Source organism: Megascapheus bottae, chromosome 14, assembly GCF_031878675.1.
Source record: "Megascapheus bottae isolate mThoBot1 chromosome 14, mThoBot2.hap1, whole genome shotgun sequence".
In the NCBI taxonomy this organism is placed as follows: Eukaryota; Metazoa; Chordata; class Mammalia; order Rodentia; family Geomyidae; genus Megascapheus; species Megascapheus bottae.
The window spans coordinates 1400813-1680675 of NC_143522.1; the positions used below are offsets into that span (position 1 = coordinate 1400813).

Below are 279863 nucleotides of genomic sequence, written 5' to 3' on the forward strand. Positions count from 1 at the left end.
TGAGGCAATAAAGTTCAGGCTCACTTACTATATTTCCATCTAAAAGCTTTGCACAGTTATAAAATTGGGAGTCTTTAGAATCATCTCAGGTCAAGTTTCTTTCTGAATATTTTCCCACAATGAACTGTGCAACACATTAAGACTACCCACTAGGTAGAGTATTTCTCTGTGTACCCTTGATCTGATAGCTAAAGGGACGTTTGCATTGTCTGTTCTCCATTTAAGATAATATTTGAAACAGAAGCATTCAGAAGAGCAATATTCACAATGATCCTCCTTCAGTGAAGTACAGTGGGTGCAGTTTACAAAGAATAGGTTTGCTAAAAGAAAACCAGATTCAGTACTGAAACACCTCAGGAAAAATAAAACAAAATACAAAAAAAAAAAAAAAGCCCCAGTGTTCCCATCCCTGAAGATGAACTAGATGAACTATTTCAACATTTTTTTCCGATTTGAATCTGTGTTATAGAATGAAATGAGAAGAGAGACAATTTCTACAAAAGATCAGATGGAGAGCTGTTTGGATTTGTCAACCTTCATTTCATACAGGGATTTTGCTAGTGAAAATGGGTGTGTGAGCTGAACCTTCTGATTGATACGCTGAACAGCAAGATCATATTTACAACTTTAAATGCATTCATTTGTTTTTCAGGTACAAAGACAACTGGACATTTGCTCTCAGTTAGATTAAAAATAATAATCTTTAATATTTGTTAGATGATAAAAAATATTGCATCTGTTAAAAAACAAAATCTCTGAAGGGTCAGAGTTCTGTTTGCTTACCTTGAAATAAACATTTCAGCGTATTAAGATGACAAGAGTCCTTTGAAGGTCATGGCGCTTGCTTTAAGGTTAATTTTTATTTTAATGATTAGAGTATGGAACATGAGGAGGATTTAAGACTACACCCATATACATAATTTACTATCAAACTTCAGACAAGCGTGCTATCTTCTGAGTTGAGAGCTACAGAGATGAACAAAAGCATGGCCGCGATAGTATTATCTGCAATAGCAGCAGCAGCAGCAGCAGCAGCAGCAGCAGCAGCAGCAGGCTTCCTGACCGAGCACTGCGGCGACTGTCTCGCCAGTCAATTACACCACATTTTTTTTTTTTTTTTGTCATTAGTGACACCCTCTGGTTATTCTGACAGCTCAGCCCACGAAGCTCTTTCCCGCGTTCTTCTTGGTCACGGGGTCTCTGTTAAGTGGGAAAAGGAAAAGATTGAAATGAACCGAGAGGGATGCACGGGGACTCCTTTCGCAGCTGACAGACAAGATCTCATCCTGAGGGGCTCGGGGGAAATGGCCAGGACCGCATTGAAGCCAGAAACCCCGTGAGTCCTGCGGGTCCCATGAATGAGCTGCTCTGCACAGGCAAGGCAGAGAAAAGCTGAATTGATCCTTTTCGGCTGGGGCCAAGAGAGTAGGACTGGGCAGGAACGCCTAGACCGTACGCTAGAGTCCCGGGTCCAAGGAAGACCGAGGAGCTTGCTCCTCTCCCGGCTCCCGGCGGGATAAAGGTCAAGTTGGAGGGCACAACCGCAGGGCGCCCCTCCCTCTGCCTGGTGCTGTCCGCAGCCCAGCTTCGGAACCACCACTGCTGGCACTGCTAGGCGGGAGGGCGGGTCCCATCGGGGGCGGGACCAGGGGGGGCGGGGACAGAGAGGAAGAGGGTGATGTCGGGAAATGTAGTTCACAGCCGCCCAGGTAGTTAGATCATGTAAGGCGTCTCCGGTGGGATCGGGAATACAAGTCCCAGAAGTCTGCGGGCCCGGCCGGGAAGTCCATGCGCAGTGGGCGCCGCATTGTATCCTATCAGGCGAGGAGAGGGTGATGTCACCTGCGAGTTGGTAACCTACGAGCGGCTGCGAAGGAAAGTGTTTAACCGGATCCCATTGTACCCGGAGCCCAGAGTCGCCTTTCCAGCATGCAGGGGCTGCTCAGGTAAGGGGGACTCGCCGTCCTCGCCCGCCACGCTCATTCATTTGGTGGCACCGCGCGGTGGCGCGGGGGTGGGTGTGCTCCTTCCCGGGCCCGGCTCCGGATTCGCGGCGCGCCCTCCCTCTGCCTTCCCCGGAGCTCCGGGGCCAGTAGGTAAATACGAAACCCGTCCTTCAGGTTGGGTCTGGATGGGATCGGGCACCGAGACAGCTCCCGGCTGCCAAGCCAGGCATTGGAAAATGGCTGCAGCGCGGCACCAAACGAGGGGAGCCCCGAGGTAGGCGCCTCGGAGAACCGGGGTCCCTCCCTCCTTTCTTCCCGAGGCGCGGGGACCCTTCGCTGTCCCACTCGCGGCGGTCGCCCGCGGGCCTGGGCTCCCCGGAGAGGCGGGGGTCCGAGGGCGCTCCTCCTGCACGGGTGGTTCCGCGAGGCAGGACCCGGAGGCGGCGACGGGAAAGGAGGGACGCGGGCCCCCGTCCACGCTGGTGCGGAGCCCCGCCGTCCCTGACACCCCCGCCGAAAGCCGGGCTCCGGAGGGAGGGAGCGGCCGTAACTCAGGCTGGGTCTGAGCTTAGTGTTTCCAGAGGGAAGAGGGGCGTCGGGCTCGGCCGAGGGCGCGGGGTGGACCGGCGGGCAGCGGAGGGGGGCGGCTGCGCTCCGGCCTCGCGTCCTTCCCCGGAGGACGGACGCAGCTCCGTCTTTCCTGTCCTCAATTGCTCGCCCGCCCAGGGGCATCGGGGCTGGGGCGAAGCTGCCGCCCGGCTGCCCTGAAGAGTGGGGCGGGCAGTCGGATAATTAATGATCCGGTTCGCTGTGGGGCAGGAGGGCTGGAGAATCGGGTTTACCCAGCTGGTGCCCAGAGCTTCCAGGTGGCTCTCGGCTTGCCCGCTGACGGGAGCCGTGCGCGAGGCCGGGCCGACCCCGGGCTTACGTCCTCGAGGTGTTCATTTCCCTTTTTTCCAGTACCTTCCTTGGTTGGTGTACGCACTCATTCATCCCACCCTGGCAGCGTCTCAAGTTGCTCACCGCTTGGGTTTTTGTGGGGGGTGGGTGGGTGTTCTGTGGGTGTGGAGACCCGATCGCCCTCCCCAGCCCCAACCCCTCCGCCCCCTCCCCCGAAATATTTTAGCGCGCTCGGAAAAGGGATTCCTGGACTCCATGTTCCCTCCCTCACCCGCCACCTCCCGGAGAGCACGCCGAGAGCCAGTGCCACCCGTGACCGTTTTCCTCTCCCGTTTGGAGGGTCGTTTCTGGAGACCGAGCACGCACGGCCCGGGGAATCGAAGCCCAGTCTGCCTGCGCGACGGGTCCGGTTGCCATGGCGACTCCTGCCGTAGGAATCCGAACCGCTCGCCGCGTCCCGGGGTCGAGGCTGTGGGGGCAGCTGGGAGGGCGTGGCCGGTAGGTGTGGTCAGATGTTTTGCCCTAGGCCCAGCTGCTCTCTCCACCTCACCCCTGTCCCCGCCCCTGCTCGCCCTCGCCCCATTCTCTTGTTAATAGCTTGGACCCAGTTCTTGGATCCTTCTCCCCCCGCAACTTTGCCAACACCTCCTCTCTCCACTTCCCTTTCCAAAACTAATTGTTTGGAGCATTTATTCCCCTGTGTGTGGGGGGGCGGGGGGCAAACTGCAAAAGTTACAGCTCCTTTCCCCTTTCGGGCATTCTGCATCCCTCCCCACCCCACATCCTTCACACCCCTAGTAACCTAGTAACTCAATAGTGATGTAGTCTGCTTTCTTAAAAATGACACTCGCAGTAGACTGCATAAAGCGAGTTCCCTTGGACGCCAGTAAAGATGCCCGGTTTGCCCTATGTGCTTTTAGCTAGAAGTGGTAGAGGAAGGGGGAGAATCAATATCCGAATTTTGGGAGTTACTGCTATCTCTTGTGGTTTTCATAAAGTCTGAACGACAGCCTAGAGGATCCAATCCTTAAGAGTAAAACATACATGACCAGGACTAGGACAGGTCCTACTCTGGCTCTGTCATTACCGGCTATACTACCCTTTACCTCGGGGACCTCTGTCTGGTTGGTAACATGGGGAGGGGAGTGTTGAGAGAAAGTTGATTGTCGGTAGAAAATTGTGTGACTAAAAAAAACACGTGGCTCATTGTGCTCTTGTCCCTCCCTCCCCCTCCACAGTAATGGAGATTTAAACAGAGTTCTGAGCTTTCTGACATTGTAGCATTGTGTTACTATTTCTGAGGGTCAGTTGTATTACGATGCAGCCTGGTTCTTTGGTGGCAGAGTGTCAAAGTGGACAAGGCCTTGGTATTACTGTTTACAAGACTGTCTCTGATTTTCTAGTCAGTAGTCACACTGTTGTCGCTTCCAATCTCTGGACTTCTAAATATACGTTAGTCTTAGAATTATTTAGGTTTGGGGATTTGGAGATTCTTGATGAATTTGTAATTTGATTACATTAAATGTAATTAAATTATATGAAGAATTTCTGTCCTTGTATTTTATCAAGTGCATTATCTCACACAGATTGGGTCTACGTGTCTGTGTATATATGCATGTGCACGAATGCTTGTGAAATGCTGTGTACCAGGTGATTGATCTCATCTTTTCTTTCTTTTTTTCTTTTGGCCAGTCCTAGGCTTTGAACGCCTGGGCACTGTCCCTGAGCTTCTTTTACTCAAGGCTAGCACTTTTATCACTTGAGCCACTTCCAGCTTTTTCTGTTTATGTGGTTCTGAGGAATCGGCTTCATGCATGCTAGGCAAGCACTCTACCGCTATTAAGTCACATTCCCTGCACTCATCTCATCATCTTAAGTAGGCCAGAAATTGTCTCTTACTTTTAATATTCGTCCTAGAACTCATCATCAAAGAAAAATGCTTACTTGTTTTCCCTACTAGATTATAAACTCTTTGAAGGCAGCTCTTTATCTTGTGTTTTCTGTCTTTGTAGCATTTAGAGTAGTGTTTGTCCATTTGTAATGTAATGTCTTTAATTGTTGAACAGATATTAAGTATAGAACAAATTGGATGCCCAAGGTCTAGATTCTTTCCTCTGATAGTTACCTATTTTTTAATATTCCCCCCTAGGTTTTTGAAGTGTTTTCATTTTGGGCATAATCCAATATTCAAAGGCCTTCCTTATAGATGTTTAAAATCAGTTTATAATTATTTACTTTTGGAATACATCACCCACATAGACTACTATAATTATTATTTTTTTGGTCTTCTTATTACTCAAAACCAGGCATAACTAAATTTCTATTAGTTTTACTCTTTTTGGCCCAGATATCTTTCCTAGACGGTGAATGACAGGAGACTAAGGAGAGATCTTAAGGCTTTTACAAGGCCACCAATGGCGTCAGAACCTCTCATGTGAGGCAGTTATTCTACTAACTGAATCAGTTTTTCCAAACTAGCTGATAGGAGGGAAGAACTTTTGTCTGATATTTGTAACATCTTGTTACCATCCAGCAGTTTCTGTGAGTCTTTAAAAGTGTAAATTGGTAGGAGGTGTTACTGGGAAGGGAGGGAAGGGGTGTGGTAGATCTCATCCTTTGGTGGAATTTGAATCCTGGCTTTCTTTACATAGTTCTGGTTGTTAAGAATGTGTGTGTGTGTGTGTGTGTGTGTGTGTGTGTGTGTGTGTGTGTGTGTGTGTGTGGTTTCATTTGAGCTACTTTTCTTTTTTGCTTTTAGTTTGTAATGTGGTTCTTAGAACAAGTACCATGTTTACAAACAAAAACAATGAAGACCGAAAAGGTTTCATCTTCTGTGTGTTTTGGTTATCGATTTGGCTTGAGAATCTTGAGTTCTTGTGTGAAAACTCTCTGAAAGTTATAGCTGTTGGATAAAGAAAACAAGCTTTTCTAACAGTTTGGTACTACTGAGGGTAGTAAGTGTTTGGCTGAAGAAAGAATCAATGAAACTTGTCACTGCTGCAGGGCAGTCACTGGTTTTGAGGTATGCTCTGTTTTCAAGTGTTAAGTCTATAGTGCAGTAAACAGGAACTGGTGCTTGTAGCTCATGCCTGTAATACTAGCTATTTGGGATGCTGAATGTTGAAGACTGTGGTTTGAAGTGAAGCCATATGGGGCAGGAATGTCTATGAGACACTTAAGCAGTTATGCAGCAAAAATCCAGAAGTGGAGCTGTTGTTCAAGTGGCAGAACATTCATTAGCTTTTTGTTTGTTTGTTTTTATTTTTTTGCTAGTCCTGGGGCTTGAACTTAGGGCCTGAGTACTGACCTTGGGCTTTTTCCTCAAGGCCAGAGCTCTGCCACTTGAGCCAGAGCACCACTTCTGGCTTTTCTACATATGTGGTACTGAGGAATCAGACTTGGGTCCACGAGCATGCTAGGCAAGCACTCTACCACTAGGCCAAACTCATTAGTTTTGAGTGAAACATCGAAAGGATAATGAACAAGCCCATCTTCAAGTGTGCACTCACTCACACAGATGGGACGAAACTATAGTGATGAAGTAAAGCAGCTGTACCAACTTAGGTTAGCCAACTTGTCTTCTTTATAGGAGGTTTCAGAAAAAATGAAAATGATTTTTCCTCTTTGAATGAACAATGTGAACTATTGTCACTTAACTCTGGTATTCGCAATTTCTAACTTGATGATGGAAGAAATCTTCCAAGTTAAGATCTGTATTACATACATCTGTTTTTAGTGGTTTCTCTGATAGCTCAGAAGTTTAGAGGTAACTGCACAGGTACTATTTAAGAACGTGTTGTGGTGTGTAGATGGGAATAATTCTGATTGTCAGAGCATGTTGAGTCAGGCTGTTGTGGATGTTTATTTAGCAATTGTAGATGGTAGAGACAAACAAAGATGGATCTGTTTTATTGTGTGCCCCCTCCCTGAGAGACCAGTTATCAGTACCCCACTGCACCCAACGGACCACCTTATAAGTACACTACCACATTGAAAGGTGAAGATGAGAAGCAAGTTGATTTTGGTGACCTACTGCAGTGGACTCTTTCTGTTGGAAAAAAAAAAAAGGTCTGCTTTTTCCTTTTGGTGGCTTTTTCACTACTTCAGGAGAAGAGATCAGAGCTGATTTCAGAGTTTGAATTTAGTATCTAGAAATGACTTGATAATGGTCGAATCCTAGGGACGTAGCAACCTGTGTTCAGAAACCTCCCAACCCTCCAAACCCAATTAATCTGGGGTAAGTTAATTACACCCTCAGCTCTGGTGAAGCTTAAGTTTCCTCATTGATTGTGAAGCACCGCTGGCTTTTACCTTTCTCAGACTTCCTATTGCTATACTCCATGTTCCTGACTGTCTACATTCTTGGGCTTTCACATCCAGCTCAGGTGCTGGAGTGTCCAGAAAGCCTTTCCTGCCTTATCCCTCAGTTTTCACCCAACTTCCTCCTTAGAGCTCTTCCCCTGACCACAGGACCTAGGGAGAGTTAATGTGGTTTGAATGGCATATGTGAAGTGCTTATCTAATGTCCAGCCTTTTCTAATAGTTGGCCAGGGCTATGACACTGATTCTTTACACAACTGTAGGGGCCCTACATTACCACTATTTTATAGAAATGAAGGGGAGACTGAGGTCACATAGTCTCTGAGAACCAGAGCAGAGCAGGAATCCAGGTAGTCTAGTTCTGTCCACCCTACACTTTTGCCTGGCTTTGGGTTTCCTAAGTATTCTTTTCTCCCTTCCAGTTTGTCTCTGGGAATCCACTCCTTCCTTTGCATTCATCAATTCTGAGGCAATGCCAGTTCATTATGTGTTGGGTTGATTGAGAGTAAAATATTATATGCAATTAAAAATGTTGTTTTTGAGCTATGAAACTTTTGAACTGTCATCTTTTTGCTATGGGAAAGATATTATCCAACCTATTGAACAAGGAAATACTCTGATGTTCATCTCTGTGTCTGACCTGCTACACACCCTATTCAATGAAATCCATTTTTTTTTTAAAACCAGGTTTACTCCTATGTGGTACAGAAGCCTGTGTAAGAGTTCAGGACCTACAAGATCTGTTTTCCTTCCTTTTCACATAAATTATGACAGCTCTTTTGAATAGAAAATAATAAATACTTGAGCAATAATAATGTAATCTGATACTAGATATCTTTAGATATTAAAATGACCTTTCTTTTTTCTTTCTTCCTCAAAAGAGAAACTTTTGTTACTGCTGTGGAGCAACTTTGGTGTCAAATAAACAATTGCAATTCTTTTTAACCCATAGCTACCATTGTGAATTAAATGTGGAAAACTAGGGAAGCCAGTTCAATTTCCAGTGTAGTTGGTGTGATATCCTGATTTACAATAGATCTTTTCCTATTGGCATAAAACTGAATATTGTGCCCTTTTGGCAATATTTGGTGAAGCCAATGGGGAAAACAGAAACTGAGTAAGTTAGGGATATAATAGGAAATGAGTGCCTTAATGGCATATTGCCAGGAAAGGAAAATGTAAATGAAAAGCTTGTTAGTCATTAGGCTACTCAGACCTAATATTCATTCAACAGACATTGATTTTAGAAGTTTTTTCCCCCCATTCATCTTGTTATACTTCCTAAGTATGTCATTCACCTTTAGCAATAACCTGAACTCATTCTGTTCTATAAATTAAACCAGGATTAGAGTTGAAAGTTACCTGTATTTCTGCCAGGAACACAATTAGGGTCACCTATTAAACTGGTCTTTGCTCTTTTCATTTCTGAAGAAAATATCTGCAGTGCAGCTGGCAAACATTGCCCAGCTTTGATAGATTTTTTTTTAAAAAAAATGTAGACTCATAAAACTAGGTAGCCTAGATTCTAGTTTGGGACATTGAAGTAATACAGATGCCATCTTTTTAACTTAATCTAATTTAATTTTTGAGATGAGCGCTTATATTCTGGCTAATTTGTTAGGATTGGTTTGTTAGTGACTTACAAACCAGGCCAAATTCCTAGGGTAACTTCACCTTGTTTTGGAGTCACAAATTGCACTTTTAATCTTAGTCATATTTATGTGTATCTAATGTATATGTATGTATGTATGCAACTATCTAGCTCAGTATATTTCTGGCTTTCTAAAAGGACTAAATAGTTCCTTGTGGATATGTCAGTACTGCATAGTATCATAAAGTATTATAAATAAACCACTAAGTGTCTTAGTTTCTCCAGACTCCATAAACCACAAATAAGGCTTTGCTAGTGATTTGCCAAGGAATTATATGCCTCTGATAATTGTTCCATTTTAAAGACTGGGTCACAACTAGGGACAGCTTTCTAAAAGTTTTCCAACGCCAGTAGTCTTCATCTTTCTACTTTCTTGGAGGAATAGTTGTACATTTTGGCTTTACTTTCCTGTAAAGCTCAGATTTGTAATAAATTGTTATTCACTAAATGAGATAGATTGTTCATTTGTACCTAGGCTCAAGTGTACATGTATGTATTTTTTTCATATGCAACAAAATGTCTAGACACGAGTTAAGTTACAACCTGATGTTCATAACAGGAAAGTTAGATTAGGGCCTCTCCTAAGTTTTCAGAATTTATTACAAAGCTTATTTTAAGAAACTAAAGGAAAAGAAGTGGGTAACTTAAACCACTTGAAGGATCCTCCTGAATTCTCTACTCTTGAAGGATTGGTGAAATTGTAGATACAGAACATGTACAGTTCTGTATAAGGCAATCATTTAGATATTTTATAAAATCATTTATGCATTTTGCATTTTGAAATTGCAAACATGTTGCTATTGTTAATCCAATATTAGTGCCTATTACAATATTTGGTTTGGATGAAGGTGATAAAAAGAAGCAACAAAGCATTTCTGTTTTTCCCCAGTCCTGTTTGTATGGCAATTAATATTTGCATCAGACTCCTCCACTATCACCTTCCATTGCTCAGCACCAGTAGTAATTTGAATTAAAAGTCAGAAGAACAGATAAATGCTTGGAATTTAAGCCAGTGGCTAAAACTGACTACAGTATTTATTCAGAAGTTTAAATGTAGAGGCTTGCTTTTTATTTTTTGTATTTTTGTAATATAGAATCACTTAGTGCTTGAACGTCTAAGGGTGAGTCTAACTACAGAAATTCTAGGAACTGGGGCAAGAAACTGCTTTGCTTATGACATCTCCTTAAAGAATTGCTTCAAAATTAAAGAAAACCACAAGTAAATTTTTCTTCTTCTCAGTGTCTTCTCAGGCTGTGACTGAAATGACCTTTTATCCATACTCTATCCCACTCTACTTCCTGGGTTGCAGTTTGCTAGTTAAGTTCTTAGGGCCTGCCTGGGGGAAGATCATCCTGACTGGACTGTCATTAGTTGCCACATCAGCCAGGTTCTGGATTCGAGGAGGTGTAATCACTGACTTTAGAAAGGAAGACTTCTCCCTTTCAACATTTCCAGTTAGAACAGGGAACTGTGCGTTAGAGAGATTATACCTCATGTGTTATTTCTCCCAGGCTCAGGATATTTTTCTAATGCAAGAAGTGGAGAGAAGTATGTGGAGGGGAGGACAGAAGTAGTTTTTGGGTTTCATTTATCTTATCACTTCTTTCCCTCAGGATTGCCTTTGTTTATACTGTCTCTTCAGGTCAAAATTTCCTCCAGCGGAAAGCATGCATACACACAGGAATACTCATATCGGGACTTCCTTCTCCTTATGTTTCCATTTGCTGATTTGGCTTTCTTGTCTGTTGCCTGATCTGAAATGAGGGCTAGGGTACTTAACCTGCCTTCTGTGTTTCTGCTGGGTAGAAAAGAAATTTCTTTTTCCTTTTTCATGTTGGGAATTGAATGCAGAAACTCATACCTGCTAGGTAAATGCTCTTCCATTGAGCTACATAAAAAAAGATATATGGAGGCAAATATGTTAGGACTTTTCCCCTCTGTGGAAGTAGAACTAGTAACATCACATTTAGCATCTGTCTATAATTTATGATTGGGAAAGAGGTTAGCCATGAATGTTTGATATCTTCAATGAAATCTTGTCACCTATGTGCAGGTACAAATCAAAAAAACCAAGCAAGCCAGTTAATTTTATGTTTAGATTTGGGTAATTTGGGTCACTCCTTTTAACTTCCTGGGTTCTTTTTTGCTTACCTGTGAGGTAAAGTAAGCATACACAGTATAAGCCATCTTCTGAGTAAAAGCTAAAAATTTAGGAGAGTAGCATTATGTTAATATAATGAAATAACCTCACTTCATGATTTTGTGTGGTGTTGATGTCATATCTATTGGTTTTCTCTAAATGGGAGATTAGTGGAGGAAACCTTTTCATGTTCAGATTTTTCAAATATTGGCCTCTGGCACAATGGACCCCAAACTCCGGTCTTAGCCGGAGCTAAGTATGCAGGGTCTGATACTCAATCTCTTCTTAACTGAATAGCTCAGAACATTACACAGGATATAAGGGATGAGGCTAGTGAATGTCTTCTGGTGGTTATTCCATTCTGTTTAAATCTGATAAAACTCTTTAGAGTTTCATTGGTAGTAGTGATCACCATATTCGGGAATGTAGCCCAGACATGTTTTGTTTGGCTGGCATACTGTTTTTTATTTTAAATAGAATGATTTTAGAGAGCATTTATACTGATTTGTCACAGATCTTACCACACCCTCTGCCACATGCACAGCCACTTATGAGATATATCTTTACTTATTTGGTCTTTGAAGACATTGAGTGCATGATTCTTATTTTAAACCAAATTAAATGGGACGAAAGTCTCTGCAAAGGTTTATCCAGCAGGGCTCTGGAAACTTGACCCATTCTTGTTTTCTAAACCTGGGTTTTTCATCATCAGCAAGATTAAAACTTGGAGCAGATAATGCTGTTGTATGGGTTTGTCTTGTTTAACAGCCTCCATGGCTTCTGTCTAGAAGCCAGTACTGCATTCCCCCCCCCCCCACCACTTGAAGTAACCCCTATAGTCCATCAGACTTGCCAGATGTTTCCTGAGGGCAGTATTGCCCTGGTTGAGAGCCAGGTGACAGATTTTTAGATGGCCTGAGAACTTTGAACATTTAACCAGGCTTGCATATCTAGGGGTAAATTGGATTTCATTTGGGAAACTGAACTACCCTGCTGTTTTTATTTATTTGGGCAGTTGGTTAGAGCAAAGTAAAGGTCAGTGGATTAGACCCGTTGGGGTCATTTCTTCATTCTTCCATGACCACAGCCTGGGAGGCCAGCCACATTTTAAGGACATGTCCTTGGTCACAACAGGGGACTGTGTGAGACACTGATGCTGTGTAGGGGTAAGCCTACCAGAGCTAGTGGGTAAACAGCTTTGAAGCCCATGGTCTGGGTTGGTAGGTCAGTAATGTTATCTCTGGGTAAGGAGGCTGAGGCCAACTCTGTCATTATTGCCAAAGGGCCAAATGCTTTAAAAAAAAAAAAAAGGCAATATGTTTTCAAAATGACAGCCTATCTCAGATCAGCACTGTGGGAAGAGCTCTGAAAAGGATTAACAGCGTGATGTTCCATTTTAATTTTTTCCTTTCCCAAACAAAAATGTCTTTTAAACTTGCCAGTAAAACTTGATCTTTGGCAATAATCAAACCTACTTATTCAGTATACAAATTGAAAAGGTTTTAAGGTTTTAATTAACCAATCCAAGTTTTTTTTCTTTCTCTGAAGCAATTAATGTAAAGACAATGCTTTGAAAAACAGCTTTGGTTAAAATATAAACTAAAATTTCTTTTCAGAAGAGAAAATGGGGCCTTGAGTGGTTCCACCTCCGTTCTCTGGCTGCTCTAGCTGTGCTTCTGGTTTCCTATAATGGATGGATACCAGGATTTTCCATGGTAGATTTAGGAGGCTGATTCAGTATGCTGGGGACTCATCAGAATTCTCACCCCTCTTCAGTGTGATTCTGATATTTCCAAAGACTGAAATTATGGGAAGACCAAAAGATCTTGGATATAGTTGTAAATATGTACTGGTTGGTTAAACATTTACTTTTGTTTTATTTTTATTTTATGTAAAATAAAACATTTTGTGTGAATATTTATTTTTGAAGTTTGAGCTTGTGACAAGATCTTTTAGATATGAGATAGTATGTATTAATCCACTGGACCTAATGTTTCCAATCAGCTTGAAGTTTTATGGTACTTTGACTGGTTTATCTAGAAAATCTGTAAGTTACTCTTTCCTGAAGATGCCTCCCTAAGAGGAATCCATGTATATTTTAACTTGCAATTAAAAAGAAAAAGCAAGAGAACTATCCAGTTCCAAATTCTCAATGCTGTGATCTTCCTTGGGATAAAAAGCAAGGGAAAGAGGAAGAGTCTCTTAGTCTTTGTGCAGAAAAGGATATAGGTCATTGCACATCTAACTCTCACTCTGTGAGCTCCCTGTCAGATTTCCTTGGCTTTGTAAAGGTGGAATGGGTTTGTTTGCTGTTTCCTTCCAAGATCTGTGACAGGGGCCACTAGCACCACACATTTCCATGGAGGATCTTGATTTTGGCCCAGAATACAAATAACCAAAACAGGAGAAAAGAATAAATTGCCTGGAGGTTGAACTCAGAACTTTGTGCTTGCTAGGCATCTCTAGCCCTTTTGCCTCTCCTTCTTCCTTCCCATCCCTTCCTCTCTTCTCCCCTCCCCTCCCCCTCTTTTCCTCTCTCCCCTTTTTCTTTTTGGTGGTACTTGAGATTGAAGTCAGCGTTTTGTGTTTGCCAGGCAGGTGTTCTACTGCTTGAGCCCCATACCCGGTCATAGTTTGTTTTTGAGATAGTGTCATGCTTTTGCCTAAGCCAGCTTCACACCACAATTCTGCTCTGCCTCTTTAGTTATCACAGTGATAGCTTCCCTGCTTGGCCTAAAATAGCTAGAATTTCAAGCTGAAATCTCTAGTAAGCATAGCAGAAGCAATGAAGTGAGTGCTTTTTAGGCAAAATATACAAACTAATGCAATATACCATAAGGCATGGAAGCAACACCCTAAATGTCATTTATTTGTTCATTTACCATATAAAAAATTTTTGATTTTTGGATGTGGACATTTCAGAAAATGACTGTATGTACTTAAAGAACAGGAAACATGGGGCTAGGAGTTTGGCCTAGTGGTAGAGTGCTTGCCTAGCATGCATGAAGACCCAGGTTCAATTCCTCAGTACCACATACATAGAAAAAGAAGTGTTGCTGTGGTTCAAGTGATAGAGCTCTAGCCTTGAGAAAGCCCAATGATAGTGATCAGGTCCTGAGTTCAAGCCCCAGGACTGGCAAAAAGAAAAAAAACAAAACAAAACAAGGAAACATCATTCCCTTCTTCTTCCTTGGGAATACAGATGGCTTAGTCTACTTAACTGAAGCTCAGATCATCTTTCTTTGGCATCTGAAATAAGCAATAGAAAGGCAGCTCCTCAGTGAAAGGCTTTCCACTTGTTTTGCAAGTAGTTTTATGTTTTGCTGTTTTGGAACATCTCCATCTTTACAAAGGAATTTTTACAGCATCAGTTGTAGAAGACTATGAATCTCCTCATCATTCCCCCTCCCGCCCCCCGTATTATGCTTATGGTTAAATTGTCTACTCCTTAGTAGTAGTAGATCTTCCTCCTCCTCCTCTTCTTCCTCCTCCTCCTCCTCTTTCTCTTCCTCCTTCTCCTCCTCTTCTTTTCTTCTTCTTGTTTTCAGTCTTGGATGGCCAAGGGTTTAGGAAAAAGGTGCTCAGGGCCTGAGCACTGTCCTTGGATCTTTCTCAAAGCTACAACTCTACTACTTGAGTCTCAGCACCACTTCCACCTTTTTCTATGTATGTGGTACCAAGGAAGTGAACCTGGGTCTTTGTGCATGCTAGATGAGCACTCTACCACTAGGCCAAACTTCCAGGCACCTAGGAAAAAGTTTTAAGAATTTTAATCTGCCATGCTACTGAAAGAAAAAAAGGACAGTTAAGAAAGAAAAATAAGTGCAAAGTGGTAAACACTCCTGTAATCTTAGCTAGTCAAGAAGCAGATACAGGAGGATCAAAAGCTTAAGGCTAGCCTCAAAGATAGTGGCAAGACCTTGTCTCAGAAGTAAAGTTAAAGGAAAAGAAAAAGAAAAAAAAAAAGAAGAATAAGGGCTGCAATGATAGAGTAAGTTACAGACAATACTTGGGGAACATGCTCAAATCCCTGGTTCAATTATTAGTATCCATATATGAGTATGAGACTTCTTGGAAGGGAGCTGATGAAAATATTCTAGTTATAGGAGTAATAGTTTTATACTTGACGGATATACTAAGGTTGCTAGACTAAATTATACATTTATATAATGGAATCTCAATAAAGTTATTTTAAAGAAGGCTTAAAAAATAGACTAAGAAGAACCTCAAAAAGAGGTGGGTTTTTTTTTTCTGTTTTTGGTTTTTGGGCTTGAAGAATTATTTTTCATTAGTTATTTTATGTACATTTTAATTTTCTCTAAGCTGATACAAAACATGAACAAAAATAGTTGTCATTTAAAAAATACTACCTAAAATGTAGAGAATTGGTACATAGAAATTTTGCTTGTGATTCACACATGTAATCCTAGTTACTCAGAAGGCTGAGATCTGAGGATTGTGACTTGAAGCCTGCCATGCCAGGAACATTCATGACACTTTTATCCCGTATTAATCACCACAAAGCTGGAAGTAGACCTGTGGCTCAAATGGTAGAGTTCCAGTCTTGGGTGAACAAGCTAGGGGACAGTGCCCAGGCCTTGAGTTCAAGATCTTAGTACTGGCATGAAAAAAGAAGAAATTTTTTTTTGGTAGGATCTGGCTCATATTTTTCTTACATCTTCTAATCATAAGTTAGAATACTAGAGTCTAAAAATCTTTACTTTTACACTTGATATAATGATACACTGCAATCTTGGTGATGCATCTGGCTTAGTCACTGTTTGTTCTTAACTTGTTCCATTTGATTATTTTCCAGGATTTTTGTGCTACAAAAACCTTTGCTCTATAAAAAGCAGTCAAGTATGAACTCTTTCCTGTAAAGCTATGTGTGTTGGATAAGAAATATTTCATTCTCAAGCATTATGTAGCTAAAAGTTTCTCACATTTGGATTCAGGATCCCTTGTAAAACATTGCCTTAAAAGTTATATCACTGAGTATGTAAGTACTCATTTGGTGCCAGTGAGATTAGATCCCCATGTGCAAAAAAAGTAGGTCTTATGGTACTGTATCTATTTAAAGAGGATATCTAAGTATATTTGGTTTTATTGCTGTATAATAGCTTACCAAAAACTCAGTCCATGAGAAGTCTGGGTATTCTTGGGTGAATTCTCTGCTAAATCTCTGCAAGCTAAAATCCAAAATCCAAGCCAAAAGCTGCTTTTCTCCTGTGGGAATTCGGGAACATCTACAACTCACTGGTTGTTAGTAATTTTCTTCCTGAGGTGAAGGGCCAGAGACCTTTCTAGGTAGGCTAAGGACTTTTAGCTTTTAGAGGCCATTCATATTCTATGTCACATTAATACTTCACTGTGACTGTTTTCTCCAGCACTCAAAGTTATACATATAGTATTGGATTTGCTTATATCTTTGAACTATGTATTTTTGTTGAGTAGATTTTTGTCCTTGAAATTTTTTTCTTTTTCTTTTTGTACCGTTCTAGGTTTGAAATTGGATCCTTGAGTTCTCATATACTTTTTTGTTCAAGGCTGGTCCTCTACCAGTTCCAGCTTTTTGCACGTTAATTGGAGATAAGACTCTCACAGAATTTCTTGCTGGAGCTGACTTGGAACTGTGATCTTCAGATCTGTGATTACAGGCTGAAAAATTGTTAAGCAGAAAAGTACTTCAGTTGAGTTTTGGAAAGTAATCAGGATGCTAAAATTGAATAGGACTTTGCTAGTTATTTTGTGTTTTTAGGCTTTCCAAAGCTTTGTCCTCAAAGGACATGATAGATATTCTAAATCGTTAGCCTAAGAGTATTCTATTTTTAAAAGTGCAGCATTTGTGTTGTTTTCAGAGAGTAGCTTAATTGCTGGAAGAAGAGAGTAGTTAAATTTCATCTTTGGAAGCAAAGATAACCCTGGCTTGCGATAAATGAGGCATAATGACTTAGAGTGGAGGATGGAAACTTCTGTATAGGACTGGCTGGTAAATATTTTAGGCTTCTTGGCTATGCTGTCCTTGGCAGCAGTTTAACTCTGCCCTGACAGGGCAAAAGTACCCTAGACCGTTTCTACACAGATGGGTATAACAGTTGGTAAAGAGGGGTCTAGGTTTGGCTCATAGGCAGTTTGTGGAAAAGAACTCTGTCTTAGAACACATTGCACTTTAGAAATGTTTCATTAGTTATTTCATGAAGAATTGAAATTATGCTTCATATATAAACAATGTTGCAGATATAATTGGAATATTTAAAAGCTGGGTTTCTAATGAAACATTGTAGACTGTAGAAACTGTTTATATTATCACCATATAAGTAATCAATAGCCTGGCCTGGTAGCTCATGTCTGTAATCCTAGCTATTCAGGAGGCTGAGATCAGAGGATTGCTGTTAGAGGCAAAGCAGAAAAATCCCAATGACTCTTTTTTTCCAATTAACTACACAAAAACCAGAAGAGGTGCTGTGGCTCAAGGGGTAGAGTGCCTTGAGTACAGAAGCCCAGAGATAGTGCTTAGGACCTGAGTTCAAGTCCCAGGACACACCACAAAATAAAAATAAAAAGACTTAAGAAATTTGTATAATATATCCTATTAGAAATCACCTTATGAACTTTAAAACTATTCACTTATTTATATAAGAAACCTCTTATGAAATACCGCTTATTAAACCTACTTCCTGTTGTCATTGATTGATGATTTTGGTGTGAGAACTGAAGCATCTGGAAATGTCTGCTTATTTGTTGAATGAATGAAAGTGAAAATGGTAGCTGGGCACCAGGGTCTCATGCCTGCAATCCTAGCTTCTCAGGGGGACTGGGATCTGAGGATCATGGTTCAAAGCTAGCCCAGGCAGAAAAGTCCCTGTGAGACTCCTAACTCCAATTAGCTACTAGAAAATTGGAAGTGGCACTGTGGTTCAAATGGTAGAGTGCTAACCTTGAGCAAAAAACGCCCTCAGGGACAGCTCCCAGACCCTGAGTTCAAGTACCAGGATCAGCACACACACACACACACACACACACACACACACACACACACACACACACACACACACACACGCGCACATGCACACACGCAGAAAGTCAGTATCAAATATAATCCTTGGAGGGTCTGTTGACTCTCTCTTAAGATATGTAGTAATTACCCTTCTTTCTTTGTTTTTCCTGACAGTATCCCTTTCTCTGAGAACTACTGCTTTGCCTATCATGGGGAATTTTCAAGGCTATTCTGAAACAAAGAAAAAATTTTTAAAAACAATTTCAGTTATAAAATTAGTATGGGCTCACTGTGGGAAAAGTAGAAAAAATAGGGAAGTATATAGAAATAGACAAAAATCTTAGGACGTTTTAAGAATGGTTTTGATTACCTATTATCTACACTCAATACACCTTCAATTCAGTGTCATAAGCACAAAAATCACATGAAAAGGCCGGGAATGTGGCCTAGTGGTAGAGTGCTTGCTTAGACTGCACAAAGCCCTGGGTTACGTTCCTCAATACCACATACACAGAAAAAGCTGGAAGTGGTACTGTGGCTCAAGTGGTAGAGTACTAGCCTTGAGAAAGCCCAAGGACAGTGCTCAGGCTCTGAGTTCAAGCCCAGGAAAAAAAAAATCACATGAGATGTTATTAAAACTTGTCATAAACTTCTTAGAGGGCTTTATTTCAGTTTTTATTCTTGGTGTAGGGCAATTGTTTTTCTAATGTTTTCTATTGAAATTATTTTGAATGCTTAAAAAAAAAGTTTTAGATTTTTTTTTCTCAGAATGAGGTCTTAGCAATGAAGCAAAGGGTTTAAAGATGTGTAATTTTAGCCAAGCATGGGCCTCACGTCTGTAATCCTAGCTACTCAGGAGGCTGAGATATGAGGATCAGGGTTCAAAGCCAGCCTGGGCACTGAAGTCCATGAGACTCTTATCTCCAATTAACCATCAGAGAAGTGGAAGTGGCACTGTGGCTCAAGAGGTATGGTGGTAGCCTTGAGCTAAAGAGCTCAGGGACAATGCCCTGGCCCAGAGTTCAAGTCCCACGACCAAAAAAACCCACAAAAAACAACAACAACCAAAAAAACCAGTTGACGTTTTGGGGTAAGTACTGTGAAAGTATCCTTAGAAAGGTCCTGTCTGTTATGATTCATAGGAGTCCTTTAGAAACCTCTTTATTACTCCAGTGCTTTTGGAGAATGTTATTTTGTTTGGCTTACCTGGGATTGATCAGGCAGTTGCTAGCACATTTTATTTTCAATTTGCATATAAAATTTTTGTCAAGCAGAATTCTTCTCTTTAGGCCATTTATATATTTTCCCTTTCTCAACTGGCCTTTCTGCCTATGTATCCATTTAAATATTAACTTTTTAAACTGAGCATGCATGGTTCAATAGTAACTTTTTATGAATACAAGGAACAATCAGGAAACCCACTGGCAGAATACTTTAGGAGGTCTCTCTACACATAAGTAAAATGACTTAGCATATTTCCCTCTAATTAAGGTTCTCTGGCTGCAACTTTGCATAATTGGTTATCTTCACTTGTTCTTGCCTCATTATTTGCAGGAAAACTTCAGATTAACTCCTGTCATTTTATCACTGACTTGCATATCCTGGAGTTTGTGTTAGTGGTTTCTTACTCTTTATGCTTTGCTGTTGATGGTTAGACTGCAGGGAAGGCTTTCCTGCAGGCAGAGAGAGTTGGGAGATGATATGTGGTTTTTCCATCAGTCTAAACTTGTTTGGAAAAGTAGGGAGGTAGAACAATGAAATAATCCAAATATTATGAGGAGAGAGGGAAAAGTTTATATTGCAATGGCTTATGTGATAAAAGAAATGTTATCCCTGATCCATTTTGTTTATAAATGGTGTTGTAAAACAGATCTTCAAATGCTTAGCTAAAATACTTGCAGCATTCCCTGTACAGCACCTGATTTTATAAAATACTCTTATCTGAGTCTCATCAGCTTCATGTCAATGCATCCTAAGGGGTGGGGGGAGAGTTTCTTTTACCTTAAATACTTTAGGTTTGCTTTAACTTTACACAGAGAAATAAATCGTCTTCTAAATGTAATAAAACTAATTTTAGGTCATTCAGGAATGCCTCTATTGGAATGTTATACATTAGTTTTTAGCTCATATAGAGAAGGAAAGACAGCTTATTCATTATTATAATTCTCTTCAGATTTTAATTCTGGGAGTCTTTTAAAATTCTGTCTGTGTCTGCTTCTATTTAAAAAACTAACACAACACACACACACACACACACACACACACACACACTCATCCTGTCACACTCTGGAATGTAGATATTGGCAGGTAGGTCCCTGTGTACTGTTTGGGAGATGTGGTTTGACCCAGTGGCACAGTGGTTGCTACAAAGTATTCTCTGGAATGAGGACAAAGATCTGAGTTGCAAGTCATGTCTATATCCTCCTGAAATATTAATTTATCTTCTTCCTAGCCTGGGAAAATGGATACTTCTTCCTAGTTATTCCTTAGTGCATAGATGCAAGTCAGATCCAGGTCACTGGGCTTGGAAAGTGATGGTCAATGCGAAATTTCCAAGAATGCTAAGTGTGAAAAAAATTAGACCAGCTACTCCTGTGAGTAAACACTATCACCAATGTAAAATAGACCACAAAATGTTGTCTTAACTTTCTGCGTTTTCTTGATCTACAGTGGCAAAAGCTTGTGAAATAGCTTTAATATGAAATGGAATAATGATTATAAGTTATTTTCTGTTTCTTTCCCCTCCTCCCTACTGTGGCTGGTAAATTTCTAGATTAAAAGTAGTAGTTTTTCATTAGTGATAATTGTAGTAGTAGTTTTCCATTGGACTAAAATTATTTGGAAGAAAAAGAAGGTGGTACAAAGAAATGATCCAAATATTATCAGGGAAAGAGGGAATTTGTATTACATCGTAATATAAGCTTATGTTGTAGATTTGTCAGTTTAAGAAATATAGAACACTTCTTTGTCAATATCTGATTTAACCAGTTTCTATTACTTCCATGCATTATAAAAATTTTAGGTAGCAAATATGACTGATAGATTCAGATTGTAACTTAATGTATATAAAGGTTCACTTTCTAAAAGGACCATCTGAGTAAATTGAGTTTTGACACCCCATTTCTGAAATGTAATCTCATAAGTTTTCTTTTTTAAGATTGGTGATTTGGCTTGTGTTTACTGAAGTTCATACATGTATATTTGTCGTGTCCCCAGGCTTAAAAATAGCAAATGACCAAGTATATGCTACCGTATGTAATAAAGCTATAGTTCAATTTTGTATAGTCATCTCATTGGGAAACATGAACTCTTTCAAAGTGAGAGGTTTTGTTTGTTTCTTAAATAGTAATAAACAGAAAGCTTTTATTATCATTTGTTAAGAGGAGACTCAATACAAGTTAGAGGGTCAAAGTTCTGAATCACGTATTCCAGCTTATGTTACACAGCAAACTCTAGAGTTTTAGTGTACTGACAGTTTGGAGTTTAGAAATCAGGTTTCCACTAATCCTCACATCTTAGATGGCTGACATAGCCTGGCCCGTCAAATCCTAAGACACATGGCCCTTCCCCCACTCCCTACTCGTTGCACACCCGCAGCCAACACTGCTTATCAAATACGACATTCTTTCCTACCCAGCCTGGACATAGCCTCAGTCCTCCAAGCACATTCTGAGCCACAGCTAGCAGTTTTGGAATCTAAGTAGTTTGGCATTGGACATAGTAGAATCTTAAAAAAAAAAAAAAAAGAAAAGACTATCATTAACATTCTTTAAGAGATCAACTTACATTGTTTAATTCAACTGGAATTTTGTTTCTTTCTAGCAAAGCTTTCCAGTCTTCTAGAGTGTGGCGTTTTCTTCTTAATTAGAAAAATTAATTATTAACATTTAAAAGTGATTTCCAGTTTTGCTCATTACATTATACACGTGCATTTGGAAAAAGAAGCATGTGTGTGTGTGTTAGGAGCCTTTCTAATATTTCTTCCCCTTCTTTCACTGTCTCTCAAGAATATAAAGTAGAAGTCATTACTCTTTACTCTGTTGTCTTCATTCCCCCTTGGTATCAGTTAAAATTCCATAAAGTTGAATCAAGTTTTTGTTTTCAGAGAACTCATCAGTGTTTTCATCCTGAAAGCTGTGGAGTCTCAAGATTCCAGTGGAGCCCTCAAAGGAATCCTTTTCTTCCCTGACACCCCTTTCAACTTTACACAGGCTCTCAGATTCATGACATCTTACTTGCAGAAAGGATTCCACAGTAGACAAAGGAAAAGGAAGCAACAAAAAAACAAATGATAATTTCCACCTTGTTATCTTACGCATGATTAAATTCAGTGCCTGCACATTTTGTGTGTTACCCTACTAGTTAACGCTGAAGCTAGAATGAGGAGGCCCTTGATTGTCAGAGGACTTACAAGCCACCACTCCTTGTCCTACCTGCTGCCTTCTCCAGACCAAAGGAGCATGTAAAGTGACACCAGCTCCAGCTGTGAGCACAGCACACACTTAATATGGGAAGAAAAATGGTTTGTATTTGAATACCAGGGGACTCAAGTCTTATTTCCCTCTTGAATAGAGGGTTACTGGATGTACATATTTATAAATATTAATTTTAGTGGAATGTGAGTTCTCATTATTTATGGTCCATTGAGGGATGTGAAGCTTACTATCACTATTTTTAATTTAATTTTCTTTTGAAACAGTAGCTTATAGGACAGTCATTTAACCCCTTATATGCCTTCTCTTCAGTGCTTAGGGCCTTGTGTTGCCCTAAGTTTAAGAAGTGTCCAAGTCAATCTCACATCTTTCCCAGATTTTGCTATCTGAGCTTCAAGGCTTATTTCTCAGCAGAAGTCCCCTATGAGTTATTAAATCAACATGCCATCAGTGTATCAGTCTTACTATGATAGTTAATGTCCTTTAGGCTACCTTTTTCTGCCACTATCAGGAAAATATTATACTTCTATGTACTTTTGGCTATCTTTTCTGCCAGATATTGCTGTGAAGCCTTGTCTACTTGAGTTTATGCCCGAAGATTGGGGCTGTAAGTGACCCAGGATAATGTATGCAGGTGTCTCCTGATGGCTTGCAGAGAATGTTGTGTTAGAGCTTAACCCTTACTTGGCATGGCATCCCCTCTCCAATGTCTGTTAGTTAAGTTCTTTTGGAAGAATATGAGATGTTAAATGTTTCCTGTTTGGATTCTTCTTCAGTTGGAAGAGCCAGGCAATGTTGGTTGCTATTGAAGTCTCATGACTGGCCTCTTTCTTCCTAACCATTCAAGAAGGTTCATTACTCTGTTAATTGTAGTAAAGCAAAGCATTTGTTCTTTGGGATAGAGGAGGGGGGGGGTAAGTGAAGGGGGGCAATATGGGATTTGAACTCAGGACCCTGAGCTTGCTAAGCAGGTGCTCTGCAGCCTGAGCTGCATCCCAATCCTCATTTCTCCTTCAGTCATTATATCAGTTAGAGTCTGGCCTTGGATTATGATCCTCCTACATGTGGCTTCCTATGTAACTAGAATCACAGGCATATACTACCATTCCTGGCTTATTGGTTGAGGTGGAATCTCACTAAAATTTTTGCCTGGGCTATCTTCAAACCATGATCTTTCTGACTTCTGATCCCTGAATATCTGGGATTACAGCCATTAGCCTCAACCTCATTTCTTGTCATGTAATATGTTTTTGGTCTGAATGGACTGGCCAGTTCTAGAATTTTAATATGAATGGAGTCATACAGTACATAGTCTTCTGTGACCAACTTTTTCACTTTTTGCAATGTATTTTCAAAGACTCATTCATGTCATAGTGTATTTATACATTTTTCTTTTTATTGCCAACTAATATTTCATTTTATGGCTATATATCACATTTTTGCTTCTTCATAGACATTCGCTATTTTTTCTAGTCTTTGGAGCTTATGAGTAATGGTGTTAAAACATTATGTATATGTTTATATGAGAACAAATGTTTTTACTTCTCTTGGGTACATACCTAAGTTTGGAATGGCTGGGTCATATGGAGACTATGTTTAACACTTAGAAAACTGCCAAACTGTTCCCTATAGTTTACTGTACCATTTTATATTGCTGTAAGAAATGAAAATAGTTTCTAATTTCTTCACATCTCTGGTATTTCTTAAATTCCTAAACTATATTTTTGTTGTTGTTGCTGTGTTTATGAATTTTTTTCTCTTGGTGGGTAAGGGAACTGGGTGCTAAATAATAGTTTTGGAGGAAATGAAACAAATGAAAATCAAATAAATTATTTTCTGATTGGCTGAGTTGCAGCTTTGGAAGCCTTTCAGCCCTAAGCCTACAAACTTTCCTGTTTGACTGGATATGATATTACCAGGAATTTTACTTTCCTGCCTTTTTTTCCTCCCTGGAGAAAAAAAAAAAAAGAAAAGAAAAAAAAAGTAAGAATTATGTCTTTCCCTTTGTTAGACATAGAGGGTTCAAACAAACATACAGGGCCCTGAGTTATTAACAGTTCCACGGGAACATGGACTTGGTATATGCCTAGCATCATCTCTCTAAAATCATTCTCTTTATGCTTCCTCTGAGCTGTTCTCCACTGAAGCGTAACCTAAGAGCTGAATCAAGGTCTGTTCAGTGGGTGTTTGAAAAGAAACGGTGGCTGGATGCTGGTCAGCTAGCACAGGCTCTTGGCAGACTAGCTTCAGAACATGTCTTGCAAGCAGCAGCCACTGCAGGCTTGTAAAAGGCCTGCACCAGGCAGAAGGGTTTGCCTTATTGCCTTGTCTGAGCTCAGGATAACAAGGCCTCTCGAAATCTCCCACGGTGGTAAACACACTAGTCAACAGGTCCTGGAAATGTCCCAGTACACCAGCCAGACATGAAACTCACAGCTCTTTTGCCTTGTGTAGCAGACCTGGGAAGGAGGCTGGCTAGGATAGGGGTTGGGCTAGGCTAAGAACACCAAGAAATGTGCTGATAGGTAGGTGTTTTTCTATTGTCTTACTTTTGGTAAGACAGTAAGCTGCCTGATGATGATGATGATGATGATGATGATGATGATTTACCAAAATGACACTAGTCAAGAAGGCTCTTTTGACAGCTTTTGCATTTTCCTCCATTTTTCTTCTTTCAGAGCAAGGATATTGTAAATGATGGGTTTGTTTGCAAGGGTGGATTCTCCTTTTTGCCTCACATACCTGGTATGAGCCTGCTACTCTTCTTATTGGTAGGCTTTGTTAAGGTATAGAAGTTGAGTGTTTGCCATCTCCGTTTTTACTCCTTCCCCCTCTCTCTCCCCCCTCACCCCTCTTTCTCTCTCTCTCTTTTGTCAGGCCTGGGGCTTGAACTCAGAGCCTGAGCACTGTCCTTGGACTTTCTCAAGGCTAGAGCTCCATCACTGAGCCACAGCACCATTTCTGGCTTTTTTTTAATGTATGTAGTACCGAGGAATCGAACTTGGGTCTTGGTGCATGCTAAGCAAGCACTCCACCACGAGACCAAACACCTGGCCCAACTCCCTCCCTCCCTGCCTCTCTCCCTCCCTCCCTTCCTTCTTTTTTTTGGGGGGGGGGCGGTGGGTTATGGGGCTTGAACTTGGCCTGGGCGCTGTCCCTGAGCTCTTCAGCTCAAGGCTACTGCCCTAAGCCAAGCCCCACTTCCCATTTTCTAGAGGTTAATTGGAGATAAGAGTCTCAGGTCCTTTTGTGCCTGGGCTGGCTTTGAACCTTGAACCTCAGCTCTCAGCCTCCTGAGTAGCTAGGATTACAGGCATGAGCCACCGTGCCCAGCTTCCGAATCCTTTTTTCTTAAGCACCACTCTGCACTGAATTTCCAGAATTCTTCTCCCATACTTCTTCTACTCAAATTAAATGAGAACCTGAGTTTCTAGTTTCAGTCCATTAAGGGCTGGTCATCTCAGACACATTCTTCCAACGTTCTGCTTTATCTGTATCCTGTTTCTGTTAAAATGAGGTTTGGTGTGTGTGATAGGTTTGGGTTAATTATACTCATGTGAATTATCTACTCTTTTTTTTAAAAGCCTGTGATTTTATAGACTAGGCAAAAAAACAAGAGGATTTTAAATGCATCAATTTCAAGGGTCCATTTCATAGTTCCATGAACTACTAGGATGCTATTAATATAAAAGTTAATGTTTTGTTGGGTGCTGGTGACTCCTAGCTAGTCAGGAGGCTGAGATCTGAGGGTCAGAGTTCAAGGCTACCTCCCTACCCTCAAGCCAAGCCCACTTCCTATTTTCTAGAGTCTCAGGTTCTTTTGTGCCCATGCTGGCTTTGAACCTTGATCCTCATATCTTAGCCTCCTGAGTAGTTAGGATTACAGGCATGAGCCATGGCGCCCGGCTCCTTTAAAAATTTTTATTGACATTTTTACTTTTGATGGACCCATGATAATATCAGTGTAGTTTGTAGCAGGAGTTACCAAAGTCTGATGCTTCTTTTAAATAAAACACGTTCTATGTTGTCCATTATGGTATTTAAATGAAAACTAACTAAAATTAAGTTTTATTCAGTTTTTAAAATCAAACTAGCCAGCTTTCAGATGTTATTTCACCACTTGTGGGGTAGTTATTACTTAGCTGTGCTGGACAATGAAAGGATAGAGCGCTTCTGTCATCATAGAAAGTTCTACTGTACTATAGACATTTTTTTTTTCTGCTGTGGAAGATGTAAGCAAAACATTAATCAGGAAAACAAAAGTTTTACCTTGGTGAGTTCAGATACTGGGCGCTATCCTTTCCTGGCATAGAATGAGAATAGTCAGTAGACATGCAGTTTTGTTCCCTTGCTGTATTTTCTTTGTTTCTTAAGCATTGTGAATATTCAGTAATGAGACTTGTTTCTATATCCAAATGCAAATTGAATGCTCTGAAACAGAATACTTATGATCCTAGATTTATAATGAGTCAGTTTATGATTTTTCACCTTATTGATAGTAAATACACTTTTTACCCATGAAACTTTTGACTGAAGATAGGTTTATTGATATGTAACCTCGTTGTAAATTGAGGAGCATCTGTATAATATAATCTATCATTCCTTTCTATTAGAACTGATATTTCCAATTTTATATTTAAGCATGTGATGAAGATGAATTAAAATTGTGCTTAGAATATTGCTATTAGCCTTTTCTCTAGTAGTGCATATATGTATGATCATGTTCCACACAATACAGACTTGTCTTTGTTGGGGAGTTAGATTTCATTTCTAATGGTTTAATGCTTTGGGGACTTCTTTTTCCCCAGGGCTAAAAACCGAACTCAGGGCCTTGTACTTGCCAGGTAAGTGCTCTTTCACTGAGCTAAATTCCCATCCCCTACTTTAGGGATTTTTAAGTCTAGATAATTATAAACTACCTTTATGTTGAAATTTGACTTTATAAGTTACCAATTTATAAGCAAAAGAATTGAGCATAAAACTCAAAAGACCCCCAAGTATCACGTTTTTTGATTTGTGGAAACTAAACCTAAGCAACAAACATTCACAGACATGTACTTATATACATATAAAAGTATATATATAAATATATGTGTATACATAGAACATGATTCTGTTTAGAGGGGTGATGAGGGGTGGAGAGGGAAAAAGAAGAATGGAGGGTGAGTAATTTTAAAGAACAATTATGTATGGTATAAGGAATTGCAGTGAAAACTGTTACCAATAAGGGGTTGGGGTGAAGGGGAAAGAAAAAGTAATAGAGAGAACTGTTCTAATTAAATTATAATATATGCATATCTGGAATACCATGGTGGGCTCCTTTGTTATAATTAGTATGCACGTTAAAAAGATGAGTGACATGAAAGTAAAATAGCTTCTGCTAGAGTATGGGATATGGGTTTCAGGAGGAGAGGGGAAAGCAAGTGTGTTAAGGATTAATATGGTAAAAGTAATTTATTTGCATAGCAATCAAACCTGTTGAAATTGTTTTAGGAGTGAGGAGGGCAAAGAAGAATGCCAGGGTGAATTTGATCAGGATAACTATGCACATATGAAAATGTCACAAGGAAACCCTCCTCCTCACCCCCTTTTACAACTAATCTATGCTTTTAATAAAATATAATTGGATACAAATCTTCACAACTACAATATTATGAAGGCTTTTTGGTATTTAAAACTTTGTGCAAACTATATGACATGGATATATAACTTGCTATGGCTCAAGGAAGTTTCTAGTAAAGTAACAAAGAGAAGTAATAATTATAGACAAGGAAGAATCTTGTCTTTGTCAGTATTCTTTCATTTTCACTAACTTGAGTAAATCTCAGTGGATAGGGAATACATACTTGTGTTCATTCTAATGATGGTGTTTGGTAGTGATAGTGTCTATATTGAATTCATATCTAAATTCCTTTCCAAACTTAGGTCTATTCTATAACTAAGGTGTGATGCTAAAGATGCATTTAATATCCCCTCATTACCAGCCTATTTTCAGAAACCCTGTAGGTATGGTTTGTTGTATACGTTGTTTTTCTCCCCTCCCTCCCAACCTGTCTTTTCTCTCCTTATTCTTCTTCTCCCTTCCCCCTGCCCCCACCCTCCCCTTCCCTCTTTTCTTCTTGACTTCTCTCCTTCTTTTCTCTAACCTCCCCCTTTTCTTTCTTTCTTTCATAAATCTTTTCCTGAGGGCTGGAAAAACTTACTCTATAGCAATTACCCAGAGCTTGGCCCAGCCCTCTGGGGAGCCCCTTGGTGCACTCTGGTATCCTGGTTCTTGTTGCCCTGCTGTCTTCTTGGCTGATTAGTTATCTCTAGACCAACTATGAATTGTGTATTTTTTGTTTGTTATTTTTGTCAACATTTTAAGGTGCTAGAAGTTGAATATTCTATATTAAAACAACTTGTGCCTATTATTGAACAGTGAGCTGGCTTATGGTATGATTTCTCATTAGCCTTACTTGTTAGGCCTCCAACAATACTTTATTAGTCTGAGTTCTCCAGAGAAACAGAGCCAACAGGAAATATATAGATATGTAGGAAGGGATTTATGCCCTCCATAAACCAGAGGTTGTGTCAGATCTGGTAGGTTGACTGGGTAAAGTTACTGCTGGCCATTTTTTTCATGTAACTTACTTGTGCTTTCAGGGCTTGCTCAAGCCCATCATGTATATATTAATTCCATTTGGTGATGGAGGGTTGTTATGTACTCCCAAGTTTATGGCTTAGTGAGCCAGCTAATAGCCAGTTTACAATGGGCAGCTCAGGTTACATGGTAACGCGTTGGTTCATGGTCAAGTATTCAGTTTTCACCTACACCTAGTAGCAAGCCAAACAGTGTCTCTAAAATTTATGGGATGGCATGGCCCTGCTCTAAGTGATGTCAAGGTTCTGTAGTATCTGCAGCTGAATAGACTCCGCCTGGAACCTAAATCCTCACAAGCCATGTATGCTTTTTAGCTTTCCTTATGCTCAGCCCATCTTATGCTCAGCACCATTTCTGTGCTTGGCACCCAAGTATTCTTGATGAGGTTAGGGAAAGAGTGATTATGAAACTAAGAGTGCACGCAAAGGAGGTGAAGGGCAGAATGATGTGTTGGAACATACCTTTAGTCTCAACTACTTGAGAAAAAGAAGTAGGACAATCATGGTTTGAAGTCAGCATGCACCACAACCTAAGACCTTATCTGAAACACAGGAAGGCAGAAGGCCTGGGACATAGCTCAATTGATAGCATTATCCTAGCAAGCACAGGCCCTGAGTTTGAGAGAGACTCAGAGACTTAGTGCTGCAGAGGTGTGTATGTGTGTGTGATTATCTGTAAAATCAGAATAGTAGACAAGCAAGCCCAACATCCTTCTGCAGGATTCTCAGTTCTCTGGAACTAGAGATGCAATTTAATTTACTTATTTACCAACATGAATTAAGCCTTTTTGCTCTTTTGCTCATGAGGAGCAGTATAAGGAGAGAAAGATCAAGGAGGGAAGAAGGTACAACATTCAGTTGAGAGGCATTTGTTCTGAAAATACAGCAAGACACTTTCCCATAGAACCTGGAAATAGGTCATTGGTGCTCAATAGTGCCCCTCCAGTATACCCTTGGAATCCCTGGCTGTATGGTCTCCTACAACTGACGCGAGGATCGGATGCTGGATTTCTTTTTCCCATACTGCCTCCCATATTCTGCTAAGCACATACCACCTTTCAACAAATCTGCATTTTTTTTTTACTTAATCACTTTAATTAGGAACATTCACTTTTCTTGCTTTTTAGATACCATTTGCTTTTTGGGAGGCAGATTTTCACAAAATTAAGGACAGGGTGCCAGCAAATCATACATGACTTAAATACAACTGGCAATAAATGAGACTCACAGCCTCTTCATTTTATCTGAGTTTCATCATGTATGCCTGGGAGTTATTTTATTGTTTTTGTTTTTGAGATTCCTTTCTCCCTCCCACTCTTCTTCCTTCCTTCTGTCCTTCCTTCCTTCTTTCTCTATGCTTGGCCAAAACCTATTGTAATAAATACATGAATGTGATGAAACTATATCATTTTAAAGGATTGTAGATTGTCATGCAGAGCTGGCACTTCTAAACTCCATTCACACAAACTACGGGGTAAATGGTGTCAAAAGGGATGTGAAGTTATTTTTACCTTTCCTTATTTGTGACTGTGTTTGTGTCAGGTTCTTTTTCACCTTCTCTGCTTTAAGTAATGTGTCTAGCATTGACTGACAGAATTTCCAGTAGAACATCCAACCACTGTTTTGAATTAAAATGCCGATTTCTTCAAAATCAAAATAAAATAAAGATACATCTACTTTAGTAGATGTGTGTCATTAAGGTACTTCCTTTATATTCCTGTTTCAGCTTCTATATAGTTCTTGCAAATATTGGTATGCCTTTTAAAGGTAACCTGCTGTACAGAAATAGGCTCATGTGAACATGGAGGGTGTGGTATACCTGTTCCTTTCCTTTTCTGTCCTCTGGTTCTTACTCCTGAAAGTGTGCTTTCAGGGAAAAGAAGGGAATAGTCTCAGACTGTCCTTTACAGACCAGCAATGTAGGTCATCTAGCTACCTTACACAGTTTAACTGAGATAGCTAGCTTTGAGATTGCAGGATCTGTCTGAAGGTCCTGAAGGACTTGTTTGGGATGGCCAGGTATTAGGAGTGGAATTTGCAAGGCTAATTTGTTCTAATATTTGCTGTTCTTGCATTGTTTATTCTATATTATATTAAGCATTCAGAAAAATGGGATGGTTCAGATCTAGGCCTGGTCCCTCTCTGTGTCTCATCTATGTATTTGTAACTTCAACTTTTGTTCCATTTCATTCCCTAGCTTCTAAAATTGACCTACACTTGTTTCTTCTTGAGGGAAAGGATGGGTTGTGGAAGACAAGTGAATGATTAGCCTTCCATGTTCTGAAGTTAGACTTCTTACCTCCAGTCATTGCCACCATCCTTTGGCTCTGTCAGCAATGGGCATAAGACTGTTGTTCTTTAATGATTATGTACAGCCTTTCTGTATGTTCAAGCAAAGTGACATTTAAAAAGTGACATATATTTAAAAATACATACTTTTGTGTGTATTTATATGTATGTGTGTATATATATAGAATACACACACACATCTATATATTCTTTTGTGCTACCATTATTGTGTGGAAAATGAGTCTTCCTTTTCTTTCCCTTCTTTCTTTTGTCAGTTGTGGGGCTTGAACTCAGGGCCTGAGTGCTGTCCCTGAGCCCTTTTGCTGAAGGCTAGAGTTCTACCACTTTGAGATCCAGCTCTACTTCCAGTTTTCTGGTAGTTAATTGGAGAGATTAAAGGTCTCATGGACTTTCCTGTCTGGGCTGGCTTTGAACCACTATCCTCAGATCTCAGCCTCCTGTGTAGCTAGGATTATAGTTGTGAGCCACCAGTGCCAGGCAAGGATTACCCTCTAATTTAGTTATTAGAAGAAATGCTAGGATTACAATGTGTTTCAATGCATAAAGTTTTTCCACTTAAAAAAGCATTAGGAGAAAATCCTGGGAGGAAATATGGAACTCTCCTACCTTTGTAGAAGAGTAGGAAAATACCATCACCATTGTCATTTTCTCTGTTCATCTTCATGAAAAAAATATACAGTGGTTTTTACTGAAAAAATTCAGAATCTAATGGTCTTCCATTGCCTGTTACACATCAAGATGTTTTATATGGAGTTATATCATCCTCTTATAAAATTTAAAAATGATACTCTTGCCCAGGTTTGTATTATTCCCCGAAAATTTACAAGGAAAAAAAATAAAGGAAGGGGAAATTGTATTTTTACTATTGATTGAAAATGATTCAGAACATCAGTTGGCTTTTGAAGAAATCTGGAAATTCACTTTACTCTGACTGTTTTGTCTTCCCACACATTTTGAATGAATACAAGAGAATAACTGTAGAAGCAGAAGGCTATTTTTAGATTGCATTCCTATTTTGGGTTATTACACAGAATATTTTCCCCTAGGGTCAGGGTCCTATTTGTGTACTGTGCTTGATGGCTTTTCCATATTCTTCTCTTTACTAGAACCACCTGGAATCCAGCACACTCGTTACATATGTCAGTTCACAATCTGAATAAACTGTGTGTCTTCCTTGCCTGCCTAGTCCTTCTGTCCTTTCCCCAAAAGGTTAGGTTGTTGGTTGGGAACATTCCCAGCTTGGTGGTAGAGTACTTGCCTAGTATGCATGAAGCCCTGGGTTTGATTCCTCAGTACCATACACACAGAAAAACCTAGAAGTGGTACTGTGGCTCCAGTGGTAGAGTGCTAGCTTTGAGCAAAAGATGTTCAGGAACAGTGCCCGGGCTCTGAGTTCAAACCCCAGGACTGGTAAAAGAAAAAAAAAGGTTAGATTATATTGAACTTACATGTCTGGCTTCCATAATCTATTTCTTCTGGTTATTAGTGTGGCAGCCCATTTGTGAAATATTGTTTCCATTTTTCTTGTAGCCCCACACAACTCAATTTTCCATTTTATGTTTGGAAAACAATAGAGAAATAGTATAATGAATTCCTTTCATATGAGGAATATGTACGAATATTTATAACTCTAATTAGCCAGGAAGTCAAAATACAAAAGTAACAAACTTAGTTATAGATCTAATAATGGCGTGTGTGTGTGTGTGTGTGTGTGTGTGTGTGTGTGTGTGTGTAAGAGAGAGAGAGAGAGAGAGAGAGAGAGAGAGAAACAGAGAGAGAGAGACAGAGAGAGAGACAGAGAGAGAGAAAAAGAGAGAGAGAGATAGAATTCAGAATTCAGAGTTGTGCTTAATAGGAAAGCATTTTACCATTTAAGCCATCCTTCCAGCCCATTATTATTATTATTATTATTATTTCTTTAGTTATTTTTCAGTTAGAGTCTCTGCTGTTTTCCTTTCCCAGCCTTGTACCTTATTCCTCTTACTACACCTCCTGAGTAGCTGGGATCACACCCACTGGACAAATAGCTGTAGAGGGGTTTGTAAGGTGGGAATGGAGGAAACAATAGAAAATTGGCTTTAGGTTATTTTTAGAAAGGATTAAGGCAGAGGAGACTTCCTTATACCAACTAAGCTAGACACATCTGTTTTCAGGAAAAACTGGTCTATTTGGGGATCTATCTGCTTCCTCAAAGCTTCAACTCAATTATATGATATATATAACATTTTTATTGGAGTCAGTGTAGGAATTAACTCCAAACAATTATTTCTCAAATTTTTAACAAAAGAGTGAATAGACTAACCTTGAAGATTCTTCTCAGGTTGTATTGTACATACGAGGCATTTTGCTCAAGCTGATACATCAGTTAACTGGAAGTTACTGATTTAGTGTAGTTACCAATGACACTCCTCATCTTCGTTAAGCACAATTTTTTTTGCAGGTTTTTTTTTTTTTTTTTTTTTTTTTGTGGGTCATGGGGCCTGAACTCGGCCTGAGTGCTGAGTGCTGTCCCTGAGCTCTTCAGCTCAAGGCTACCGCCCTACCCCTGGGCCTGGCTGCTGTCCCTAAGCTTGCTCAAGGCTACCACCCTACCCTTGAGCCAAGCCCCATTTCCTGTTTTCTAGAGGTTAATTAAAGGTAAGAGTCTCAGGTCCTTTTGTGCCCCAACTGGCACATGACTTACTGGTATCTTCAAAAGTCTATAATACCTTTGATTTAGAAATTCACTTCACATGGCTCTCAAAGGGGTGGGATGTGAAGGGTAAACCCAAAAATTAAGACATGCAAATAAGATTCAAAGAAGATCTGCATTTGCTTATAATCAGTCCTGGCCTTTTGTGTATTTATTCTCCCATTTTTTGAAATCAATCCCATGGAAAGAGCTCTTCATTTAGCTCCAAGAGATGATCAACAATATTATCCTAAGCTCTAAAAACAGTAACAGTAAATAAGATGGCATAAAAACCCGTTCATTTCTTGGTTGAAATTAACCGGGTTGGTGGGGAGGGTCTTAGCATCACCTTATAGGGTAGTTTCGGTCCCTTTATGAAAGAGCAGGTATCCAAGTGGACTTCAAATGAGTCTCATCTGGTGACCATAGCAAAGCTAGACTCCTGGTACCTTTTGTCAAATGGAAGTCAAATTGTAGTTGGCAAACTGAGGTTGTAACAGGAAGCCAGAAAAACGACTGTAGCTTTTTCACAATTTATGTGCCCTTTACCCTAGAGACAGTGGTGTGTTACATGGAATATCTTCTGTGGTCTAGGTCTTTCTATCCAAGCAAACAATTGAATGATAAAAAGCAAACAATAATATTAAGTAAATTGGTAAGAGTCTTCTAAATAATATGAATTTAAGAGCATTTTACTATATGGCTTATGGGATTACCTCCATAATTTTTGCTGTCAGGAGTAACTTTTTGTAGAACTGCTGTACACTTGCTGTCAACATTTTTTTCTTTTTTTTGTCAGTTATAGGGCTTAAACTCTGGGCCTGGGCGCTGTTCTGAGCTCTTTAGCTCAAGGCTACCATAGTGGCACCTTGGGCCACAGTGGCACTTCTGATTTTCTAGTGGTTAACTGGAGATAAGAGTCTCAGGGACTTTAGTGTCCCAGCTGGCTTTGAACTGAGATCCTCAGATTTCAGCCTTCTGAGTAGCCAGGATTACAGGAGTGAGCCTCCTCTCCTGGTGCAACATTTCTTTTGCAAACTAAAATGCTACAGAGATTTAGACAAATCAAATTCAAATGTTTCTAGTAGGTCAATGATATAACTGAGGATGGGAAGGAAAGCACTCATCTTCTTTGCATGTTTACCACAAGAATACTCATCCATGTGTCTTCCATTTTTCTGCAAATAGTAGTATTGTCATTTTTTTGTTGTTGTTGGTTGTGGGGCTTGAACTCTGGGCCTGAGCAGTGTCTTTGAGCTCTTTAGCTCAAAGCTAGTATTTACCACTTAAAGCCACAGCACCACTTCCTGTTTTCTGGTGGTTAATTGGAGATAAGAGTCTCAGGGGTGTTTTTCCTGCCCAGGCTGGCTTTGAACCCTGATCCACAGATCTCAGTCTCCTAAGTAGCTAGCCACCAGCCACCAGCGCCTGGCATACTACTGTCTTACAGTTTCCACTAAAAATTTATTTTAAATCAATAAATTATAGCTATTTGTATGTGTTTGTGTTTTATATTTGCTTCTCCTCTTTGTTTTTCCTTCCTTCCTCCCTTCCTTCCTCCTTCTCTTCCTGTTCCTCTTTTTTTCATGGGAAATTGAATTTTGCTTTGGTCTTACATCTACTTTTGATATAAATCACAAACCCATGATATATTTCTTAATTCTCTATGGAAAATGACTGCAAGTAATAATGATGAAACATGGCAAATGACCCTGGCCTGGCACTGATGTTGAGAAAGAGTAGGGAGCAGTCTGAGCATAAAAATAAATAAATAAATAACTGAGCATAAATTGTTGCTTCAGGGGAATAAAAGTCTTATGTTAATAGAATGTCCAGCTATTTGGCAATTTATGAAACCACATTTAAAAACAAATTTATTATTATTTTTAAGGAAATGGTTCTAGTGGTTAAGAGATTGGCTCTGGAGCCAGGCAGTCTTGAAATTTCACTTGCACCATTTATTACTGTGCAACCTTGGGCGATTATATTTGGAGCCTTTAATTCTCATTGTAAAACAATGTCAGTAAGAAAAACCACACTATAGGCTTCTAGTTCGAATTTGATTAGGAAATCCACCAGAAGAACTCAGTGCCTACACTGTAATATGTGCTTGACAAACTAGCTGCTCCTATGTTATTAGTTAACATAGATCCAAGAAAGCATATCCATAATCATTGCAGTGGGCTGAATGTTTGTATCCCTTCAAAATTCATACGTTGAAATCCTAATCTCAGTGTGGTGGTATTTACAGTGAGGCCTTTGGGAGATAACTTAATGGTAATGGGGCGAAGAAAAACTTGTGAAGTGACAAGCACATTTACATTGATAAAGGTGCTGTTTACTTAACAAAGGGAACCAGATAGTGAGCCAATTCTCAATACTGTATTGGATTTCTCCAAAGTACTGCCACATATAGGTTAGCATCTCAGCACCTTTTTTATCTTTTTTTTTTTTTTTCTGTAGCCTGTTGCAATCTGGTTACAATCTTCTGTGTCTATTACCATGCAGATCTACCCTCAGGAGAGTTTGTTCTACAGACCCAAGTTCTGTTTTGGTGAAGCCTAGCTGATGTCTCACCTCCAGGATCTCTACTAATCATGATTCTTTCTAAATTTAGACTGCTTATGGAGAGTCCTGATTTTATCAGACCAACTCTTCCTTTTGTCTTTCCTCATAATGCCTTTGAGTTCCTTTATACTTGGGTCTAAAAATGGAAAGCTATCTTTCCAGGTTTCATAAATCCCTTTAAAATGGGAGAGGACATTAAACAAAGGAGCCAGTCATCATCTTGTTGAAATTCTCAACCCTGAAACCGTTCTCCATTTAAATTGGAGATGGCCAACTGAGCCATGTGGTATATCTCTGCAGGCATTAGAGGAACACTGATTTTCATCCAAGCCAGCTAACCGCTTTGAAAGAACTTGAGTGGAGCATGTGTGCAGCTGGCGTACAGAGGTGGAGCCAGACCTCACTTCATGAGTTGAATAATCTAGCAGACTTAGGAAAATAGGCTTAATTAGGCTTAATAACAGGAAATTCCCTTTCTTAAAAAAGAATCTCATTTTAAATGGTCACTTTATGTCTTTGCAATGAGAAGTACACTGAGTCATTTTGGGGGAAGGGAAGCCAGGGTGGGTGGGGGATTATTGCCTGTAGCAGAAACTGTCTCTAACAGAGTGTTCTTTCTTGAGCTACTAGGCATTTGAAGCTTCAGGTACTTTTTAGCAGATCAAAAAGTTGTAGCAGAATATTAATTTTCTATCTAGTATTATTTTAATAACTAGAGATGAGAAATCATTTGAATTTTGAGCTGTCCCTCACTTATTACTTAATGACCTAGCTCTTGATATTCCCATTCACTTCCTCTGCTTCCCCCACATCTTGGTCTCCCTCCCCTCTTCTCATCTCTCATACTGGGGTTAGAATTCAGGGCCTTATGCTTGCTAGATCGCTGCATTACTACTTGAGTCATGACTCCAGACCTTTTTGTTTTAATTATTTTCTTAATTAGGATTTCACATTTATACATTAATGATTGGTTTGGCTTGAGCTGTGATCCTACTTATGCTTTCTTTATAGCTGGCCTAGCAGGCACATGCCACCACGTCCAGTTTTTTTTGGGGGGGAGGGGCAGTTCATGGAACTTGAACTCTGGGCCTGAGTGCTGTCCCTGAGCTGCCCAGCTCACATCCAGCTTTTCTTAGGGATCAAGATGGAGTCCTGAAAACTTTTTGCTTGGTTTAGCCTAAAACTCTGATCTTCTTCATGCCTGCCTCTAAAGTAGTTAGAATCACTGTCAGGAGCTCCTGGCTATACCCAGCTAATTCCCCTTTCTTTTATCTACCATGCTTTAGGTACACTTGCCACTTTTTGTTTTTGACCATGCCTCAGTTTTCCTATCCTCAAGCTTTTGATCTTTGGCTGGAACAATGTTTACTTTGATTTTTTTTGGCATGGCTGGCTTGTCATCATCTAATTCCCTAGGCATCTTCCCAGACCTCATCTTCATTTTGCATCTTTTAGGGAATCACCACCTCTCTGGTATCTCTGACCACTTGCTAAATATCCTGCTTTATTTATCTGAAATTAGAGTAACTGTGCTTGTCTGTGTCCTCTCAGTGAAGACAAGGACTTCATCTTGTCTGATTCATCCCTGTATGTCCAGTGCCTAGACCAATGCCTGAAAGAATTAGACATGTTCTTGCAAAATGAATGAAGTGCTCTGTTTCCAATAAGTTTTCTTTTTCTTTTCCTTTTCCTCCTGGTACTAGGGCTTGAACTCAGTGCCTTGGCACTGCCCCTAAGCTCTTTTTGTTCAGGGCTAGCATTCTACCACTTGAGTCACAGCCCCACTTCCAGCGTTTTATTGGTGACTTAGAGATAATAGCATTATGGACTTTCCTGCCTGAGCTGGTTTTCAACTGTGATCTTTAGACCTCAGCCTCATGAGTAGCTAGGATTACAACCTTGAGCCATTGACGCTGAGCATGCAAAAAATATCTTGAAACTTCTTGTTTCATGCTCTGAATGTAGACCTGGGTCATCAAATTCTCTTTTCTTTCTTTTTTTTTTTCTTCTTTTTTTGCAAGTCCAGGGGCTTGAAGTCAGGGCCTGGGCACTGTCCTTGGGCTTGCTCAAGGTTAATGTTCTATCACTTGAGCCACAGCACCATTTTTGGCATTTTCTGTGTATTTGGTACCAAATAATTGAACCCAGGGCTTAGTACATGCTAGGCAAGCACTACTACTAGGCCACTAAACTTTTTCTGTAAGCTATCTAAATAGTGTTTTAGGTTTGGTGGTCAAAAGATCTCTGGAGCTACTCCTAAAGAAACTGTAAACAATATACACACATTTGACTTGACTGAGATCCAGTAATTTTTTTTTTTTTTGCCAGTCCTGGGGCTTGAACTCAGGGCCTGAACAATATCCTTGGACTTTCTCAAGGCTAGAGCTCTATCATTTGAGCCACTGAACCACTTCTGGCTTTTCCTATATATGTCGTACCAAGGAATCAAACCCAGGTCTTCATGCATGCCAGGCAAGCACTCGACTACTAGGCCAAACTCCTGGTCCAAGAGATCCAGTAAATTTTACTGATAAATATTTTTGTGAGGTAGAGGGCTATTTAACTCATGGGCTGTAGTATGCCCATTTCTAGTATAGAGTCAGCCAGTTTTAATGTGTATATATTGCAATCTTGAAAGGGTTGAAGAGTTGAAGGGTTGCTGTCTGAACCCTTGGTTTACAGCTGGTATTAATATATTTTATTCTTGCTCTGCTAGAAAAGAAGGTGTCATACAAACTATTTGTAGCATGATAGAAAAATTCCAGAAGACAGACATCCCACAGGTGATAGATCACATTTTAGAGACTTCTTCTAAATATGAACAGGTCAAGTATTGGAAATCCCAGGAACATGAAAAGCTAAAGAGTTTATTTTGACCGTCCTTGGTGAAGCCAGCCCAACATAGGATTTAGTTTAAGCTAATGTGGAATAATTTATGTAAGTATTAAATTGAGGAATGGGATGATCTGAGATTGAGATCATGGAGTGCTTTATATATATTTTTTCCTTTAAAGGAAGAATAAACTCAAGGATACTGATGTCATTGGGCATGCTTTTGTAAATTTGAATTTATAAAATGTGTTGCGCCAACATTTGCACAGTCCTTATTTTCTTTATTAAGATACTCTCACGTGTTTGAACTTCCCTGGTAGCCAATGAGGCTGCTGGTCCTTGGACCTTCTCCCTCCTTTCCATAGCATGAAGAACCACGTAGTCACTGTTCTTGGTGAGCTTTTCCAGACATTTGGAGGACCACAGATTTCAGCTGGAGCTGGATGCACAAAAGACTTAGTGGAATTGTAACTGTCCCAATAACTCAATACTTCAATAACCCAATACTTCAATAATTCCATTTGAGTGATTTTTGTGCTGTAGACTTTTCTTGGTAGTGCTGTCTAAAGCATTCAAATGTTGATGACACAAGAGTCATCTATTGCAAACATAATTAAATGCTACTTGTCTCATCAATCTTTTCAGGAAAGAACCACTAACCCCTGACATACCTTTGTTAGGTAATTCTGCATGGCATGGAGAAAACACTCACCTAGAATCATACCTCTATTATGCTGCTTAGAAGTCGTTGGCACTATGTTGGATACTTAGGGGCTCAAGGTAGTTACTTCTCTAAAAAGTACTAATAAAATAGGTATCTGATTGCTGGTGCCTTTTCACTCTCTGGGTTGCTGCCCATACAAAAGAACTTAGGAAGCCGGGGCCGGGAGTTTGGCCTAGTAGTAGAGTGCTTGCCTAGCATGCACGAAGACCGGGGTTCGATTCCTCGGTACCCCACATACGTAGCAAAAAGCTGGAAGTGGTGCTGAGGCTCAAGTGGTAGAGTGCTAGCCTTGAGAAAGTCCAAGGACAGTGCTCAGGCCCTGAGCTCAAGCCCAGGACTGGCAAAAAAAAAAAAAAAAAAAAAAAAAAAAAAAAAAAAAAAGAACTTAGGAAGCCATATTGTTTCATTGTTATGAAATGAGATGCCCTCCCCCTAGCTTTACTACTTCTAGTTCCTTTACTTAAATGTGAGCAACCTATAATTAGGACATTTGGCTATTACTCAAGTGAGACCCTCTCGCTTTACATGTTACATCTATGTCCAGCCAAAGGACAGTTATGCCCAGTAAGAAAACCCTGTTTTTATTTTCTCACCTTCCTCAACTGGTTTGATGCCTCTCCTGTGCCCCTTTATTTTGCATGTTTGATGGTAGAATTTTTCAGTTTCTTCACTTTTCCCTTGATTTGCTGTAACTGCACTTCCCTTGTCCTTCCTTCCTGTTTCATCCAGTCTTATCTTCTTTTGCTGGGGATAGAATTAAAGATGAAGGATTACAGTTTCAGACTGTGAATTGTTGTTGAGAAAGGGACTGGATGTCCCTATTTCTAAAATCTTCCCAATGAGCAGTGATAGTTTACTTATTTACTTATTTTTGCTTTTACACTAGTTCTTCTATAGAGCCCCCCACCCCTCACACACTACTGCAAACGATCACTCTCTCCATATATAAATTATATATTTTCCAAGTCAGTGTTGCACAACATGTTCTCTCCACTGAAATCAACAGAAGCCTTTTACTTTATAAAATTCTATAAAAATCTTAGACAAAAATGTGTGGAGGACTAGAAAATTTTCTTTTTTAATGACTTCTGGAGCAACCACCACAAATTCTCTTAAGCTTAAACACTTTCTCTATCAGCAGAAAGAAAACATTGGTTTTTGAAACTTGACTAAAATTCTCTGTGTTTTGTAATGCTTGAGCCAATTAATTTTGTGAGTTTTGGGGTTTATAATAGCATACCAGTTATACTTGGTAATATATACAACAAGTGAAAAAACAAACTAACTATTTCTTTATGTTTCTCTTGAATAAGGAATGCCTGCAATACAGTAACATTTTCCTTCTCAATCATGTAATTAAAGACAATGGAGAATTCTGTTGCCTTGGAAGTAATTCAAACATTGGAAACTGGAGGAGTTTCCTTGTGTCCTCTACTTGTACTATTTAGCATCTCAAAGATTGAAATGGCAGTTTGGCAATTGGTAGAAATAATTGGGCTGTTCTACTCCTCCATTTTGATTCTAGATTTGGAAGTTCTAGATTCTAATGTAGAGCTGTGTGTGTGTGTGTGTGTGTGTGTGTGTGTGTGTGTGTGTGTGTGTGTGTGTGTATGCCAGTATGCCAGTATGCCAGTATGCCAGTACTTGAACTTAGGTCCTGAGCACTGTCTTGGCTTTTTTGCTCAAGGCTGATGATGTCCTGCCACTTGATAGCTTTATTTCTGTTTCCTTTTTGGTGATTAATTGAATATAAGAGTCTCCTGGTCTTTTTGAACAGGCTGATTTTGAACCATGATCTTTAGATCTCATCCTCTTCAATAGCTTAGACCACAGGCATGATCCATCAGTGCTTGGTCTTAAGATATGGTATTATTCTGAGGACCCAATATCTCAGATAAGTTAAAGAGATTGATGGAGCTTTAGGGCAACAGTGGGAGATTTAGGGAAATACTTAGAGCTTGAGCTTCTGACCCTGTTAGTGTCATCACAGCCTAAATGTTAGTGGCCAGGAAATCTCCGAGGGACAATGTATACTTGTGTGTTTATTACCTACAGAGTAGCCATTCTAGCAGACTTCACTGCTTTGTATAGATCTGAATTCTGTTATCAATGTTCCATATTAGAGTGTTGGGACATATACTTACTGGGACCACTGAAGTCCTTTTGAAAAAAAAATTCCCCCCTCCTCCAGAGTGAGGCACTCCTCTGATACTTTATGGACTACAAAGTCTTTCTATTCAGTTTGATGATGGTTTTGTGAGTGCTAGGTCCATGCAGATCAGTATTAATTTAGCCTGTGACTTAAGGGTGGTCTCTACATATCTCTTCCTGAGCTGTAGTGGTCTGAGCCTTCCTGACCTTTTATCTCTGACCTCCTGACTCTAAGACCCCCTGCACTCCTTGAGTTTCTTCTTCCTGTTTGAGCACTGGAGTAGTAAACTGGGCTGGCCTTAGTATCACAATCCTGTACTGCTTTTACTCAGTGGGTGAGTGCCCACTCTTCTAGTAAATGCAGTGGAAGGGCAGTTCCCATAGCAGTTAACCCTTCATAGATGGAAGAGGATGTCTAGGGCCTTATCTGAAATTCCAAACATTCGCATCCCAAGAGGCACTGTCACCTGCTGTCTTTCTGCCTCCTACCCTCAGTACTTCACATTCAAGGGAAGTTACTGGCAAGGTGAATTGTTTGAAGCAAGAATTGTTTCCTGTTGAAAATGAGGAGAAAATCTGCTTCCCCACCCCCACCCTCCACACACATACACACTTTCCTTTCCCACAAAGCCAAAGAACATCTGGAGTCTAACAAAGCCAAGAGTTCATATGCCTGTGAACCAACTAGGCCCTGTAAGGGCAAAGTCCACATCTGTTTAGTTCATCCTTATATATCAAGATGGGGAGAGAGTGCATGCTCATTATTAAGTCCTTGAATGAATAAGTGAATGAAATGTTCAAATGAAATGTTCAAATATATATATATAGTGAATTGCAAAATTGGGATTTGTCTATGTGTGGGAAGTAGATAGATTTTGGCTGCCTATGAAGTATGAAGAAAAACCAGTTTGATGTGCACGTATGTGTTCAGGTTGATGGAATGTCTGTGGACATATTTGTTCTGGTTGCTTTTCCAGTATGAGCAAGTATAGCCGTAGCCACCATATTTTCCACAAAGTGGGTGGTTTGTATGTGACACTACCTAGTAAGGCAGGACAGTGATTATAAGAGGAAGAATCCTGACAGCCAGTAGTCAGGTTAGCACAAACATTTGTCACAGGTCTCTTTAATGCTAACAAAAAAATGCAGACCCAATGAAAACAGATCTTCCTGGGTGATTTCCTTTTGTGGAATGGAAACTAGCATCTGTAAGGTAACATATTTTCGGGAGGAAAATGATAAGGTCTAGGGAAAATGTGATAATATATATGTAGAAATCAAGAAATAATGAATAAGAGTGAAGCATTTTTCTCTATTGGTCAGGTGGATTGAAATACAGAATATGATTTTTTTTTACTTTGCTATTTTGAGGTCTCTTTTAATTATGGACTACCTTTTATTTGGCATTAATTTTGTTATCCTTTGGAAGCTCATTAGCAATATTTGCCTTTATCTTTTCCTATTTTCAAATAATCTATTTTGACAGTATTTAGCCTTCTTTATCCTTCCTTCCCAGTTCACGCCCTGTTCTGTCTTTATCTTCATGATCTGGTACTCTTTTGTAATTTATACTTTCCATTATTGAATTTGACCACTTATTTAAGGTTGAGTGTAACAGGATATAGTTTACTTCTGTTTCTATAATGTTAAAATCAGCTTTTAGAGAGCAAGACTTAGAATCTGAAGTAAATTCATTCCAATTGGGTGAAAGTTCCTAATAATTAAGTACTTTTAAATAGATATTTTTTTTAGTCTTGTATGTTGTATAGATTTGCTAACTGGGCAGTGGACATTATAAAGATATAAATATTTACTTCTGTTGTAAAGAATACAATGTTATATCCAATTAAAGTAAGGAGCTGTACATCTTGTTACGATAGTGATGAGTTTGGTAATGACACTGATATTCAGAATCATCATTAGTTTGGTAGCCTCCCCTTTTCTGCTCTTTCTGAATTGTTTACAAGTTTAAAGAAAGAAAGTCATTGTTTGTACTAGTGTTTTTTTTTTTTCTGTTTTTCTGTTGGACCAATTGTTTTTCTTTTTTAAAATTGTTTTTCTTTTTAACATTGTATGATAAATTTCAGGCATGAAGGCATCTTATAAACCATAGTCAGATGCTAGATAGGCCTTGATCATGGAAAACCTTAAGGATATTGTTTATCTCTTAGGCTAATCAAGGTAATGAATAGATATAAAGTGTATTAGAAAATGAAAAGGGAGCCAGGTGCAGTGGCTCATGCCTATAATCCTAGCTACTCTCAGGAGGCTGAGATCTGAGGATCACTGTTCAAAGCCAGTCCTGGCACAAAAGTCTGTGAGACTCTTATCTCCAATTAATCACTAGAAAACTGGAAGTGGCACTGTGGCTCAAGGGGTAGGGCAGTAGCCCTGAGCTGAAGAGTTCAGGGACAGCACCCAGGCCCAGAGTTCAAGCCCCATGGCTGACCAAAAAAAAAAAAAAGGATTAATAAGTAAAAGGGTTTTTTTTTTTTTTTTTTTTTTGCCAGTTCTGGGCTTGAGCTCAGGGCCTGAGGACTGTCCTTGGATTTTTCTCAAGGCTAGAACTCTACCACTTGAGTCTCAGCACCACTTCTGGCTTATTCTAAGTATGTGGTACCAAGGAATCGAACCCGGGTCTTCGTGCATGGTAGGCAAGCACTCTACCATTAGGCCAAACTCCTGGCCAAAAGTTGTTTATTTTTAAAAAATTTGCCACTATGATTTTCATGTGTCCAATGTTAAGCATATTCATATTGTGAAAAAGTCTCTAAAACTTTTCCATTTTGCAAAACTGAAATTCTGTGCTAATTATGTATAGAAATTTAATTAATTTATGAATTTACTTTATATGTATATAACTTAATTAAATCCTCATTTCCTCCCTCTTTTTAGTTCCTAGCAACCACCATTGTAGCTTTGGGGTCCATGGATCTGACTACTTTAGATAATTCATATAAATGAACTTTTATTTGTATTTTTGTTAACAGCTTGTTTTACTCAGCATAATGTCTGAAATTCTTTGGATATATTTCTAGAAGCAGGTTTGCTGAATCATGTAGTAATCCTAGTTTTAATCTTTTTTGTAAAATCATCATACTGTTTTCTGTAGTGGTTGTACCATTTTACAGGCTTCATGATCTTTGCAAGTTTTTCCATGTGCTCATCAGTACTGTTTGCTTGTTTCTTTTGGTAGTAGTGAAGTATGAAGTGATCTTGTATTGCTATGGTTTACGTTTATAATTAGCATTATAATGAACATTTTTTTTAATGTCTATGTTGGCTATTTGTATGCTGGCTTTGGTGAAATATCTACGCAAGTTCTTTGCCTATTTTAAAATTGGGTTATTTGTGTTTTTGTTATTGAATTGTAGGAGTTCTAGATACTGATACTTTATCAGATATATTTTACAAATATTCTCTCCTATCCCATAGGCTGCCTTTTCATTCTGTTGATTAGCACATGGAAGTTTTTAGGGTTTTTTTGGTTGGTTGTGGAGCTTGAATTCTGGGCCTGGGCATTGTCTCTGAGCTCTTCAGCTCAAGTCTAGCACTCTACCACATTGAGCCACAGTGCCACTTCTGGTTTTATGGTGGTAAATTGGAGATAAGAGTCTTATGGATTTTCCTGCCCAGGTTGGCTTCAAACCATGATCTTTAGATCTGAGCCTCTTGAATAGCTAGGATTACTGGCATGAGCCGCTGGCACTGGGCAAACATCTACTCTTTTTTTTTTCTTTGTTTTAGTGCTTTATTCTTTTCTTTAGTCTGTTTTTCAGTAATGAGGCCAACATCTACTCTTAATGTGTCTTGATATCTATTATTTTATCACATGTTAGGTATTTTGTTGGCATATTTGAACTTGTTATACGATATTTATTATGAAACTTTGACTCATGCATGTGTCAAATAATATCTCATTTTAAACATTAAGGTATAATTGACAGTTTAAAATTTTATATATTTAAAAGTATCTTGCTTACTAATATTAGAATATTTAGAATATTTCACCCTGAACTACCTTAAATTGTTTAACTCTCTTGGTGCTCATTTGTACTTTGTGCTTTCCTTGTTTAGCCACTGATGACTTTTGCTGTCTAGAATTCCTCAGAAAATGAAGTCTAAATAACAGCCTTCATTCAAATACTTCTGATTTGCTGAAGGAGTAGAACTAACAATTTAAAACAGAGATTTTCATGTTATTTCATCAGGGACACATTTTGCAAGAGCAATAGTCTTTTTAGTGTCTAGTATTCTTGGATTACCCAATAAAGCAATTGGTGTTCACACCTAATTATTCAGAAAATTACAGAGTTGGGACACATTAGACAATGGCAGCTTCCTTTCCGTTTCTTTTTTGATGACAATGGAATCCTTTTCCTTTGCTTAGTTTTGATCTAGGCCAAAATATGAGTGTAGTAATCTGCTTACAGTAATTAAAATGCAGTGACTCTTTCTTCACTATTGTTTGGCTTCCATAGTTTCAGAGGCATTTCTGTGACTCTGTGAATAACCCTTCAAGGAATGAGAAATGAGGAATGAGAAAACATCTCTTTCTTGTAAATCTTCCTTATTTCTATCTTTATTGATGGTTAGCTTTGCTTAATGGAGAGAAATGATACATCTTCACCAATTCACCCAGCAACACTGTGCTTTTCTCCTCTTGGGGCAACTGCCTACTAGCTCATAAAGCTTTCCTTTGGTCTTTCCCTATCTCAGGTCTGTCCTAGTACTGAGGCTGGGGCTGGGGTGGAAGGAGGCAGGGAGACCAAGAGAAAGAAAAACATTTAAATGGTAGGTTTACAATTCAATATGTTATTGGTAATAAAACCATCAGTATTTCCTGGCCTGAGTTTCAATTATACACAAAAAAGCAAGCTGTAACAAGACCAATGGAGTAGCTAGTGAGATATTCAGGTGTATATAGAATTTTAATGAGGTTACTAAGAAGGTTTTCAACCATCTTCTGTCAATAGTATTCTGACAATTACATCAGGCACTTTGGACAGTTCATTTAACTTAACACTTTCTATATAGGGTCCATAAGGACAAACTTAAACATGCATTTATTATGCATCTTTCATGTGGCAAGCAGTTGGCTAAATGTTCTAGCTAGGTAACAATACTTGAAACAATTCTGGAATGATCTCTATACATTCATATGTATAGTGTTTGGGGAGGAATCTAAAAATATGTACAAAAGGTAGTTTTTCAGTTTTAATATAAATGGTAAGATATATGTACATGTATGTGTACATATTTACATGAATAAACATACATAAATACATTTAGCTCTGTTGCTTGACTTCTACCTGTCTATCTTTGTTTCTGACTGAATTAGAAGTACATGTGTCCAGTCTTTACTGGACACAATCTTTGTTACCCTGGGTATAGGCTTCCAAGCACTAGTCTTCAAACTTGGCTGTACATGGGATCATCTGGAGATCAAGGAACAATACTCATTCTTTGGCTCTAGTTTCAGACTTTCTGATTTTGTTGCTATGAGATACGGCCTTGGCATTGAAATAAAAAATGTTCATTCAAGCTTTCAGTTACTAAAGGACACTTGGATGATTCACTTCACCAACTTGGAGTCCTGTTTTCTATTATAATGTCACAGTAAATGTCTTTCTAGTGTGCATCTGTGCCCATGTATGTGCATAACTATAAATTAAATTCTTAGATACGGAGTCTAAGAATTTTTGTTAGATGTGAATTAAAGAGCCAGGAAAACATTAAAACAACAATGGCTTGTCAGATTGTCTTCCAGTAAGGTGGTAAAATTAACTTTCCCATCTGTGGATTCTTAAGAGTATCTGTTTGGGCTGAGATTTTCCTCCTGGCTATCTTATCTTCCTACCTACTACTGTTTTGTTTTTATTTCGAGAGAGGTTTTTTTCTTTTCCTTAAGTTCTTAGGTAAGTTGGACTTCCATAGGTTGGAACCTGCCTGAAAACTTTGTCTAAGTCTTTTGTTGTTATTGTTTAACTCCATGCTTTTTAAAAAACAGTTTTAAAGGTTGACCTGGCAAAATGAATGCCTCTCCCTGTGAACTTGGAAGCATCAGAAGATACATGGTCTTTCATGAAGGGTAGGTCATTTCTGGTTGCAGTCAGTACACCTGCTAGAGCCATGCAACATCTGAAATAGGACAGAACCAGGAGCCAAATGTTCTCTTTACCACCTTATTTCCACACTTAAATTTACATACAAATGAAGCTTTTATTCACCATCTTTTCAGTAAACTGCTTTGGAAGATTTATAATGGAAGGCTTGTAAGTAGAATTTTTATGAAGGGCAGGGTGCTTCCTCAGAAGGGAGTACCAGTTCTCACAGGGTGACTGCATCTTCCGCCCTGGTGGTTTCTGGGGAGTGTCTTGCAGTCTAACTTTGAACAGGACTCATTAGAAGCCTAGCATAGATGTGGTGCTGGCTGTATGCAGAGCCTTCAGTGGAGCCCTTCTGAGCTGCAGACTGGGGAGAGACTGGGGCACTGCAGAGTATAGAGAGACTGGGGTGCTGTAAGACACATTTTTTACCCTGTCGTTTGAAATGCAGGTAACACCACGTACTTAGCTTTCTGTAAACACATTTCACATTTGTAATGGTAAATGGCTATGTCCACATGTGCTCAGAATGAGCTTTGTGAGGCAGAAGTATGAAAGCCAGTGGCCCTGGGTACTAGTTATACTGAAGGTTTACAGTACATTTCCTATCTTGGTGACCAATTCACAAATACTTTCCTCGCCAGAGAAGATGCCTTTAGACTTAGAACATAGAATAATTAGTAGATGAGCTCAGTGACCGTGGAGAGGCTGACAGAGGGATGAGAGCAGAATTGCCAGTGTCAGTGTCAGTATCCCTGCAGGGACTATATTGGGTATGGCCTGTGGAAGTTTGTGAGCAAGTATTTGGATGACTTTTGAATTCTTCCAACTATTCAAGAAAGCTTTATTTTAATGCCCCCTTTTTACACTGGCCCCAAACCCCAGAGAATTTCCCTTAATTTGCAGCTAAGCTGACCAATGTGTGGAGCTCTGGCTTTAGTGATGACAACTGCCCTGCAGAGATTAAGCTAGCCTCATTCCAGGAATTTTCACTGCTGATAGGCACAGGAATGCTAGAAAAGGAATCTAGGTTAGCATATTTCCACCAACAGTAGTTAACAAATCTCCATCATCCTTCCAAGTTTTTAATGTGGTCCACCAGATATTTACTGAATTCTTGGGGGGTGCTGAACATGTGTGGAGGTAGCACACATCAGTCCATTTTGAACAGTTTCTCCCAGGCAAAGAAGGAACATTCTACTGGGAATAAGCTTGTCTGTTTCTTTTAACAAGTGGGCAACAGCTACATGGTCTATTTTCTTTCTTTCTTTTTTTTTTTTCCGCTTGGGCTGTTTGGAAGCGCACACAAAGTTTGTGATCCAGCTTGCTTGCTTGCTTGTTTCTTGCCTGCCTGCCTGCCTGCCTACCTCCCTGCCTGCCTCCCTTCCTTCCTCCTTCCCTCCACCATCCCCTCTCTCTGTCTTTGCTAGTCTTGGGGCTTGAACTCAGGGCCTGGGCACTGTCTTTGAGCACTTTTGCTTAAGGCTAGAACTCTGCCACTTGAGCCACAGCACCACTTCCGGCTTTTCTGTGTATGTTGTGCTGAGGAATGGAATCCAGAGCTTTGTGCATGCTAGGCAAGCACTTCACCACAAAGCCATACTCCTGGCCCCTGTAGTCCAGCTTTCTTATGCTTAGATGTGTTTTATTTGTGTGTGTTTATGTACTGGCCCCTGGGCTTCTCACATCTCTACCTTTTCCTTTCATTCAGCGGGGAGGGGGGGGCCGGGGGCAGGGATATGCCCTAATGTCTTTTGGGGGGAGGGGAGGAGACCTAGCATTACAATACTGTCTATGGTAGTGGAGGTTTTTGCTTATCTTCTCTAATTCCTAATAAACTTGGAACATCTGTCTGAAAAAGAGCTGTTGAAACCAAATATGTCAGCTGCTTTTCTCCCTAATTTACCTGAATGATTTCCATTGTAAAGAAGTTAAAGAATGCCAGTGTTTTTGAATATCAGTGTTCTTCATACATCTTTAGTTCCTAAAGTGTGATTTTTATGGTTGGAGTTATTTAGGAGGCAACCATATTAGTATTTGTGAAGACTGACTACAGGAGGTCATTCCAGCTGAGGACTTGAGTATTAGGTGTTTGCTGTTATAATGCAACCTACAAATGTTCTTTTCAAGTAACTAAGTCTTACTCCAAAGCCTTGGAAGAGTGGCTAAATGATTCAGAAAACTTACACTCTTTTACTGCTTGTTAAAGAACAAGACTTAGCATCCTAGACAAGTGAGCGCTTTGATGTGACAGAGCTGGCCCTTGGGTGTAGCATGCAATGATCTTGTAACTCCCACATTTAAATGTATTTTTATGTAGACTTGGAGTGGATCCCTTAAGAGGCAGTGAAGACCTGAAACCAAAGGGGCAACATGATTTGCATTTCTTTTGGTTTCAGCTTAGAATTCTTTGTCGACTTAACTCCCAGACTAGCAACAGGTCCACAGTGGAATGGCACAGCTTTGTATCAAGGCCGGGATTTTTTTTGGTAGGGAGCTCCAGTGACACTTTTGGTTTGGCTCTTCTCCCAGATGATTGAGACGAGATGTCCTGACTAACAGACTCTGGTTTCTATCACATGAACAGCACCAGCTTCCTAACTAGAGACTGAATTATATTGGCTTTAGGGATTTATACCCTAAACCTGTGGTTAAAGTCTTGAATCATAACATACAGCAGTTTGTTGCCAGTTTTGTAGGGTGAAAATCCAGAGGTGCCCTTGTTTGCTCTTTGCATGTGTGGTGGGTTAGTGTTTCTGGCAGGAGTCTGTGACTTGGGCTTGGCAAAAGATGGTTAATTATGTGCTGATTGAAGACTAGTCTGCTCTGAGTGTGTTTTTTGTTGGTTTATGCGTTGTTGCCTTTGTGCCAGTATTGGGGCTTGAACTCAGGGCCTGGGTGCTATTCCTGAGCTTTTTTTTTCACTCAGAGCTAGTGCTCTTATTACCTGAGCCACAGCTCCACTTCAGCATGGCCGAAGGATTTTTGTGGGGGCACATGGACTACTTCCTTCCTCATCTATGAAGGGGAGAGGAAGTGCTTTCTACCTTACCTACTTGGGCCCACTTTGGTGTCCAGAGAATATGAAGTGTTTCTGTTCTAGTGACTTTTTTGGATGTGTGGTGTAGTTTCCCGGCCAATGGAGAAGGCAGGAAGGGTGCTCTCATTAGTTGCCTCTTGCCTCAGAGGAGTTGCTACTGGCTTGAGAGTACTGACTGGTGGATGGATTTCCAGGAGCGACTCCAAAAGTGCCCTATTAGAACATCCTTTTGGGACCAAGTGTGTGGGAAGAGCTGTCTGCCCACTGCATACACTTACTGAGAATCGCCCTTCCGTTTCCTGATAGAGAGGATGTTGAAATTTGTGGGGAACACACAATTTTCTTCTAGACATTTCTTCTGCAACTTTTAGACTCTATCCTATGATTTCTTAAAACTCTAAATAGCATTTGGCATCTGATGTACTTGGGAAATGAAACCAGACATGAGGAATGTGGAAGAGGAGAGAGAAGGCCAAGGAACGAAGTAAAGCATTTTTTTTTCCCCTTTCACATTTTTCTTGATAAGAGACTTTGGATTAACATAATTGTGTTGTTGGAACCCAAAGTGTATACTCTGGAAAATGGTACAGTTTGAGCTATACTGTTACTCTGAAAACAATAGATATGTTTTCTAAAACCAAAGGGCCCCAGTCTTTCTTCCTAAAGTTGTTCTTAAACCATATGTTTTCCCCTTGTCTCTCATTTTATGCCTGTGACAGGGAGTCCATTGTCTCAGACATTCCAGAGACCATTTATAGTACAGTAATAATGACTGTATTTTATTGTGGAGAATTTGTTTTACTGGAGACTTCAATGGGAAAGACCGTCTTGATTGAAATGATAGGAGGAACAACAAATATGACAACTGCATGAATGACTACATGCAGAAAATTCAACTTTTTCAAATTGTGGGCTAACAGGACTCACTATCTCTTGCTTTCTTCCTCCCTCTCCCCAGCATATCTAGCCTGTTATTTTCTCTATAACCATTGGAGGAATCTTGGTAACTTAGCCAGTGATCAGCTCCCTCAGTGTAGACAGCCAGCTTATAAATGTGTGGTAGAAGTCCCTGATAAGCCAATTAAAATGGTGTACATGTCAGAATCTGTTTTACTATCACAACCTTCAAATCTTCCCCATATGTTAAATGCTGTTGTGTTTTGCTATATGGAAAACAAATATTACATATCCCATGCATTGTGACTTGGCATTATAAGGAAAAGTGCTAGGAACAGTTTTCAGGAGGACTCTAAGCTGCTGCTTTCGTGTGTGTGTGTGTGTGTGTGTGTGTGTGTGTGTGTGTGTGTGTGTGTGTGTTTTGCCAATCCTGGGTTAGAGCTCAGGGCCTGAGCGCTGTCCTTGGTCTTTCTCAAGGCTAAAACTCTGCCACTTGAGCCTCAGCACCATTTCCAGCTTTTTTCTATGTATATAGTACTGAGGAATTGAACCTGGGTCTTCGTGCATGCGAGACAAGCATTCTACCACTATCATCCTAAGCAGCATCATCTAGATCCTTTAAAACTTGGCCTTATGTTTTGACTATTGCTGCATTCAAAGTCTTTTTTTGTCTTATTAAAGAGTAGTACAAATGACTCTGACTTTGAGTTAGGCCACAGATGGATTGAATTTCTTATTTTATGCTAAGCAAAATGCACCTGCTCCAGAATCTTAAGCAGCTTTTTAATTGCTTCCTTGAGCAGAACAGAGCAGTAGTCATCTGTAATGCTATAGATGGATTGCATTTTGGATGTCCCAGAGGTGACTTCTTCCTCAGTGCTAGTGCCAGAAGCTGAGATTAGAAGAGTGTTCTGATTGAGGGCCCAGCTGTCATGGCAGAATTAGTCCTTTCCTTCAGGCTGAGATGATTATAAAGGGAGAAAGATGTGGAACCATAAGCCCTTGGTTTCAGGAAGTATGCATTTTCTCTTTATCAGAAAGGAGAAAGACTAGCTCTTCTTGACATATGGCTCTTTATCAGTGTCTCTAGCATATACCACATATCCTAGGGTTGGGCATGTATTTTTTACCATAACTTTTACATCATGTATATACTGAATGTATTTTTTTAAATGTTTTTCCCATTAGTGTATGGGATCCTGTAGACTATTGAGCAGGCTCAGACAAGGGCAGCTGAATAAATGAGTACCTTCTCCAGTAAAGTGTTCACTAGATATAAGAGATTGGGAAAATATCTGAAAGATTATGTCAGTGAAACATACTTGAGAATGAATTGATAGAGCAAAGACCAGCTAGTTTGTCTCTAAGGAAACTGCAAAGTATTCTAGTGAAGCTATTGACAGTGTCAAAAAAAAAAAAAAAACCAACACAAAACAACCTGACAAATAGCTGAGGAGTACTTGCTGATCCAGTTGGCTTCAAATGTTCTGGTGGTTGTGAAAAACTGTGGGAAGAACACCAAGTCACATGCCTGAAATTCAGAGGTGGAGCCATCTGCTCACTTAGGCATTTATGCTTTTACATTCAACAAGTTTTTAGTGAGAACATAGTATGTATCAGGAACTGAATAAAATTTAGTTTCTCCTTTTAGGATCCCATATTCCATACTGAGGAAAACAGGTTTTTAAAAAATACACTCAGTATGTAGTACATGGTGCAAGAGTTATGGTAAGAAACATGTGCCCAACTCTAGGATATGTGAGGCCCATGGCAGCAATATAAAAGAGGAAAACATCCTCAGCTTATTTGTAGGCTCAGACATACAACTACCATCAAGGTGTATGGCTCCAGCAATGTTCAGGATGTTGGGAGATGAGGGCTGGAAAATCAAGTAGATCAGGATCTGGCACTTCTCGGTATGAGCCTGTCCAGTTTGGGCTCCTGCCCTCTCAAGTTTCCTGTTGTTCTGTCTGTGACTTGATGTGCCATTCCTCGTCTTGCTCCAGACCAGTGTACATACTCCGCCCTCTGTCTGGAATCCTTTTCCTTGACACTTGGCAGAGTTGGTTCTGTTTTATCAACTGGGACTCAGTTGTATGTCACCTATGAAGCAAGGCCCTTGCTAGTCGTGCTGTCTAAAGTATCTTCACAGGTTACCTGGACAACTGTTGGTGATTGCATGCAAACCAAAGGTGCACATGGGCGTGCCAGCTGGTTTTTTGATGTATGGGCTAAGAATATTTTTTTTCACATACTCAATGGTTTGAAAGTAAAATTTAAAGATAGTGCTTAGTGACATGAAAAAGTTATATTTCAGTGTCCACACTAGAATTTTATTGGAAGCCAGGCTCACCCTTGTTTACAGGTATCTGTGGCTAGTTTCATGGCAAAATGACAGTGTTACATACTTGCAATAGAAACCTAATGGCCTACAAAGCCCCTACAGTGTTTACTGTTTGGCCCTTTACAGGAAAGGTCTGCCAACCACTGGACTGGGGAATCAAGGGCAGGGAGAAGAAATTGCTGTAGTCATTCAGAGTGAGGTAAAGGGAAGGCCAAACGGGTGGGGAATGGATTCTAGTCCAGCTAAACAAGCAGGTTCCCTGACTTCCACCCACCAAGCTGCCTGCTCCTTCCCACCCAGTCAGGCTTCTCCACATGAACAGCTCCCCCTGTCCCTTTTCTTAAACCAGAGAACAAAATTTCCTTCAGAATTCTCTTTGCCTGCTTACTGTCCCTCCCTTCCTTCCTCCCTCCCTGCTGGTCTGCTCTCAGGTCTCCTCTGTGAAATGAGGATAATGGAAAGAAGTGATGGCTGTGCTGTTCTTAGGGGCACTCATTATCAATCTAGTGCAGGATGGATCCAGAGGGCTGACAGCTAGCAGCTACTGCCTTTAAGGGTCAAGTAGTTGCAGAGACTAGGATCTGAACTGTCGAGTTGTAAATACATGTATGCTAGTTGGGAGTCTCAGCCTTTATGCTATCCTCAATAGTTAAAGGATGGGTTTAATCAAAGGTCCTGTAATTGCTGTTCCACAGAGGTGCTAGCATAATACGTCTTTGGGCTTTACCAAGACTTTCAAATACAAACTGCCTGTCAAAGGCAAAATGTTTGTCCATAAAAAATTAGTTCAGCTGGGTGCTGGTGGTTCAACGTCTGTAATTCTAGCTACTCAGGAAGCTGAGATCTGAGGATCACTGTTCAAAGCCAGCCTCGACATGAAAGTCCATGAGACTGTTATCTCCAATTAGCCACCAGAAAACCAGAAGTGGCACTGTGGCTCAAGTGGTAGAACATTATCATGCAGGCCCACGACTGACCAAAAAAAAGAAAAGAAAAAAATTAGTTAAAGTAGATGTTTATATGTAGTAGGCTTTGTTAACTGTCTTAGAAAGTAGGCAACACCTTTTGTTGTTACTGTTTTTTCCTTCTTCTGGTACTTGTTTGAACTCAGGGCCTCTTACCTGTTTGCTAGCTTGGCTAGCACTGTACCACCTAAACTGTATCTGCTTGTTTCTTTTTCTTTTTCTTTTATTGGCTGTGGAGCTTGAACTCAGGGCCTGGGTGCTGTCCCTGAGCTCTTCATACTCTAGCACTTGAGCCACAGTGGCATTTCCAGTAGCCTTGCTTTGTCTCTTCTAGCCTCTTCCATTGGCTCTAAGATCCACGTGAGAAATAGCACAGCTCTGATCCTGTTTTTATGTAGTAGTTCTGAAATCCACTCAAGCAGAGATGTGGGCTTTACTTTTCTGGTGGACCTTTTCTTAGAATGTACTGTGGTCTGTCAGCAATTGTCAGCATGATGATAACACTAGTGATCTTGCTGTCGATACTCCATCCCTAAGCATGCATCACAGCCTTTCCAACAGGGTTACCTGTCCTCAGCTCTACAAAGGAAAGCCATCAAGACCTGGTCACACTTGCCTTGTGTGTGTATATGTATGCATGCCAGTCCTGGGGCTTGAAATTGGGGCCTGGCTGCTGTCCCTGAACATTTTTGTTCAAGGCTAGCACTCTACCACTTGATCCACAACTCCACTTCTGGCTTTTTGGTGTTTAATTGGAGATAGGGGTCTTATGGACTTTCCTACTTGGGCTCCTTTGAACCACAACCCTCATCTCAGCCTCCTGAATAGCTAGGGTTACATCATAAGCCAACAACACCTGGCTTGAAAGTACTGTCTTGCAAGACAGCACTTAGAAAAAGTAGATTGTTAGAAAAAAGAATAGGACAGAGCACATACTCGGGGTAAAGTGGCTGTGGATCACCCTGTTTGCTTAGCACCTGGTCGTAGACATGTTTAACAAGTGAAATGAAGAAAATAGGTGCTCTTTCCAGCTGACTCCAAGCCTTTTGGGTGTCTTCTTCTACATGGCCTATGCATTATAGCTAGCATAGGTTGCTCTTATTTGAGCTGACCTGACTGGTCAATAAGTTGTTTTTGCCTATTGCACTCTTAACTGTGTCATGTCTTTTCTTCACAGACGTTAGTCAGATCAAGAAGCAGAACAGAATTCAGCCATGGCCCCAAGGAAGAGAGGTGGTCGGGGGATTTCATTCATCTTTTGCTGTTTCCGAAATAATGACCACCCAGAAATCACATATCGATTGCGAAATGATAGCAACTTTGCTCTTCAAACCATGGAGCCAGCATTACCCATGCCCCCTGTGGAAGAGCTCGATGTCATGTTCAGTGAACTTGTGGTGAGTCCCAGACTTCTGTGGTTGCCATTTGTGGGGCCTCAGGAGGGCAGAAGAGGAGTGGTGTCAGTGGGTCGGTTTTGTTTGCTATGGATTTTTCCAATTCCAGTGAAATGTTTCACACCCACTCTTTATTATCTACACCCCTACTATCAGTGCTGAGCCTGTGGAAAAAGGGCAGATAGAAGAGGGTGGCACGAACATATCCTAATACTTGGCTGGTGCTTTATGTGGCTGGGAAGATTTGGACCTTCAGATCTTCAAATATGCAGCAGCATTTTACCCTAAATTTCTCTTCTAATATTTACTCCATTCTACTCTGATTTTGTACCTGTATGTACAAATGAATACTTCCTTAATTGACTTGATACCTTCTAGGATTCCCCAGCATGTACTATTAAAAAAAATTAGTCATACTTCCCAACTGATCCTTGATCTTTTGGTGAAAGACATTACTTAAGTACAGTGCCATTAGTTAGCCTAATGATAGGATTGGAATAATAACTATTGTGGGAAAATTTTAATAGATATCATCATGTTTTTGAGGATACTGTCCTCAAATGAGATGATTTATTTAGTGCAATACTCATTCATTAAGAGATGTAGGCAGGTTCTTCAAGTTCATGTCTCAGCCATTGTCTGAATTGGTGTTTCTTTCCATTCTGCTTCAGAGGACATTGTGGCATTATTTGAAAGCTGCTGCCATAATGATTAGAGAGGCCTTGGTTCAAATTACTTTTCTAACTTTATCTGCATAAGTTCAGGAAAAATTATTTTTCTCTTAGTTCATTTTCTGGTTTGGTATAATATTTAAATGAAAGCAATCTACAGTAGAAGTGGCCCAATGCCTGTAATTCTTTTTTTTATTTTTTATTGTAATTAATAAAAGGGTTACATGATATTTGCCAGATAGAAGGTGCATTAATTCACATACATTGATACCCTTTCACATCTCTTGGTACCCGTTTCCCTCCCCCCCACACCTCCCACCCGTCTTGGTTTTCCCCCCTTCCCTATCAAATTTCAAATATCCAAATACAAATAAATTCAATATATCAGATAACAAAGTGAGATACTATACCAATATGAGATAACCAAGGGACAGCAAAGGAGATGAGAGACAACAGAGTACATTAAGGACAACAATCATTCATTATATGGCTTTTGTTTCACTATCCTGGAGGCCCTTTCAATTAGCTTCACATTATATGGCCTTACGTATCAAGATTTTGCTCTATTGCAAATCTCTGCTAGTAGAGCCCACGGTTTCTACTGATTATGACAAATGAGGGAAACCATTGAGCCTAAGTTCCTTTGAGTCTGGCTTACTTCACTTAATATGATTTTTTCTAAGTCTTTCCATTTCCTAACAAATGGGGCGATGTCATTCTTTCTGATAGCAGCATAGAATTCCATTGTGTACAAATACCACAACTTGTTGATCCACTCATCAACTGAGGGACATCTAGGTTGGTTCCATATCTTTGCTATGGTGAATAGTGCTGCAATGAACATTGTTGTGCTAGTGGATTTAGTATGCCCTTGTTTCTGGATGGTTGGGTAAATGCCAAGTGGTGGAATTGCTGGGTCATAGGGGAGTCCTATGTTTAGCCTTTTGAGGCACTGCCACACTGCTTTCCATAGTGGTTGAACGAGTTTACACTCCCACCAACAGTGTAGTAGTGATCCCTCCTGGCCACATCCCCTCCAGCATCTGTTATTATTCGTTTTCCTGATCCTGGCCATTCTAACTGGAGTGAGGTGGAATCTTAAGAGTTGTTTTGATTTGCATTTCTTTTATGACCAGAGATGTTGAGCATTTCTTCATGTGTCTATAGGCCATTCTTATTTCTTCTTCAAGAACTGCTTAGGAAAAAGAAGAGATAACTTGTGACCGTATGTCATATCCCATGATGCTGAATATTTCCAGAGTTTAAGGGCTTCGCTCTTTCTCTTTTCTCCATGCATGACTCTATTCTAGGGATTAGGGAATTCCAGATAGAAATCTAAACCTACTCTACAGATCTAACAGTTTCATAATAGAAGGAGATGATCTAAAGCTTCCAAAGGAATGAACATAAAGCAACACATCTCACAGATTGTGTACATGTGCCATGTGTCTTGTGGGCTATATGGTGAAGGGCTGGGGAATGTGGTTAGGGAAGAGTTTCTGAAGGATGTGAGTCCGAGACCAGAGTGGATCACTTCAGTGGCCATGTCAGTCATCTCTAGATAGCTTATGCTGTGGCAGTAAAACCACAGTTGTTCCAACAGCAAAGGCTCATCTCAGGCTAGTGCTCCTCAACTATGTTGGGTCAGCTATGATATTCTTTGCCATCTCTTGTCTAAGAAGAAAGGCTAATAGTCTCCAATCTTATGCTTATAAATGTCACTTGTGATCACGTTTCATCGCCATGGCTGGTCACATGGCCATACTTGAGATCACAGGATATCATCTGTCTATAGGGACTGGCACCCCAAGTGACATGGCCAAGTTTGAGGTCACTGAGCTGGGTGGAGTACAACTCGTCCTCTCCCAGGGAAGGGCAATGAATCATCTACTATAATGACTGTCAAGAAGGACAGTAATGATGCATTTACAGGCTGGGTTTTATTTTCCACTTGAAACACTTTTAAACAGAGTCAGCAGCCTAAGGAGATAGGTGTTGGTTCTTGCTGAATATACCACTGGTACCAGGGGTCAGAGCGAGCATCCTACATATCCCACATCCACCACAGTGGATTGTATTCTGTCAGTCTCCCGTAAGGAGGCCCAGGCAGGAGCTTGTGTGGTGGCAGTTCCATAGGCATCCTAGAGACAGCTCATTGTTCCACATTCAGAAGGGAGAGAATTCCACTCTCGCTGCCTTAGTGATGTCTCAATTCTGTGCGAAAATTGCCTACAGCTGGTAGTTGTTAAAAAACCAATGCCAAACCAGAACTTTAAGCCAAAACCATTGGAAAACAAATTATCTTGAGGTTTCTATCTGTCCTGGAGAGTGACGATGGAGAGTGTCTACTTCTGACTTCAGGGACTTAGACCACAAATCCTTCCAGTTTCTAGTGGAGGCCTGGCGTAAGAGAGGTGGGCTCAAAGCCACTGGAGAGCTTCTGCCCTGGCTTCTCCTGAGCAGTCACAAAAGCAATTATGCTTGTGTTCTTCTACGAGAGAGGGATAGTGGCAGGGAGTGCCTGAGCTCTAGAGTCATACAGTGCTTCAGGCTGCTAGCTCAGCCAGAAATTTTCTTCAAGACAGATTCTATTTGAATTTGAATATGTGTTCTTGCCTATAAAATAGAAATCATGCCATCTTTCTGATAGTGTAGATATAAAGATTAAAGAAGATAATTTCTGGGGCCGGGAGTTTGGCCTAGTGGTAGAGTGCTTGCCTAGCATGCACGAAGACCCAGGTTCGATACCTTGGTACCACATACTTAGAAAAAGCCAGAAGTGGTGCTGAGGCTCAAGTGGTGGAGTTCTAGCCTTGAGAAAAATCCTCCCGCCCTGAGCTTAAGCCCAGGACTAGCAAAAAACAAAAAAATCACTTAAAGAAGATAACTTCTTTAAAAAGGCAGGTAGCTAACAAATGTATTGCTTCTCACATTCAAATACAACAGGAGAGACAGGGCATAACCTGGCTCTTCTTCACTTTGAAGCTAATCTGCTTATTGTGAATGAGCCAGTGTGGGTCCTGACTTGCAGGCCACTTTACTCCTGCTGTATTGGGAAGCACCCCATCAGAGCTAGTTGTTATAAGCTAGTTTTCCTTGCTCTGCCTAATGACTCACTCATATGACATTTTAAAAAGTTATACCAAATATGTTTCCTTTAGAATTGCTTACTGCAATGTAATCATTTCATAAATAATAGAAACCTTGCAAGGAGGTCAACCATGTGAACCTTTAAAGAACATGGCTGGTAAAGTATACCTTGGCTCTCTAGTCAGCTCTTTGTTACAGGTAGGGGAAATAGAGTTATCTCAATCTGAGGACCTTGTGATCTTTGGAAAGCTTAGACCCACATTCTGCCCAATTTTTACACTAACAACTTTATTGAAACATGATTCATAGGCCATGTAATTCATCTACTTAAAATATGCAACTTATTGGTTATTAGTGTATTCACAGAATTGGGAAAAAATCACCAAAATCAGTTTTGGGGCATTTTTATTATCCTAAAATACAACTTCCATATCAGTGAATCCTCACTCTCCGTGCAGTGTCATCCCCAGCATCCTCTGGAAACTATTAATCTATCTTGTGACTCAGATAATTTGTCTACTCTGAACAGCTTATATAAATCATACAACATATGGTTGTTTGTGCCTCGCTTCTTTCCTTAGCATCATGATTTCAAATTCATCCATTGTAGATGTATCAGTATTTCATTTTGTTTTTTGGTGGGGGGCAGTGCCGGGGCTTGAACTCAGGGCCTAGGCACTGTCCTCAAGCTTTCTTAAGTCTAGTGCTCTATCACTTGAGCCACAGCACTGCTTCTGGCCTTTTCTGTTTACGTGGTAACCAAGGAATCGAGTCCAGGGCTTCATGCATGCTAGACAAGTATTCTACCATTAGGCCAAACTCCCAGCCCTTCATATCTTTTTCTTGTCCAATAACAGTCCATTGTGTGGTTATGCCACATGTTTCAATCCATTTGTCATTGATGGAAATTTGGAATTTTGCTATATTTTGGCTGTAATGAATAATGCAACTATAAGTATCCATATTCAAGATTTTGTATATGAATAATTTTCAACTCTTGCGAATATGTACCTAGCATGGAACTGCTAGTCTTAAGAAAATATTGTGTTTAACTTTGGAGGAACTACTAAATGCTTGGTTTGGGTTTTTTTTGTTTGTTTTTTGTTTTTTTGCCAGTCATGGGCTTGAGCTCAGGGCCTGAACACTGTCCTTGGACTTTCTCAAGGTTAGAGCTCTACCACTTGAGCCTCAGCACCACTTCAGGCTTTTTTTTCTATGTATGTGGTACCGAGGAATCGAACCCGGGTCTTCATGCATGCTAGGCAAGCACTTTAACCACTAGGCCAAACTCCCGGCCCCTAAGTGCTTGGTTTTTAACCAGCTAATGTAGGAGGATTCTAGTTTCTCAATCTCTTTGCTATCATTTGTTCCTACTGATGTCTCTCCAATGAATCAATCAGATACTTTTAAAGATATTCTACACATCCTAAAGAATGAAAATAAATAATTTCAAAGTTATATTTTATCAGTTGTCAGAAATTAAACCTAACAATTTGTAATTGTTTGGGTTATTTACAAAGAGTTTTAGTTACTTCTGCTAACATATATATATATATATATATAATGTTATTTATTTATATTTATTTTTTTTTTTTTTTGCTGGTCCTAGAGCTTGAACTCAAGGCCTAGGTACAGAGCTTTTGGTACTCAAGGGTAGCACTTTACCACTTGAGCCATAGCTCCACTTCTAGCTTTTTTTTTTTTTCTTTTGTGGTTAATTGGTGATAAGAGTCTTCTAGACATTCTTACCTGGCTGGCCTTGAGCTGTGATCCCCAGATCTCAGCTGTCAAATAGTAGAATAGCCATCTATTTGATGTCCTTTAATCATCATTTCTTTTCTCTTGTATTCTTCACCCCTGTCTCTTCCTTCTTACTCTATGTCTTTCACTTTGCCTCTCTCTTAATCAAAATAAAGACTAATTCAAGACGTCATTGGTTCCTTAAAATAATATCCATCTATATTCATCTCTTTTCTGTAAGCATTTGAACGTCTTAGATTATCCAACCAAGAAATTTGCACATAATAACACTAGAAATTGTCCTTGATAAGTGACTTTTCCATTTCAGTATTAACAATAGCAGATTTCCCTTGGGATGAACAGACAAATGTGTCATCTCTTGATTGATTTTTTTTCCAGATTGAGTATGTATTAACTGCCTGCCTGTTCTAGACCTTGAGCTGATAAGACACAATCTTTAATGACATTTGGAGCTGTAGGTCAAGCAGAAAAGACAGGAAACCATATATGCCACTCAGTGCCACTTAGTGCCACCCAGCCAGTACATTTTGTTAGGGAAGCACTGTATAACCTAACACAAAGAGTTTTACTAGAATATCATTTCCATCTTCTCCTTTAACTTGTGACATGCTAATTTACTTCACATCATTTTCTAGTTAATCTGCCTTCAGTCAAATTCCTAGTCTTCCATTTATTCAGCCAGTAGTTCTGCTATTTTGGAGTAATATAGAGCGTTCTGCTGTCCTGGAAATGTAATATATTTTAAAGAGTTGTATGAGAAATCCATTACTGATCACTAAAGCACTACTTATTTATACTATTGGAAAATGCTAAAGTGCAAATTTCATTGGAAAGCTTATGAGGGTAGAAACCTAGTCATCTAATAGGATATGATTTGTATTCTCAAAATACAATCTTAAGTGAATACAGTTGCTACAGGTCAACTTTATTAAGAATGGAGCACATTTTCAACACAAGAAACCAGCATAGTTTTTGAGAAGTGAAGATAGTAGAAATGAGAGAATTTAGTTAAGTCAGATTTAAATGAATTCAGAGGCACTGTGCCAAGTAAATTCACTTGGGGACTTATATCAATTAATATCTTTTCTCAATATATTCCAAAATCACTTTGGTATGAAAATATAGGAATCCAAGTCTGTCACAAGGGCTTATGTAACACTGTGAACTTTTTTTCCTCTACTAGTCATGAGAATTCTTAGCCCTTTTTATAGGCTGTCAGCATTTCTTTTATTCCTAGGGCTATTTTAAGTGCTCTTTAATAATAAAGTTCTTCCATTAACACTAGAATCAATGGAGAGTTACATCACATTTTATCCCTTTATTTTTAAACCTTGCCTTTAAGACTAAGAATGGAGCTATTCAGTTTCCTGTCCTCAAGAAAGATGATATTTAATTTTAAGCTGATAAAAGAAAAAGAAAACTTGTTGTAAGGAGTCATGGTTTTAACCTATTGCTTCTTAGTTGGTGTGCAAATTAAGCAAAGTGGTAATTAAACAAAAGAAACCAGACTGTATACAGACTTCAGAGATTGATCTAGAATAATTTCAGAATAATTTTGTCTGGACCAAAAAAAAAAAGCAGAATCTAATGAAAGAATTTATATTAAGATTGTTCTGTTTCTATGAGGCTTGTTTTCATTTGACAAAGGTCAAAAGAAAATTCTGCAAAACTGAAGGGTACAATTAATTTCCAGTGAAGAAAAAGGATTGTAGCATTTTCAGACAAATCACCTTGATGAATTCATAGAAAATGCTTGAAGCAGTATGAAAATATGCAAAACATCACAAAAAGCAGAGGGAATGTACATATGAGTATGCAGTGCTAAAATTCCTGTCATGAAAGTGAACTCCTGCCAATATATAATTTAAAGGTGACAGAATGACCCCAAACCCAGAACTTGATCCAAGTTACTTGGTGTGTAAGACGGTCTAATTGTGGGGGTGGAGGGTGGGCGGGTGGTGTGTACATGAGTATGTGTACTGGGCTTTGAGTTAGAATCTTGTGTATGCTAGGTAACATTCTGTCCCTGAGTTATACCCCAGATCACCCAGCTAATGTTGATACACTAGATTTGCTGTTGTGCTTTTGAATAAAATATTGTGTCATTTCTAAGAATTAAAGTAGGGTTGACAGCAGATTTTCATCTCAGTGGACATTACACATTTCTTTGTATTGGCTGAGATGTTGTTTGCTTAAAAACAATGATGGCTTTGTAAGTTTCCTTCTATTCTTTTGATCCACTAAAGCTTAAAGCAAAACCACTTTTTTTTGTTTTAAATATTTTAAAAAATCTCATTAGATCATTTCAAGTCCTTTTCTACAGACTACTAAGTTTAGATTTTTAGTTCATTTTAGATTCCCTTATCAGTCCCGTTATTGATTTTGAAATGTTTCTTAAAAACTCAAGAAGATGGGGGCTGAGAGTTTGGCCTAGTGGGAGAGTGCTTGCCTAGCATGCATGAAGACCTGGGTTTGATTCTTCAGTACCACATACATAGAAAAAAGCTGGAAATGGTGCTGTGGCTTAAGTGGTAGAACGCTAGCCTTGAGGAAGAAGCACAAGGACAATGTTTAGGCTGTGAGTCCAAGGCCCAGGACTGGCAAAAAACAAAACAAAACCCCTCAAGAAGATTGAGTGGGGATAGGTGGAGAGGTAGAGGAAAGAAACAATAGAAATACTACAAAAACAGTCCAAGTTAATAATGCCTTTGAGAAAATGGTCATGAATTCCTTTAGTCTTGATGAATTCTATTAAGATGAATTCCAAAGAGATGCTGAATGGGATAGCATTTGCTACAGCTTAAAATTTGATTATGTAACTTGGTCCTTAAGTCTCCCAGGTATAAATTATACACACAATATAACTTTCCCACTCTCCATATATGTTTATAATAGAGATATGGTTTAGGTAAACTTGTAAGTGTAATTTGAAGATGTGTTTTTTAGTGATGGCTAGAAAGATCTAGAGTTTGTACAAATTAACTACCCATAGAATATATCTTGATGGTCTGGGGATCATCTGAACACCATCACTTGCTTACATAAAACATATGTGGCATGGAGATAAATGCCTAATACATGGTATATTTCAGCTCTAAATTATGTTTGAACATTTTTTTTACCTGCTGTGGCAGAGTACTAGCCTTGAGCAAAAAGTGTCAAAGGACAGTGCCCAGTCCCTGAGTTCAAGCCCCAGGACTGGCAAAATAAATAAATGAATAAATAGATAAATAAATAAATCATGTCAAATATGTAAATTTTTACCTTCAGAGAGCCAGTTGGCTCAGGTGTTATGCCTGGCATTTCCATCCTCTTCAGCATTTCCAGGTCTTGGAACAGTTATCTGCTCCTTCATGGATGATCAGTAAGCACTAACATCTTGAGTACACAAGTGGATGGTTAACTGGACTCTGAAGCATAACACATAAGCATGTACGTGTGAGAATTAATGCTTGCTGAGTCCCCCTGAAGCTTTATAAAGTATGAATGCCTCCCCCAGGTTTGTATTTGAATAATTCTAAAAATACTGATATGATGACAAGTTGGGCTGACCCCCACACCCTTGCTTATACCACACCTATCTGCTGTCATCAATTTTTTTTCTTCATATATTTTTTATTGTAATTAATAGAAGGGTTACAGTACATTCACCAGATGGAAGGTACATTAATTCACATATATTGATATCCTTTCTCATGTCTTGGTCCCCATTTCCCTCCCCCCACCCCGTCATCAATTTTTATCCATTCTTTAAATGAATGTTAAGTTACTATAGGAGCACCAAGTGGTTCACATGCAGGGTAGCAAAGTAAAAGGGTAAGTTTGGTGACTTTTAAGAAATATTCTCATTCTTCAAAGTCTCTACTGTCTTACTATGTGATGGACAAGAGTTGTTTATTTTAAATAACTGGGAAACTGCTGGTGATTCAGATTAAATTAAAAATAAGGTTACTCTAATGAGTTTACAGTTGAATAACAAAAATGATAAAAAAAAAAAACACCTGAACTGTAGGTTTAGCTTAAGGTTGTCTAGAAAACAAAATATAATTTGCTTTGCTTGTTAGTAAGAGAATGAGAGAAGGTGGTATAAGATATTACATTGGTATTAAGAAGCTAAAAGTTATTAGTCAGCTTTTACTTGTGGGATTCCTCACTTTATTTTTATATGTAGCACGAAAACATGTCTGTCAGACACCCAATATTACTGTGTAGGTGGTGGTGAGTCACTGTGGGATTCTCTGTAATGACTAAGACTGTTGGCAGAAATCTAGGCAGGAAAGCTTTAGTGTTTGCCTTGTGTATACACAGCCTTTTTGAGTTGAAGCATTGTTTTTCCATTCTTGGCTTTCCTGGCTAGTTAGGTGCAGGTAATAAGTCACAGAATACATCTCTATTTAAACTGACAAATCTAACATTCAGTTTTCTAACTACCACCATGAAAATAAAACACTGTTCTCAGGGTTACTGCGGTAACATTTTAAGAGCTGCGTTGGCAGTTCATGTTTCAGGATGTGGTAGTCATTTGCTTTGGTGAGGCTGGATTGTCCATCATCTTAATACATTATTGTAGCCTAGTGCCACATTTTCTCTACATTTAATAAAAGTATACTGTTTTTATTTTTACTAGGCTACCGAAGTGTCACCTTCAGTTTTCCAACTGCTTTTGTCTGGCCCCTTGCCACTTGCTATTGAAATTATTACCATGTCTTCTGATGTGTGGTTTGGTCATTTATATTTGGGGATTTAACATGTTTCTGGTACTGTTGAGTTGTGGGATGGGAAGAGGGAAGAAGACATTGTCCTGAGGGTTTGAGTGTTGTGGGGAATTGCTGGGTGTGGAGAATCCAGGTCAATTGGGCCCATTTGCTGTGGACAAATTTGAATTGAGACTTGTCTGAGTAATAGGAGGGTTGAAAATTCTCTGAGTGCTTCACATTGATTTAGATGGTGGGTACCTCAAAGGGCTTGTTTTAGCTTTTCCTCTCTCCTCACTTATTCTCCTTTTATATTATTGTTTATATATCTTTTTAACCTTGTCTAGATATATCTATTTGCTTGTATGTGCTTAATTCAATGTATTTGAAGCAGAATCCTAAATTAAGAGATTTTGGCTCATTGAAATCTGTTGATTTGAAAGATTTATTTTTTATTTTTATTTTTGCCAGTCCTGGGGCTTGACTCAGGGCCTGGGCACTGTCCCTGAGCTTCTTTTGCTGAAGACTAACACTACTATTTGAGCCACAGAACCACTTCTGGCTTTTTGTTTGTTTGTTTGTTTATGTGGTACTGAGGAATCAAACCCAGGGTTTCATGCATGCTAGACAAGCACTCTACCACTAAGCCACATTTCCAGCCACCAATTTGATAGATATTTTACATAATAAATGCTTTGGAAAATTTTTAAAATAAAAAATTTCATATTGCAATTAGCTGAAAGTCTCTGGAAAAAGCTTTTTTGTTACAAAGCACTAACCTATCTACTCATTCAAGACCCTTATTGTATATTATTTCAGAAGTCCTTCCCTTGCTCTATCTAGTACATCAATATATTTCCTTAGTTGATTTGTGCTGCACCAATTGTTTTCTGGCTTACATAGGTTTCTCTATAGTTAGCTGATTGTTTACAGTGTAAGACTGGTGAGATTTCTTTGTCTAGAATCTTTTAGAAGTGACGCTTAATAGTATGCTTTGTTAGGAATGAACCCTGGGGCTGCAGTTCCCACAGCTGGCCTTTCCTCTGAGATCCTTTCTTCTTAAGAGCTTCAGGATATTATATGTAAGATACATATTTTATACACATATAAAAGTGCAATATCTTCTTCAATAAGAAAGCCTTTAGGGTGCTGTCTGTTGGTTTTCTTTTTCCTAAATTTGAGCCTCCTTGGGATGGAATGGTGCTTAGTGCAAGGATTTCTACTTTTCTCATTTGCTAAAATCATTTTCCTTGAATTGACTTTCAAACTATTTAGATAGGAGGGCATGGTGATGCATGTTGGTCATCCCAGCTATACAAGAGGCTGAAGTCAGGAAGATCAATGTTCCAGGTTAGACCAGGGTAAAAAAGTTCATAATACCCTATCACAACAGAAAACAAAAACCAAAACCAAAACTCAAAACTGAGCATAGTGGTGTGGTTCCTGTCATACCAGCTATGGTAAGAAACAGAAATAATAGGATCATAATGCAGGCTGGCGAGGATAAACGCCACGACACAGTGTCAAAAATAACCATGGCAGGCCAGGAGCATGGCCTAATGGAAGAAGGCTTGCCTAGCATTCACAAGCCCTGGATTCGATTCCTTTGTATCCCATACACAGAAAAAGCTAGAAGTGGTACTGTGGCTCAAGTGACAGAGCAGTAGCCTTGAGCAAAAAGTGTCCAAGGACATTGCCTAGGCACTGAGTTCAAGCCCTAGGCTTGGCCATGATGATGATGATGATAATAATAATAATAATAATAATAACAACAACAACAATAAAAATAACCAGAGCAGAACGGGCTAGAGGCATGACCTGTGGTAGGGCACTCACTAGTGCCACAGAAAACAAAACAATGATTGCAACAACAACAAAAAAAAGAAACACTCTATGACAAATAAAAATTCTGTAGCCAAAGCAAGGAGCTTTCCCATCCATATTGGAGGCCCAGAGTCCAAGGCTGCTTCCTGGGTCTCAGCTAATCCTGCTCATTTGTTATTCTTGGTGGAAACTTAGGCTGTCAGTGTACTCAGGAGCCCAGACGCTGCTGTGGCACTACCACAGGAAGAAATCCAAACCACAAACCCCACAGAGACAAGCTTTGAAGGCTTTCTTGTTAATATTAATGTATCACTTAGTTCAACTGTTAGATTATTGAATTGATTATTAAAGGGCCTTGAGGGGAATACACATTAATTGAACTCACAGAACTTTCCTAAGAAATGAGGATGTCCGTGTGGATGATCTGTGCTGTCCAAGAAAAGCTATACTCTGAAGGAATATTTTTGGTTCTCTTTTTAACATACTTTTTCTTGACTAGTTTCTCCTCTAAACAAGTTCCTTGGTTTACCTGACATTCAACTCAAGCTTTATTTCCTTCCTTTACTTTGTTTGCTAGGGGCTCCAACAAACAGAACTGATTTTTTTCCCCAAATTTTAACCATGAGGAGGTATGCTTTACATGACATAGAGTCCACCTGTTAGAGGTATACAGCCTGGGTTTCGATCATTATATAGCCATAGTTTTAGAGCATCCTTAGGTCTTTCCATCCTCAGGCTCCTTTGCAGTCATCACTACACTAATCTTTCTGCCTCTGAAAGGTTTACTTTCTCTTTAGGAAAAAAAATCACATAAAAGGATATTGTAGCAGGGGTCCTCACTGCTACACTTTCCATAACTGCCTCTTTCCATATTTCAATTAATTATCAAAAAGAAATATCTTCTGAAACATTACTTTAAAGTCATTTTAAAGCTTAAATAAACATGTCGGAATGATTTTCAAATTAGTTTTGTATTTCCTTTTTTTTTCTTTTCTTGGTGTGGGACTTGAACTCTGGGCCTGGGCACTGTCCTTGAGCTCTTCAGCTCAAGGATACTGAGCCACACCTTGAGCCACAGTGCCACTTCCTGTTTTCTGGTAGTTAATTGAAGATAAGAGTCTCATAGTCTTTAGTGCCAGGCTGGCTTTGAACTGGGATCCTCAGATCTCATTCTCCTGAGTAGTTAGGATTACAGGCATGAGCCATAGTGCCCTGCTTCCTTCTTTTATTTTTTTTCCCCCAATAGCTGTGCTTTCTTTTCTTTCTTTTTTTTTTTTTGGGAGGGGGATGGTAATAGGGCTTGAACTCTGGGCCTAAGCACTGTCCCTGAGCTCTTCAGCTCAAGGCTACTACCCTATCCCTTGAACCACAGTCGCCACCTCCCATTTTCTAGTGGCTAATTGGAGATAAGAGTCTCAAGGTCTTTAGTGCTCGGGCTAACTTTGAACCACGATCCTCAGATCTCAGCCACCTCAGTAGCTAGAATTACAGGTGTGAGCCACCGCACCTAGGTTGTGCTTTATTTTCTTACCCAGAAATGTGTGTTTGTGTAGTGTGTATATGTGGTGCGTGTGTGTGTGTGTGTGTGTGTGTGTGTGTGTGTGTGTATCTTCTAGAAGATGAGAAGGTAAAATCAATCCAGTTGTTTTATAACTACAGAAATATTTTGTTATCCAGGAATGAGATGTAGATTCAAATATGGGAGTTAAAAGTAGAACTGAAATAGCTTCTGGAAGAAACTCATGTCAAAAAAAGTAGTTTTTTGCAGTTATTTCTATTCTTTTTTTCTTTATTTCTTTTCCTTTTCTTCTTCCTTTTCTATCTTGCCATTTGTTTCCTTTTAGGAATGCCAAGAATCAAACTCAGGGGTCTATGCGTTCTAGACAAATACTCTTTTAATAACCATATCTTCAGTCCTTCAAAGACCTTTTCAAAAGACCTAAAATAATTGAATTTTCAAAAAGACATTGACAAGTTAGACAGTCATTAAAAAAATTCTGGTATTATTTGTTCCTTTATCTGGAGAAACAGTGAACAAATGCAGCAGTGGTACTTACTGGGCACTGTGGTGAAAATGAACTATACAACTTGTGGGTGGGGACAGAAGGGAAAAACTAGGAGGGAGGGAAGGGGTGACCTTGTCCAAAAAGAAATGTACCAGTTACCTGACTTATGTAACTTATTCCTCTGTATATCACCTTTATAATAACAATAAAAAACAGCAAGTTTAAAAAATCTGATGATCATAATACAGTGCTAACCAAATGAAAAGGCAAGCCACAAGTACAGAGATATATTCTCAATACATATCTCTGACCAAAGATATGCCAATTCAATAAAAATAGTCATAATTCAGAAAAAGAGCACATAGGAACAACCAGTAAACACAGGTAAAAGTATATTCAAAAGTAATCATCATCAGGAAAGGGCAAATGAAAACTACACTGAGGTAGCACTTCAGATAAACTAGGATAGCTAAAATTAAACAGGCGTGGCACTATGTGCTGAGAATGTGGCACTACTGGAAATGCCTCATTTCCTGATGGGAATGTGAAATGGTACCATTAGTTCTTACAAAATAGGACAACTACTTTCAGCCTATGCTTTTGCCAACTCAAAAATGGTATTCTCAAAATCTGCATTTGAGAAGAAACATTTATTATCACTGTATCTTACAGCATCCTTTCCCATTCTCTCAACTCTCCCACCTTCCCTCCTACCATGTGGCTTATTGCTTTTTGTTTTCCTTTTGGTGTACCTTCTGTATCATAATATTTTGGGGATGGATAATTAATGTAAAGATGATAAAAAACTGAACTCTGGGAACCAGAACATAATGAGAGTGAGGTAAGCCAATTATAGAGCTGCAGCCATATGATAAATCGTGAAGCCCAGAAGTGCTGCCGAGAAAGCCAGGATAGATTAACTTGGTGGGGGGGCGGGGGGAGTAGTTGATGCCTTGGTAAAGCTTAAGCAAATCATACTGTCCTCCTAGGTATCGTTCGAAGTCTCCTTTTTTTCATAATTTTTTAAATAATTTTTTATTGTGATTAATAGAAGGGATACATTATATTCACCAGAGAGAAGGTGCATAACTTCACAAACATTGATACCCTTTCTCATGACATGGTCCCCATTTCCTTTCCACCCTTCCTCCACTTATCTTGATTTCCCCCCTTCCCTATCCAATTTCAAATAACCAATTAAGCACATATAAAATATATCAGATAAGAAGGTGAAAAATTGTAACAATATGAGGTAACCAAGGGATGGCAAAAGAGATGGGTGATAATATCGTACATTAAGGACCACAGTCACTCATTATATGGCTTTTGTTTCCTTATTGTAATTAATAGAAGGATTATATTATGTTCACCAGATAGAAGGTACATTACTTCACAAACATTGATACCCTTTCTCATGTCTTGGTCCATCCCCCCACCCCGCCCCTCATCTTGTTTTCCCTCCTTCCCTATCCGATTTCAAATAACCAAATAAGCATATATACAATATATCAGATAACAAGGTAAAATACAATATGAGATAACTAAGGGACAGCAAAAGAGATGAGAGATAACAGTACATTAAGGACAACAATCACTCATTACATGGCTTTTGTTTCTATATCCTGGAGGTCCTTTCATTTAGCATCATCCTATATGGCCTTATGTATCTAGGTTTTGTTCTATTGTAAATCTCTGCTAGGAGAGTCCAAGGTTTCTACTGATTATGACAAATGAAGGAAACCATTGAGCCTTGAAGTCTCTTTGGAACAGGATCTCATCATGTGCAGTTGTAGAATTGTGATCAGCAGTGCCAGAAGGTACTTCTGTTGCATGGGGGAGGAAAGGCATGTCAGCAGATATTCCACACGTGCAGCTATGGAATTTGGGTTTTATTCTGACAGGAGAAGAACTGTTGATGCCTTCTATCATCTTGTTTACCTAACTAGATTATAATTGCCTTGAAATCAATGTGTGTTTTCATCTTTGTACTCTTTATAATGTCTGGCCCTGATTCTGGAATGGATAGGACATCGAGTTAAGTGTTGATGGAGTTCTTGAGACTATGATGGCCTCATAAAGACTTGTATGCTTGATTCAACACATTATTAAAACAGAACAAGTCAGAGCAAAGAGTCATTAGGAATGGAGAAGTGAGGGTCTTATTATGTTCTGGACATTGTACATAGTCACCCTTTAAATTATGTAATAATTATATGATAGTTAACCATATAATAATTCATATAGATTTGTTACATAATTTAATCGGTCATGCTTCTTACCCGGAAACCTAACTGACCTTACCTTTGATTACTCTGAAGAGAAAGATCAAAGTTCAGAGTGGCTTTTATTATACCTGCTGTTCACCATCTCCGGTGATTCTTACCTATTTCACATTTCTCTGTAAGCTCTTGCTTCACTTCCTTGGAAAAGCCTTCACTATCTCTTCTTTCCCATAAGTGGGCTCTCAGAACTGCTTAGTGAGTGGCCATACCTTTGTTAGGAGTATTTCATTTCTCCTCTGCTTTCACAAGATTATACCTTTCTGTCCTTTGCATATATAACAGTGCTTGTTTTCTATGTACTGAGCAAAAGTGGGTTTTTTTTTTAATGAATCTGCGAGGCAACTATCAGGAACGTACTCTGATTTCTGTCTTCAGATGATCACATGATCAAGAAAGAGCCACACTTAGAACCCAGAGGTACAGCCCTCTCTGCTAACAGGCATCTAGCTGTTAATTGCCATTTCAGGCTTATATGTGTGACATGATTGTATCTGTCTGTTGGTCAGTTAATAGATGAAAAATGTTGTGGCTAAGAACATGAACTCTGTAACCAGGACTTAGGTTCCATTTCTGCTATTCACTAGGTTTCTTGCCTGGAACATGGTACTGAATTTGGAAGAAGGGATAATTAATGTATTACCACTTCGTAGGATAGTTGTAAAAATTAAAATTAACTGACCCATCTAAAGCATTGTAGCTACTATTAGGCACATAGAAATTGTTCATTATTTGTTAGTTATTACTCTTACAAGGCTGCATTTCTTTCCCATTTCCCTACTATAATCAAAAGTTATATCTAGACATTTTATAGCAGTTTAAATGTTTTATTCTGTGAACATTCTCTTCTTGCCTGAAACCATCTGTTTCTAAGTCTTAAGTTTTAGGATCACACATTTCTTCACATCTCTACATAATCAGCAAAAGCTATGTTATGATGTAAAACCACACACTTCTTCACACCTCTGCATAGTTAGCAAAAGCTATGTTATGATGTAGTAAAGCATGTAATATTAACAATGGTGTTCTCTCACACACAAATGTAACACCTTTTTCTCAAGCGAAGCACCATTTTATTTAGCTGTTTGATTAACTGATCTGATTGTTGAGAAGTGATTTATGTCACCCTTACTTCCCCTGTTTTTCCGTATGTGAGACCACGTATGATTTACAGGAAATTTAAAAAGGAAGAAAGGAAGGAAAATAATGACTTCATATTTATTATAGTTCCATGCCAAAATCATATTCTCTCATAATGGAATTATCTCTAAAAATACCTCATTCCTTCCCTGTTGTTTATTATTGAACTTATCAATAGATTCTTGTGTGTGTGTTCATGCTCACACATGCATGTGTTTTACTAACATTGCTGTTTGCCTTGTTCTTATAAGAAAACAACAGCTGATTTGTATTCAAATGAGAGAAATAACACCAGTATATTTGCCATCGTATATTAGGTTATGTGTTTAGATGATTTTGCTAACCCTTGTAAGAGATATGATATGACATTCTTATCCTGGAGATGTAAGGAGATTCAGAACTTCCCCTGGGAAAGCTGGTATGGGCTCTAGAGGGGTAGGTGTTAATGAGTGATGTTGGATGATAAATGTTGGGTTATAAATGGAAGATCCCAAGAGGCAGGCTGAGGAATGGAAAATTAATTTAAAAAATAGAAGTAATGACATTTTCTGAACTAGTAGCTGAGAGCAGCACAGATGCTCTGTTTTCAAGGCAGTGAATCTAAAATGTAGTCTCCCAAACCAGAAGTATTAATAACCTCTAAGAAATAACAGAAATGTACATGCTCCCACTTCCTCCTATGATCAGTTTTAAAAAGATGGTTTAAGAAGCTCTTTTGGCTGGACAGTGGTGGCTCATACCTATAATCCTAGCTACTCAGGAGGCTGAGATCTGAGGATTGTGATTCAAAACCAGCTCAGGCAGGAAAGCCTGTGAGTGAGATGCTTATCTCCGATTAACTGCCCCCAAAAAGCCAGAAGTGGGGCTGTAGCTCAAAGTGGTAGAGCACTGGACTTGAGCACAAAAGCCCAGGGACAACACCTAGTCCTTGAGTTCAAGTCCCAGGACTGAAATGAAAGAAAAGGAAGAGAGAAGAGGGGGGCGGGCAGGCAGGCAGGCAGGCAGGCACACACACACACACACACACACACACACACACACAGAGACAGAGACAGAGACAGAGAGAGACAGACAGAAAGAGACAGAGAGAGAGAAAAACATTTCTGGTGGTTCTGATATTAGCTCAAGTTTGAGAAAGACTGCTTTAAGAGAATTGTAGTCATACTGAATAGAAAGGATTGGGAAAACAGTGGGAGGCTGTGTCAGAAGCCAGGGGAGAGGTTATTAGGGCCTAAGTGAGTTAGGGTGGATCCACTGGGAATGAAGCAAAGGGAAAATCATGAGGTATTTCAAGGAAGATGTAATACGACTTGATGACTTATAGTTGTAGGAATCTAGGATCTGAACCAATCTGCAATGCCTGCATGTCCATGAGTATCGTAATACTGTTGAAATGCACAAAATCTTGGGGTGTGGGGTGAGGAAGAGAAACAAAATCATACTCCTCAGGGACTGAAACCTAATGATGTCTAAATTTATAGCTTACATGACTTACCCACATCCACCAACCTACCACTTTCAACTACATAACATTCCTTATAGGAAATTAAATGTATCTGATGCTCAGTACCAACAACTACCTTGAGTATGGATTAAGTTTTTATTTAATGCCAAGAACTTTTCTCTAAGCACTTTGTATTTACTATCACATTGTTGATATTCATTAGTTATGAATGCCTTTAAATTGCCTTCTGTTGGTGTCTGATGTAAGCTATACACCACTACAAATTTAATGTTTTTAAAAACAGCTATGCATCTGGTCTTTGGAGTCAGTTCTGGGCTTAAGACCAAACCTTATTATTTAGCAGGTCTGAGGTCTTGGACAAGAAATTTATCAAATCTTCAGCCTAAATCCCTTAACTAGGTTATAATGGGGATTATTATTACAGTGAGTATGCAGTGCGTATCTTAGGGTCACTGTGAGAACTAAATGAGAAAATGCCTGAACATGAAGTACTTAGAAAATATTAAGAACTAAAATTTGACAAGTACAATGCCCTACTCTTACTCAAAACTTCATTTTCTCACCTTGTTGCAAGAGAACATCTAAAGCTTCCTACAAAGTGGTAATGCTCTACATGCCAAATCTTTTACATGATAAAGTTTGCATAACCCAGTCTTTGAACTGGCACTTATCTGTTAGTATATGAATCTGTTACCCCAGCATGGCCTTTGTTTCTGTACTAGTCGGCTTTTTGTCACTCTAACAAAATGCATGAGAAAATTAATTTATGAAAAAATAATGGCTTAAGTTTGGCTACAATTGATTAGCTCCTTTGTTTTTTGGATCTGTGATGAGGTAGCTATCATAGTCAGATCTCATAAGAGAGCAAAAATACTTACATGATAGGAAGAGAAATCCAGACTAAAGAAGTTGCTCCCTTCCCCATCATGTCCAAATCCCAAGAAATATCTTTTTTTTTTTCCCCAAGAAATATCTTAACATGAATTCTAATCTCTTATGGCATGAGGGTATTCACTGTGTAGTAGACCCAACACAGTTATTGACACCTACTTGGGATGATTCTGGCCAAGATGATTCTAGGCCCGATTTCCCACAGTCTTTGTGCTTTGCCTATCTTCTTATACTTTGTACCTGGCTCCATGCCATTATATTATCTTAATGGTAGTAGCACAAATCTGACATAAGTTTTGAACTTTTCCAACATTTAAATATGTGTTTTTATCCTTGGATAATACTGATGAAATTCTTTAGAAGAATATTAAATCTATGAAATACTAATTATTTTATTTTCTTCTCAGGATGAACTTGACCTCACAGACAAACATAGGGAAGCCATGTTTGCACTTCCAGCTGAGAAAAAGTGGCAGATATACTGTAGCAAGAAAAAGGTAAGATAAGTCATTATGATTATGTGAGAAATTATTGTTTTAAAACTTTTCCTTTTTCTTGGATAGGGAATGGGGAAAAACAAGATGAGGGGTGGGGGAGGGGGGAAGGGAAATGGGGACCATGACATGTGAAAGGGTATCAATGTGTGGGAATTAAGGCACCATTTATCTGGCAAATATCATGTAACCCTTCTATTAATTACAATAAAAATATATTAAAAAAAACTTTTCCTTTTTCCTCCAATTTTAACAGCAGAACTTGGACAGCTCTTTATGACGTAAAAACCATATTAAATGTCATGATGTGGCCTTGGCTTTACCTGGGGCAAAATGCCAGCTCTCTAGATGTCATTTCTATCAATACGCCATGGGGCTTCTTTGCCCTGTAATGGTTATTCACAATCATGTGCCACTGAGACTGAAACTAACACAGGTTTACATGAGATAGAAGGGATCTCCTATTATTTAACTGGTGGATAGAGATGAATGATATGAATTTACAGCCTTTGGTGACTGCCTTCTAGCCACTTTACATTTCACCATCTCTGAGGTATGGTCTTAGCCTCATGGTCTTAACTAGCTTTCTGGCCATTTCACATTCCTAACTAAGGATAGAGAAAAGGGAGAAAAGGTATAGACTCTCCTACACCCATTTTAGAGACACATTTCAGGAGTTCTATACCTACCATCACCACATATACTCTTTGGAATGTGATTACTCCTTGCTTCAAAAAAAAAAACCAATCTTTACTCTAAGCAGGTACTCACTACTTAAAAGCTAACTTTTCATAACCTTAAGTGATGGAGAAAACAGACCATGGTGGCCGCAGAACTGCCAGATGCTCTTACTCCTGAGTATTGATGGTACCGGCTATTGCTCCGTGGCTGCATCTCCTGAAATGGGGTTTACTGTGCCATCTCTTTAAGTCTTTGGCCATTCTTATATTTATTTTATTTTATTTATTTTGATAATTCTGTCCATGGCCACTTTCTTTCTATACCAATACAGATTTAAAAGCTGAGTAAATAAGTAGGAAAGGCAGAGCTAGCACTCAAGAGAAATGCTACTTCTTTCTCATACTTTGAAGTGTTCTACTTTACGCTGTTTAAAACATGTAGTTTTCCCCCTGAGCAGCTACAGTGAGTAAAACTGTGTTTCAGACTTGGTTCTGTCGGCTTTTACTAGACGATGATGGCTAAGCTGCTGTCAGATTTGCCCAAACATGTAATATAGGGAGAAGGACATGCAAATAAAAAGCATCAAATTCTGTCCTCATTGATATATTATACGGTCTTTGGAAACAAGGGAACTTTCACATCACCATCTTAAAAGCCTACCACTGGGACTGGGAAAGAAAAAAATCTTCTAGTGCTATGTACACAAAGGACATTGTTTTAGCTCATCCTACTATCACATTTTCCTCAAAATTAGGAAATAGTGCAAAGTAGGGATTGAGAACATCACTGAAGGAAGGGGAAAGGCAGGGAAATAGGGGCAGCTTGCAAAGGGGAAAGTTTCCTTCTTTCCCAGATTTTATTACGCCCTTGACAGCAATTGAGAGTTAATCATGGAAACTACTGCCCCTTACATTAGAGAAGGCAAACCCTGGAGGATAGCAATGACCCGGGGCTCACAGCTGCTGCTCGTTTTTCAATTTCCAGGCCTATCAGATCCCCTCACAAGCCCCATCTGAAGCGTACATGATGAGCCCAGCGTTTCGTGGGAGGATGGATGTGGATGTGGCCACTGGCTGCAGAATCCCACAGCATGACAGATGGCCCCTCTGGCTAGTAACCTGGCCAGATTACACAGATATCAAGGAATGCACTTTCTGCTAGCTTTCCTTCCAGCAGCTTGGATTCTTTATGTGACTTAGCAATGGCATAACTAAATGGGGGAAACCATGTCAGTTCTCTGGGGAGTCCCATGGGTTTATGTCTTTGCCTCACTATAAAGTCCTCAATTAAGAATTTTCTGGATTATAATTTCTCAGGCAGTTAAAACTATACTGTCTGTGGTCTGAAACTGAACTCTTTAGATATTGCCATAAGTCAAGAAATATGAGATGAGGAGAAATATTAAATAAAACTTGCTAGCAAAAGGATGTGATGTTTACTTCAGATTTTGAGATGTCTTTCAGAATGGAGCTCTTTGGTGGCCATTCTTGATCATAAGAACAGATTATTTTCCTTGGAATACATTTGTATAGCTTTTTCAGATTAGGTTTATCATCATCAAGCCAAACCACATCCATTTCTCAGGCTGAGGGAAAGCTACACCCATGGCTCTTCAAAATTTCCATTTTTGAAGATTAGAACTCAGGGCATCACACAGACATTCTCCCACATAGTGAAGCCTTACAGAGTTAAGGGCCCACTGACGCCAACAGAAACAGACCACAGGAGATGGTGAAAAATGGGCTCTGTATGTAAAAGTGAACAGAAATAAGACTGGGACCTGAGCACAACGCCAGACTTTGCTCAGCCAACTGCCTGTTTTCCATTCAAAAGAGATTTGAGTCCCAGCAGTGGCTATCTGCTTATCACTGTGTTCATTTAGGAAACTTCTCTATCTAAGTCACTGGTTGACAATTTATTTCCAGAGCCAAATTAAAGCAGCATGAGTATTTCTGGGGCTACAGTGAGTAGAAAGAAATGAATTGTAATTGGCCTAATTGAGTAATCTGGAAGAGAGTCAGAGATGAATATTGTGGCCCTTTTTAAAGTCCAAACAAATGTCTAACAGTTATAAGGCTGGTTGGTTGGCCCTAGCTTGTCACAGATAGCAATCCACTGTCATTTTTTTTTTAACTTTTATGAACAGTTCAAAAAAGGTTCTGTTGGTAGGGCTGTGGGGGTACTTTCAAATAGGAAATGTTTGCGGTTCTTATCTTTAAAGGTAATTCCCTTTTTTAGTTCCAATCACAACATACTCTTTTGTTTAAATGAGGTTTTTCCCAGTTTCCAGCCAGAAACTGCATCTGTTAACAATCTTTTGGATTTTAAACTGAAGCTTTTTAAACAATGAACCATCTGACCACGAAAGGCATCTGGCCATGTTGTATTTGCTTATTGTTAACATGAGTTTTGAAATTCTGGGAAAAGTAAGGAGAGAGGTAAAAGTAAAATAGTAAGGAGAGAGGTAAAAGTAAAGTGTATACACTGTATTTTTGGTGACAGCAATTGCAGAAAGAAACTTTTAATTGCTGTTCCTTTTTTTCATTTAACCAATATTTTAAGTTTTCAGAAAGGTTTTTACTCCTTTCTCTGGATTACAAAGGAATGGATGGGGCTGCAGCTGCTGTTAGCGACAGTGACATCAGAGGTTGGAGGCAAAGATCAGAATTTGACACTATGCCTGATTTTTCTTCTGTTATTACTAATCTCCAAAGTTGAGGCCTTTCTGTATGTTTGAGGGCTACTTTGAGGAAGGTGAATTTCTACTTGCCTCCTGAATGTGTATTTGACTCGAGCTTTAATCAAATAATCAAGAGTCTTATCTGTCCTGGCTGCAGGACAGCTGCTGTGATTCCTGCAAAGGGCTCATGTAGAGGAAGGCATATTTGGAAGGCACCTAGGGAAAGCCACTGAAAATACAGCTAGTATTTTTTATTTGCTCCTTTTATTTGGTTTGCATATTCTAATTGGATCAATTCCCCACATCTTACCACAAAAAGTTCTTCTTTTATTACATAGACAAGAAGATGAAAGTTGTATTGGAAGGCAGTTTATTCAGCTCCTGTAGAGTTGGGGCTCACCTGTGATTATAAAGTGACGTCAGAGCTTGAAGAGGACTTCGGGTGGATGGAATAATTAATTGCTTATCTCTTGGAGATGGTGAAATTAGGTGTGGAGCTCATGGCTTGGGGACTAAATACTAGTAAATTATGGAAGAACAAAGGTTAGGGGAAAGGTTCCATGCCTTCTGGGAAAGCCTTTCTTGATTTAATTTATCTTTAGTGGCATGTGTGCCGGGAACAAGTGATTTGATCAAAACAAGATTTAAAGGAACACATGCTAAAGTAATGAATTTAAACACAAAAGGAGTCATCAGTTGCCTACTCAACGATCAAACAAACCATCTGGGAAACACAGCTAGCGATGAGATTGTTAGGCCTGTAGCCATCCCAGTATCCTAAAGAAAGGCCGCTATGGTGGACCAGGGGAAACAGCTAGATTTTGTAGTATAAGCCAGTAAAGGGAGAAAATAGACTAGGGTCCTTGGTTTGTTTGCTTGCTTGCTTGCTTGCTTGGTGATGCCATGCTGAGGCCCAGACTCAGGGCTTCATACATATTTGGCAAACACTTTAAGTCACATCTCCAGCCTTATTTCTAGACTTATATAAAAACACTGCTTTGGTTTCCTGCTATCGAGTTTACTAACCTGATGATGGGTTAAAATTGGTATTTATGTTCATGGCAGAAGCAGCTATGATTAGAAATGAAATTTGCCAAGCTAAGCATGATATTGCATTCCTATAATCCCAGTTACTCATGAGGCAGAAGCAAGATGATCTTTTTTTGGGGGGGAGGGGTGGGTCATGGGCCTTGAATTCTGGGCCTGGGCACTGTTCCTGAGCTCTTCAGCTCAAGACCTTCCTATTCCTAGGCCTGGGCGTTGTCTCTGAGCTCTTCAGATCAAGGCTACAACCTTACCCCTTGAGCCAAGTAAGCCCCACTTCCCATTTTTCTAGTGATTAATTGGAAATAAGAGTCTCATAGTCTTTAGTTGCTGGGCTGGCTTTGAACCATGGCCTCCTGAGTTGATAGGATTACAGACATGAGCCACCATGTCCAGCAGGATGATCATTTTGAATTCAAGGACAATCCAGGCCATGATAGTAAAATTGTGTCACATAAACAAAATAAAACAAAAGGATTGGGGGCATACCTCAAGTAGTAGAATACCTGCCTAGCTTATATGAGGCCTTGAGTTCAATCCTCACTACTAGGGAGTGGGGGGGGGCAGGAGGGGGAAGCGGTGGGGGGGGAGGGGGAAGGAGCAGAAGAAAGAGGAAATGAAATTTGCCTCTCCTTCCCTCTCTGACTTGTAAAGAATACATGAGAAAATTATAGCCCATTACAACCCTCTCTAGACTCCACAGATTCTAAAACTCTGGTCTATGTCTATATTTCCTGGCATTGAAAGATGAGGCTTTATATATAATCCCTGATGGAAGCAGTAAGAAATAACAAGTTCTAGGTATCTGGTGTCCCACTCAATGAAGTACTGTAATTCGTAACCCTTTACGAAGGGGCATGACTATTTTCTCTAGGAAGACGTGCTACTAAATTCTAAGAATGATTCAACAAGTAAGTAAGTATTTCCTGGAGTGAGTGGTTCTGGTAAGAGAAGCACATAAAGTGATCACCAAGTATTGTTATAAGCACAGCAGAGGCAGCAGACAGCATGGAGGAATGGATGACCCAACTGTGGGGCTGTGATTGAAATGACTCTTCCCACCACTTTCACAACTCTCAATCATACTAGGGATCTATATCATGCTTTCATCCTATTGTCTAGAAACTCGCTCCTGTTCAACATTCAAGCAATACTCATATGCACTGTACTCTTTCCCTCTTATTTTATATTTTGTTTTTATCCCTTTTACTATTGCTATAGCAGTCTCAAACTGTTGACCTTGTTTGATTATTGCTAAATAGAATTCATAAGACTTATTAGGAAAACTATAAGCTTTTGGAAAAGTCTAGTGCTATCAAAAACGGACATCAGATTTTAGGTTTGACGTATGAAAAAATGTTGTTCATTCAAAGGTTCTCTGTCTCTGATTGTCCTTAAACCAGAGGTATTGTCCAATAAAGTATGAATGGTTCTTGAACATTTATCTGTCTCCTTTCCCTGTAATCCCTTGGTTTAATGTACCAATTTCTAGTATGTTTTCTAGCATGTTTTTCTTCTCTCCCATACCAGACTGCATTAACAGCTATCTCTCATCCATGCTCTGTAGAATCTGTGGTGATGCTGAGCACTGATTGCACACTTACTGAAAATGTGCATATCATAGTTAATAAAGAAGCAGTCAGTGAATGTGCCACAGGGTTGAGCCAAAACATATCCATCTTGTCCTACTTGTTTTTGCTAGGAGAAATAAATTAAACCTGACCTATGATGGGCAACTTTTAGAGACCTCTGTTGGGATATTATTTTCTGGTTCTACAGAGTCTCCCTTGAATTAGATTATTCCAAGAATAGAATCCCAGTGTAGGCTCACATACACATTATGTAATTCTATACTAAACCTTATGCAGGACCTCACTGACAGGTTTCAGAACCCGGAGCATGTCTGATTTCTGATTTCTCTTTTTACCTCCATGAAGCTAGATCAATTTCATAGAGTTGTTGTGAAAATTAAGATAATGTTTATCAGAGAACTTGGGAGATGGTAATGTGAGCTACTCTCAAGGGCCGATCATAATGATGAACGTGCACACCAAGTCCCTAACAGTAGTGGTGACAGTTTTCCTCAGAACAGAAATGAGAATTGCCCTACTCTTATTTCGCAGGCAAAGGTTATGTAGGAGGATTTATTGTAGATAAGAGACAAAAACAATCCTTACTATTCACTGTAGCAAATGGTAAAAATGAAGATGAGTTTGTGATGAAAGAACTAGGGCAGTGTTCACTTCTGGGTGGAGCCTCAAACCTGATTCCATGTGTACCCCAAGTTTATGCCTGGAAAATCTGAGGCCCAAACAAAGTCAAACTTCACTTCCTCTCGGCCACATAACTCAGTTTCAGTGCTCTTCTGACCAGATCTGGGCCTTGGAGTAGCTCACATGGTTGGGACTGTCAATATTAACAGAAGTCAAACCTGGAAAGCAAGCCATGTGTATGGATCACAACATTTTTTGAATAGCATTAAAATTCTTGCACTATCTGCTGTCCTTAAATGAGAAGTGGTTTGTGAATACCTTTGGTCTTGAAGTAAGGGGACTAATGAGTACTTTTAAATGAGAACATTGCTACTACAATTGGAGGAATAGGCTCCATCGTGCCAGATAATTTTCACAAATATGTAACTTACGAGGTAAAAGTGAGCCAATTTACAAGTGCTCAGTTCTGCCACAGAATTTGTTCAAAGCTGCAGCACATAATTCAAAAGTGCATTGGAGCTGAATCATGTCTGAAGTTAAGCTAACAAAACATTGTTGGGGAGATAATAAAAGAATGTTTGACCAGAGTTGCAGATGCTGTTATTGTTATATCTGTAATCACCAGAGTAGACACTCTGGACTTCTTTCAACTATCACTCTCTAAAATTTCTCAAAAAAGAAATTTGATAAACCTCTAATAACTTTCCATACCAGTCATTATATAAACTGTTATTTCCCAGTTGATTATTTAATTTTTTTGTCATGAACATTTCAAATTACTATAGGACTTGGGATCTAGCTCACTTGCAGAGTGCTTGCCTTGGGTTTTATCCCTAGTGCCACAAGAATCAGTAAAGAAACTACAAAGTATGATCCACATGCATATTTAAGAAATGCTAATGTGTGCCAAGTTCACCTTAGATCTTATAAAAACAACAAATCAAAGAGCAAACAAACCATGGCTGAGGGTATAGCTTACTGATAGAGTGCTTGTTTAGCATGCAAAAGGCCCAGCATTTAAGCTCCTAGCATGAATAATAATAAAAGTAATAATATAATGAACCTGATAGTCTCTGTTTTGAAGTGGGATTTTTTCCTCCTTACTCTACATATGTGTATCCATAAACAATTAGATTGTATTTCTTTATTGTAACTGCTATGTAGTGTCTAATTTTATGAACATGTGAAGTTTTTGTCAGCTATATTGGGCAATGCTTATTTTCAGTTTTTCATTATTTAAAATGTATTGTAACAAAACATGCTCTTTTGCATATGCTTAAACACTAACATGTAATAGGAATCTCGACACACAACTACAGAGTTGTCCGAAATGAACAATTTCACATTCAAGTCTTCTCCAAAGTAGTTATAATAATCTATATCTATAGTAAACTAGTTACCACCAGCCTGGGGGCTGAGGATTTAGTCCCATGATAGAAAAGTCCTACTATTTTGTGTCTATGTTCAGTCACATTACATAAGTCACACTATTTCTGGTATGAAAAGCTATCATTAAAATTTTTCAGTTTCCCTCATACATCTCACAAGACAAATTGAAATAGAAATTACTAGAATAGAAAGTGCTTATTAAAAACAAAATAAACTCTCATCTCTTTTGTTGTCCCTTGGTTATCTCATATTGTTACAGTATTTCACCTTGTTATCAGATATATTGTATGTATGCTTATTTGGTTATTTGTAATAGGATAGGGAAGGGGGGAAAAAGATGAGGGGTGGGGGTGGGGGGTGGGAAATGGGGACCAAGACATGAGAAAGGGTATCAATGTTTGTGAAGTAATGCACCTTCTATCTGGTGAACATAATGTAACCCTTCTATTAATTACAATAAAAATATATGAAAAAAATAAAAAACAAAAACTCAAGAGTCCAGAAAATGAAAAACATTCTATCCAAATGCCCACAAAGCTGCATAAAAATACAAAATATTACAAGTGCATGAAAATGGACAGTTCACCAAGGGTTAGGCTCTTTTTGGTTTAACTACAAAGGTAGCGATACTGTGTGCGGTTTGCTCTTCCTTCCCTCTGGACCTCTTTGCACCCTCAATTCCAGACTCAGGAAAATTGTGTTTCCATCTTTAGCAAGCTCTTGACTGATCCATGCCATCAACAAAACACAGGAAGTTCCCCTGAGGTGTTTGCCACTTCCCTGGTTGGTGACTAACTTGCAGGTGCAGAATCGGCACATATACACAAACAGCCGACTTGGTATGGCTGGAAATCCCACAACATTCTCTTCCTCTTCTAAACAGAGCTAGTATTTTCATCTTGAGCCACCTCTTTATAAACATTTTGAAAGTCTTTTCTCCTCATACTCCTTGATTTCTTCAGGTCCTCAGAAATTAAAGGAATTTGTCTCCCATTCCTAAAGCCTGAGATCCTTCTGATGTAAAATTCCTGAATTTGGAAAGTTGTTGATACTTAAGTGTGAAAATCATTGTCTTTAAATCACTGTAAAGATATCTAACACGCATCTGTCCTGTAGACACCAGCTGTCTTTTGTGCTTCCTGATACTGCAGTGAATAGCATCCTTTCCCTTAGGCTTGGCTTTCCCTGTGGTTAGAGAGCACCAGGCTGAAAGAACCCAAGCAACGTCGTGTTTGTGTTCACACAGAATTGTTCAAACAAAAATAAAAAAATAAGTCAGCAATAAATAATTTTTAGGAAAATGAAGTTATATCAGTAGAGTTGGAAATATGAATCAGTGGAGAGTTGTGGAGGGTACAGGGATGTGGTGTCTCTGGAACCCAGACAGCAACCTCCGCAGCTGTCCCTCTGCTTCTCACTCGGGCTTACCTTGGTTCTGCACTACGGGAAATGATCCTGTCTCAGCTCTCGCCACTAGAAGAGACTTGAAGCTTTGAGTTTGAATGAAAGTCCTGGAGGGAAGGGGCACTCAGCTGCCACAGAACACCTGTTTTTGACCCCCCAATTATTCATTCTTGGGTAGGTTCCTTTTCATAGCTTCAGCACAAGACATTTAATTGTGTCACTTGCAGGGGGGAAAGTTCATGACTATCTTGAGGCCCCTCCATCCCTGTCATAGGCCATTTATTAACAAGGCTACTGTGGAACTTAGATTCTAAATGTGACTGTATAAAGGCCTTCAAGCCACTTGCTCATGTGTGTCAAAGCATATGGACACAACTCCATTCATTTCCAAAATTCTGTAACTGATGGGCATGGAATTTTTTTCATTCTTCATTATTTTATTATAAGTGTGATGTATAGAGAGGTTACATTGTTAAGGTAGTGAGTACCTCCTCCTCCTCCTCCTCCTCCTCCTCCTCCTCCTCGTCCTTCTTCTTCTTCTTCTCTTCCTCCTCCTCCTCCTCTTCCTCCTCCTCCTCCTCCTCCTCCTCCTCCTCCTCCTCCTCCTCCTTCTCTTCCACCTTCGTTGTCTGTCATGGACTTGGGCGCTGTCCCTGAGTTCTTCAGCTCAAGGCTACTGCCCTACCCCTTGAGCCACAGCACCACTTTTGGTTTTCTAGTGGTTAATTGGAGAAAAGAGTCTCTAAGACTGCTGGGCAAAGTAGCTCACGCCTGTAATCCTTGCTACTCAGGAGGCTGACATCTGAAGATGAAGGTTCAAAGCCAGCCTGGGCACAAAAGGACCAGAGACTTATCTCCAATTAACTTCTAGAAAACGGGAAGTGGGGCTGAGGCTCAAGGAGTAAGGTGGTAGCCTTGAGCTGAAGAGCTCAGGGACAACGCCCAGGCCCAGAGTTCCAAGCCCCATGACCCACAAAAAATTTTAAAAAAAAAAAAGTGCCTGGACTGACTTTGAACCAAGATCCTCAGATTTCAGCCTCCTGAGTAGCTAGGATTACAGGCATGAGCCAACATGCCCAGTTAGTACATTACTTCTTGAATATTGTTACCCCTTTCCATGTTTTTCTCCCACTTTCCCTCTTCCCTGACTCTCCCAAGTTGTAAAGTTTATTTCTAGCATATTGTTCCCTTGAATATCATTGTTACCCAGTTCATCCTTTGTCCTTTGTCTCATCATCTTGTTTGTCTCCTTCCCTTCCCTCATTCAAATAAACAAATAAATGTATATACAATACAAGGGGTACCAAAGTTAGATACAGCAACAACAGTGAAACAATGCTACAATGTCTCATGGAACCCAAGATGAGTTTGAGTAAGGAATCTGAGCAAATGGTCTTAATGACAACTGTATCCCTGATGGAAAGGGATACCACTATAGCGCATATCTGAAAACCCATACTATTTATCCATTATAGCTATCACTGAATGGACCCCACCCCCATCCTCAGGGCACATACGATGAGAGATGTACTAGATCAGTAGTACAATGAGAGATGTACTACATCACTCCTTGTTTTGGGCATTCTTTAAGAGTGTGTTTTGTTTTAGGAAAGTAGTTATTTGTAGCTCACCTAGCTTCAAATAGTTTGCAGAAGAAAAAAGTAAAAGGATTTATCTTAATTGCTGACTCTGAGTAAGTGGAAATGAAAACCTGAAGCACTTTGAGAAAGATTCAGACATGATGAATGGCTTCAGTAAGAAAAAATGTAGTAATTGAGTAGCAGTGTGTGCCATGTCACATGATAGGTGAACTTGGCATATGTAACAAATATTTGACATCATTTAAACCATTCTTGAAGGCACTTGTCCTCATAGTCAGATTCATGCAGCATATTCCACGTTTCTTTTCCCTTGGCCTCTCTCTACTTCTGAGCAGCCTATCGGAATTCTCTCTTACTTTCATAATCAGACTGCTCTAGGCCTACCTGGCTTAAGCAACTCTAGGAAATAAATTGAAGGACATCAATGGACAGAACCATCTCCTTTGGAAAAACAAAAATAACCCACTGTGTCTTTTTTGGTATATTGATATTTTACTTTTACTAATGATGCCAACACTCATGATACCACTGAATCCATTTCACTTAGAAACACTGTAGAATATCTCCTCCTTGCAAGGTAAGAACTTTTCACTTCCAGGGTAATGCTTCTAGTTTGGAGTTTTCACAATTCTTCACAGTTCAAGAACCTGGTAATTTGTGGCACTAGAAATGGGTTACAGTAGAAAATCTCTGAAAAGTACTAACCCTTAAATTATAGTGTGTTAAATTCCATTATTCAGTGCAATGCAGAGCAGCATTTGACTTATGCAGATTTAAGGTGGTATCTTTTCTTTTGCACCCCTAGATAAGGAAAATCATTTGATTTCTTAATATGGACCTTCCCATTTCTCCACATTTAGAGACTTTTGATGCAGTAATATCCTCTAGTTTATGTTTTTCATTTTGCTTTTTATAGCAGTAGCTTAAACTAGGAATGTAGTTAGGACTCCTTTAGAGAACAATTAGCTATATATTATGAGTTTATTTTCAGTCATCCTGAGCATGCATCCCCAAATGGTATATTCTTTCATGTGATTACAGTCCTTCCAATTCTCTTCCTAGCTTAATTGTAGTTTCTGAAGGGTCCCCTCCTTATAGCTCCTTGTAGTTCATGTTAAACATTATATTGCAAATCATAAATGCACTTTATTTTCCCAAGAGCAGATTTCGGAACATCAAAACCTGCTTTATGACATTTTGAAAACCTGGTCTAGTAGCAGCAAATCTGGTGGCAAGATGTGAGGCTGCAAAGGGCATTGACACCACTGATTAGATTTCCATGCTGCATAAAGGCTTAGTGATGTGTGTCCAAACATGTTAATTTACAACCCAACTGGAGCAAATTGTACCTAGACTACCACTCCACAGTGATATATAGGTCAAAGGTTTGACTCAGTAAGCGATGCATCTCAGAGTCATTTGTTTCCTGCTCTTGCACAACATTATGTGCTGTGTAGTAACAGGCAAAGTATCTGCCTGCTGGAGATGGTAGGGTTATATCACTTTTGAAAATAGTATTTGGAGAATGTTTCTTTTTCTTTGTCATTAAAATTGGGATGGAGATTGTCATTTAAAATTGGTTTCAGATGTTGGAGCTGTACTGATTTGAGATTTTTAGGCCTTCGTCATATTCCATGCTGTGAAGTGCTGTGCCAAAGAAATGACTTGTTAAAGTAAATATCTTATAGTTTTGAGAAGGAACTGTGAAGTCTCTGCTGTTCGTTCTAGGGAAAGGTTGAAGCTGTTTCTTACATATAGCAGCGCATTAAATGCATTTCTAAATTGTGTTGCAGATGACTTTAAGATTTCAAATCTGTAGAGTCTTATTCAAGAAAGAAGATTATCACCTGACAAATGTAACTGTAACTCCTCTATACATTACCCTGACAATAATTTTTTTTAAAGTAGTGATAGAGATTTTAAAAAGAAAAGAAAAGTTCTTCTGGGAGTGTGGCCTAGTGGTAGTGTGCTTGCCTCGTATGCACAAAGCGCTGGGTTCGATTCTTCAGTACCACATACACAGAAAAAGCTGGAAGTGGCACTGTGGCTCAAGTGTTAGAACTCTAGCCTCAAGAAAGCCCAAGGACGGTGCCCAGGCCCTGAGTTCTAGCCAATGATTGGCAAGAAAGAGAGAGAGAGAGAGAGAGAGAGAGAGAGAGAGAGAGAGAGAGAGAGAGAGAGAGAGAAAGATTGTTGGTACCTTTCAAAAATGTAGTCATCATCATCACCACGCCCACTGGTGCCTCATGGCTGTAATCCTAGCTATTCAGGAGGCTGAGATCTCAGAATCATGTTGGAAGTCCATGATATTCCTATCTCCAACTAGCCACAAGAAAATTGGAAGTGGGGCTGTGGCTCAAAAGCTCAGGGACAGTACCCACCCTGAGTTCAGGCCCCAAGACTGACAAAAAAAAAAAACAAAACAAACACTACCACCACCACCAAAAAAACAACAACAACAACAAAAAAACCCATGTAATCATCATCTTGCTTTGTTACTTTTGCTCCCCCTCAGGGAATGACTAGATTTCTTTCTTCCTTCTCTCTCCCTCTCCTCCCTACCCCTCCTTTCCTTCCCTCCTTTTTATTAACATACATTAGCTGTACAAATAGGATTCATTGTGATAGTTCCAAATGTAGACAAATATATTCTTTCCCCTTCATCTCATTCCCTACCCACCTCCCCTTCCTAATACAGTTTCAACAGGTTTCATTGTTCTATTTTCATACGTGCTAACAATCTATACTGATCATCATTATGCTCTATCATCATCCCATGCCCAATCCCCTCTCACCCCACAAACAAGGCTTTTTCTCTTCCCCCTCCCCCTCAACCCCTATGTTCAACAGCGTTCACTGAGATTCTTTATGCTATTCAACTGTAGTTGTAGTGTATCCCAAAATTATCCACCCTCTGTCGTTTCCTTTCCCTTTCCCCTTTGTAGATCTATAAATTTCTCGTGTGGCATACTTTTTTTTTCTTTTTTGCCATTCCTGAGCTTAGGCTCAGGGTTTGAGCACTATCCTTGGATTTTCTCAAGGCTAGAGCTCTACTACTTGAGCCACAGCACCACTTCTGGCTTTTTTCTATGTATTTGGTACCAAGGAATTGGACCTGGGTCTTCATGCATGCATGCTAGGCAAGCACTCTACCACTAGGCCTAACTCCTGGCCCTATACTTTCTTTTTAAGTGAATTTTGAGGACCTATGCCTGAGTTATCATGTGCTATGTTTAGAGTCACTGAGAAGTTTTTAATAACTTTTACCAGTGTAAATAGTTGCTTATTATAGATATATAAAAATAGAACATGTAGAAAAACATTAATGTGATATTTTGTGCTATTAAGGAACTCTTTTAAAGCATTTTTACTGGTGGAATTCAGAATTGATTGGATTTAATCTCTATTTTGAAGTTAGAAGCTAGATCTCGCTTGTGATCTTCTTAAGCACCTCTGAAGCAGAAGTTTGGAAACATGAAATCTAGCACTTGCTAATTGCTTATGTCTTACATTCCTGGATTCCTCACAAGAAAAACAGAGAACTTAGTTATTCCAGTGTTGCAACACCCAGAATGGTGCTAAGCCCATGACAGAGATCAATAAATATTTTCTGGATGAGTAAAGGAATGAGAAAGAACACAAATGACTTCTTAGATTCAAGACTTCGCAGATTATGAGTGTGCTAAAAAGAGAGACTGTGTCCCGGTCCTGCCCTTGACAAGCCGTTCATCCTACTGGCAGTGTTGTGTTGATGGTATTGTATTGTAGAACCAGGCTATAGATACAGATATTTAAATTTTAAAACATTGCCATGTCCTTGGAGGTTTGATAGACTCTGTGTTACACTAATGCAGTGTCTGCTCCCAACCAAACTCTAATAGCTAGATGGAGTCCTACTTTCCGTTCAGAGTTCAAACTCACTGAGCTTCTTTAGCTCTGTTCATTGCCTGTCAAAGAAAGTCTCAATACATGCTCCGTAGATTTCCTGGGGGAGAAGAGACTAAGATCTCCCAAGGAATGTGGGGTGGAATGGTCAGGATCACAGTGGTCTCCAGCTTGAGACAGATGCACAATAGAAACCTTGCCACACAGTCTAGACAAGGCAGTGGAAAGAGAATTGATTGAAGTGGTCAGAATGGAAGAGATATTCTTGAGCAAGAGCTTTGGGCAAGTTTAAGCATTTAGGCATGGTACATGTGAGGAGACCATCAAAGCACTAGTTATTCAGTATACTGTCCATATTATACCATTATGGATTTTGTCTTCTTCAGCCAGGAAATGTTCCTCATGTGTCTTTTATTCTGCTAAGCAGGGGATATGGTAGTGAACTTAATATCCTGTCTTCCTCTTAGTATCCTGAGCTTGCTACAGAGCTAGCTCTTTTTATTGGCTTCGAGCTTGTTACCAAATCTATAAGTATCTATTTAAACAATATAAAGAAACCTAAAATAAGCCAACACTGCACTAAAATACAAATTGTATTATAAGCTCTTTACTAATATTTATTTTTGGAGTGTGTAATAGACCAGTAGGATTCTGTATGGGAAGATATGACAGTTTCTGTAGGTTCCACTGGACTTCATACCTGCAAGGACTGGAAAACAGGGAGGAGCAGAGTTCCAGAAGTCAGGAGGGATGTCAGGCTTCGCATGCTTGGAAGAAGTGCTTTGGATGTATGCTAAAGTGGAAATACAGAAGAGCAGAGATAGCAAAAATACAATCTGGAAGTAAGACAAATACTTTAACTTAAATGCCCTACAATTTCTTGGCAGATAATAAGCCTAGATCAATTCTGCTAAGTTTTCTGTTTGCTTGTTTTTATAATACTAAGGCTTGAAATTGGGCCCTTTTGCTTGCTAGATAGATTCTCTGCAACTTCTGAGTATGGTCTTGCACTTTTGCCTGGGGCTGGTGTCAAGACTGAGATCCTCTTTTCTACCTCCTCCCTCAAAGATGAGATCACAGTTGCAAACCACTATACTTAGATTATTGAGGTAGAGTTGTGTTAACTTTTTGCCCAAGCTAGCCTCAAACCACAATCCTCTTGATGTCTACCTCCTGAGTAACTGGGATTCCAGGCATGCCCCACTAGCCAATTTAAGATTTTTGTTTCAGAGATAAAGAACCTTCTCATTCTTACAATAAGAAAATCAGTTTTACTAATTTACAGCTAACTTTGTTGAAATAGATAATAAAGTAAGGACTGTATGTGTTCACCCCCACGTCACATGACCATCTTCTTTTATTCTAAGCACCAAATCTAAAGTTGGGGACTCTCAGGAAAGTGAAAGTTTATTCAGTTTCCTCTTTAAGCAAGATTTTAGTCAGAAAGCCCCGAGCCTCAGTAATTGGTTGTAAGTGGTACAGCATAGATACAAATATGTGAGGAGAGCTCTTTTCTGGGAACTTAGAGATATTTGCTGGTATTCTCTCTGTGGATAGACATGCAAGTCTGATGAATTTATGGAAAATTTGAACTTTATTTATGAGTTAAAGAAGATAAACTGTGTTATACAGCCAGAGGAAAATTTTTTTGGCTTGGAAAAGAGAAGGTTTGGAGAGAACATATAATCACTTCATTCAAATTGTTTAAATATTTCCTGAGTTCTTGTACATAGGAGAGATTAGACTTCTTCTGTGCAATTCCCAAGGGCAAAACTAAAGCCAACAAGTGCTTGAAATTACAAAGAGACATCTGTCAATTCAGTATGAGGGGAATTCAGCAATTCACAAAAGTGCTGGGTTCATATGATTGTAGATTTCTTGAAGTCTTCTCAATAGTAGATTGCCTCCTGATTTTTTTTTTAAATAAGGGACCCATGTGAGAGAAAACTGGGACAAGAGCATCTCTAGGACCAAAGACCAGCTATATAATTTGGTGGTGCATTTCCTTGAAAACATAGAAATATTTTACAACATTAGAAAAAATGGAGGAGGTTTGTTCTTTCTTCAGTTACTACAATGGTAAATGTGAAAGTTATGGGTTTTGCAAGCCATTCCTGAGTCTTCTGGAAGAATGACTGACATTCTGAGGCTTAGGGAGGGATGCTGGATTTCCTGGCAGATGAGGCCACTATTCTGTAATTATTTCTTTGTGGGGGCCCAACCGGATTTTGGCAACAGATGCACTTGATGTATAATTGTGGCACTGGCCAAAAAATGTAGCCAGGGTTGGCAGTCCCAGTGACCACATGAGTATCTAGAAATGTAACAACAGAGAAATTCTTTTCTGAAGCCAATCGCCTGGCCTTTGGCAAGCTTCAGATTTAGGATAGCGTTGTTGCCTACTAGTTGGGGTTAAATTCAGGTGTTGAAAGAAATGAAAGAAACCATCTCAGGAACCCAAGTTTTCTTCTCTGAAAGAGCAAGATAGAAAGAATTGGGAGTAAATATATGGATTTTAATGTAAGGATTCATACTGGTGCTGTATTTTTTCAGATATTTTTTATTGTAATTAATAGAAGGGTTACATGATATTCGCCAGATAGATAGTGCATTAATTCCCATACATTGATACCCTTTCACATGCCTTGGTCCCCATTTCCCTCCCCCCCCACCCCCACACCTCATCTTGTTTTCCCCCATTCCCTATCCAATTTCAAATAACCAAATACAAATATATCCAATATATCAGGTAACAAAGTGAGATAGTATAACAATATGAGATAACCAAGGGGCAGCAAAAGTGATGAGAGATAACATAGTACCTTAAGAACAACAATCATTCATTATATGGCTTATGTTTACATCATATTTTAAATGACAAGTTTAACAAACAAGTGTTCAAGGAGGGAATCTCTAATTATAATCACTGGGACTTAGTATTTAGAACTTAGTCAAAATTAGGCTAAGGGTTTGTATGTCATAGAAACATATTAATTTATGAAATAAAACATTATGTCTATAGAGTCATAGGTTTTTATGTCTATATAGTTATGTTTGTATTTCCATTACCATGTCCATAGCTTTGGGTATGCAGTTATTGAGTCCTTGCTCTTGTACTCTTTGTATTTAATAGCCGTATATTAAGGATACCATGTGCCTTTTGTTCCACAGTAGTTTTAGACTATATTCAGGGAGTAGTGAACTCTCTCTCTAGGGAAAAGAAGTTGGGATCAGGCATATTCCACACACCTGATGCCAATTCTAATTTATGGCTGGGACTGTAAGAGGTAGAGTGGTTTAGAGAGAGCATGAATATAGTTGGTGACCACACAAGGATTATGGTGTATTGTGGTGTCCTCTAGAAAGCCATGCTCAAATTAGCACACAGGTAAACACACTACTGTCAGAAGGCTATGTCTGGCCAGTCACTTGTTCTGATAAAGTATTAAAACATGGTAATACCCATTCACTGAAGTGTCATTCCTAGCTGTGTTCACATCATGCAAAAAGTGTTGAATTTTAATTATGGGCTGTGTGGACTGCATAGCCTAAAGTATTATCTGTCTGGTCCTTTGAAGAAAGGGTGTGCTCACCCCTGGTCCATCAGCCTGTTTCATGCTTGATTGTGGCCACCTTCTAAGAAGTTGCTGTTGGTAGTAGTTTTAGATTGTGAGGGTTAACAGAAGTCATTAGCAAGACTTCCCACACTGTATCTTTTTTTTCTTCCTGTCCTGGCATCGGCATCTGTTCCCCCTCATTTGTTTGAGTTTTGTTTTTTATTTTAGAAGCCACACATGGAGACTTACCTAAACAGAAAATTCTATGGATGCAATGGATTTAACTTCTCTCATACTCATTAGTGTATGGGGCTGGACCCATAGAATCCAGAATAATGATAGCAGTTTAATAGAGAAAGTGACATTTTGTTAATTAACAAGGGATAGAATTTCAAGAAATTCCATGTATAGCTACAGTTAAGTGAATTTTCTTTCTTTTGTGTTTGTACTGAGACTTGAACTCAGGGTCTCATGATCTTCATTAGCTTTTTCTCTCACAGATGGTGCTGTACCACTTGAGCCACACTTCTACTCCAGAATTTTGCTGATTAATTGGATGTGAAGTCTCATAAACTTTTCTGATTGGGCTAACTTCAAGGTGTGATTATCCAGGTCACAGCCTCCTAAGTAGCTAGGATTATAGATGTGAGCAACCAGCACCCAACTAACATTAATTTTCTAGTAACATACTCTTTGCAAACTCAAGTTTTCACTAGTTATTAATTAGTTTTTCCCTATAATGGAAGTATCCAAATAAAATTTACTCTGGATTATACCTTTCTGATGAAATTCATTTGCTTAAACCTCAATATGTTTCTACTAGTTTTGAAATTTTGATACATTGGAGACAGATTGTTTTAGCCAGTCTGGACAGTGAAAGAGCTTGCCTTTGTTTCCTAACAAGTATTATTTAAGAACTCATGTTCTGTGTGACAGTACACATGGGGATTTATGACTTTTGTTGACTAAGTAAATGTTTCCTTAATCTGTGATTTGTGGTCTAGTGAACAACCACAAAACACTTACTTACAATTTATTGACCTTTTGCAAAACCTATTCTGAGCCTTAGACCATCTTAAATTGAATACGAATTCCACTAGTGCTTCCATATTATTACTGGGAAATGATTTACTAAGAAAGAATTCTATAGTAATTTTGTAAAGAAATTTTTTTCTTGAAAAATTTAATTTTATTACTGTACTCTGAGTTCTCCTTATGTTGAAAGAAAGTTTTCAGCTGCTACCCAAAATTGTATATCATATAAATTTCCAAATGTGCTAGGATGGAAATTTTACCATGGTTGAATAGATGAATCTTGTCTTAAATAATAGTTTGTTTGCATAAATAGCTAATGTTGGAGTTAGAGCATCTTAAGGAAGGGGAAGAAAAAGATCTCTAAGAATAGAATACAATTTTTTTTAAAAAATCTGCTATCTGACAAATGTAACTGTAACCCCTCTCTACATTATCCTGACAAAAAAAGAAATAAAATAAAGTCAATATTCTTGCTTAGAGAAAAGTTCTTAAAAGTTCTAATAGAATTGGAAGGAGGCAGCTAAAAATAGGGCTAGATGTGTGTGCTTTAAGGGGGGTATTTGTTTGTAATTCCAGTGTCCGGAACTGCTCAGTGCTAACAGCTAACTTTCAAGTATTCTTGAGAAACCCCCATGTGGTTAGCCTTTTAGATTGAAGTGTGTAACAAGAACAAAAGCCTTTTTAACTGCTGTCTATGTGCGGCTGTATAAAGACAGGGGCAAAGAGGCTTCCAAAGAAAGAATCTGTAGAGGAGAGATTAGAGGTAACCTGGGGTAAACTGTTAAATGTAGCAAAAATAGCAAAAGGGGTTTAGAAAAGGTGAACTCATGTTTGGCCACTAGCCATGTTTGAGTTCTCTTCTAGTGAAGTGGTTCAGAATGGAAGCCAGCCTCACACTTCATACTTACTGCTTGTGATTACGGTGGAGGTTAAATCTTAGCACAAGAGGTTGCCTTGATTCTGTCCCACTAGCTCAGAACTTCAACAGTGTAACCTTCAGCAATTTGCCTAACCTTTCATGGCCTATTTGCTCTTAAAAACAAACAAAAAAAAAACTGGTATAATAGCAATACCTATGTCATAGGTAAACTAAAGGAAGAGTATGATTTCTTAGAATGGTATTTGACCCATAGTAAGCTATATAAAACCTGCATGCATCCATTACAATTCAAATATTCACACAATATTGGATATTTTTTCCATTTGCTTTCCTGGGACTAATAACTAGAATTGAAATCAGTGGCTCAAAGACTAACACAGAGGCTTCTGACACATAAAGATCCAATTACCCTCTGCAAGATTATACGTCTAGAGAAAGTTTCCTTTGGCATATTTCAGTGTCCTATGCTCTTTATGGCACCCCCCCCACACACACCACACTACACACATACACACACACATACCACACTACACACACACACAGGCTTCTTTCTGGCATGTGCTTCTACACAACTGAAAACTCTAAACAAACACACAAAAGCAAAAGAGTTGGCTCAGAGATGTGAGTTTGCCTTGGCTAGCTCAGTACACATATGTATGGAAGGTTCAAGACTGCACAGGATCTTCTAGAGATGCCATTGCCAAAAGAAGAACTGTGAGGATTCCCTCCTTACAGAGTGATAACAACTAGAAGAGCAAGAAGCTTTCACACACTTTCAATATGGTTGATTTTTCTCAGCACAGGCATGTGAATTTAAGTTGTTTTCCTTCTCTCATTTGGACTAGAAAATATCTATTCCTGATCTGTTAGCATTAATAAAACATTTTCAAAGTGTAAGGGTTGCTATCTGTGTGCTAGGCTTCAGTTTCTCAAATGATCTCTGTTCAGTAACAAGGACTATTAAGCTTTCAACAGACAGGCTCTTGTGGGACCTAGGACATGGGACTCCATTTTGTTTGTTTTGGAATTTTGCCCTGGCTTGAGGAGAATAGAAAGATCTGGCACCTTCTATTTCATTTTATAGGTTCAAATACCATTGAATATCACTGTGGGTTTTGGCTTGTTAAAATACGTTGGTAACAGCAGGATTTTGCTAATTTTAACGCTCCCTTTTAAGAAGGAAGCAGGGTTCAGCATTTATACTGCCACCATAGCTATTTTATTAACATGCTAAATTATAATCAAAGGCCGTTCTAAGAACTCATCAGATTTCTTAAACTTTTTAACATGATGGAAGTGTAATCCTAGTCCAACTTCAAAGCCTCTACTGTTGTAACCTTTGTCCCCATCATCTGGCTCAGACCATCTCTAGATAAAATTCACACAACTGCCTGAGTTTGGATATCAGTTGCTGCCAGTTCTGAAGGCCTCACAAGTCATAATTATTTTGCCCCTTTGTTGTGACTAGTTAAAAAATAGTTTTGAAATTATAGTTCTTTTCTAGCACTGGGGTAGACATGCTTACAGTGTTTGATTGATATATACAAATAAAACTGAAAGCTCTAACTCGACATTAGTGAGGAGCACTTACCTATGAGCTGCTGGAAAAGGGCAACTATGCGCCTGTGACCCAGTGTCTTCTCCAGTATGAAGTTAGACAACAGCTGAAACTTTCCTTTGGGGCCCTGTTTGGTCACAGAAATGACTAATGACCCCCTAGGTGTGAAAAATGAAGAGAAATCCCTGTCCACAGCAGCCATCTTTTGATAAGCTCAGTGTTTTGCTACATTAGGGACTACAGCCAATGGATTTTTTCTTCTTCCCCTCTCTTTTTTTCTTTCTTTTTCTCTTTCCCTCCCTCCTTCCCTCCCTTCCTTTTTTCCCTCTTTCTTTTCTCCCTCCCTCCTTCCTTCCCTTCCTCCCTGCCTGTCCTCCTAGACATTATGTCCCTACAAGAAAAGTAAAACAAGCAAAGAAAACAATACCATGAAGTAGTTTTCACAACAAAGGAGACTTCAGCACTTTTCATGGAAATTGGATTGGGGAGAGACCATCCTAGCTAAGTGTTTAAAAGCCAACATTTTAAAATAAATATATCCCATCTTAATGTCTCCTAGTGGTTTCTGTATGCAGACCATTGTCTAGCTGCTCCAAAAGTCAGACATTCTTCTGCATGTGGATCTTTGGCAATGTGTCATTTTCCCCCCTTTTTTTTCTTTTTTTAGGACCAGGAAGAAAACAAGGGAGCAACAAGTTGGCCTGAGTTCTACATTGATCAGCTTAATTCCATGGCTGCTGTAGGTATAATTTATGTTCTATGACACACAGTTTAGAATCCAGTACAAACAACACAGTTGCACAATAAGGAACACCTATCATTACCTTTCCAAGTTCTCTTTCAAACATTCCCTTTGTTTGAAGCAGGGACAAATAAGAAGCAAATTATTTTTCTACTATGTTTAAATTAAGTTGACACACACTAAAACATAATTGGCTTTAGTGTCATAAGAAGAAACATAATCTGAAATCTGGCTTGTAGTCAATTTAATATAACTGGTCATTTGCAGTTTTGTGACACTATCCTAAAAGTTAATACCATGTAAAAATAGTTTAAACTGTTTTTAACTGATGTTTATTCTTTTATTATACTTGTCCTACTCACTCTATTGCTAGAAACTTGGATCTTTGCTGGTTTATTGATTTTTTTAAAAAGATACAAAAATGCTCTTCTTAAAATAGGAAAGGATGCCTGAAGGATATAAATGGTTTAATAAAATGCATAACAAGAATAGTGCCAACATATCCTTGGGAAAACTTTGGTCGATGGGTTTTTGGTTCGGTTAATATTGAAAATAGGGCCTGGAGTTTGGCCTAGTGGTAGAGTGCTTGCCTAGCATGCACAAAGATCTGGGTTCGATTCCTCGGTACTACATACATTGAAAAAAGCTGGAAGTGGTGCTGAGGCTCAAGTGGTAGAGTGCTAAGCCTTGAGAAAGTCCAAGGACAGTGCTCAGACCCTGAGCCCAAGCCCAGGACTGGCAAAAATAATAATAATAATAATAATCTGGGCTGGGAGTTTGGCCTAGTGGTTAAAGTGCTTGCCTAGCATGCATGAAGACCCGGGTTCGATTCCTCGGTACCACATACATAGAAAAAAGCCGGAAGTGGTGCTGAGGCTCAAGTGATAGAGCTCTAACCTTGAGAAAGTCCAAGGACAGTGCTCAGGCCCTGAGCTCAAGCCCAGGACTGGCAAAAAAAAAAAATATTGAAAATATATTCTCTAAACTGTGAATGCTGATTGCATGATACCTCTATGATGTCATCATTCCAAGCAGCTAGCAGGGCCTCTGTTGATCACAACTGAAGCTCACAGCAGTAGGAAGAAGAACAACAATAACAATAAAAGTTATCCTCTTTGACCCTGGTAACTTAAATCCTGTTTTTGTTGATTTAAAACAAAAAAGAAAGTTACAAAATCTTTGCTTCAGTAGACAGACTCATGCTGTAAGAACAAATCTGTTATACTCAACTTTGAGCTTATAACATTCAAGTCAAGTAGATGCTTCCCTAATGCTTAATACTGCTTACTACTTCTCTCTCATGCCTTCTCCAGAATTCTTAAGAGAAAACTAAATTTCTTCCCCTTAAATATTTTGGGGCTGGGAGTTTGGCCTGGTGGTAGAGTGCTTGACTAGCATGCACAAAGACCCAGGTTTGATTCCTTGGCACCACATACATAGAAAAAAAGATGGAAGTGGTACGGTGGCGCAAGTGGTAGAGCTCTAGCCTTGGAAAGCCCAAGGACAGTGCTCAGGCCCTGAGTTCAAGCCCTGATTTGGCAATAATAATAATAGTAAACATTTTGAATTATCTAGTATTTTCCCACTACTGAAAGTTGAAAATTTACTAGACCATGTAACTCATTCATACTTTTGCTAAACTCTGAAAGGCCTTGACTTTTGATAACTTCTATAATTTTCCTTGAAGATGCTTCTTCTGCTGTTATACAGCTAGGTACATGTGAATAGGATTATATAAATTATAACTGAAATTGCATGAGCTTTTGCCTCAGGGATTTTTTTAAGTCTAAAAACCAATAAAAGGGCAGAAAACAACCACCAAACTTTACTTATTCAATATATCATGCATAATGCCAAAGATGAAAAAGGGTGATCTCAGCATTTATGTGTTGAGGACCACCAAAGATTTTTTATCTACCCACACAATAATAATCTGGAACAATTTAACATTTCTTGCAGTAAGAGATATTTTATAGATTTTTATTCCTATTAGTAGTAAAAGAATTGTCAAGCAGACTGCTTTGTTTGATGTCTAATGAGAAGTTTTTTTGTTAATTCCCTACTATAAATGGAGACATCCAGTGTATTCTGGATTTTTCTTTCTTCACCTATTGGGACACTTAAATTAATTTGTCTTTCACAGTGTCTTAATCTCCACCTTGTCTGGAATAGACTTGGCTCATTCCTGACATTCAAAGTCTATGACATGCTAGTGTAGCCCTTCTGCAAGATCCTCCCTTCTGCTGCCTACTCAGACAACTGCTGTATTCTTGAATGTTCTACATTTTAATTATCTTTGGCTCCTATTCCAAAATCCTTTTCCAGACCATTCAGTACTGTTAAATTGTGGGCTTTTGCTGTCTTTTATGTGTCAAACACCTAACAAAACTTCCTAATGCTCTTTTTTAGAACTGAGGTGCTATCTTTCAGGGTCAACGATAAAGAGCATTAACTGTGAATCAGTCAGGCCTCAAAACTCCTGTTTACTTATAAAGAAACCAAGGATACCAGAAACTCTCAGTTTTTCTGTTTTTCTCACCACCTTCTCACACATTTCTGGCTGATCTCACATCTATGCTAGAGAGAATCCCCCAACAACACATAACAGAAGCCCCTGACACTTTGTCTCTGGGGTAAGCAAAGGTGCTCAGTTCTTTCAGATCCTTTCCTGGCCCAGCAGCTTGACTCTTTGACTCTCTCCTTAAGAAACTGTTTAAGAGGCAGGTTGTCCCTGCTCTATTACTGGCAGTCACTGCTTATTGAATGTGCCTCATGTGACAGGTAGTGCAAAGGGCAGTTTGTGTGTTGTTTCAAATCCTTACCAACACCAAAGCTGAAGGTGCTATTTATTTATTTTAAAAAGGTTATCTTGCTCAAGGCCATCTAATTAGAAAATAGTCATCTAATGGCAAAGTTTAAACCTTTCCATCTGAGCCAAAGACCACTTCGAATTTTTTAAAGCCCTTGGCACATGAAAGAGGCCCGGCAACCCTATTCCTCTCTTCCCCACAAGCTGACACTATGGATTTTTCTGAGGGAAGGCAGGCATCTGTTTTCTTTAATGCCTCAAGAGTCTGATAAACAGGCCAGTTCAAGAGCCATTGCACTTACTGGTCTGTGAAGCCAGTCGTTTGTGGAGGAGTGTAGTTACTTTTTGCAAACTTCATAACAAGAATGCTTTGTTCCTTAAAGGACTCCCAAGTGATCTGCTGGCTTTTACATTTTTTTTTCTTTTTTATTTTTTTTTTTTTTGCCAGTCCTGGGCTTGGGCTCAGGGCCTGAGCACTGTCCTTGGACTTTCTCAAGGCTAGAGCTCTACCACTTGAGCCTCAGCACCACTTCCGGCTTTTTCTATATATGTGGTACCAAGGAATCGAACCAGGGTCTTTGTGCATGCTAGGCAAGCACTCTAACCACTAGGCCAAACTCCCGGCTCTGCTGGCTTTTAAAGAGTGAAAGACACTCTAATGATGGAGGGCAGTCTAACAGCTTTAGCATCACAGCATTTCTGTGCTTTCTCAAGGAGAGTGTGAGGTGAAGTTTATTCAGTGTGTTTAGTGGCTTGGGGCCTCCATTTCACACCAAGGAAATGTTTCAAATGGGAGGTTAGTTCAGACTAAGCCACATTCATGTGTCTCTGGACATGTTCCAATGTATACCTCTAGTGGCTTCGATTGGAAGGCCCTCTTGTCAGTGTGTGTTTTGTCTCTTACCCACTTCTCATGTGAACATCTAAGAGTCATCCTCAAAACGCCTTTCCTACATGCACCAAGGTACATACTATTTGCTTGGCATAGAGATTCTCTTCAGAAATGTAGGTGTATCTCCCTTATCTACTAAAAGTTGCAAATTAAACCTTCTTCTTAGGTGTGGCACTTGAAAACTTTGAGACTTTATATAATTATTTGATTTTGACCACTATGAGAATATTAGGTTCATCTACATAACATATTCTCAGTTTTCTTCAAGCAATAAATGTGATTTTAGTTCCAGATCTAATCATATCACCTATAGACAAGGTCGTGGTCCTTATAGTAGATAAGGAAGTTGAGATTTAATTTTTTTGTGGCATTTCATGAATCTCCTAGCTTAATGTGCTCTGCCATTATTCAGGTATTCTGTTTTCTCTAGGATTGTTACAAGGATAAATACACCTTTGTATTAGTGATCCATAGGTTTTTTTTAATCTAGTCTTTTACTTGAGGGTTGTTTTATAAGATTAAGCCCAGCAATAAAGAGTGTATTGCAGATTAGTAAAAACTCCTATGAGTTCAGCTGTGCCACTGGAGATTAAACATCCCTAGCTGGATTTGTGCTGAATTTTCCAGGGGGTGGATCCCAGCATTGTGGAGGAATTCATTAGCTATTTCTACACTCAGCTTCTTCCCCTACTGTCCTCGGGTGACAGCTGTCTAGACACATCACCAGCAAGAGAGACAGCTTTAGCAGAAACAAAAACAATTTCGGGGGGTGGGGAAGACAACTGGTTTTTATGTGGGTTGTTCTACATGATCCTACTGATGTATTCATTTACTTTGGGCCTTCACCTTAATGAACATTTAATTACTTCATGCTGATATTGTTGACCTTTTAAAAAATAAATCTTTTGATTATTAGTGGTTTTGAAACAAAGGGAGAAACATGAACATCAAAGCTGATGGTTAAGAACCCAGCTTTTCTGTTGTCTATGGAGATACCTCTCTCAGTTTTCCAACCAAGCTCTTTACCAGAATGGATCGCCAATAAACTAAAGAAAAGTGGATAAGTATGGCCTGAAATATGATAAAAGAAAGAACCAGTAACCCCAAGGATACAGGCTCCGCACATAAGACTAGTAACAGTGTAGTACAACTAAGTGATCATGGAGTGAGATGGGTGGAAAGACGAAAACCTTATTACATTCATAACCGCATATCAGTGGAGATCTGCCTACTTAGAGCCTTGTTCCCACAATATCAGTACTTCCCAGGAGATTTTCAGAAATGCAGCATTTTGGGCCTCATCTCAGACCTATCATATCAGAGCCTGTAGTTCAACAAGATCCCCAGGTGTTTTTCATATCCACATTAAAGTTTTGAGAAGCACTGCTGTAGCTTCTTTCTGGATAAGAAAAGTCTACACAGAAAACACACACACACACACACACACACACACACACGCACACGCACACACACAATGTTCGATGATTTTTAAAGGATGTTGATTCGCTTCTGAAAGATGTAACCATCTTAGTATCAGGTCCAATTTCATTGTTCCTTTTAAAACATAATTTGATATAATATAATCCCTTTGATCTCAGTTATACTGTCCAACTGATAAATGAGAGAAATAGCATGTGAAAGTTGCTGCCCTTTTCCTTTGATTCTTTTAATTGTCAGAATATTTTTCCCAATTCATACCAAATGTAAATAGTAATATCTTCATCAAGGTCTAGTAATACAACAGTTATATGAAAATTTGAGCAACTTAATCTCTACTAAAATTTTCCAGACACGTCCTATTATTTAAAAATTGAAAGGCCTGGCTTGTAGTAGAAACAATCTTATGGAATTCTTGATGATATTGCTCTATGTATTTATTTTCAATAAATCTTGAGATCCCATATGTTTATTGATTATTTCTATTTAAAAGTTAAAATAGCATCCAATCAGTAAGTTTGCCTTATTCAGTAAAGAACTTGAAGTAGAGCTCAGGCATGTTGCTACATGACTGAAGGATCATGATTGAAGACAACCTGGGACAAACTTGTGAAAACCTATCTGGAACATAACTAACACATAAAGGGGCTAAAGGGCTGGCTCCTACCTCAAGCGGTCCTGCCTGAGTTCAAATCTCAGCACTGCTAGAAGAAGAATTTGAAGACATAAAACTTCTGTTTTCTTTGTATAGAGAAAATCTCTGCTGGCTCTAGAGAAGGAAGAAGAAGAAGAAAGAAGTAAAACTATAGAGAGTCTGAAAACAGCACTAAGAACAAAACCCATGAGGTAATTTCCCTCTGGCCTGGGTAGCAAGCATGTTTCTCTTTCTTGTATACTTTTCTTTCTTCTTTTTTGTCTGTCACTATTTCAGTCATTAAACATCTAATATATGGATTGTCTTCAATTAAAAGACATGCCAACAGCCATTAGGATAACCAAAATCAGAAAAGAAAGGGAAGAGGTAGCAAGACTGTAGAAAAATTGAGATCCTCATTCATTGCTCTCAGAAGTAGAAAATGATGCTATCATTTTGAAAAATATTCAGGCAGTTTCTCAGAACATTATACATAGTGTTGTCCTGTGGCCTATCAACAATTTACTCCTAGATATATAGCCATGGTATATATATAGTGTGTGTATGAATGTATGTATGTATGTGTACATATATATATATATATATATATATATACCACACATATATATCCTATTTGTAGAAGACTAGCCTTGAGCAAAAGAGCTCAGGGACAGCACCTGGGCCTTGAGTTCAAGCCCCACAATGAACAAAAAATAAAATAAAAAAATTATTAGTTAAGAAAAATCTATTGATTTATCAGAAATATTACACATTTGAAAAGAGTTCCTTTAGCTTATTCTATATTTTTCTCTGTGTTCTGCCCTCAAATTCTAATGTTCAATAGAAAAATAAATTTGGCAATTGTCAGATAGACAACTCGTGTCATCTCTTTTCAACGGTTTTGACATGTATATATGCATTATACACAATTCTCACTGATTTTACAGTAATCATTATAAATGTTAACAGAGAGTATTTAGAGTAATAAAACCTTGTTTTTATCTGTTTCATTTATTGAGATTCCTTTAACACGCCATACAAAAAAAAGTGAACGATAACGATTTGATGAACAAATCCTGGAGTTGAGGGATGCTCTTTGACGTCTCTCGACGGGGGCGAGGGTCAGTGGCTAACACAGGAGTACATAGGAACTAGATGCTTCTGTAACTCACTGAAGCAGATGACTTTGCCTGAAGACAAGATACGTATTTTGAGTGTCATCTTGCTCCTGGCCTTAATGAATATATGATCTGTTATTTCAGTTTCTTATACCAGTTGAGATATTTATCACAATTGGAGATTTTTTTTTTTTAGTCCTGACCATTAGGTCTGTGTCACGGATGAGTCAATGGCCATAAAGACCTCCTCAGTGTAAGCCTTTTAGTACTTTGGAAACTGTCTTCCCTTCTCATGCCCTCCAGACTTCTCTATGAAGAGCTATTGCTGAACTACAAAGGAACTTAAATTGAATGCATTTCTCTTCTTGACAGGTTTGTAACGAGATTCATCGACTTGGATGGCCTGTCATGTATCCTTAACTTTCTGAAGACCATGGACTACGAGACCTCCGAGTCTCGGATACATACCTCTCTTATTGGCTGCATAAAGGCACTAATGAACAACTCTCAAGGCCGGGCTCACGTCCTGGCTCATTCTGAGAGTATTAATGTGATTGCTCAGAGTCTGAGCACAGAGAACATTAAAACAAAGGTGGCCGTGCTGGAAATTTTGGGCGCCGTGTGCCTGGTTCCCGGAGGCCACAAGAAAGTTCTGCAGGCCATGCTGCACTACCAGAAGTATGCCAGCGAGAGAACTCGTTTCCAGGTAGGTGTTCTTTTTTATTTTGTATACATATGTGTATATATATATATATGTACATATACATGGATTCATACATATACATATATGTACGTATACATATATAAAATGATGTAAGATATATATGTGTATATACATGTATATAAAATGATGTAAGAATATTGAAAGTGAGTTTTTTTACTAATCATAAGAAGAAAAGTGAGTTTGTATGGATCAATATAATTTTTGACTAATTGCAAGATTTTCAAAGTTGATTTCTGAGTATTAAAAATATAAGGTGAACACAGGATTAGTAATGATTTGTCCTTTGTTTCTATATCTGTCTGTATCTCTGATAGACGTTAATTAATGACTTGGACAAAAGCACTGGGCGGTATCGAGATGAAGTGAGTCTCAAGACTGCCATCATGTCCTTCATCAATGCGGTGCTAAGCCAAGGCGCAGGAGTGGTAAGAAAACCGCAGTTTTAAAAATGGGTCATTAAGGGCTGAAGGGTTGGGATGTAGCTCAGTGGCAAAGCGCTTGCCTAGCAAGTGCAACGTCCTGGGTTCGATCCCCAGTGCCAAAAAAGAAAAGACAAAAAAAAAATACAGTTAAAAAAAAAAAACCCCAACAATAAAAAAAAACACCCTTGGAGCCTGGAGTTTGGCCTAGTGGTAAAAATGCTTGCCTGGCATGCACGAAGACCCTCGTTCAATTCCTCAGTACCACATACGTAGAAAACAAGCCGGAAGTGGTGCTGAGGCTCAAGTGGTAGAGCTCTAGCCTTGAGAAAGTCCAAGGACAGTGTTGAGGCCTTGAGCTCAAGCCCAGAACTGGCAAAAAGAAAAAAAAAGTGTCATAAAAAAGTGTCATTAAATGATATGTTAAGCTAGGCCTAGTGGCCCCTGACTATAATCCAGCTGCTTGAGTGGTAGAACCAAGAAGTTCAAGGCTAGCTTGGTCGAACTTAGTGAGATTCTATCAAAAATAGAAGAGTAAGAAATACCGCTCACATGTCTAGCATTCATGAAGCACTGGGTTTGGTTCCCACCACTATGAAAGAGAGAAAGAGAGAAATTCAAAAATATGAATATATCTTTTATTATCCTTCTACTTTCAGGAGAGTTTGGACTTTAGACTTCATCTTCGCTATGAATTTCTTATGTTAGGAATCCAACCTGTTATAGACAAATTACGAGAACATGAAAATTCAACATTAGATAGGTAAGTAAGATTGTTGACCATTTTAGATAGTCTGTGCTTTTTTTCCATTTGTGTAGTTCATGCCCTCTGATTTTTATGTCAGCCTGTAACAGATTTATAATCTAAAGAGCTGACATCAGCATGTTAATACAGCTAATTATGTTCTTATTGGAAGGAAACAAAGTATATAGAAAACTAAACGTGGGTTTAGCATTAGTACTAGCTGTATCCTCCTACCACCCTTCTCCCTCATTCATGTCCTTGGCATGCTGTATTTTCTGGCTTATAAGCCTTACTATTTCCTAAGCATCAAAAGATCTTTCATAGATTACTTGTTTCCTTGTTCCTTGCAGAAAGGATGTTCCAATTACTATGTAGAGTCACTCCCTTTCCCTTTACCCTGTTATACTTAACTTCATAGAACTATATCCCCCGAGACTATAGAGTACATATATAGTATGTGATTAATAAACATTTGAATGAATTAAATGAATGACACAGTCATTTCTTTCATGATCTTTAATGGAACAGCAGTCAAGTGTGGTTATATGGGCTTGTTTTTCCATGAGTAGAATCTAGCCTTGATTACTTTTACATTTGAAAAACAGTTATTCATTTAATAATTATATGCTATGTGCTGAGCTCCCTAGGTTTTTAAATTTCATGTTCTTGAAATCTTATGTGACCCAGATGATGCATTTTTTTTTTCTTTAGAAAGAACATAGTTTAAACAAGGACAGTTGATTCTGTTACCTTGTTTCTTCTTGAACTAGCTCTAAATCTTCAGGAAAGTCCATATGAATGTCTTGAATCTCATGTGTTTTGTTTGTAGGATATTTTGCTTTTAATAACTTTTCTTCAATTACCTTTTAGGCATTTAGATTTTTTTGAAATGCTCCGAAATGAAGATGAACTAGAATTTGCCAAAAGATTTGAACTGGTGCGTATTCTCACAGCTATTCTGACTTGATGCATTAGTTCATAGATTTTCCCTTCTCCCGCACCCCAGAATGTGTGTTATGGAATTGACATAGACCAATGTAACCCATGAGTGAAGTCAAAGTTCTGTTTTGTTTCCTAAGTGGCAGGATTAGTTTGTTTGCCTTGGATTTCCTCTCGTTACATTGGGGAAGTTAGGAACTTGGATATTGGACTTAGATTTGTGTTTTCTGTAAAACAGGTTCACATAGACACAAAAAGTGCAACTCAGATGTTTGAACTGACCAGGAAGAGGCTGACCCACAGTGAAGCTTACCCCCACTTTATGTCCATCCTGCACCACTGCCTTCAGATGCCTTGTGAGTGTGCCCTACACAGGTGTGGTTGAGTCTTTGAACATTGTTCCAAAGCGCTCTTTTCTTTGGAATAGCATGACTGGATTGGATACAAATCATGGATCCCAAGTTTCAGCTAATTCATTTTAATTTGAAAAATTAACACATACCTTACACTGCCTTTAGAAAGGGGAAAAAAGTGGTTTTCAATTAAATTAGTGATCATCTTGTGTCAACATTCAAGTGACTTTAGAAAGCATTGGTCCAGATGACAAACAACTTGAAGATTCTTCTTTCTGCCATCCCTTTCCATTTTAGACAAGAGGAGCGGAAACACTGTTCAGTACTGGCTACTACTAGATAGAATTGTACAGCAAATAGTTATCCAGAATGACAAAGGACAAGACCCTGACTCCACACCATTGGAGAACTTTAACATCAAAAATGTTGTACGAATGTAAGTCTCTCCTTTTTTCATTGCCTTTGAAATAATAGTGATAATGTAAGAGATTTCAAATTAACATCTGGGAGAACTGACATGTTCTACTGGACATGTAAAAGCATATGCAATATATCTAAATTACATCTAGGTTTAAATGGGTCACAAGCATGCATCTAACAGTGGACTTTTTGTGGTTGTTTGTTTCTTTGTAATGAGATCTCCTTTAACTATTTTATAGGTTGGTTAATGAAAATGAAGTTAAGCAGTGGAAAGAACAAGCAGAAAAAATGAGAAAAGGTAAATGATCAGGCTGATAAGAGAAGACATTTTGTGATTGGTTATTGAATGGCCCTGCTCTTTGTACCTCTTAGAAATTTGCCCCGGTGTTTCTTGTTGACTCATGAATATCAAGCAGCCTTTCTTTCTCCATGTGTGGTAGACATTTTTCATTGGCTTTTTAAAAATTAAGATATTTGGGGCCTGAGCTAGAAAGAGGGCCTAGCCGGGCCGGAGCGAGCAGGGCCGGAGCGAGCGGGGCCTGAGCTAGAAAGGGGGCCTAGCCGGGCCGGAGCGAGCGGGGCCGGAGCGAGCGGGGCCAGAAAGAGAAAGGGGCCAAAAAAAAAAAAAAAGTTAAGATATTTTACTTTGTCATTCTGAGTCCAAATTATTTTATTCTTTTGTTACAATAATCGAAAAAGAAACTAATAACACTTGCTATACAGTATTCATTAATTCCAATTTTCTTCAATACCAAGCAGCTGAATCCTTCTTCTGCCCCATAACTTCTCTAAATCACATCAAATCTTACGAAAATTTTAAACACAGAACAGGCTGCTTGGTTTACTCAGTCCATTTTTCTCCATGACCTTACTTTAGCATCAGTTATTAAAAAGAGAAAACATTCCAGGGCCAGGAGTTTGGCCTAGTGGTAGAATGCTTGCCTAGCATGCACAAAGACTCGGGTTCGATTCCTTGGTACCACATACATAAGAAGAAAAAAAAAAAAAGAAAGAAAGCCAGAAGTGGTGACGAGGCTCAAGTGGTAGAGCTCTCTAGCCTTGAGAAAGTCCAAGGACAGTGCTCAGGCCCTGAGTTCAAGCCCAGGACTGGCAAAAAAAATTTTTTTATTTAAAAAAAGAAAGAAGCATTTCGAAAAATCAGTGACCACTGCAGAATCATGTGTTGTGAAACATTAACAGGCCAGCAATTAGTCAATATTTGAATGTATCTTTGATATTATCACTCGATGTCAGTGACAGACATTTGTGATCCTTGCCATACCAGCCACTCACAGAAATGCATACCCTTCTTTCTCCTCCAGAATATTTGCCCTTTAAGTCGGTCCCTCTGTGAGCAAAATCCTATTCTCTGCCAACACCTTACCATAGTGGTTCACTGAACCACATAGCCCTCATCCTCATCTCAGTATTGAAACAGTGAAAGAGTGTCCAAGAACTGGGTAGTCATTTCCTTTTCTCTTATCATATTTGTCCTTTGCCTGGTGTGGGAAAAGAGCCAATGTGAAATATTACTACATTATGAAATCCCGCACACATATCACATTTCTTTTATAGAAGTGAGACTAAATGTGTCTTGATAAATAAATTCTAGAAACTATAATGGAAAGAATGAAAGCCTTAGCTAAAACTTGGGGGAAAGAGATTAAGGAGAAAACGGTCAGTGTTTTAGCACTACTTTCCACAACATGGAGACACAAGTATTTCAGAGAAAATGTAGAACATCAGCTTTGGCGTCAAAAACCTGTAGAAGAACATTAACGTGTTGCCTGCATGGACAAGTTACATGTTTATTAAAGTAACTATCACAGGATTCTAGTGGGTGAGGTGGCATAGAAGAAAATCTCTAGGTTGATGGAAAGGACAGAGTAAAGTCATGAGTACAGTGTAAAGAGAGACTGTAGATAAAGTGAATTCTTTTTTGGACATTTCAGTTAGCAGTTACATTCAAGCAGACACATTTTGACTAAACAGAAGGTGGCGGCTGTGAGGAAACAGCTTTTATGGATGTGAAAACTGGAGAATATTTGTGAGATAATGCACTCCTGAGAAGTATTCAGTAAATATTTAGTGCCTGGCTGGTAGTGAGTGGATGTCATATATGGACAGTACTGAGGCTGGTGCTTCCTAAACTTGGCATTCCATGTGGATTGCATAAGGAGTGTTCGCAAACTAGTTTCCCAAGAAATAGAGACCAGCTTGCATAGCTCAGACCCACTGGGTTATATCTCTGGTGAATTTATTCATATAAAAAGAAGAGGCATCGGAGTCAAGTATTTAAAGTAAAAATCTGTAGCCTAAACTTCACTGTGTCTGTTTCCAAAGCTCATCACTCTTTTCAACAAGCTTATATTTGTTGACACAGTGAATAAATTGCTAAATTGGATGCCCTATTCCCTAAAGCAGGACTGGAAAAGTCATTAAAAACACAGTTGAGAGCTAATATTTTTCTCCCATATTTACTCTTATGCTCATCCACACTACTGCTTCCACAAATGTTAATAATTGCTTTCTGGAAGCACGAAATACTTAAGACAGCTTTGTAAGAGTAACTGAGAAACATGATTCGATATTGAGATGCATGTTGGATCTGCCAGCAGCACTTCCTCATGACATAAGACCTCCCCTTTCAGCCCTTTTGATTGTGGACACAAGCCAGCAAACTTCACTCATCCAAACTGACTTCACTCCATCCTATTTCTAATGTATGAGAAGAGGTTCTATTTATACTCATTTTCCTTAGTGGAGTAAACTGTTCATTCCATTGCTTTCTTTTTTGCCAGTCCTGGGGCATGAACTCAGGGCCTGAGCACTGTCATTTGGCTTTCCTCAAGACTAGGGCTCTACCACTTGAGCCACAGCACCACTTCTGGCTTTTTCTGTGCATGGGGTAATGAGGAATCAAGCCCAGGCAAGTGTTTTGAGTTACCTTACCAGACAGGCATCATTGTCGTATGTGAGTAGTTGTTCAAGCTTTTGTTTCACTTTTTGAACTATGATTTAAAGGGGTCCCTACTTTGGTCTTTATAGAATATAATTAATGAAGTTGTTCATCTGAAGTCCCTTGCTAGCATGAGTACTGTTTAGCCCTTTTATGGAGAGCAGTAATGCATAATCCTTACCCTTTATGAAGAATCTCAACCTCTATCATCAACTTTAGTTGATTTACTTTCTAGAGAAACCTATTTCAACCTTGAGGCATCTCCTGTTCCCATGTACACCTGTTTCCTTGTGTAGAGCACAATGAGCTACAACAGAAATTGGAGAAGAAGGAGCGAGAATGTGATGCCAAGACTCAAGAGAAGGAAGAAATGATGCAGACCTTAAATAAGATGAAAGAGAAACTTGAAAAAGAGACTACTGAACACAAGCAAGTCAAGCAGCAAGTGGCAGATCTCACAGCACAACTCCATGAGCTCAACAGGGTAAAGGCCATTTGTTGGGTCTTCTGTCCACTGTCTTCTGTCAAGGCCTCACTCCCTCACCCCTAAGTAGACAATTTCTGATATGAGACTCAAACCCAAGATGTGACAGTTAATCATAGTATTTATGACCTGCTCTGTCTGCCATCTCGTAGGTTTGGCAGCAGAAGTGGCTGGGCAGGGAGTAGAGCAGGGATATTTAGCACCAATCTTCTTTGTGCTGAGAGCAAAGCAGATTACATTCACCTGTTAATATGAAAACTGACTTTGTGGAAACCAAACTATATGATGGTGGAGGAAGTGAGAGAACTGTAAGCTGTAAGTGCTTGGCAGACAAGCATTCTCGTACCAAGTGCAGTAGGATAACTAAACCAAGTCCACATAGGCCCTGAAAAGACCATTTGATTTGCCTGCCCTACAAATCTACATTCTCTGAAGTGTGGATTTCTCTGCAACGTATACTTTAGACAAAATAATCCTAGAATATAAGAATCATCCAATTAATTTTTTTACATTCATCTTCTCTTCCCCATCTTTCTGCTTTCAGAGAGCTGTCTGTGCTTCCATCCCAGGAGGGCCCTCACCTGGAGCCCCAGGGGGTCCCTTTCCTTCTTCTGGGCTTGGGTCGCTTCTTCCTCCACCTCCCCCACCCCTGCCAAGTGGAATGCTTCCTCCCCCTCCCCCACCCCTTCCTCCTGGTGGACCTCCTCCTCCCCCAGGACCTCCTCCCTTAGCGGGAATCATGCCACCTCCTGGTGCTCCAGTGGGTCTAGCACTCAAGAAGAAAAGCATTCCTCAGCCCACAAATGCCCTGAAATCCTTCAACTGGTCAAAGCTGCCTGAGGTAAGCCATTTGTGCTCCACTGCCCACTAATGGATCCATAGATAGCAACAGCATCTCCTTGTGTACTCCTGGAAGGGGAAAGGGCCCCCATTGCTAAACCATTTCCTTTTGCCATGTGGATTCAGGATTCTCACCAGTTCATAGGTTAAGTGATAAGACTTGCGAAATAAACACACAGCTAGAGACAGCTCACTATGGGGGTCTTGCACTTAAAAAAAAAATGCTTGTTCTTTTTATGTATAACTATAAACTACAGGACTTGTTAACTTGATGTTTCTAGAACAAGCTGGAAGGAACAGTATGGACTGAAATTGATGACACGAAAGTCTTCAAAGTTCTAGATCTCGAAGACCTAGAAAGAACTTTCTCTGCCTACCAAAGACAGCAGGTAACAACATGTAGCTTCAATATATCAAAATAGTAAACTATATCTCTGTGTATGATGCATTTGCCATCATGTGATAGGATAGGTGTTTTAATACTTGGCTCTTTGGTAGTCCCTAGCATGTTCCTGCAAAGCAATGCAGGTATCCACAGGTGTGCCTGCCAGTGTATATGTGTTGTAGCTCTTGGATCTCTTTTTTAGGTGGTATCCTGCCTTATCTCCATGGGCATAAAGAGCTGTATCTGAGGATCTGGGTTCAAAGCCAACCCAGGCACTAAGTCCGTGAGACTCTTATCTCCGGTTAACTACTAGAAAACTGGAAGTGGGGGCCTTGGCTCAAGAGGTAGAGCAGTAGCCTTGAGCTGAAGAGCTCAGGGACAGAGCCCAGGCCCAGAGGCCAAGCCCCATGACAAACAAAAACAAAGGATCTGGATCAGTAGGGAAAAAATAGAGGAGCTATAGAAATGACATATATCCATAACTCATAGTTATAATAACTCCTATGCCATTAGATTTATCTGAGTTGAAAAAAAAATACATATCAAGAAGTAACTATCAGAAGCAAGCCTGTTGGGGTAAACATTTGTTTTTCTTTTTTCTTTTTCTTTCTCCCCCCAACCCCCCGCCCCTTTGGTGTGGTCACAAGGTTTGTTCCTGAGCCTCTGTGCTCAAGGCTAATGCTCTACCACTTGAGCCACAGCTCTACTTTTGACTTTTTGATAGTTAATTGAAGATGGGGTTTGTGGATTTTTCTGCCCAGACTGGCTTTAAACCACGATCCTCAGATTTCAGCCTCCTTAGAAGCTAGGATTATAGTCATGAGGCTCACGCACCTGGTGACAAAGTTCAAGCATGAGGACACAAAAATAAAATAAAATAAAATTGGTGAATGTCTGTAATGTGGCAGATAACCAGAACCTAAAGAGAAAATTCTACTATTTGTGATGAACATGATAGGTTCTTCACTGAAAGGGAAGATGGCAATGATGCAAATAGAACTACAGAAACTACTGAAGTGAACCAAGCTCTCATAACGGTGGCAAGAACATGTGATTCAGTACTTGTTACTTATTCACGCTGATGAGGCTAAGCCAGCAACATCTGAGTAAGCCCTGGCCACATCTGTGTGAAACCTTTTGTACCACTGTAGGACTTCTTAATAGGTTGAGGACTCTCTTAGGAGTAGACCAGATGCCACAGGAAGGAGAGTCCAAAATAACAAGGATAGGATGCTGCCCAAACAATCTATTAGAACCCCAGGAATGGAAAAATAGAGTCCATGAGTGTGAGAGCTAAGATTATTCAAGCTGGTTAATGGTGAAGTGAGTGTATTGTATCTTAAACAGGAGAATGTGAGTGCTGGCATTTGTGCAGGGGGCTTCCCTTGGACTGTCTTGGAAGGCTCTAAACCTCCTGCATGAATCATATTCAGGGTGGAGTATCCTCAAGAAGCAGCTAACTTCCTAGTCAGTTTCCTTGGCTTGCTTCCTGAGAAAGAATGTCTCAGAATAGAAAGGCTAAGCATCATAGGAGAAGACAAGAGGGAAGGATTGTTTTGTTTTGTTTTTTTTCAAGCTATTCATTGATGCATCTGAAATGGACCAGGGATGAAGTGTAATTTAGCCAAGATAGTTGTGGAATAGTTTGTGTGCATGACAGTACTAAGACTTGAACTCAGGTCCAAGTTTTTTTGTTTCATTTTATTTTTGTTTTCTCTTGGCTGTGGGGCTTGACTTGTGGGCCTGGGCATGGTTCTAGTGTTCTTGTTCAGCATTGTTTTGCTCTAGGCTAGCACTCTAACACTTGAGCCACACCTCCACTTCTGACTTTTTCTTAATTGGAGATAATTGGCTTTGAATTATAATATTCAGATCTCAGCCTCCTGAGTAGCTAGTATTGCAGATGTGAGCCACCAGTGTACAGCTGTTGCCAGAATATTTTGGAGTAAAAGGGGGAAAGTTTGGTGACAATGCCTTTTGTGATAGTTTAATAAAATACAAAAAAATAACAGAAAGTGCCTATGTGGTCACATGAAGCTACATATATATATACCCTCCCATTAGTGAAAAGGCGAATTGTGCAATGTTATACATACCGAACCAAGGAAAATTAGGGAGAAGCTAAGGCATTGTCCAGTAGAAAAATACCTTACCTTCAAGGGGACAAAGGGTGTGTTTAGAGTCTCACCCTGTAGACTCTCATTATTAGCTACATCATGTCTCTTCTCTCTGCTGTCCCAAGAAAGTAACCCTCTGGACTTTGACAGAAAGTCATAGACCATTAAAGCAAATCTCCTAGTAATTCAACCCATCTTCTAACCTGATTACATGTCTTACTGCTTTCACTTCAGTTTGCTAATGCTAGTTGTCTAAGATGAAGGTTTGGGAACTTGGAGGCGAATTTTAAATGAAGAGAAAACAGCAAATGATGTTATTCAAGCCTGAGCATGTGGGTTGCATTTATTTTGAAGGCAGGTGGTTGAAAGACCCAAGTTTATAAGACTCATAATTAACTGGCTTTCAGCAGAAGGATGCTGCCAAAATGCTCTGGGACAAATATGTGGACAGTTCTCAAGAGCTCTGGGAGACAGGATTGCAGAAATCCCAGCAATTGGGCAATTGTCTCCTAGCAACCAATGGTGTTTAAGTAATCAGTAGTCATTCCAGGCAGGCTAGACCGGAACATTTCAGTTCTAAGTAACACTAAGTAGATGGGTAAGTAGAATGAGTTGTGACCATATTTTCAGCAATATTTCCTGAAGAAAAGTTTCAACACACCTGCTCAGTTTGAGCAATTCAAACATTTGCCCTTTTGGTGTTAGGGTTGAAGATGAGAAATTTTAAACCATTAGTAAATTTTCTAGATGGAGGCACTCTATACCATTTTATTGAATTTACTAAATGTTGAGAGCCAGAAAAATCAGAAGATAGAGACATTCTAATTGGAACATGTAGGACAGAATGAAGGAAATGAATGCCTGTCATTGAATGTTCCTCATCTTTTAGTGGCAACATCAAAGAGGCCTTGGCATTTCCATTTGTCTTGGCAGTGTATCATATAATTTTCACCGCAGTGAACTGCCCTCCTTTCTATCCCAAAGGCATACTGGGAACATTTTTCCCCATGGTCTCTTCATCCCTCACTCTAGAACTATGAAATCCTGGCCAGTTGTTCAGCTAGATAAATATTTCAGAAGCAAAGGGAACACATGAATACTGTTACCTGCATATAATGCAAACCCACACAGAGTACAATTTTTCAGATTAGAAATATCTAAAAGTATAATTTAGATGAATAAAATGGCACTTAGTCGATACATACATGCATGTAAATATGTGCATATATACATATATATAAGCATACTCATTTATTTATGCACATTTATATTTTTCAAATTAATTGACATTTCATACTTTATTCAAATCAAGTATTTAGCCAAGTGTAGTGACACACACTTATAATCCTAGCACTTAGAGGCCAAGACAGGAGGATTGCAAGTTCAAGGCCAGATTGTGCTATTTAAGGCCAGCCTAGGCTATAAAAATTATCAAATATTGTTATGTTTTATGTATGAGGTATTTCAAAAGATTTGATTGCATTCAATTTTCATGTATGTTCACAAAAAAAGCAGAGATGAAAAATCTGTAATTGATTAATATGAACTAAAAATAATCAGTATTGAGTAGTCATTACATTTCTGCTATTGAGTGTGATATACTCAGTTCCTAATCTTATCCATCCTAAAATTTAATTCTTACAAAGCCTTTTTAAGTATTTTAATAGAGGAAGTAGAGTACTGAAATTTTAATTCAGGGCCTCATGGTCACTTTGCTTGCTTGGCTGGCTCTCTACCACTAGAACTACTCATGCCCTGATTTTTTTATTTTTATTCATTCATTTGTTTGTTGTCAGTCATGGGGCTTGACTCTGGCCTGGGCACTGTCCCTGAGCTCTTCAGCCCAAGGCTAACACTCTACTACTTAAGCCAAAGAGCCACTTCTGGTTTTCTGATGGTTAATTGGAGATAAGAGTCTCATGGACTTGTACCTGGGCTGGCTTTGAGCCACAGTCCTCACCCTCCTGAGTAGCTACAATTACAGGTATGAGCCACTAGCACCTGCCTGATTTTTTTTTTAAGACAGAGTTTCACAGATTTTTCTACCTAAGCTGGCTTCAAATTGCCATCCTCTGAATCTCAGCCTCCTAAATAACCACAATTACAAGTGTGAGCCCCAGCCCACAGCTTCAGTTTCTTAATACTCACTCCAGTGCTTGGAGAAGATATTATTCCTATATTACAGATATCATAAAAAATATATATAGCATAGTATGCATTTGATAACCAAACAGGTAGAATGATATGGACTACGAGATGGAATAATTCATAGAGTTCTTTTGTTGTTGTTTCTAATCCCTGTTTTGTTTTGTTTTTTTCATTTTCACCACCAAACTCTGTAGAGGATTTTCTTTAACTCCAGTTGTATGTATAAAGCAATGCCTATTTGAATTTTGCTCAGTGTATATATCAAAGGTGTGCCGAGTATTATGTAAGCTTATGTGCTACATGAAATGGAATTTAATAGCATGTAGTTAAACCCCTGTTCACATTCCAAGAGCTCACTTGAAAGTCATTTTCTTGAATCTCAGGATCTTTTCCTCATGAAAACTACAATAGACACAATTTCTAGGTCAGCCACAAAGATTTATTTTATAGTCCCTTGCATATCTGAATTATTTAAGATACAATTAAACAATAACCATGTCTGTTTTGTGAGAAATTCCATCCTGACATGCTATAAATTCATTTCTCCTGATCCATGCAATTGAACAGGAAAAATAAGTTTGAGATACCACGTTTACCTAAAGGGAGTCACAGCTTTGTAGCAGCATCTTATAGCTCACTGTCTCTTCTTTCTTTCTGCCCTTTGCTTGAAGACAACCCGTCTTTTAGGATCCTATGATCAGTGTGTAATACAGTACTTGAAAGCCTCTGTTTTCTGATGTAAGAGACAAAGGCGAACAATTGTCTTGGGGTTGTTGGTTGTAGCGGTAGTGGTCATGGGGCTTGAACTCAGGGCCTGGGCACCATCCCTGAACTGTTTCACTCCAGGTTAGTGCTCTACCACTGAACCACAGTATCACTTCTGGTTTTCTAGTGGCTTTGAACCTCAATCCTCAGATCTCAGCCTCCTGAGTAGCTAGGATTACAGGCATGAGCCACTAGTGCCTGGCAGCTATCACTCTCTTTCTCTTTCTTTCTTTCTTTCTTTTTTTTTTTGCGGGGGGGGGGGGGGTCATGGGGCTTGAACTCTGGGCCTAGGCACTGTCCCTGAGCTCTTCAGCTCAAGGCTACCTCCCTACCTCTTGAGCCACAGCGTCACTTCCCATTTTCTAGAGATTAATTGGAGATAAGAATTTCACGGCTGAGCCGGGAGTTTGGCCTAGTGGTAGAGTGCTCACCTTTCATGCACAAAGACCCGGGTTTGATTCCTCGGTACCACATACATGGAAAAAAAAAAAAGAGCCGGAAGTGGTGCTGAGGCTCAAGTGGTAGAGTCCTTGAGAAAGTCCAAGGACAGTGCTCAGGCCCTGAGCTCAAACCCAGGACTGGCAAAAAAAAAAAAAGAAGAATTTCACTTTGTAGTGCCCAGGCTGGCTTTGAACCACAATCCTCAGATCTCAGTCTCCTAAGTAGCTAGGATTACAAGCATGAGCCACCGCACCCAGCCAGCTATCACTTTCTTCCAAAGTATCAACTCTTTTTTTTTTTCCCTTCCCCTTCTTCATTCTAAGCCTTCTTGAAAAATGCTATTTTACTAAAACACAATTGACTTCATATTCTTGAACAGGATCAAGGTAGCCACCAATGGCTAAGCAGCCTGTGAGCCACTGTCTACTTCCTGATTCACATTTTGCCTTTCCCTCAGTCCCACCCATTACACCTACAGGCAGAGTGAGGATTAAAATTACCTTCCTTATGATACAAGAAGACAGAGAACATTATTTCTACCAAAACCCCCACATTATTCTATAGTATATAGCAATGATAATAGTCTCCATACGTTTATGAATGTGATTGGCATCCTCCAACATCAAGGAAGAATCCACATGTTGACTGGATATCTGCCTCTAGAATGACAGAAGATGAGGCCCAGCAAAGGGAATAGCGGGGGGGGGAGGGGGGGAGGACAGAATAGGTAAGGAAGAAAAAAGGAAAATTAATAGGTTTGAATAAATGGGAGCCAAATGCTTATTTCAAAGAGATTTTGTTTCTTTTCCAAGCCTGGATATTTCTAAACTCTTTTTGTCTCTGAATTTTACTTGCTACCATGTAGAACTTATGTAGGACAAATGTCATTGCCTTTTTCTATCCAAAATGCTTTGTGCCATGCACTTCAACGTCTGCTCAGCCAACTCACCATCCTCATGATGACTGACGGGCATAAATCATGTCTTAACCTGTGCCACTGACTTCTTTAAATACCTTGACTTTCTCTTGCTCATTGCTATGATTTCTGAACTGCATGTGTCTGATTTGCCTTTCCCATGCATCTGCCCTGGCTGTAGGATTTCTTTGTGAACAGTAACTCCAAGCAGGTAAGTGAACTACGTAACCTAAACGTTACTCAACACAACTTTTTTGCCTCATTTCTTGATCATGCTATTACTGGTTTTTAGATAGTGTAATGAAAAGCCTGGGTAATTCCTCCTTGGGTTTGCTTTTTAATGAAGTAGCTACAGGAATATCTACCATCCCAACACAAAAAAATCATTTGGCTTTGTTCTCACGGAATTAAAATTATTTCTATCGCCTTTGTTATCTACACCATTATACAGTTCCAGACCTCTTCATTCTCCTTACATTTTGTATATCATCATCTACTGATAACTCATGTAATCAAACTTGTTACTCAGATTTTCTGTTTTTATCTAGAACTTTTTAATCACTGTCAGAACCTCTGCTGTACATTTTACTCAGATTCTATTTTGTCTTTTTTGTTTTATGCCCATTTTGTAATTATGGCTGGCCATCCTGAGTGAATATGCTTATATAGAATATGCAGGTAGCTTTTAATTGTCAATTTGGTTAACTGAAGAAATTGTCAGACCCCAGGGTAATGAAAGGTAGCATCAGCCTTGGGGACTTCCTGTCACACAAGAAGACATCTGAGAGGCTTTATTGTTCAGCTTTCTTGGGTATCAATGATGTAAACGGTTCTGGCCCTTCAGATGGCCCAATCAGCAATGGCAAGCCTCCACTGAGCTTGATTCATGGTGACAGTTCTTCTGTCTGATGTCCATAGGGATTTCAGGGACAAAAGGATGGCATCACTATTGATAGTTTATTCACGCTTAGCATCTTCACTTGGAAATACTTTGTTCTTCTAAATAATGCTTTCTCAAATGTGGGTGGACAGCTGTTCTTGTTATTTCCAGTTGCCAACTAGATTGTACCCTTTGTTTCAATCCTGCCCCTTTCTCTGTGCCCTCCAACCTCTCAGCTCAGCTTGGCCCTTGTGTGTATGTACACATCGTGTGTGCTGTGTGGGGGCAGGTGCAAGAAAATGTCTGAAGTCTGAGGATCCCTGTTTGACTTTGATGGATTTCTTTCCTGCTCTTTACAGAAAGAAGCAGATGCCATTGATGACACACTGAGTTCGAAACTTAAAGTCAAAGAGCTATCAGTGATTGATGGCCGGAGAGCTCAGAACTGCAACATCCTTCTGTCAAGGTACTGTTGATATTGAATAAACATTTCTAACAGGATCCATTTTTCTCTTATGTGGCTCCAAACCTCGTGCTTGTTACTCCATTTAAATTTTACCCTGCCAAGGTAAAAATCTTTCCGTCTGTTTACCATGAAGAGACATTGTCATTTTTTTTCTTTTTTAGAAATGTATCCAAACTGGATGCCAAATCTTGTGGACTTTCATTTCCATAGTCTTCTAAAAGCAGAATATACTTGTACAACAGATTTTATTTTAATTTTGCATTTCTTAGCTGCAAATATTTTAGTCTTGAGTAATGCTGTCACAGAGTCAGACCTTAGGCTGATGGTTCTTGTTGGTGGTAGTAATAGTTATAGGGCTTCAAGTCAGGGCCTGGGTGCTGTCCTCAAGCTCTTTTGGCTCAAGGTTAGTATTCTGCCACTTTGAGCCACAGCTCCACTTTTGGTTTTCTGGTGGCTAATTGGAGATAAGAGATTGACAGACCTTGCCTGAACTGGCTTTGAATCATAATACTCAGATCTCAGCCTCCCGAGTAGCTAGGATTCTAGGTGTGAGCCACCAGCACCTAGCTGATAGTCCTTTTTTCCTGCTCTCTGATGTCATTTTCTTAATATTTCAAATTTATATTATTTCATGTTCTTTTTGAGCATTTTTATGGTTAAATTTATGCTTAAATTTTTATGTAAATCTCAAACCTCAGTGATATGTTAATTTATCTAGTGTTAGCCTTATGGGGCAATCTTCTTCGTAATTAGTGTTCATCATAGACTTGGAACTTGAACAGAAAAAAGGAAGTTTGAGAGCCAGGAATCTGGTTGTAACTCCAGGTAATGCCATCAGGTCATTCAGCATTTCAAGTAGCTCTTCTGTATCTAGTTTCTTTTTCTAAAGGGGACTTTCACCTAATGCTTCTGAGGTATGTGAAGATGCAAAGAATGCTGAGATTGGGGCTTTAAAGATGAGCTGCAATGTTCTAGAAGGAATGCTATATGTCCTTTGAGGTTGGTATAAGGTGACTGTCCTTTGGGGACAGTAAAGATGAAAAGTAGTGGTCCTCATTACTTACTGGTATGTACGCTTGTGATTTGTTTAACACGAAGAGTTACTTGGTTTTCATCATGGAAGCCTGATTTTTGGCCAGATGGCTATTACTTTGAGGAGCAGATGTTTCTTTTCATGGAATAGATACTGGAACTGTAGTGAAATCCCTATATTTCAATGCAGTTTATAAGATAGTACAAACTATTCCGTTAACATTTTATTCTGCCTGTCCTAGCTAGAAGTTATGTACATGGCCAGACTTTGTGTTTCTTTCTCCTTTTTTTTTTTTTTGAGAGTAAATGGGTTTTTGTTTATTTGTTTTTTTTCAGTGCTAGTACTAGGTCTTCCACTTAGGGCATAGGCACAGTCCCTTAGCTTTTCTTGCTCAATGGAGGAGGTGCCATTGAAGATTACACCTTGCCTCTGGACCCTTCCTGTCTATCTCTCTGCTTCCTGGCTACTATGAGGGGAATAGTTCTAACCTGCTAGCCCCCTGTACCACAATGCTCTGCCTTACCACTGCAAATGGGATCACATGGACTGACCATGGACTGAAACAATGAACTAAAAATAAGTCGATCCCTTTTCAAGGTGCTTATGTCAGGTGCTTTTACACAGTATAGCTGCCTTTGAGAGCTCAAGGCTAATTATAAGCAATGTAGTACATGAGAAGACACATGAAGAATTCAGGGCTGTACTAGTACTGGAAGGACACAGGGAGCCCTGCTAACTGGGTTGCTCAGCCATGAGAGCTCATGCTCCAACAGGGCTTGCTCTAGAAAGTGGGCCTCCGAGGGCAGGCAAGCACTGTGACAGATACGTCCAGTGGGAACAGGGAAGGTGTTTCTAAGGAAATTTGGAACAGCTAATAAAGCATGCTGCATGCAGCCTGCTGTTGCAAGCAGTTTTGCAATTTGCCAGTTGAACAAAACTTCACATGTTTTAGGCTTTTATTTTTATTTTATTTATTTATTTATTTTTGTCGATCATGGGGCTTGAATTCTGGGCCTGGGCACTGTCCCTGAGCTCTGCAGCTTGAGGCTAATGCTCTACTACTTGAGCCACAGCACCGCTTCCAGTTTTCTGGATGTTTAATTGGAGATAAGAGTCTCACAGACTTTTATGCCTGAGCTGGCTTTGAATTGTGATTCTCAAATCTTAGCCTACTGTAGCTAGGATGACAGACATGAGCCACTAGCACCTGGCTAGGTTTTTATAGGGGCATGAAAGTACAGGTTCTGTTGAGGCTTGTGAGAATTAGCATAGTTCATAGAAAGCCCCTGGCTGGGTACCCATCCATGGTAGCTGCTCAGGTTGTAGGCTATTGATGTGTATGTGTCATGGAATATGTATCTGGGAACTGTAAAGTCTGTTCAGATGTGTTCATTTTAATTAGTTTTTAAGTTTAGTCTTAGGTTTGCAGCATAAGATGGAAGTGGTCAAGAACTCGATGAAGGAGCATCCATCCGATAGAAGTATTTTTCTCTGGTTGAAGCGAGACCTGATGAGGGACAGAAATGACAGGAATAAAGAAGCCTTGATGGGACTTGACATCTGATTTTGTGCTGGGGGACAAAGAATAGAAATGTTTCAAAGATGATATCAAGACTTCTGACCTTTTCAAAGTTTTATCTTCCTTCTCTCCTATTATTTCATTCTCAAAGGTTGATTAATTTTTTTCTCATTTGATGAGTAGAGAGACTTATTACCCAGAAATAATTTATTATGTCAAAGGCTACCATGATGAAAGCCTGTGGCATATTCTGTATATGGACTAATATATGGCTATATTTCATGAACCACATGTGTCCACAGTGTTTGGTTATTCTTAAAGCTGTTTTTCACATACTATAGAAATTATGGAACACTTTGTTTAGAGAAACCTGCCTTGGCCTCATAGGAGCCAAGCAGTTTTCCTCACGCTTAGTAAGTGGATATTTCTAGCTTGACCCATCAAGTTCACTTTAAGCTCTCAAACAAACAGAAGACACGAGTTTGAATAGGAAACTTGATGGCAGCAAGACTGTGCCTATCACAAACTTGGGCCCAATGAACTCCAGAAGCCATTAAGAGCTTGCCTTTTTTTTTTAATTTGTTATATTTTATTTATAAGAAAGACAAGAGCAATTCTTGGCCAAACAGTTTAACACAACAATATCTTGCCTTTTATCGGTTAGATTATATTATCTATTAAAGCTCAACTTAATAAATCTGACTTCTTAAACTAGGCCTTTCACAGAGCAAGTAACATTTCCTACTGCACATACATAGGTGAAATATATCCATCTAAAATTCAGAGTTGTTGGGCTAGTAGTTTGGCCTAGTGATAGAGTGCTTGTCTAGCATGCAAGAAGACCTGGGTTTGATTCTTTGGTACCACATAACCAGAAATGGTGCTGTGACTCAAGTGGTAGAGCGCTAACCTTGAGAAAGCCCAAGGATAGTGCTCAGACTCTGAGTTCAAGCCCCAGGATTGGTTTGGGATTGGGCTGGGGTTGTGGCCTGCTGGTACAGTGCTTGCCTAGCATGCATAAAGCCCTGGGTTTGATCCCTTGGTACCACATACAGAGAGAAAACTGGAAATGATGCTGTGGCTCTAGTGGTATTATTTTAGCCCTGAGAAATCAAAGGACAATGCTCAGAAGTGCCAGGTCTAGGACTGGCAAAGAAAATGAGAGAGAGAGAGAGAGAGAGAGAGAGAGAGAGAGAGAGAGAGAGAGAGAGAGAGAGAGAGAGAGAGAGAGAGAGAGAGAGAGAGAGAGAGAGAGAGAGAGAGAGAGAGAGAGAGAGAGGGAGGGAGGGAGGGAGAGAGAGAGAGAGAGAGGGAGGGAGGGAGGGAGGGAGGGAGGGAGAGAGAGAGAGAGAGAGCGCTAGCTCTGTTGGAAGTTCTCCCTTCCAAAGAAAGGATAGAAGAGAGAAGGGAAAAGTAAGCAAGAAAAGAAGGAACTTGGAAGCAGGTTTATACTGCAAGAAGACGCCATCTAGAATACATTATTACAAGATGCTCTTCTGCCTTCCTTTGTTTTTAGATACTCACCTGACATGGCAGCTTTGGTATTATAAACTACTAAACATTGTGGGTTAAAATAGGGGGATTTGGATAAAATCCATTGAGGCATCTTTAGTTTATTTTAATTAATACCTTTATGTTGCAATCCATTGGCAAATGTTTTAAATACTTCAGTGGAACATGATAGAGCTAAGAAGATGCCTGCTTTGTTTCCTGCCTTGTAAAGAAAAGTTGTAGATGTCTCAAAAGTTGCCATCCTTCTGCACACCAAAGTACTGCCAACGTTTAAAAGCATTTAAACGGTTAGAATTGGCAGGGTCCTTAAATTACAGAGATTACAAGCTCATTCTGTGGATGACAGATGATACTAAGAACTATACAACGTATAGAATGGCCCTAGAGAGTGTGTTGCCCTTCTCTTCTTTCCTCTAAGGTAGAGTTTCTTTGTCTGATCCAACAGGCGTGTGCATGGCATTATGTTGACAGGTAGATTTTCTTAAGTACTGGCCATTAAAGTCTCCAGTCTCTTTGTGGGTCACATTAAGAGAAACCAGAATTGTTATGAATTAGAGCTAGTGTTTTGTCCAGACAGCCTCTGGGGACTAGGGAACATAAATATATACAATTTCAAAAGCAAGGAGTTCTGCATTCCAAATGGGAAGCTAATGAAATGCAAATCTGATACTTGGAGTATTGTTCACACTCTGATTTCAACTCTTTTTCTTTTAAATGTAAAACAGAAGGACTCAGCAGAACTACACCATAAAATGGTTTCTTCAACATTGTGTGACAAGGACACAGAACTAATTTGTCTTTCTTATAATATATAACATATGTAATATAACTAATTTCTCTTCTTTCATAGTGGCAGTTTCAGTAACTGCTAATGTTGCTATTCCTGGACTTACATGGCTACACCTAGGTGTTTGCATTTATATTTACTCACAAGTCTGGACCAGGGATACCCAGGACCTAGACCATGGGAATCAGATGCTGTGACACCATTTTTCCTCCTGTTGTGTACTTTACTCAGGCCAACTTAGCTGAATTGTTCCATTTAATTGTGCTGGTTCTATATCACAGTTTTCTAGGGCCAGAGTCTCCTTACCCATCATAGTGGTTATCCTGACCACAGCTGAGAGGAGGGAGCAGGGAAGACCTCATTGTCAACACAAAAGATTTAGCATTTTACCTGGGTACTGTCTTTGAATTTGACAACATGGACCAGATGAAAACGGTATTAGTACAACAGGATCCTCAGATCTCTTTCCTACATATTCATACATGATGTGGCATTTAGTTTAAATAGTAAGGTGGAGGATTTAAAGTCATGTCAAAGCTAGAGTGTCCACAGTGGAGTGGTTCTTGTTCAACTGTCCCTGGAGTACAGTTCTTTCTCCTTCCATTGCCTTGAGTTGTCCTGTCCACTCATTCAACTCTGGAACTCACCTGTGGCATGCTGGGTAAGTATCTAGGTCCTGGATGTGCTGATCACTTCCCAAAGATTTGGGAGACTATGCTTTGAAAAGATACAGCCTTTGAAAAGAATCTCCCAATCCTAATGTCCTACCCAGAAAGGAGTCTGGTGAGATGATGGCTCTGTGTACCTCACTAAGCATTCATGATAACCCTAGTAAGTAGTGCTTATAATGACCAGTTAGCAGCATGTGAATACAGAGGTTATAAAAGTATTGCTTTTCTTTATGTACAGTTTATTAGGCCCTCTCTATGGCCAGGAATTATGCTAAGCAATTTAAATGGATTTTTTCACTTCATCCCTGTGCACACACAATATTTTATGTAGTTATTAGGCTCCCTGTTTTATATATGAGGAAAATGAAGTCTGATAAATTTCAAAATCTTTACAGACCAGTATCTGCGGGCTAGCCTGTCTGATACTAATGCTCCTAGCCTCAAACACTGCATGTGACTTGTAGACTCTTGCCCTGTGTCTGGGTGCTTATCCCAAGTCCTGAATGTGACTCTGCTTGAAAAGCATAGACTGAAGAACAGGCTAGGTAATGTTATTTTTGGTTGTTGTTGTTGTTGTTGTTTTGGCCAGTACTAGGGCTTGAACTCAGGGCCTGATTACTGTCCTTGGGCTTTCCTCAAGGCTAGAACTCTACCACTTGAGCCACAGCACCACTTGCCGCTTTTTTCAATGTATGTGGTACTGAGGAATTGAACCCCGGTCTTCGTGCATGCACTAGGCCAAACTCCCAGCCCAAGGCTAGGTAATATTGATATGCCATATTAACAGGGTCGCAAGTATGTTTTTTTTTTAAAAAAGTATGTTTTTTAGAAAAAAGCCAGTGTGTATAGCTCACAGATAAAACAAAAGAGAGATTTCATTATTACAGCTGAAAATATGATTCAGATCATTTCCTTTATCATTATTGTTGTAACTAATAAAAAGTACATTTTACAAGTCCATTTTTATTTCATGACCTTTATATTTTATAATCAACACCATCTTGTTCTGACTTTAGACAACAAACCTTAATTAAATTAGTACATCATTTAAATTGATGGCAAACAAAATAGATGGGTATTTTTAAAAATAAATTCTACCCTTTAAGATATTAACTAGATAAACCATGTGTTTAAAAAATCCTTTGGAGCCTCATTTGTAGCAATTAGTACACACCTAGGACTTTCCCAGCAGAGGATTACAATGATGCAAAACCTAGACACATAAGGTCATATAGGATGAAGTTAAATGAAGGGACCTCCAACAGGGAAACAAAAGCTTTATCTTGTGTGATTGTTGTTCTTAATGTACTATATTATTTCTCTTCTCTTTTGTAGCCCTTTGGTTAATCTCACATTATTACAGTATCTGACTTTGTTACCTGGTATATTGTATATACATCTATTTGTTTATTTGAAATAGGAAAGGGAAGGGGGGAAACAAGATGATTGGGAGGGTGTGGAGAGAAGGAAATGGGGACAAAAACATGAGAAGGGGTATCAATGTGTGAGAAGTAACACACCCTCTATCTGGCGAATATAACTACAACCCTGTATACATTACAATAAAAAAAAAAAATCCTTTGGAGCCAAGCACCAGAGGCTCATTTCTGGAATGCTAGCTACTCAGGAGGCTGAGATTCAGAAGATTGTTTTTCAAGGAGAGTCTACACAGAAGAGGCCCTGACACTCCCCTCCAGCAACAACCACCAACTTGGAGGGTCTAGCGCAAGTGATATGAATGCGAGTAACTGTGAATCCCTGAGTTCAAACTCTGATACTAGAGAAAGAGGGAAAAATTGGATGGACAATCCCAAGAGAGAACCTGAAGCTTGAATTCCTTAGTATATTAACGGTTGTTAAACTGTTGAACAGTAACTTGTGGTTTTCTAACCTTCTCAAGGTCATTTTTAGCCTGACAGCAAACTTTGAATATTCCTAACATAATCAAGCCAGGAATTTAATTTTTCTCATCTTACTTGCAACTCATGGTTGATGTGTGTAAAAGAAAACAATTACATGTGTTTCCCCTTATTTCTAATCTTCCAGTGCCTTACTTTAGGAAATTAAATGATAGAACATAGCAACCTTGTTCTCTGCATTAGCAATGCATTACAAAGCCACGGAAGAATGTGAAAGCCGTTTCCAAATCCTATTTTTAGGTCCCAAATCCTATATTGTCAGGAAATAAGCTTTCACTGAGAATTTGAGTAGAACTATACTTGAAAGTCAGCAGCTAGAGTAATAAAATGAGTTGTCTTACATGAAATTTTAACGTTCATGCCAATATTATTACTGACACATACACACACACACACAAATATCCTTTTTCTAGGTTGAAATTATCCAATGATGAAATCAAGCGGGCGATTCTAACAATGGACGAACAGGAAGATCTGCCCAAAGACATGTTGGAACAGGTAAGCTGCCAGACGTTTCTTACAGCCTAAGTGGCATCTTACTTTTTACAGGAGGAGGATATTAAGAAAATCTGGCTGTTGTTGATAGATAATTTCTACATGCCTGAATTGGAAAGGTTGAGCCAAGGTTCCATGCTGCTCATTAGGAGGCTATGATTTTATCCTTTCCTGATGAGTAAGATGACAGATGACAAATTCTGGGCACCCACAGTGTCAGATTCTGTTTCTCAAGCTGCAGTTAAATGACAATATCTTCCTAACTTTTTATCTATCTCCTGGGGTTAATAGAAAAATCTGCATTTTGCAGAAATGTTGAGAATCTTACCAGCACTAGGGGACTATAGACTGTGTTACGTAAAATAACTCATTTCTAAATTCTTAGTACAGTTTCTGTCTTTAGGTAGGGAGGAATGCAGTGGGCAGCATCACCTCCTAAGTGGACCTATTGCTGGAGCCTCCTGGGTGAGGACGGGCATACTTACTAGTAGAAAAGCGCTTCATGCTGTCCTTGAAAGGCTTGATTTGATTATCAGAATAGTTCATGACACTGTCTTCAAGTCTCCTGCAATGCTCTGCATATGAAAAGTGTAAGACCTTTTTTAGAGTATTTCTAACTTTCCCTACACTTTTCCCTTCCTCACCATAGGCCAGCCAAAGCTAGAGTATGTTCTAGGAGAGTGGGGCGATACTAGGAGAGTAGAACTCGCTCCCTCAGCCGTCCTCACCTCCCAGGTGACCCTGCCTTCCAGTTCTTCACTAACCCAGAGTAAAGAACTGTGTGTAAAGCTGCTTTAGTCCTCTGTCTTTAGCTCCTATCGACAAGGTCGTATGTTTAACATTCCACAAGATCTGTTTACTGTGAAATTGCATCCAGCAAAATTCCTCCTTGAGGGAAAGGATTCCAAAATCTTGCCAAAAAGAGCTTGCAGAGCAAATAGAATGTACTTCAAATAAACACAAGTAAGAAAATCCGTCTACTGATGCAGAATCTGGCCAAGAAGGATATTTTTGACCTGGTCTCTCCTGATAATTCTGTGAGCATCTCACTCTGTGGTCAGCTCCCACGCTCTTTCCCTTCCTCCTTGCCGTACTGTTCCTCTCTTCTGTGCACCGCTCTTTCCAGGCAAGTGACGACAGCCTCACTGGGGAACTACTTGCCTGTAGGCAACTTTCCTGTGGGCTACTTTCCTTCCTTCCTTCCTGTCCTGCTGCCTTTGGTTGCGGGGCTTCTATCTGAGGTGAGGTTTATAAACTCTTCTTCCTTGGGATACATATCTTTCTCCTATTCCCAGGTGTTTGTCTAACTCCTCCTTCCTCTGTAGAAGCCAGCTACATTCATTGCTACTCAACTCTCCTTTTAGAGGGACTTGAGCCTCACTGTGTGCTCTTAATTTTTTTTAAAGATGATTGTATTTGCTTGAACACATAGTAGCTCGGGATGGTGGATAAACAAATTGGCAAAAGGATCCTTGAGACTAGAACTGTCTGTCTTAGCCCAGTAGGTGAAAATTCAAGCAAAGTGAGGATAAAAAAAAAAAATCGCTTTCCTACTTCTCTCTTTTTTCCCTTGCCCTACCAGTTTCCTTTCCTGCCCTTCCTGAACTGAAGAAAAACAAAAAGATACACGTCCTGTGCAGTGATGCCTTTTGACTATGGAAACCAACACCTAGGAGCTACCCAGACACTAGTGTCTGCTTCTCCGGTCTCCAGTCCATCCACTTAGGAACATCCTCTTGTCCTTGCTCTGGCCTCATCCCTTTCTTCTAGTTGGGGCCCATTTAGATTGCCTGCCCCTTCCGTAGCTCTTACCTCACCCCATCAACCCGTCAACTCAGATTCTCTGTGTGTGTGTCTCTGTCTCTGTCTCTCTCTCTCTCTGTCTCTCTCTCTGTCTCCCTGTCTCCCTCCCTCCCTCTCTCTCTCTCTCTCTCTCTCTCTCTCTCTCTCTCTCTCTCTCTCTCTCTCTCTCTCTCTCTCTCTCTCTCTCACACACACACACACACACACACACGCGCGCGCACACAGTTACTGTTCTAAGTTTTCAAGAGCTTGTCCACACTTGCTATTCTACTCACTTGATATCAATCCACTACAGTCTGCCACCCCTGTCTCCCTAACTTTGTTCTCACTGAGGACATACACACCTTCCCCAGGTGCTGAAGCTAAGGAACACTTTGCAGTCCTTATCTTTCTTGATTTCTTGCTGGTGTTTGACACCAATAGCCACTTTCTCCGTGATGAAACATTCTGGTCCTGTGGTACCACCTGGGTCTCTGGCTGTACTTCTGTTTCATACTTTGAGAAGTACCCGTTCTCTCTAGCCCTACTTCTTTCTTCTCTCAGCAATTCTCCTGCCTATGTCACCCATACCCATGTTCAGTACTTTGTCTTCCAAATAAATCCCAAAAATTTTAGACCCATTTGTTCAGCTACCTACTAGAAATTGCTACTTGGTTCTCTTGCAATTATTTTAGACTCTAAACTCATTTCACTTCTTCTCTGCCTCTCTTCCAACTTCATCCAAGCCACCATCCTCTGCCTACTTGGATCACTGTTCCCCTTATGATCCCCTTATCAATTTTGATTCCTCCTGACTCTAGTCTATAAACACACAAGCATTTAAAATTCAAACTCACACTCACTGCACAAGGCTCTGAAGGTATATCACAATGTTCTCAAAATAAACACTCCATTGCCACTCCCTGCTGTTATTCACCCACCCTCTCCCACTGACTGACATTACATGCAGACTTTCATCTGCATAAATGTGCAGTCTGTTCTAGACCTGGCTCCTTGTGTACAGTCTGCCAGGAATATATTGCCAACCTTATGACACACTTCCCAATCATTGCTCGGAGTTCCTTTCCTATAATTCCAATTCTCTTTCCCTGCTAGTGTTTTCAGTATACCTACCAGGTTGTAAAGAGGTGATCAGAGTTAGTATAAAAGGGGTTAGAATAAAAAAAAAATTCAAGATTACTTAATCCAGAAAATAGCATTCATGTACAACCCTTGTATGTATATATGAATGTGTATACCTTAAAAGGCAGCCAGACAGCACGTACAAAGGTACAAAAGTACTTCCTCAATTTTAAATATTCATATTTAATCTATGACTCAGACTAATTTCTTCCGCTGAAGTAAGATGTGGAATTGAAAATATCAGATCTAGCTGGGCGCGGTAGCTCATACCTGTAACCCTAGCTACTAAGGAGGCTAAGAACTGTGGTTCAAAGCCAGCCTGGGTACTAAAAAGTCCTTGAGACTCTTATCTCCAATTAATCACTAGAAAACCAGTAATGGTGCTATGGCTCCAGGAGTAGGGCACTAGCCTTGAACTGAAAAACTCAGGGAATGGGCCCAAGCCCAGAGTTCAAGTCCTTCAACTGAAAAAGAAAATTAGATCTTGCTGTGTTCCTCTCATTTAACACTATATGAAGCTGTAAGGAGATGTAATTAGATAAGCCAAGAAAAAAGAAAAGAGGGAAGGAAATAAAGAGAAAAGAAGGAAAAGAAGGAAGGAAATGAATGCAAATTGTGAATATGAACTGTAAATAAAATTATTTTATTCCCTCATGATATAATAAAAACCATAGAGATGAAAGAGAGACTGGGTTCTATGTCTGATGACTGATTATATGCACTTTGCAGTCCTAGGTGAATTACTTAATCCTTCTGAGCCTCAGTCATACTGTCATCTAATGAGAGTCTCAAATCTCTGAGAGCCATCTAATAGTGGTCTATAGGATAGCTACTTTTTGGTTAAAATGTCAATCTTTCGTCATTTCTGTTATGTCTTAGTCATCTGTGAGCAGAGCTTATAAACTGAAGTTAAAAGATGTATCTTATATCAACTAGCTGGAAAGGAAAAACTGGAAGATGTAAGTTACAAACCTCACTTTTAATATTTTTGTGTACCTTTTAGCTTTTGAAATTTGTTCCTGAAAAAAGTGATATTGACCTGTTGGAGGAGCATAAGCATGAATTGGATAGGATGGCCAAAGCAGATCGATTCCTTTTTGAAATGAGCCGGTAAGTTGAAAAATGCTAACCAATACAAGATGCCTCCTGCTTACTAAGGAAGTTAAACTTCAAGTGTGTGTTAAACTGCTGGGCCAATTAACCTAGCTTACTGTAAAGCATCGTTAGATTCTAGAATCTGAACAAGTCCAGGCTGTATGGATTTGACTATTTTGTTTATGTGAGTTTCTGTCCCCAGTAAGCCAGGACAAGGCCTGGCTTCTGGCCTGTGTCTGTGTCTGGGCCTTTGGCTCATGTGCTTTGGCCTTGTCAAGTCATAGCATTTCCTAGTTCCAGTCATTGTCATTCTCCTTGCCACTTTGATTTCTTATTTCTTGAGATAGTATCTTGTATGTGTTGCCAGTTAAATAGAAGGAAAGACATGGTGGCTCATGGCCTGCAGTACTAGTTACAGCAGAAGGATCATGGTTCAAGGTCAGCTCAGGTAGAAAAAGTTCACAAAACTATCTCAAGATAATTGGGAGGGGGTGGGGGAGAAGGAAACAGGGACAAAAACATGAGAACGGGTATCAATGTGTGAGAAGTAATACACCCACTACCCTAACGAATATAACTGTAACCTCTCTATCCATTACCCCGACAATTAAAAAAAAAAAAACAGCATAAAACAGGACTGGGGGTATGGCTCAAGCAGTAGAGTGCAAACCTAGCAAGCTTAAGACCCTGAGTTCAAGCCCCAATCATGCAAAAGTGAAAAAGAAAGAAAGAAAAAATATTCGTAAAAGGCAGACTCGCCTTGAGCCCTCATAACTGAACAGAGGGGATGTCAAATTGTGACACCTGCAGACATCATTAATCGATCGTGGCACCTGTCTCACAGCGTCTTGGCTGGCTTTTCAACCTTTCTCTAGCAAGCCCTGGGGAGCCACTGCTCCATAATTGAATTTGGCATGTGAGCTGAGCCTGTTTTCCATAGCAGGCCTAGTGAACTGATTCTCATTAGAGAAGGACCAGTGGTCCCCAAACCCTAAATGATCCTCAGGGCAGAGCTTTCGCTTCTTCAGTGCCAAAGACATGCTGGTGTCGCCAAAAAGAAAGGCAGTGTCTAGGCTGACTTTTTTGTTGTTATTCCCTCAGCATTTGACATTCTGTACACTAGTGTTGAACAAAGAATGGCTTTGAAATTTTCACAAGAATCTCCTGTAGCCTTGTATATAGACAAGAAAATGGCCATCTGAAGTAGCTGCCACTTCCTAAGGGTCTAGATCTTTATATGTGCTGTCCCACATAACCACCAGTCGGCCCTCTCTGGAGGAACTTTGGGGAGCAGGTTGTTCCCTTCCATTTGACTCTTGTTCACAACATGTAATAAGGGGGACATCTGGGCTGCAAACGTTGACTACATGGCATTCTTTTAGAGTTCTAGTGAACTGACACAGTGAGAAACTGAAGCATTGATTTCAGAAGCTGGGGTGGGCATGTCCACTGTAATCCCTAGCAACAAGACCAGCCTGGCCTGCTGCTGCCAGAGGCCAGTGTGTGTCTGTTTTCTCTAGTCACTATTGCAAAGGAAACCCTCACCAGCCCTGAGGGGAATAGACAGAGAGCTGACTGAAGATAAACGAAGATTTAAGAACAGAAAGGAAGAGGGGATGATGTAGGAGGAAGATGCTAGATACAATTCTTTGCAATTTTGCCAGAAGCCTGGAGAGTTTACATCTTTATTCAGTTTAATCTCCCTGTTCACAAAAGCTATTAGCCCATGGAGGAAAGGAAGGTGGGGTTTAGTCAACAGAAACTGGCTCTCCCTTAAGCCAATTTATGATTTAGGGGTTGCTAAGGGCTCAGAAGCACTTGCCCAGATACCCCATGCAGGCCAGACCAAAATGTTCATCAGTCCATGCTTGCTTTTTACAGAATTAATCATTACCAGCAAAGATTGCAATCACTGTACTTCAAAAAGAAGTTTGCAGAGCGTGTGGCAGAAGTGAAGCCCAAAGTAGAAGGTAAAGTCAAACCGACTCGCTTGAAAATGATGTGTGTGTCTTAAGTGCTGGTGCAGGAGTTCATTCTAAGTATACAGACTAAACAGGATCCCTTTGGTGATGTTTTTACTTGAAGTCTTTTTGAAATACTGATGAATGTTTACTTAAGGTCAGCACCTGGCACGGGCCTGGGCTGGACTCTTCAAGGCTGGCCTTTTGACCAGATGGGGGTAGCTAAGGAATGATTTTGGCTGCTACTAGCATTTAACCTGTAATTAGCTTTCTTGCAACAAGGCCTGACTAGACATTTCAAGGAGTAGACTTAAGGCTGTTAATTGTTTTAATGTTTGAGATGTAAATGAAGCCAGCAAAGAACATAGCTGCTGAATGTGGGCTGGAATCAGGGTGCTTGATCTCTGAATGTTGTCTAGAATCACAGTGCTTGATCTCTGTCCCTGATAGACCTTCAAGCTATAACATGTAATAAATTTGACCAGCTCTCTATCAGTGCAATTGATCAGTAATCGCCAGGCCAGGGAGTGTTTGCAAAGGAATGTTGGACATGAAATTGCCATCCTGTGTATTCCTAAATGCTTACTGTTAGCCCAGGAAAGGCTTAGAAGGGAGAGGAATCTGCCAACATCTGTGAAACCTTCAACCACAAACACTTAAGTGCTCCTTGGAAGTCTAATGACCCAGTCTTGTATCTCCAATATCTGTAAGGTATTTGGACTTAGGATGGGTATCACTGAAATTCTTGGTTGTAATTGTAGTGTTTTTGTATGTTTTGCTTTGAAGCAATTCGTTCCGGCTCAGAGGAGGTATTTAGGAGTGGTGCTCTTAAGCAGTTGCTAGAGGTGGTTTTGGCATTTGGAAATTACATGAACAAAGGCCAAAGAGGCAATGCCTATGGATTCAAGATATCCAGCCTCAACAAGATTGCGGACACAAAATCTAGTATTGACAAGTAAGTGTGGGATCTGCCAACAATGAGAGCATCTGGGTGCTTATATGAGCTTCACTTGTCCCACTGGTCCTCCTAGCCTCCATGACACTCGCCTACATTGGCTCTTCTTTCCTCTATCATCACCACCCTTATCCCCAAGGTCCCTATAGCTAGTCCCCATTTTAAATGCACAAGGACACCATCTATTTTAAGTTTTCTTTTATTGGTCCTGCCTTTGTGGGGTTTTCTTTAGGGGAAGGGGAACGGTCAGCTTTTATAGCAAAATATCCCAAAGTGAAGTTATTAAACATAAATGTACGGATTGAGAAATATTGACAAATTAAATTCCCTCTTGTATCACCAAGATCAAGAACCAGCACACTATCAGCTCTCTGAAAGTCTCCTCAGCAACCTCCTACTCATATCCTTTCTGCAGAGAACTGTGCTCTAAAGTGTCACAGTGTTACACTTGCTGGGATTTTACATTTTCTTTTTCTTCACACACTGGAGCTAACACCTAGATACTTGCAGTTGGCAGTTAGTATTCAGTTCTTCACTCAAAGACTCACTAAAATGCTTCCTAGAAAGTGTACAACATGGAGCTTAGGTGAAAAGATTCTGGTAAGAAATGCCAAGGTGTGAAAATGCTTTCATGCGACTAACAGGTAGGGTGATGAGGCATGTTGGCCCTGGTATCTCTGAGAGCTTGGTCTCCCCAAGGTTCTCACTGACTTCAAAGGACTTGTACAGTTGTTTCTAAGGTAAATGTCTCTGCACCTAAATTCCTCCTGGGAGTTCACTCTGATTATTCTTGGCTAATGAGGCTTCGTACCCTGTATTTTCTACAAGGTTGGCAGAAATGAGTGGTGTGCTGAGATGTTAGTTTGCTCTGTGGAAAGGCAGAGTGATGCAGAGTAGCTGTTGTGTCATAGGCTTGCCATCATACTTTTAATGCCAGCCCTGGGACTTTTGCAGAGCACCTCTACATTTGACTATCACAACGGCTTATGAAAGAAACAAGCCAAATCTATTACCCCCTGTTGGCACAGAAGGAAACTGAGGCAGTCAAGTAAGTAGCTCATTTAGCTCCTCTACAGTCACAAAGTATCTGGCCTCATAGGTATCCAACACCTATTCTGTTGGTCCATTCACAGCTTCATTTGCCAACAGTGGACTTTTATTTATGGGGACTTCAGCCTCTTCTGTGCATATTATAAAAACAGCCCCATTTTAAAGACAGAATGTCCTCTTTAGCTTTATCTGCAATACACAAACACAGAAGAAAATCCCTGCTCCCTGTACTGATAACCCGGTACTCACATGATGGTCTGCTTATTGAAGTCACCATAGACTTTTAATGCTTTTCCAGAAGAATATAAATCTAAACTATTTGTGATCTCTTTCTTTTCTACCTTTATTTATTTATTTGTTTGTTTGTTTGTTTGTTTGTTGTCAGTTGCCTGGTTCTATCCTGAGCTCTTCGGCTCAAGGCTAGAGCTCTACCCCTTGAGCCACAGCACCACTTCCAGTCTTCTAGTGGTTAACTAGAGATAAAAGTCTCACAGACTTTGGTGCCCTAGCTAGACTTGAATCTCTATCCTCAGATCTCAGCCTCCTGAGTAGCTAGGATTACAGGTGTGAGCCCCCATCCCCCAGCTTCCCTCTTTATTTCTGCCTAAGAATATCAGGTCTCCAAATGTATGTAAGCCCACAGTACCTAGCTGAGTCCCTTGCCAGTAACTCATCATTCACTCACCCTTGTTCAGTCTAACTACAAATAAATGGTGGCTTAGTCAGCATGAAGGGGCATTCACTCAGCATGGAGACGCAAGTTCCTGGTAACTGCCAGGGACAGGACCAGTCAAATATGTGGCATTCATTTGTTCATTCTTCAAGAATTTGTGTTTAGCCAAATGAGGTATTATTTGGATAGCAAACAAATGTGCAGTGGCTGACCTGGTTTTAAGGCTTTGTACAGTAAGACGGGCACATATAGTTGTTAGTGGAATTCTCTCTAAACAACAAAGCATTTCTCTAAAATAATGAAAATAGCACTTAGAGCAATTTCTTATGCTGATAGCTAGTGTTTTGTTCCTTTCCTCTACCCTTTAGGTAAAACATGGAAAGACAGATGGGTTTTATGAATAAAAAAATTCAAAATGGAAGGATAGAGCTGAGCACAGAGAAGCATACATAGAATTATTGCCCACTGATTTTTTCTTTGCTAGGCTATCATGTACTAATTACTGAGAAGATGATAAAGGATTTTTGTTTTGTTTTGTTTTTGCCAGGGGCTTGAACTCTGAACTCAGGGCCTGAGCACTGCTGGACTTTTCTCAAGGCTAGAGCTCTACTGCTTGAGCCACAGCACCACCTCCAGCTTTTTCTATGTATGTGGTACCAAAGAATCGAACCAGGGTCTTCATGCATGCTAGGCAAGCACTTTACCACTAGGTCAAACTTCCAGTCAGAAGGAATTTTTTTTGTCTTGTAATTTAATCTTGTAGATTAGTATATTTCCTATATTTTTATGGAAATGTTTTGTTTTGGATTCTGATTTTTTTTTCACTAGTCCTGAGCCTTGAACTCAGGACATGACCACTGTCCTTGGACTTTCTCAAGGCTAGAGCTCTACCACTTGAGCCACAGCACCACTTCCAGCTTTTTTCTGTGTATGTGGTACTGAGGAATTGAACCCAGGTCTTTGTGTATGCCAGGCAAGCCACTCTACGACTAGGCCAAACTCCCAGACCCTATGGAAGTGTTTAAGAAACACATTTGTATCTTCTGATTTGGGTAACTTTAATAGATTAGTAGTTGTTGACCTGTGGCTGAATTTCAGAATCACCAGGAAGTTTTAACAAGTGCCCCTGCCCCACCTCATTCCACTTCAATGAATCTCAGGGGCTGGTGCAGGCATCTGGAGTCCAGGTGATTACACTGCGGCTGAGATGGTGACAATAAGACTAGACTAACACAGCTTTGTCTGATGGTATTATCAGACACCCCTACTTTTCAAGCCAGGTCAGTCAGGGTTCAGTCCTGTCACCACCAGAGAGGGATTGGCAGAGCCAACTGTTGTAACTGCGAAGGGTCATGAAGTTAAGAGCTGAAGTGTTCCTAAAATTAGAAGTTTATTCACAGCTGCAAGCACATCATATACATACTGGCTCAGTTATGGCTTGGTTCCAGGGTCAGCCCTGAAATATGGGACCTTCTGTTTTCTGCCCACCCTGTGGATTCAGCTTTCAAGAACCATCAATACTAGTCATCAGTGAGTTGCTTTTTCAGCTTGAAAAGTATTTTAAGCACTCCTAGATTTGAAAAGCATTGCAATTACTTTTAGATTTGAAAATAGCTTCTCTCGGGGATTAAACATCTCTCACTCCTTTCCCGTTCCACTTGGTTCTTCTTGTTAGAAGCTTTCAGATTACTCATGTTGAATATTTTTCCCTTCTAACTTACAGGAACATTACCCTTTTGCACTATCTTATCACTATTGTGGAAAACAAATACCCAAAGGTTCTCAACCTACATGAAGAATTGAGGGATATTCCACAAGCAGCAAAAGTAAAGTAAGTAATCAGTGAATTGTTTGGGCTTTTCGGTTAGCCATTGGGGTTGTTGGTTGGCATTTTGAGAAGTGCTGTGCATAAAGTGAATCCTTCGGTTTGTTTTCCTCTGAACGTTATGTGAAATAAAGTGTGAATAGCACCTCATTCATTTAAATGTGTTACAAGGTTTCGAATCTATTTATATTCCCTTAGATTTCTTACTACTACATGCAACTTTTTTTTCACATGCAACTTTTAACTTTCACAAAACCTACTGTTCTCAGTTATTAAGAGTCTAGGAAAGTGGTCTCATGAATGCTTTTAAAAAGTGATTCTATCAAACACAGGTAGAAAGGAGCACCCTGAGTGAAGTAAGGATACATGGTTAAGAAAATAAATACAAGGTTTAAGTATATGATGTTGCTTATAATTTCCACATGTGCACACTCTCCCTGAAACCAAGGCAACCCTTTAATGAAAAGCAGTCCTTATGCAAATGAAGAAACTAAAAATAAAATAGAAAGTTGCTAGACGTTTGCCACAGACTTAGCACTACATTTCAGGAGTAGGGAGCAGGCACTTCTCCTTGTGAGGGTATACATGTAAACTTCTTTGTAGTAATTGAATTGCAGTAATTGGATAATGTGAAAAGTATGATAAGCAGGTACTGTTTCCCTCTGTGGACTTTAGTACAAGTCTACAATGAAAAATTTGAAGTTAAAATATCCAGGCACAGGTGCCTTATGCTTATAATCAATCCTAGCTATTCAGGCCACTAAGATCTAAGGATCACAGTGTGAAGCCAGGTAGGAAAATCCATGAGACCCTTATTTCCACTTACCCATCAAAAAGCCAAATGTGGAGCTGTAGCTTCAGTGGTAGTGTACTAGACTTGAGTGAAAAAGCTAAGGAACTATGCCCAGGCTCTGAGTTCAATGCTGGCTCTTAAGTGCCAGCACTGACTTAAAAGAAAAAAAAAAGTAACTGAAGTACTGGTTAGTTTCTTTATGTGTTATTTTTTCTTTCCTTTTCCTTCCTCCCTTCTTTTTTTTGTTTTTTTTTTTTTTTGGTTAGTCGTGGGGCTTGAACTCAGGGCCTGAGCACTGTCCCTGAGCTTTTTCATTCAAGGCTCTAAAAAAATTTTTTTTTGTGGGGCATGGGCTTGAACTTGGCCTGGGCACTGTCCCTGAGCTCTTCAGCTCAAGGCAAACACCCTACCCCTGGGCAATTTTTTTTTGTGGGTCTTGGGCTTGAACTTGGTCTGGGCATTGTCCCTGGGCTCTTCAGCTCAATGCTACCACCCTACCCTTGAGCCAAGCCCCACTTCCTCTTTTCTAGAGGTTAATTGGAGATAAGAGTCTCAGGTCCTTTTGTGCCTGGGCTGGTTTTGAACCTTGATTCTCACATCTCAGCCTCCTGAGTAGCTAGGATTATAGGCATGAAGGCTCTAAAATTTTGATCCACATCTCCTCTTCCAGTTTTTGAGTGGTTTCTTGGAGATTAACAGTCTTATAGTGTTTCCTGTGGGACTGGTTTCAAAACATGATCCTCAGATCTAACCCTCCTGAGTAGCTAGGATTACAGGCCACCAGCACCCAGCTTCTTTATATGTTATGGCTGACGATTCAACATAATGACTTTGAATATTCATATGTATTAGACTCTGAGTGAAAAGCAATATATTGGTTAGTAGAGTGCCATGTGAATGGGATTATAGATTAGCTCATTTATTTTCTTTCTCAGAGAGGGCCAAGTAGGACACGGAATTTATTTCTATATATTGTAACTTGCTGAGGTAACGTTAGTGTGAGACTGAAACATTAAACAGTTGTATACATGGGAGACATTTTTATTGTTTTTAAGCTAGAAAATATTATCTACTGACTGTGAAAAACAAAAAAAAACTAATTCTAAACCTAAGCTCTATGACTTTAAAATGCCGTAGTGCTCTGTGATTTTAGAGCATAGGAGAGATTTTCTTCAAAACATTTAAAACAAACTAGCAGCCAGTCACTAGTAGCTCACAGCTGTACTCCTAGCTACTCAGGAGGCTGCGTTCTGAGGATTGCCATTTGAAGATGGCTTATTCAAGAAAATCCGTGATATCTGATCTCCTATTAACTACCAAAAGGCTGTAGGTAGAGCATTAGCTGAATGGTAGAGTATTAGCCTTCAGGAAAAAGGCTTAGCCCCAAGTTTAAGCCCCAGAGACATTTTCTCTCTCTCTTTCTTTCTCTCTGTCTCTTTCTGTCTCTCCCTCTCCCTCTCTATCTCTCCCTCTCTATCTCTCCCTCTCTCTCCTCTCTCTCTCTCTCTCTCTCTCTCTCTCTCTCTCTCTCTCTCTCTCTCTCTCTCTCTCTCTCTCTCTCACACACACACACACACACGAAGACTTCTAAGCATGAACTACTTAAACCCATCATGTAGTTAATGCATATAAGTCATCTGCTGGTGTGCTAACATGTTACTATTTACAACAGCATGACTGAGCTGGACAAAGAAATAAGTACCTTGAGGAGTGGCTTGAAAGCAGTAGAGACAGTGAGTATTGGCTTCTTTTTCTAATTCCTAGGCTCTTCATTATCTCTAGGGCTGGTGACTTCCAGTGCATGAGTCACTGGTCATTTTGGCATGTGGTCAGACATCTGTTGACTAAAAAAAAAGAAAAGAAAAAAAAAGGAAAACAATCACCACCAACACGCAAAGACATGTTGTATTTAGCCTGGCAAATCAGTTGTGGACAGCTGGACATCATAGGTGGGTCACTGCATCCAGAGTGGGAGCTAGAGCTGGAGTGCTGCCAGTCCACCTGGGAATCAGGCCTTGTTACAATGAGTGGGAGGGGCTTTCTAGCTCTGAAGAACCCCCTCAGTTTCTATGGTCTACTTTCACTGAAGCACTAGAACTTCTCTGTTGCTGGTGAGTCAGTCTTTTGAGGACAATTTACCAGCAGACTGTACTTAGGATGAGTGGGTCACAATCGTTCAGAATCCTTGTCCTCCAGTTTTGAAATAGTCAAGAGTGGCCCGATCTTCAGCTTGGCCACATGAAAATAAACACGGTGATTACAGAGATGCCATGAGGAAAGGCTAGATTTGGGGTCGTCTGGAGGTTTGGGGTGATGGGCCTGTAGTAGAGGCAGCACCTCTTCTGGGGAAGAACTTGGAAGGAAAATGGGGTAAACTTAGGTGCACGGGAAAGCCATGGCCCCTGATCAGGACACAGAGAGGAGTTGGAATAATGAAACATAACTGTGCCATAGAGTGAGTGCTCTGTGAGAACTTTGGGAATGCTGTTCCCAGGAAGTGGAGGACCAGGGCTGAAAAGCATCTGACAGGTGCAAAATTTGTGGACAACCTCACTTGGGAATGGAAGCTTAGCTTTGAAATGAGCTTGGTAGAGGAACCTGATGCTCAGGCAGCCTGTTCTCACAGAACATCTATCAGAGTACCCTGGGGACCCTTCCTTTTTTTTCTTTTTTAATCACAGAACTATGTCATATCGCGTGTTGAATTCTTTAAAGACGTATTTCCAATGACTTTGCATCCCAGTATCTTATTATTATACATTTAGGAACATATGAGGGTTATTTTCTCCCCAGGACACTGGGATGATAGGAGAGGAAGTCACCGTATAAGTTCTCTTTGTCCCAGTCCTAGTGGACCTAGAAGAGGCCTAGAACACCAGGATGTTTCTCCACAGCTCTCAGAGAAGCCATACTGGACTAGGGCACTTGGAACAAGGCTTGAGTGGTAGCCTCAGTTACCTCCTGGTCTCCAAGGGAGGCTTTCTTCATACTCACATGGGGGTTGTGACATCTCTAAGCCCAATAGTAAACACCCTGACCCATCTGAGTCAGCTCAGACCAAGGCCAAACTGGGCCGAGGAGGCCCATGTTCTGGGACTTCTTGTATTTTGTGTTTATTAGGGAATAGTTTTGCTGGGTCATAAAGAATTCTCCTGTGTCATGCATGTTCTTCATCAGAAAAGGCCTGCAAAAATATTTGTCCCCCAGCAGCTGGCATGTCACTATATATCGCTGTGAGCTGGGTGTCAGTGGCTCATGTTTGTAATCCAAAGTCTGAGAACCAGAAGGCCACACTTTCAAAGTCAGCCCAGGTAGAATAGTCCAAAAGATGACTCTCCAATCAATGAACAAAAAGCCAGGTTGGTAGAGCACCAGCAAAGAGCATGTAAGTCAAGTAAGTCCAAGTCCCAGAGTGCAATCCCTGGCTTTGAAAAACAAAAACAAGCTTGGCATCAGTGGCTAATGCCTATAATCCTAACTACTCAGGAGGCTGAGACCTGAGGATCAGACTGATTTGCCATGGATTGAAAAAAGTCAACAATAGATTTGGGTCAGAAGCCACAACCTATGACTAGTATACTCCTGCTCATTAGTTATGTTTGCCAAAGCAGGTGCAAGAAGAAAAGGAGATGATCTGTTGAAGCCAGGAGGTACACTGCAATAGTTTTTGCTGATATTCTGGAAGCAAGCAAATGAGTTCAAAGTCTGCCTCTATCACTGATCAGATTCCAGAAGTCTTTGGGTGAAGAAATTCAGGCCACCTAACCCTCATATATATCTGTACTATGGAAGTAACAATGCTTCATCAGAGATGTTAAGTGTTAAGTCAGAAAGTACATTGGCAATAGTTGAAATTAATTATTGAATTTTGTCATGAATTATTTGTGTGTCATTACCACAGAAAATGCAAGAAATTACTAGAAAGGAATTCTACCTACCTACCTAGTCACAAAAACCTACTGACAGGGACAAGATGAAAAAGGATGGATGACTCTGCTGGACAAATGCAGTCAAAATCCTGCTGCCTTATACCATGACTTGGGAAGTCCATAGACTTAGCAGAGAGGGGAAATAATTTAAGACACTGAAATTTTAGTCAAAAACTTTGAATCCAATTTGCTCCTATTTATTTGACTTTTATTAATTTTATCCAAATGTTAATTTGCTTACCTTCTGAAGCTGGAATGAGAAATCATATTTTCTCAGATAATTAGTTGACTTGCTATGTTCAGATATGTTGTACCTGTGAGCATGGCTCTGGCATGGAGAGCGAAGCTAGAGTAATACAAGATGTTTTAGATACATTTGCCATTTGAACGATTCAGTTTAAGGCCTATAGAATAGGAGACAAGATGTTTTGTATTTGAAGCCTACGCTGTTATTAACCATTTCCTGTGTTTCAGGAGTTAGAGTATCAGAAGTCTCAGCCACCACAGCCCGGAGATAAGTTTGTGTCTGTTGTGAGCCAGTTCATCACTGTTGCCAGCTTCAGCTTCTCTGACGTTGAAGATCTTCTAGCAGAAGCTAAAGACTTGGTAAATTTCCAACATTAGTAGTGCTGTTTCACTAGGCAGGGCTTTTATTTGGTATTTTTTCATTTTGAACCAATGTTATACTTTTTGGAAAAAAAGGGAGGAATGGGATCTAAACATCATAGTCCAGAAATAATGTTGCGTATAATTGTTTGCTAGATTCCATTGCTTCATACAACACAATTATATATTCACTGATGAACGGGCTATGATGAATCAAAACAGTATTGTTGTCTAACTGGCCTGTTAGCAAGACCATGAAGTTTCCCTTTGGTTACTGTTGTATTAAAATGTTCGTCTCAAGGAACTCCAGTAGATTATGAAAGTCAGGAGAAGGTGTTAAAATACCATGTATGAAATATGCTTGTCTGAGACAGAGCCTTGGGGATTCAAGATAGTAGCTCTGTAAGTTTCCAGCAAGTTATTAAATGACATAAGTTTTATTTCACAGCCTCTTTAAAAATGGCCTGTTTTTAAGTAAGAAATTTCTTTTTTTGTAAATCTCACTATTTAAAATTTCATTTTCCTGTTGAGGAAACATTTTTGTTGCCTAATGCCCAAGGCTTTTAACCACACTCTTCTCTTGTTACATGTTCTTTCATATGCATATATGTATATGCAAGCATTCTCTCTCCTCTTCCCTTTTATAAAAATATGAAATCTGCTTCCTGTCCCACTGAATTCTTCCACAGTGTCCATCTCTTGGTTACTTGTTTCTTTTTCTAAAACTGAGTAATAAATACCATTTTTTTCTTTATTGCCTGTTTGGTTATAGTTCACTTATAGTCATGTAAGACTATGCACATACCAGTTTAAAGTCAGTAGTAGACTGCGTTATCTTTAGCTAACCTCAATATTTAACTCCTCTCCAGCCTTATTAAACAAATGAGAAGATAATATATGTTCCAATGACTGCTGTTAGGATCCAGCCTCTGCTATTCCACAAGAGGTTGTCAGCCAAGCGATTTCACCAACCATAGTCCCAACATCTACCCTGAAGGCCCCAACCGTATCTTTTGTAGGCCCCATCACTTTGCAAAGAACAGGTCTTGATTAACCCAGCCCCAGTAACTACTCACCATGGCCCTCAAATATTTTTAAAAGATCCCATTGAGCACTTGTCATTTAAACAGACATGTATAAAATGTACTTTTTGTGTCTTTCGTGTGGGAACTTTAATCTGGCACTAGTTTTCAACAGATTTCTAAGACTAAAATATACATGACTTCATCATCACTAGAATTCCTAGATACAAAGATCATTTGGGATGGTTTGAAGTGCATGAACTTGGGATATTTTAGAAATTCAGTTGTAGACTGTTTATTGCTATTTTGTTCATACCAGAACTTTTAGAAATTAGCTCATAAAAACATGGAGCAGGCTAGAAGACCATAATGTGGTGTGAAAAAAACATTCTGTTTTTCCCTAAAGAGCTCTCTTTTGTAAAAGAATATTTCCAAATAAGTATAGCATTGAGAACAACTCTACATTAATAGGAAAATGTCAGGAAATTTTTACTATAATCATTAAAATATGAAGTAACAATTATATCCCAGTAATTTTTTTTTCTTTTTTGGTAGAACTAGAGCTGAGCTCAGGGTCTTGATTTTGTTAGGCACCTCCAGATCTGCCCTGCACTGGTTATTTTTGAGAAACTCAATTTCCTGCCCAAAAGCACACTTGGACTATGTTCCACCTATTTCAGCTTCCCACAGTAACTGGAATAGCAAGCATGTGCCCACTTTGTCCAGCTATTGGTGTAGAAAGAGTCTCACCAACTTTTCTACCCAGACTGGCCTTACTCTTTCCTATCTCTTAGTCATCCAAGTAGTCAGAATTACAAGGATGAGCCACTGGTTCAAACTTATTTTATTAATGAATATGGAAAACATATTCTTTAGGGTACATTGTACTACTGGACTATCAGAAAAACTTAACCACGTAGTAAATGTCAGCAATGTAAGAAAGATAAAAATTCAAAACTGCGGTGTTGGGGAATATGAGACTTTCTCATGGTCTAAATATGATAAGTCTGGAAAATATTAAGTAGTTGACTCTGAAGTTGGTGACACATAGTTGAGGAGTAACAGCATTAGAAAGGAAGCTTCATGCTGACCACTGCCTAACCAACACTCACCATTGTTTGGTTAGTCACATACAGTCGAAAGCATGCTATCTTTTTTTTTCTTTCTTTTTTTAACATTTTATTGTCAAGGTGATGTCCAGAGGGGTTACAGTCACTTCTATAAGGTAGTGAGTACATTTCCTATTGAACATTGTTACTCCTCCCTTGTTTTTTTCCCACTTTCCCTCCCCAAGAGTCCCCCCACCCCACCAAGCATGCTATCTTGATTTAGTGACCACTGGGAGAACTGAAAACAAAAAAGACATCTTGATTGACATGACCTCTTTCACAATGTTTTCCCAACCCTCTCAGCCAACCCTCCCTTCAGTTTTCCCAGCAGAAACAGATCTGAGAAGGAGGAAGAGGGGAAAAAAAAAAGAAAAAAACGCCAGTCATGGCTCAAGCCTGTGATCCTAGCTACTCAGGAGGCTGAGATCTGAGCAGCACAGTTAGAAGCTAGCCTGAACAGGAAAGACCCTGAGACTCTTACCTTCAATTAACTATGGAAAAGTGGAGCTGTAGCTCAAATGGTAGAGTGCTATCCTTAAGCAAAAGTCAAGACCCAGAATTGGCGTGCACACATGCACACGCACACATACACACTAGATTGGATATATACTGTATACTTACTGTAGGTTCTCATTTATATTTTTTAAATTTTACTTTAATATTGTATGCTTAGCAGTTTTAAGAATGTAGGCATTGAAAGGGTTTCTGAGTCACAGAAACAGTCAAAACTTTGGGTTGCCCTAATGATTCCGTAACTACCTATTGTTTTCTAATTAGGGCCCAAGAAATAGAGCAGTCCTTATGATTAAGAGGCTAAGAAGTACTGAATCCCATTTGCTTTTGATATTTACCATATGGCACCAATAAACGATGTCAGACTACTTCAAAGAAAAGTTAAAAGTACAAGGTTTCCTACCCCTGCTGGGTTTGCTGTCCGTTTGTGTGTGTTGGGTGTTGTATTCTATGATACTTTGCTTTCTTGTTTTTACTATTGTTTAGTTCATAAAAAGCCATAGGAGGTAATCATAGATGTTAAGCTGCAATGAAGTAGACAGGAATAAATGGTCTTAAAAGTGGAAGAGTATTAAAATTCTTACTTCAGAAATGATTGATAGATGTTTTCAGCAGCTGAAGATATAAATATAGGCTCAGTAAAATCCATCAAGTTATATTTGACTCTATTTGCGCTTTACTCCTTCTGGAAAGATTTCTATTCAAATTCTCTTAGAACACTGAACTTAAAATCTTTTTTTTTCCCTAGTTTACTAAAGCTGTAAAGCACTTTGGGGAGGAAGCTGGCAAAATACAGCCGGATGAGTTCTTTGGCATTTTTGATCAGTTTCTTCAAGCTGTGTCAGAAGCCAAACAAGAGAATGAAAACATGAGAAAGAAGAAGGAGGAGGAAGAGCGCCGAGCCCGCATGGAAGCACAGGTAAGAGACATTAACTGAGGACTCTACCTCTGAACTTCTCTAGATAGGTTCCCAAGATTTTGGTACTGCTTCTGTTTTTCTCTTTTGGTAACACTGAGAATTAAACCCAAGGCCTTGAGCATGGTAGGCAAAATGTCCTGCCACTAAGCTAAACCCCCAGCCCTAATGGCAGCACTCTGGTGGTGTGCTGGCAGAAGGAGGACACAGCCATGCTTTCTAGAATGTTTCTGTGAGTTTAAATTAGTATCATGTTTCTCCTGGGTAATTTGACAGGGTCTCTCTGAAGACTTAAAAGATATACCCATGACCTTTGATCTAGAGTTCCATTTCTTAGAAATTATTCTACAGAAATAATTACGCACTTGTACAAAGTCAGCAACTTTTATTCCCATATATTTTTATTGTAATTAATAGAAGGGTTACATGATATTTGCCAGATAGATGGTGCATTAATTCCCATACATTGATACCCCTTCACATGTCTTGGTCCCCATTTCCCTCCCCCCCACCCCCACTCCTCATCTTGTTTTCCCCAGCAACTTTTTTTTTTATAATAAGCAATCTACAAATAACCTAAAAGTTCTGATTACTGTAGTAGCTGCACAATGGGATGTTTATTTGGTTGTTCAAAGGCGCGCCTTAGAATAGTTAGTCATAGCCGGGTGCAGTGGCTCACATCTGTAATACTCACTACTCAGCAGGCTGAGATCTGAGGATCACAGTTCAAAGCCAGTGTGGGCACAAAAGTCAGTGAGACTCTTATCTCCAATTCACACTAGAAAACTGGAAGTGGTGCTGTGGCTTAACATGGTAGAGCTCTAGCCTTGAGCTAAGGAGCTCAGGGACAGAGCCCAGATCCAGAGTTCAAACCCTATGACTTACAAAAAGAAAAGACTATTCTTTCTTTCTTTTTTTTTTTTGTTTGTCAAAGTTTATTAAGTTAATTTCTGTATGAAAGTTTATTAAAAAAAATAACATCAGGGGCCGGGAGTTTGGCCTAGTGGTAGAGTGCACGAAGACCTAGGTTCGATTCCTCGATACCACACACACATTTCAAAACAGTCATCTTAGTACTAGAACTAAGGACTTTTCCCCCTCTTTACCTGAACTGTCACAATTTTCTCTAATGTAGGTATACTGTCTGGCTGTTCAGGCATGGATGGTAGGTACAAGATAAGCCTTTGGGAGGAGGGGAGTAGCCTCATGACCAGTCATTTGAATCTCTGTACCATGTCTGTTTAGCCATAGCTTTCTTTTGTCTCTTAAAGAAGCATGAATTGCCTCAATTGTCCTTTTTATTTTTTTTCAAATGAAAATATAACCAGATTTGCCAAGTGACAGTGAGGGCCGTTGCCCGATTACCCCTTTTTGTGTCCCCTGGAGGTTACCAGTTCCAGGTGAACATACTTTGGCATGAATGCATCTTGTCATATGTCTCATAAGTCTTCTCCATGGATGGCAAGCACAGCATTTGAAGCCTTATCTCAGAGGTTCCTTTTCTGTTTGCAGCTCAAAGAGCAGCGGGAGCGAGAAAAAAGGATGAGAAAGGCGAAAGAGAACAGTGAAGAAAGTGGAGAGTTTGATGACCTGGTTTCAGCTTTACGCTCAGGAGAAGTGTTTGACAAAGACCTTTCTAAATTGAAACGGAACCGGAAACGCATTTCCAACCAGATAACAGACAGCAGCCGAGAAAGACCAGTCACGAAACTTAATTTTTAATTTTCCTTGAAATGCTTTCCTCAAAAGCTCAGTAGCAACCCTTTGAAATGACTAGACTGTTTCCTTACACTGCCTTGCAATCTGAACGGTGGCAATTTCTTCCCTTGTCTGTGAGTGAACGTGTGAATGTGTGTGGATGTAAATGTATGTGTACATATATATATATTAAAAATGTATATAGATGTCTGAGTGTCGTCTAGAGACCTATATGTATGGATACAATTTTTATGTTAATGTATGTGCTCACAAACCTTTCATGTATTCATTCATATTGAGTGTGGCTCATTTTCTTTCCCTGAACACCATATCTGTTCAGAAGCACAATACTATCTCCTAAAAGAGGTAAACAGACATTCCCTAGCTTACAAAAATGGGGGGAGAGGGAGAAAACAGGACAGAAAAAAAAGAGGCTTGTGAAATACTTCATGATTTCTCAAGCTTGATATAGTTCAAAATTATTTTTATCAATGGAAGTGGAGTTGGAAAATTATAGATTTAAAATGGTTTTTAATGGCCAACAGTGTGATACTCGGTGCATCACATTAATTAAATTATCAGGATGAGCTGAGAATTCCTGGCGTTGATATGGGGATAGAGTCTGTAAATGTTTATTGAGAACATCTTGCACACAATGTGTATTATGTAGAATGTCAATCAGAATTCCTTTATGTATTTAAAATTTGAACATCAGTTTGTTCCCCTAATTTCATCAAGTTTTCTGCCAAGTGCTCTTGATGATTTCTTTAAATTGCTTTTGAAAAGAAAAATAATTTTTAAAAAACAAAAAAAAACCTTTCTAAATGTAACCCCTGCCCTTGTTAAAGAACAAGGTTGCCAGAATGTGCTTGTTGGCTCTAACAATATAGATATATAGATCTTAAAAATAAAATTCCCCACCCAAGACTTAGAGGAAAGATTCCCTGAAGGGATAAACATTATTTTTTTTAATTAAGATTTTTTTAAGGGGTGCCTTTTTTTTGTATTTTGTATTTTCAGTTTTATAGGACAAGCTGCATCTTCTGTAAATACAGGTCTGGACTGAAAGACACTCAAGAATGTACACAAAGTGTCAACCCTGTCCTCAGAGATGCCTACATCTATTTATCTCAAAGAATATTGAAGTGGTTTGCTTGCTGTTATATGTTGTCATTTTAAATTGTGTGTCAGTAAAGCTACCTGTAAATTTCCAGTCCCAAAAAAAAAATAAAATAAAATAAAGCTCTCAGGGAAAAATGAATTAAAACAATGAACATTAGAAAATATAGATACTTACCATTAACCTACCAACTCCTAATATCCTTAAATTATATGATATATAAAGAGGACTGTTACTTTTTTTTTTCCTTTGGCTTTATTTATTTGTAGTTGGGGGGTGGGTGCTATCATTTTTCTCTTCTCTTTCTATCCTGTTATGGTTGGGTTTCCTGTGGAGAGAGTAGTTTTTCCTGTTGCACTCAAACATTATTTACTCACTAAATTGAGTTTCTCTATCAACACATATTTATTAAGAATCTACTGTGTACCAGGCACAGTAGAGCTACCGTGGTAAGCAAGACAAGAGTTCCTGTCCCCAAGGAGCTTTTGTTTTGATGGGGGTTTTCAGGGATGACTAGATTAAACCAATGTGTGCGCTGTACGGGAATCTTCATATTTAGAAGTAATTTGTATAAACTTCTAATGCGTGGTGCAGATAACAGAATATCTGTGCTATGTGAAAGCTGTGAAATTGTGCTCTAAGAGTTGTCAAGAGCTGTGGTTTTTACATTTGTTTCCCCTTGTTGCAAACTTAGTGACTTTCTATTCATTAGACAGAAGTAAAGGACTCTTGCAAAGAAAGCAGTTGTAAGTACAAAGCAGAGGTGATACTCTCCCAACACCGAGTTGACCAAAGTCTGCAAAATTCACCTTGTTCAAGGTATAGCTGGAGACTTGGTTCACAAACAAGCCTGGAGAGGAGGAAGACTGGGATAGAAGGATAGTTTTCTCTGTTCCTGAACTAAAGTGCCTCTATGTATATTCTTTTCTATTTATAGCAGGAGAAATTTGGTCCGGCTCCATTTTGGAATTGTATTTTGAAAATGACTTTGTCTTACAGCGAAAGGAATGGACCAGCGGAAGGAGAGTCACAATAAGGAGCAAGTTTGTATCATATGTCCCTCTTGCCTTTAAATCACCCTACTTTGATGTGGCCATCCTGGTAGGCCTCTTTTGCCATTTCCACTTTTGGTTTCTTTCCCTGAAAACTGTGTGCAGGTAATTCCCATGTGCCATTGTTGAAGGAAAAAACAAAAAATTTTAAACTACTTTTTAGACTGGTGCTGGTGTAAGTAGCCACTTTTCTCTCTTGGGTGTGTATTTTCAAGTTTTTGTTTGTTTGTTTTTTTAAATTAATGCCAAAAAGAAAATGCATTATAATTTGTAAAGTTAATTATATGTCTTGTATCTTTTTAGCTCAGTAGCTGGAACCACTTAGTCTTTAGGTGCAAGACTATTGGTATAGTACCAAGAAAAAAAAAAGTCAGATGTGTTATGAGACTGTACATTTTTTAAAAGAAAATAGCAATATGCAATAAAGATGACTTCATTGGGTGTACATATCTGCTTTCTATGAATTATTAAAATAGCATCATTAAACTTCTTCATTCATTCCATTGAATTTAAATATTGCAAACTATCCACTAAATCACTAAGCACAGATTTTGCATAAAACACATCTAGAAGGGTTTCATTTTTCCTTATGTTAGTATTTACTATGTCCAGGCCGAGATAAACTACCTCATTCTGCACTTTGGTTTATGTTGAGTTGTTATAATTCTATGTTACATGTGGTAGAGGTACTGGAATTAATTCAGCTGGGAGTACAGAAAAGAAACTTTTTCATTTTGAAGCATTTCCTTTTTAAAAATTAAGTTTTAAAGCCAGGCAACAGTGGCTCACACCTATAATCCTAGCTACCCAGGACGCAGAGATCTGAGGATCATGGTTCAAAGCCATTCAGGATAGGAAAGTCCATGAGACTCTTATCTCTAGTTAACCAGAAAAAAGCTAGAAGTAGAGCTGTGGTTTAAGCCTTGAGCAAAATGAGCTAAGGGATAGTGCCTAGGCCCTGAGTTCAAGTTCCAGACCCAGCACAAAAGAGTCAAAAGGTTTTAGTCATAGGACTGAAAGTCACAGGACTGTTAGGGAGGCACGGCATGGATGAGGTCCTGGATTCAATCCCCAGCACTGTCAGAAAATAAGAACTTTTGACACGGGTCAGTATGAGCAGTGTCGACTAAGATCAGGATTTTATGAACACTCTGGATCAATGGGTTTTCCCATTGATTCTATACTTCGGCTGCCTAGCCACCCTCATCCCAGTTTGAGGTCTAGTTATAAACAAACTGTCCAAGCAGCCCACACTCTAATCCTTTCCATCTTTGGCCTGGACTCAGGAATTAGAATGTTCTTATAATTGCTAACCATCTTGATTTTCATCAAGTCACTTGATAACTGCATACCATCTGAAGCATCTAAAATTACTCTCTGCAGCTGACATTCAGAGAGGATTCTCTTATACATGTTAGACAGATGTTTGTTCCTCCCATAAACTAAATGCACCATGGCCTATTTGTAGGTTTCAGTGCAGAGTGGTGTTCAGAACCCTGCAGATCCTCAGCTGACCTTGACATATTGATAGCAACGTGAGAAAGTATGAAACTTACGGATTATTACACTTAACTTTAGTGTCTTTGGTTACCTCCAATGTATCGTCAATGGAGAAAATGTGCTTCTGTCAGCAAAGTGACATGAGCCATCCAGAATTTTTCCACTGTTCTTTAACCTGCAGTGAGTTTATGTGAGGTGAACTGATAACCTTTATTTAACAAGTTTGGACACTTATTCAAAAAGTCAAAGTTCTAGAAGGGAAAATGTTCTGAGGCTTAAAAGAAATAACATCAGCTGTTTCCTATCAAGTAGAAACCATAAAACTATGTACTCCCAAGGCTTATTAACAACCTCCTGGTACCATTTAGTTCCATAAACACTAGCTTTGAGAATCATTGTATTCTGTGCAGAGAGATTTAAAGTCAGGGGCCAAGGGCTTCCTGCATCAGGTCATTTCTAGACTATCACACTGTTGAGATTCTTGGGTTTTTCCATATGATCTGTACATTGTTTTATGTCTCTGTATCCTGCCTTGATCATGTGAACTTGAGTCTACAGACTTATTAAGTTTATACTTAAGGAATGACTTTAAAATCTATGAATTCTTTATCTTGAAGAAAATGTAGAACCCTTAGATGAGTTTCTTTTTTATAAGAGTTTAATTTCTATAGCACATATAAATCAGAATTATTTTGTATCTACATTGTGAGGAAATAGCAAAGCTATTTGTTCTTCCTAATATATATTTACCTCCTGCAATCAGCTACATTTCCCACATGAACACAGGACTTTTTTGATTTTTAGTTTTGCTTTTGTTTTTGAGATGGGTCTCACCGTGTAGCTCAGGCTAGGCTAGACTTCACTATGTAACCAGACTGGCCTCAAACCAGGAACTCTCCTGCCTTGGTCTACTGAACAAAGGAGACCTTTATTGTTAAGCCTTAATATGTTTTGGTTTTTCCAGAAAAAGAATGCCTAAGTATGATTTCTTGATGACATTTGGATAAAGTATTTCTTCTATCTGCTTTTCTGCCTGTAGTTCCAAGAAAAGGAAGAAAGGCAATAATTGTGTAATACTAATTTTCAGTACTATCCTCTTGTCTCATTTACACCCACTTATGACCATGTAGAGACTTTTTTTGTGTGTAGCAAAGAAACTTGCAGTCCCTCATGTGGTGGGAAATATTTCTTGTTAATGGCTCATCCCTCTTTATCTATGATAGTCTATTCTAAGTCTGATCTGGTTGGAGGCTATTTTCTGTTGGGCTTTTGTTTGTTCATTTTCAGGGAGTATCCAGAGAGTATACTGTGCAATGTTTCAGTAAAGAGTGGAGGGAGGGAGACACCTCTCCCCGTGGCTTAAAATGCTGAACACTGATGTCGCTTCTTGCCATTTGATAAATGGATTCAATGACATGAAAACAAAATTAGTTTGTGTTTCCCAAAAAGTGTTTCTAAAGTCTCAGTAGAGAGGCAAAATACCCAGCATAACCAACCGAAGTTTAAAGAAGAACAAAATTGGAGAACTGATACTAAGACACTATAAAGTTACAATAATCAAAACTGGTATTAGAAGGGTAAACCTATGGAATCGAGAGTTCACACATTCTCCTCTCTCCTCTAGTGTCCAGAGAGCAAACTGAAAGGAAAGACTGATGAGCCTTTCTTGAGCAGTTCAAGACAGTTTTTCCAAGTTGACTCATTGGAAGGCTCACGGGAAGACCTTCCCCTTCCTCCTCTCTCCTCCCTCTCTCTTCCTTCCCAGCTTCATTAGTGAGTCCACATCAAAAGACCTCATTAGCAAGGATTCTCTCAAAATGCAGAAAGTGCTTTTCTACTGCCTTCAATGTGAGCTATTTGACCCTGAAAAAGGCAGCAGCTGCTTGGTGACCTGACATTTTTTATGGCTAGTAAGTTCACACTAAAGGTTGAGCCTTTCAGTGTGTGCAAGAGGCATTGCTAGGAGTGGGGGATCTATCCTGCTTTCCTCCCTATCCCTCCAAGACTATTGGCATACATCCTCCCTGGAGAAAGGATGTTACTAGGTTCAATTGCTGTTGACTTTTCCTTACCTATATGTAGACTACTTACCCTCATTAGAATGCCAGCTAGAGAAAAACACTCCTGCAGTCCCTGCTGAAAGACAAAGGGAAAGCCACGACAATTGGAGATGAAAGTCTAACCAGCTGGCTTCAAACTGATCCTCAGATCTCAGCCTCCTGAGTAGCAAGGATGACAGTTGTGAGCCACCAGCTCTCAGCATCTTATTTCTTTAGAGTCATATCCTCTAGCACTACTTTTTTTTTATAATACTGATAGTCCTTTGGTAGGTGGAATAATGACCCTCAAAGACATCTAGGTCCTAATCATATCTAGAGCAAGTCAAGATGTTACTTTATGTGGCAAAGGAACATTGCAGATCTACTTAATGAGCTAGAAAAAATTGTTAGTGTGGATTAGCCAAATTGGCCTAGCTAATCAGAAGGACCCTACAGGGAAGCAGGAGAATCCAAGTCAGAGATGAGTTTGGAAACAGAGATGAGAGTCATGGGATTTCTTGTTCTGTCATTGAAGATGGAAGTGGAAATATGCTCCATTTAATGCAACAAGTACACGCATGCAGAGACCTTTTAAATTTAATTTTCCTTGTTTACCAATGTTTGCTTTTTACTAGACTGAGATTAGGAATTCCCAGTTGGTACTAAACATTCTATTGTAAGCAATAACCTTCCCATCCCCCTCTGTTAGTTTACTATTATCATCAGTATGAGCTACAAATTCCCATTTTATGTCAATTATAACTTACTACTTATTTTTAATACACAATTGTTCCAGATGTGGCAAGGAGATTCCTTAATCATGCTTCTGTATCTTTGCAAGATGCTTCATTAAAACAATAATAATTAGCAACTTTTCGGCACAACAAGAAGTACCAGGGTTTGTTGTTGTTGTTGTTGTTGTTGTTGTTTTGCTAGTCCTGGGCTTGAGCTCGGGGCCTGAACACTATCCTTGGACTTTCTCAAGGCTAGAGCTCTACCACTTGAGCCTCAGCACCATTTCCAGCTTTTTTCTACGTATGTGGTACCGAGGAATCGAACCCGGGTCTTCGTGCATGCTAGGCAAGCACTCTACCACTAGGCCAAACTCCCAGCCCCATGTTGTTTTGTTTTTTGCCAGTCCTGGGGCATGAACTTAGGGCCTGCACACTGTCCTTGGGCTTTCTCAAGGCTAGAGCTCTACCACTTGAGCCACAGCACCACTTCTGGCTTTTTCTATGTGGAAGGGGGTGTTGGTATTAGTGTGAGTATATGGATGAATCACACAAAATGGAAATCCAACATGGTAGTAATATCCTTAAAGAAATCAAAATCAAGTAGCACTAAGGCATTTATTTAGTGAAGGTACTATGGTAACAACAACAACAAAAAAAAAACCCTACCTATTTGGTGAGCCTTCTTGGTTTTAAAGGTTAATAAGCAAAGAGATCGTATTATGGTCTTGGTACTCAAAATATCTCAGTATACACAAGTATGATCATTTTACCTGGAGTCTGATCTACTTTTCAGCCGAAGTGACTTCATAATTTGCATATGCAATGAGGCGGAGAGAACGTTCAGTTTAGAGGCTGTGTCTTTATAATGGATTGTCCTAATGATGAAGGCTCCCATACCATCAGTCAACAGGCTCCCATTCATTCAGAGTAAAAGTCAGAGGCTTTACAATGAATCACAAGTCCCTATATGAGCTGGCTTCATGATCCACACCTTCCTGAAGACGTACTTGAGCCTTTTCTCAGGTGGTGGATGGCAGCTGCCTGACTTCCTGGCTGTCCCTGGAGTGTGTGTTCCTCAAAGCCTCTGCATTGCTGAGTCCTCAGGTCTGTGATGTTCCTCTGGTTAACTCTGCATAACTCCCCCTGCATGGCAATTTTTCAGGGAGGCCCACCCTGCTCCTGTCATCCTTGTCCCCCAATCCCAATCTCATAGCTACCTATATTTTGCTAGGAAACTTTACTTCATTGTATGCTCATGTCGTTGGCTTACATATCTTGGGAATTATTGGCCACTCTCTGGGTTAGAATTCAAGCTCCTCAACGATAGGAGTGTTTATCTATTTTCCTCACAGGAATATTTACTATTTAGAGGCATACCCATAGGGTTAGATCTGCAGTGCATAGGTGGAAAATGAATTAATGAATGCATGAGTAAACACTATATTTACATAAACTGCACACCCATTTGAGGTGGATAATTGGAGTGACAAGAATAATGGAGTAGAGTGGTATGTAACTAGTTAGAAATGTATGAACTGAAATATGATAGACTCCAGGGAGAACTCAAATAATGTAAACTAAGTCAAAATAAGCACCAGGAAACAGGTACTTGCAAGGGGTCCAGATAGATGATAGATAAATGGATAGATAGATGGATAGAGGATAGATAGTGGATAGCCAGATACACAGCTCACATTCTTGGATATTTGAAGTCTAGGCCTCCCAAATATTGTGTCCAGCATCCTCCTCAAGCTCTTCCCTTGAAATCCCATGGATATCCAAGCCAACAGCGGAACTGGTCCACTACCTAAAACTCACTCCTACGATGGGTGTACTGCAGTCAGAGTAGTAATCAGTCTCCACCCCCTTCCCTTCCTTCTCACATAAGCCACACCCACTCCTATAGGCATTGTTGTCTTTAGAATTTGCACAAAGCTGGTCCTCTGTTCTTATGTCTCCAACCTGAACAAAGTATCATCATCTCTTTCCTGGACTAATGCTGTATCCTCCGAACTGACAACTCTCGTCTTGGCCCTGACACTTGATTCTTATTCTAACAGCAACATACTGCTTTTAAAATATGTGTGAAGTCATGTTCCTCTGCCTAAACTCTCCAGTCTTCTGGCCTAATGATTTGGACACTGGCCCAGCACCATCGGGCCCCCCTCCATATCTCTCTCTCTCTCTGTCTCCCTCTGTCTCTGTCTGTCTGTCTGTCTGTCTGTCTCTCTCTCTCTCTCTCTCTCTCTCTCTCTCTCTCTCTCTCTCTCTCTCTCTCTCTCTCTCTCTCTCTCTTCTCTGCATTGATGAGTTGCTGGGACTGTTCCTCTGGTCAACTCTGTATAACTCCCCCTGCATGGCAGAGAATGCCCTATCTCCTCTGTTTCCTTTGCCTGTAACAATTCCTTTAGATGTCATAGAACGTTCTTTCTATGTCATCCCCTCCAGGTCTTGGTTCTAATGTGCCCTGCTCAGTAACAACTGTTCCATCACCCAATTCATAACCACAACTCTGATCCATCTCAGAACCAAGCCCTAGTCTCTATCCCATGGTGTTTTCATAGAAAACTTATTACATATTTTGCATCCCATTTGTTAGTTAAGTTTCCTGATCATACCCCACTCAACCTACTCCATTTAAGAAACATGAAGAACAAAATGTTTGCTTTACTCCCTGAGTACTCATTCCCAGCATTTGGGACAATATCTGACATACTGGAGAATCTCAATGTTTGTTAGCTTTGAATGAAATGATTTCAAGCTGTGAGTCACTTCCCATTATAGGTTGCTTATAGAAAAAAAGAGAATAGGCCAGGAGTTCGGCCTAGTGGTAGAGTACTTGCCTAGCATGCATGAAGGTTGGATTCCTTGGTACCACATATGAAGAAAAAAGCCGGAAGTGGTGCTATGGCTCAAATGGTAGAGTGCTAGCCTTGAGAAAAGCCCAAGGACAGGGCTCAGGCCCTGAGTTCGAGCCCCAGGACTAGTAAAAAAAAAGGGGGGGAAAGGGGGATAAAAAGAGAAAAGAGAGCATTCGACTAATACAATTGATGGTGTTGGTTTAATATGTTTATTTAGACAAAAGTAGAATTGAAAACTGGGGTTTCATTCTTCAAATGTTTATGGAAGGAATCCTGAGCAGCAGCCCCTATATTTTGCGTAGAATAAGTCTTCATTGTGGAGCACAGGTGTTCAGCCGTCTCATTGTACTCTGCCGTTTAGATATCAGAACAAGCAACATCCCCTTGCCCAAGTTGTGACAAACAAGTAGCAAAACCACCCCATCTGAGATCATTCAGGTGTGGTTCTTTCTCAAGGTGAACTACACTTACACAGAGAAAATAAAATTTAGCTGGGCACTGGTGGCGCATGCATATAATCCTAGTTTACTCGGCAGGCTGACCTCTGAGGATCACACCTGGGCAGGAAAGTCCATGACACTCTTAGCTCCAATGAACCACCAGAAAACTGGAAGTGGAGCTGTGGCTAACATGGTAGAGTGCTAGCCTTGAGCAAAAGAGCTCAGGGACAGAGCCCAGGCCCTGAGGTCAAACCCCATGACTGACAAAAACAAAGAAAAGAATAAAATTTAGTAAGAAGAGTTTAAACAACAACAAAAATCTTGTAATCAGTACAATTCTCCAAAAACATTTTGGACTGAAAGTTAACCAAAAACAATTTTGTGTCTAGTTTTATAGGGCTGCCAGTTGAGGATCCTAGTTATATTTGAATTTTAGATAAAAAGCAATTTTTTTAGTCTAAGTATGCCCAGTGAAATATTTGAGTCATATTTAAACTAAAATTTTATTTCTTGTCTACCTCAGATTGTAATTTCACTGAAGATCTTATATTTTATATCCTATATTAGGCTATTTTAACTTATAATGAATATACATTAATAACATGTACAAAGAGAGCTATTACACATAGAATACAGTCAATTGTACACATAGAAAACATAGGCCAAGGGTCGGGAGTTTGGCCTAGTGGTTAAAGTGCTTGCCTAGCATGTATGAAGACCCAGGTTCGATTCCTCGGTCCCACATACATAGAAAAAAGCCGGAAGTGGTGCTGAGGCTCAAGTGGTAGAGTTCTAGCCTTGAGAAAGTCCAAGGACAGTGCTCAGGCCCTGAGCTCAAGCCTAGGACTGGCAAAAAAAAAAAAAAAAAAACATAGGCCAAAGGTTTGTTGTTAGTGGCGGTGGTATCTGTAGTGGGACTTGAACTCAGGACCTAGGCACTGTGCTCAAGTTGTTCAGCTCAAGGATAATACTCTACCACTTAGAGACACAGTCCCACTTCCAGTCCTCTCGTGGTTAATTAGGAATAAGAATCTTCCTGCCTGAGGCTGGCTTTGAACCGTGATCTTCAGATCTCAGCCTCCTGAGTAGCTAGGATTACAGGTGTGAGACACAAGCACCTTGCCAAAGATATTTTTATTACTTTCTTTTCTTTTGAGGTGGAACAGTATGTTGCCATATAGCTCAGTCTGGCCAAGAATTCCCTATATAGAGCAATCTGGCTTCTAACATGTGCTCGGATTGACTTCATTTCTTTAAAAGAAAAATGAGCCAGGAGACAGAGGTTCGCATCTATAATTCTAGCTACTCAGGAGACAGATCTAAGGATCTCAGAAAGGTCATGACACTTTTATTTCCAGTTGACCAGAGAAGAGCTGGAAGTATGGCTCAAATGGTAGAGTGCCAGCTTTAAACAAAATTAAGGGACAGTGCCTTTGTCCTTGAGTTTAAGCCCCAGTGCCATAAAGAAGAAAAAGAAAGAAAGAAAGTTGGGAAGGAGGGGAGAAGGGAGGGAAGGATAATGGAAGGGAAGGAGGGAGAGAGGGAGGGAGGAAGGAAGGAAGGAAGGAAGGAAGGAAGGAAGGAAGGAAGGAAGGAAGGAAGGAAGGAAGGAAGGAAAGAAGGAAGGAAGGAGAAAGGGAGGGAAAGGGAGGAGGAGGGGGAGGGCAATGACTAAAAGTGAATAATGTGTAACTGGAAAATTCAAAAACAAAGACCAACACAATCTAAAGGAATCTCTCTCAACCAACAGGATTTGAAAGAGGAATCTTGTTCTGTCTAATAACAACCACTAGAACTGTCACACTCCAAGTCTTCGGGTCATCAGATGGTGCTGGAGGGATTCTATAAAGCTCAGCATCCACTCACCGTCAGCAACCTGTCACCATCTACTGCTGTGATGACTCCCCACTGGGCATCTTTTTGCACATCTTTGTGATGCTATGCAAGCCCAGTCCAACGTTCATCCTCTGATCTTTCTACTGCAGGGAACAGCCTAATCACCTCCTCAGGCTTTGCTGCTTACTTAGTCTGGTGATTTCGGCAACGCATGTTTCATAGCCATTTGCTTGACATCCATAGACATAAGCAACGTGCATTGGCACCCTGTCCGTCTTCCACCTTCTGCACGGCTGGAGTCATACTCCAAGCATGCATCTCCTGCTCCTTTAATGTCTCCCGCAGCAAGATGGCCACCCTGTCTGAAAGCATTAGCATGAGGACAAGGGCTTAGGATGAACCTGGGCAGGCCTAGGCTTCCAGTAGGAAGCAGTTCTGTCCTTTTAAACTTGCAGAGCCCAAGGGAAAAGAGGGAAAGGCTGTGTGGTAAGAGCTGCTATGTTATCTCATCCTTCTTATCAGCAGTGATTCCCGTGCCAACTTGCAAATCAAAAGGGCATTCCAAGTGAGGGCGGGGGGAAGTCCACAATATAATATAGTATTTCCTAGAGTAATAAACACAGGATTTCCTGCATCCGAAATGACTTCAACAAATTGTGTGTGTTCTTTCCAACATGGCCTGGTGACTCATTTGGCCCCTGTTTCTTTAAGTGAGGATCAACCCATGTACTGAAATCTCCTGCTGAGCAGAGCTCCCCGACTATGCCTGCAGTCTACAGGAAGAAGTTATTTATGTATTTATTTATTTGAATTTTATCATCAGGTTGATACAGTCACATTCATTCATAAGGTAGTGAGTACATTACTTCTTGAACATCGTTACCCAGTAATGAGTTTTCATCTCAAATTCATTTTCTTCTTGGCCTTAGGATTTTCTGTGTTTCCATCTTGTCTTCTAGCATCAAATGTACAATCAGTAAGGGCTAGAATTCCGTTTCATCCTAGACCTCAAGTCAGCTCTGCAAGGTAATGAAACAAAAACAATTAGGTCTGTGGTCACCAAATACTTCTAGTTAATTCATTGTTACCAATTTTAAGATGGGAGAGTGTTTTAGCGGTTGATGCTGCATTTTTTTGAAAGCTGGCTTTTGTTTCTGGTAGTTAAGGAAGGATAAACTTTACAACTGGCAGTTTCAACAGGAAATGTTCTGTGGGGAGGCTCAGGAACCCTCCCACCCCTCAGATATCATTGTGGTCACCCCAGGATAATTTGTGCATGTGAATTAGAAATGGTTCCTTTCCCCATTTCCCATTCTTAATTAAGTGCTTGTGATGAACTGAGTGGCATTCTCTCCCCAGACTTCACTCATTCTTTGTTACAAAAAATCCTCCTTTACAGAGCTGCTACCAGAAGCATTTGATTTCATAATTCCCAGCACGCAATGTTGGCCTGAATCTCATCTGTACTGACGTCATTGCATTGATGTACCCCAGAGCCATAGCAACTGCCCCAGTTTGTTAAAATATACAAGATAGACGGGATATAGTTGAAATTCTGCAGAAATGTGGTGGGTTTTTTTTACATTAAAAAATGCATTTTATTTCATGATTTCACTTTGTTATACTGAACATATTTTGGAAAGGAATAGGATATAAAAAATTCTTGCAGCATAAAAGAAATCTTATATTTTCATGTAGGATATTATATAATCATATGTTTCTATCATTCACAAACTACATTTCTCTTTCCATACTAAAATACTAAATTCAAACCAAGGAAACATGGATTTGATTCCCAGTTTCATTACACATGTTTGTAGGTCATTACCACAATGCTTTGAAAGTGGAGGTATGGCTTAAGTTATAGAACACCAGGTGGCACAAAAGAAAAAGAACTCACTTGGCACTGGTGGCTCAAACCTGTAATCCTAGAGACTCAGGAGAATGAGATCGGAGGATCACAGTTCAAAGCTAACCCAGGTAGGAAACTCTGTGAGACTTTTAAAAAAATTTTTTAATGTGTAGAGGGGTTACAGTTATATTTGCCACATAGAAGATGCATTACTTCTCATCCATTGATACCCCTTCTCATGTTTTTGTCCCCACTTTCCTTCCCTGAGCCCTCCCCTCATTTATTTCCCCCTCCTATTTCAAATAAACATATATATAATATATCAGGTAACAAAGTCAGATACTGTAACGATATGAGATTAACCAAAAGGCAACAAAAGAGAAAAAAACATAGTACATTAAGAACAACTGTCACTCATAATTGAGCTCTTGTTTCCATGTCCTGGAGGTCCATTAATTTGGCCTCATCCTATGTGGCCCTATGTATCTAGGGTTTGAGCTATTGTAATCCTGTGAGACTTTTTTAAATTATTAGTTTGTTTTTTTGTCGGGGCAATGTATAGAGGGGTTACAGTTACATTTGCCAGATAGTAGGTGCATTACTTCTCACACATTGATACCCCTTTTCATGTTTTTGTCCCCATTTCCCTCCCCCCACCCCCTATACATTTGTTTATTTGAAATAGGAAAGGGAAGGGGGAAAACAAAAACCAGAAATGTGGTGTTTTATACCATTGTGTTCAAGTCACCAGGGAAAAAAGTCTTTTTGTTTAAAACAAAAATAAACAAATAAAAAAGCCAGAGCCTAGAGTTTGGCCTAGTGGTAGAGTGCTCCCTAACATGCACGAAGACCCAGGTTCGATTGCTCAGTACCACATACATAGAAAAAGCTGGAAGTGGTACTGTGACTCAAGTGGTAGAGCTCTAGCCTTGAGACAGCCCAAGGACAGTGCCTAGGCCTTGAACTCAAGCCTGAGACTGGCGAAAAGAAAAATAAAAAGTCAGAGTAAATCTTCATAGTGAGCATATATAATGCTTTTTCTGCCATGTTTCCCCGTTGCTATAAGTAGAAACCCTAGCTACCCACATAGACATGGCCCAGTGGCACATCAGTGGACTCAGGAGCACGGTAACCACCCGTAGCCCCATGGAATTTCCATCATTTACCTTGTTGGCTGCATGGGTTTGGTTGTTTAGAACCCAAGAATATATGTGGGTTTGCTATTTAAGCTTTAATGAAATAGGACCTTCTAAATTTCCAGGATTAGCACTTGAGAGATATTTTGCTTTTAGGACAATAATTCCAACCTCCATTTCTTAAGGCCAGGCACTATAATTAAGCGTTCCCTCCAAAATAATCCAACAAAAACCTACTGGAGTATTTTTGGTTATATTTTACAAAGGAGAAAACTGAAGCTCAGGGAAATTTAGAAACTGAATCAAGAACACACAGATTCAATCAAGATTTGGCTGAAACTAGGCTTTGGAGAGAGGAAGAGTAGACAAATACAGTTATAATATTCTATGCATTTATGTAAAAATGGCACCGAGGAGCTTAAAGGAATGGGTGGGTTGGGAGAAAAGGGGAGAAGAAGGGAAGGGGTGATATTGATATTGATCGAGATACATTATCATAAATGGATATGTTGCACTCAAACTCTTTTGTACAACTAAAGATAATTTTTTTTAAAATTAAATAGGTTTTTAATGAGTAAGAATCTACTAAAGAGACTGGGAATCAAGTGATAGAGGGTAAGCCTTGAGCAAAAGAAGCTCAGACGCAGTGCCCAGACCCAGAGTGTAAGCCCCAGGACTGACTAAATAAAGAAAGAAAGAAAGAAATTAGCTAATTCTGCCATTATCCCGACTTGTTTTGTTTTGTTTTGTTTTGTCTTCCATGTTATGCTATTCCCTTTCAGCAGGGGCTGTGTCTGGAGCCAGTGGTGTAAGCCTGTGGTGAGTTCTATAAGAAATGTCCAAGAATGGAATGGTCTACATCTCCCAGGCTGTAAGGGATCTTAAGAACATGACACTGAATAATTTTGATTTCCTGAGCTCCACTTCTCTTGGCCTCTTAGCTTCTCTCACAACCTCAACAGATGGTCGATCACTAACCCCCAGAGCAGAGATAGACTTGTGACCCAAGAAAAGCCAACAGCATTGAGAACACCAACTCTGGTCCTGGAGCCAGTTAACAACGAAGAGACGGACTTGGAAATTCACTACCATCCTAACTCACATCCTGTTGATGACTTTTTAAAAGCCTGGCACTGAAGAATCACATCTGGGCTTTAAACCGCTTACTAGTATCACTCAATGAATCACTCATTTAATGAGATTAATTAAACACTCATTTAATGTGATTAATTACTTATTTGTTTATGGACATAGTTATCATTAACAATTTTTATTATTATTTTATTATTTCTACTCTATTCCTACCAAAAGAAGTTTAATGTAAATTTGTAAAATACTAAGAGACCAATCAAAGCTCAAAACAAGGTGGGGGCTGGTGGTTCATGTCTATAATTCTAGCTATTCTGGAGGCTGATATCTGAGGATGGAAGTTCAAAGCAAGTCTGCACAGAAAAGCCATGAGGCTCTTATTTTCAATTAGTTACTAAGTTAAAAAAAAAAGAACCAATAAACAAAACGGCAAGTGGAGCTGTGGCTCAAGTGATAGAGTGCTCTGGTCTTGAGCACAAAAATTCAGGGATAGCACCCAGGCCTTGAGTTCAAGCTAGAGGACCACCAAATAAAAAAATCTAAATTAAATCTAAAAAAGTTGATCAAAATTGCTGGAGTTTTTTTTCCTAGGGCTTGAACTTAAGGTCTCGGCATTGTCCTTGGACACTTTTTTTTTTCTTTGCTCACTGCTAGCTCTTTGCCACTTGAGCCACAGTGCCACTTCTAGCTTTTTCTGTGTATTTGGTACCAAGGAATTGAACCCAGGGCTTTGTGTATGTTAGGCAAGCAGTCTACCACTAGGCCACACACCAGGACCCTGGTTGGATTTTTTTGATTGCTAATTATCTCCTTCTAGCTCTGCCCAAATGTGGATTTCTGAAACTACCCAAGCTGGCTGTCCTCAGCTCAAGAGAAGAAAGCCGTGACTTAATTTTTTCTGAAAATTTTGGTGATGGCACAATGTTTGTGCCCATCCCCAAGACAGCAAAGTATATTTCTCTTCCAATAGTGTGTTTTAAAAATTGGAATTTAGAAATATTTTTATTTCTTGTGACGGCTTTAATTCTTACTAGCTGCTATTTTGATGGCTCATTGTCTTCTTTATATATAAATATTTTAAAATTATCTTTAAGTTGTAAAAAGGAGTTACCATGTATGAAGACAGTTCATGAATACAGTGCATCTTGATCAATATCACCCTTTTCATCATTCTCTACCGCCTCTCCCTTACCCACATTGAATTCTTGACTGTATTCTCCTCTTTTCCTCTTCATTTGCTTATCCTTTTCCCTTTGACCCCCACCTCAGTCCTTTCCAGTTCCCACTCTGGTGCTCTATTTTGCCAAACTTTGACTTTGTCTTTCTAAGGAATGACATGACTTGAATTCTCCCTTTAATCTACTGTATTTCTGTTAATAGATTTGTATCCACTTGCATACCACCCAACATAGTATTTTATTTATAATTTTATAAGCATAACTTGGTTTCCACATATAAAGGAAAATATGCATCCTTTGTCTTTCTGGGCCTGTCTTTGTATATTTAGTACATTTTCTAAGCCATTAGGCATTTTGTGCTAATAGAAATTTAAATGACTATTTAACACTTAAACTTTGTGAATTTGACAACTTATGCCTCTGTTGAACATTATCACATTATAAACGTGGCTCTAATGAATATTCTAAATACAAATCTTCGACAGAAACTCTCATGTTTCCCTTGGGGTTCATTTCTGGAAACAGAATTCAGAATTTTCTTACTACAGATTACCATAAAAACTGTCTGGAAAGAATCATGCCAATTTACACCCCAGCAGCTGGTTACAAGAGTTCTTTTCTAATCTGGCTACCATCAGTGTGGAACAATTTCAAGATTTAAAACTTTTTGGCACTTAAAAAAATAATGAGTCAAGCTGTGACTACTGAGAACAAAGGAGTAGAGAGCTAGAATGGAACTGTGAGATCTCTGGAGGGTGAATCTAGATCTGAGTGGCTGGAACCTGCCACTCCTGCACTGGGCCTGGTCGCTGTCTTAGTTTCTGAGCTTTCCACACCCAAGGTAAAGCTGAGTAAATTGCGAAGCCACACACACCTGCAGAACTGGAGATGCCTCTCCTACATTTCCACGAAATCACTAAGTCAGTAGTACACACACATGAAAGAATTCCTGTCTCACCCAGAGATTCTGACTCAACTGACACAAAGGAAGGCATTCGATTGAATTCTGATTATGAATCCCAAATTCAATCCGACATAGGAAACTCAGATCTTCAGTTGCAAGGTGAAAAAGAAAGTAGAAGAAAGAAGAACCAGAGTGCCAACCCGGTAAACGTAAAACACTGTTGTGGAAAATGGCTCTCGTGTTGCTCGGTGCATGAATTTGAGAAGTGGATGATGAGTCTTAATCTTCTGAAGTGGAACTTCTCAAAGTCTATGCTGCTGCAAGCCCCCAGACTTTCAGCTAGCCCAGGGAGGCACGTCATTCATTGGCTGCCCATGTTTGTGAAGAGGGTTCAGAGTTGCATATGGCCCCCTCCTCATCTTTATGCGTGGGTTCTAACTTAGTTTGCTGCTAATCAGAATGCAGCTATAGATAGCAAAGGCTAGAAGAGCATTTTCTATGACCTTCTCTGCACTACAAAGCAGCCAGGCATTTCAGACAGGGATTTGTCCTTTTGTTATCCTGTGAGATGGCCCCAAAGTGAGGTCTCTCCATCAACTGCAGTGCTGAGAAGAGCTAGCGAGTCTGTGTTATCATTCAGGTTTTTCATTTGCCAGTTCCAATCACCATCTAGCTGTGCTTACAGGGGCCTTGTCAACATTGCTTAGATCTAAAGATCAAGGTCAATACATTTCTGTTGTTTAAGCCAGCCAGTTGTCTGTGGTACTTTGCTATGATGGTCCAGGCAAGATTATAACTCCACGCAAGGATGATTGATTACCCCCCACACATGTACTCACATATGTGTACACACATATGAACTTGCTCATATGTACTCACACACAGACATGAGCACACTGTACACAATGCATTCACACAAAACAAATATACAGGCATACCAGGCACTCATGCATGCACACAAGGCACATGTATAAACACACGTACTCACACACATGTACCCACACATATGTGAACCTTTGCACATTCACTCACACAAACACACTCACACATACAATCTGCTGATACACAGATGTGAATACACACTCACTTGCGCTCACACAGAGAAACACAAACACACATGCACTCATATACATGGTGCATATGGTTTATATATGTGTGAATATACACATGCACTCGCACACACAAGAACACACACTTGCATTTACACACTTCCCCACCTCTATTCCCCAAATGCTCCCATTAGAGACTGATGGTACTTTGGCTATAGCTATTCAGTTTAATAGTTTTTATTAAGACCCCGCTCCCCACCCCCCCACACACATTCTTTTGCTCTTATCTAGGCCAAGAAGCTGGCTGGTTCAACTTCATATTCTTAGCTCACATCTCAGGATCTCATCTAGTGGAATTCAACAAACATTTATCAAGTATGTATTATGTACCAGACACTCTAAGTGATGGAGATTTTAAGGTACCGGATAGAATCCTTGTGTTGGAGACACTCACTCCTTGGGAAGAGCAAGTCATGAGCCCTTTGTGAGCTAAGACTGGCTTCATTTTGGAGTACCAAGGTGGAAATGACTAATTTTGCCTGAAGGAGGTGGGGAGAAAAGGTGAGCGTGAAAGGATGAGTAGGAGTTTTGCAGACAAAGAAGAGGGAAAATCTGACCAAAAGGACTAGAGTGTGCCAAAATACAGGAGTATCAAGGGAACTTTGGAAACAGAGAGAAAGAAGTTCTGTGAAGGGCCTGAGGCACCCCACTCAGAAACAAATCGACTAAGAGGGACAAAATCCTCCTGCATGATGCACGTTGGTCAAGCAGGGACCTCCTGGTTTCCAGAGACTTGGAGCATTTCTGAAGTAGCAGATGGTTCCTGCAATCCAGCCCTATTCCAGTGTGTTGGATTAAAGAAGCACAAGAAAGGACAGCCCAAGTGCCAAGGCCCACACACACCTCCCGCTTTCCCAGGCCTTGCTTTTCCCTCTGGAGAGCTGGAAAGTAACCAAATGGAGAGATGAGATTTAAGTTCATTGTTCACATCTACTCAGGAGAACATAATATCTTTATTGCTGTCTTTGTGTTCAGGGTTCATTCCACTTGTCAGAAATTCTAAGGGGGTGTGCTCCTACTCCTTTCTGTGTGGTCACCCCAGAATCTGTGTGTTTTGGCGAATAAGTGATGTTCCTCCTATTTATAGACTGTTTCCCGTGTTATTCACTCCCAGGGTTTCTGTGGTCCAGCAACCCTCCAGGGTTTCAGGTCCCAGCTGGCTGGCTGAGCAGAGCGGTCATGAACACCACAGCTGCTTTTTTATAGCCTACACATACAGCCCAATTGTGAAGTTCACTTAGATAAGTCTTAAATTGTTGGTGTTAAAAACATGTACATCTAGCAGGGGGAAAATGCTCATTTGTATTAAGTGCCTTTCAAAATTAATATCAAAGCAAAAAATAAAACTCCCCCATTAGCCAAAGTATAACATAGCATTTATGTCTCTTTTGGAAAAAGTATTTTCTGACTGATCTAACCCAAAGTTGAATCTCTGACACAAGTAAGATTCCCAAGGACTGAGCAAGGTGAGAAAGGCCTTTTCCAATTCATCTCTTCTGCTTCTTGATCACTTGTTTCAGGAGGGAGAAAGTTTGGCAGGTGATTTCAAATGTATTTCCTTCTTCAAACAGAGCTTCTTGTGACCTGGCTTCTTGTATCACTTTGGACAAGTATGGCTCCAGTCCATAATAGTCTTTGGATAACCTGCTTTTTGAATGAACTTTATTGAGCTAGCTGCTGGTGACTCACGCTTGTAATCCTAGCTACACAGGAGGCTGAGATCTAGGATTGCAGTTCAAAGCCAGCCTCGGAAAGGAAGGTCCATGAGACTCTTATCTTCATTTAAACACCAGAAAACAAGAAGTGGCGCTGTGGTTCAAAGTGGTTGAGCATTAACCTAAGTGCTAGCTTAAGTACTAGCGAAAGAGCTCAGTGACATTGCCCAGGTCCTGAGTTCAAGCCCCATGACAGACAATAAATAAATAAATATAATTTACTAATTTTATTGAGATATAGTGCATATACAATTGAGTGTAGGTTTGTATTATCTTCAAAGAGTTATGTAAGGGAAATTCTATTTAACATATCCATTATGCTTCTTGTTCAAAATTACCTCTCCATCATCGTGTTTACTTTTTTACAGTGCACAATTCAGTACCTTTTAGTATGTCCTTGAAATTGTGCCAGCATCATCACAATTAATTTTAGAACATTTTCATATCCATCAGCAGTCACTCCCCATTCCCCCGTTCCTCAAGTCTTGAGGTGTTTCTTAGGCCATCACTAATCTGCTTTCTGTGTTTCTAGATTTGCCTGCTTTGTACATTTCATGTAAATGGACTCATACAATATCTGACCTTTCGTGACTGGCTTCTTTCACCTAGTATATTGCTTGGTCCATACTGAGATTTGAACTCAGGGTGCTAAGCTTTCTAGGAAAGCAAAGTCACTTCTCTACCCCTCACTTAGCATAATACCTTCACAGTTGGTCCATGATGCAGTAGGTAGCCCTATCAGTATGTGTCAGTACTTTATTCCCTTTTATTGCCAAATTCTATTGTATGTCTATACTACTTTTGTTCATCTATTATCAGTTAATGGACATTTGTGTTACTTCCTCTGTTTGACTATTACAAGCAATGCATACATGTTTGTGTGCATCTATGCTTGTGTATATTTCACATGGGATAGAATCGCTAGATCCTAGCCAGGCGCAGTGGCTCATTCCCATAATCCTAGCTACTTAGGAGGCTGAGATCTGAGGATCATGGTTCAAAGCCAGCCTGGGCACAAAAGTATGTGAGACTCTTATCTCCAATTAACCACTAGAAAACTGGTGCTGTGGCTCAAGGGATGAGGGTAGTCTTGAGCTGAAGAGCTAAGGAACAACACCCAGGCCCAGGGGTAGGGCAGTAGCTTTGAGCTGAAGAGCTTAGGGACAGCTCCCAGGCCCAGAGTCCAAGCCTCATGACCAACACACACACACACACACACACACACACACACACACACACACACACACAGAATTGCCAGATCCTATTGGTTCCATTTCAATCCTTCACTGTTGTATAAAAATACCCCTACTATTATTATGGCTAAACTCAATACAAGGTATTGGTGACTGTCCACACATGGACTTAGAAAAGTTTCCCTTTTATTGCCAATATCCCAGCATGATTCTTTTGCACAAAACAAAAAGTGGATTGTTGCTTTAGAAGAAACATCAAAGGGTCAGCAACAGTGTCCACAAAGGATCTAATGAAGCAGCTTTAGGATTCAAATGCATAATTTAGACACAGAATGAAACATTAGAAGGGGGTGTTTAGGAAGACAACTTTGCCTTGTTTATCTCCGACTTAGTGTTTTAGAAGCAGGATAGACTCCTATGAGTTCCAGGTAGTTAAATACAAGGAACCTGTGTGAATATTTGTGGGACACCGATGGCTGCATTTTCTCTGTGTGTTTGGAAGACAACTTATTCTAACACTGAGCATCTAGAATGATCCAGGTTCGGGGCTCAGGCAGGGAATAAAACTAAGATAAAGACGTAATCATTCCTCAAAGGCCAGTAACAAAGCCGCTCATCCCGAATGCCAGACAAAAGGCAATTCTGAGGGAAAGACGAGCATCATCATCTGGGGACATTAGAAAAGAATTCCACAAGATTCTTGGCAGCTGAGTAAGATTTTGATAGGTAAATTAGATAGGAAGCTATCTTGGAATTGCACTCGGAAAAAAATTTCAGAAGACGAAAATCAAGAATACAAAGGATCTAGGTGAAGAATACAAACTGAAATCGCTTCAGTGGTACTGACTCACCACAATCCCTGGACAAGTTAATCTAAATTGTGTAAGGCAGCTTTCTCGTTTCTACAAGCGAAAGGACCTCGGCTTATTTTGTGAGGATTAATGAATACATTGCCAATATTTACTCCAGTGTCTAAAAACCCTAAGTAAATGCTCAATAAAATGCTAGTTTCAGCTGGAAATCTCTGGCTCATGCCTACAATCCTAGCAGCTTAGGAGATTGAGATCCAGATGATCAGAGTTTAAGGCCAGGTTAGGAGAAAAAAAAAGTTCATGTGATTTCCTCTGCAGAGTAAACAAAAAGTGTGGCTTAAATAGTGGAGTGCCAGATTAGCAAGCAAGCCAAGCAAGCCTCAAAAAAAAAAATAGGGGTTTGGATTGTAATATAAGGAGCTACAAAGGAGCAAAAGGATATTGGACTCATAGTACAGAAAGCTTTGATGTGGGATGGGGGATTGGGTGGAAGCTGGGTATGCAATGAGAAGCTGAAAGCTCTTCAGAACTGTGCTTTGGCAGAGCATGTAAGATGAGATGGAATTGGTCCTTTTAAGAGGTCATGGAAGCAGTCCAATGGAAAGAAAATGGGTAATCGAGGTCAGGCAGAAGGGTGACATTTAAACCAGTTAATTTAAAGGTGTTGTAAAAATGGAATAAGAGTAGATAGCGGCTGCTTACATTTCAGAGGCAAGAGACAGCGAAGCTTTTGAGCCTATGTAGCTGAGAGAGTAGTGATGCTATTAGCCTGGAAGGATGAGTTAAGAGGAAAGACCATAATCTTTGGACTCTGAAGAGTCTGATCCACACCTGTGTGAAGCTGTCCCGTGGACAGAAATGATGACTATATCGTGGGAGAGAAGTCCAGGCTAAAGATACTAAATCACCCATCAAGAATTACTGGGGAAATAAAAGATCTTCACAGGAGATTTGAGATGATCATAAAGAAGAAGAGAAGTAAGGAAGACCATCCTGTAAGTCAAACTCGTTCCCAGTAGGACATCTGTCATCATCTGTCATGTACTGCTGAGACTGAAATTGATGAGACCAGAGGAGAAGAGCAGCTGTGTGGAGGGGGCCCTGGGGGCCCCCACACCCACAGGACAGCCCCGAGTTTTGTGATAGCTCTGATAAACACACATAAAGCTAGAGCTTGGAGAGGAATCAAAATCAAGCTTTGTCATAATAAAAAAAAAATTGCTCTTCAAAATCCATTCACACTTTCTTGATGATTCCAACTGCATTTTGAGTCTGTATTTTTAGCCTTTTTTCTTTTCCCCATCATCTGGGATGTCTCTAGAAGGCAGTTGGGACAGGAATTAAAGATGCCATCTGCTACCCTTGGCTTTGATGGAAATAACTTTGGGGGTACGACGTTTTTCTCCTTCATATATTTTCCCTCAAGTCTTTAAAGTAGCAACTGTTCTGCATCTTCAAGTTTATAATCAAAGGAAGCTTATGATATAAATGTAAGTTTATAATAATATAAAGTTTGTAATCTTCAAAGGAAGATGGTCTGTTCGTGACACTTGCCCTTTAAGGTTTAGAACAGTCTTATTTGATGTCTCTCCCATCTTCATTTGGGAGTGAACCTGAACCTGAGGCCAGAGGAAGACCAAGATGCATCATCCCCCCACAGCATCTCCACTTAATAGCTCTAATCCCATTTATGTCTCAAAAAGGGCCTCAGAGGCAGTTGTTTTCATTTTTAGACAAGGAAACTGACTGAAAACTTACGCTGATGAATTCAAAAGCTAGTATGTGGCTGAGTTAGAAGCTGAGTCCCTGCTAGTTCGGCTGCAGTTTGATACTACGTGTAAACACTTTGGATCCTGTTGCATTGCGAAGATTCTCAGTGATGTTTAGTAACCCGTCCTTGCTGAGGGTATAGTCTCATGATATGGAGAAGAAGCTGTGACTCATAACAGAATACAGTCATTCCTCCCTACCCCGCCCTGCTTCCCACACAACTTACCCTCTAGCATTTTATCATTTACGCTCCATTCCCCAACACGTGCCTTTCTGCCTACAATTCAAATGATTCTCTGACTGAATTAAAGCAATTTAACACATTTTTCCCTTGGTACTTCCCAGACATACCTGTGATAAAAGAAGGGTTCAAATGAATTCGCACCCATGACAAGGTGATTCTATGTAATACCTTTGAAAATTATATGACTTACCAATATAAAGGACATTTCACAAGATTGTGGAAGAGACAAATGTGAAAGTACTTAGAAATGTACTTATAGAAAGGTAGAAGCTACTTAAACAACTTATGTTTAATTGCTTGTGGATAATGCAAAAACAAAAGCGATGTTATGCAAAGCATAGGATAAAGTAAATAAACTGAGAACATATAAATTAATTTACAATTTTAATGGCTTGTATGCATTGTTGCAAAGACCAAGCCTCATTAGTGCTAGGGAAGTATAAACACAGTAAAGCACACCAACTGAGTTCTACATTTGCTAAAATAAATCATGACATACCAACATTAAAGGAAAACAGTGATTTATAAATCTGTAGTGCATACAGGTTTTAAAAATTATGTTTTATCCTAAGGAAAAACTAACCCCATCCAAACACATGTACATTAAAATTTCTGTTAAGCCGGAGTATATAGCCTTTTTTTTTTGCAGTGGCACACTGTTTTATTACCATCATTATTTGTCTAAGTTAAGGTACCATAGCCTTTCAGTCCTAGACTGAAATAAAATTGAAAGTATTTAATATTCCAAATGATTTCCTTACATCTGAAGAACTCTGGAGTTTTCTAAACTGTTTTTTATACTGCCTTTCACATAAATTTCTTCACCTGAAATAAATAATAACTTAAGATACATTGATAAATTTCTTGACATGAGTAATTTATAAATGAGAATGAGCTATGATTATTTTATTAAGAAAAGGCCAGGAGCCAGGTGGCTGGCCTAGAGGCTGAGTGCGTGCCTAGCATGCACGAAGACCCAGGCTTGATTCCTCAGTACCACATACATAGAAAAAAAGTGGTGCTGTGGCTCAAGTGGTAGGGTTCTAGCCCTGAGGAAAAGAAAGGGCAGCGCTCAGGTCCTGAGCTCAAGCCCAGGTCTAGTGTCTGCGGAGGATTTTCTTCTCTGTGGCAGAAGCAAATTTCAAACATCTCTTGAGTATGGCTTTGGGGAAAGAAGACTATCAGCTCTGCACCCACATAGAGTTGTGTGGTTTTCATTTCTTCCCTTGTGGGTGTCACTTCATTCTTGTCTGACCTGGTCCCGTGTGCTGCTGTGTGAATATTATGTTGATCTTACTAATCTCCATACTTTTGAGTATCTGTCCAAGTGAAAGTTTTGATGCACACAACTAGAGGTGTGGCGCAAATGATAGAGCGCCAGCCCTGAGCAAGAAAGCTGAGCAAGAGAGACTGAAACTCTGAGTTCAAGTTCCATTATAACACACACACACACACACACACACACACACACACACACACACGTGAATTCCTGCACGCACATTTTGACCTTTCGGAGGCTTCTCTGTCTCATGAGAACCAAGAGCTACTCAGAATAGACTTGTTGGTAGTTAAGAGTGAGAGATCCTAAACCAAACAGAGTTCAATTCTGAGAGCTTTCTCCTGCTGTTGGTATCACCTTGCAAACTTATTCATCCATCTGATTCTTCGGCTTCCACGCATGCAAACTAGATCACATAACAGGAACTTCCTGAGAAATTACTATGAAAAATGAAAGAGATAATATATACCATGATCCAGGTTCTAATGACTCTTTTCAAAGTATCTCATTTCTCTCGCTGTTGGTTCACATCAATTGTGTTTTAAAAAAAAAACAAGCATAAGTTGATATTATGCTACTGTAGAACAACACTGCTCTTCTGCTAAAAACTCTCTGCCATATTTACTATAGAAAGGGTAGAACTAGATGGGTACGAGAATTGCCTTGATTCTATACTTCCTTGGGGATGGGTTCAAGACTTACATTTCTTCAGGTGCTAGAACCTTACTTCCTTTAGGAAAGAGAGTGAATACTTTGCCAGCCCTGATTGATATGAGAGTGCTTTTAACTTCTTACCCATGTCAAAAGTAAATTTAGTAAAGACACCACTCATTTTCACTTGGGAAAAGTGGAAAGCAGCCAGGACAAATTCTGTTAGTCTGAAACTACACTGTTTCTTCCTTCAGCTTTGCTGGGGTCCTGGCTGTGTCTGCATCATTGTCACCCAAACTCTTCTCAGGGTCCTGGCTCCACCTCAGAGCAAATGTGCCACCTACCCTTTACTTATGCTCTCGAACTCAAGGTCCAATGAGAAGAGAAAGCCTAATATTCTGAAATAGAATGCTCCCCATTCACTCCTACTACCACACATGGAGTGAAAGAAAGCCATGAAATGTCTTCAGAATCTTCTGACCACAAGTATAGCTTTCCAGTGTAGCTATGTAGAGAGCCACGTGCAGAATGAAGCACATAAATATTTTGTTTTGATTTTTTTCCACCAGACCTATCCTTGACTTCTCACAGATTTCCCAGCAGAAGAATTGGGCAGATGTTAATATGGAAAAAAATGTCCCACTGGGGCCAGTGTGTGTCCTCCAGAGAGCTGTGTGTATGCACGTACGGGAGCCATCAAGAGTCCTGCTTGACTCAGGAAGCCAGTGTGTCTGGGGGGGCGGGAGGGGGCTGAGTCTTGATGCTCCCTTGCAGCTGAGATTGAATGACCTCTGTCTCTTGGCCCTCTGGGAGGTTGGTCACTCACACTGGCTCACGTCCTTCTGCAGGCTGTCACCTCACATGGCCTCATTGGTGAGGTTACTAGCAAGTTAGCAAGGGTTTGTCTGCATGGTGTCCTTGTTCTCGCCCCTCTAGGAGCACTGGGTTTCTGGAAGTCCCACCACACTGGTGGAACTGCAAAAATATCACCATTTTAAAATGATGACGTCCTGCTCATGCAACATTTCTTCTTAAAGGGGAAACAAGAAAGTCTCAATATAGGAAGGTAAAGCTGAAATATTAGTATCTTTATGGGAACTTTGCCCCAAGGAATACACGATTTCATCGTGACTCATGTGCCTCAGGAACAGTTTCTATTCCAATACGCAACCTACAGAATCTAGGCACATGCAAGCATTTTGCATCCATTTCTTAGCCATGTTAAACATTACACTAAGAGATTACAAGGAAATTATGAGAATAGCCACAGTGCTGTTCTCCCTCCCTCCACTCCCACCTCATTTGTGGAAGAATAACTGGAATGCTGGCCCTGCCTATAAACTATTATGCATAATTTATGGGAGATGTTTGCTCCACTTTTAAGTGAATGAGTGATACAATGCCTGCTTTCAGAAATTAGTTGCAGGCCCTGTTATTCATTATCAGGGAATAAAGGAAGAAAAGGAACATTTGGCATAACTGGTTGCTAGGGTTGCAGGAAATTATTTCCTTAAAAATGGTGAAGTAGGTAAAGTAAGTGGATTTCAGGCATTTATTTTTGAACAAAGAGTTTAAAGTTTTTCAGAAATTCAATATATAAAATGGGTATTTCAATGGACACCATTGGAAGAAGTGGAAGTTAAGTATTGGTTGTCACCTCTCTTCAATGTCATCTTTACCTCATCATGACATCAAAGATACTCTGGAGACATCAGCTTAACTAGGTAAATGACAAAGGCCAGGATGCGCGCTGTCAGAAGGCACTATTACTGCCCACCAACCAGAGTAACTAAGACAAAAGAAGAATGTTCTGATCAGAAAAGATAGAAACCAGATCACTCAAGCTCTGCTGGTAGGAAAGCAAAATGGGGTCTCTATTTGGGAAGTCATTTGGTAATTTCTTAAATCACTAAACCTCCAACTGCTACGTAAGCCAGATTGTATTCCTGAATATTTCCCCCAAGACAACTTAAGTTCACACAAAAACCTGCACGGAAATATATGAGCTCTATGTGCAATAAGTCTCAGAGGCAAACAACCTGTCTGTCAACAAACAGTTAAACAGTGGTAGACCCATGTAATAGAATACAATGCCACAACAAGAGAGAGAGAGAGAGAGAGAGAGAGAGAGAGAGAGAGACAGAGAGACAGAGAGACAGAGAGACAGAGAGAGACAGAGAGAGACAGAGAGAGAGAGAGAGAGAGAGAGAGAGAGAGAGAGAGAGAGAGAGAGAGAGAGAGAGAGAGAGAGAGAGAGAGAGAGAGAGAGAGAGAGAGAGGGGTAATAATATGGGTAACAACCTGGTGACCCTCTAAGTAGGCTGTATGAATAAACCTGAGTAGAAGATTACAGATTACAGACTGTATTATACCATTTATATTGCACTCTTGAAATGGGAAAATTATGGAAAGGAGAAAAAAGGTGTATGTTGGGCAGGGGTGAAGAATGTGGGTGGGATGCAGATATGGCTACAAAAGAGCCACCCGAGGACTCTGTTGGGGATGAACATGTCCTTTATCTTGTCTGGATCATCGTCTGTCTTCTGGCTGTAATGTCGCCCTAGAGTTTTGCAAGAAGTGCTCTTGGGAAAATAGAGCAAAAGGCACATGGGAATGATTTCTGAAAACTGTATGGAAGCCTGTAATTTTCTTACAAGAAAAGAATGTAGTAAGAATTTTGAACATTTAAATAACAATCTCTGTCAATCTTATCTCTGATTCCGAGGAAAGCCGTACGACTATGACTTGGATGTCACTTGTCACGAGTGGTTTTCCCCTGTCACTCTGCAGAAACATATCATTTGGAATATAGTCCAAGTGTTTTTTCAGACAAATGCTGACTCCATATTGAATTCCACTTTCTTCCTTTCCACACAGTCTCAAACACATTTTGATATGATATCAGGAATCAACACAGGTTCATGAGCTTACTGCTTTTTTTTTTTAAGTTCACGCTTTCTCCAGGTTGGATAAATAAGTATCAAGAGATGATATTGTCAAGAAACGAGAGATTGGTTTGATTAGTAGCATTTTTGCTCTACTCCCCCAAAATGACTTCCGGTCGTATTTTTAAATATGTATTATCACTGGGTGCCAGTAGTTTGCACTTGTTATCTTAGCTACTTAGGAGCCTGAGATCTGTGCACAGAAGTTTGAAGCCAGTCCCAGGCAGGAAAGTTTGTGAGACTTGTACCTCCAATTAACCACAAAACGCCAGAAGTGGAGCTTTGGCTCAGATGGTACGAAAGCTCAGAGACAGTTCCCAGACCCTAAGTTCAAGCCTCCGTATTAGCACTCAAAAAATAAAAATAGAATTAAAAATAAATAATAAAAAGGCCAGGTGCCAGTGGCGCACGCCTGTAATCTTTGCTATCAGTATGCTGAGATTGTGAGGATTGCGGTTCAAAGCCAGCCTCAGCACGTAAGTCTGTGAGACTTGAGTCTAATTAGCCACCAGAAAACTGCAAGAGGCTCTGTAGCTGAAATGGTAGAGCACTAGCCTTGAGCTCAGGGACAGTGCCCAGGCCCAGAGTTCAAGCCCCACGACTAACCAAAATATAATAATAATAAAATAAAAATAAAAAATGTATTATTGAATGTGGCAAGCTAAATTATCACCCCCCTCCCCCAACCAGTCTGCATCTTAATTGCCTGGATCTGTGACTGTGTTCAAAGGTCCTTCACACATGTGATTGAGGTAGGAATCTTGAGACCGGAAGAAAATCTTGGCTTAGCCAGGTGGGCCTGATGTAATCACAATGGCTCTTACTAAAGAGAGGGAGGAGGTCAGAGAAAGGAGGAAACAGATAAGAAAGGAAGAAGTACACTAGGCATTTGAAAAGGTAAGACATGGATTTGTATCTGTAGCCTTCCAATTAAACCAGTCCTGCTGGTGCTTTGGTTTTAGTCCTTACAAGATTCTCTGACCTCTAGAATTTCAGGAAAACAATACACGTGTGTTTTGTCTTAAAGCCCTGTGCTATGGCAATTTGTTATTGCAAAGAAATAGGAAACATGTACCGTGATGCTATTAAATTAAAGGAGATAAAAAGATGAAAATAAGATGAAGCAACAGCTGACTTCACCCTCCACCAATTCTTATAAGGCTTGAGTGAACATTTTCCATTCCATTTTGGGAAATAAAGATTCAAATTATTGGAACTCTACAAGCTGGTTTGTTTTTTTATTTGCCAGTCCTGGGGCTTGAACTCAGAGCCTGAGCACTGTCCTTGGAATTTTTCTTCAAGGCTAGAGCTCTGCCAGTTGAGCCACAGCACCACTTCTGGCTTTTCTATGTATGTAGTACTGAGGAATCAAACCCAGGCCTTTGTGCATGCTAGGCAAACACTCTACCACCAGGCTAAACTCCTAGCCCCATAACATATATTTATATGCGCACATATATATGTGAGATCAGAATGAAATGAATCTCATTAATAGTAGCTGTTTGAGAATAGTGAAAAATAGGATTTTTCAAAAAAATGAATCCAAGAATATATATATACATGTATATATGTACATATATATATATATATATTGTCCCAGGAAGATCTTTTAGGATGTTATTTTATGGTAGTTTGAAAGCATTTTCAAAAAGGGTTTGTGATCTTCAGGCATCTGCAAAGTGTTTTCCTGGTGACTTCCAGTATAACAAATCAAGCATGATAGGCATTCACCTGATCCAGGGTCTTTGTAAAGTTCTCTTTGTGACAGCCTACTCAATACCACATGAACTCAAGCTGGCATAAATCTATTTTTTTTTGGGGGGGTGCCTATCCTGGGACCTGAACTCAGGGCCTGGGTGCTCTCTCTGAGCTTTTGTAAGCTCAAAGCTAATGCTCTACTACTTGAGCCAAAACTCCTCTTCTGGCTTTTTTTGGTGGTTAATTGGAGATAAGAATCTCACAAACATGGGCTGGAAATCTGGCCTAGCATAGTAGAATTCTTGCCTATTATGTATGAAGCCCTGAGTTCGATTCCTTGGTACCACATACACAGGAAAGCTTTAAGTGGTGCTGTGGCTCAAGTGGTGGAGCACTAGCCTTGAGGAATGTTCAAGGACAGTGCCCAGGCCCTGAGCTAAAGCCCAAGACTGGCAAACAAATTAATTAAATAAATAGGACCACTCAAAATAGGACAAATCAATATTCTAGATATCACCTGATCCCAAAAGTTATTTGAATGCTTATGAAGTTCATGTTGTACTTTTATTCACATGGTATGAATAAAAGATCTCTCATCGTGAGAGAAAGGATTGAACACAAAACTGCGAGTGTCTTTCTACAAGTCATTCATAGAAACTGTTGCGCAGAATGGATGAATCAGAGGATCACCCTGTGATACTGTGAAGCAGACATCCTTTCAGGTAGCCACTTACGCCATTGTGTGGGGTCAGTCAGCTGTGTCTCCACCCAGCAGGCTAATAGAGAACTATTGTTTCTCCACCTTCAATAAGCTGCCCTGGGAGAAAGCCCAGGCACCAGTCACAGTGAATTATACATATGACATGCTCACATGTAACAAATTCACTGTCAGAGTCATTTGGTTTGTCATTGCTTTTCTGATTCTTGGTGATACCCTCATTTCTAATTATTCAACCACCATTTGCTTGAAAAGGAGCTCTTAAATTTTCTATTGTTTTGTAGGATCTCCCCTTTTGAAAAAAAAATTATTAACACAGGCAAACACAGACTTGATATCCTAACATACACTATGCATCAATCTTTTGAAAATTAAAGTAGGTCTACTGAAGGAGTCTCCATATTTGTTCCTCAACCTGAGATAAAATTAATCTGGATTTAGAAACTTAAAGGAAGCCAGGCAATGATGGCTCACATCTGGAATCCTAGCTACTCAGGAGGTTGAGATGTGGAGTGAGGGTTAGCCAGTCCAAGTAGGAAAATCAGTGAGACTCTTATTTCCAATTAACCACCAGAAAACTGGAAGTGGAGCTGTGGCTCAAAGTGGTAGAGCACTAGCATTAAGCATAAGAACTCAGGGACAGCACCCAGGCCCTGAGGTAAAGACCCACAACCACCACCACCAACAAAAGAAACTTAGATGAAAAATGACTAGAATTAGATGAGGTGCCCTGGGCCACAGTGACCTAGTTATAGTCTCAGAAGTAGGGCGGGGTCTGAGGCCTCCAGGCCATTCATATACATTTGGGGCACTGTGCAGTCCAGCTTCGGATATTAATTTTTCCTAGTTCATGAAGCTGCTTCTGTGTTCAACTGTGAGAAATTCTTGGTGGTACAAAAGGACTTCCCAGAAAGGAGTATTATTAAACATAAATTAATAAAAGGATTCACTGAATTGTGGTTAATATGTTAGAAATAATTTTATTTCTGCATGAGATATGTTTACTTTCTTATCAATGAAATAGAATGCCACCTGGAAAACTCCTAAGATTTGTCACTACCATGGAACTGATTAACTAGCTTCTAAAAATGTTGACCTTAATTTTAGAGAAGAATGTAGAACACATTAGAATGTTTCTTCAGTCTAATTTTCTCCCTTCCCCTTTGTGACGCTTAGTATTGGATATAGCTGAATTCACTCCCATCTCCACGGTACCCACAGTTTGCTCTCAAATCTACACAGATTTGCTACATAGATTAATTAGGAAGTCATATGATTTTACACTGAGCAAAGAATTCAGGACATTTGTTGAACAACTGTCAGGAGAAAAGGTATTAACTCTCTTTGGATGCCATTGTGCATATCTGTCAATCAAGAAGAAAGCAGTATGAAGACAAACAACACATAGGGAAAAACAACACTTAAAAATAATCACACACACACACACACACACAGAATAGTGTCCTTTATGAAATAATATAAAATTCACACTATCTTGGTACCTGTCTTTCTCACCCAAAGTTTTACAGAAGAATTCATTCCCAGTGGCCCCACTGCATGTAACAAACCATTTTCTCTCTTTCGTATCCAGAATGGACTGTGGCCTGTCCTTGGGAAACAGGGGAAACAGCCACTCCAAGCGCTCAATGCTCTCTGGTTAAGATAAGAAACTCTGCTTGTTAAAGCACTTTGACTTTCTCGCTGGTGGAGCTAATAAATTGTCTTTATTGTTTAAGCAGTTTGAATCAAGGTATCTATTTCTTGCAGAGTTAAAAATGTTCTAACTGACAGACCAACATCCTTTTGGAAACAGGTCTCTTTCTTGTGATCCATCTGTTGGTCACATTATAATTTTAATAAAAATCCCTGGAAAATCTGGCTTAGCAGATGTAGTTTTTCATATGTTTTCTGCAAAATCTGTTATCAGTTGCTTTATTTCTCAGGCCACTTAAAATATATAAGACCAATAATAACAGGATTGATCAGGAAGAGATTAGATTCTAAACAAACATGGAATTAACAATAAAGACCTCCCTCCCCCAAAAATCCAAACAAACCATGGAGACACTGAAGGAATTGGAGGTAAAAGTAGGCAACTGAAAAATAAAACATTATGCACCATTACCACTATTATATACCATATATCCTAAGAATGCATATTTTTGATGTCACAGACATGTACCTTAATATACACTTCTGAAATGGTATGAAAGATAAGGCGTATTTCCTAGGAAAAAGATACAGAAACCAGTATTTGTATATTGAGGGCTTATGTGGAATGATAAAAATAAAAGAAGGGAATAAAATGAATAAAAGGAGGTCTAGTGGTAGAGTGCTCACCTAGCATGCATGACGCCATGGGTTTGATTCCTCAGCACTACATACACAGAAAAAGAGGGAAGTTGTGCTGTGGCACAAGTGTCAGAGCACTTTTTGCTAGCCTTGAGCAAAAAATGTTCAAGGACAGTGCCTAAGCCCCAAGGTCAAGCCCCACAACTGGCAAAAAAAAAGAACAAAACAAAAATTGACCCTTGACCAAACTGTAAAAACAGACTAAACTAATCACATAGAGGAACTGAGTTGTCCTAAACGATGAGAAAAGCACTTACTTTGTGCACCTGCACATTGACCAGTTATTGCACGTGGGCAGTTAACATCATCTGGGCAGTTAACATCATCTGGAGACAAGAAATTTTCTTCATCTTAGGGCAGTGTTGAGAGAAAGGATTTGCTATGAGCCATCATCCTAGCGAGACTGCTGGCAGCTGAGGAAATTGGGGTGTTAGTCCTGAAGAGTGTGCATCTAGACAGGATCTCACACTACCTGCCACAACCCACCCCTATAATGCATTCAGTCACAGTGATTTATTTATCTGGTTCTAACCTGCTTTGGGTTGGTCTCTTTTCCTTGGAAACATGCAAGAAGGGAGTTGGTGGAAGGAAGTACAGTCTCCACTTTTGCAGGTGACCTCAGAACAGCCATTCATCATAGTCAACACCTCCTTCTCTACGGTCCATTTTGAATTCCCTCATCCTTGGGTCATGTCTGCCCGATGCTCACCGGGCTCTCCTCAGGGCCACAATGCTTGCTTATTCTTTTTCTGTGAACAGGAGCATAGTAAGAGCTACCCCAGGGCCTGTCACAGAACAAATGGCAGAAATGAAGTCTGAAAGTTCAGTAAAGTTCTGGAATCTGGGAAGTCAAAACGCTATACTCAGTCCACCTGGGCTTTCCTTGGGTTGTCTCACAGGACCATGCATGGCTCAGTGTGCACTAAACAAACTGACATTTGTTTTAGGCCACATTTTTTAAAGAACAGCTTTGACCATCAGCATAGCAACACACAACTTTAAAGAAATGCTGAGAAGTTCTGAAAGTGGAGCGTGTGTTTGAGAGGAGTGCCTCCTTTTCTGGAAGATATGTTACCCGAATATGCAGTTGACCATAATCTTTCCTCCAATGCTTAAGTTCTAATTTTATTAATCAGAAAAGCTTGTTTGTTTGTTGGGCTTGTTCTGGAGCTTGAACTCAGGGCCTACTTTTGCCCAAGGCTAGTGCTAGCCTGTGTGAGCCACAGATCCACTTCTAGCTTTTTGATGATTAATTGGAGAGAAGAGTCTCACTGATTTGAACCATGATCCTCAGATATCAGCTTTCTGAGTAACTAGGATTATAGTCATGAGTCACAAATACCCAGCTAGAAAAGCACATTTTAAGGTGGAGACCTAGGGCCTTTGTCCATGCCTTCCTGGTTGTCACACTTTGATGACAACATTTACATTCTGATCATTTAAAAGTAACTTATTGGGGCTGGGAGTGTGGCTTCATGGTAGAGTTCTTGCCTAGCATTCAGTGCCCAGGCCCTGAGTTCAAGTCCCAGGACTGGCAAGAAAAAAAAGTAAATTATTAATACACAGTGTTAATTAGCCTATTTGACCCAGAAGAGGCTGAATCAATCTGGAAACCATTTAAAAATTATTTGACGGGCCGGGAGTTTGGCCTAGTGGTTAAGGTGCTTGCCTAGCATGCATGAGGACCCGGGTTCGATTCCTCGGTACCACATACATAGAAAAAAGCCGGAAGTGGTGCTGAGGCTCAAGTGGTAGAGCTCTAGCCTTGAGAAAATCCAAGGACAGTGCTCAGGCCCTGAGCTCAAGCCCAGGACTGGCAAAAAAAAAAAAAATTATTTGACAACATAGACTTGGGCCCACCTCTGTAACTGACTTTAGGTACTTTAGTACACAAGAATATTTTCTTTTTTTATTTTCTTTCTTTCTTTTTTTTCTATGGCTAGGTTATTCACTTTATGTCAACCCCAATAGTTTATGTTTACTTTCAGATTGCTTTTGTCTAATTACTTAATTACTCGTCTAAAGCAAAGTCGGCTCTTGACTTTTACTATTTTCCCTTATGTATTTTTCAGGAATTCTTTTTTTTGCAAATAGGCTGCTCAAACTACATGGAAATGAACCAGTATTTTTTATCAGTTCTTTTAAAATATGCAGACATGAAGTAATGCAAAAACATTGTCTTGATAATGAAAGAACAAGAAAAGTTAAATTTGAAAATATTTTTGATTCCGTCGTATATTCTCATGGTATAGAGTTGTTCATTTCTACTCCATTAGGTTTATGGAGATAAATAGTGTAACAATAGAAATTAAGAATTTGTAGCTGGGCGCTGGTGGCTCACACTTATAATCGTAGCTAGACTGAGATGTGAGGATCAAGGTTCAAAACCAGCCCAGGCACCAAAAGTCCATGAGACTCTTATCTCCAATTAATCACCAGAAAACCAGGAATGTTCCTGTGGCTCAAGTGATAGAGCACTAGCCTTGAGCTGAGGAGCTCAGGAACAATTCCCAAGCCCAGAGATCAAGCCCCAGGACAGATGACAATGATGACAAAAAGAAAAAGAAAAAGAAAAAGAATTTGTGGCAACCTGATCTATTGTATTTAACTAGTGTTCACAAGACAGAGCGTCTGTCCATTTTATTGCTTTCCACTAGTGTGAAAGTGGCACACAGAAGCTTAGTCAGATGGTCATGGTGACACATACCTATAATCCCAGCTCTTAAGAGGTTAAAGTAAAAGGGTTATAAGTGAGTTAAAAGCCAGGTCATGCTAGGTATTAGTGCCTCATGCCTATAATTCTAATTACTCAGATTTGAGGATTGCAGTTTGAACATTTGAGGATTACAATTTCAATGTTTTACTTTTATTTTCATACATGCAGGTAAAGTACTTCAACTACGTTTATTCTCCTCCACTCTTTCCATTTGCTCTCCCCTCCTCACTGGTCTGTACAGCCCAAATGAAGCCACTGTATTTTTCAGGAGACATTCTTTAGCAAATATTCTGCAGCACAAAAGACAATAGATTTACATGTGTTTGTGTTTTCTGTTTCTCCTTCGCTATGCCTTTTGCTAACTTGAGGAAACTGAGCTTGTATGACTTCATGTAATATTTTATAGGCTATTAACCTATTTTAAGGAGCAGGGGCTCATGGAATAAAAAAAAAGAAATCTACAACTGAAAACATTCCCCTGAACGAGTGCTGAGAGAACCCACGCTTTCCCGTCACTGATCTGTGAGTTGCATGATCCACATCTGCTTAAGCCTAACTTCCGCTTCCCAAGTCTGAAGAGTTGAGGTTGGGCCTCTACGCCAGCAAAGGCAAATCAAGGCAAAGCTGAACGAAATCGCATTGAAATAATAGGTCTGCCTGGGTAGGATGGTGCATGCCTGTGACTTGAGCTGTTAGGAAGATGTGCTGGGTCATAAGTGGAGGGTGGCCCAAGGAAAAGCAAGAGGCTCTTTCTGAGAGACTACGAGCAAATAACCTGGTATGCTGAAGCTGGTAGAGCATTTGAGATCCTGATTTCAATCTCCAGTACCACCAAAACAGGATGGGTAATGTGCTGGCAGGAGAGTTGGGGTGAGGAAACAAGGCTCCTCAGATACTCGGGGGACCCCAGCTGCTCTGTTTGTTCATTCACACTAGCCTTAGGCTGCCTGGGCCCTGGGTCTTCGCTATTAGTAGGACTAAGCATAGTCTTGCTCTTTCCTAAGTGTAAGTAGACACTCAGGGGCTAGTTGCCTAGGTCCCCAGAAATCACTTAAGAAGCTGTCACAGGAGACCCATTTCACATTTATAGTCCAAATGTAGTATTGCTGCTACACACACATGCAGTGGCAAAAGAGATTCATCCAGCAACAGAGAGGTTGATGAAGCCAAGGCTGGTACTGGGAATTATCCTGTGTGAGCTTGCAGACAGGACTCTCCTTTCATTTCACTTCATCCCTCCCCCACCTCCTCCTCCTCCTCCTCCTCCTCCTCCTCCTCCTCCTCCTCCTCTTCCTTGGCCTCCCAGCCTTCTACCTACTCCTTTTACCTCCACCAGAGCCATGGACAGGAAATATGTGAAAAAGGCCCAATGGAGTCACTCAACGAATACTGAGTGTATCCAAAAGTGCTACTCTTTAAAAGAAAGACCTCCTATAAAACCAGCGCTCTCAAGTTGCAAAGCCAAGTTTATTTTTGAAATGTGAGAAATACGCTTTGATTCTCAATTGTCTTGACACGTTTCCTTCACACCTGCCATGCTGTGAAACAAGAGATTGAAAACACTAGGTTAATTAAACATTGAAAGGGCTCGTGTCATATTTACTCCAAGTAGATTTCCTCAAAGAGGAAAAAAGGGAAAGGCTAGTTTTAACATGACCCCTGAGAAGGGATCTTTCAGAACTGTAGCTTCAATTTGGAGACTCTCATGTTCTCACTTGGCCTTTTCTACTCAAGGCTGTGCTCTAGTCCTTGAGCCATGGCTCCACTTCTATCCCTTTGCTGGTTCATTGGAGATATGAGTCTCAGGGGCTCTCTTGCTCAATCTGCCTTTGAATCCCAGGTCTCAGATCTTAGATCTGAGCCATTGGTACCTAGCTGAAAAGAGATCATGACTAATATTTTTTTGTGTGTATGTATTTAGTCATTTTCCTGTATAAATATATGTGGGTCTGGGCATTGTCCCTGAGCTCTTCAGCTCAAGGCTACCACCCTACCCTTGGAGCCACAGTACCACTTATGATTTTCTGGTGATTAACTGGAGATAAGAGTCTCTCTAGTGGTTAATTGGAGAGAAGAGTCTCACAGTCTTTAGTGCCTGGGCTGGCTTTGAACCACGATCCTCAGATCTCAGCATCCTGAGTAGCTAAGATTACAGGTGTGAGCCACTGTGCCTGGCTTCTTTAGAATTTTTAAAAATCAATACTTAAAGATGTTATAAAGTATAAGAAATAGCCACAGATTTAATTTTAAAGAATCATAATAAAACACTGCTAATGGACTATGGATTAGTTGTTAAATCAGATTAAGAAATCAGTTCAAGGTAATTTTACTTGTTTGCCTTGGAAAGTCAAAGCTGAATGCATATTAAGACTCTTGCATGAAATGTAATAAGGAAACATAGAAAATTTCTTTTTATAATTACCTACTATCTACCTTCCTTCCCTTCACAAAAAAAAAGATATTCCTGTTTTGGGTGCTCAGCTTCATTTATATTACTTATACATTTAACATATGATTTCTTGTGTCTTAGCTTTGTATAACGAAATTGTTATTAATAAGCATGTTAAATCATTTCATGATGTTTGAAAGCTTAATACAACATGATGCATTCCTTTTTAAAATGGTCGACCAGTTTACATTTTTGAAAATTGTACTTGATAATAGAGCCCCCTTGTGGGGAATTAGCAGTATTTCAGGCTTTCAAGTCACTGGTAATATTAACTTCTTACTCTTCAAACTACGAGGCTATGTAGTATGCTATCAAGAAAATATGTTCTTGACTGGCATCCAGAATGAGCAGGAGATCAAATGGCTACCAGGAGCTTTGTGACAATACCAGGTGGTATCTCTCATGTGGCTTGTCATCTTTACACAAGTAAAATTATGATTTCTATAAAAAACTCATTCTACTTGATTGTTCTTTGGGGAAGATAACAAGTTGACTTGTTCTTTCATTAAAACTGCCTTAAGCAGTGGAATTCCTAAACACGTGACATTGAGGGAGATGAATGTGTTGTCCTCCTCCTCCTCCTCCTCCTGCTCCTCCTCTTCCTCTTCCTCCTTCTTCTCCTTCCTCCTCCTCCTTCTTCCTTTACCTCCTCCTCCCTCCTTCCCCTCCCCCTCCTTCTCTTTCCTCTTCCTCCTCCTCCTTCCTTCCTCCTCCCCCTCCCCTCCCCTCCTTATCCTTCATCTTCTTCCTCCTCCTCCCTCCTTCCTCCTCTCTCTCCCCCTCCTCCTCCCTCTCACCCTCCTTCTCCTTCTTCCTCTTCCTCCTTTGCCCTCCTTCCTCCTCCTCCTCCTCCTCCTCCTCCTCCACCTCCTCCTCCTCCTCCTTCTCCTCCTCCTCCTCCTACTCCTTCTTCTTCTCCTTCTTCTTCTTCCTGCCAGTCCTGGAGCTTGAACTCAGAGCCTGAGCACTGTCCTTGGGCTTTTCTCAAGGCTAGAGATCTACCACATGCACCACAGCACCACCTTCAACTTTTTTCTATGTATGTGGTACGGAGGAATACAACCCAGGTCTTGGTGCATGCTAGGCAAGCACTCTACCACTAGGCCACGCTCCCAGCCCCCGAATATGTTTTCTTGATCAAGCAGAGCTCTCTGCTGTTAACCAGAGGGTAGTCTCCTGGTTAAAAGAGGAAAGGTTATTCAACAAACCACAGTACATTGGAAGACAGGGACTAGCCTCTCGTGTAAGCAAGTTCCACTTCGAGAATGAACATGGTAACAAATATTAGAATCTGGTGTTCTTGCTTTCTTAACCAATAGAGGGAGGCTCAGCTGAGGAGGGGTCAGGACTGTGGAGTAATGGTATAGTAAGAGTGCCATCTATTCCTTCACATGTGTAAGTGTTAAACAGAGTATTGAATGAAAAAAAAACATACCCGAGAGAGGGAACTATTGCAATGCACATACAAATATAAAGATAAGGCTTGCCTTTAACTTAACTGAATTTTTTCCCAGGACTTTATGGATCCCAGAGAAAGAACTCAGTCCTGCAGTAGAGAATTACTGTATTTTTCAGACCTTAACCCTGGGTGGTAGTCTTCTCCTGCTGAAAGGACAGAGAATAGCACTCAAGACAGCTGCAATGGCTAATATTCATAGGCTACTGAACAGCACTGCAGTGACTGGAATTTGTGGACTGGAAACAGAAGTGAAGGAGTTGTGATGGATAGAAACAGAACTTTTCAAGGGGGTCACCATAAATCTCTGAGGGAGATTTATGGGTTACACATGGATAGGAAAGAAATCTCTGGGAGACCTTGGAGAGAGTAACTACTATAGGATCAAGAGATGAAGAGACACATAGAAATACACTGCAGGATGGTGCTGGATTTATAGTACAGTGAGAGTGGAACCTTAGGTTCCAACACAAAGACTGTACGTTGAAAGTAAAAACCAGGACTTAAAACACCTGGTATGTCATATAGCTAATCGAAGTATATATCAGTTTATAGTTTCCTAACTTCTGTATGCAAAAGGAAAAATATTATGAGAGTGGCTTTGTATTAGCAAAAGCAAAAATGAGGCAAGAATATGGTAAGGAGGATGGGTGAAGACAAGAGTCTTTCAGTGTATATCTGTTAAAAGACACGAGTTGTCTTTGGTGGATCTTGAATACAGGATTCTCCATGCATTTTCCCCTCAGCATATTGAATATGTGATCCTACTACTTTGAGGTTTCTATTTTTTCTGATAAGAAATCAGCCATTTCTCTCCCCCTGCCCTCTGCTAGTCCCAGGGCTTGAACTCAGGGCCTGAGCAGTGTTCTTGTGCTTTCTCAAGGCTAGAGCTCTATTACTTGAGTCACAGCACCACTCCTGGCTTTTTTTCTATGTATGTGCCACGGAGGAATCGAACCCTGGTCTTCGTGCATGCTAGGCAAGCACTCCACCACTAGGCCAAACTCCTGGTCCCAGCCATTTCTCTTATTGAGTTTCTTTATTGCTTTCAAGATTCTCCCTCATCTATATTGTACAACACTGAATGTAACAAAACATACACAGATACTTTAACCAGCCACTTCTGATCATGGTAATACTGGAAGAAGCAGGAAAAGTAAAACATTCTTTGTCCAAGACAGGAATCATGTATTTCCATCTTTAATTACAAAATAATGATACAATCCCACCTGTAACACAAAGACTTAAATACTGATAAACATTTTTAAATACTTTACAAGAGAAAATGTTATTTCACATTGAAATCTTCATCTGAGAGCTGATGTCTTTTCTGTTGTGAAATGCTTATACTGTAAAATGCTTAAGGCTGTGAAGTATTACTGACCTAAAATAAAAGTAGTGGCATTGGCGGGCGGGGGGGGGGGGGGGGAGACATGGGAAGGGAGGAAAAGAGAGGAAGAAAACAGAACAGAAAATTCTTAGCAAATGATTGTGTAGTGTCCGGGAGAAATTTTATACACACAATTTCTGAATTGTGCTTTTGAACAATTGTAAAAGATAATCTATGTTTTTGCATGTTTCTGAAGGTATTTTCAGTTTATTTGAGGTACCTCTCCAACCTGATGCCTGTTTTTAACACCCTGTCCTATAGTCCAAGGCCTATTTTTCCCTTTCTAGTGATGATTGTAATATTTTAGACAAGTTACATCCCTAAAAGCAAAAATCAGCTATTTAAAAAATATTCAAACTTTCAAATATAAGAAGCACAATCATCTTAAAGAGCACTATGACTATTCTAAGAATGCATTTGCTTCTCCACACTGCTTCCAGATTTCCCCTTTGGCATCACCATTAGTTAGTTGAAAGCCATGTTGGAAAGCCAACCTTGTATTTTACAGAATTCATACACACATATACATATATATATACATGGGTATATACACATATATGTATATATATGAATCAGTTATATACATATTATTCACTATATTGACGTAGCTTCAAATTACGGTTTTGCCTGCATAAAAAGTTGGATTTACTTCAAAAGACAAAGGCTTACACTGTGAAAGTGCATCTGAAGCTCAAACTTGTCATCCTAACTTCTCAGCAAGCTGACTTCTGAGGGTCATGGTTTGACCAGACTTTTCCTGCCAGCCCAGGCAGGAAAATATGAGATATACTTATCTCCAAAACTTAACCAGCCAAAGGCCAGAAATGAAGTTGTTGCTCATGTGATAGAGCTCCAGCCTTGAATAAAAAAGTTAAGGGACAGCATGAAGCGACTGTACCCAGGACTGGCACAGGCACACACAAGAAAGAAGAAAAAGACAGAAAGAAGGGGAGGGAGAGGGGGGAAGTGAGGGAGAAAGGGAAAGGAAGAGAGAAAGAAAAAGAGAAACAAATCGGAAAGGAATTTTTTAATTTGTGAAAGCATTTTGGAGTGATATCCTAAAAGCTCTTGAACAAGAAATCGACAGTTTGAGTAAGAGCAGCGCCTGCAAGTCAAAGCCAATGATCTGGAAAGTGCACAGGAGTGGTGGTGACATTTTTATGTGCAATTGCGTAATACCTTCAAAAAAAGCCCCATTTCTTTGCCTTCATATTTCTCCTTTCCCTTCGGATGATTGGATTTTATCTAGCAATAAACTACCTTTCACGAACCCTAGAATGATTTTTAAATAGAATCTGCATTTAGAACGTCCCATCGAGATGGCAGGGCTCTGCTCCCAAACCAACGGCACCCAAAGCATGTAGCAGAGGTTGGAGTTCTAGAATCTTAAGTGGATTTGTGTTTGTTTTTTTGAATGCTGGTAATTTAGAGGGCCTTCCGAGCAGCTTTGAGTGTTTCCATTCACTCCACAAACTCTAGGCATTTGAACAAGATTGCTTCCAATGATTTTTGTTTGTTTCACAGTGATCCCTATGAGATGAACATTTCAGTAAATGTGAATTTTACTTTCGTCTCTCTCTCTCGTTTTTGGCACATTTCACAATGCCTACGTGGTGTGGCTTAAGATTGTTTTAATTTTTGCGATTTGCTTCCTTTTGGCACTTTTGAGGAAGGGGACGATGTCCTTTTTGCTGTCTGGGGAGAAGGGTAACCTTCCCCCTTAGTGTCTTTAGCTTTAAACATTTATGAAATGCACGATTTATCATGACGGGAAGGGGATGGGAACTGGGCCTGGCGAACTAACCCTTTTCCTAGAGGCTCGTATCCCCGGCGTGGAGTTTCGGCTGTTTGGTCAACGCCATGGCAGGCTCAGGCGGTCCCTCCCGACAGAAAAGCAGGACGGGGTTTTTGCGGGCCCACATGGCCACGTCCCCGCCCGCCCCTCTGGTGGGGTTGGAGGAGGAGATCCAGCCACAAGCCCCCAGCTTCTTGGCATAGCGGTTTCGAAGGCGATTGCGGTTTCTGCGCTGCAGCTCGGGGCCCTGGCCGGGTAGGAAAGCATCCACGTTCCTAGTCCGGTATCCCTCTTCACGGTTGCGCCCTAGGAGCATGGAGATGTTGGGGTTGCGGATGGCATAGATGACGGGGTTGATGGCTCCATTGGCCCAGGTCAGCCAGACAGCCACGACGTGGAGGACGGAGGGCGCCTGCGCGGCCTGGGCCTGCCGGGTGGCGGCCAGCAGCACCAGGAAACAGTAAGGACCCCAGCAGCCTACGACGAAGACGATCATGATGAGCACGGTGGTGGCGGTGCGCACCTCGCTGAAGAAGCGCAGCACGCGCGCGTAGGTGGTCACGGGCCGCACGCGCACGCCGGACAGGCGCACCGTCTTGCAGATGTGGTAGTGGCAGAAGCACATGAGCAGGAAGGGCAGCAGGTAGCAGGCCACCACCAGCCCCACGCTGTAGGCCGCACCCAGCCGCGCGGGGTCCGGGGAGGTCCGGTACAGACAGCCGTGGAAGCTCTGCGCCCCGGGAGGGTCCCCGGGAGCCCCGATCAGCTCCCAGGGCAGGGAGAAGCCCAGGGCCGCCAGCCAGGCTCCCGCCAGCAGCTGCAGCGCGCGGCGGCGGCCGATCTTGTCCCGCGGCGGCCGCACAATGGCGCAGTAGCGGTCGAGCGAGATGAGGGCCACGCTGAAGGTGGACACGATGCCGAAGCACGAGCTGAAGAAGCGGCTGGCGGCGCAGAAGCCGCGCCAGGGCCCCGCGGAGGCGGCGGCGGCAGAGGCGGCGCTGGAAGCCGAGGCGGCGGCCGAGGGCGCCGCGCCCCCCGGCGGCGTGAAGAGGTCCAGGAAGGCGGCGGGCAGGCAGAGCCAGGCGGTGAGCAGATCCGACAGGGACAGGGACAGGATGAAGGCGTTGGTGACGGTGCGGAGCTGCCGGTGCTTCACGATCACGCCCATCACCGCACAGTTGCCCAGGCTAGACAACAGGAAGATGAGCAGCAGGACCAACGCCTGGGCCGCCACCGCCGCCCCGTGCGACAGCAACGGCGCGGCCTCCGGGCCGGGCGCCGGCCTCGCCGTCCCCGCCGCCGCCGCCGCCCGTGGGCCCCCGCCGCCCCCCGCCGCCCCCGGCCCACCCAGGCCGCCGCCCGCGGCCGCAGCGCCGCCACCCCCGTTCCCGTCGCTCTGGTTCCCCAGCGCCGCGGCCGCCGCGGTCGCCACGGTGCTGAAGGAGAGCGCGGCCAACGAGGCCGCGGGGGAGGAGGAGGAGGAGGAGGCCCCGCCGGGAGATCCGGCCTCCGAGGCGGCGCCGGCGTGCGGGCTGCGCTGCCAGGCCATGCTCACTGGTGGGCGGGCCGGCGGCGGCTGCTCCTCCATGGGGCCCCGCGGCGGCCGCGGGTCTGCTCATCCCCGCACTCGGGAAGGGGAGGCGGCTGGGCCGGAGACGAGGCTCGGGGGGACGCCCGCGGCGGCGGCGCTGGAGACGGCGGCGGCGAGTCAGGCTCTGCTGGGCCCCAGGGGTGGAGGTCGCCCGGGACCCGGCCGATCCTTTGACGTGGGTTCCAGGCGTTGCCGAGGGAACCGCGTGTTTACGCAGGAAACGCGGGGCGGGACGCCCGTCCTGTACCCCAGAAAAGACAGCCCATGACACCCCTCCACACACACACACACACACACACACACACACCCCTGCACGCCCGTCCTGTACCCCAGAAAAGACAGCCCATGACACCCCTACACACACACACACACACACACACACACACACCTGCTCCCGCCGCCAGCCCGACCCAAAGTTTCTTGGTCAGAGATCGTTTGGGGCCAGCGAGTGGCAGCCAATTCGCCCTTCTTAAGCCCAGCCGAAAGAATGAGACCCCCAGCACGCAGAGGGCAGGCAGACACCACGGTGCAGTCTTCCTATCCGGCTGGGAACAGATGGCCTGCTGGATGGCCTCAGCGGGGAGACTTTGCTTACTTACTTCCCGTTGGTGATCTTGGCGTTTGCTGGTAGGAAAGGAATCTAGAACCCGAAGTGAAATGCACTGTGAGATGGTAAACTTGAAAGGCAGAATGATTAGAGCCAGTCTCTGCCCAACTTGTGCAAGTGCAAAGCGCAGACGGCATGTTGTGCTACCGGCGACCAGGCCCCAGTCACCGTTTCAGATGACGTAGATCAGGTGCACTGTCCAAGAATTTACATGAGTGAGGGTGACAAGTGCTGGGCCAAGAACCACAATTTGAGAAGCCCCGTGAAACGGTAGACTCCCTGGCTGCTCGCACCATTCCTGGGAGTAGACCTCTAAATCTAGGCCTGTCAGATTCTGAAACAGGTGTTTTGTAAAGCTAGCATGTGGACTTGGAGGTAAGAGAGCATTTTGTTTTCAAGAGCCCAGACCTCAAGACCAAACTGGCTAATGCAGGAAGACCGGAGGAATAGATTTTGGTTCCTTGCTTGCCCTGCTGCAGTCTTCTCTCTGATCTCAGGATTGTGGCTTGTGTTGAGTCTAAGGTGCTGCTAGCCAGGCATTCATCCCAACCACAAATACCCAGCATGGAGGTGCAGGACCAGGAAAGGTGTGGCTGCCTAGGGAAATCGGACAGTGGGCCAACAGCATCAGCATGGCTAGGAACATGGAGGAATGCAAATTCGCAGGCCCTACACAGATTGAGCAAATGTGGCCTTTTGGGGAGCTACCCAGACTCTTGATGGGTGCTGTGTGAAGCCCTCCAGCAGATGCTGATGCACAGAGATACACTAAAGAATGACTAGCACACTTGTAGGCCCACAATGTTTTGATTAGTGCTTTGACTGCCTACTTCAGTGAAGTGAAACATCTTACAAAGGAAAGTGCCCTTAAGGTGGTGTAAAGTAAGACCAGCTTTCTCAACCTCAACACTGTTGACATTTTGGAACAGATAATTGTGTGGGAACTTTACTCATCTATGCCACTCAGGAACACCTCTCCCAATTGTGACAACTAAAAATTGTCTCAGAAATTGCCAGATTCCCCTTTAGGGAAAAATCATCCCCAGCTAAGTCATTCAAAATAACAACAAAAAATAAAATAACTATAGATCCATTTATTTAGTAAACATAAGCTTCTAGCAATATGTTTAGTTTTAGGAAACAAGAAATATGAATCCTAGTCCCAAGAGACTTACAATATCAGGGAAACATAAATGTTTAACAGGGTTTATGTGGTGTTAAAAATATATGCCATGTGCCAGTAGCTCATTCCTGTAACCCTAGCTACTCAAGAAAGCTGAGATATGAGGATCATGGTTTGAAGTCTGTCCAAGTAAGAAAGTCTGGGAGACTCTTATCTCTAATAAACTATTCAGAAAAGCCAGAGGTAGTACTGTGGCTAAAGTGGTAGATTGCTAACCTTGGGCAAAAGAAGCTCAGCGACAGTGCCCAGGCCCTGAATTCAAGCCCAGGACCAGCACACCCAGACACCTACATATCTATCTATCTATATATATATAGAGAGATATATATCTATATATGTAATTACCTATCTATCTCTATATATGTGTATATATGTATATATCTAATAATTATTTTGCATAGTGTTAATTATTTTGTATACTGTAACTTTTCTACAAAAGAGTCTACTGAATTCACATGATAAAAGAGAATATTTTAATGTTTTAATTTATAATTGGCAATGATCAAATACTTTTTTTTTTTTACGGGTTTACATGGAAGTATTAGAAGCTACTAGTGAACATTTCATGTTTTGAAACCACTTAGTATGAGATACACTTCTTGGTAATGATTCACTGATTATTCCCCCCCTCCCTTCCCCTCCCCTTCCCTCTCTTCTCCTGTCCTTTCCTTCCTGCCAGTCCTGGCTTGAACTCAGGGCCTAAGCACTGTCCTTGGGCTTTCTCAAAGCCAGAGCTCTACCACTTGAGCCACAGCACCACTTCTAACTTTTTCTATGTATGTGGAACTGAGGAATAGAACCCAGGTCTTTGTGCATGCTAGGCAAGCACTCTATCACTGAGCCAAACTCTTGTTCCCTTTTTTTTTGTTTTTTAGTAGTACTGGAGTTTGAACTTAGGGCTTCCATTCTGCTTTTTTTTTTTTTGCTAGTTATTTTGGAGATATCAAAATAAGTCAGCAGCACTGGGATCATGAAATGATTTTTACTAACCTAATGTATTTCATTAATATAGTATGCAAGTCTTTTTATAAAAGTGCTAAAGAAACTAGAGGCACATTCATGAAAGAGTGTGTGCTTGGCATGAATGAGGTCCTGCATTCAGTTCCCAGAACAATTTTTTAAAGCCTTAAAGTAATAGCAAAAATCTGATTAGGCCAGGTGTGGTGGCTCATGCCTGTAATCCTAGCTACTCAGGAGGCTGCAATCTGAAGATCAAGGTTCAAAGCCAGCCTGGGCACAAAAGGACCTGAGAATCTTATCTCCAATTAACCTCTAGAAACAGGAAGTGGGGCTTGGCTCAAAGGTATGGCAGTAGCCTTGAGCTGAAGAGCTCAGGGTCAGTGCCCAGGCCGAGTTCAAGCCCCATGACCCCCACACAAAAAAATTGGTTTTTGCATCCATTTACAACCATGGGTACCAATGAGTATAGAAGCTGGATTTTGCAACTCAGAAACCTACCCTATAAAATACTATCATACAGTATGCCTATTCAAAGAGCCACATACCCCCACCCCATCCTTCCCAGCCTAGGTCTGCCAAGTGTTGAGAACCTTCCAGTACTCCATCTTGCTTCCATGCAGCTTACCGAGAACATTTTTACTTCAGCGTGGATACCAGAATGATAAGCTTGTAGCATTCATTGTTATAAGCTCTATAATTACAGGTATTATTCATAGAGCCTTTAAGACAAAACAGAGTATTACCACAGATAATGTTTTAAAAGTAAATCTAGGTTTTCATTTTATCTAGTAACTTAGTACTAGGCAAAGTTTTTGAATTTTTAGCATTTTGTATGCTAATCATACCAAATACATTGGAAAATTGGAGGCATAATGACTTTCAATTTAGCCACAGTGTGGTATTTAGACAAAATGGGAATTATATGCATGCTAGATACATTTTTACATCATTAAGAGACAATGTTACTTATAGATAACAATTACTTTAGAAGGAAAGCGCTTAACATCATGGAAGAGGTCACTTGAGAAGGAAACCATCCTTCAGTGGGTCATCCTCCTCTACTGTCAGACTTGCAGTTCCTGTGTAATGAGCTTGTCCTGATACTTCCACTACCACAGCTTTAAAGTCACCACACTTTGCTTCCTGAAAAAGCCCACACCAGATAAGATTGTTATTTTTCAGAAAAGCCCAGCAAAATGCCAGATAGAAGCATGGCTCAAATGGTAAAGCACTAGCCATAAAAAAAAAAAAAAAACTAAGAGTATGAGGGGAAATTCTAGGTTTGGGATAGGTATTAAAAATAGAAAAGGAAAGGAAAAGAAAGTAAAAGTAAGTGCATTTGTTTTTAAACTTTTAAACAGCTACATTAGGATAGATTGACATGTTAAAAGGCTCTTATATAGATTTATATGTTAAATTAGATTATTCATTCTGTAGATTTCATTTATCTATGATAGACAATAATTAGCTTTGTTTGTATATTTAAATTCTGCTTTCATTACAAAAATTCTAGTTTTCTGCAACTTCTGACACTTTCACATCTTATTATATAAAAAGAAGTATTACTACGGAATAAAACAGAAAACAAACAAAAAAGTACAACATTTTTGTTCATGTGGTTCTCAAATCTTTTAGACTCAGGCCACTCTCATTTGTAAATAGGCAAAGGTGACACTTACCCAAACAGCCTTCCCTGTGAACACCGAGCCAGTTGCACTGCTCTTGAAGGCTCTGGTCTGGTTTAGTCCCAGAAGACCCTTATGGTACTGCAAGGCAATTCGCGCTGTCACTCCTGAGCCAGTCGGGCTTCTGTCAACCTGTTTCAGAACCAGCAAAGATAGGAACATTCCGTGTGTCTGGGTTCCATGATGCTTAGTGTGTGTCCCCAACAACTGTAGTGTTAATACCTGATCATCTGCAAACACACAGATGTTGGTGGTGGGGTCCTCACTGTACACATCTTTCCCATCTGTTAATATCGTTCCATACAGAAAGGCCAGGTCTTCACTCTCAGGATGGCTAATGTTAAACTGCAGACAACACAGTCATCACATGTAAAATCAATGTGGCCCACACACATCTTTACAAGGAATGAACTTAGGTACTCATCGACATAGCTTTCCAATGTGTACTATATTTGAACTTCTCTGGGGGTAAAGCACTGAATACTTGATCTTACATCACTGCAGGTGAATAAGCATAGCTTTATTGGAAGTTTTGATGCTGAAGAAAATCAAGTAACAGATAGAGGTGAAGTGAAAGCCAGCAATAGAAACAATGACTATAAGAGGCCATGTGGAAGCAAAAGTTAACAGGATTCAGAAGCTACGCATAGAACGAAAGATGATAGGAGTACATAATGAAGTCATCAGTTTCCATGGAAAGCAGCTGACAGACAGACAGAAGCAGGCCTGGTGGAAAATGTAGAAAAGCACATTTGGGCCCCAAAATGGAAGGCTTCCAGGTCTTTTTGGAGTATCCAGTAGTTTTAACTTTTCCTGGATTTCTGCAATATCTGATTGTATACACAAGATTACTAACATTTCCATAAAGTCTTACATTTAGCACCTTTCATTTTTATTGATCTGTACTTAAAACACTTAGGCAAAGATAGCATGTCTGGAAACACTAGTTTTGTTTTTGTTTTTTTTTCTGCCAAAGGACATTATGTGAGGCCGACAGATTTACCAATCTATGCAGACAGTCATGAGCAGCTGATGACAAGCATGTCTGTGTGTACCAAATGACTTTATGGGCTTACATTCTCACTCCTGCTACAGCCGGAGTTCAGCCAGTACCGTATTCCTATTACTGCGAACTTAAATGTGGTGATATTTACTTGGCTTTCTAGATACCCGTCCTTTCTGTTTCTCCATGCATATAACTAGGCACTTGTCACATGGACAGAAGTGTGACTGACCTGAGACTTCACTGCATCTGTCACCGCGCTAGCTGCATCCACAAGGTCCCTTGTCTTTGCCGAACTCACATCAAGTCCTAACTTTTCTGCACTGACAAATGCATAAAATGCCCCACCATACGCGATGTCCACAACCACTTTTCCATGTCCGGGAACATCCACCATGAGATCTAAAAAAGGCGTTTGGAAACAAATTCAGTTTTAGTATTTTAACAAAAAAAAATCACTGAATTTTAACATGTCTGTTTCTAGAGGCAAAAGTAGGGGTGCATAGACCTTTCTTATCATAAAAAGGACTTATGTAAAAGTCTATTTTCAAGTGAATAAACTGGCAAATGACAGCTAGATGCTTCTTTCTATTTTAACTGGATAGTATTTGCATAAGGTATAAAATATCTGAATGCTGTGTGTTCCTCTACCATGCATTAATTTTGTAGGAAACATAATAGAGGCTAAAAAAGGGGAAACCTTGGATACGCATCTGTGAACAAATGGAGGAAAATGACTAAACATGTTTTTAAACACTGAGGATTTTAATCCTATTCACAAATTCGTTATCTTCAGCTATAGTGTCAAAACACACTAGGAAAGATTTTTTTTAGATAAATTATATGCGCTGAGTGCGCTCAAGACGAACACTGTACCACTTTGAGCCACAGTGCCACTTCCTGATTTCTGGTGGTTTATTGGAAATAAGAATCTTACAGACTTTTGTGCCTGGCCAGTTCCCAGGCCCAGAGTTCAAGTCCCATGATGGCCATTTCTGACTGGAGGAGTGGGGCAGCTGGCTCTACTGAAGGCATCACTGAGCCACCCTTTCGAAAATCTTGGATACTTTCTTGGGTGGGCTTGAATTCAGAATACTGAGCCCCCATGAGTTTCTGTTCCCTTCTCTTCAGAATGGACCAGATTTTTCTTTGTTATTTCAGCCCACACATTATTCAAGTACTTGTTTCAAAACAAGATGCGACTATAGCCTATTTGTTGGGTATATTATATACATAAGCCCATTAATTACTGCAGCTGTAAAGATATAGTTAATTATTTCCAGTTATCCACCAATGAAGTGGCAGAGCTTAGAATCAAACTCAGGATCAGGTAATGCAAAGCCTTTTGATTGATGTATGAAACCTATATGTCCATAGAACTCAATCCAAATTCTAAGGATTTCCCTTTTATTCTAATGTAAGTTTATTGCTGAAATTTTAATTTGACTTATTTCTCATGAGATTTATCAGGCAACTTTTATATGCTAATTATGCTAGAACATATAAGAAGCACATGAACGAATAAAAGATTTTTATTTTCTTGGAGTTAGTTGAACAAGAAAAGTATACCATATGCATATCACGAATAAGGTATAGTATTTTAGTTCCAGAAAACTGACTTATGTATTTTTTTTTGCTAGTCCTGGGGCTTGAACTCAGGGACTGAGCATTGTCCTTAGGCTTTCTCAAGGCTAGAGCTCTATCACTTGAGCTACTCAGCACCACTTCCCAGCTTTTTCTACATATGTGGAATCAAGGAATCAAACATGGGTCTATGTGCACACTAGGCAAGCACTCTACCACTTCCAGCCCTCCCAGCCCCAACATATATCTTCTTAAACTACAAAAATCTGAGGGATGAGACAGGCATGCTAATAGGCCTGGGTTCAGATCCCGATTCTGACATGTAATGTGGTTTCAGTGTTAAATAGAACTATTTCCTCCCAGAAGAGTTGTTTTGAGAATTCCATATGATAATGTATGGGGTGTGCCTGGTACAACCTAACTTTAATATTATAGCCAAAAGTTTCAAATTCAACAGGAATAGTGTTGTCAAGAAGATCAGATGCCTACATTTGCCAGTCATCTTGGTCTCCAAATTTTATTTCATTACTCAATAAATAGCTATTGACTACCTGCTGTTCCAGACACTTAGATTAAGCTGAATGAATGCAACAAAGGAATGTGCAAGTCAGCTGGTTGGGTGGAGAACCCCTGGGTTAGATCCTGCTGCCCTCCCCACTTTTCAAACTCTGACCTGGAGAGTTAATTGCACAGGGTCACTGGGGCTGTTGGCTGCAGGGCAGTAAACCTGAATAGCATAGTCTAGGCACAGTATTTTTTAAAAGTAGAGAATACAGGATTGCACTTAATACTCAGAGCAACCATGCCCATTACATACTGTATGTGTTCATTTCTCAGCTGTCACCCAGAAATGCTTTCAGGCTGGGTGTGGTGGCTCATGCCTGTAATCCTAGCTACTCAGGAGGCTGAGATCTGATGATCATGGTTCAAAGCCAGCCCGGGCACTAAAGTCCATGAGCCTCTCATCTCCATAATATTAACCACTAGAAAATGGGAAGTGTTGCTGTGGCTCAAGGGGTAGGGCAGTAGCCTTGAGCTGAAGAGCTCAGAGACAGCACCCAGGCCCAGAGTTCAAGCCCCACAATGACCCCCCTCCCCCACCAAAAAAAGAGGAGAAAAGAAATGCTCAAGATGTCCTTGTCTTTACCCACCCAGGGATATTAAACGATCCATGATCGTGTGCCACGTGTCAATTCCAACAAAATCTAGTGCCTCCATCAGCTGCTGGGGCTGCCTGGGGGGATAAGGGGAAGCCAAACTGTTGAGGATGTGTGTGTGTGTGTGTGTGTTAGTCCTGGGGCTTGATCTTAAGGCCTAGGCACTTCAAGGCTAGCACTCTACCACTTGAGTCACAGCACCACTTCTGGATTTTTCTGTGTATGAGGTACCAAGAAATCCAATCCAGACCTTCATGTACGCTATTACCACCAGGCCACACTCCTGGCTCCTGTCAAGGTTTTTAAGATGCATCTTCAGTGCAAATTCATTCAAGTGTCCATCTGGATGTGATACCATTCTCTCCTCAAGGAGAAAGAAGCATCAGCTTCCTCAGAAATATTCATCAATTTAAGCTACCTGGGTTGGTTAATCTAAGACTGACAAATGCCACCTGGAATCCAAACCAGACTAATCTCTGAAGTCACCCACCTACTGGGAAGATATTTTTTAGAAGGAAAAGGAAGGTAGGTTTATTGTTAGGGGTTTAACAAGCATATTCTGACTCTGCTTGGAAATTTGGTACACTGGCTGCCCTTGGCGTTTAACTTAACCTTAGTGTACTTTGCTTTATTTCACTGTGACATCTCTAGGAATGCCCCACAGGGCAGCAGGAAGCGTAAGGGAAAAGCTGAATTGTTAATCACGCAGTGCTCTTCAAGGCTTCAAGCTGTTGTCTGGAAGAGCAGAATCATTGACTTGCATGCACACAATTTGCAAAGGTTAAGATGCTCACACAAGCTGGCAGTGATTCCAAATTACCTTGTTAACAGTTTGCGAGGGCATGCGAGATGGGTTAGTAGTGCCGACTTGGTACCAGCACCAAGGTCAGCTCAGCGTGAGGAGTCCTGGGTGGCGCCCGCCGCCCTGGGGTGGGGTAGGTTCCTCGGGTTACCTGAAGCCAGCACGAAGGCCGGGACGCTGTGGAAGCGCACCGGGCCGCAGCTGCGGCCCCCCTCACACGCCACGAAGGCGGCCACCAGGCCGCAAGGACAGTGGATGTTGACGCGGGCCTCGCGCGTTCCGGCCGGGGGCGCCGGCACCAGCCCGAAGTCCAGAGCAAAGCGGCCGAGCGCCAGCACCGCGTGGCCGCACATGGAGCTGTAGCCCTCGTTGTTCAGGAATAATACCCCCAGGTGCGCGTCGGGCAGCTCGCTGGGCACCAGGACCGCCCCGTACATGTCCCGGTGGCCCCGGGGCTCGAACATGAGCCTTCGCCTCACGTAGTCCAGGTGCTGGCGCATGTAGCGCCGCTTGGCCAGCAGAGTGGGCCCGACCACCTCCGGACACCCGGCCAGGACGACGCGGAGGGGCTCGCCGCCCGTGTGCATGTCCACCACCGACAGCGCGGGCGTCCCCGGGTCGTGAGGGGGAAGCCGGGGTAGCGCCAGAGCGCTCTTCATGGTGCTCGATCCCAGGCCCGGGGCAGCACCGAAATCCACTGCAAGCTGGTGGGGCCGTGGCGGCTCAGGGGCGGGGCCTCCAAGCCGAGCGGCCGAGCGGGGGCGGGGCCTCCACGCCTAAACAAGAGGCGGGGGCGGGGCCTCCACGCCTGAACAAGGAGCGGGGGCGGGGCCTCCACGATGGGGCGGGGTCTCTGAGCGGATATGCGTCTCCAAGTCGAGACTAGGAAGTGGGGCGGGAGCTTCAGAACCTAAACGAGAAAGTGGGGGCGGAGCTTCAGAACCTAGAGCGCGCGGCAGGGGCGGGACTTCGGTGCAGTTGTCCAGGTTACAGGGAGGCGGAGCCTCAAAGGCCACTGTAGCCCGGATGTCCGGGCGCTACTGTCGGGTCCGTTGGTTCCAGAGCTTCTGGAGCCGAAGCCTAGGAGCCGCCGATGGGTGAGTGGTCGTCGAGGTTGCCGGAAGCGTCTGTGTTAGACCCAGTGGGGGGTTGGGCGCTGTGGTTCCCGGCGGCCGCGGTGGCGCCGCGGCGGCGGAGGCAGCGGCCTCGGGGTGGGGGTGGTGTGGGCGGCAGCCGTGCTGCAGAGCGGCGGCGCGGGCTGGGCGCCGGGCAGGCGGCGCGGACGGTGCCTCCCAAGGCTACCTGGGTGTGCGCGGGCGAGGCGCGGGCGTGCGGAGGTGCCGCGGTCGAGGGAGGACGCCGGCTGGGGGTGTAGCGTATGGTCCAGGCTTTCTAGGGCCCTGCAGCCAGGGAAGAGACCACTGCAAAACCATCGCCCATCGTTCACTGACGGAAATGAAAAAACAAAAGACGCTTGGGTTTTCTTTGGTAGATTGAGTAGCTGCATTTATTGTTAAAAAAAAAAAAAGACGTTGTTTTCAGGCCTTCGGGTTTTGAAAAACTCAGATTTACCTGAAAACGAATTCAGCATCCACCAAGTAGAAAGCCCTTGCAGAAGTTTCTGCCTTTTCAAAAAAAAAATAAGTTCCAGTGTAAAGAAACCTGAGGTATTTATTGAAGTTAGTACGCTTGAGGCATTTTAGATTTTCTGTTTTTCTCTCAGCAGCGTAAAGCAGGGAAAATAAATCGACTCTTGGAATTTGAGGAGCGGGTGGTCTGCAGATGTGAATTCATGAAGAGTCTGAGAGATCCTTATTCATAGTCATAAAATGTAGATTTTTCTAAATTCACATTTAGAGGTTTATTCTGCCTTAGTCGGTAGCTTCTGAGAGGGCAAAGACAGTCTTTACTCATGTTAGCCAGTGAATCAGTGAATGATTACTGTTGAAAAACGTTCCTGGTGACTTCTCTGTGTGGGTGAAGGTCAGGATGATCTTTAGGGTCTCGAGGTGCTTCTTCCACCCCTCCTCTTTTTGTAAAAAAGCACTGTTGTTTTCCCTAGCCCTTCAGATTAAGGAATTGATTCTAAATCAGTGGTTCCCAGAGATGATCAGAGGCCCAGGGATAGCCCTGATTTAGTTTCCACCAGTCCTCAACAGAAGTGACAAATGCTAGGGCCATGCTTTTATAAAGGTGAATTTATTTATTCTAAAGGCCAGACCTCTTCTCTTCTGAAACCACATCCTTTCAGTTTCCAACTTATTACTGAGTTCTGTTAAGAACAAAAGTGATAATAGAGCCGGGCCTGGTGACTCACACCTGTAATCCTAGCTACTCAGGAGGCTGAGATCTGAGGATCATGCTTCAAAGCCAGGACAGGCACTAAAGTCCCTGATTCCCTGATACTCTTTTTTTTTTTGGCCAGTCTTGGGGCTTGAACTCAGAGCCTGAACATTGTCTTTTGGCTTTTTCCCCAAAGCTAGCTCTCTGCCACTTGAACCACAGCACCACTTCTGGCCTTTTGTATAGATGTGGTACTGAGGAATCAAACCCAGGGCTTCCTGCATGCTAGGCAAACACTACCACTAGGCTAAACTCCTGGCCCTAAAGTCCCTGAGTCTCTTATCTCCAGTCAACCACTAGAAAACCAGAGGTGGCCCTGTTGCTCAAGGGGTAGGGTAGGGCAGTAGCCTTGAGCTGAAGAGCTCAGGGGCCTCACTCAGGCCCGTAGTTCAATCCCCCATTATAAGAATACAAACAAAACAAAATAAAATCCTCCATAATAAGAATACAAAAAAAAAAAACAAAAAAAGTGATAATTTGGGCACAATATACCTTTATTGGTGCTCTAACAAGACACACTGGGGTAAGCTTTTTTTTTTTTTTTTTTGTGGATCATGGGACTTGAATTCAGCCTGGGTGCTGTCTCTGAGCTCTTCACCTCAGCTCAAGGCTACCCCTGGGCCCCACTCCCCATTTTCTAGAGTTTAATTGGAGATAAGAGTCTCAAGTCCTTTTGTACCGGGCTGGCTTTGAACCTTGATCCCCAGATCTCAGCCTCCTGAGAGGCTAGGGTCACAGGCATGAGCCACTGTGCCCCTCTTTGGGGTAAGTGTTTAGTTCTGAGTATTTAACCTGCTTGCTGGTTGAGGAAGTTCATGGTAAGGCTGATTATCACTAAATGATCAGCAGGGTTCAAGTTTAATATTGTACAGTGTCACAGTGTAAAACAAGGAATTTTAAACCAATGCATCAAAGCTTTTACATAATCCATAGGTCATTTTAAAATTGAAATGGTTGAGATACTTTTGCAAGAGCTTCAGCAATTATTTTTAATAACAAAAAGATGTTACTTTATTGGTGTTTGTTTTTAAAAAGCTGTCGATATCCAACCAGCATGCCTCGGACTTTATTGTGGGAAGACCCTATTATTTAAAAATGGCTCAACTGAAATCTATGGTGAATGTGGGGTAAGTTTCTTGTTTGTATGTTACTTTCATTTGTTAACTTTATTTGCTTTTGGAATAAGTTCACATATAGACTCCTTTTTCTTAAATATACTCAATTGCTAAGTATTGAGACATTAATAGAATCTTTGTGCTGTAATATTGATAAATATGTTGCATCTGTCTTGAAATTACAGCTTAATATTTTTGAAGTATTTTATAATTTTATAGTTTCAAATGATTTAGCATAGTGACACGTTTATTACGTTAGTATTAATACTCTAGAATATATTCATGTATGCATGCATCTTCACTCAAGTTACTTAATTTTTTTGTGTCAGTATTGGGAGTTAAACTCAGGGCTTCATGCTCTCACTTGGCTTTTTCACTCAAAGCTGATGCTCTGCCCCTTGAATGGTACCCATATACCGCCCCCCTTTATTTTCTATTTATATTTTATTGTCGGGGTAATGTTTAGAGGTGTTACAGTTACATTCGTCAGGTGGTGGGTACATTATTGTTCCAACATTGATACCCCTTCTCATGTTTTTATCCTCCTTTCCTTCTCCCCCCAATTATCTTGTTTTTCCCCTTCCCTTCTCTATTTCAAATAAATAAACATACATACACTATGCCAAGTCTGTCTTTTTGTGTGTGTGTGTGTGTGTGGGTCATGGACTTGAACTCAGCTTGGGCTCTGTCGAGGTCTTCAGCTCAAGGCTACCTTTACCCCTGGGCCATGGGTGTTGTTCCTGAGCTCTTTAGCTCAAGGCTACCGACCTACTCTTGAGCCAAGCCCCACTTCCCGTTTTCTAGAAGTTAATTGGAGATAAGAGTCTTAGGTTCTTTTGCACCCAGGCTGGCTTTGAAGCTTGATCCTCAGATCTCAGCCTCCAGAGTAGCTAGGATTATAGGCGTGAGCCACTGGCATTATGCCCCAGCTCAGGTATATCCCTCTTTTTGCTGGTTAATTGGAGGTAAGAATTTCTTGGATTTGTTTGCTCAGGCTAGCTTCAATCCTTAGCTAGGCTTACAGTCATGATCCTGGTTATATACTTTTTTAATACAATGGTGAATGTTACTAGAGAATACTTTAAAAAGGAATACTCCCCGGGCCAGGAGTTTGGCCTAGTGGTAGAGTGCTTGCCTAGCATGCATGAAGACCTGGGTTCAATTCCTTGGTACCACATACATAGAAAAAAAAAGCTGGAAGTGGTGCTGTGGCTCAAGTGGTAAAGCTCTAGCCTTGAGAAAATCCAAAGACAGTGTTCAGGCCCTGAGTTCAAGGCCTAGGACTGGCAGGGAAAAAAAAAAAGGAATACTCCTTTTAATAGGAATATCTCAGGAGCCTTTTATAAGCAATGTAGATTTTTCTTTTTTCAGAGTACTAGAGTTTGAACTTGGGGTAATGTGCTTGCTAGGCAGGCACTTTGCTAGGCTCCCGGTTCTTTTCTTCTTCAATTATTTTTTGGATAGGCTCTTAGATTTTTTTTCCCCCCAGACCTAGTCACAAACTGTGATTCCTTTATCCCCTGCAGCTGGAATTATCAGTGTGTACCACTGTATATGCTAGCTTGTTTGTTGAACTAGTTGTCTCACTTAATGACATCCCCTCAATCCCACCCCTATTAATACCTTGAGCCAGCATCTTGATCTCCACCCTTTGAGTAGCTGGGATTACCAATGTGCACCACCATATCTGGTTCTCATTTTTTTTTTTTAATTCTAAAAGCTATATATTTAAACTTAAATGTCTTGCAGAATCACATTTGGGGAGAGTTAATATTGTAATATATATCTATAAATATATATGTGTGTATATATATATTATATATATTGTAGGTATGCCCAAGAGGACAGAGGACAAATGCACAGAAGTACTGTCAGCCTTGCACAGGGTCTCCAGAGCTCTATGATTGGCTCTATCTTGGGTTTATGGCCATGTTGCCTCTTGTTTTACATTGGTTCTTCATCGAATGGTACTCGGGGAAAAAGAGGTGAGCATGTACATTTGTGAGTATGACTACATGGAGTGGTATTGGTCTAATTATCATTTATTATTCATTTTCATACAGGGCCTTGCCTGTACTAAGTATACACTCTTCTACCAATAGAATGCTCTTAAATCATAAAGAATGTAGAAAAATTGTGCCTGGGGAAATATAAAAATCATTTTAATGAAAGAACTTTTAGGCAGGAAAAAGGTACATAAGTAACAACATGCATGTGTACAGCTGTAGTGTGAATTGGACAGAGTGAGTTCTCCCTAAGCTTTTTGCTCAGGGCTGGTATTCTACCACTTTGAGCTACAGTTCCATTTCTTGATTTTAGGCACTTAGTTGGAGATAAGAGTCTCACAAATATTTCTTCCCAGGCTGGCTTTGAACCTCGGTTCTCAGATCTTAGCCACTTGAGTAGGTGAGATTACAGTAGGTACACACCCCCAGCACCCTGCCTGCTTAGTTGTAAAGGTTTTGATTAGGATGCTACTAGGATTGGGAGTCCATTGCCAACTTTATTTCAGCTGTACTGCTTTTCTTTTAGTTCCTCAAACCTCTCAGGATTTTTCCTTATACCAAGATAGTTAAAAAATGATTTACAGAGAGATAACTTTGAGACTTTTTTTTTTTTTTTTTTTTTTTTGCCAGTCCTGGCTTGAGCTCAGGGTTTGAGCACTGTCCTTGGATTTTTCTCAAGGCTAGAGCTCCAGCACTTGAGCCTCAGCACCACTTCTGGCTTTTTCTAAGTATGTGGTACCAAGGAATTGAACCCGGGTCTTCAGTGCTAGGCAAGCACTCTACCACAAGGCCAAACTCCCGGCTCAACTTTGAGACATTTTTAATAAGAATTGGGCAGTATAATGAAGATAAAAGCAACTCTGTAATTTCTGTTTCTGTTACATTTTGAAATAATCCTGGGATGATTTTCTGAGATTAGCATTTATTCCTTTTTAGAGAGTAAGCTTTCACTTTTCTGAGCTACTTAGGAAACTCTTTAGTTTTAGTTTTAGTTTTTTTCAGTTAAAATGCTTCTTGAAATAGACAGGTTTTGCACAGCCTTTTGAATGTTGACTTTCTCCTTGTGGGGCGTCCCTTCCCCGTGCCGCCCCAGCTCCAGTGCGCTTCTGCAGCACATCACTGCGCTATTTGAGTGTGGCATGGCGGCCATCATCACTTTGCTGGTGAGCGATCCAGTCGGTGTTCTTCATATCCGTTCCTGTCGAGTCCTGATGCTTTCTGACTGGTACACAATGCTTTACAACCCTAGTCCTGACTACGTTACCACGGTGCACTGCACTCATGAAGCTGTCTACCCGCTGTAAGTATTCAGACTTAAGCTCATTAAAAACTATTCCTCATTCACTTAAACAGATAGAGCATTGTCAGGTATCTTTTAGGCAGTGGGGAAGATGCACAGACACTATTTTCTTCTCTTAAGGCATGTATATTCTAGTAAGAAAATGGAAATATATTTTGACCTAACAGAAGGGAAAATATCTTTGTGTTGATATGGAACAAATATAAAAATATAATAAGCTTTGTCATTGTTTTTTTTCTTCCAGTCCTGGGGCTTGAACTCTGGGCCTGAGCACTGTCCTTGGGCTTTCTTAAGGCTAGAGCTCTACCACTTTGAGCCATGGCACTACTTCTGGCTTTTTCTATGTATGTGATACCAAGGAATCGAACCTGCATCTTTGTGTATGTTAGGCAAACTCCTGGCCCCAGCTTTGTGGACTTTCTTTAAAGAGAAAGAAGGAGACCTCTTGTTGATATGCAGCAGAAAGAGAGTATGGACTTGAGAGGCAAAACCAGCTTGGGTCAAATTCTGGATCTGCCCACTGCTATGTTAACAGGAGTAGATTAGCAGTGTCTTGTGATCTCAGTTTTTCCTTTGGCAAAATGGGAATATCTTAAAAATGCTGGGCAGATGAAGTGAGTCCACACATCAGAGAGATTCCTGTAGCAGGATTACTGTTAGAATAATTGGGCCAACATTTTATTTCTCTCCTGTTTTTCCACATATAACTTTCACTAGAATGTTTAAAAAAAAAGAAAAATCACAAGGTTCTGTATAGTACCCTGTTTAAAACATGTGTTCTAAAAATTCTATAAGATTGTTAGTATTCCCTTTTATGAGGTTTGTTTTTTGGCAGATGTGTTTCCAGTCTCTCAGAAAAGGAGCCACTGCACACTTGCCAACAGTGCAAGTCTGCCCAACACTTCTTCAGTCTGAGTGCTCATTGACTAGACTTCATATACTTTTAAAATGTGAAGGACCTGAAAATTCATAAATATACCTTGATGTTACAAATGCTTTATTTTATGCCACAGGTACACCATCGTGTTTGTTTATTACGCATTCTGCTTGGTGTTAATGATGCTGCTCCGACCTCTCCTGGTGAAGAAGATTGCATGCGGCTTAGGGAAGTCTGACAGATTTAAAAGCATTTATGCTGCCCTCTATTTCTTCCCAATTTTAACTGTGCTGCAGGCAGTTGGCGGAGGCCTTTTATGTGAGTATATAGTTACTGCTTTATATTTATACTATATATTATTATACAAGGGAGCTTATAGTCATTTGGAATGTATTATTATGTATAATAAGCATTATTTTTCTCTGAACTCAATTTTGCAGGTTTTTCTTAAAAAGTAGTCTTTCATCCTTGAAAAGAGGCCTTAGTACAATTTTTTACTAAATATTATAGTAAACCTTAAAAAACCAGAATGGAATAGAAATTCTCAAAAAATTGGTTATATTTGAAGCCCATAGCCAAATTGGACTATAATATTGTTATTATCTTTAAGTAATTGTATAAAGAGGTTTCAGTTCAACATGCCAATTTATAAATATGATACATCTTGTCACCCCTCAAACGAAGTTTTTTTTGTTGTTGTTTTGTTTTTGCCAGTCTTGGGGCTTGAACCCAGGGCCAGGGGCCTGAGCAGTGTCCTTAAGCTTTCTCAAGGCTAGCACTCTACCAATTGAGCCACAGCACCACTTTTGGCTTTTTCTATGTATATGGTACCGAGGAATTGAACCTGGGTCTTTGTGCATGCTAAGTGAGCACTCTACCACTAGGCCAAATTCCTGGCCCCCAATTTGTATGTTTCTATGTGCCATAAATATACATTGTAAGAAAATAGTGTTTTGTAGGGAAAAATTGCTTACAATAGTATTTATTATATTGGAAGTAAAAATTTCCAGCATTTTGATAGTAAGACTAGTGAAAGATTTATCATTCCTTTAAGGTTTATTGATCAATTAACTTTTTTAAGTTATTAAAGCTGAAATAGACTTAAACATAACCTTTCTCAACCAAGGCTCCCCTCTGAGACCACAAAACACATACAGTTACTTTTATTTTCTCAATACTTGCAGTTTGATGTGTAACTAGTACCATTCTAGCTACATGGAGGAGGCACTAATTCCTTTCATTCAGTGAAACCCTTTGCAGGTATTTGCAATTTTCAGTAATTGAGAAAAAGGCATCAGAAAATGTATTTATTGATATGTAAAAGTTATAAAATTCAAATTTTACTGTTTTTACATTTTTGTTGGAATAAGACATGCCCATTGGTCTCTACCTTTTCTCCTCTTTCTTTCTCTCTTTTCCTCCTCCTCCTCCTCCTCCTCCTCCTCCTCCTCCTCCTCCTCCTCCTCCTCTTCTTCTTCTGCCCTCTGCCCTCTGCCTTCTTCCTTCTGCCTTCTTCTTTTGGTTAGTTGTGGAACTTGAATGCTGGATCTGGGCACCATCCCTGAGCTCTTCAGCTCAAAGCTACTGCTCTGCCACTTGAGCCACAGCACCACTTCTGGTTTTCTGGTGGTTAATTGAAGATAAGAGGCTCATGGACTTTCTTGCCCAAGCTGGCTTTGACCTTCGAACCTCAGATCTCAGTCTCCTAAGTAGCTAGGATTACAGGTGTGAGCCTGACGGTCTATACCTTTTCTGTAGTCACCTTCCTACCACTGTTGCATACATAACTGGACAACTAAGACAGATTGCATGGCCTGCAGGGCCAATAGCATTTACTATCTGACCTTTCCCAGAAAACATTGAGTGACGTCATGCCTTCACATATTAGGGCTCAAGTGTCACAGAAACGGTTGGGAAAGGAGTTTTTTGACCATAGGAAAAATTATATTCTGAATTTGTTTGATACTTTATTTACGAAGTATGTTGAAGTTCCAATGTAATATGAATATTTGTCTTTCAGATTATGCCTTCCCATATATTATATTAGTGTTATCTTTGGTTACTCTGGCTGTATACATGTCAGCTTCTGAAATAGAGGTAGGACATTTTTCTTTGTTACTTTTTTTTTGACATAGTCACCATAATAGTGCATAGGATAGTATAAAGTAAAATTGGTACTTTTAGTAATCCGTGGCTAATGGATCTATTTACTAGCTTATAACTCCTTAGTAAATGTATGGAAAATTCTGTGTACTCTACAGTATTTCCTTTAGAAATTAAATAGTGAACTAGTATGGGGAAGAAATACCATCTCGTGTAATTTACCCACAGAGCAAGCAGAATATTTGAAATGTTGAGAGAAGCATTAAATTATAGAATTTGCAATGGAATTCTACATAGCCAACAGACAAGATAAAATAATGGAATTTGTGGGGAAATGGATGAAACTAGAGCAAATCATGTTGAGTGAGATAAGACCAAAGGAACAAAAGGTGCATGGTATCCTTAATATGTGGATATTAGATCCAAACAGTACAAGAGCAATGACTCAATATTTGGGTACCCAAGGTTATGGACATGGTCTTGGAGATATAAACGTAACTACATAGACATAAAAATTTATAATGGGCTATATACTCTACAGACATAGATTAATATGTATCTATGACATACAAAGACTCAGCTCAGTTTTAATTACGTTCTAGAATCTATGTGCCAGTGATTGTATATAGATTCCCTTTTTGAATAATTGTTCGTTAAACATGACCTTTGAAATATGATGTAAAAATCAATGTTAATAAAATCTTTAAAAAAGTTTAAAAAATTGTAGAATTCGTTTCAAACTTTATCTTGCCATTTGCAGTATGTAGTAATTCGTAAAAATATAAATGGCATTAAAATATAAATGGCATAGAATGTATTTTTGTCTTGTAATGGGTTTATTGTCTTGATTATGGATGAGTTTCTTTTATCCTTTAATATACATGATATTTTGATATTTAGAGATCACATTAGTAATAACCACTTTAGTTCTGATTCTGATCTTTCCTGAAGAGAAGCATGTCTTTTAGTATTTCAGTTGAAAGGAGTCCTGTTTTGTTGTTGTTCTCATTATTTAAAGAATACTTCATTAATGTCTGTAATAAGGCCCATGTATTTATTAATACAGTGCATTACCTCTGTACAACTGGGAAAAAATAGTTTTAACATTTCTAGATCTTTACAGCTATTAGTTTCTGTGTAATGCCAACTCAACCCAGTAAACTGGGTTTTTCAGTTGTCTAAACAAAATTGCAAGGAGCATACTCCATTAAAAAATTCCTAGAAAAATCTCTTTGTATACATATATGCATACATATATAGAGATTGTATTATATATATATATATATATATATATGTACTTATACATTAGCTTGAAGTCTACTGGGTTCTCTGCCTTTGCAAATCTCTCCTACATAAAATGTACTTAAAGTTCAATTAACTCCACACACATGAATCAGAAATAGGTACCTGCATCAGGGAAAGACAGCATTAGGTGAGTTGGTAGATCATATGTATGAAGAGAAAGTAGTTGACCAACCCATTACAAATTACATATTATATGTTAGCACATATAGAGGTTACTTACATTAATTTTGTCCTTCTAGTTTCTGCATATTATAGCGCATTGTTAAAGAGTAAAAGAGGATCAGGGTATTTACATGTCACTTTTGCTCCCTCCCAATTATTCAGTCAGATACTCTGAGAATGCTACAGGGCGAGGAAGTTTGGTTTATATACCTCCCACTACCTACTCAGAGCTACCATGGGGCAGGGTGGGAAGAAAGCACACAATACAGAATTCCTCTTGTACTTGATATTTTTTGAAAGAATCCTTGGTGTTTCTGGGAACAAACAGTAAACTGTACTGGCTAGCCTGGGTGATTCTTAGGTCCTCAGTTATTCTGTGATTCTAAAGTTACGACTACGTGTGAAAACAGCCTAATGATATATGTATTTATCTTTTCTTTATAGAACTGCTATGATCTTCTGGTTAGAAAGAAAAGACTTATTGTTCTCTTTAGTCACTGGTTACTTCATGCCTATGGGATAATCTCCATTTCCAGAGTGGATAAACTTGAACAGGACCTACCCCTTCTGGCTTTGGTACCTACACCAGCTCTTTTTTACTTGTTCACTGCCAAATTTACTGAACCTTCACGGATTCTCTCAGAAGGAGCCAATGGACACTGAATTATGGAACATGCCAAAAAAAACTAATAAGTATTCTTAACAATTAGTTCAAGATTTTTAAAATTTTGTTACCACTGTTCTGTCATATTTGGGAACAACAGTATCACCAAACCTTAATTTTGTGGGTTTTTTTTTGTTTTTTTGTTTTTTTTTGCTTAGAAAGCCTTATGGTTGGACTTGGAAATATAAAAATACCACGAGACTCTTATCACACAGAATACTATTGTCTATTACACTGAAGACCTAATAAAGTCTCAGTTCTTTGTTAGACTGCTCCCATGTTTATGGAACCTAGCAATGGATTATTCTTTCTCTTCTTTTTTTAGAACTCTGGGTTTAATTCCTAGTACTTCCAGAAAAACAAAACAAAATCTGCAGTCTCACCTCCTAGGGAGGCAGAGGCAGAAATATTCCAGGTTTGAGGCCAGTGCAGGCAAAGGTAGTGGTGAGCCTGTCAAAACAAAATAAAAGAAGGAGCTCAAGTGATAAAGTGCTTACCTACCATATGCAAGGCCTTCATTCAATGTCCAGCACTGCAAGGAAAATTTAAAAAAGAAAAAAACTTTTAACACAATTATATTCTGAAGTCCTTAGCAGTGACATAATTGTGCATGCCTATTGTATTAATATTTTACCTGTACTGAGGTACAGAGACGAAGATAATTGTTTGGTCTAATAGCAGACATGGAAATAAAGTATGTTGTTTTTATTTATTTTTGCCAATACAGTATTTTGGTAATACAGAAATAGACCATAATTTATATAACATTGTTTATTTATAAACTGTGTAGTAAAGACATTCATATTATTGTTCCTGTAAAGAAAACAATAAAAAATTTAAGTACAAAACCTCAGATGTCAGAGATACTAATTATGCAAATAACTTAAAATGTCAAACTTAAAACTTAAAATTAGTGTCTCTTGTGAAGTGAATAAATATGTGCATTCACATAAACCCTTTTTCCTATGTCTCATTTTTTAAAACAAGTCTATTTGCCATACATTAAGACACGTTTTTTTCATACTGCGATATTTCTGAATGAAGATGCACCTTATGATTCACTGAGTGCTTCTAGATTTAATGTAGTCAGCCTTGATGAGTTTTCCTGTAGTTGCTTTTTGATGACATTTATGCTTTCAGTCTAGAGATTCATGGAAACTAATAGAATGTCTCCCACTTAGCCTCATAATCTGGCCACACCTATTTGTATTGTTTAGATGATTATTCTCTGGTTCTGCCACTTGGGAAAATTACTCTGTAATCCTTGAAGGCAGAAGTCTATTGACAGTTGGAAAATGTGGAAGTAGATATGCTCACCTTTACATTAGTTTTGTCTGTGCTTGTTGAATTTAAAACAATTGTATCCTTGGTTTTGTTAGTTATTCTTAATTCATTTCCTGCTGCATTTAGAGGGTGGAATCTTTTTACTTTTGATATGTAGGGATTTCTTCTTTACTGTAGGAATAAAAATAAACTATATTTTTGTTTGTTCAACTAGGAATCTGCTACTTTATCCACGCTCTAACATAGAAAAATCAATTATGAAACTCAAATGAAAGCACAAAAGACACTGAGTAGCCAGAGAAATTTTGAGCAAAAAAACAGCAATGTTGGAGGTACCATAATACCAGACTTCAAATTATATTACAGAACCATAGTTACAAAAACAGGTTGGTACTGGCAACAAAAACAGACACTAAGACCAATGGCACAGAAGACACAGAAATAGGTCTACACAGCCTCTTCAACAAATGGTGTTAGGGAAACTTGATAGCCACATGCAGATGATTGGCCTTACGCCTCTCTCTCTATCAGTATCAGTGCAAAGTGAATCAAGGATTTTAAACAGAGGGTCTAAAACTTGGTTTTGATTTAGGCCTTTGTAGTAACTTAGACTTCTCACTGCAAATGGAAATCATTTTGCTAATTAGATAAAAAAACAAACCTTTTTTTTTTTGGTTGGGCTTGGAGCTTGAACTGTGTGTGAGCCTATCCAGAGTTCAACACCTAGGCTTTGACCCTGAGCTCTTCAGCTCAAGGCTGGCTCTCTACCACTTGTGCCACAGTGCCGCTTCCACTTTTTTTCTGGCAGTTAACAGATGATAAGAGTCTCAGGTCCTTTAGTGCCCAGGCTGGCTTTGAACTTATGCTCCTTAGATCTCAGCCTTCTGAGTAGCTAGGATTACAGGCATGAGTCACCATGCCCAGCCTCAAAATAATTTAAAAGCGAAAATACTTCGAGTAATGATTTGTTGATAAATCTAACAAGTCGAGTAATGATTTGTTGATAAATCTAACAAGTACATTGTTATATACTTTCTAAAGCCATGGTTTGTGAATGCTGCACATTGAGCGATTTGCAAGGTTTAAATTCAAAACCAAATGTCTGGGTCCATTCCCTGACATTCATGTTGAATGCATTTGGAATGTAGTCTGAACCTAAGAGTTTTTTTCAAACCTCCACATGGTTCTAATATTTAAGAGTCTATGACCTAGACTCTTCATTTAGTTTTTCCAAGAGACTTTGACAATTACTGATACAAATGATTTTCCTTGCTGAAATTATAAAATTTTAAGTAGTTTTCTTTTCCAGAATTAAATACACAAAATATAACCAGGTGCCAGTAGCTCATGCCTATACTCCTAGCTACTCAGGAGGATGAGATCTCAGGATTTAAGTTTGAAGCCAGCCAGTGCAGGAAAGCTAAGGGACAGAGTCCAGGCTCTGAGTTCAAGCCTCAGTACTGGTACCAAAAAAGCTCCAGATGTTCATAGATGTATCAAGAAGATTTCAATCAGAAACAAAAATATAACTGACAACTGTGCGAGTGGAATTTTTAAACCTTTAAAAGTAGCTGGGTGCAGTGGCTCATGCCTGTAATTCTAGCTACTCAGAAGGCTGTGATCTGAGGATCAAGGTTCAAAGCCAGCCCAGGCACAAAAGGACCTGAGACTCATCTCCAATTAACCTCTAGAAAATGGGAAATGGGGCTAGACTCAAGAGTAGGGCAGTAGCCTTGAGCTGAAGAGCTCAGGGACAACACTCAGGCCCAGGGGTAGGGTGGTAGCTGTGAGCTGAGTTCAAGCCCCATGACCGACTCCCCCTCCCCCCCAAAAAATATTGTAGATGGGGCTGGGAGTTAGGCCTAGTGGTAGAGTTCTTGCCTAGCATGCACAAAGACCAGACTTCGATTCCTTGGTACCACATACATAGCAAAAGCTGGAAGTGATAGAGCTCTAGCCTTGAGAAAGCCCCAAGACAGTGCCCAGGCCCTGAGTTCAAGCCCCAGGACTAGACGAAACAATAAATACTATAAATATTATAGGGGGCCAGAAGCATGGCCTAGTGATAGAGTTCTTGCCTAGCATGCATAAAGCACTGGGTTCGATTCCTTGGTACCATATACCCAGAAAAAAAAAGAAAAGCTGAAAAGCTGGAAGTGGTGCTGTGGCTCAAGTGGCTCAAGTGGCTCAAGCTCTACCCTTGAGAAAGTCCAAGGACAATGCCTAGGCCCTGAGTTCAAGCTCTAGGACTCACAAAAAAAAAAATTACAGGGTTGGGTACCAGTGGCTTGTGCCTGTAGTAGGAGACTGGAGGATTACAGGTCAAAACAAGTACAGACAGAGTAAATAAACTCAGGTAAAAGAAAGAATTGGCAAATAATTTTATGGTGTTCAACCCATAAATGAGTATCAATGTCCATTTGAATGTGACATTATTAGAGATTATTTTTTTTCTTTTGATGTCTCCAGCTACTCACTTTTTAAACAGTGAGTGCGGACCGGGAGTTTGGCCTACTGGTAGAGTGCTTGCCTAGCATGCACGAAGACCCGGGTTCAATTCCTCGGTACCACATACACAGAAAAAAAAACGGAAATGGTGCTGAGGCTCAAGTGGTAGAGATCTAGCCTTGAGAAAGTACAAGGACAGTGCTCAGACCCTGAGCTCAAGTCCAGGACTGGCAAAAACAAAACAAAACAAAACAAAACCAAAAACAGTGAGTGCTAGCTTATCAAAGATATTAAGGTATTGCTTACCAATTTTCATTGGTGGTTCCTCATAGGTGGTAAGACGCAGATTTTCAATGTTCCCTTGTAGCCACCTATTCATGTGTTCAATGTTTTCATCCCGCTGCTGCAGTTTGTTTATTAAAGTTGTTAGTCCTTGCAAGATATCTTCACTATTGCGCACCAAGTCCTTAAAGAAAAGGCATTTGGGGTGGAAGTATGAGTGTATCAGTTGCCAAAAGTATGCCTTCTGAATAATATTTTTAAACAAATATATTTGCAAAGGAAACGTGAAGTGTGTGTATACACAGCCAGTTTGCAAAGTTCTATAAAAGAGCCCAGAAAAATGGATTATTAAACTAATTGAAGGGAAGATGGAAGGGAATTCTCATTGACCTAGCCTTTTCATGTCTATGTGTGTGCTTGAAGTCAGGGCCTGGGCACTGTTCCTGAGCTTTTTTTTTTTGGTTAGCTGTGAGGCTTGGACTCAGAGCCAGGGCGCTGTCCCTGAGCCACAGAGCCACTTCCAGTTTTTGAGTGGTTAATTGGAAGTAAGGGTCTCATAGCGACTTTACTGACCAGGCTGGCTTCCAACCACTATCCTCAGATCTCATTTTCCTGAGTAGCTAGGATTTCAGGTGTGAGCCATCAGGGCCCAGCTTTTTATTATTATTGTTTTCTTTATCAAAGCTAGCAGTCTGCCGCTGGAACCATAGTTCCAGTTCCAGTTCTAGCTAATTTCAGTCTCATGGAATTCTCTGCTTGGGTTGGCCTTGAACTGAGATCTTCACCTCTCAGGCATCTGAGTAGTCATAGGATTATAGGCATAAGCCACCACCACCCAACTCTGACTTTGACTTTTTAACAGTATACAGTAATAGTGGGGGTGGGGTTGTAGAAAAAAACAGATCACCCTCAAAACCGTACGAGGGATCTAAAGTTTAAGATAAGCGACATTGGAACCAAATGAGATCTGACTTTTAAATTCTTAAGCTTATGGTACTGGCACAAGAGCAGGCCTGAAGACCAATAGAACTGAGGACCCAGATACTAACGCACAGACCTATGGCCACCTAATCTTTGATAAGGGAGCCAAAAAAAAAAAAATAGAATGGAAGAAAGACAGCCTCTTCAACAAGTAGTGCTGGCAGAACTGGTTAAGTACCTATAGAAAACTAAAGTTGGATCCTTCTTTGTCACCCTGCACCAGGATTAACTCCAAATGGATCAAAGAGCTCAAGGTAAAACAGATACACTGAAAGGAGGAATAGGAGATACACTAGGAGATAGGTCTCCTTGGCATAGGTTGAAACTTTCTTAATAAGGACCCAGAAACACAACAAATCAGAGAAAGTCTGTATATGTGGGACTGCATTAAACTGCAAAGCTTCTGTATGGCATAGGACATAGCTATCAAACTAACCGGAAAGCCTACAAAATGGGAGAAGATCTTCACGAAGCATACAACAGACAAAGGCCTCATATCTAAAATATATCAACAGCTCAAAAAATTGAATCCAAAACTAATCTCCCAAGAAAAAACCATCCCATTAAAAGATGGGCCAAAGACCTAAAGAGAGTCGTCTCTGAAGAAGAAATAAGAATGGCCTATAGACACATGAAGAAATGCTCAACATCTCTGGCCATAAAAGAAATGCAAATCAAAACAACTCTGAGATTCCACCTCACTCCAGTTAGAATGGCCAGGATCAAGAAATCTAATAACAATATGATGGCAGGGATGTGGCCAGGAGGGATCACTACTACACTGTTGGTGGGAGTGTAAACTCATTCAACCACTATGGAAAGCAGTATGGCAGTTCCTCAAAAGACTAAACATAGAGCTCCCCTATGACCCAGCAATTCCACTACTTGGCATTTATCCAATCATCCAGAAACAAGGACATACTAAATCCACTAGCACAACTATGTTCATTGCAGCTCTATTTACTATAGCAAAGATATGGAACCAACCCAGATGCCCCTCATTGATGAGTGGATCAACAAGATGTGGTATTTATACACAGTGGAATCCTATGCTGCTGTCGGAAAGAATGAAATTGTCTCATTTGTAATGAAATGGAAATACTTAGAAAAAAATCATATTAAGTGAAGTAATCCAGACTCAAAGGAACATAGGCTCACTGATTTCCCTCATTTGTCATAATCAGTAGAAACCTTGGGCTCTCCTAGCAGAGATTTACAATAGAGCAAAACCTAGATGCATAAGGCCATATAGGATGAGGCTAAATGAAAGGACCTCCAGGATATAGAAACAAAAGCCATATGATGAATGATTATGTACTATGTTATCTCTCATCTCTTTTTCTGTTCCTTGGTTATCTCATATTGTTGCAGTATTTTATCTTGTTATCTGATCTATTGTATATATGCTTATTTGGTTATTTGAAATGGGATAGGGAAGGGGGAAAAACAAGATGAGGGGCAGGGGTGGGGATTGGAAAATGGGGACCAAGACATGAGAAAGGGTATCAATGTTTGTGAAGTAATGCACCTTCTATCTGGTGAATATAATGTAATCCTTCTATTAATTACAATAAAAATATATGAAAAATTAAAAAAATAATTCTTAAGCTTATTGTTTGGGTCTTAGAAATGTTACTTAGACCCAGCTTCAGCAGCTTCATTTTCAGAAGGAATTCTGAAGATGTCTTAAGGGCTAAAAAAAAAAAAGATTATATGAAAACTAAGTACTTAAAATTTTTAATACTTGGGCAGAGCCTAGCTTGAAATCCTCGGCTTACCTGACTATACTGAGGAGCAGTAGAGATGATGCATGGCTGGTAAAACATGATGAATTTAGGACTGACTGCTTTGTCCTAAATAATATGTGTTTAAGTTTGCAAGGAAAGAGAGAAAAAAGAAAAAGAAGGGAACAGGAGACAGGAACACACATACATACACACACATGCACACACACTCTAAAATTAGAAGTATAAGATAGTTTCCTAAAGAATTAAGATTTCATTGGCACGATGAATAAATATATTTTGAAATATGACAGTCATGGAAGTCCTATCAACCTTCTCCAGCCCTGGATTCCTGTCCAAGTATGTACACACACAACACACAAATGCACACACACACACACACACACACACACATACACACACACTCACCTTAACTGTGGCCTGAAATTCTGCCCACAAATCCGTGTATCTTGCTAAAATAAAGATTTTAAACATAATAGTTACTGAAACAATTTAATTTGTATTTTTGGTCAGTTGTGGGGCTTAAACTTTGGGCCTGGGCTCTGTCCCTGAGCTCTTCAGCTCAAGGCTAGTGCTCTACCACTTCAGCCACAGTGCCACTTCTGGTCTTCTGGTGATTAATTGGAGACAAGAGTGCTATCAACTTTCACACCCCAGCTGGCTTTGAACTGTGATCCTCAGCTCTCAGCTTCCTGAGTAGTTAAGATTCAGGTGTGAGCCACTGGCACCCAACTAATTTGAATGTTGTAAAACTAGCATTAGCTTTTTAACAGAAATACTCACTGGTTCTTGTACAATTCAATTGGTTTCATCATGATATTTTCATACATGTATATATACACATATATGCCACATATATTCTTCAATTACATTCACCTCCTCATTTTTTGTACTGGTTGGTTTTGAGATAGGGTCTTATTTTTTTGCCTAGGTATGAATGGACTGGAGCTCTCCAGTTTTATGCTTTCCACCAAAGCTGGGGCACTAGGTATATATTACTACACATAGCTATTGAGAAAAGTTCTTAAGAATTTTTTGCCCAGGCTGTTCTTAAGCTGCGGTCTCCTGAGCAGCTAGGTTTTTAGGCATGCCCAACCATGTCTGGATAGAACCTTAAACATTTTGCTGAGTCAAAAAGCCAAGCACAAAAGGGCATGATTCCATTTTTTTTCTTTTAATCTAATTACTAGTATTGAAAGCAGATCTTAAGAAGTGGAAGTGAGCTGAGAGATCAAACCTAAGGAGACATAGGGGAACCTTTTGCAGTGATAGAAATGTGCTGTGTTGCCATGATGGTAGTGGCTGAACAGTCATTAATATTCATTGACCTTCAAATCAGAATATTTTACTCTATAAAAATGAGGAAAACCGGGGGCCGGGAGTTTGGCCTAGTGTTGGAGTGCTTGCCTAGCATGCACGAAGACCTGGGTTCGATTCCTCGGTACCCCACATACATGGCAAAAAGCCAGAAGTGGTGCTGAGGTTCAAGTGGTAGAGTGCTAGCCTTGAGAAAGTCCAAGGACAGTGCTCCGGCCCTGTGACCAAGCCCAGGACTAGCAAAAAAAAAAAAAAAAAAAAAAAGAAGAAAACCCATCTAAAGGGCCCATAAGACATTACTCACCTTGCTGAGATAATAGCTGCCAAGACAGATCATTAGAATTTATCTCAAGGGATTCTTTTTCTTTCTTGTAGATCTGAGATTCATTATTCAAGTAGTTCAGATTCTATAAAAGAAAGGTTGTGTCATTGTTTTCCTGAGTCTGGTTACTGTGTGTTTAAAATAGGCATGTAGTCATTTAATAAACCTAGAACCCAGATGAAGGGAGCAAGTGGCTAGCACTCTTGACAAGCTTCCATCTAAGGAGAAAGACAGAAGGCATTGGGAATGTAAACTGATACGGTAAAAATTGAAGAGGTGTGTTGTTTGACAACATGAAGTTCCAAAGAAAAGTATTCCCTATGTAAAAACATACAGATGGAAATTTGAATTATTTTCATAAGAGAAGTTATCACAAGAGAGTCTATTGGAATACAAGTGGATGAAATTCTGTTTGTGTCAATGACTAGAAAAAGAATGAAGAGTGCCAGAAGCCTAGCTTAGTGGTAGAGTGCTTGCCTGGCATGCACAAAGACCTGGGTTCGATTCCCTAGAACCATATACACACAAAGAGCAGGAAGTGGTGCTGTGGTTCAAGTGGCAGAGTGCTAGCCTTGAGCAAAAAGCATCTAAGGACAGTGCCCAGGCTGAGTTCAAGCCCCAGGACTGGGGGATAAAAAGAAAAAGAATGAAGATATGTTTCTCATGTGAGATCTTGAGACCAGTCTGGAGCACCACTGCTCTTTCAAACATTAGGACTTGTTTAGCCATGCTTGTATGCATGCATGCATGTATGTATGTATGTATGTATGTATGTATGTATTTTTGAGACGTGAAGTCAGCGACTCACACTCTTCCTTAGCTTTTTCTGCTCAAGGTTAGCACTCTACCACTTAAGCCATGCCTCCAATTTAGCTTTTTGCTGATTAATTGGAAATAAGAGTCTTATATACCTGCCCAGGCTTTGAATTGCTATCCTTGAATCTCAGTTTCCTGAGAAACTAGAATTATATGTATGAGCCACCCTGTATCTTGCCTATTTTGCTATTTTAGTTCTGCCCCTCCCCCACCCCGCAATAGATTGGTAGGATAGCTATTGGCATTTTACAGGAGGGAAAAAAAATCACCCATATAAGTTAAGAGATTTTTCTTAATGCCATTCACTAGCCAGTGGCTGTGCCAATTCTTAGACATTGCTGTAGCAACCACTGTTTTATATAACATTAAAATTTTTAAAGCACATAGTCTTAATTTCTTCATCTGTAAAAGGATTGTAACATATTCCCCACTTTATCAGAGTTTTATGAATATCAAACAGAATCAATCAAAATGAAACCATGCTAATTAAGCTTTGTTACTCTTGGGGCCCATTGATACAGATTCTGACCTTAAGATCTTTTTACTTTACTGAAAAGTTATTTTATAAAATGAAGTTCATTTACTTTAGACTTTCAGTTTACGGGGGTCGGAAGATGGCCTGGAGACAATAGGGACGCAGCCTAGTTCTCTCCTGCAAAAAGAGAGAATCAGGGAATGCCACGAGCCAACTACCTTAAGAAATCCACAACTACAAATTCAAGAAGCAACGGAGAAGGACTCAAACCAGAAAAGAAATCCAGATAAAGCTTATATCCAACGTTCTCAAAGAATTGGGAACATGAGGCCCTTCCCCCATCCCTCCCCCGGGAAGCAACGCAGAATCCAGATGCAGAAACCCACATAGACCGGGGCGTGGACAGCACAGACAGCGGCCCAGACCAGAGGGGGAGCGAAGACCCACCAACACCACGGAGCAGCTCACATCTAACCCAGCGGAGCTCCCCCAAACCCATCGGGAAAGCAGAGCTGATGGTGAGCTACAGAACTTAACCCAGACCCCTCCACCCCGCCCAAGAAAGACTGGCAAGTGCAGGGGGGCAAGGAACTCAGAATCCTGTCCCTTCCCCCAACAGCCCCCTCCTCCAGGACATTGACTGGAGACTGACAGGCGGGCGGTCGCCAAGACCCAGGACCCCACCAAAGGGGGTGGAGGTGTCCCTGCTCCCACCCACCCAACAGGTTCCTCCCCCAGGCCACTGAAACTGGAGACTGAGGGGCGCTGAGACCCTGCCTTCCAACAGAGGGTGGGGGTTTGCAGGAGTCTGAGAGCCAGCATCTAACTGACCCAAACCTGAGCTGGGTACCCACCTACTGGGAGCCTCCAGAAAGACAGCACCAAGGGGCCCTACACAGAGTCTCAGACAGACTCTGCCAAAGTGGCTGAAACACAGCAGGGAACTGAAGGGCAGACCAGCAGGGGCCCAGCTCCACCCCTGAGAGCTAGAAAGGCGGGGCCCCGCCCTCAGAGCCCACGTCCTCAGCTGGGCCCCGCCCCTGGGAATGGCGGAAACCACTCAGATGGGTGCAGCTGGAAGCTACCAGAAAATCCCAAACCCCAGATGCTCGGCTGGGCCCTGCCCCTGGGAACAGGGCAGGAAAATTAGCCATCTGCCGGCTAGCTAAGACTGAAGTGCACATCTTCATCCTATGGCCCACTGTGGGGCCACTGTTTGGACTGAGAGCTAGCCGCACAGCTGCACACAGCCTCTGGGAACAGGCCACAAACTCAGACCTAGTTAGCGGTTGAACCAATCTGGCTGAGAACCACAGTCTACACACAGATTCCCAGAACCACCAGTTCCAAACCAAGTAAAGACCGCCACCTACCGACCACAGAGCAAACCTACAACAACAGTCCTCTATGCCTCGGAAAGTGCAACGATGAATTATGACATATATAAATAATCAAAGTCCCACACAAAGCCCAAAAGGAAACAAGAGGGAGGGGACGAGAGAGATGTCACCATCCCAAGAAATGACACCTGAAGAGACACGAAATATGACTCTATTCAAGGAGATGATTGTGGACATGACTAGAGAAATTAAAGCAGAATTACACAAACAAATCCAGGAACATAGCAGGAAATTACCAAAGAGCTCCTCGAGTTCAAAAGAGAAATGGAAGCAAAGATTAATACCCTCTCAGCAGACATGATCAGCTCAGTGGCCACAATTCAAGCAAAAATGGATGCACTAAGCAACAGATTGACTGAGATGGAGAATAGGACATCAGGAACGGAAGACAGAACGCAAGAGCTGGAACAGAGAATCATCGGTCTGGAGAAATCAGTCAGAATTCACCAAAGAGAACTCCAGGACCTGGCAGACACAGCTAAGAAATCTAATATAATAGGGATTGATGAGGGGGCCAAGTTCCAAGACAAAGGAATGCAACCCTTATTTACCAAAATCATAGCAGAGAACTTCCTCAACCTTAAAAGGGAAAATACTCACATTATTGAAGGTTTCAGGACCCCAAACAGGCAAGATCCTAGAAGGAGCTCATCTAGACACATCATAGTAAAGATACTAGACCAGAATACCAAAGAATTGATCTTAAATGCTACAAAAACAAAGAAAGAGCTACACTACAACGGGAAAAAAATTAGAATAACAGCAGACCTCTCCACGCAAACCCTAAAGGCAAGAAAAGCTTGGAAAAACATCATTCATGTCCTGAAGACCAACAACTGCCAACTCAGACTGATATATCCAGCAACATTAGCATTTAAATTTGAGACAGAAACAAGAATATTTCACTCCAAAGAGAAGCTATACGAATACGTGCACACTTTAAACTTTCAGTTTACAAAGAAGTTACATTTGCCCTATAAGGAGTTGTTGCTATTTCAAGAAGAGAAAAATGACATTATCTGCCCGAAGTGATGTTAGCAGATTCTAATTCAGTCTTTCAAACTGGGATATAGTATACAAACTTTTGTTATTACTGTTTTTTGTCACACAAAATAAAATATGAAAACTATTCATTTTAAAAAGAGATGTATGTTATAGTCTTTAGAATACATGTCCCGAGCATGAAAATCAGTGGCATATTGAATTATTGAACATAAATTATTAAAACGATGGATCATACATAATAACTAACCTTAATCTTCTGAGAACTAAACCCAGAACTTAAAGTCTATAAGTTGAGACTGGAATTTTAGGGTCTTGATGAACCCAAGAATTTTTTTTTTTTTTGCTGTAAGTGATCTATCAATATGACAGACTGCTTTAATTTTTTAAATGGGTAAAAACCTTGGTACAGGTATGTACATCGAGGAGATGTTCAAGTGACCAGCAGTATAGCAATAAAGGTTCATCAGTTATTAGAGAAAGGCAAATTAGCATACACTCCAGAATAGCTGAATTGACGAGGCATGTTGGTAGTAATATAGGGTCACCAGTGCCCTGGTGCACTGAGGAGAGGGCAGCAAGTGGGTAACACTTTCTGGAGACCGGCAAATTTGTTAAGATTAACTCTATAATCTAGAGATTCCGTGTGTGTGTGTGTGTGTGTGTGCGCGCGTGTGTGTGTGTGTATGTGTGTGTGCACGCGCGCGTATGCTCACCAAAAATCTATACTCAAGATATTCATGGCAACACTGCCAAGAATTAGAAACTCTCCAAATATTCAACAGGAGAAATGGGTATAAAGTGAAGTACATTCACACAATAGAATACTCTGCAGAACTAAGAATAATGAACTGACTACACTCAAGAATGACTAATCTCATGAACACAAGAGCGCACAAAGGGTCATACACTATGTCCTACAGTGTGTGTGCATGCAGTGTTCCAAAGAAGGCAGAGCTAGTCTGTGATGTTTGAACTCAGGAAGTCGTACTATGCCACTTGGCATAGTGGTGCTATGCCACTTGGCACAAAAGTATGAAAGACTCCACCTCTAAAAACAGTAAGCAGCTAAAAGCAAAGTTGGAGGTGTAGCTCAACTGGCAGTGTGCCAGCTGAGCAAGTAAATTAAGCAAGCTAAGTAAGTGTGTGAAGACCAGAATTCAAGTCCCAATACAGAAAGAAAAAGTTTACTTGTAGAGTTATTCTTTTAGCATTGCTAGTCTAAGCAACCAATCAAAACCATTATAGCAAATGAGATGTTGATGAACTTACTTCTCTTATTTTTTTGTTTTCTTCCATCAAAAGGTTTGTTTTATCATCATTTATCTGGATTTCAATTTCTAACTTCTTTAGACATTCAAAATGACTGTAGATTTTCTTGATTTCTTCTTCTCGTGACTGTTGTAATTCTGTTTTCATTTTCTCCTACTCAAACATAAACACCACAATTATCTCACAGATCATATGCAGAGCAGGAGTCTTCATTAAGTCCTGAGTCACACAGCTCACCCTATGTCTCCCTCCCTTGCAGAACTCCACAAAACTTAAAGCTGACTTATTCAAATTATCCATGGACTTCCCAGTATTAAGTATCATGGATAATGAGATATCCACTAAATAGGAAATATTTGAATATGACAACTGCTTGGCAAAAAATGGAGATGGTATGGCTAGGAGTTTGGCCTAGTGGTAGAGTGCTTGCCTAGCATGCATGAAGGCCTGGATTCGATTCCTCGGTACCACATTCATAGAAAAAAAACCTGGAAGTGGTGCTGTGGCTCAAGTGGTAGAGCTCTAGCCTTGAGAAAAGTCCAAGGACAGTGCTCAGGTCCTGAGTTCAAGCCCCACAACTGGCAAAAAAAAAATGCAGACGGGACAGTATTTATTGAGACTTTAAAGGAAGATTTCTTGAAGAAAAAAAAATCACTTTATGGATTTTATGAATTTCTCTACTGTTTTCTCAACTGAATTCTCCATTCAATTCTTGATTATGAAACACTATTATAAACCCAACCTCCTGATTCATTGTGCAATCACCATCTTTTAAATGGATTTGACCATTGACCAGTTTAGAACCTAAATGATCAAATGTTCTCTGGAACTGTCCTCACAGGCATACCCAGAGCTGCACTTTACTAATCTTCTAGGCATCTCACCTTCCAATCAAGTTGACAATGATTAAGTTGACAATTAAATTGGCAATTAAGATTAACTGAGAGGGAAAGAAACAGAGAGATGAAGACAGAGACTATTACTTCCAAGGACTCTGGAACCAACACTGTATAATTATCATTTTATTAAGAACAAAAAATATATATAATATGTATATGTGAGTACATTCATATAGATATATGAATATGCATGGCTGTATGACTATATATATGGCTATTTTTAAGGGTCAGGTGGTGGCACACATCTGTAATCTCAGTTGCATGGGAGACAGAGATGGGGGAATTTAGGTTCAAAACCAGCCCAAGGAAAAGCTATTGAGATCCTGCAAAAACAAATAGGTGGGAGGCAGATATAGGTTCCATGTCTGAAACTATCCCTGGTCAAAAATATATGACACAATGCGAAAAATTATCCCCCGAAGGACTGGAGATATAAGGCAAGTGATGGAGTGCTTGCAGCACACGGCCCAAGTTCCCCTTTTCTCTATGGATTCATCTTAATTCCCAACTTCATTGAATTCAGAGACACTTCAGAGATCAGCAATGCTAATGCCCAACAGTGGTCATGTCTGCGAGGTCAGTTCCAATGACGAATAGATCATGAGGGCTCTGATTCAAAACTGAATCGATTATTGGGACAGGGTAAAACTATGGATAGTGGAGCTAGCGGGTGTGCTTGTGAAGATTACATGCTGACTCTGGCCTTTTCCTGTCACTACTCTCTGCATCCTGATTGCTGTGTGGTCAGCAGCTTTCTCCACTGTGCTTTCTTTAGGATGCTTCTGCTTTGCCAGAGGCCTATAAACCAAGAAGCCTGCCAACCACAGGCTGAAACTCTGAAGCCATGGTCCCAAATAGACCTTTCTTTCCTTAAGATGACTATCTTGGGTACTTGCCAGCAATGGGAAAACTGGAACACTCTCTCTAATACTTACATATTTCTATATAATACACATATATACCACAATACAAAATTATGTATAATAGATTTATAATATATGCACCTTACACACATAGGTAGATACGTGCATATGTATGCAATTGCAATTTAAAACTTTAACATAAAATGATGATTTTTTAATCATAGTGAATTTTATGAAAACATCAATGGTGCCAGGTAAATAGTACTATCTGTGTTATGCACCAATTTTGTCATGATAAAAGAAAAAAGGATGAGACATCAGGTATGGTAGTACACACATGTAACCCCAGCAGCTGTGACACAGAGGCAGAATGGTGCCATCAAGGCCAGCTAGAGCCACATGTAACAAAACTTGTCTCAAAAACCCAACAAGAGCTAGGAATTCCAGTCACTGGTAGAATAATTGTCTGCTGTGGACACGGCTTTGGGTTCCATCCCCAGCGCTTAGCAGGGGGAGGGGTAGAAGAAGGAGGGAGAAGGCACAAATCCTTTACCATGTTTTTAAGGTATTTTCCAATGTCCTTTGAAAATTGATAAGTGTTGGTAGTCAGTGAAATCTTCTCCTGCTTCTGTACTATTGGAAATAGGAAAAAGAACTGTCCACAAAATTGCTTAGTTTGATAAGTAAGACATACACTTAGTTTTGAAGGCCAAATACTATTAAAAACTATTATTTCTAGTGGTATTGTTGTTACTATGATAACACTCCAAAAGACCATTACTATATACAAAAAATTAGATCTCCCTGGTGCTAAGTGTAGCACCAGTTTGCTTAGAACTACTTTTAGTTGTTGTTCTTCTACTTAAGCTCAATTTTCTTAAAATATATGCTTCTACAGTTATTTCTTAATGCATTAAGACTTTTTTCATTGAGTTATTAATATAGTAGAGGGCTTAAACATATACGCTCCCATCCCATGTCCTATGCTCATACCCAAACCTCTACCTCTCCTCCTTCTCACCATCCTTGGAAAGCAGAGTCTTTGCTTAAACTAATCTTAACTGTCAGTCCCATATAATAATGGAAGGGCTTAGTCACATATGAGCCAAATGACAGTATGACAGTAGTTCTCTTTTGTAACATTTTGTTTTCAATGGAGTGAAAATTGTCTCACTTTAAACAAGTTCCTCAGTATCCTATATACATTAATTCGCACCAAAGTCAACAACAGAAGTATGAAATCTTTCTGAATATGACTTCCCCTTGTGATGGTTTGGGTAAATATACCTGAGTTATGATATTGTATGCTTAGTCCCCAGAGTGCTATTATTGGAAGATGATGGGATGGTTAGTAGGTGGAGTCTCGTGGCAGTCTGTCTCATGGAGGGTGTACCCCTGACCCTTCAAGGGACCCCGGCCTCTTTGTTTCCTCGTGAAAGTAGTATACTTTATGGCACAAACAAGCACACCAAACAGGCATAAAGAAAATGATGTGCTTAGTAGACTGGAAACTTCAAACCTGGAAGCCCAAAAAAACCCTTTTCTTCTTCTTTATACTCACAGTGTTCTATACCCTCCATCTAGAGCAAAAGGGGTAAGGGAAAGACTGGAAACTAGGTATGCAGGGTGAGTCTGAAGAAATTGCTAACAAATCAAGAAAGTCTACCTGAGTTTGCTAAATGAAAACAGAGAAGTGGCAAATCAACCAAGATGAGGGAATCAGAATGAAAACCTCAGTACTTATTATTGTAACATCCATATACTTTTAAAGAATAACCTATCTTTCTTGGCAACAATCACAATTCACTTATATTTGTGGTTACATTATATGTGATCATTATTTTATTGACACAGCTTCATGTTCGTCCTTGCTAGCTGGTTGTTCCGACCCAGTGGGTGGTCTTTGCTTCATTTCCAGTCCTTTTGGTGACTTTTGGTCCTGTCCTTTTTATTTCTATGGTTCTTTCATCATCATTCTGGAAAATAAGTTCTAGAAGTGCTTCCTGCTTAGAGACCTACACTGGATATAATTCTTTCTTCTCAAATCTCAAATCTCTAGGGAAATTCTGACCTTGGATGTTGTGTTAGATAACCATATCTATTTTGTTTTAGAAAACAACTATTTTGTGTTAAGCCCATACATGGTTATGCTATGAAGAAGAATGCAAAATATGTTATTTGTTCCCAGTTCTGAGATAAGACTTACTTATCTCTGCCACAGAGACTGGCTAGTGAAAAAAGATCTGAGACATATCCACTTGATAAATGATTAAAGTTGTAGCCAGAAAAAAGATAAATTTGCAAATTTATAATAAAAAAGACAAAAATTGCCACGTGCCTGTGGCTCATGCTGTAATCCTAGCTACTGAGATCTGAGGGTCACAGTTCAAAGCCAGCCCAGGCATCAAAGTCTGTGGCATTCTTATTTCTAGTTAACCACCAGAAAATCAGAAGTGGTACTGTGGCTCAAGTGGTAGAGTACTAGCCTTGAGCTAAAGAGCTCAGGGACAGCCCCCAGGCCCAGAGTTCAAACCATATGATCGACAACCCCCACCAAAAAAACCCAAAAAGCAAAATAATCTCACATAGTGGCAGACATGAGAGCTACCTACAGCAAGTATTTATAGGTGACATAATACAGTGGACTACTAGTTCTTATTTTTAAAGAATCTTTAAAAGATAAAGGGAATATGAGGTATGGAGAAGAAAAAAAATAGTAGATATGAAACCTAGAAAATAGAGAGCTAAGGTGCTAGGAAAAGTTGAATGAACTTCACCACTGGCCTGCAATTGGTGACCTCCCCTTCTAGTGGAAGACAATCTGGGATGGGATTAATGTTTCATACATACTTTGAAGAATCCTTAAGATTTCTCCTAAATGTTCAGACGTTTTTGTATATTCTTCTTCTGCTATGTGAAGTTGTGGACGGCTAACAACGAGCTCCTCTTCTTTTTGTTTGTAAATCTTTACTTCCTTAACAAGTAAATCCTTTAAAGAAAATAATGCTAATTGGAAAGTATAGTTTTGGAAATTTTACAGTATTCAGAAGAAAAAAAAGTAAGTTCTTCCAAAGGAAGAATTCTATCTTCTGTCCTGAAGTGAAAGGAAGGATATCTAGGCATTTAATAAATATGTATTATCCATGTTATCTACTCTCTGACAATCTATAAAGTAAGGATATTGGATTCAACTGCCTTTCCCATTTGTTCTGTATCTCTATTAGGACATGTCTGTGGTTACCATGTACATCACCAAAAACATATTTGAGAAAAAATTCCTTTGGTTGATTATATTATATTAAAAAGGGGAGGACATCAAAACCAGAATACACAGGCAAGGCACAGGTGGCCACACCTGTAATCTTAGCTACTTATGAGGCCGAAATTTGAGGATCATAGTTGGAAGCTGGCCTGGGCAGGAAAGTGTGTGAGACGCTTATCTACAATTAACTGGAAGAAGCATTTCCATAAACTAGTAGTAGATCTTTGGCTCCGAGTGATGGATTACTAGTCTTGAGTAAAAAACAGCTCAGGGACAGTACCCAGGCCCTGAGTTCAAGCCTCATGGCTGACAAAGAACAAACAAAAACCCTTCTCCAACACCAGTATAAACCAGTTATAAGACATTTGAATGTAAATAAAACATGGAGAGAGGTAGGAATAATTTGCTATCACATTAAAAGTAAATGAGTCAAAAATGGAATACAACGATGCTTGTCTACTTATGCAAACTTGTTTCATTTAGCTTCAAATAGAATAATAGTTAGACTTCTTTAAAAAAATATTGAGTTGGCTGTGAGTATGGCCTAGGGGTAGAGTGCTCGCCTAGCATGCATGAAGCTCTGGGTTTGATTCATCGGTACCACGTACACAGAAAAAGTCAGAAGTGGCACTGTGGCTTAAGTGGCAGAGCGTTGCCTTGAGCAAAAATAAATAAATAAATGAAATTATGAGACATTTAACAAGGCAGAGGGAGCTAGCTTACTTGTGCTGATTTGGAAACCCATTTTTGTCTTCCTTTAATACTTTTAGTATTAAATACTAATACTTTAGTATTGTGGAGTTGGACTGAGCCTTTGGCTGCCAGCGGGAGTGTGGTTTCTCAGCTTCCCTTGCACATGGGTTTGATGAAGAAGTTTGTAACGAGAAGTCACAGGTCTAGATTTTTCAAGAACACTACAACCACCCTTCTTGTTCTTCTCTACTAATGATTGCCCTCCAAGAGACAGGCCCCTACCACCCTAATCTTGAAAAAGTATAGATTTTTGTTGTGTTCTGCAGACTTGTGACCTTTGGACCGCTGGGCATTTCCATGGCCAGTTTTCTCTACTGTCCCCAGAACTCAGTCCTTACTTCATCCCCAGAACACCCTGGGTTTTTTTGTTGTTGTTTTTCTTCTTTTTTTTTTTTCCCCGTGGGTCATGGGGCTTGGACTCTGGGCCTGGGCACTCTCCCTGATCTCTTCAGCTCAATGCTATAGCCCTACCCCTAGGCTTGGGCATTGTCCCTGAGCTCTTCAGCTCAAGGATACCAACCCCACCCCTTGAGCCACAGCCCTACTTTCCATTTTCTAGCAATTAATTGAGATAAGAGTCTCACAGACTTTCTTTGCCCCAGAGAGCTTTGAACCATGATCCTCAGATTTCACCCTCCTGAGTAGCTAGGATTACAGGCATGAGGCACCGCGTGACTTAGAATATCCTGTTTTAAAGAAGGGTTTCTGAGATAAACTGCTAGACTTGCCTCCTCATCACTCTTATCAGCTTTCCCCCACTTCTTGCACAGCTCCGCTGGTTCCCAGGCTGATGCCAGCACTTCTGCCTACTCACCATTCTACTTAGAGGCAATAGAAAAATTACCTCATACTTGTTCAGTTCTTTCATTAACTTTTTCTCTTTGTGAACATAAATCTTCTCCTCTTTTCTTAATTCTAACCTAAGTCTTTCAATCTCTGTCACAAATTCTTCGATTTCTTCTTCTCTCTGTGTAGTCTAATTAGAGAGAGGGGGAAAGAAATTGATCATTTCTCTTGTAAGTGGTCAGCTTTAATTCAGGTAAATTGTTACTTTCTCACATCAGACTTGCCTACAACTTTTTCAAGCTATGGGACTTGTCAGTAATTACCAAAAAGACTATTTTTTCCTTTTGAATGTTAAGTGCTTCACTCTATTTTATCTACAAATGAATGACAAGAGATGTGGGAACGTTTGGGATGGTTGGTGGGCAGAGAGTAAATCTATGTGTTCTGAATTATATTTCCTCTCATGCATTTATTTTAAATTATTCTCTTTCTCTCTCTCTCTCTCTGTCTCTGTCTCTGTCTCTGTGTGTGTGTATGTGTGTGTGTGCGTGTGTGTGTGTGTGTGTGTGTGTGTGTGTGTGTGTGTGTGTATGTGTTGGTACCACCATTTGAACTCAGGATCTCACATACTCACTGAGTCCTTTTACTCATAGCTTATTGTGTTTGATCTTTGAGCCCCTCTTCTGGATTTTTTTCCCTGGTTAACTTAATTGGAGAGTCTTGCAGAATTTTTGCTCAGGCTGACTTTGGATTTGAACTGTGATCCTCAAATCTCAGCATCCTAAATTGCTAGGATTGTAGAAGTAGGATTATAGTTGTGACCATCAAACTCCTGGCTTTGGGCACATTACTAGAGAAGGGAAAGTAATTCACTCTAACCTTTCAGTCAACAAAAAGAAAAAGACCTTTTAATATGAGAGAGTTTAAGTAACTTTCTAAAGACAAGGACTGATGATTCTCAATGTAGGGAACTATGTTAATTCTGAGCATCTTTAGTTTCCTTACCTCTTCCAATAAGTCAATTCGCTTCAGTTCTGCCTCTTCTATTTGCTGTGCAATATCCTTTAGCTCACCCTTAAGAGAAGCCAGCCAACGTGCATGCCTTTTTCTTGAACATGCTATTTTCCACTGAGCTACAACACTAGAAATGAGAACAAAAATAATGACCACAAGCACAGAAAGGGACCAAGGAAGGGCTGGGAATGTGGCTGAGTGGCCAGCCTTGGGCAAAAGAAGTTGGCCAAAGAAAATGAAGAAATTCTAAGCAAAATAAATCCTACTTTGCTTTTCAGAAACAACTTCAATCATTAGTGATGCAGACCCCACAAAGTAACTGCAATAATACAAGAAAATATTAGCTTCCTCTGTGTTCTCGCTGAAAGTTTCTTCCCAGTGAGAAATGTTTGTCTTGTGTCTAAGACAACAGTGGACAGAGAACATTAAACAGCCCAGAGCCCTTCACTGGGGGGTGGCAAGGAGTACACTGAGGGAAAAAGGGAAGCAGCATAGAAAAAACAGCAATGGGACTCTCTAAATTGCCCAGAGTGCTAAAGAGATTTCAAATTCTGGGCTTCTTAATTTTATCTATCACACATTAAAAAAGGTACCCCTTTGGGGAATGATAAAAATTATGCAACCAGAGCCCTGTACAGAATAGGGTTAATGCCAGTGGCAGCAACAACAATCACAACACTAAAACACTATAGTAAAATACAGCTACCTATTAAACAGTGGCTTCTGGATACACTTGATCTAAATACTTTCCCTAGATCTTATCCTTGGCATTCATGGTTTATAATGTGGCACAACCACTTCCATCCCTCACTTTACAGGAGTGGGAGCAAAGAGAAGGGATTAAATAACTGAGCCATGGCCAGAGCTAGCAGGGAAGAAAAACCACAGGGCATTGATCAATTCCACTCTTTAAACATTCCACTCTATTGCAATGGAAAACTGTGATTCTGTTCAATGCCCAAAAGCAAAAATTCAAGTTAACAAACATATATAGATCTGAAAAAACATACACATTATACATATACATACATACATGTATACAGACATATGTATATATATATTACCATCTCTGACTTTCTCTTTCCAGGTTATCCACTAGAATTTTTATTTGTTTTCGATATACTTCGTTTGCTGCTCTGAAAGCAAGAGAAACATAACAATTTTACATCTTAAATGAAAGTTAAAGTGACCTAAAATGGCAGAAACGTACAATAGAGGGTCATCCTTGGGGTAATGTTCAGGCAATTCTGGTCCCCATCATTAAAAGGCACCTGTGTCCAAAGTGTCATTAGAATTCAGGATCTACTTACCTCTACAATGAAAAGTTCAATGGTAATGACTTAGGTAGACTATGAAACAGAGATAGCCAGTTATTAATATCCATTTTAGTAACACATTAGAAATTGGCATATGCTTACAGTTATTATCTGTTAAAATGCAGAGAAGAATAAAGATGAAAAAGACAAAAACCACATAGACACCAAGCATGATGACAAATTACTATAATCCCAACTATGTAGGAGGATTATGGGCCAAAGAAAGCCCTAGCAGGGGTTGAGGGGTTGGCCTAGTGGTAGAATGCTTGCCTAGCATGCATAAAGACCCAAGTTTGATTCCTCAGTACCACATACATAGAGAAAGCCAGAAGTGGTAGAGCCCTGACCTTGAGAAAGGCCAAGGACCCAAGGACAGTGTTCAGGCCCTGAGTTCAAGCCCAGGAATGGCAAAAAAGAAAAAAGAAAAAAGAAAGAAAAAAAATGAAAAGAAAGTCCTGGCAAAATGTAAGACCCTAATGGAAAATAACCAAAGCAAGAAAATGCTAGTAGCATGGCAAAAGTGACCTCCCTAAGAGACCCGAGATCGAACCCCACTACTTCTACCAAAATAAACCCAAATTAAACAAACAAATTAACAACAAACAAGTACCGGTTAAGGGTATCGAGTGCAGCAAGTCCTTCTTCCATGTTTTTGATATCTATCTTTCTTTGTGCTAGGAAATGTTCTTTGTCAGTAATAAATGCTTTTTGTCTCTCGTAGCTGTCATGATTAAAACAAATTTTATCAGTTGGAGGTTAAAATGACCTTCCATTTTTTTTTCTAAAATCTAAAGATCGAACTAAAGTGTTGAGAATCAAATCCTTCCTTCCCTCCCTCCCTCCCTCCCTCCCCTTCCTTCCGTCCTTCCTTCCTTCCTTCCTTCCTTCCTTCCTTCCTTCCTTCCTTCCTTCCTTCCTTCCTTCCTTCCTTCCTAACTGTAAGATTCAGAGGAAACAAACATATATAAGCCAATGGGAGGGAATCTCAGCTTCTGTCTAACTACCAAAAAAACTGCATTTCTGGTATTTAAGAAAACCAGCTGAGCCGGCCCAATGGCTTGTGCCTGTAATCCTAGTTACTAAGGAGGCTGAGATCTGAGGATCAAGGTTCAAAGCCAGCCTGGGCACAAAAGGACCTGAGACTCTTATTTCCAATTAACCTCTAGAAAACAGGAAGTGAGGCTTGGCTCAAGGGTAGGGTGGTAGCTTTGAGCTGAAGAGCTCAGGGACAATGCCCAGGCCAAGTTCAAGCCCCATGACCCCCACACACACCAAAAAAACACAAAAAAACAAAAAAAACAATTGATGGCATTTTGTTATCGTAGTTTATATTAACTAAGACAAAAGCCCATGGTGACAGCTACTGTTAATTGTCATCAACACATCTTATGATTCCATCTGGCAGCTTAGTATTGATCTGGGGAATGTCTTTGCATGAAGCATTTTAACAGTATCCTTCTCAATACTCCATGCAACTGGACACAATAAATACAAGGATTCTGTAATATTTATAAAGAAAACATTGGTGAATATTCACTACCTTCTAGGCAATGTATGAGATCCTGGGTATATAGGGATAAGACAGAGTGACTTCTCTGATTTGTTTGCAGTACATGGGACTTGTAATCAGCTGTAGTGTTTGTAGTGTGGGAAGAGACTATATAGGCTGAAATGAAAAAATGACAAAATGAAAAAGCAAAGCTTTTGAGAAGCAAGCCAAAACCAAGTAAAATGTAGTTGGAAAAAAATGCAATTGGAAAGGAATATAGATATGTTTGAGAAGTGGAATGAACAAACCTTGACGATTAAATGGAATCAAACAGGTAGTGAAAGATTAAATGATTTCTTAGAATAATTTCTCAATCTCTTTATCAATATCTAAAGGAAATGTAGATGTTGAACTTGCTTTAATGAAGGCATTTCTCATACTTTGTTTGGCTAGTCCCACAGAATAAAAACACATTTATTCTCTCAAAACATCTGGTAAAGGCATTTGTTGTTGTTTTTTTTTAAGAAATAGATTTAGTAAGACAAAGAGCATTACTTGGCACTATGAGCACAAATTGAAGTGTGCTTATTTCTTACTGGATAAAGAACATTTTGTTGTTGGTATTCGGTTTTAAAACTAGGCTGAGCTTAAGTGGAGATCCAGTGGGTGGACCATAAGGCAAATATCCCATCAACTCTGGCATGTCGACTAGCGAAGGGACCAGAGGTACAAACATACTCTTTAAAGATCTTCTGATATTGCAGAAACACTTTTTCCTCTTCGTTTAAGAAAACCTTATATTGTGTGGAAACAGTAAGCTTTTTGTGGCGTAGCTCCTTGTTCTCCATTTGTGCTTTGTGTATTTTTGCTATCAGCTGGGAAAAAACAAAAGAAGTGTCTGAGAGGTTTATTCATGGTTCAGTGGAGGAGGTAGGCATCAAGCAGCTTTCAACCGACTAATACAGGTCACATGCCAAAATATGCTGTAGGTGTCTGAGTTAATTCTGATGTAAAGACCTCAGTTATTTAGTGGACTCTGTCTAATAAGTTGTATAAAATGTATAGACATGTGATCCTGTCACTGGTGATACATGTCTATAATCTGAACTAATCAGGAGGGTGTGATCTAATTCTTGTAATTTTGAAACAAACCAGGGCAGGAGAGATCCATGAAATTTTTATTTCCAATTAATTGGCAGAAAGCCAGAAGCAAAGCTGTGGCTTAAGTGATAGACCTCAACCGTGAGCAGAAAGCTAAGGGACAGAACCCAGGCCCTGAATTCATGTTTCAGTAACTCTCTAAGTCTCTCTCTCTCATTCTCTTTATCTCATTCTCTCTCTCTCTCTCTCTCTCTCTCTCTCTCTCTCTCTCTCTCTCTCTCTCTCTCTCTCTCTCTCTCTCTCTCTTCTCTCTCTCTCTCTCTCTCTCTCTCTCTCTCTCTCTCTCACACACACACACACACACACACACACACAGGTACTATACACTGATAGAACACTTCCAGGTGAATATAATATTTAATAAGAACAACGTTAGGCCAGTCATCCTCCTACTGAGCCAAAATGTGTTGAAGAAGCACTATTGTGGCACCTGCATAGGAGTGAAGATGGAATAATCCTAAATGTCTACCAAGGAGTGCATGGATAATGAAAATGTGGTAGATGCACAAAGGAAATATTGTTCAGACTCTGAAAAAAATAAAACTCTATTGTTTGAAACAACATAAATGACATTATGCTAAGTGAAATAATCCAGGCACAGAAATATAACTCTTGCATTTTCTTATTTATATGTGGAAGCTTGAAAAGTTGAAGGCATAGAAGAGAGTAGAAGGGCAGTGGTGGGAAGAGGTAGAGGACAAGGAGAGAGAGCGGGGAGAAAAGCGAAAGCTCTATCTTTAAATAGAATTTAATGTCATCTTTGAACTTGTCTTTAGTAACTCATGAGAATTCTGATAGATGCTACAAATAGTCCAGTTTCTACCCTAGTACAAATAGTAAGTGGCTCACACCCTGCTCCCTTGGTAATCACTACTCACTGGTACCCTGGGAATACGGCTGAGAGTTAAGAGCGGAGGGGAGATGCCTCTCCTCGTGCCCTTCTAACCAAATGAACTCTGTCAGCATACAGGTCCTGGGCAATGAGACAATTATGAAAGCTGAGGAATGTGGACCTGTTGCCTGAGGCTTGTCAACACTTCTACAAAGAAAAGGATAACTGGAAAGAAAAATATCATATTTTGCTCAGAAAATAAAAGGCAAATTTCAAACTGATCAACCAACAAACCTTGTCTGGTTTGTGCTTTCCTTTCAGCCAAAATTATCAGCATAGCGCTAGCTCTGAAGGAAAACTGTCTGTATAGAGGAGGGTTCACAAAACCGAAAGTGGAAAGGATTTAAGCAGTGGAAGTCATTTGTCTGGGATGGAAGCGCCTTGGAGATTGCTGCTGGTTTTCAGGCCTAGGTGCAGGCTTCAGATGGAAGGAGATATTTTGCTTTGTAGTAGTGCGGTTATGAAACATCCTACAGCAAGGGATGAATGAGGGACTAGTGTAGTAGTTTATGTCTGTAATCCCAGATATTCAAGTAGCAGAGATCAGAAGGATTGCCCTTTAAGGCCCATCTTGGGCAAAAAGTAATGAGATTCACCCCTCCTCCTGCATCTCAAAAATAAGATGGACATGGAAATTTATGATCTAAGATCAGCTCAGGTGCAACGGTGAGACTCTGTCTAAAAGATAATTAGAGCTGGCATGTAGCTCAGTGGCAAAGAGCTTGCCTAGCAAGTGCAATGTCCTGGGTTCGATCCCCAGTACCAAAAAAGAAAGTCCAAAAAAATAATAATAAAAGACAATTAAAACAAAAAAGGGGGCTGGAGGTATGAATCAAGTGACAGGAATCAGGAATGTGCTTAATGAGCTCAAGCAAGGCCTTGAGTTTAAATCCTAAAACTGCACCCCCACCCCCGCCACATCCACATTGTGCTCTGCAGTGAGATTCTTCCTAGCCCTCACTAAAATTTCCAGCAAAGTTTCCATCGATCACAAGGTGTTTGTGATTCAATGAAACTGAAACTGAAAGCTCTCTACCAAAGTCATTTTATGAAGCCAGCTTATTACTCATCCCCAAACCAGGCAGGGACTCATCAAAGAAAGAGAAATATAGACCCATTTCCTTGATGAACATTGATCTAAAACTTCTTAACAAAATCTTGGCCAATCTACTTCAACAACTCATAAAAAAAAGTCATATACCATGATAAAACAGGATTCATCGGGGGCCGGGAGTTTGGCCTAGTGGTTAAAGTGCTTGCCTAGCATGCATGAAGACCCGGGTTCGATTCCTCTGTACCACATACATAGAAAAAAAAGCCGGAAGTGGTGCTGAGGCTCAAGTGGTAGAGCTCTAGCCTTGAGAAAGTCCAAGGACAGTGCTCAGGCCCTGAGCTCAAGCCCAGGACTGGCAAAAAAAAAAAAAAAAAAAAAAAAAACAGGATTCATCACAAGAATGACGTGATTCGGTGTGTAAAGAACCCTATGGACTCCACTCCCAACCTACTCAAACTAGTACAAAACTTTGGTAAAATAGCAGGATATAAAACTAATCCTCAAAAATCAATGGCTTTCCTGTATGCCAACATTGAAAAGAGTGAGGCTGAAATCAGGAGAGCAACTCCTTTTTCAATAGCCTCAAAGAAAATAAAAACTTAGGAATTAACCAAAGAAATAAAGGACCTTTATGATGAAAACTTTAAAAACCTGAAAAAGGAAATTAAATAGATCTAAGGAAGCAGACTAACCTCCCATGCTCCTAGATTGGAAGAATTAACAATACTGCCAAAGGCTATCTACAAATTCAATGCAATACCCGTCAATTTCCCAACATCATACTTTAACAAAATAGAGGAAGCAATCCAAAAATTCATATGGAATAATAAAAGACCCTGAATAGCATAAACAATCATTGGCAGAAAGAATAGCGCTGGAGGAATATCAACACCAAACTTCAAACTCTACTACAAAGCTATACTAAAACAAACAAACAAACAAACAACAACAACAAAAACCATTGGTACTGGCACAAGAACAGGCCTGAGGATCAGTGGAATAGAACTGAAGACCCAGAAGTCAACCTGCAGACCTATGGCCACCCAATCTTTGACAAAGTTGCTAAGAATACTGGCCTCTTCAACAAATGGTGCTGGCAAAACTGGCTAAACACTGTAGAAAACAAAAGTTGGATCCTTATCTGTTTCCTTACACCAGAATCAACTTCAAATGGATCAAAGATCTTGAGGTAAAAGTGGATACCCTGAAAATTTTACAGGAAGAAATAGTAGATCCACGTGAGCTCCTTGGCACAGGTCGAAACTTTCTTAATAATAGCCCAGAAACTCAACAAATCAAAGGAAGTTTGGGCAAATGAGACTGCATCAAACTTCTGACTGCAGAGCTTCTGTATGGCAAAGGACATAGCAAGCAAGATAAATAGGAAGTCTACAGATTGGGAAAAGATCTTCACTTGCCATACAACAAACCAGGGCCTTATATCTAAAATATTTGTACAGCTCAAGAAATTAGATCTTCCAAAAACAAACCCTCAAAGAAACAACTATCCCACTAAAAGGTGGGCTAAAGATTTAGAGACTTCTCTGAAGAGGAACTAATAATGACCAATAGACACATGAAGAAATGCTCGACATCTCTTGCCATGCAAGAAATGCAAATCAAAACAACTTTGAGATTCCACCCCACTCTAGTTAGAATGGCCATGATCAAGAAATCTAATAACAGCAGATGCTGGAGGAGATGTGGTCAGAAGGGATCGTTACTGCCCTGTTGGTAGGAGTTAAACTTGTCCAACTACTCTGGAAAGTGGTATGGCAATTCCTCAAAAAACTAAACATAGAGCTCCCCTATGACCCAGCAATCCCACTTTGGGGCATTTACCCAAATGTCCAGAAACAAGGCCATACTATAGCTATCAGCACAACAATGTTATGCTACCAGCAGTATTACTCACCATAGCTAAGATATGAAACCAACCCAGATGCCCTTCAGTAGATGACTGCATCGAGCAGATGTAGTACTCATATATAATGCAATTCTATTTGCCATCAGAAAGAATGATACTGCCCCACTTGTAAGAAAATGGAAAGACTTGAAAAAAATTGTGTTAAGTAAAGTAAGCCAGACCCAAAGAAACATAGGCTCCATGGTTTCCTTCATTTGTAATAACTAGTGTACATTTAGGATTCTCCTAGCAGAAAATCATAATAGCTCAAAAGCTATGTGTATAAGTCCATATAGAATGAACTCCAGGATATGAAAACAAGAGATTTATCTTTGTGATTGGTATTCTTAATGTACAACCTGAAGCTATTTCTTTTTCCTTCATTTCCCCTTAAGGTTTATCTCATGTTGTTACTGTATCTGACTTTTGTACCTGGCATATGGTATACATGTTTATCTGTGTATTTGAAAATGGGAAAGTACGGGAAAAACAAGATGATTGGGAGGGGGTATGGGGAGGGAAAGTAGGAGAAAAACATGGGAAGGAGTAACAATGTTCAAGAAGTAATATACCAGGGGCTGGGAAGGTGGCCTAGTGGTAGAATGCTTGCCTGGCATGCATGAGGCCCTGGGTTCAATTCCTCCATACCACATAAACATAAAATTAATAAAATAAATGGAAAATAACTTAAAAAAGAAGTAATATACCAACTGGGCACAGTGGCTCACACCTGTAATCCTAGCTACTCAGGAGGCTGAGACCTGAGAATCATAGTTCAAAGCCCGCCCGGGCACTAAAAACTCCATGAGACTCTTATTTCCAATCAATCACTAGAAAATTGGACGTGGTGTTGTGGCTCAAGGGGTAAGGTGGTAACCTTGAGCTAAAGAGCTCAGGGACCATGCCCAGATCCAGAGTTCAAGCCTTACGACTGATCAAAAAAAAAAAAAAAAAGAAAGAATGTATCCACCACCTGATGAATGTAAGTGCAACCCCTCTGTACATCACCCCAACATTAAAATAAAATTTAAATAAAGATATTTGTGATTATATTTGATTTAAAAGCTATAGTGAAAGGCGTGAATTTTATAACCTGATTGTTTTGGTGCAGACAGAGGTAGAGGATATAGGCAAAGGGTTTGATGCTACATTGCTGGGACTAGGGAAGTTAAATTTGCAAACGTGTATTTGAGTGTGTGTTGTAGGGGGGAAGAGAGGGGCAGGGAGATACTAAGAGCATTTCTTCTTCAATGCCAGGAGCAAAGAGAAGTTTAGTTATCGCTGGTATGTATGTGCATGTACATAAACAAATGGGACTATATCATAGTATTGTTATAATGTAGGCTTATCAGTATACTACAAACACGAGGAAAACTTACTCAAGTCTCTTTTGTTGGATGTTAATTATATTAGTCAGGTGCTGGTCGCTCACAACTATAATCCTAGCTACTCAGCAGGACTGAAATTCAAAGCCAGCCTAGGCAGGAAAGTCTAAGAGTCTTATCTTCAATTAACCAGTAAAAAGCTGGAAGTGGAGCTATAGCTCATGTGGTAGAGCCTCAACCTTGAGTAGAAAAGCTCTAGGACAGGCTCTAAGTTCAAGCCTCAGTACAAGTACAAAAGGAATTATCATTGAGAAAGAAACCCAAAAGAAGAAAGAAGCAAAATAAAACAAAATGTTTAGAGCACTTTCCTTAGGGATAAATTTGACTGAAATACTTAAAAAAACACACTAATTTTATTACATGTAGAACAGTTTGTTATACTTCTCCTGTATCACAAAACAGCAAGATTATAATTTCTTTAAATAATTTATACAAAAATATCCCTTAGTAACAGATATTACTATTCACATGGCCAGCATTTGCTATTTCACATATTTCAAATACATTGAAAAGAGATAAGAATATTCTAATCCATATTTGCGGATGATCATAATTATTAGTCAATTAAAATTCTACTTTAAAAATACATTTACTCAGGCATACTTAAAATATTAACTTAGAACAAAATATAATCACAATCTGAAAGCCATCATCTCTGTTTTCCTACCTCATTGATCTTTTTCAGGTAGCCAGATTTTTCATTAGCAGATGAACCTTCCATGTTTTCCTTGTGTGTTGAAAAAAAAGTCCTGTGAACAAAGAAAATCAACAGATTCACATCAGAACACATTTTTGCAACAAAGGAAAATTTACTTATAACACCTGAAACATCTAGACTATATTTGTTTTATCCTTCTTTCTTTTACCTTTGAATTAGTGAATTGATACTTTATTTCTTTATTCATTCAAAAGTCAATTATCAAACACCTAGACTCTGCCAGACCTGTTGTAGGTATATGGTTACAGTGTATGTAAAGTCCACAACTCTCATGGAAATTACATTCTAAGGGAGTAATTATAATAGAAGCAAGGAATCAAACAATCAATAATGTATTTCAGATAGTGTTAGATGTTCTAAAGAACACATAACAGGGCCAAGGAGACTGAGGTTTTGAGAATAAGAATGCTCCCTGGACAAGCAGTTAGGGACAGCTAGTGGATTAAACTGAGTAATAAGGAGCCAAACATAAATCAGAAGGAAGAAGAGATAGCAAGAGATAAACCCAGAGGCAGGATAAAACTGGCAGTATTTCTTTATTCTATTTTTATGCCAATCATGGGGCTTGAACTCAGGGACTGGGCATTGTCCCGGAGCTTTTGTGCTCAAGGCTAAGCTTGCTGTATTTAAGACCAGATTATGTAGGGTCTTGAGAATAGGATAGGAGTTAGAGAGAAGACTTTGTTTTTTGTTTTTTAAGGCAGAAGAGCAACAAAAACAGATTCAGATCTTGTAGAAGTGAGTCTAGTTACTTTGTGGAGAAAGACAAAACTGAGGGAGAACAAGCTAGGTGAACGGCTGTCGTCAGAATGAGGATATAGTTAGCGGTCAAGGGGCATTAAGTGTAGTCTAGACCTAGATCAAGAAGATGAGCCTCTGCATTTGGTGAGGATTGGTATAGAGGTATAGGTATAGAGGGAAGCTGAAGTAGTGGTTGAGCACAGAGGTAAATGGTGGCATCACAGTAAATGACCTGGAAGACAATGAGAAGAGCTGTTTCAGGGAGGTGGAAAACTAAAAACTCTGGTTTAAACCAGCTATGTGATATGCATTTATAGTAAATATATATAACATATAAATGAATAATTTTACACTCACTATGTGTAAGATTTCACAAGTAGGAAAGCAGATAAAGAAAACAAAGCACTTTTATGAAGAGAAGCACAGACTGAGCCTTTGGATGGATGGAAGATGTTTTCTATGTGTACAGTACAGGGCCTCTGAGGTCTGCCTGTATTTTCTCAGCAGGTTCTGCAGACCCGTTTTGAGTAAGAATAACATATAAAACTGAGGCTCAATGAACTGTAGCCTTACAACATGTCTCCATAACACTTCCTTCTCTAGGTGGTTTTGTTGGTAGGGAGTCATGAATTGAAATGAGGATAACACATTCTGAGTTTCTCCATTTTTCAAAATAGTGACATCCTCCTCTTTAAAAACTATTTTTTTCTTGGCCATCTGTAAGACTAGGTTTAAAAACAGGGATTCTATGAAGCGAACACTCAAGTCTGAGTACACTAAGAAACTAATTTCCATCAAATTATTAAAGACATTAAAAAATGCGAGTAGCATACTGAGGAAACTTTTGGAATCTTGAGCATTCCCCCCCGCCACCAAAGGATTATATGTTAAAGACTTAGTATTGGAATACTGATAGAGCCTTTAAAAGGTGGGGCCTCATGGAAGCCTTTAGGCCTTTGGGTAGTGTGCACATGAAAAGTACTATGTCACCCCAGTTTCCTCCTCTTCCTTTGGCTTCCTATGACATAAATGGATTTTTCTCTGCCATACGTTGTTGCCATGATGTGCTGCTTTGCCTCAGGCACCAAAAAATGGGGCCAAAATATCATGGACTGGAACCTTTAAAACTAGGGATGAGGGCTAGGAGTTTGGCCTAGTGGTAGAGTGCTTGCCTAGCATGCACGAAGACCGGGATTCAATTCCTCAGCACCCCACATACATAGAAAAAGCCAGAAGTAGTGCTGTGGCTCAAGTGGTAGAGTGCTAGCCTTGAGAAAGCCCAAGGATAATGCTCAGGCCCTGAGCTCAAGCCACAGGACTGCCAAAAAAAAATTAGGAATGAAAATAAACTTTTTGTCTTTCTAAATTGACTGTATCAGGTGTTTGACCAATGGCAGAAAAATAGACTTTGGTAAAAATGAATACCATACTCACATTTTATCCTTCAGAGTACTACAAAGTTTCTTCATGTTTTCGATCTGCTCTTCCCAGACTTTTATTGCAGACTGTAGTCGTGCAATTTCTAAATTCTGGTCACCAATAGTCTATTGGAAATTTAACAGAAGGATGACATCCAATTATCATCGAATGACTCCTAAAAGCAGTCCCATGTCCTTAAATATTCATGAATCATTCAGCATTTGCACTGAGACTATCCAGGAGAAAAAGCAATCTTATAAATAAATTCTTATAAATCCTTATTTATTTAAAAATAGATTTGGTCAAAAACAACAGTGAAGGCATCAGAAAGCCTAAACTTAAGTGGGGTGGATGGCTGAATACAATAATGAAAAGGTGAAGACTATTAAATACTTTTTTACACTTGTAAGACAGAATAAATTTTACCTAATAGTTTTTGAAAAAGCAAGTAAATTAGTATGGTTACAATTATCTTCAAGGTATGATCTGAAGATAATAATATGAGCCAAGAGTTTGGCCTACTGGTAAGAGTGCTTGTCTAGCATGCATGAAGACATAGGTTCAATTCCTTGGTACCATATACATAGAAAAAGCCAGAAATGGTGCTATGGCTCAAGTGGTAGAGCTCTAGCCTTGAGGAAAGCGCAAGGACAGAGCTCAGGCCCTGAATTCAAGCCCCAGGACAAGCAAAAAAAAAAAGTACATTATAAGGCCAGGAGCATTGCCTAGTGGTAGGAATGCTCACCTAGTATGCATGAAGCCCTGGGTTTGGTTCCTCAGTACCATACTCAGAGAAAGCCAAAAGTGGCACTGTGGCTCAGGCTCAAGTGACAGAGTGCTAGCCTAGAGCAAAAAGTGTCTAAGGACAGTGCCCAGGCCCTGAGTTCAAGCCCCAGGACTGGCAAAAAGAAATTAATAATAATATGAGAAAGAATGAAAATAAACTGGGTCTTAAAAGACGCAAAATTGTTGGGGAAAATTTATAATAAAAGATACTTTTACAATGTCATTGTGCTATAAAGAAAAAGGAAGCAGTTCTAGAACTGCCATCAAAATTAGCAGCATATTGAAAAGTAGAGACTTTTTGATAAATTATCAAGCTTGCCAGGGGTAGTGGCTCACGCCTGTAAGCCTAGCTACTCAGGAAGCTGAGATCTGAGGATTGCGGTTCAAAGCCAGCCTGGGCACTAAAGTCCTTGAGACTCAGCTCCAATTAACCACCAGAAAACTGAAAGTGGAGCTGTGGTTCAAGTGGTAGAGCTAGCCATGAACTGAAGAGCTCAGGGACAGCAGAGTTCAGAACCAGACCAGACCAGACCAGCCCCAGAGTTCAAGCCCCACAAATGACAACAAAAAAAGCTAATGCTGAAGGTTTTTCTCTTGACATGTGACTTCTAGGTGTCAGTCATTCTTGTCTGAAGGTCTGGCCTGCCCTAGAATCACACCCACTTATTCTCTTCTGTCATCATTGCATCACCTTGACCTGGCTAGAGTCTTTCAATGGAAAAGTATGACATGAAGGTTAATGTGAACTTCCAGCTGGACATGGAAGTTCACACACAGCTGCAAGCCTAGCACTTGTAAGGCTGAAGCAGTAGAATTGTGAGTTTGAGAACAACTACAGGCCAGCCTGTGTTACATAGTGAAACTACCTCTCAAAACAACAACAGTCTGAGCTTCCTTGTGGTCTGAGTCTATATTCAGAATGTTGAATCATTACCAAATACAGAGCCCTGAGCTAATAGCCTGATAAGAGGCATGGCAACATTTTGTCTCCACAAAAATTCCTTGCAGCAGGCAGTATTAATATAGCTGAGAACATTTCAAGTTGGTAGATCAGAGATTTGAGCCCAGGTCAAAGTTGGTGTTTTAGACACCCATTCTTTACTAATGGGTCCGGCAGGCTGGTCTGAGAAGATGGAATTGGCCTTGCAGATCTTGGAGTATAAGTTAAGGAGCATATACTTAACTTCCCCATGCTAGGTTTGGTGGGGTGTCTGAGTTATGCTCTGTTAGGCCTAACTGGAAATATTAACTGGCGCATACAAAGTATGCTTTGTGTCACTTCTATGTTTTCTTTTAAGCCTGATCTGATTTATTCATCCTTACTATGTTGAAAAGTAAAAACAAAACATGGCGGCATAATCCTGTGGTTCTAGTTAGTCAGAAGGTGGGAGCAGTAGGATTTAAAGTTCAAGGCCACCTAAAGCAAAGTTAGTGAGCTCCTACCTGAAAAACTCATGGCCAAAAAGCTGGGGATATAGTTCAAGTAGTAGAGTGCTTGTGTGTGTGAGGTCTAGGGTTCAATCCTGGTAACACACACACACACACACACACACCCTAAAAACTGATGCACATATTTGGAGAATTTTTTTATTTTTACCAGTGGATATTGTAATTAAAGTGAGCAGAGCCATGATTCTGTGTCACTATGACACAAGCATGGTTTCATGTGATTTTCAATACATACAGAACAATATTCTAATGATTCATTCAACTAATTGTGATGGAAGGTATTTCTCCTTTAATTGATACAGAGGCCATAATGTTAATAATGATATTAACTTCATAACCACAGTCATCTTCTATAGCATCAATAGTCTGATTTTTTAAATAAAGGTAATCATCACAAATACATGTTACTGTGCTGGTTTTCGATACATGTGATGATTTAAAGAAATTAAACTAAATTGTGAGGTCATCTGTAATTCAAACAGACAAATGATAAATGACCTCTTTTCCAACTTGATTTTATTATACCTCACATTAATGCAGATTGTAAGGTTATCACACATAATTAGCTAGTTTTAGAGGATTAAAAAAATCAAGGACTCACAGTATTTGAGCTATCTTACATAGTTTGTATCAAAAACATCCCAAACTTCTTCTGTCCATCATATTCCTAATGAAGAAAAACAACTGCACTGTGATTCTTTTAAAAAAAAGTCAGAAGTTGGATGCTGGTGGCTCACGCCTGTAATCCTAGCTACTCAGGAGGCTGAGATCTGAGGATTACTGTTTGAAGCCAGCCTAGGGTACACAGATTCAAAACTTTTATCTCTAACCACCAAAAAAACTAGAAGTACAGATGTGAATTAAATGGTAGAATGCCAGAGAAGAACAAGAGTCTCTGGGTTTGAGCCCCAGTATTGGCACATACACGCATGCGCGCGCGCGCGCGCGCACACACACACACACACACACACACACACACACACACACACTGTCAGAAAATGTTAACATGTCAAAACTTTTCTTCCAGAATGGCATAAAGATGCATTTAAATCAACTGTTTTTTTTAACTGAGATGCTCAAATCAGACTTAAGTCCACAAAGTTTATTCTTTCTTACCTCTGAGCTGTCAGTAACTGTTTGATTCATTTTTATTATTTTTGTTTTTAATTTATCCAGTTCTCTCTTCTTTGTATAAGTCTCCTTCTTCCTGGTGTCATGCTTACTTTTGATATCATTAACCTGTAGTGACAAATAATAAACAATTTTTAAAAGCCATTTAGCCCAAGAGTTTAGAAAACCTTTTTAATTTGTTAGCTTAGTTTGTATTCAATTTATGTGCACCATATTCAATCTAAGTATATTGGCAAGCAAAGTAAAACAAAATCAGAATTAATTTATTTTGTATGATAGAAGGAAAATGATGGACCATGTATATTAAATTGTATTTTTAAAAATTTGAAATATCGGGCCGGGAGTTTGGCCTAGTGGTTAAAGTGCTTGCCTAGCATGCATGAAGACCCGGGTTCGATTCCTCGGTACCACATATAGAAAAAAGCCGGAAGTGGTGCTGAGGCTCAAGTGGTAGAGCTCTAGCCTTGAGAAAGTCCAAGGACAGTGTTCAGGCCCTGAGCTCAAGCCCAGGACTGGCAAAAAAAAAAAAATGACATCGCCCCATTTGTTAAGAAATGGAAAGACTTAGAAAAAATCATACTAAGTGAAGTAAGCCAGACTCAAAGGAACTTAGGCTCAATGGTTTCCCTCATTCGTCATAATCAGTAGAAACCTTGGGCTCTACTAGCAGAGATTTGCAATAGAGCAAACTCTTGATACATAAGGACATATAATGTGAAGCTAATTGAAAGGACCTCCAGGATAGTGAAACAAAAGCCATATAATGAATGATTGTTGTCCTTAATGTACTATGTTGTCTCTCATCTCCTTTGCTGTCCCTTGGATATCTCATATTGGTATAGTATCTCACTTTGTTATCTGATATATTAAACTTATTTGTATTTGGATATTTGAAATTTGATAGGGAAGGGGGGTAAAACAAGACGGGTGGGAGGTGTGGGGGGGGGAGGGAAATGGGTACCAAGACATGTGAAAGGGTATCAATGTATGTGAATTAATGCACCTTCTATCTGGCAAATATCATGTAACCCTTTTACTAATTACAATAAAAAAAATAAATAAAATAAAATAAAAATTTGAAATATCATTTGTAATAATTAGTACACATCTAGGACTCTCTGAGCAGAGGATTACAATAGCTCAAAACCTAGGTACAAAAGGTCATACAGGGGCTGGGAGTTTGGCCTAGTGGTAGAGTGCTTGCCTAGCATGCATGAAGACCTGGGTTCGATTCCTCGGTACCACATACATAGAAAAAAGCCAGAAGTGGTGCTGAGGCTCAAGTGGTAGAGCTCTAGCCTTGAGAAAGCCCAAGGACTGTTGCTCAGGCCCTGAGCTTGAGCCCAGGTCTGGCAAACAAAACAAAACAAAACAAAAGGTCATACAGGATGAGACTAAATGAAAAGAACTCTAGGATATGGAAACAAGAGGTTCATCTTGTGTGATTATTGTTCTTAATGTACTATGTTAGGTCTCTTCTCTTTTTTTGGTTAATCTCATTACTGTTACTGTATCTGACTTTGTTATCTGGTGTATTGTATATATGTTTATTTGAAATAGGAAAGGGAAGGGGCAAAATAAGATGATTGGGAGGGGGTATAGGGGGAGGGAAATGGGGACAAAAACATGAGAAGGGGTATCAATGTGTGAGAAGTAATGCACCTACTACCTCACAAATATAACTATAACCCCTCTATATATTATCCTGATAATAAAAATAGTAAATTACAAGTAAATTACAATAATACCAATGATAATAATATTTATTAATGTTATTAATAACACTAATAAATGTTACTAAAGAAATTTGCTCATATCTCTTAAGTATAGCTACTTGGAAGGCTCCTATCTAGGAGACTGCAGTTTGAACCAGACTGGGGAGAAAAGTCCACAAGATTCCATCTCCCAAATAGCCAGCAAAAAGTAGAGTTGAGGGCATGGCTTGCATGATAACGTGCTAGCTGAACAAGGGAGCTAAAGCAAGTGTGAGGCTTTAAGTTCAAACCCCAGTGCATACAAAAAAGTAATTTGTCATTGTAGTGATTTATGAGTAAGATATTTTAGTAATGGTTACCATATTTACAATGGCCAGATAAATTACGGTTGTCAGAGAAAAATGAGGAATTTCCTCTGACTCTAAATTTATATTACTTAATAGGAAATAAAAGCAAATAAAGACAGAGCAAACAAAATCACTGAAGAAAAGGAGGCTTCTAAATCCTAATGATTTCTAATCATTTTACCAAAATCAATATATCAATATATTCTTTTAAACCTTGTGTGTGTGTGTGTGTGTGTGTGTGTGTGTGTGTGTGTGTGTGTAATTGAGGTTTGGAAACTCAGAGCCTCACACTTGAATGGCAGGTACTTCTCCACTTGAGCCATACTCGCAACCTAAGATCAAACAGATTCTGATCATTGTCAGGCCCTAATAAAATGGCTGATGACTCCCTTATCAAAATCAAATAGATTTGTCTGCAAAGCAAATGATAAGAATAAGGTAATAAGTAGAAAAGTCTAAGAGAGATATTCAATTCTGTGCTAAAGATCTGTGAAAACCTACATCTTCTTTCTATTTAACCCAGCAGCTACCTCACTGACTCTGAGAGAATACAATCCTTACCCACGTATTTCTGCATCGATCGAGGCAGAAATGCACATAAACAAAATGCAATGATTAATTGATTTCACAGAAAATTAGAAATCCACACTCATAGTTTGGTTGGCTACATCTATCTCCCAATGTCATAGAGAACAAACACTGGAAAAGAACACCTGATGGATCTGAAGATGCCCTGACATGGGTGATAGATTTCCTTTCTCATTGGAAGTAAGGAAATGAGCTGGCGGTGACGGTCATGTGTTTTCAATGCTCTGTGGTGGCTGACCCAGGATTACTCGTTTGCCTCAGTTGGTCTAACCCATTGGCACACGGCTCTCCTTAAGGATTGATTGCTGTTCCAGGTTGAGCATTCTGTGCCTCGACTCAATTAGACACAGTGAAGGAGGGCTCATAGGGAACCATGCAAGGTGGAAGGGAGGACCAGTCACTGCACTAACTAATCATGGAGTCTACCCTACCTTAGAAGTTACAGCTGGTGAGTCAGTAGCCAGGTTTACCAGTTGAAGCCAGCCTGAACCAGGACTTACTCCTTGTATCTGATAGCCTCTTAACTGGTGTCTTCTTTCAGGGAGACAAACCTGTGATAAGCTGTTATGGACCAAACCTATCTACCATTATTCATGGAAATAAAGACGAGACAGCAAATATTTGGTGTCACAACCTTACAGGCAACCAAAAAGAGGCAATTGGATCTATAAGCCATCCAATTCTCATTATCTGATCCAAGACCAACTTTTTGTAATGAAGAGAAGATGAGTGAAGATGGCCCAATATGGCAGACATAGGCTAAATGCATCTTCCCTGGGGTATGCCTAACACCATGTGCTTTCTTTCTCTGTCATATTTGTCTCCTAATAAACTTCTCTATTATCTTTACTTACGTCCACATCTTTCCTGAATTCTTGTCTTTCTAGATACAAGATCTGAGGTTGTTTAGTTGTTCCAAACTTCCTGATAGCATATGTGATGTGTTAGCCAGGAAGTTAGGGATTAAGCGTGCCTCTTTTTTGCACTTTATTTTATACACTTTATTTTTTTCACATATTTTTATTGTAATTAATAGAAGGGTTATATGATATTTGCCAGATAGATGGTGCATTAATTCCCATACATTGATACCCTTTCACATGTCTTGGTCCCCATTTCCCTCCCCCCACCCCACCCGTCATCTTGTTTTCCCCCCTTCCCTATCCAATTTCAAATAACCAAATACAAATATATCCGATATATCAGGTAACACAGTGAGATACTGTAACAATATGAGATAACCAAGGGACAGCAAAAGGATGAGAGATAATATAGTACCTTAAGAACAATAATCATTCATTATATGGCTTATGTTTCTATATCCTAGAGATCCTTTCATTTAGCATCCTACTATATGTCCTTTTGTATCAAGGTTTTGCTCTATTGCAAATCTCTGCTAGGAGAGCCCAGATTTCTACTGATTATGACAAATGAGGGAAACCATTGAGCCTATGTTCCTTTGAGTCTGGTTTACTTCACTTAATATGATCTTTTCTAAGTCTTTCCATTTCCTAACAAATGGGGCAATGTCATTCTTTCTGACAGCAGCATAGAATTCCATTGTGTACAAATACCACATCTTGTTGATCCACTCATCAACTGAGGGACATCTAGGTTGGTTCCATATCTTTGCTATGATAAATAGTGCTGCAATGAATATTGTTGTGCTGGTGGATTTAGTATGTCTTTGTTTCTGGATGATTGGGTAAATGCCAAGTAGTGGAATTGCTGGGTCATAGAGGAGCTCTATGTTTAGTCTTTTGAGGAACTGCCATATTGCTTTCCATAGTGGTTGAACGAGTTTGCACTCCCACCAACAGTGTAGTAGTGATCCCTCCTGGCCACATCCCCTCCAGCATCTGTTGTTATTAGATTTCTTTATCCTGGCCATTCTAACTGGACTGAGGTGGAATCTTAGAGTTGTTTTGATTTGCATTTCTTTTATGACCAGAGATGTTGAGCATTTCTTCAAGTGTCTATAGGCCATTTTTGTTTCTTCTTCAGAGAAGACTCTCTTTAAGTCTTTGGCCCATCTTTTAATGGGATGGTTGTTACTTTGGAGATTAGTTTTGGAGTGATTCAATTTTTTGAGCTGTTGATATATTTTAGATATGAGGCCTTTGTCTGTTGTATGGTTGGTGAAGATCTTCTCCTACTCTGTAGCCTTCCTATTTAGTTTACTAGCTATGTCCTTTGCCATACAGAAGCTCTGCAGTTTAATGCAGTCCCACTTATCCAGCCTTTCTCTGATTTGTTGTGATTCTTGGTCCTTATTAAGAAAGTTTTGACCTGTGCCAAAGAGGCCTAGTGTGTCTCCTATTCCTTCTTGTAAAGTTTTCAGAGTGTCAGCTTTTACCTCCAGGTCTTGATCCATTTGGAGTTAATTCTAATGCGGGGTGACAAAGAAGGATCCAACTTTAGTTTTCTTCATGTGTTTAACCAGTTCTGCCAGCACCACTTGTTGAAGAGGCTGTCTTTCTTCAATTCTATTTTTTTTTTTGGCTCCCTTGTCAAAGATTAGGTGGCCATAGGTCTGTGGTTTAATATTTGGGTCTTCAGTTCTATTCCATTGGTCTTCAGGCCTGTTCTTGTGCCAGTACCAAGCTGTTTTGAGAATTATAGCTCTGTAATAGAGTCTAAAGTTTGGTATTGAAATTTCTCCTGCACTGTTCTTTCTGCTAAGAAGTGTTTTTGCTATACGGGGTCTTTTATTATTCCATATGAAATTTTGGATTGACTCTTCTATTTCTTTAAAGAATGACATTGGGATATTGATGGGTATTGCGTTGAATTTGTAGATAGCCCTTGGCAAGATTGTCATTTTCACAATATTGATTCTTCCAATCCAGGAGCATGGGAGGTTTTTCCATTTCCTCAGTTCTGCTTTAATTTCCTTTTTTAGCATTGTAAAGTTTTCATCAAAAAGGTCCTTTACATTCTTAGTTAATTCCTAGGTACTTTATTTTCTTTGAGGCTATTGCAAAAGGAGTTGCTTTCCTGATTGTTGCCTCATTCCTCTCACTGTTGGCGTAGAGGAAGGCAGTTGATTTTTGAGGGTTAATTTTATACCCTGCTACCCTTCCAAAGTTTTGAATCAGCTCAAGGAGCTTGGGCATAGAGTCTATAGGATTCTTTAAATACAGGATCATGTCATCTGCAAAGAGGGAAAGTTTTACTTCCTCTTTCCCTATTTGGATCCGCTTTATGCTTGCTTCTTGCCTTATTGCACTGGCTAGGAATTCTAATACTATGTTAAAGGGGAGTGGAGAAAGTGGGCATCCTTGTCTCATTCCTGATTTTAGAGGGAATGGTTTTAGCTTTTCACCGTTAAGTATAATAGTAGCTGTGGGTTTGTCGTACACAGCCTTTATTATATTGAGGAATCTTCCATGGATTCCTAGTTTCTCCAGAGTTTTAACATAAAGGGGTGTTGGATGTCAAATGCATTTTCTGCATCTATTGAGACAATCATGTGATTTTTGTCCCTGCTCCTGTTGATGTGTTGAATTATATTAATTGATTTGCGTATGTTGAACCAGCTTTGCCTCCCTGTGATGAATCCTGTTTGATCATAGTGTATAATTTTTTTGATGAGTTGTTGTAGACGGTTGGCCAGTATTTTGTTGAGAAGTTTTGCATTGATGTTCATCAAAGAAATAGGTCTATAGTTCTCTTTCTTTGATGAATCTCTGTCTGGTTTGGGGATGAGGGTTATACTGGCTTTATAGAATGAGTTTGGTAAAGAGCCTTCATTTTCAATTTTGTTGAAGAGCTTGAGGAGTATTGGTGTGAGCTCTGCTTTGAAAACCTTATAGAATTGAGCTGTGAATCCATCTGGCCCTAGGCTTTTCTTAGGTGGAAGTTCTCTAATTGCCATTTCTATTTCAGTGCTTGAAATAGTCCTGTTTAGTTGGGTTAGTTTTTCTTGGTTCAGTGTGGGTATGTTAATATTGGCTAGGCATTCGTCCATTTCTTCTAGATTCTCAAATTTGTTGGCATAAAGGTTTGAGAAGTATTCCCTCATGATATTCTGGATCTTGGTAATTTCTGTTGTGATATTACCATTTTTCGTCTGTGATTTTGTTTATTTCGGTATGCTTCCTTCTTTTTTTGGTAAGATTTGCTAAGGGCTTGTCAATTTTGTTAATTCTTTCAAAGAACCAACTCCTTGTTTTGATTCTTTCTATAGTTTTTTTTTGGATTCCAATTCATTGAATTCTGCTTTGATTTTAATAATTTGCTTCCTTCTAGTGGGATTAGGGTTGGTTTGTTGCTCTTTTTCCAGGAGCTTAAGGTGACACATTAAATTGTTAGTTTGCAATTTTTCCAATTTGTTATTGTAGGCACTCAGAGCTATGAATTTTCCTCTGAGTACTGCCTTTGCTGTGTCCCAAAGGAGCTGGTATTTTGTGTGCTCCTTATTGTTAAATTTCATAAACTGTTGGATTTCTGTTCTGATCTCTTCGATGACCCATTGGTGATTCAACAATGTGTTGTTTAATCTCCATGAGTTACAGGATTTTCGTTGGTGGAGTTGTGTGTTCAGTTCCAATTTGATGCCCTTGTGGTCTGAGAGAGTGTAGGAAATAATTTCAGTGTTTCTGAATCAGTCCAGGTTTGTTTTATGGCCTAAAATGTGGTCTATTTTGGAAAATATTCCATATATTGTGTTGTTGCTGGGTGGAATAATCTGCAGATGTCTGTTAGATCTAGTTGGTCTATGTAATTGTTCAATTCTAAGGTTCCTCTGTTGAGTTTTTGCCCTGTTGATCTGTCCAAAGGTGAGAGTGGTGTGTTAACGTCACCAACAATCACTGTGTTTTGATCTATGTATGGTTTCAGTGAAAGTAAAGTTTGCTTGATGAAGTTCGAAGCTCCGGGATTCAGTGTGTAGATATTTAGGATCGTTATGTCTTCCTGGAGGAAAGATCCCTTTAGTAGTATGTAGTAATGTTCTTTGTCTTTTCTCACTAATTTTAGTTTGAAATGTTTTATCTGATATGAGGATGGCAACTCCAGCCTGTTTATGGGGGCCGTTAGCTTGGTAGAGTTTATTCCAACCTCTCATTTTCAAAAGGTGTTTGTTTTTTTGGGTAAGATGTGTCTCTTGAAGACAGCAAAACGATGGATCCTGTTTTTTGATCCAACTAGATAATCTATGCCGTTTAATTGGAGAGTTAAGTCCATTGATATTGAGAGTCAGGATTGAGAAATTATTAGTTCCTGCCATTTTTACAAGCTTTCATTAGAGCCTGTGTCTTGATAGTTTTTGTGGTACTTAGATGTTATGAGTTTTAGGTGCCATGTCTTTCTCTGTATTACATTTGTGTTGGTTTTCCATGTGTAGAACATCTTTGAGAATTTTCTGTAGTGTTGGTTTTGTTGCTACATAATGTTGAAGCTTTTCCTTGGAATGGAATGTTTTTATTGTTCCCTCAGTTATGAATGAGAGCTTAGCTGGGTACAGTATTCTTGGCTGGTAGTTATTTGACTTCAGGGCATGGTATATATCGTTCCAATCACTTCTTGCTTGCATGGTCTCTGCTGAGAAATCTGGGGTTATTCTGATTGGTTTGCCTTTATAGGTGATTGTTCTCTTCTCCCTGACTGCTTTTAGGATCCTATCTTTGGCCTCTATTGTTCCAGTTCGGATTATAATGTGGCGGTGGGATGTCCTTTTCTGGTCAGGTCTGTTTGGGGTTCTAAAGGCTTCTTGTATCTGGATGGGCCTGCCCTTCTGGATATTTGGGAAGTTCTCTGAGATGATTCCCTGAAGTATATTTCCAATACCATTGACCTCTTTCTCTAGACCCTCCTCAGTACCAATTAGCCTTAAATTAGGCTTCCTAATTGTATCTTGGACCTCCTGTAGCATTTTCCCATATTTCCTAGATTTGAATTGACTCATTTTCTGTTCTTTTTCTACAACAACTAAATTATCTTCAACTCTGGAAATTCTCTCTTCTGAATTGTCTAACCTGCTATCAAAGCTATTTACTTTATTCTTCATCTCCCTTGCTTCTAATTGCTCATTTTTGATGCCTTGCATCTCTTGTTTTAGATCATGTATGGATTTCTTTAGCTCCTTGATTTCCTTGATTTGAGTGGTTAGCTCAGCAGCTTTATTCTCTTTGGACATTGGTTGGAGTTCAGTCACCTTTTTGTTTGTGGATTCTATAAATTCATCCATTTTTTCTTTGAAAAACCTTTATTATGGCCTCCTTTATGGCTTCCCCTTTTTCACTTATCACCTTGTTTATGGTTTCCTCTTGTTTAGCTGTGGCTTCCTCCCTTATCTCTTTATGTTTTCACATTTTTCATTAATGATGTTTATCAGTTGCATTTGTTTAGCACTTGGAAGGCTCTCCTCTAGATTTGCCACTGACTGCTCCATTGCCTGTTTATGTTGGGTGGGAGATGCTATTTCTTGATTTGACATTTTTCTTTAGTTTCTTGTTCTGCCCATTTGAGGATGGGAGCAAGATTAATACTAAACAAGATTATAATTTTTCAGATATAACCAACCTAGACCTTTTTATTTGGCTGACAATAGATATTAGCTCTTTTAGGTTGGTAAAAACACTCTCTCTTTCTTTTTGTACACTTACATACAAATCTAGTACAATCACAGATGACCAATTTATGACCAAAACAATAAGCCCCTCAATCTAATCTCTATTGTATTTAAGTCCCTCTGGACCTAGAGTATAATTGAACACCTAGATACACAGCATTGCTCAACAACCATCAAATGTAGATCCATGCAGCATAAGAGTTGAAGGATGAACAGAGGACCAGAGATAGAAAAATAATTTGAAAGATGACAAGGGAGGTAGGAAAAGAATAATACAGGAGTGTAAGAATATTATAGTAATGAAGAAAGGGTATTGTGTAAGGATAACTGACCTACGGTGATAGACAGGTAGAGTATTTGTGTAGAAAGTTTAGGTGAACTTAGATAAAACTTATGAAAATAAGAAGAGTAATAAGAAGAATATATAGAGAAAAGAGAGAGGTTGATATAGGAGATTTCAATGATACCAATTTAAGAACGAAAAGAAAAAAAAAGAAAAAAGAAACAAACAGCAACAAAATAAAAGAAAACAGAACACACACACACACACACACACACACACACACACACACAAAACGAAAACAAAAACAAAAAGAAAAACAAAAAAAGAAAGAAAAAAGGTGGGGGGAGATTCCTCACTGTTCTGAGTTCTTGCCCAAGAGATACTAGTGTTGAGAACCCAGATTTTAAAAAGCAGGTGACTGTATCAATATGGATATCATTTTTGTTCAAACTGTGCCCAGAGCTCTCACTGTTTCTAGGAACGACCACAGTGACAGCAGGATTGCGGGAAAAGAGAGGAGAAAAAAAGAAGAAAAGAAAAGAAAAAAGGAATGAATCATAACATTAGAAAAAAAAGGTGTAGGTTAAATGGCAACGAGAAAAATATGAACATTCATTTAAAAATGCAAATGAAATGGGGTAAACAAAATAAAAAAAGGGTATTCTTCAGGTTTTTTTCTTTTTTTTGGTGGGGGGAGAGGTTAGGAAATTTGTGTCTCCACTAAATTTGGGATCTAAACACTTCACAACGTCTTTTTCTCTTGTGATTTGGCTCTGCGGTTTTTCGGGTCAGATTGCTTGTTTGGTAAAACAAAGTTGAAAGATCCTCGGGCGGCTTTGTTTACCAGGTCTGTGGGCAGCGCAGGGGGATGGACTTCAGCAGCAGCACTGGGACTGGATTTCTGGCTATGGGATCTCTGGGAAATCCTTTGCCAGTAAGAAAGATGGCGCTGTCAGCAACACCTCTCAGGCTCCAATTGCTTTGGCCTGGGTCGTTGCCAGCAGTGGAGATGTCGCCGCTCTCAGCTGGTGGAGGAGGGGCTCCCTGCCAATGCCGTTCCAGAGGCAGAAGTGGAAACATCTCGGAGCTACTCACAAATTGCTGGATTGTCCGATTCCGTGAAGCTGGCAGGTCCGTGCACGCCAGGTGTCGGCTCTGGGCTCGTGCAGCTCTGTGTGGCTCTGTCTGCAGCCGGCGGGTCTGCGCTGCTGTGGAGACAGCGCTTTCTCTGCTCTGATTCAGAAGAGCCTTTGTCTCCCAGCCGCTCTGCGGCAGAGCCCCACGCTCTGTTTTTGCGCTGGTATTCTTCCTTTTTTTCCTTTTTTCCTCTCTGCCTGAGTTCTCTGTGGTCCTAAAGCTTACTTAGGATCAATTTCTGGTAGAGGACTGTCTCCTGCACTGCCGGTACATGAATCTTGGCAGGAGCTCAGTACGTCTCACCCCGAACCGCCGCCATCTTCCGCCGAATCTCCTACACTTTTTTATTTTATTTTTTATTGTTGGGGTAATGTAGAGAGAGGTTATAGTTACATTTGCCACGTAGTAGGTGCAATACTTCTCACACATTGATGCCCCTTCTCATGTTTTTGTCCCATTTTCCTTCACTCACCCCCTCTCAATCATCTTGTTTTCACCCCTTCCCTTTTCTATTTCAAGTAAACAAATAACCATATATACAATATACCAGGTAATAAAGTCAGATACAGTAACGATATGAACAAAAAAAAGAGAGGAGAAATAACAGTACATTAAGAACAACAGTCACACAAGATAAAGCTCTTGTTTCCATATCCTAGAGATCCTTTCATTTAGTCTCATCCTATATGACCTTATGTACCTAGGTTCTGAGCTATTATAATCCTCTGCTAGGAGAGTCTTAGATGTGTACTAATTATTACAAATGAGGGAAACCATTGAGCCTATGTTCCTCTGGGTCTGGCTGATTTCATTTAATATGATTTTTTCTAAGTCTTTCCATTTCCTTATAAAAGAGGTGACGTCGTTCTTTCTGATGGCAGCATAGAGTTCCATTGTGTATAAGTATTAAAGCATGTTCTTTTCTGACTTGGATTCATTGAATGGTTACATATTTTGGTGCTGTGACTCAGACTGGCCATTCAGGTTACAGATGAGCCCCTCAGATCTGAAAATTGTCTATGTGAAGCCCCTCTGAGCTTCCTTTGGAAAGTTTTAACATTTGCATTAGAAAATAGAAAGAGAGGAAACAACAATAACAAAAGCTCTTCCCTGTAGGGCTTAAAAGTCATTTCAAGTGACTATCCTTTGGTATGCAGGCCTGTTCTTGGGTGCTAGGATATGTCAGTGAAGAAACCAGACATAGAATGTGCCTTCTGGGTGGGGAAAGCTCACAAGAGCTGCCACCTTGATTGATTGTTCTGGTCCTAGGAGATGAGAACAAGGAAGAGGATTCCTTCCCTGATCCTTCCACTCTCCTAGAAGTCCTTGCCCAGTTATGCTCACTCTTTGCCTTTCTAAGTAATTTCAGCATTGAGAGCCAGCTTGAAGATTCTGGGCATGCTGAAGAGAACAGGACCAGTGGTGGAAATAGTAGGATGATCATAAATATTGTTCAGTGCTATTGTGGCAAGTAATGAAAATGTTAACTCTTTTGAACCTTGTTCTAAAACTTCCACTTGCTGGTGATGTCAATAAATCCATGAAAGATGTAGTTTGTTCATCAGCTGCAGTGGCTGCAGTGAGTCAGCCATCATCTGTGTTTCCCCTAATTCTAGCATCACAGAGAACATGGTGCAACCCCTGTCAGAACCAAAAATTAAATGAAAAGATACTGCACCCTCACAAAATTGGTGGCCTAAATAGTTGTTGGCTGGTGGCTCCAGATATGACTGGCCAGGGAAAGGTCCCTGTTCTTTCATATTCATTTGGAAGAAACAGTAGGCACTGACACTTGAACTTCCTGGTACTGTCCAAACAGACACAGCCCCCAAACCACCAGACCACAGGCTGGAAAATATTTGATCCCTATTTAGTTACCTAATAGGCTACAGAACAAGCCATTGTCACAAATCCTACCATTGCTATTCTTTCCCATGAACTGGGATCCTGGGGCAGAATCACGTATCATTGCTAAGAGGTTCCAACCCTTCCACTCTTTTCCAGGCCCAACATCACAGAAGACAAGAGAAAGCTCTTACCATCCTTGAGTACAAACACATTATTGCTTATTTCTTCCTTCAGCTTCTAGATAATTTTGTATTAAAAAATGGTGCCACTTACCTTTGCAGTCAATTCCTCCTTTTTCAATAAATATTCTGATTCTTGTTTTCCCTTGAGTTTTCTTTTGTTGTCTATCCATTTTCTTTGAATGGCTATTTCTTCTCTCTTCTTCTTGACTTCATTACAGGTCTCATTTACGAAAACACTGACCACAGTTTTTTCTTCCATGGTGTGGTTGAGTCTCAGGACTAATTCTTGATGCCGCTTTGCCATCTCTTCTTGCCTTTCACTAAGCGGAAAGAATGACCTTGAAAAGGATTGCACTTGGGAAAGGAATATGAAGTCTGATGAGGCGAATTCTCATAAAAAGGGAAATGGTATGGGATGTTTATTTTCTAGTGTGTTTCTGCTGATCTGAACTTGATCAAAATGAAGACAGAACATAGGACAAGAATCAATCTAGTCCTTCTGTTTCCTCTCACCCACTCATCCACACACACTAGGTAGTAACTGCAGGATATTTTGGATCGAGTGACTCAAAAGTAACTTTGGACAGGTGAGTGGGATTTGGACAGATGAATTCTGTGCTATGCATCACCCTCATATGGGTCTTATTCCAAGATATGTCATTAAGGAAAAATGCGATATTAATGTTATCACATCTCTAGCCACATTGCAGCTGTGGCTTTTTATGGTGGGTCCAAGACAAAGCTGTTTTTCTAGACAAACCTGCTACAAAGCTAACTTGAACCTTCTTACCTTCTCAGTCTAACACAAGAGCCATTTATTTACCTCACACATTCATTGCTGTCCACACCTAGTTAAGATCTTGACTTTGGAAGAAGTATCTAACCCAAAATTTAACTATAAAATGATTTGAAGAGGGGACAATAGTGTTATCTCTTCATTTTACTTTTTAAAGCTCTTATAATATAAAGGACCTTTTCCTTTTATATGGTTCCCAAGATTAAAAAGTTAATTGTGTTTGTGTGTGGGGGTGGACCTGAAATCTCAGAAAAAAATGCAAAAAGGCTGTGGGGAAATTTATTTTTCAGAGGAAGAGACACTCACCACCCATCAGAGTTTGTGGGTACCTTGACCATACATTTTTCTTGGAGAAACAGAGGCAACAAATGGCAATAGTTTGATGACACTAGCTCTGTTTACAATTTGCCTTTCCCAAAAGACTTGTCTAGCTGATATGGTGATCCACAGTCTGTCACCCCAGCTATTCAGGAGGTAAGATAGGGAGGAATGTATTTCCAATCCAGCCAGGCAAAAAGTGAAATTCCATCTCAATCAAAAAGCTGAATATGGTGATTTGGTTACATGAGATATAGAGGTAGAAGTATCTCAGTCTGAGATTAGCCCCAGACAAAACATGGAATAATGTCTGAAAATATAATGAAAGCAAAAATCTCTGAGGGTGTGTCTTAATGGAGAGAGAATTTGCCTAGCAGGAAGGCCCTGCGTTCAAAACCCATTTGAGAGAAGGATGGGAGAGGAGGGAAAGAGAGATAGAAAAATAGAGAGGAAAAAATAAAGAAGGAAAGGAAAGAGGGAAGGAAGGGAAGAGGGAAGGAAGGAAGGCAAAAGAAAAGAAAGAAAGAAAAGATAGGAAGAAAGCAAAACATAGAAACTTTGGGAGATGGATTTGTTTGCAGCACTGCTTCTCCAAGTTGGATCAGGGCCTGCAGCATTAGTGTCCCCTGGGAACTTGTCAGAAATATAGATTCTTGTCCCTGCCCTACAAGCCCTCCAGGTGATTCTGATGCTCCCTTGGGTTTGAGGGTTCCAGGAGAATAGAAGTGTGATGTTGCTTGCTGTGGATATCCACCAGGGGATCCTTAGCTGCGTGGTAGTTTAGAAATACTTGACCTCACTTAAGTGCTCTCTTGCAACTATGGCTAGCATGGGCCTTGTACAGCTCTGCATTGGTGATTCCTAACATGGGTTCAAATAGTGTTGCTCAGACTTCGGAAACTGGGGATTTTCTCTTCCATGGAGCCTCTCCAGGACAAGTAATTCTGAGGACCTGGTTTGCAAGACCAGGGTTTGGGATTTCCTCTGGATTTCCAATGCTTTGATGTCGTGGACACTAAACAAGCTTCTACCTATTTTAGCTTTCAAAGAGTCTATTTCCCCTATAATGAATGTTTCTTGAAGATTTCTCGCTGTGGAAAAACTAACATTATGGCATTTGTGCATTAGGCTTGCAGATTTGCTCACAGTGCTAAGATATCCAACGAGTTTATTGCTTCTTTCAGAATATATGTTTGTCTCATGATGTGGGTGTTTTCTATTTTACAGATTTGGGAGCAAATGAGGCCAAGTGGCAACAATGTAGCCTACCACAGCATAGCTCAGAAATAAAGGGAAGGACTCTAAGAGCTGTCAGACCTGGAGCTCCAGACAATCACATAACTTATCTCATTAAATTATAGATTAAAATCTGTGCCTCTCTCCTAAAAACCCATCCTCAGCACTCCAGAAGATAAATAGCAATGTTTTGGAGGCACCAAACTGAACAGACCTGGCTTGACACACATTTACAATGTAATCATAACAAAAGATCGTCTTTAGAGTGGGAGAGGGTGTAAATTTAATACCACAACAAATGGATGCTAAAACCATTGAAAGATCATCTCCTAGCTGGGCATTTGGCCTAGTGGTAGATAAGAGTGCTTGCCTAGCATGCACAAGGACCCGGGTTCGAAAAAAAAGCTGGAAGTGATGCTGTGGCTCAAGTGGTAGAGCTCTAGCCTTGAGAAAAGTCCAAGGACAGTGCTCAAGCCCTGAGTTCAAGCCCCATAACTGGCAAAACAAAATCATCTTCTTCTACTATGAGAGATGACCTTTCAAGTATTATGAGGTTTTTCCAAGTCTGCTGAGAAATGGAATTGCTTCTGAAATGGCACAGGTTCTTAGGCTGCAGTAGTTGGAGAGTTCTGCTCTCCTTAGTCCCTTTGTCAGTCTGGATCAACTTCTACAACTCATCCCCATCTTTGAACTTACCAGTTCAGCTAAGAAGGCAAAGCCCTTACCAGAGTTTATCCACTCTAGCCTCAGGCCCCTAGTCTCAGGTATACTGAATTATAAAATACATACTGTAGAGATTCATTAACATCATTCAGATCCTGTATGCTCTTCTTTAGACACATTATTTCGTTATCCATGTTACCAATTTTCTTTACAATTTCTTTCGTTTCAGCAAGATTTAACTTGCGGGCATCTTTGACACATTCTTAAAAGCAAGAGGAAATGTTATTTATTAAGAGTACATTAGTAGATGTTTTGCAAATCTCAAAAAAATTCTTTCTTGTAGTATTTTTAAAAATTACCTTTCTGGATCAGGCACCTCTACCTTCTCACTTTGGTCCCTCTCAATCTTGCCTATTTTTCTCCTTGGTAATTTCTGATTTCTACTGCAGTCTAAGAGCACCTGATTCTCATCTGGCCTTGTGCTTCCCATTTCTTGCTTGAGACTCGTTGCTTCTGGGATGAGATGTGTGTATGTGTGCGTGCTAGTATAATACTAAACTGAGGGCCTTGCACTCTCTTGTGGCTTTTCTACTCAAAGCTGGTACTCTCGAAATGGAGCTAACACCTCCATTTCTAGCTCTTTGCCTATGAATTGAAGAGTCTCACAGACTTGCCTGCCCAGGCTGCCTTTGAACTGTGATCCTCAGATCTCAGCTTCCTGAGTAGCTGGGATCACATGCTTGGCTTGCATTATGGATTTCTTTAGATACCATATCCATTTACCTCATAACCAGGAAGTATAGGAAGTGAGAAGAGAAAAATCTTCCTGATAGATGGCGTTGTAAGAAGAGGTAATGCTGTCTCACAGGTATGTTCTCACCATTAATAAGTTCTAACTGGCAGAAGCTAACATCATCATGGACTTCATACTGGCTCTCCCTTCGCCCCTGCCTTGGTCTCCTCACCTTTCTTTTGGGATTACATTCCCTAAAACTTATTTGTGGGAAAAAAAAACCTATTGCCTCAAACTCTCTTTCCTGAAGTTAGTATTAGAAAACTAGTGATTCATAGATTTAACAAGCAGTGTAATCACAGAGGATTTCAGGGGATTACCTAGCACATGATAACCCTTTATCAGTACACCTGGAATTCTAAACACTTGTTTAGATAGGTGCAAGACAATTTCTTCTCCTTCTTTCTGTTTCTTTTTTATAAGCTAATATAATCTAGTATTTTGTCCTTCTAAAATATTAGAGCAACAAATGTATGGAAATTGTTTTGGGAAGACAGGAAGGGGAAAAGGTAAGATTAATTGAAATATATTGTAAACGTGTGAAAATGTAACAACAACCCCTCCATCACTAATATAAATGAAATAAAATGGTTTTTTCCCTTTGTTTAAATAGACCACATTATGGAAAATAAAGTAAAATGATCAAAGGTAATAAAATGGAAGTGCTTTTAGTGCTGTCTTTAGTGTAGACTCTTCTAAGCCTTACTTTTTCTAGGCACAGGTAGCTTGTGGATTTTCTGTCACATTAAACTAACGCCAAACATATTGTTTGATCATATACCGCATCATTCAGAGTGTACTTAGGAGACAGAGATCTCATAGAAACGGATCAGAAGTTTATTATATACGACATCTACGTGCAACAGAAGACTAGATAGATAACAAGGGAACAGAGAGAAAGAAGTTAGGAGAATTCAGTCCTAAAGGACTGAGGAATAATAAGAGGTAGGAAGAGCAGCTGCCACCCCCGTGGCCAGGATAGAGTTCTAGAAGGCAGCATCTCCAGCCTGACAGGTAGGCTTCACTGGAGAAGGCTGTGGTTCACTCCACAGCAAAAAGGTGTAAGAAATTCTGTGCTGGTAGAATTTCCTACAAGTCTGCCCTCTGAAGTGTTGGGGCTTTTTGTCTGCACACAGGTGCCACACTTCCAAAGTCATGGTAGCACTACCCAACGAAGTGTAAGGGAAGCTCCTTACACTTGGTGTAAGGTTTGTCTTTGTGACCCTATACCAAAAAGTACGGCTGGCACTGCAGACCATGGGGTTGCTGCAGAATCCTGGCCTCTCAAAGCCGCCTTGAGCGCTCTAGTGCCCTCTACAGACACCAGTGGGAAAAGAAAAATAAAGATGCATTTGAACTGCAATCGGTTTTTATAGTTTTGTTTCTCAGAGGTCTGTATAAGCAGAGTAAAGACACAAGTCACGAGATGGAGGAAAAATATTTGTATATCTAATAAAGGGTTACCATCTGGCATACAAGAAGAATTACTACAACTCAGTAACAATAATGACACCACAAAGTCCAATGAAAGGATGAACAAAGGATCTGAATAAACATTTCTCCAAAGAAGATATACTAATAGCCCATAAGGTCAGCAAAGAATGTTCAACATCACGAAACAGTGGGAAAATACAAATTAAAACTACAAAATGGCTCCAGCCCATGCTTAATGAAAATTAAAACAATGCGGGAAGTAACAAGCGTTAACAAGGGTATGGTAAAACTAGAATCCCTTTGTACTGCTGCTGGCCCTGCAAAATGGTGCGGTCTCTTGCAAAACACTAAATGCTGGTTCCTTGAGAAGTGAATTCAGAATTATTGTACAATCTAGTCATTGCATTTCTGCAGATAAATCCAAAAGAACTTGAAAGTAGAGCCTCAAAATAGACATTTGTTATCTAGTATTATCCATAATTGTAGAAGAATCAACATATCCACCAGGCAGGGCTAGGTAAGCAGTGTGGGTGGTGGAAAGTACTTGTAATGGAATATTAATCACCTTTAAGAGGAAGGAAGTTCTGAAACATGCCACAGTATGAGTGAACCTGGAAGACATTATGCTTAAGTGAAATAAGCAAGTCACAAAAGGACAAACATTGAATTACCTTGCTTAGATTAAGTACCTAGAGTCTCTGAAATCACAGAATAGATGGTTAAGTTACCCAAGCTGTCCACTTTAATTGTATAAATATCACTTTGGGATAGGCTAATCCATATATCTTTAGTCTATATAGGCACCAAATGATTTAAATTTCTATATAGAGTATGTTGGGGGTTTTTTCATAAAAATAGAAGGAAAACAAGTTCAATCATATGCTGTTTTAAGTAATCTTTCTAGTTGCATTTATCTAAGTGACAAAGTACTTGGTAAAAGTACTGGGTTCTATTTTCATAGGAAATAAACTCAGCCTTTACAGCTGATAACCTCAGAAATACCTTCCATTTCCCTGTGAAAGATGGCAGGCACAGACTCCAGCAGAAAGTAGAGCCTGCTCAACTCCATACTCTCAATTTCCAAAAGATAAATCATGTGTTTTCTCATTTCTTCCTGAAAAAAAGTTAAGTTACATTTAAACAAAATAATGTACCAAAATAATGAGTAGTCACCTAAATGGACCTCTATAAGTATTTTCTAGGATCTAATTTTCACTAAACATTGTCTACCATTATTTATTTATTTATTTATTTATTTATTTATTTATTTATTTATTTATTTATTTTGCCAGTCCTGGGCTTGAGCTCAGAGCATGAGCACTGTCCTTGGACTTTCTCAAGACTAGAGCTCTACCACTTGAGCCTCAGCACCACTTCTGGCTTTTTTCTATGTATGTGGTACCGAGGAATCGAACCTGGGTATTCGCGCATGCTAGGCAAGTACTCTACCACTAGGCCAGATCCCCGGCCCATCTACCATTATTTTTTATTGGAATAAAAAGAACATATTCTATAGCCAGTTTTCGAGGTCTTGTTGTTTATTTTTAAAATTCCTGCTTTTTTCTAGTTAGTAATCTTCCTGGTATGTGTGCCTCTTATATGATGTTTCAATTAGTTTAAAAAGAGATATCCCCACAGGAAGGGTAACATTAAAAAGGAAAGCCATTGCTAAAAAACTGAAAATTTCCTATAAAAAATCTATTTAGGTATAGGAAAATAGGTTTCTTATTCATACCTACAAACCCAAACAAGTCAGATGAGAAGATCAATTCATTTGTTTACGTGAGTTCCATTTTAAAAAGGAAAAAAGCCATTCAAAAATTAATCAGTAAAAGAAATGAATCATCTCTTATATAAAATGTGATAATAGCTACTGTTATTTTATGACATCAATGTATTTTATTTACTAAAACAGTTACAGCTGGTTGCTAGTGGCTCACATCTGATCCTAGCTACTCAGGATGCTGTAATCTGAGGTTGGCAGTTCCAAGCCAGACCAGGCAGGAAAGTTTGTGAGACTCTTTTATCCAACTAGCCACCAAAAAGACAGCAGTGGAATTGTGGCCCAAGCTGTAGAGTGCTTGCTGTGAGCAAAAAAGGTCAGGGTCCGCACCCAAGCCCTGAGTTCAAATCCCAGGACTGGCATGCACACACACACACACACACACATTATTGCACAATTAATTGTATGTACATTATGATTATTTTTCTTAAAAAATAAAATTCATCTGAGCACAGTGGCTCATGCCTACAATCTCAGTAGGGAAGTAGAAATTGGGTGAACCATGGTTCCAAAGCCAGTTAGCAAGACCCCATTTTATCTTTTTTTTTTTTCCTTCTCCTTTCCTTTTCTTTCCTCCAGTCCTGGGCATGAGCTCAGGGCCTGAGCACTGTCCCCGGACCTCCTCAAGACTAGAGCTCCACCACCCGAGCCTCAGCACCATTCCCAGTCTTTTTTTTTTTTTTAATGTATGTGGTACCAAGGAATCGAACCCAGGTCCCTGCGCATGACAGGCAAGTCCTCTACCACCAGGTCAAACTCCCAGCAGAACTAGAGGCCAGTCCCATGCAAAAGCTCATCTATTTGGAAGCAAACAAACAAACAAAAAAACCCTTAAGCTTATATGGTAGATGACCTACATTGCTAGCACAAGGCTGAGTTCATACTGTACTGCCAGAAGAATAAAGCTTAACATAAGCATCATGTATACTGTGACAGTAAAATGATGTTCATTAAATATTTTTTTATTATGCAAGAGGTCTCAATTGAGTAGGATCATGAAGTACAACTATGTACTATACATTCATGACTACATAAGGTAAAATATCAAATGGTAAGATTTTTTTGGAATTTTTTTATTTAAAGAATTTATTAACATTGATTTTTACATCATATTTAAGTGACGTGTTTAACACACACGTATTCAAGAAGGGAATCTCTATTCAAGTGGTAAGATTTTTATCTGCAATCTATGGACTCAACTCACATACTTGACAGTTTATATGACTACATGGTCAGATCTAGAACATGTAATAGACAGTTGGTATTTTCAAATCAAATGAAAATTTTACTATTTTGATCCTGCTGATAAATTCTTGGAGACATCATCCAGACATGAAAAACATGTCTGTGATACCTCAGAAGGAAATTAAATTTTTTTCTTAAATATGTTTTGGACAGGAGCTACATTACAATTGAAAGGAGTTCTGTTGTTCTCGTGAATACTACGACTACTTCAGTGGAGTGGACAGATGTCAAATGAACTTTTATCTGCTGCTTAGAGAAAACTGTATTAAGCGCCATGTATGTGATTTTTATTATTTACTTATTTTTGTCCATTGAGGGGTTTGAACTCAGGGTCTGGATGCTGTCCTTGAGCTTCTTTTGTGTTCTACCATTGAGCACCACTTCCAGGTTTTGAGTGACTCATTGGAGATGAGTCCTATTCTTCCTGGCTGCTCCTCAGATCTCAGGCTTCTGAGTAATTAGGATTATAGGCACACACCACCAGTGTCTGGCTGCAGGTGATATTTAAAATCACCAGTTTGTTGTGGTTGGATGGTGGTTGTTGGGTGAGTGGTTGACTGGTTGTTGGTTGGTAATAGTGTTTTGTTTTTTTTGTTTTTGCCAGTCCTGAGGGCTTGAACTCAGGGCCTGGTCATCATCCTTGGGGCTTTCTCAAGGCTATCGCTCTACCACTTGAGCCACAGCACCACTTCTGGCTTTTTCTGTGTATGTGGTACCAAGGAAACAAACCCAGGGCTTTGTGCATGCGAGGGAGCACTACCACTAGACCATGTTCCTGGACCTAACAGTGGTTTTTGTCGGTTGTTGGTTGGTTGATTGGTTAATTGATTGATTCGAAGAATTGGTTACATCTTAGTATGTAGGCATTTACCACTTGGTCTTTCCACTAAGGCCTTTTATTGCCCCTATTGCTTACTAAGCACACTTGTCCTCATCCTCAGCCCAGCACCCTTATTTCACTTACAACCTAGAAAAGTAGGCAACATTCTCTACCGATGGAAATACTTTGTAAGTTGAAAGAAAAATATTTTTAACTCAAGGCAAATAGTTTGCCTATTCACCTATTAAAGTAAGTTGAACAAAATTAGTGCCAAGTTTAGGTTTTTAAAAGATTAAATGAATTATTGAAAAAAGATAGCTTTGACAGATAACACAGTAAATGATGGAAAAAGTAGCTACAATAGACAATACAATACCAATTTTTTAACAGCTACAGCAATATCCTTAAGAAAGATCCTAACTTCGTCATCACATTTGAAATAGTCATTTTCCAGAGATTTTTCTAAAAAGAAAAGAGATTAGAAAATTAGATCTTTTCTCTATTCAAATCCTATTTAACCCTTTATATTCTGGTTCAAATACTAGAATTACATCTATTTCTAAGTGTATTGTACTTTATGTGAACTTCATTGGTACTTGCCATTTTCTACTTCCTAGTATTCTAATTTAGATAAGCATTTTATGCTTTTTTGGAGACAAACTCCTCTTTGCAAAAGTTTTGGCAGAAAGAATATGAATAAGATAGGACAATAATATTGACACTTATAAGAGGGTTAAATCTAATATGGCTATAAGGTAGGTTTGGTTAGGTATGATTCTGTATGTATACACACATACTAAATATAAAGTAATACTGTGTTATGCCACACACATCAGATAAACTGTTAAAAAGCCATTGTTATTTTTACTCCCATGCAAAAATCTGACACATGGAATGGGCTTGCATATATGTAAAACTGGAAATTGTGAAGAATTTGTTTCCATCACTAGCGCTCTCTCTCTCTCTCTCTCTCTCTCTCTCTCTGGATATATAATATATATATATATATATATATGTATGTATGTATATTTCTCCATCCATTTTTTTTTGCCAGTCCTGGGCTTCAGCTCAGGGCATGAGCACTGTCCTTGGGCTTTCTCAAAGCCAGAGCTCTACCACTTGAGCCACAGCACCAGTTCTGGCTTTTTTTCCCCTAAGTATGTGGGGCTGAGGAATCGAACCTGGGTCTTCGTGCATGCTGGGCAAGCACTCTACCACTAGGCCAAACTCTCGGTCCCTCTCCACACATTCTTTAAGTGCCTTTGCAAGCCATCATGTTAAAGACTCAGGGGCACTACTTATTTCCAGTGGTGTTTTTGGTTTGTTTACTTGTTTGAGCAGGTTCTTGTTCCACTTGCAAATGGAATGAAGAGCTACATATTTTACAATCCACATTCATAGCAAGAAGGCATCATGAAGTTTTTTTCTATCAAGTTTTCTGACAGTCGAGCCATTATTTGTAGAAAAATGTCTTTGTGCCTGAGCACTGAGCCTTACGGACAGGGCCAGCCACAGAGCAGTATGAAAATAGTTCAAGGTCCAAGGTCTAGCAATGACACTGATCATTAACAATGAATATTACCATGTGAACGATGTACAATCTCCTTAGTGGTTAGCATTCTTCATGCTAACACTTATCCAAGCCTGCCTGAGAATTGTGAAATTAAATTAAGCCTTTTATGAAGGAAGAAACTATCTTTCTTTTAAAAACAACATCCACTAGGATTATTTTGAAGCAGTAAGGTGATTAATCTAGAATAAAACAGTGAGATGTTTGGCTGTTTGGACTAAATGATTTTTGAGGGGCTACCAAGAAATGCCCTTTCTTGGATGAACACAAGGAGCTTTCTAAGTAAGGGATTATGCTGACCTGGGCTCATTGAAGTCTAAACTTTCCTAATTTAATAGTAAAACAAAAAAACAACAAAAACAACAAAACAAAACAACACAAAACAAAAAAACAAGTTCCCCTCCGCCTTTTCCTTTCCTATTCATCAGTGAAGCCCTGGCCGAGGGGAGGCTTCCCGGCTGAGCTCCACCAGGCCTCAGCCTGTTCCTGCACTTTGCATTCCTGGAGCTTCTCACCCATGGCATAGAGCTGCTCCAGCGCGGCGGTCGCCACAGAGGAGCCCAGAGTCGTGGGGAAGGTGAATAGATCCAAGGACAAGCCGGTGGAGACGGCGACATCCTTGTCCAGGTCAGTGACCAAGCTGTTCGTGGGGTTCCAAGACATTTTGCTGCTGTGGCCCACAACCTCCTAGGCTTGAGGATGCCGGTTGCTACGGGCAACGAGGATGCCGAGGTCCTCGTGCGCCCCCTCGTGGTCTACAGCGAAAGCCGGTTCAACTAAGTTTTTACATTTTTGTTTTATTTTTTTCTTGTAAATGTGATATACAGAAGGGTTACAGTTACATGATTCAGGTGCAATTCCTTTTGAACAGTGTCACCCCCTTCCTCATTTTCTCCTAGTTTTTCTCCTCCCACGACTAAGTAAACGTCCCAAGGTCATAATAAGATAGTAGTGTATTTACAAATTTATAAACAATATTCATCATATATAAACATATATTAGCATATGTCATATTATATATAATTATGTCATATATGTGATATATAATAATATATAGTATATTACAATATAACAATACAATATAATGTATAACATACAATATATAGTATAATATATAAAATAATATAATGTAATAAATATGATGTATATGATATATATCATGCATAATGTATGGTACATATCACATATCCATCACGCATATATATGTGAATCATTGTGGGATTTTGTTTTGTTATCTATTCCTGTGCAGATTTTTGCCTTGAATCAGTTTAATGCCTTTGCCTTTGTCTTCCCTTCAAATTGGGAGCTGATGACAGGAACCTAATATTTTTCTCTTCATTTCCAAAATTGACTAGTGTCAGGCTCCATTTCAGTGTGTCCACCCCTGTGGACATTCTCCAAGCTACTGTTTATCAACCCCAATATGATCCCTTCACCAACTGGCTAGAGTTTTCCTGGGGCTTGGGAAGAAATAAGCACAGCTTCTAGTATTTGGTTTTTTGTTTGTTTTTTTTTTTTTTGCCCATCCTGTGGCTTGAGCTCAGGGCCTGAGCGCTGTCCTTGGGCTTTCTCAAGGCTAGCACTCTACCACTTGAGCCACAGCACCACTTCTGGCTTTTTCTATGTATGTGGAGTGCTGAGGAATCGAACCCTGGTCTTTGTGCATGCTGGGCAAGCACTCTTACCACTAGGCCAAACTCCCAGCCCACAGCTTCTAGTATTACATAGAAAGAATGATTTGTGTCTTATCTGTTCTCAATTGGATCTCC

At 40.0% G+C, this 279863-nt stretch overlaps 5 protein-coding genes across 9 annotated transcripts; 2 read left to right on the forward strand and 3 right to left on the reverse strand.

Annotated features, from left to right (window-relative positions):
* The first annotated feature begins 1827 nt into the window (after positions 1-1827).
* Daam1 (dishevelled associated activator of morphogenesis 1) lies at positions 1828-154533 on the forward strand. 3 transcript variants are annotated; one of them, XM_090344203.1, is made up of 26 exons: positions 1828-1946; positions 56817-57036; positions 77262-77351; positions 99943-100014; positions 105907-106001; positions 107280-107613; positions 107946-108056; positions 108710-108813; positions 109666-109732; positions 109973-110090; positions 110385-110523; positions 110747-110805; positions 113763-113950; positions 114495-114791; positions 115072-115179; positions 121744-121773; positions 122802-122908; positions 130763-130847; positions 134773-134879; positions 136746-136834; positions 137612-137780; positions 141227-141334; positions 143794-143854; positions 146525-146656; positions 150049-150219; positions 151729-154533. In XM_090344203.1, exons 2-26 carry the CDS (start codon positions 56854-56856, stop codon positions 151936-151938), a joined length of 3234 nt encoding a protein of 1077 aa, XP_090200329.1. In that variant the 5' UTR covers positions 1828-1946; positions 56817-56853; the 3' UTR covers positions 151939-154533. The 3 variants fall into 3 exon arrangements, with proteins under 3 accessions (XP_090200329.1, XP_090200331.1, XP_090200330.1); XM_090344204.1 differs by lacking the exon at positions 1828-1946 and adding an exon at positions 2205-2220; XM_090344205.1 differs by lacking the exon at positions 121744-121773.
* Positions 154534-190365: 35832 nt separating this feature from the next.
* Positions 190366-197535, reverse strand: Gpr135 (G protein-coupled receptor 135). Its single transcript, XM_090345371.1, has 2 exons — positions 195957-197535; positions 190366-190395 (listed from the first exon to the last, which is right to left on the reverse strand). Exon 1 carries the CDS (start codon positions 197533-197535, stop codon positions 195964-195966), a length of 1572 nt encoding a protein of 523 aa, XP_090201497.1. The 3' UTR covers positions 190366-190395; positions 195957-195963.
* A 2421-nt stretch (positions 197536-199956) lies between these two features.
* Positions 199957-207227, reverse strand: L3hypdh (trans-L-3-hydroxyproline dehydratase). 2 transcript variants are annotated; one of them, XM_090344206.1, is made up of 5 exons: positions 206671-207227; positions 203209-203378; positions 202196-202318; positions 201968-202105; positions 199957-201431 (listed from the first exon to the last, which is right to left on the reverse strand). In XM_090344206.1, the coding sequence occupies exons 1-5, from the start codon at positions 207176-207178 to the stop codon at positions 201306-201308; spliced, it is 1065 nt and encodes a 354-aa protein (XP_090200332.1). In that variant the 5' UTR covers positions 207179-207227; the 3' UTR covers positions 199957-201305. The 2 variants fall into 2 exon arrangements, with proteins under 2 accessions (XP_090200332.1, XP_090200333.1); XM_090344207.1 differs by lacking the exon at positions 206671-207227 and adding an exon at positions 206538-206613.
* A 298-nt stretch (positions 207228-207525) lies between these two features.
* Positions 207526-219348, forward strand: Jkamp (JNK1/MAPK8 associated membrane protein). The gene is made up of 7 exons (XM_090344212.1): positions 207526-207616; positions 209898-209989; positions 211808-211962; positions 213077-213283; positions 214297-214478; positions 216181-216257; positions 218175-219348. The coding sequence occupies exons 1-7, from the start codon at positions 207613-207615 to the stop codon at positions 218391-218393; spliced, it is 936 nt and encodes a 311-aa protein (XP_090200338.1). The 5' UTR covers positions 207526-207612; the 3' UTR covers positions 218394-219348.
* Ccdc175 (coiled-coil domain containing 175) lies at positions 219133-278794 on the reverse strand. Of its 2 annotated transcripts, XR_016537549.1 has the most exons (21): positions 278610-278794; positions 276901-276986; positions 273679-273790; positions 270576-270711; positions 267528-267756; positions 254748-254870; positions 251412-251521; positions 249186-249267; positions 242859-242995; positions 241242-241352; positions 240380-240451; positions 239307-239442; positions 238360-238491; positions 236351-236489; positions 234054-234133; positions 231739-231891; positions 226756-226858; positions 225543-225586; positions 222433-222592; positions 219712-219849; positions 219133-219207 (listed from the first exon to the last, which is right to left on the reverse strand). XR_016537549.1 is itself a non-coding variant. In XM_090344208.1 (20 exons), exons 1-20 carry the CDS (start codon positions 278755-278757, stop codon positions 219785-219787), a joined length of 2358 nt encoding a protein of 785 aa, XP_090200334.1. In that variant the 5' UTR covers positions 278758-278794; the 3' UTR covers positions 219332-219784. The 2 variants fall into 2 exon arrangements, 1 of the variants encoding a protein (XP_090200334.1); XM_090344208.1 differs by lacking the exon at positions 219133-219207 and having other exon boundaries at positions 219332-219849.
* Between the last annotated feature and the right edge of the window lie 1069 nt (positions 278795-279863).

Bases quoted from the DNA above. Each gene is read 5' to 3' on its own strand.
- Daam1 (XM_090344203.1), top strand. From the start codon at position 56,854: ATGGCCCCAAGGAAGAGAGGTGGTCGGGGGATTTCATTCATCTTTTGC. The intron at 115,180-121,743 runs GTAACAACATGT...CCCTGGCTGTAG, and splicing joins CTGCCTACCAAAGACAGCAG to GATTTCTTTGTGAACAGTAA. The intron at 137,781-141,226 runs GTAAGTGTGGGA...TCTAACTTACAG, and splicing joins ACAAAATCTAGTATTGACAA to GAACATTACCCTTTTGCACT.
- Gpr135 (XM_090345371.1), bottom strand. From the start codon at position 197,535: ATGGAGGAGCAGCCGCCGCCGGCCCGCCCACCAGTGAGCATGGCCTGG.
- L3hypdh (XM_090344206.1), bottom strand. From the start codon at position 207,178: ATGAAGAGCGCTCTGGCGCTACCCCGGCTTCCCCCTCACGACCCGGGG. The intron at 203,379-206,670 runs GTAACCCGAGGA...CGCCTTTTTTAG, and splicing joins GGCCTTCGTGCTGGCTTCAG to ATCTCATGGTGGATGTTCCC. The intron at 201,432-201,967 runs GTAAGTGTCACC...GGGCTTTTTCAG, and splicing joins TCACAGGGAAGGCTGTTTGG to GAAGCAAAGTGTGGTGACTT.
- Jkamp (XM_090344212.1), top strand. The intron at 214,479-216,180 runs GTGAGTATATAG...TTTGTCTTTCAG, and splicing joins AGTTGGCGGAGGCCTTTTAT to ATTATGCCTTCCCATATATT. The intron at 216,258-218,174 runs GTAGGACATTTT...TTTTCTTTATAG, and splicing joins TGTCAGCTTCTGAAATAGAG to AACTGCTATGATCTTCTGGT.
- Ccdc175 (XM_090344208.1), bottom strand. From the start codon at position 278,757: ATGTCTTGGAACCCCACGAACAGCTTGGTCACTGACCTGGACAAGGAT. The intron at 238,492-239,306 runs GTAAGGAAACTA...CTCTCTAATTAG, and splicing joins GAATTGACTTATTGGAAGAG to ACTACACAGAGAGAAGAAGA. The intron at 231,892-234,053 runs GTAAAGGATTTG...ATGTTTGAGTAG, and splicing joins GAAAATACCTTAAAAACATG to GAGAAAATGAAAACAGAATT.